Below are 269,362 nucleotides of genomic sequence, written 5' to 3'. Positions count from 1 at the left end.
CCTTGGACTTGCAGGTGGCACAAGAAAGAGCAGGCAGAGGAGAACGAGGTGACAGGAGAAGTCTGAGGAGGATTCCCCCTGCTCCCGGTGCCGATCTCTGCTGGGAGCCCTGGACAGTAAAAACCAGCCCAAGGACTTGCAGGTAGGAGCCAGCCTGTGCGTTTTGGGGAGGGAGGGTTGAACATGGATATAGGATGGGAAGGTCAGTTTTGGGTGTCCCTGCTCACGCAGTGAGCTGTGTGCTCTCACAGAGCAGCCCTGTGGCATCCCCGCTCCCCAGAGTGCCCCAGGATTGTGGCCAGCAGGTCCATCCTCCTGCCTGTAACTCCTGATGGCTTTGGCAGCCCTAGAGCCACATTTACGGAGGAGCTGCCGTTCCTTTCCTCCCGCTTCCCTGGCATGTGCCGAGCTGCAGTTTTGCACGGCCTGGGCAGGAGCCACGGCTGTGCCAGTGGGGCTTTGGGTCTGCCGTGGGGAAAGGGGCGTCGCTGGAGGCTCTGACGGGTTGAGGTCCCCCGTAAGGGATGGGTGGGTGCGTTTGGAGCCTTCTTGGATGTGCAGCCTGTGCCGCTGGAAAGCCCCAGCCATGCGGGGACAGCTCCGGCCCCTGAGCTGGTTCGGGGCTGCCCGTGCCAGCGTCAGGAAGAGCCGCAGCGCTGCGCCCCTGGCTGATGCCGGCTCTTGCCGTGCCTCCGTTTCCCTCGCGCAGGGCCGCTCCGAGCCGGCGGGGATGCTGAAGGCTGCCATGGGGCTGCTGGGGAGCCCCGCTGCGGTGTCGGCCAGCGAGGTGATGCTGGTGGCCGCCGTCTTCTGCCTGGTGTTCCTGCTGCTCCAGTGGCTGCAGCAGCAGCAGCAGCGGCCCGTGCCCGAGGGGCTGCGGAGGCCGCCGGGCCCGCGGGGCTATCCCATCCTGGGGAACGTGCTGGAGCTGCGCAAGGACACGCACCTGGCGCTGACGCGGCTGAGCCGGCGCTACGGGGACGTGATGGAGGTGCGCATCGGCACGAGGCCCGTGCTGGTGCTCGGCGGGCTCGACACCATCAGACAAGCCCTGGTCAAGCAAGGAGAGGACTTCATGGGGCGCCCCGACCTCTACAGCTTCCGCTTTGTCACGGACGGGCAGAGCCTGACGTTCAGCCCCGACTCCGGGGAGGTGTGGAAAGCGCGCAGGAAGCTGGCCCAGAGCGCCCTGAAGAGCTTCTCCATCGCCCCCAGCCCCACGTCGTCCTGCAGCTGCCTGCTGGAGGAGCACATCTCCAAGGAGGCCGAGTACCTGGTCAGCAAATTCCTGCAGCTGATGGAGGAGGAGAAGAGGTTTGAGCCCTACCGGTACCTGGTGGTGTCAGTGACCAACGTCATCTGTGCCATGTGCTTCGGCAAGCGCTACGAGCACGAGGACCAGGAGCTGCTCAGCCTGGTGAATTCTACCGAGAAGTTCACCAATGTGGCTGCTGCCGGCAACCCAGCCGACTTCATCCCCGTGCTCCGGTACCTCCCCAGCCGCAGCATGAAATTGTTTCTAGATTTCAACAGGTACTTACTCAGCTTTCTGCAGAAGAGGGTCAAGGAGCACTATGAGACCTACGATGAGGTAAGAGCTTACAGGACCCTCAGCTGCTCTCCTCCCCGCTCTATCAGCACGGTGTTTTTGTTCTGGCAGCCAAGCAGCAATGGCCATTGTCCCACCCCAGTCCTCCTTCTCACAGACTCCTAGAATCTCATGGAATCATGGAATATCCTGAGTTGGCTCTCGCATGGATCATCCAGTCCCGCTCCTGGCCCTGCACACACACCCCAGAGATCCCACCCTGTGCCTCAGAGCGTTGTCCAAACTGCTCTGGAGCTCTGGCAACTTTGGGGCTGTGCCTGTTCCCTGGGGAGCCTGGTCAGAGCCCCACCACCCTCTGAGGGAGGAACCTTTTCCTGATGTCCCACCTGCACCTGCCCTTCATGAGCCTCTCAGCATCTCCTCGATTCCCTGTGAGATGTGACCAGTCTGGTGGCTGAACATGTGCTCTGTGCCTGGGTTCCTGGGAGAGCCCTTTCCTTGTTTCCATCGGGACCACAGGAGCTGAGGGATGATGCTCCCCAGAGCTGGTGTGACCCCGGGCTCCCCCAGGAGCACCCAACCCTCTGCCAGCCCTGCTCCATGACCTTGTCTCCTCTTCCCCTCAGAACAACATCCGGGACATCACGGACTCCCTCATCGAGCAGTGCCTGGACAGAAAACTGGCAGCAAACACAGCCACGCAGGTCCCCAAGGAGAAGATTGTCAACCTTGTCAACGACCTCTTTGGAGCAGGTATCCTCTCCCACCTTCCCTCAGCTGTGGCAGACGCTCTCAGATTTTCTCCGGCTCCTACTGTCTCACCCTTGTCCAACACCAACTGGTTTGGGTCTAAGCATTCGCTCTCCTGCTCGCTGGACCTTTCAGGGATACCTCTAGAGACCAGTCTGGGATATCAGCTCTGGAAAAGTGAAGGGCAGGGGTTACAGCTCAGCAGAGCCTCACAAGCCGGGGTGGTTTTTCCTGGCTGTGGGAGATGTCCGTGGGCTGACTCGTCTTTCTGCAGAAATTCCCCCGATTCCCAAGAAGTTGTACAAACCTGACACAAGCCAGGAGCGGGACGGGTTGGGAAAGCAGGTTATTTTAGCAAAGTTTTTTTAAGGCAGAATAAAGCCCCAAGCCTCGCTGCGTGTCCAGGATGTCCCCTGCCTCCTCAGGCAGCCCAGAACGTGATGGTCAGCCAGCAGGCCAGGGTGGGTGTCATGGGGCTCACCCACACCCCATCCTCTCTGCCCAGGCTTCGACACCGTGACCACAGCCCTGTCCTGGAGCCTCATGTACCTTGTGACGTACCCCGACATCCAGAGGAAGATCCAGGAAGAGCTCGGTGAGTCCACAAACCACATTCCTCTGGGGCCAAACCTCTCTGCTCAGCCCTGACCCCCTTCTCGCTCTCCACCTCCCCCAGACCGGACCATTGGGCGGGAGAGGCGGCCGCGGCTGTCGGACCGGGGCACGCTGCCCTACACGGAAGCTTTTATCCTGGAGATGTTCAGGCATTCCTCCTTCGTGCCCTTCACCATCCCACACAGGTACGGGAGGGCTGGCAGAGCTGCTCTGGGGATGAGGTGGCCTTGAGGCACCATCTTATGGTTCGTGGAGGACACAGCTGCCCCCACAGAACCGACACAGCCTTCAGGAGCAGCCTGACAGTCCCCTGAGGATGCAGAAAAACCTTTGGGCTTCCCAACTTGGTCTTTTCTCTCCCCAGCACCACCAAGGACACGGTGTTGAACGGTTACTACATCCCAAAGGGTCGTTGCGTGTTCGTCAACCAGTGGCAAACGAACCATGATGAGTAAGTGTCTTGTGAGGCACAAACCCTCCTTTGGTGGCAGACAGGTCCCTTCCTGCAGTGCAAAACCATCAAGGATGTTCCTCCTGATAGTTCCCACCTTCCAATGTCCCACTGACACCCATGACCAGGAGAAACCATCTCAACGTCTCTGATGTTCTCCCTTCCAGGAAGCTTTGGAAGGACCCAGAAACCTTCAGGCCCGAGCGTTTCCTCAGTGCTGATGGAACCAAACTGAACAAAGAGGAGGCGGAGCAGGTGCTGGTGTTTGGCCTGGGGAAGAGGAGGTGCATTGGAGAGAACATTGCCAGGTGGCAGGTGTTCCTCTTCCTGGCCACGCTGCTCCAGCAGCTGGAGTTCAGCGTCTGCAAGGGCAGCAGGGTGGACATGACCCCTCTCTACGGACTGTCCCTGAAGCACAAGAGGTGTGAGCACTTCCAGGTCAGGCAGCGCTTCCCCGTGAAGGACAGGAGCTGAGCGGCGACATCTCCAGAGAGTCCTTGCAGCAGGGCTGGCTCTGGAGCAACTTTGTGGGGTGATGGGATAAACTGAAACCATTTGGACTCTTGTTTTATCTGCTTTGTTCTCTAGCAATCGTTGCCTGCTTTGTTTCCTGGTGTTTCTAGTGTTGGGTATTCCATTAAAAGTTGTCTATTCCACCACATCCAGTCTTGGGCTGTATCCTTTCGGAATCGCTCTCCGATAGATGCAGGACAGCCAAGCCAGGCCGTAACCCCACAGCCCCCATCATGATCTCCAAATTACAGAATTACAGAATTGTTTAGGTTGGAAAAGGCTTTAATATCACCAAGGCCACCACTAACCCCCATCCCATCACTAACTCCACCAATGACCACTTTTATGGTGAAGAAATTTCCCCATAATCCAAACTTCCCCTGGTGCAACTTGAGCCTTCATCCACCTCCTTCACCATGGTCCTGGTGGCCCTGAAGGACACAGGGAAGGATACAGGGAAGGACAAGAGGAAGGACACGAGGAAGGACACAGGGAAGGATACAGGGAAGGACAAGAGGAAGGAAACGAGGAAGGACACAGGGAAGGACACAGGGAAGGACACCTTCAGCCCTGGCTGCTGAGAAAGCCGAGCTGCTGCTGTTCTGGGCTGGAACAAAGGTGTTTTCACAGCAGGAAGAGAATGAGAAGCAGGAATTGCTCCAGCTCAAATCCAAGAGTTTACATTGGCTGCCAGTCAGCCCATGCCAGCAGAGCCAGATGCCTCCTTTTCCCCAGCTCGCACGCAAAGCCGCCCCAGCCAACGCCGCCGCCTGGTGATACGGGGACAAGCACAACCCCCGGTGAGGTACGCTCTGCTCCTGCACCCGTTCCCAGGGGAGAATTCTGCCCCCACAGCCCCAGACCCCGAGCAGTGGGGCTCCAGCCAGAGCTCCTGACATGTCCAAATGCCAATCACTCATCAGGCGTTGCAAAAAAGCTTCCCAGAAGAGGCACAGATGAAAGTGTGGTGGGGAAGAGAATGGGGAAGCCGATTGCCCAAGACTTCGAGGAGATCCTGGCTTGCCCAGACCCGCTGAACCCGCCTGGGGGAAAAGGAGTGACTCTGTGTGTCCAGGCTCAGTCGCCAGTTTGTGGTGGAGCACCGAGGTGACGCAGCCTCAGAGAGCCACCCGAATTCTTTGAGCCAGCACAAGCAGCTGTCGGTGTCACACCAGCTTTGTCCTTCCTGCCTAATGCCATAATCCAAATGTTGTAGGAGAAGCACTGGAAGGGAAGGTCCAGACCTGCTGCAGGCTACCAGAGGGAAAAAAGTGGAAGGATGCTTTAGGACAGCCCACGAGGTTCACCAGCCAAATAATAGCTCCATCAACTACGGCAAGGACCAGAGCACCAGAGACCCAAAGCCACGTCCCACAAGGGACATCCCAAAGCCAGCATTCCCCTGCTGCAGGGGAAGGTGGAACCATCCACTGGAGGTTCATCTCAGTGAACGTGGTGACTCACAAGAGCAGCGGGACTGCCCGGGACTCATCGGTGCCGCGCTGTCCCCGCGCTGGGGCAGACGTGGCCCCACAAGTGACGCCGTGGGTCCACAGGCCCCGTTTGCTGCAGCCATTGCGTGACTCCCGTGCCCCGAAGGCCGCCTGGATGTGCTGATAAGGCTGCAATAAGCAGGAGCAGATACAAAGGACAGCGGGAATGTTTTTCCCCTCTTTGCATGACGAGAGTTTTATTGCTCCGGGGCAGATACACAGCTGAATGTTGGTATCAGTGGTGTGGAACAGCCCCTGGCTGGTGGAAGGGCTCCCCAAGATCCATTCATGGACGGCTGAAGAAGTCACCCCTGTGTCAGGATGGAGCAGGGGAAGGGAAGAGGCTGGAGGGGAGAGGAATGAGCAGGCAAGTTATCCTTCCCTTCTCTTCATGGGGCTGGAGACAAAGCAGCCTCTGTACAACTCCCTACCTACACTGAGCACCTCTCCCTCTCTTGGTGCTGCAGGAACCATCCCCCAGAGCTGTGGAAGACCTTTCCAGGCATCCTGCAAAGGCAGGAAGGACCCCTGAGACCTTGGTCTGAAATCCCTGCGTGCTCGCCGCTCCTTGGGCATCCCGCCCAACAGCCCAGATGCCAGGTGAGGCCCCAGTTTTCCTGCTGGGGTCCATAAAATCATAGAATTGGATCTCCTGATCTGGTGCTGGGGTCAGAGATGCAAGATATCTGTGATGCCTCACTCTGACACCCAAGAAAGCACTGAATTTCACATAGCACCATGGAGACAACAGTTAGAGTTAAGTAGAGAAACTGAAAATATAAGTGTGTAAACTAGAGAGTTTTCTTGAGTCACTGGGTGAGAAAGTTAAAGTTTAAGGTTTAAACTGGTTTAAGAACAGAAGACATGATGGAGGATCCAGGGTGTTGTCTCTTGTCCTTCTTCATCATCTTCTCCTGTGGGTTTTTGGGTAGTAGTGGGTGATTGGGTAGAGAATGCCGCAGTGCAGCACACAGGTGTTGGGTCATTGGCTCACTAAGAAAAATAATTAACTTGGTATCTGTTAATTGGGTAAATAGACATATAAAGACCTTGAAGAAGTTCTTTATTAGCCATTTTTCACCTATCTTAGTGCACGTAGCTCCTTGTACCCTGTATCCATTAATGTAGATAAAAGGAGAATAAATAACCAAGTCTGAACAAGAGAAAACTGCCTCCCTCTCATCAATCTCAGTCCAAGGGGAGAAAGAACCAAACCACGAGTGTCCAATCAGGACAATCTGGAAGCCACCCCGAGGATCATCAGTGAGCTCCTGGTGCTGCAGAGACCCCCCCAGCAATCACACCCTGTGCCTCAGAGAGCATTGTCCAAACACCCCTGGAGCTGTGTGCCCACCCCTGAGCAGTGCCCCACCACCCTCTGGGTGAGGAGCCTTTTCCAGGTATCCAGCTGAACCTGCCCTGTCCATCGTCATCATCACTGCCACAAAAGCAGCTCACACTGGGTGAGAGGCTCCAGCTCCCCTATCTTTGCCTGCCCCTAATGACCTTCCTCAATTAAGTCCTGCAATTATTCCCCGGGCAGTGTGCGAGTGCCACGGTGTCAGTACTGGAATCGGGGCGGTGATAAGCCGGGGAAGCTTTGATCACTCTGTGGAAAATTGCTTTTATGGCTGGTTTTAAAATGAGTCATGAGTCCAGTGATGGCAGCCGGGCTCCAGCTCCCCTTCCAAATGCTCCCAGCACTCTCCTTGATGCAGGAAAAGCTCTGGGCAGAACTTCTCCCTCTGCCTGGGACACCTGCCCCATGCCAGCACTCGGGCTGGGGGCATCTCCTGGCTGGGAAACGCAGCCCCCAGCCCCAAAATGCACCAGAACAACCACTTGTGGCTCTCCTTGGGGGAAAAGAGGAGTTGCTCTAACACTGAATGACCCTCCTGATTAAAAGTGAACCTTGCACTTCCAGTTTCTGTTCTTCAGCTGGTTGGGATAAGTTACCAGGAGTCATCTCCCCATGGGGATTAATGATTCTGTGTCTCAGTTTTGTTAATATAGATTATGTATTATATATTATATATTAGATATTAGATATTAGATATTAGATATTAGATATTATACATTATATATTAGATATTAGATATTAGATATTAGATATTAGATATTATACATTAGATATTAGATATTATATATTAGATATTTATTAGATATTAGATATCAGATATTATAACTTATATATTATATCGTATCTCTGATATCTTATATCTTATATCTTATATATTATACATTATATATTATATATCTTATATCTTATATATTATACATTATACATTATATATTATATATCTTATATCTTATATCTTATATATTATATCCTATTGCTATATATATTATTATATATATATAATATATAGCATAATATATATAATAAATATTATAATACTATTAAATAATATATTATTATATAATTATAATATACTATATTATATATTATATACTATTATATAATATATAATTAAATATAATATAATTATATAATATACAATATTATAAAAATATAATCTGGAATATATATTGTGTATTTTTAGAAAATATTTTTCTATTTATATATTATATTTCTATAAAATATTTTTATGTTTTTATTAATATATTAATATTTTATATATAATAAATATTATTTCCCCAGCATTGGTGACAGAAGAAAGCCGCCCAACACCATCTTTCTCTTTGCATTTCCACAGGGACACATTTGGGCTCTGAACTCCACACCGGTTCCTGCCTTTTTTGGGGGGGGAAAAAAAAATCTCGTCTCAGCCTCGATGAGCATCTCGTGGGCTGTCAGTGCTGAGCCGGGTGATAGATTGACATCTAAGGAAAAAAGAGAAACACCCAAGCAATTTCAGGCTGTTGGAGGCTGGTGGGAGTTTTTTCTCCTGGCCAATAATTGGTCATTTTTGAGAACTGGCAGTAGTTTTGACCATTGAAAAGTGAGATCGAGCTGCGAACATCACCCTTTAAAACCTAAACCCGTGAATTTCTCTTTGGTTTCTGGCTTTTGAAGCGGTAACAGAGCTCCGCTTCAGCCTCCTCCTGCCCTGGGCTGCTGGAGCGGGTGGATGAGGTTCATGCTGGCTCTCCACTCCATCCAGGTGGAACCTGTGGGTGGATCAGAGCTGGATCCAAAGGAGCTGGGCACTTTAAACCTGCTACACGCGGTCCAGCGCTGCTCCCAAATCAGCGGGAACCCTTTTTCCTCCTCCCACCCTCCCCTCCCTCCTCCCGCTGGGGGTTCGGGCTGATGGATCACCCAGTGCGAGGTACCTGTGGGTCAGAGGGCAGGAAAGAGGGCAAGGATGGAGTTTGTCCCGAGGTTGATACACGGAGAGAGCTCCTCCCTGCTCAGGAGAAGCTCCAGGCTCCCAAGAATTCCCTCAAACCTGTGTCCTCCACCCTGGCAGGAATCCAGAAATGGAGAAACATTTCTTTCTTTGTCCTATTCTCCAAAAAGATATTAATCTTATCACTGACAGAAAGGCTTCCAAATATCCCTGAGTAAGCCAAGATTTATAAAAAAATCATGTTAAAAGTAGTATAATGTTTAGAACGTCACTGAAGTAAAAAATACAGATTTTAGAATGTTTAATACATAAAGATGGGGAAAAAAAGAGTGTAGTTCTTAACTCTGCTTCTTCCTCCTTCTCCATGATTCTGCAGTTTTTAAGGGCACAAAGAGTGATTCATTGAAAGTTAGTCAAAGTTTTAATTACGTAAGTGATATAGAAAACTTATTTGTTAATATACAAGAACAATACACGTGTTTATTGTTAATTAAATAAAAATAGGTATAAAGATGAAACAGCCGCGTGGCTTGGGGCCGTTTTGTGCCTTCAAGTGAGCCAGGTTATGGTGAGTTAAACTTGTGCAGAAAGTCTGGAAAGACCTGCCAAGTTTTTTGATAACATCCTAATAAACACAAGAAACAAAATCCTAACGAGCTTTAAAGTTTTCCTCCTGACCCGGAGATAAACGGAGCTCCCCGCGAAGGAGTATCCCGAAATTCTCGGCTCAGAAGAGATCGAGAAATCCGTTTCGAGAAGTGCAGCATCAAACAGCGAAAAAATTTCAGGTGGTGCCCAGTGTGAGGATGGTGGGCTCAGAGATGGGAGCACCGGTGGCCACCGGCTCCCGAGAGCACCGGCAGTGCGAGCCAAAAACCTCCGGGGATGCTCCTCAAACTCTGCCTTGGCTGCAGGATGTGGGCTGGAGAGCCGGGATGCGCTCAGGGCTGGCTGTCCCCTGGATGTCCCCAAGGCTGGCGCTGGTGGCAGCGCAGCAGCGAGAGGTGGGGTCACACAGAGGGACAGAGCTCTCTTGTCCCCCCATAACAAGAGGTCCCAGTTGTCTGCGCCACTGTCGCACCCCTAAAATCATCTCCCTGAGCCCCAGCGGGGTGGGTAGAGCAGGGCTGGTGCTGCCAGGGTGGGGGACACGGGCTCGGGGGTGAAAATCCACTGCTCCCCTTCAATTCAATTCAGCCCCTCATCCTGGGCTGCCCAGGAGAGCCCTGATATGAGGCTCTTCTCCACACCCGAGCGGGGTTTGGGGTTGGCTTGGGGGGAGAGGCTCCCCGAGGAGCAGAACCGGGATGGAGGGAGCGGGATCCTGACTCACCGAGGCTCTGCTGTCCCCTCCCGCTGGCCGTGAACGCCCTCCGGTGGCACCGGTGACACGGCTCCGCCGCAGCCCGTGGTCCCCAGGAGCTCCGGGTTTCACGTTTCTCGTGGGGAGGAACATTTGGGGAGGGGGACCTGTGGCAGACGGACCCCCCTGCAGAGCATCCCGCATCCCCCAGAGGCCCCGGGAGCCTCAGAGCCGGCCAAACCCGGCTCCCTTCGGGACTTTTCCAGCTGGAAGGTGAATTCTCCAGGCTGGGATGAGCTGGGAGAGCTGCCCCGCTGCCTTTCCTCTGCTGTTCCCAGCCACAATCCTTAGCTGTCCCGTACATGCCAGGCAGGAACGCTTCCCTTTCCCTGCCCACCTTTCTCAGGATCCCCTGAGGCTCCGAGCTCCACTGGCAATAACCCGGCCAACCAGCCCGGGCTGCAGAGAAGCGGCAGAGCGACAGGGCAGGAGATTTTCCATCCTTTACTCGGCCGCGATTTCACCCTCAGCTCCTCCTCCGCTGCATTTTTTTAAGTTTTTTTTTTCCCTGCCGATTCCAGCCGGCTGAAGGGCCCCCTCTCCTGGTGCAAGGCGGGGAGATGTCCATCCCTGCCTCGCTGGCCTCCAATCCATCCTTCCCTTCCAACCAGGGCATCATTCACCCTCAAACCAAGACCCTTCCAGGGAAAAATTCCAGCCGGGGCATTGCAGCAGCAGTGCCTGGAGGATCCCCCTCCGTGTGTCCCCTCCGCCAAATCCCCGCGTGGTCCTTCCAGCCACTCTGAGGATGCTGACGCTCTCGAGGCTTCAGGGGGAAGAAGAAACCCCCAGGGCAGAGCATTTCCCTGCTCCTGGGTCAGACGGACCGGGAACACCCGGCACTGGGCACCACTCCCCCCCAAAGCTGGGTTCCTGCCTGGCTTTTCCCTCGCCAGCCTCCTGTTGCTGCCCAGCCCCGGCGAGGGGAGCTCCCGGCTCCAGCGGCGCTGTGCTGAGGATATTTGTGGACATTTGTGGATATTTGTGGATATTTGTGGATATTTGTGGAATTCTGGTCACCCCAAAAATGCCGTGAGCGTGCGGGGCAGCTCGGGGTGCGCTCAGGGCTGGCTCCGTGCGAGGTTTGGTGACCTCGGGTGAGTTTTGGTGCATGAGCTGCTTTCAGTTCCTCGCAAAAAGGAGCCTGGGTGAGCTCCTTCCCCATCTCCCCGAGGCCAAAGGGACATTCCAAGCCTCACGCGGGGAACGCGAGGCTGCAAAAGGGGCGCCTGACCCCAGTAACGCGTCCCTGGATCTTTCCTGAGCGCTGTTGGAGCAAGGATGCGCTTCCCAAAAAATGAACTGGGCTTTGCATCCCACTCCCGTGGCTGCTGGGATCCCCCCGGTTCTGCACCCCGAGCTTCCCTGTCCCTGCCGTCCCTTTGTCCCCATGGAATCAGGGAACGGGTTAGGTTGGAAGGGACCTTAAAGATGATAATATTATATTATATTATATTATATTATATTATATTATATTATATTATATTATATTATATTATATTATATTATATTATATTATATTATATTATATTATATTATATTATATTATATTATATTATATTATATTATGTTATGTTATGTTATGTTATGTTATGTTATGTTATGTTATGTTATATTATTTTTCATTGCAATTTGGACATTTTATCGTTATTTACTCTCTGCTTTTTAACGATTTTTACTATTTTATTGGCATTTTAGCATCATTTCAGTACAACTTTGCACTCATGTGAGCACACATCGGGCAGGCCGGGGGTGGGTCTCGGTCCCCGTGCAGCTCCCGGTGCCGGTGGCGGTGCGGGTCCCGCTCCCGGTGCAGCTCCGCTCCCGGTGGCGGTGCGGGTCCGGCTCCCGCTGCCACTCCCGTTTCTGTTCCCGGCGCGGGTCCCTCTGCCATTCCCATTGCCGGTGCAGGTCCCGTTACCGGTCCCGGTGCCGGGCTCGGTGGTGTGAGGATGCCGTTTCCAGTGCGGGTCTCGTTCCCGGTGGGTGTCGCCTTTGCGGCTCCCGCTGTGCCCTCTGTCCCCGCCGTTCCCGGTGTCGGTCCTGCTATTGGTCCCGCTGTAGGTCCTGGTGTCGGTCCTGCTGTCCCCCCTGTCCCCTCTGTCCCCTCTGTCCCCGCTGTCCCCTCTGTCCGCTCTCTCCCCTCTGTCCGCTCTGTCCCCTCTGTCCCCTCTGTCCCCGCTGTCCGCTCTGTCCGCTCTGTCCCCGCTGTCCGCTCTGTCCCCTCTGTCCGCTCTGTCCCCGCTGTCCGCTCTGTCCGCTCTGTCCGTTCTGTCCCCTCTGTCCGCTCTGTCCCCGCTGTCCCCTCTGTCCCCGCTGTCCCCGCTCTCTCCCCTCTGTCCGTTCTGTCCCCGCTGTCCCCGCTGTCCCCGCTGTCCGCTCTGTCCCCGCTGTCCCCGCTGTCCCCTCTGTCCCCTCTGTCCCCGCTGTCCCCGCTGTCCCCTCTGCCCTCTGTCCCCTCTGTCCCCGCTGTCCCCCCTGTCCCCTCTGTCCCCTCTGTCCCCTCTGTCCGCTCTGTCCCCGCTGTCCCCGCTGTCCGCTCTGTCCCCGCTGTCCCCGCTGTCCCCTCTGTCCCCGCTGTCCGCTCTGTCCCCGCCGTCCCCTCTGTCCCCGCTGTCCCCGCTGTCCCCGCTGTCCCCTCTGTCCCCGCTGTCCCCGCTGTCCCCCCTGTCCCCTCTGTCCCCTCTGTCCCCTCTGTCCGCTCTGTCCCCTCTGTCCCCGCTGTCCCCTCTGTCCCCTCTGTCCGCTCTGTCCCCTCTGTCCCCTCTGTCCCCTCTGTCCCCGCTGTCCCCGCTGTCCCCGCTGCCGTTCCCGGTTTGTGGCACTGCCGGCGGTGACCGCCAGGTGGCGCCGCCGGTGCCCCCGCCCCGCTGCCGGCGCGGTGCTGGCGGCGCATGCGCGCTGCGCTCGGGGCGCTCCGGTTCCGGGCGCCGCTCCCTCGGTCCCTCCTTCCCTTCCCTCCCTCGGTCCGTCCCTCCGGCCCCGCCGCCCCGGGACCCCCGCGCCCCCCCGCGCTCCCCCGCGCCGCGCTGGGCCCCGCCGCGCTCCGGCGGCGGCGGCGGCTCCGGCTTCCCCCGCCCCTTCCGCCCCCCCGCGCCCCCCCGCCGGCCCAGGCGAGCCCGGAGGCCCCGGCGGCGCCGCAGGGAGCAGCCGGCGGCGGGCAGAGCCCCGGCCCGGAGGGAGGTGAGTGACGGCGGGACCGGCCGGGGCGGGCAGCGAGCGGGGCGCGGACAATGGGGCTGCGGAGGTGGAGGGGGGGATGGGGGGGGGGGTGTGAGGGGCTCCGGCCCCGCCTGACCCCCGCTGACCCCGGCACGGCCGCTCCCGCCCCGCCGCCGTCCCCGGGACCCCTCGGCCCGCTGCCCGTCCTGCCGGGAGGGACCCCCGCGGCATCCCTGCACCGTGCCGGGGGTCCCGCCGAGCCCCGGCCCCGCCGGGGGTTCCGCCTCCCCTGCCGCTGCATCCCCATCCCGTACAAAGGCCCGGGGGAGCGGGAGGGATCCGGGGAGACCCGGCTGTTCCGAGGGGTTGGCGGCGGCGCCTTGTTGGTTTGAATGTTTTAAAATTTGGGGCTTTTTTTTGGCTTTTTTTTTTTTTCTTCTTCTTCTTTCTTTTAATTTTTTTTTCTTTATTTTTTTTTTTTTTTGGGCAATAAGGCGGCGGCGGGTTATTTATAGCCGCGGCTGTTGCTCGTTGGTTTAGCGAGAGCGAAAGGGGCTGTGCCGTCGGGCGGAAAAAAAAAAAAAGAAGAAAAAAGAAAGAAAAAAAGTCCCCCCCCACCCCCGACAAAAATCAAAAACGCCGGGCAAAAAGTCCGGGGGGAAAAAAAAAGAAAAGCAAATCGGAGGTTTGAGGGCTGGGGAAGAGGAGGAGGAGGAGGAGGAGGAGGATGGCAGCCTTCCTCCCGGGATAGGGGTTTGTTCCCAGGGGAGGCACGCAGGAGCATCCCGGCAAGGCAGGGAGTGTCCGGAGAGCTCCCCGGAGGGGTGTGGGGGGTTTTGGGAGGGATGAAGCCATGGGATAACCCCAGGGAGTTTTGGGCTGCCTCTTTGCCCTTTGACCGCTGCCTCCCTCCAGATTTTCGGTCCTGTCCCCGTCCCCAGGTGACATTCCACCGGGGAGTTTTTTATAGGATAAAGGAGGACCAGGAAAACCTCTCTGCAATGTGGGGCTGGGAGCAGCTTCTCTCCAGGCCTGTCCCCCAGGTGCCTCCAGCTCTCTGACCAGCAACATCTTCTCTTTCTCTTCAAAAAGAATTTAAAAACCCCAGGAAAAGAAGCTGCCATCCTCCTTCTCCTCTTTTTTGGCAGCAGGGCACCCAGCGGGGGCTGGTTTGGGGGAGCAGCTCGGAAACGCTGCGAGCTGAGGTGAAGGAGGAGCGCTTTCCTTTCGATTAGAGTAATCGTAGGTGTTCGTTGTAATAACAGCAGATAAGATCTTTCAGAGGCAGGGAGGATGTTGTCTGGTTTGGGGTTGGTCTGGGTTTATTTTTTTGTTCGTTTTTTTTGAAGTTTGAAGGATTTCATCAGGAGATTGGGATGGGAACACACACCTGTTCCCCTTGGGAATGAGGCTTCTCTGCCATCAACGACCAAACTTGGTTTGAACAGAGTCATCCTGGTGCTGGGCAGGTGCTGCCCCCTCCCATGGTTGGGTTTGAAGGTGAAATGCATCATCTTTCACCCACCCCATCCCATGGTGATGGTGCTCCTCAGGTGGGACTCGCTCTGGGGGTCCCAAATTCCCCTCCCAACCTGCCTGTGGGTCTGGCACCACTTGATTTTTTTTTGATTGACGAGAGGAGCGCTGTCCCCAGCTCATTTCCCGATGCCCTTTGGATTATCAGAGGTGTTGGCTGTACCTGCCCTGCCCACCTGGGCTGCTGGGCCGGCCTTCCTGCAGGGAAATGCAGGAGCAAGGCTGTGGGGGAGGTGTGGGGATGGACCTGGGGGGCTGAGATCCCTCCCTGAGGGGCTGAGATCCATCCCTGGGTGGATCAGATCCATCCCTGGGGGGATCAGATCCATCCCTGGGGGGGGTGAGATCCGTCCCTGGGGGGCTGAGATCCATCCCTGGTGGGTGAGATCCCTCCCTGAGGGGCTGAGATCCATCCCTGGGTGGATCAGATCCATCCCTGTGGGGCTGAGATCCGTCCCTGGGGGGGTGAGATCCATCCCTGGGGGGGCTGAGATCCATCCCTGGGTGGATCAGATCCATCCCTGGGGGATGAGATCCATCCCTGGGGGGATGAGATCCATCCCTGGGGGGGTGAGATCAATCCTTGGGGGGTGAGATCCGTCCCTGGGGGGGTGAGATCAATCCTTGGGGGGTGAGATCCGTCCCTGGGGGGGTGAGATCCATCCCTGGGGGGATGAGATCCATCCCTGGGGGGATGAGATCCATCCCTGGGGGGATCAGATCCATCCCTGGGGGGGTGAGATCCATCCTTGGGGGGTGAGATCCCTCCCTGAGGGGCTGAGATCCCTCCCTGAGGGGCTGAGATCCATCCCTGGGTGGATCAGATCCATCCCTGGGGGGATCAGATCCATCCCTGGGGGGCTCAGATCCATCCCTGGGGGGGGTGAGATCCATCCCTGGGGGGCTGAGTTCCATCCCTAGGGGGGTGAGATCCGTCCCTGGGGGGATCAGATCCATCCCTGGGGGATCAGATCCATCCCTGGGGGGATGAGATCCATCCCTGGGGGGATCAGATCCATCCCTGGGGGGATGAGATCCGTCCCTGGGGGGGTGAGATCCATCCCTGGGGGGATCAGATCCATCCCTGGGGGGGTGAGATCCATCCCTGGGGGGGGTGAGATCCATCCCTGGGGGGCTGAGTTCCATCCCTAGGGGAGTGAGATCCGTCCCTGGGGGGATCAGATCCATCCCTGGGGGGCTCAGATCCATCCCTGGGGGGATCAGATCCATCCCTGGGGGGATCAGATCCATCCCTGGGGGGGTGAGATCCATCCTTGGGGGGTGAGATCCGTCCCTGGGGGGGTGAGATCCATCCCTGGGGGGATCAGATCCATCCCTGGGGGGGTGAGATCCATCCCTGGGGGGATCAGATCCATCCCTGGGGGGATCAGATCCATCCCTGGGGGATCAGATCCATCCCTGGGGGGATCAGATCCATCCCTGGGGGGGTGAGATCCATCCCTGGGGGATGAGATCCATCCCTGGGGGGGGTGAGATCCATCCCTGTGGGGATCAGATCCATCCCTGGGGGGGTGAGATCCATCCTTGGGGGGTGAGATCCATCCCTGGGGGATCAGATCCATCCCTGGGGGGGTGAGATCCGTCCCTGTGGGGATCAGATCCATCCCTGGGGGGGTGAGATCCATCCCTGGGGGGATCAGATCCATCCCTGGGGGGATGAGATCCATCCCTGGGGGGATCAGATCCATCCCTGGGGGGTGAGATTCATCCCTGGGGCTCCTGCACGGATAGATGCTCCACTGGGGAAAAGAGGCAGGAAGGTTTTGGCAGAGGCTGGGTTCACCTGAGCACATCCCAAGCCCCAATTCAGGCACGGGGAGCTCACACAAGGAACAAACCCTGGCCTGGCAAGGCTGGGAACAGCCAAACCCAGCACTCAGCTCTGCCCAATCGGCCAGGCTGCTCCCTGGCTAATTTTTTTTAATTATTATGAATTTCTTTCATGTGCTGCCACACATCCTCCTTGAGGAGAGAAGGGGTGATGCCCGTGTTTTCCCGGAAGGCACGAGATGCTGCTTTTAAGCTCTGGTTCCGCTCCTCCGGCATCTCCAGGTCCTTCTCCCAGCCCAGCATCCCAGGGGACGCGCGGGGCTGGCGGAAGCGGGGCCGGGGCTGGCCCGGGTGACGCGCAGCAGGAACTGCTGGCTGTCACATGAGGCCTTCGGGGGGCTGCTCGGCAGCTGCCCCGTGTGGTTTCCATCTCCTCCTCCTCCTCCTCAAGTCTCAGCTTCGAGGCAGAAATTAGGTAGCGATCCAAAGGAAAATGAGGCTCAGAGGAGGAGGGTCTGTGTCAGGCTGAGGGGCAGCCCCTGGTGCCGTAACCACCTCCCTCTTTAAAACTGAAAGGAAATTTATTGTGTGTAATTACAACAATGCCACAGCCCGGTGCCGTGGATATCCATGATCCAGGAAGATAAAGAAGCCTGGGCTGTATGAAGCGTGTTCTTGGTGGGGTTTGCTCAGGCAGTTTCCTCTTTAGCAAGGGAAAAAATTCTCTTTATGAAGGCAGGCTATGAATTTCGTATCCTCGCTGCATTTGTCAAATATAAATGCCGGTGACATCCGTGAGCTGAAAGCCCAAACAAACGGCCTTGGGGATTGGGAGGATTCAGCTCCTGCACGGGGTGGGAAATGTGGGATGAACCTTTGGGCATCCCTTGCACTGGCTCCAGGGTTTTCCCAGCCTCCATCCTGCTGATTTTGGGATATTCGGGAACAAGGCCCGGCCGGTGGGAAGCGCTGACTCAGGGCTTTGGGCTGAGCTCTCCTTGAGCAACACCCGGAACCAGGCTGAGCTCGGTGTCCCCAGGGGACGCTGGCCGGGGAGCAGGGCTGACAGCCCCAGCCATGGGAAACTCCCTCCTTAAACCTCCTTCCATGCTTCAGCTAAATCCCTCCTCGGCCTGAGAGAGCCGAGTTTATTCCCTGCTTTTCTGCTGCTGCGTTTCAGACTGGCGGGATCCAGACACCTCTGGCTGAAATTTTTTGTTCTGTGCCAGGTGTAAATCCAAAATTTAAGCAGAGATCAGCTTGGAAGGGCAGGCTGTTGGAGCTGGAAATGTTCTGGGGGGTTGCACTCCCAGCTAGAGCTGCCCAGCCCAGCATTGCTCTCCCCTGGATCCTGGCACTCCTGGCACTGTCCCATCAGGCTGGGTGCGGGTGCCATCTCCAGGGGCTTTTCCCAGCCTGGCTGGGAGAGAAACCGACCCACAGCTGTGGTGATGGAAACCCCTCTGGTCCCCAAACCTCGTCCTGGGGGCCAACACCGGAGCCTCGATGTCTCGGCTGCCGAGAGCAGAGCGCCGTGTGCCATGTCCCCACCCTGGGGAAGGTGAGGAAGGTGAGGAAGGTGAGGAAGGTGAGGAAAGTGGCAGCGTGACGACTTTTCCGGAACGCTGCAGGCACGTGGTGGAAACAGGGCCGTGTTCTCACCGCGCTCTTCCTCCCCACGGCTCTGCCCCTTATCTCCTTCCTCCTCCCGTCCTCGGCCTTGCCCCCGTTTCACTTCCTCCTTCCCAAAATACTCCCGGCTGCTGACAGCAGGGCTGGCGTTGGTGACCCCGGTGGATGTGCTCAATTCACAGATATTTGGGTGGCTTTTGGGGGTTGCTCTGCCTGTGTCCCGCTCTGTGCCCCCCAGCCCGGCACGACCCCGCTGCCCCAGCCCAAGAAAGCCTGGTTTGATTCCGGGGCCGGTGATTTCATCCCTTGCCGGGGGCAGCGGGAATAAAGGCGGGTTTGTTCCCCTCCCACACACCCATCCCAGAGCACAGCACCCCCGGGCACTGCATCCCCCTGGGCTTTGGGAGCTGCACATTCCGCAGTCCCAGCGGTTTTTAGCCAGCGGGGAGTAGTTTTGGTTTATTTCTTTTGGATCCCAGGCCTGGGAAGCTCTCTGGGCTGGATGTTTCCACATGTGGGTCACCAGGGAGAGCAGGGCTCTGGCTGTGTAGCCTGGGAGAGGAGTGGGATGGGCCTCCCAGAGGTCATCTCCGTTCCCTTCCCTTCTCTGGGCATCTCCACCCGTCCGCTCCACGCTGGATTTTTCCTTGGTGCAGATGCTGCGCTCAAAAACTCCGTTCTTAAGAAGCTGTGTCCGTGCAAATGCCTCCTAATCCGGGTGAGCGGCTCCGCGCCTGTCCCGCCCCTGGCTGAGGGGGCTGAGCGCGCCCAGGCTTCTCACTTCCACCTCAGTTTGGGGATATTTTGGATCAGCACCTGGGGCAGGAGCTGTTCCTGGCGGGAGAAGAGGTGCTCAGCTGGCCCCTGAGCATCCTGTGGGGATCCTCGCTGCCGGTTCCCTCCGTGCCCGCTCTCAGCCGCCCTGTCCCCCCGTGCAGGTCTCATGGTACCGAGTGACCCGTCCCCCCTGTGAGAGTCGCTCCCCAGCCTCCTGAGAAGATGTCAGGGATGCAGGTGAGGCTGAGGAGGGGCAGGGTGGAGCCCTCCAGAGGTTTAAATAGACCCCGTTTGGGTTCTCAGCTGCGTTGGGGGGTCCCTGAGGGTCAGGGGTGCCGGGGGTGGGTGACACACCCAGGCCAGGCTGTGATGGCACTCCCTGCTCCTGGCCAGGCCGTGTGGCCGTCCGGTACAGAATGTATCGCCAAGTACAACTTCCACGGTACCGCCGAGCAGGACCTGCCCTTCAGCAAAGGAGACGTCCTCACCATCGTCGCTGTCACCAAGGTAAAGCCTCCCCTTTCCCAGGGACACCGTCCTGCCACAGGCAGCCCCTGCTCCTGCCGGCCCCGCTGGGCGCAAATCGGGCCACGAGCTCCGTTAATTAAGCCACGGCCTCGTTAGTTAAGGTTTCTCCGAAATGCCGGCGCCTCCTGGGAGGGATGGGAGAGGCAGCGGTCCGGGCTCCACTCCGGGGAAGGAAAAGAGGGGCTGTGGGTTTGGGGGGGCTCTGGGAGGGGGCTTGGTTGGGTGGCCCCAGCAATGGGATGCCCTGCTCATCCCATCCTTCCTGCACGGGGGTAGCGGAGTGCTCGGGTGGGATGCAGCCATCCCCAGGGCTCGTGGTGACATCCTGCTGTCCCCACAGGATCCCAACTGGTACAAGGCGAAGAACAAGGTGGGCCGCGAGGGCATCATTCCCGCTAACTACGTCCAGAAGCGGGAAGGGGTCAAAGCTGGCATCAAGCTCAGCCTCATGCCGTGAGTATCCAGCCGAGCTGGATCCCGGGGGAGGCGGCTTGGGCTGGAGCATCCCTGTGGCCAGAGCCGTGTCCCAGCGGGATGGACATTCCTCCCAGCCAGATCGGGGTGGGGGCAGCAGCGTGGATTTGGGATTGGGATTTGCCGCTGGGGAGAGCTCTGAGTGTTGTGGGAGGTTTCGGGAGGTGACAGATGGTTGGGCTGCGTTTTAAGTTGGTTTTTTCCCCCGGGGCTGGGGTTGTAAAGGCTGCTGGGAGGAAGAGGGAAGGTTGGGATGGGATAAGTACACGAACGATGGGAGATGGAGAGGTTTGATGTTTCTGCCACATCCCAGAGCTGCCGGCGACTCCCAGTCTGGAGGAGGAAGCCGCTGGGAGCGCGCGGAGGGGCTGAATGCCAGCTCCAGGAGGGCAGCAGGATGCCATGGAAGGAGCTGTGTCACGGGGTGGGTGGGGACAGCGTGGAGGAGCACGGCCAGGCAGGCAGGGACAAAAGCTGCTCCACGTCCAAACACAGCCCAGGGGTGCAGCCAGCCCTCACCCCACGCTCCGTGTGCCCTGCAGGTGGTTCCACGGGAAGATCACACGGGAGCAGGCGGAGAGGCTGCTGTACCCCCCTGAGACGGGGCTGTTCCTGGTGCGGGAGAGCACCAACTACCCCGGGGACTACACACTGTGCGTCAGCTGTGAGGGCAAGGTGGAGCACTACCGCATCATCTACTCCTCCAGCAAGCTCAGCATCGACGAGGAGGTCTACTTCGAGAACCTCATGCAGCTGGTGGAGGTGAGGCCTCAGCTGGCATCTCCGTCCAGCCCCCGTGGGGGACACACGGGGACATCGGAGCTTGTGGGGCTCTGGAGCTTGGGAGGTGGCGCGTGCTCTTCCTTCTGTGCCGACGCCCTGGGCTGGGGATGCTGGGGACAGAGGGACCTTGGGCTGCCACCGAGCCCGTCCGTGGCCTGCTGCTGCCACCTGCTGGGACCTCAGAGCCCGGCACGGCCTGCGCGGGACCCGCAGCCCTGGCTGTCCCCCGCGCCCCCCGGGCTGTCCCCCACGCCGCGCCGTGTCCCCCCAGCACTACACCACGGACGCGGACGGGCTCTGCACCCGCCTCATCAAGCCCAAGCTGATGGAGGGCACGGTGGCAGCGCAGGACGAGTTCTCCCGCAGTGAGTGGCCGTGCCCCCCTCCCCGGCCCCTGGGGACCCCCCCAGCACCCCCTCACTCCCCCTTCTCCCCCCTTCAGGCGGCTGGGCCCTCAACATGAAGGACCTCAAGTTGCTACAGATCATTGGCAAAGGGGAATTCGGAGGTGAGCCCGCTGTCCCCAGCCCGTGGTGGCCCTGGATGTGGTGGGGGGCTCCTCTGTAGGAGGGTCCGGGGTGCTGGTGGGGCCCCAGGAGGCTGGGATGCTTCCCAGTGCCTCCTGTGCCCGTCTCTCCTGGCCCGCAGACGTGATGCTGGGGGATTACCGGGGGAACAAAGTCGCCGTGAAGTGCATTAAAAACGACGCCACAGCGCAGGCCTTCCTGGCAGAGGCGTCCGTCATGACGTGAGTGTCACCCTCAGCGGGGGGACAGCGGGAGGGAGGGGGCATCTTTGTCCCTGTGAGCAGGGGTGGGTGGTCCCTGATGCCCCCTGGGAGCCCCTTGTGTCCCCAAACCCTTGGCCCGAGCCCTCGTGTGCCGCGCAGGCAGCTCCGACACAGCAACCTGGTGCAGCTCCTGGGGGTGATTGTGGAGGAGAAGAGTGGTCTGTACATCGTCACCGAGTACATGGCCAAGGTGAGACCCCCACCCCGGCCACCCACCCCCTGCTCTGTCCCCTCGTGCCCCCCACGCTCCTGGGGCTTCACCCTGGTACGGCTGGGTCATCCTGGCTGGGGCTGCAGGGCTGCCTGGGGGTGTCCCATGTCCCATCCCTGGCTCCCAGGGGGGGTTGGCATCCCCAGCTCTGCCCCATCACCGCAGGGGGGACGTTATCCTCGTGTCCCCTCGTTCGAAGGGACATCTCCCCTGCTCCTGCCCCATCGTAAACGGGCATTGTCCCTGGATCCTGCCCCATAAGGTAGGGGACATCATCCGTGGGTCCTGCCCCAATTTACAGGGACATCGTCCACAGGTCCTGCCCCACAAGGGAAGGGACATCATCCATGGGTCCTGCCCCACAAGGGACATCATTCCCAGATCCTGCCCCATCTTAAAGGGACGTCATCCCCAGATCCTGCCCCTTTTTAAAGGGACATCATCCCCAGATCCTTCCCCACCAGGGAGGGCCATCATCCCCAGATCCTTCCCCACCAGGGAGGGCCATCATCCCCAAATCCTGCCCCACCAGGGAGGGCCATCATCCCCAAATCCTGCCCCACCAGGGAGGGCCATCATCCCCAAATCCTGCCCCACCAGGGAGGGACATCATCCCCAAATCCTGCCCCACCAGGGAGGGCCATCGTCCCCAAATCCTGCCCCACCAGGGAGGGCCATCATCCCCAAATCCTGCCCCACCAGGGAGGGCCATCATCCCCAGATCCTGTCCCATGAGGGAGGGACATCTCCCCTGGTTCTGCCCCATCTTAAAAGGACATCATCCCCAGATCCTGCCCCACCAGGGAGGGGGCAGCAGGTGGGCTGCAGCCCCTGCTGAGCCCACATCTCTCCATCCCTCGTGCAGGGCAGCCTAGTAGATTACCTGCGGTCACGCGGGCGGTCGGTGCTCGGGGCAGACTGTCTGCTCAAGTTCTCCCTGTAAGTACTGCGCCCCCCACCCTGACCTGCCCCACCCGCGCTCTGGGACCGCCCTGCCGACCCCCCTTGTGCTGTCCACCCCTCCCAGAGATGTCTGTGAAGCCATGGAGTACCTGGAAGCCAACAACTTCGTGCACCGGGACCTGGCAGCGAGGAACGTGCTGGTCTCGGAGGACAACATCGCCAAGGTCAGCGATTTCGGGCTCACCAAGGAAGCCTCTTCCACACAGGACACGGGCAAGCTGCCCGTCAAGTGGACAGCACCAGAAGCACTTAGAGAAAAGGTGGGTGAGCCCAGGGGGATACGGTGGAAGCTGCAGGAAGGGGGAACATCCCAGGCTGCTCTAAAGATGGTGCTTGAGTGCTGCGTCCCACCGTGGGAGCCCAAAACCAGCTGCCCTGAGGGTGGGGAATATCCCTTACCCCCCATCCCTGCTCACAGGGCTTCTCTCCCCTCCATTCCTCCCTGCAGAAATTCTCCACCAAGTCGGACGTGTGGAGCTTCGGGATCCTCCTCTGGGAAATCTACTCCTTCGGGCGAGTGCCTTATCCGAGAATTGTGAGTGATGAGCCCCCCCTCGGGGCTGGATTTCAGGGGTGGGGGGGAGCTGAGCTCTGCTTTGGGAAGAGCCCCTCCCTGACACCCCGGATTCCCCCCAGCCCCTGAAGGACGTGGTGCCCCGTGTGGAGAAGGGCTATAAGATGGATGCTCCAGACGGTTGTCCGGCCGTCGTCTACGAGGTGATGAAGAAGTGCTGGACCCTGGACCCCGGCCACCGGCCGTCCTTCCACCAGCTCCGCGAACAGCTAGTGCATATCAAAGAGAAGGAGCTCTACCTGTGAGGGGGGGGCTCTGCCACCCCACAGCCGCAGGGGACCCACGCTGGGGGGGACCAGGGTGTGGGCAGCCCCCCTGCCCCACCACGGCACCAGGAGGGAGCCCCGGGGGTCTGGGTGTCCCCCTCCCCTGCCCCAATTCCCCCGGTTGCTTCCAAACTTCCAAATCTGTCAGTTTTTATTTTTATTTTCTAGGTTTGGGTTTGTTATTTTTCGTTTTGGTGTCCCACGCTTTTTTTTTTTTTTATTATTATTATTTTTGTGGGTGGTTTTTTTTGTCGTTTTCTCAGTTTTGGGGGGCATTTATTGTTTTGGGTTGGTTTTTTGTTTTTGTTTTTTTTTTTTTGTCGTTGTTTTTTTATTATTTCAAGCAGGGCCCAGCTGAGCGCCGGGCATTTTACTAAAGTACGAATCTTATTTTTTAATGTAATTAAAAGAAGAAAAAAAAAAAAAAGAAGAAAAAAAAAAAAAAAAAGAAAGAGAAAAGAAGGTTGTTAAAAGGAGAATAATAATAAATAAACCAATGAAACGGACACATGAAAAGGAAACCCCCAGCGACAGAAGTGATGGTTGACGGGGAGACGCTGGACTCGCCGCCCGGTCGGGAGAGCGCGCCGCGTCCCCGCCAGACGCTTTTTATTTTTTGGGTTGTTTTGCTTTAAACTCGTTGCAATGTTTGCATGCTGTCTCCAGAGGCCTTTTTTTCCAGTCCTGTCCAGTGCTTTATTCTCATGTAATGCTACCGACTGTGAGATTAAAAACTGTAATAAAAGAAAACCATTCCATACGGACGCGGCACACCCTGCCTCTGCCCCCCTCTGTTGTCAGTGGGTCCGGGGGTCCCCCGGCAGGGAAAAAGGGAGGATGGACCCCCCATGTCCTCCCCAAACAGGTGGGGATGAGGCTCCATCCTGTGAGAACACGGCTGTGACAGAGGTGAAGCTGCCAAGGGGTGCCAAAGCTCCCCTTCAGTCCGGGCTTTGCTTTGCTCTGAGCGGGCAGGGGATACAGTTTGGGGTTGATTCCTGAACCTCACTGCCTTCCCTTCCGTGTCCCAGACCCCCTGAGTCCAAAGCTGTCCCCGTGGAATCCCTGGAGGGAGCAGGGTGGAGGTGGCGTCTGGCAGCTTTAGAATAGTTCCCCTCATCTGCAGGGAATTATTCAGCGTTAAACCACGCCGGCTCTGCTGGCTGCCTGCTTGGCAAACCTCGGGCCGGAGCTCTCTGCTGGCTTTGGACCGGGATTGGCACCGAGATTCCGCTTGGAGGAGCCGTTAAAGGGGAAAAAAGGAGCGGTGGGACACGGGCAGAGCTCAGGGATGTGTGGGATGGAGCCTGCAGAGGGGAGATGTGCTGCTGCCCCGTTCCTTGGGACCTCAGGGTGTCTGCAGGGCTGAGGATGGGGATGAGGATGAGGAGGAGGATGAGGATGAGGATGGGGATGAGGATGGGGATGAGAATGAGGATGAGGATGGGGATGAGGATGAGGATGAGGATGAGGATGGGGATGAGGATGGGGATGAGGATGGGGATGAGGATGAAGATGAGAATGAGGATGAGGATGGGGATGAGGATGAGGATGAGGATGGGGATGAGGATGAGGATGAGGATGAGGATGAGGATGGGGATGATGTGATGTAGCTCCATAGGGTTTCCTCTCCCCTGGACTGACCCCCCTCCTGTTGTCCACGTCCCCCCCCCCCGGTTCCTCCCAGCGCTCCAGCAGGGCCCAGCCAGATAAGCAGCTTTACTTTTTGGGGCTTATGAAGATTAAAGTCATTTACAGGCAAAGCCTGCAAGAAACGGCTTTGGGAATGGTGAGAAATGCCCAGAACCTTCACGTGATGGGAGACAGCAGGGAGAGGTCTGCTCCTGTCCCCCACTGTGTGCCCTGGGTTGCTGCTGGGGACAGACACCTGGCAGACATCAAAAGACGGGGGAAACTCACCTCAAAAATTATTTAGATCCTAGATTATTTCGATTTTTTTTTTATTTTCCTCCAAATGGCGCCACACTTCCCATTTTTAAGACTGTGCCTGGTCTCAGGGGTGCTGTTTGGTGCCTCAGCATCCTCCAGGATGTAGTTGAAGGATGCTGAGAGAACTGCTGGAAGAAATCACATTCTCCACTGCAAACCAGGGAATTTAACCCTGCCACCACCGTGCCTCAGTTTCCCCACACGGAGAGCGTTGCCCCTGCCTTGGGGCTCTCTCGCTCATCCTGGATCCCTCCAAGTGATTTGTCCCGAGGGATGTCGGGGCTGTCTCCATGGGCAGCAGCGTGGGCAGAGGGGACAAGGCTGAGTGACACCCCGGGGCTCCCAAGTGCTGGCTCGCATCATGTACCCTTCCTCCTCCTCCTCCTCCTCCTCCTCCTCCTCCCTCGGGCGATGAGATGGGCACTGGGCCCAGTTGTGTCAGCTCCCATCCTGCCTCAAATTCCCGGCGTGAATCATCCTCAGTGCAGGGCGTTATTGCCGTGGCACACCGGGACCTCTCCCCGGCGCTCCCGCAGGGAACAGGGACACGGAGTCTAAGAAAGCTCTGCAAAACCCAGCTTTTGGTTCCGGCCCGCTCAGCGGGATCCCAGCTGGATCAGGACAGGGCTGTGGAGAGCTGGGATTTGGTGTGTGGAACCTGCCGGGGGTGAAAGGACCATCTCCATCTCCATCTCCATCCTTTGCTTTTCCATCCCTGCACCTCACACTGAGCCAAATCATCCATTCCAGCCCCGGCCCTGGCTTCCCCCACTCCCCGCAGATCCTCTTTCCTCCCCAGCAGGGCTCCTTCCACAAGCTCTGGCTCTTCCCCGTGTCCCCACAGCCTGCCTGCCTTCTCCCCGTTACCCGCGGGGCTGCAGTGAGCCTTCCTCGCCCTAAACACCCCAAAATCCCCGTCTCCCTTCCAAGGACCCCAATTCCAGCTGCGGCAGCCACTCGCTTCTCATTTCCCGGCTTGAAGAAGCCTCCGTCCCGAGGGGAGAGGGTGCACTGAGCCCCCCACGGGCGGCTCAGTTCTCTCTGTGCTGCTTGCAGCTAATTACCAGCTCTAATTACGGCCCTTCTGCTCCATCCTCGGAGCAGAACCCCTGGCATCCCTCGCCGGCATCTGCGCGCTGCCGGCACCTCCTCCCCCCTCCACGATCGACTTTATCACAAGGACTATTTTTAGCGTGATGTACAAAGCCATTCCCATCACCGTTCCGTGGCGTTCACCTCTCTCTCTCTCTCCCCCTTTTTTTGTGCTTTTTTTGTAAATTTTTTTAAAATTTATTTTATGGGGTTTTGTTTGTTTGGTTTGTTTTGGGTTTTTTTGGTTTTTATGGGGGGGGGGGGTTAGGGTTCTTGGGGTTTTTTTTGGTTGGTTTTTTTCTTTTTTTTTTTTGGTTTTTGGGGTTTTTTGTTTGTTTTTGGTTTTTTGGGTTTTTTTTTCCTTCTGAGCACTCCAGGAAATGAAGACAGAGCTGGGAAGATCCCCCGTGGGAACGCTGCGTGTGTGTGGCCGTGTGTGTGTGTGTGTGTGTGTGTGTCGGGGCTGGCGTGTGCCTTTGCTCGGGGCTCGCTCTCCACCAGCGGCACGGAGCAGCACATGCTCTCCCCATGTGCCTGTTTACATGCTCTGTATGTCTGTCCCGCTGCATTTGTGTCACGGCTCGGCTGCAGACCGTGCGAGCCTCCCCCAGCACCTCCCTCCTCTTCCTCACCTCGCACAGCACCCCTCCTCCCAGCAGGAATTGCAGCCGCCTGCTTCTCTGCGGTGAGCTGCATCCCCTCCTCTTGTGCGGCACCCCAAAACCTCTCTGGTCTCTGGGATAGGGGCTGTGAGTCCCGTGTGACAGGAGCATTCCCAGCCCAAACCTCCATCCCTTGGGACAGGGGCTTTGTGTCCTGTGTGACCATTCCCACCCCAAATCCCCCCATCCCTTGGGATGGATGTTCTGCACCACAGGACCGTTCCCACCCCAAATCCTCCCATCCCTTGGGATGGATGTTCTGCACCACGGGACCGTTCCCACCCCAAATCCTCCCATCCCTTGGGATGGATGTTCTGCACCACGGGACCATTCCCAGCCCAAATCCTCCCACCCCTCAGGATAGATGTTCTGCACGGCAGGACCATTCCCACCCCAAACCTCCATTCCTTGGGACAGGGGCTTTGTGTCCTGTGTGACCATTCCCACCCCAAAGTCCCCACACCCCTTGGGATGGATGTTCTGCACCTCAGGCCCATTCCCACCCCAAACCTCCCAAATCCCAGCAGTGGTGAGTCTGGCCAGCCCCGTGCTCAGTGACACAAAGATGAGAGCAGGGAATTCCAAGCGAATTGAGGGGACACCCCAGCAGCATCCCCACTCCTGGCTTCCCATTCCCAGCACCACTCAGGGGCTCCCAGGGGCTCTGCCAGGACACCTCCAGATGAGGAGGGATGCACTGGAATTTTTTCATCCTGTGGAGATGGTGCCAGCTTTTGGGAACTCAAAGGTTTGGTTCTGTAGGATTGGGGAGGTTTTCCATGGGAATGCCTCCGTAAGTCAGGGAAAGGCATCTTTGGTTTCATTTCCATCACAAGCCGCGCTGCGGTCCGTCTTCCTCAGCTTTATGAAGTTCTGTTCGAATAAACGCCAGGAAGAATTTCATTTGGTGATTTATACTAAAGTTTCTTCATTTCTTCTGTTAGCTGTCCCTGTGAAGGATCTCCCAGTAGGGATCCCACTGAAGGGATGTTTTCCTCAAGACCTTCAGGACGTTTTCCCTCAGCCTCCCGGGAGCTGGGTGGTCCCTAACAGCAGCGAGACTCTCTGGATAGATGTTACCGTGCCTCATCCCCGCTCCCGAGGGGCGCAGCAGGGTATCCCTGTCCCCATCCCTCCGCAGCACCCCATGGGCCGGCGGGAGGAGGGAAGGTGACTCTGCCCGGGGTCAGAGCCCAGCGCGGAGGCTTCCGAGGTGGCGGTGCCTGTCCCCATCACCGCAAGTGACAATCAGCTGCCAAGTGCCGGAGTGACTTCCCCCGGCAGCTGCGGGGTTTGGAAACGCCCTCTCATTTCCCTCCCGTCGCGACTTTCCAGGATTCTCCCGAGGTCTTCAAAGGCTTAAACGTTCACGTTCCCTGGATTTCAGGCTGACAAGGATCTGATGGCCTTATCGGCATGGCCCTGCAGCTCGAGGTCACCGAGCCTCCCCCTCTCCTCTGCTCCAGGAACCGGCGGTTCCGGGGCCATTCGGGGATCTCGGGAGCATCCTCGGGTTGTGGTAACTGCCTTTGGAGGCAGTTACCTGGAAAGAGGAGCGGGAATGATCCCTCTCAGCATGGCAGAGGGAGCTGCTTGCTTCCAATTTAAATCAGGTGTCAGCGCTGAGAGAGGATCCTCTTAACTTCCACCGTCTTGTCTGAAGCTGCGACGGGGGGACGTCTCATCTCGCTGCTGTCTAATCCGTGGAGATGTGTGATATAGCATAAGCTAATATAATAGGTCATGCAAGGATTTACATCTCATTACGGCAGGTTAGAGTCCTGGCAGGAAGGATGACTCATCCTCACTTGAATGTATTTCAGGGATGAGGAGCGGTTCAGCTGCCCAAGGAAAAGCAAATGGGGAAATCAACCACCTCGAAGCTTCATTTCGCAGCTCGCTGCACCCTCTGATTGTCCCCCCAGCTCTGCCTCCAGGTGGGACACCTGCCCCTCCAGGAAGAGCCGAGGGGACGGGAGAGCAGCAAAACCTCTCTGGAGGTCCTTTCCTTTGCCTTTTACCCCATTCCCAAAAACTCCGGGCTGCAAGAGGCTGCAGAGCCCGAGCTGGTGAGCGAGCATCCCTGCCCGGGGGACGGGATCCGAGGCGCTGTTTGCACCTAGTTGTCTTGGCCGAGCGTTTCTGCTCGTCAGGAGCTGTTTGCTCTCAGTTCCTCAGACAGGGAGGCTCCGTGGGAGCTGACCCATCTAACCCAGCTGGAAAAAATCGGTCCTGACTTCCAGTCTCTTATTGTTAATGGATGCTCGCAGCGAAATCCGGAGTGAGCGAAGCTCCCAGGACCGGCCGCATCCGAAATCTGCTCTGATCCCACCCGAGGCTCGGGCCAGCGGCCAGGGGCACAACCAGAGGTGCTGGTTCTTCTCCCTGCACGTCTTTTCAGCCACTCTGACAGCCAGAACACTCCACCACGCTGTTGGCAGTGGGACATCTGCGGAGCGCCGAGGGCTCCCAGCCTATTTCTCAGCAGGCTGTGGCAGCTCATTGTGGGTTAGAATTAATTTTCCATGGGTTTTCCATGGGAATGAGCTTGGGGCGGGGGGCGGGGGGGGGGGGGCTGCAAATCGGTGTGAAAAGCAAAAAATCATCACTTCAAAAAGCTGTTGAGGCTCCTGAGCTGCCAGCTCGGGGTGAGCAGCAGGCACAGGGGCACCTGCGTGCTGGGGGATGCTGTGGGTGACGCTGGAGTTGTGCCAAACCGAGGAGCCTCCGAGGGACCTCCCCGGTCCCTTTTGCACGTTTGGATGGAATCGAGGGAAGTGCTGGCATTAATCAGGGGGTTCTGCTCTTCCAGGAGAGCCTTCACCGGGACCAATTCCCTGTCATCACCTCCAAGAGCCTGTTCCAATCCCGAAGAGCAGCCGTCACTGCCAAGCTGCTGACCAGATTATTATCCTAGAAAAACGCGTTGTTTTAAAATCTATTTTCCTCTTAAGACATCATTTTACCTTGGATGGGGGGGGGGGGATGGGAGGACATGGGCCGATTTCCCCCTCCCTCAGTCACTTTGTTCTGTCGCTTCACAGCTGTTCCATCATTTTAATCTGCAGAGATTGTCTTTATATTTCGGAAATGAAATGATTTCCCGCAAGCTGGGATTGGGGTTTGGATCCGCGCTCATTTTTCACGAGCAGAGAAGAAACAAGGGAGAAATGTCTGTTAAAGCCAGGCTGGCCATCTGGAAGGGAGGTGCGTTGCTGATGCCATTAATTGCTCACTCCCCAAGGCCTGGAATGAGGCTGCAGTCAAAGGGAAGAGCAGGAGTGGGAGTGGGGTTGGAGAGAGTGAGGGAATGATGCAACAAAATCAATGCCTGTTCCATCCTCCTGATTTAGGTGATCAATGAACGCTTTCGTGACTCTGTTCTGAGAGCAGCTTTGGTATTAATTAATATCATAAAATCACGGAATCACAGAATCCCAGAATGGCTGGAATCAGAAGGGACCTTAAAGCTCTTCCAAGCTCCATCCCCCTGCCATGGACGGGGACAGCTTCCGCCGTCCCAGGCTGCTCCAAGCCCTGTCCAGCCTGGCCTTGGACACTTCCAGAGATGGGAATACTTCCAGGGATATCATTATTAGGATAAGGGAGAGGGAACTTTTGGGCAGCAGCCCCTTGGATGGATGAGCAAACTACAGTTGTGATATTTGATAGGGCTTATTCCGAGCGTCAAGCCCGGCTTTTCCTCCTGCCAGAGCCCAAGGACGGGGAATAGAGTGGGAAAAGGGGCACTGAGGTGGGTTTGCTCCCCGGTGGGATGAAGCAGCCGGGAATAGGGGAGGGAAGGGTGTCCGGGGGGGCTCCCCGCAGCCCCCACCCCGGATCGATCCATCCCGGTGTCCCCGGGGAGCTCTGGGTGCTCCTTCTTCCTTCCTCGGAGGTGGCATCACTCGCCGTGCCCGGGGCGGGTCGGGACGGCGGCGGCTCCGCCTGGCGGCGGGGCCGGGGGGAGGCGGCGGGGCCGGGGGGGGGCGGGGGGGGCGGGGGGGGGCGGGGGGGCGAGGGGGGCGGCGGGGCCGGGGGGAGGCGGCGGGGCCGGGGGGAGGCGGCGGGGCCGGGGGAGGCGGTGCCGCCGCCGCCGTGCAGGGACACACACACCGGAGCTGTGCGAGCCCCGGTGCTGCAGCGCCCGCTCCGCTCCCGGGACCGCTCCGCCATGGGCGGCCGGGCTGAGCGGCCCCGCTGACCCCGCACGGCCCGGCAGCAGCTCCGGCATCCCTGCAGCTCCGGACTTCGCTGTCCCGGGAACTCCGCTTCGCTGAGCCGGGCTTCTCCATCTCTCAGTACTCCGGCATCCAGGGAACTCCGCACTCCACCGGCTCCGCTGCCCTTCACCGCTGGTCCCGGCACCTCGGGAATTCGGTACTCTGTCATCCCGGGCATTCATCTCCGCTGTCCCCATCTCCTCCATAACCCCGTGCCCCACCTCCCCGGAAAGCCATCTCCCCATCCCAGGCTCATCCTCGGGCACCCCGGGAACTCAACTCTCGGTCACCCCGGGAATTCATCCCCTCTCAGCCCCTCTCCCCCGTAACCCCTCGGCACAGCTCTCCGGGAAATCCAGCTCCGCTGATCCCGGCTCCTCAGGAATTCGCTGCTGTGTGAGCTCGGCTCTGCCGATCCCGCATCCACAGCCCCGTATCCCAGCTCCCCGCGAACTCCTCTCCGCTGACCGCGGCTCCTCCCAGGGAACTCATCCCCCTGTTCCCACCTCCTCCTGACCCAGTGCCGCCGCTCCCCGGGAGCCCAGCTCGGCTCTCCCCGGCTCTTCCAGCTCCCCGCTGCTCCGGCTGCCCGGGGCTCATCTCCTCTGACCCCAGCTGCTCCAGGAGCTCCCATCCGCCGCATCCCGGAGATTGCCTACTCCCAGCACCCCAGCACCGACCATTTCTCTGCTCCCTGGCACTCCAGCTCCCCCCCTTAGCTCCGTTCCTCCTCGGAGGCTGCTCGTACTCCCCATCCCCATCTTGCCGAGAGCCCGGCGGTGACCCGGGCTGTCCCAGCCGCAGATCCGCGCTGCCCCCCGGCCCCCCGGGCCCCCGAAGGCGCGGCCATGGCGTTCATGGTGAAGAGCATGGTGGGGGGGCAGCTGAAGAACCTCACGGGGGGCCTGGGCGGCGAGGAGAAGAGCGAGGGCGAGAAATCTCCGGCCGAGGCGCAGGGCATGACCCGCGAGGAGTATGAGGAATATCAGCGGCAGCTGGTGGAGGAGAAGTGAGTGCGAGCGGCACCGGCACGGGCTGGACCCCCGGAGCCCCAGGGGGAAGGGGCTGCTCCCGCTGCAATCCCGCATCCCGTGCGTGGGACGTGGGGGGAGCCAGCGCTGGGGACAGCAGGACCGTGAGGGGGTTTCATGAGCCCCCTAATCCCTTAATCCGCTTCCTCACCCGGGAGATGGAATTGTTTTCTCCTTCCAGGCTGCGCTGGGGGGGAGGAAACTGTGGGAAAACGGGACTTTTCAGAGAAAATGGGGGATGCTGAGGTTGGGGGCAAGCGCAAAGCCGGGGATGGAGGGCACGGGCTGTTGATAAGTGCCCCGTGTGCTCCGCAGGATGGAGAGAGACGCCCAGTTTGCCCAGCGCAAGGCGGAGAGAGCCACGGTCAGGTCCCACTTCCGAGACAAGTACAGGCTCCCCAAGGTATGGCTGAGCTGGGAACGGGGGGCACAAGGGGACCCAAGCTCCGGACGGAGCTCTGGAGGGAAAGGGACAAGGACCCCCTTGGCTGGCTGGGGTTTGAGCCTCAAAGCCCAAACGCAAATAAATTCCCCTCAAAAACCATCATTCTCCCCAAACTTTGTCCCCTTTCCTTCCCCCCGGGCACCACAGACCACCAGCCCGAGACAGTGGGACCCCCAGCCCCGCTTGATCCCCCTCTTCCTCGCTTTTGCCCCCCGAATCCAGCTGGGTGAGGGAAAAGCACCTTCACCCCAGACTCCCTGGAGCCGGCAGTGAGCCTCTCTGGCTGGACTAGCCAGCTCCTCTCCCCGGATTATTTGGCGAACCTCTCCCACCTAAACTCCAATTTTGGAATTTCCACACCACGAACGATTCGTTAAAAACAATTTAATCAAGAGATAATTCAGCCTTTCTTGGAATTGTCACAAACTCTTCTCCCTCCAAACCCACCCTTTATTCAGGAAGAGTCGCTCGGTGGTGAATACTCCAAATTGGAGCCGGGCTAATATTAGTTCCGAAGGGTCAGCTAAGCCAAGTGAGATTGCTCTGATTGTTCGGTGTTGTTCAGCCAGCCCCGGATTCACCCCCCTGCTTCCCACCCCCCTTTTAATAGCCAGGAAATAAACAGCTGGAGAATTTCTTTTACCCCCTGCCAAAAGCCAGAAAAGCCAGAGAAAGACGAGATGGAGATTTTTTTTATTCTCCGGGGAAAACTGGGATTTGTTTGGATCTGGCCCCACCATCCTTTCACTGCCTTCTCGTGCTTGAGATGTCCCTTCTCATCTTTTGACAAGTTTCTTCTGCTCATTCTTGATCCCGCTTGGCAGCCAGGCTGCCTCATCCCGAGTCTCCCCGTGGCTCCCGGCTCAGAGCTGATCCTCACCGCCGCTGGGAGCCGTCGTTAAGCATAAGCGCAACTTAATTAAGTGCCTGACCCCCCGTAACGCGAGCTGGAAACCAGTTTGTATTGGTGCTGAGCGTGGGTTTCCATCTCGGCTCTCGCTCAGCCTGGATCAACATCCTCCCTTCCCGCACGGCCCTTGGAGTGGGCAGACAGCCCAAAGCCCCTCCTGTGATGCTCGCAGAGGCTCCCTTCCCTCTGTGCCCCCTCCTGACTCTCTCCCGGCCCGTTCCAGAACGAAACGGATGACAACCAGATCCAGCTGGTGGGAGGCGACGTGGAGCTGCCCAAGGAGCTGGCCAAGATGATCGAGCAGGACAACGAGGAGGAGGAGGAGAAGAACTCGGTTATCGGCCAGCTCAGCAACATCCAGAACCTGGACCTTGATTCCTTGAAAGACAAAGCTTCGGCCACGCTAGAGGACCTGAAGCAATCGGCGGAGAAATGCTCCGTGATGTGATGGGGCTGAGCAGGGAGGGGACGCAGCGCAGGCTCTGCCGGGGGCTGCTGCCTGCAGCGGGGCCCCCAGCCACGTTGTCACCTTTGCCGTGTGTCACTCGGCTCCTCCTGAGCCCTGTGACCCCCTCGAGTCCCTGACCCAGCTGTCCCTGATGTGTGGTTTTCGTTTCGTTCTCCGGGCTGAGGTTAGAGCCGAGAGCCAGCATGTCCCCCCCGTACCCCAAAGCCTCCCCCGTGGCCGGGCAGGGGGTGTCCGCAGCCAGAGCCCAGGAGGCTGCAGGGAACGAGAGCGACCTTGGAGTGTTATTGACCTTGGAGCACGCTGTGGCTCTGCCTCCACCTTTCCACTCAGCCTCCTGGAAATGACCGGGAGGCTCCGATTCGTCTCGCAAGGACGAGGCAGGGTGTGGAACACCTCCCTCCCCGCTTCCCCAGCCCATCGCCCGAGAAACGACATCCCATCCCTGCAAGGAACACCCAGCCCCGTGCCCTTGAGGGCCCCTCCGGAGGAGCCAGCCCGGAAAGGACCTGCTACACGATCCCTGTGAGAAGGGAGGGTGCTGAAGCCTGAATTGACACCAGACAGGAGCAAAAGCCCTTCCCGGTGCTGAGCTGAGCCCGCAGCAGCCCTTCCCCGAGCAGTGCTGTCCCTCTCCTGGGATGGGATCCTGTCTTTGTTCCTTCCAGGAGAAGAACAAAGCCATGAGGGAATTTCTCCCCGTCCTCCCGCTCGTCGTGCTGTAGTCGTGCTGTGCTCGGTTGAGTGTCCCTCACCTCCTGTGCTGTCCCCGTGCCATGGCACTGTTATAACCGGTGGAATAAATACCAGGAGATGTCTATGCATTTCTTTTTCTCCCCGAGCTCTGTTTTCCCGGCTAAATTTTCCCGTTTTCCTGGTTTTGGGGCTCCCCTTCCCGAGGCAGGGACGGGAGCTCCAAGGAAAACTCCGTGGCAGCCGAATCCCGAAGAAAGCACCTCTCACGTTTGGAACCAAAGGGATGCTACGAGCAGCTCGTTGGCAGCAGTCGGGTTTAAAAGCAAACTAAACCCCCGTTTTTCCGCAGATTTTTTGGCTATTTCAATAGAAAACCTTCAGAACGCTCAGTCTCACGGGCACCGCGGGATGTCCAGTGCACTGCTCCAAGCAAGGACGCTCCCTGTGCTAGTGCAGGTGTGACTCCCAGCCCCGGCAGCATCCCGGCAGGCAGGGGCCTCCTGTAGTGAGGCTTCCTGGAAAAACTTGGCCCAGGCTGGGAATTTCTCACTCCAAGTCCCGTGGGAGCTGATTAACTGCAGTTTGGTTTTGCAGGGGAGGATGGGTCATCCAGGAAAACGCAGGAGAGGGTGCTGGGAAACTGATATTAATTATTATTATTATTATTATTATTATTATTATTATTATTATTATTATTATTATTATTATTATTTCTTCTGGATCAAGCCTTGGCTGGGGCTTGTGCCCCCCCAGCCCCCCGATAATCCTGTGCCAGGGCCAGGTGGTTCTGGGGAGCTCCTGAGAGGACAGACACACAGACAGAGGCAGCTCAGGTGTGGACACACATCTTCACAGCCCTCCAGCCCCTGGGACCGGGAGACTCCAGCAGCTCCAGGGACATCTGTTCCCGTCAGATCCCAAATCCAGCCGGGGAGAAGCGAGAGGGGAGATTGGCAGCGGCAGTTTTAGCTCTGGAAGGAGATCATACCTGATGAGGATCAGGCCGAGCTGATCTAATCCCCACCAGGAAAGGGATAGCAGGGAGCAGGCACGGCCCGAGCCCTTGGAATTTAAATCCCGAGCCCACGGCAAGGCACCATCAACCCACCCCACCGGAGAGCGGGATCCCAGCCGGAGCGGGAGCCACGGGGATGCAGCCCCGCCGTTCATCCCCCCCAAAAAGCAGCCAGGATCCTCTCCCGCACCTTTTCCTCGGCTTCCCCTTCCCCTGCCCCCCGTGCCCGACCCCCGGGCTGTGCTCCGCGCTCTCCCGGCCCACGTGCGGCCACGCAAAGGCCGCGTGAAGCTCGGCGGGTTTATTTTAGGAGGCACCGTGACCCCCGGGCATGTGAAAAGCCAGGCAGCCCCCGCTCCTCCCGCCCGGATCCCGCGATGTGTTAAGCCTCAGCAAAGCTTCCCCGGCAAAGCGAAGCAGAGGCAGCTCCGAGGATGCTCCTCCGAGGCTGCATCCCTGCTCCCAGCGCTGGGCGGCCGGCTGTGCGGGGAGAGGCTGGGATGGGGAGATGAGAGGCTGGGATGGAGGGAGGAGAGGCTGGGATGGGGGCAGGAGAGGCTGGGATGGGGGGATGAGAGGCTGGGATGGGGGAATGAGAGGCTGGGATGGGGGGATGAGGCTGGGATGAGGGGATGAGAGGCTGGGATGGAGGCAGGAGAGGCTGGGATGGAGGCAGGAGAGGCTGAGATGGGGGCAGGAGAGGGTGAGATGGGGGAATGAGAGGCTGAGATGGGGGGATGAGAGGCTGGGATGGGGGAATGAGGCTGGGACGGGGGCAGGAGAGGCTGGGATGGGAGGATGAGAGGCTGGGATGGGATGAGAGGCTGGGATGGGGGGATGAGGCTGAGATGGGATGAGAGGCTGGGATGGGGGGATGAGGCTGAGATGGGATGAGAGGCTGGGATGGAGGGATGAGAGGCTGGGATGGAGGCAGGAGAGGCTGGGATGAGGGGATGAAGGGCAGGCAGCCCCCTCCTGCCTTTTCCCTGCCCACCAAGGGATGCATCCCAGGTTCCAGCCATTCCTGCTGCCGTATCCCGGGCATCCCTGCAGCCTCCACACCATGCAACTGCTCTGGGCATCAACACACAGACTAAAAATCTTAAAGTGAAGAATAAGTGTGGATTAAAGCAGAAAATGTATTTTTTTTTCCTCTCTTTTACAGGCTTTACATAATTCCCTCACCTATGGGGCTGGGATTGGGATGGGTTTGTCCAAGTAAACCCTTGCTGGCTGCTGGAAGATGCTGGCAGTAAGGAATTTTGTCAATAAAGTAAAATAAACTTTGTTGATGAAATAACATAAATTTTATTGACAAAACTCCTGCCCTCCTGTACCATCTCCATTCCTCAGCCAGCTGCATGATCTTCCTTCCTCCCACTGATGAGTGTGGGATGAGTGAGAGGTTTCCCCAACGGATAAACATTAAATGAGCAATTGTTAAAGCACTTGAAACAAATGAGCTGCCATGGAAGGTTGGGGAATCTCCCTTCTTCTTTTTGCAGGCAATTAAACCTCCCTGCATGGAAAGGGATGGCCCATCCATCCATCCACCCACTGCTGGTCCAGCAATCAGGATTAATCCAGATTAACGAGCGCTGGGAAAGCCCGAGGTTGGCTCCACACACTGACCCAGCTCTCCCCAAACCACGCTTGACCTCACGTCAACCCACGAGGGTGACAGCCCAGCTGCTGCTCCCACCCCTCTCTGGGTGACAATCCGGCCCCGAGAGCCACCCCGTGAGGGTTGGAGGAGCCCTTTGGAGGGGCTGGGTGATGGCATGGATGGGAGTGGAGCGGAGCAGCTCCTCCCAGCGCTGCCGGGCTGGGCACCGCTCCCTTCGTGCCACCTTCCCTCGGTGACATTTGGGCAGCGCTGCGCCAAAAACCCCGGTGTGGGAAACACATCCACCCTGACACAAAGCTGGGCCTCTCTGGGCTCCATCACCACCGAGGGAGCATCCAGAGCCTCGTCCTGCTTCCGAGGGCTGGGGCTGGGCCGTGCTGGCGGCCGAGCGTGAAGGCAGATGCGATTATCCGCGCCGGCTGCCGCAGCCAGCCGCTGCAGCCGTCCCGGCAGCCCCGCACTCGCCACGGCCTGGGGGAGGACACGGGCTCGGAAAGCACTTTAAAGCCTCGGGATATAATCTCTGCTCTGAATAATAATGATAGTAAGAATAAAAAGATATAAAAGTGCCTTATCGCATCTGCCCGGGAAGCTCCGCCTCGGGTTGAGCACGGAGCAGCTGGCACCGGGGCAGGATCTGCCTTGGGAAGAGGTCATGGCTCACAATATCCACGGGACACCCCAAAAATCCCCCTTGTTGTTTGTTTCAGCCCTTCTGCCTTCCCTCATGGCCCAGTCCGGCCCTTCCTCACCCGCCACAAAAATCTGTTGGAGAAAACAGGATTTTACGTAATGGCTCGTGTTGTTCTGCTCCCTGTTTTACACACACACACAAAAAAATAAAAAGATGGTAAGTGAAAACAAGGTCAAACCTTGCTTTGGCTGCCTCGTGTCCCCGGGGAGCACAGGAAGGGAGAGCACTGCTAGAGCAGAGGAGGGGACACCGCAGCCCTGCTCCTGGGGGAACAGGGACAAGGGTCCCCCCCTCCCCGCTGGCTTCAGGACCCCAGGCTGGCTCTGGGTCCTCTTTTAGGCTTAAATCACAAACCCGAGTGCGGAGGAGGCAGAGAAATCAAAATTAAAGTTTATTAAAGACAATAAATTACATTCCCTTGAGATACAGTAGATTTTGAGACAAGTACCTTGTTTTGCAGGACAGGAAACCTCAGCACCTTGTACCAGTGACTCCTGGGAACACCACTGGGATGCTGGGGGTCCTGAGGAGTGGAGGGGGGCAGGCAGGATGCTGAGAGTGCCTCCCTGAAGGTGACTGATCGCTGCTCGTGCCCGACTCAGCAGGTCCCTGCTGAGCACTGCTCACCGTCGTGACACCGATGATGCAGCCAGAAGCTGTCACGCTCCAGGTTCAGGAAGGAAAAACCTCATTCCCAATGCTCCAGCAGTGAGAGGCAGGGAGCTCTGGCTGGGCTGGGACAGTGCAGTGGGTGCTGGACGAGCAGCAGTGGATGCAGAGGTAGATGCTGGGCGAGGAAGGCACAGCGGAGCATCCCTGTCCACCCTCAGAGCCCGGCCGGATTTGTGGACCTGGGCCGTGTGGGCTCCCCAGGAATTTGGGAGGCGGAAGAACCACCCAGCCAAAAAGGCAGGGGGGATGTCCTGCCAGAGCCCAGGGCCAGGATAAAAATACCCTTCCCACAGCAGCCAGTGGAGGGAATTAGAGTGGAATAACCCGGCCGCCGTGGCAGGGGAGGCTGCAGCAGCAGACGGGAGAGGCAGGGCTGGCAGGGAAAGGAGCCAGCGCCTGGGAGAGGGGCAGATGTCCCTGTGGAGCCCCCGGGGCTGGGAGCCCGAGGTGACCCTCCAGGTGTCACCCTGGTGGCGGGGACAGAAGCCTCGTCTTGGCGCCGGTGTGTCCTGGCAGGGCGGTGAGCAGCGGGCAGCTCCCGGGAGTCACTGCAAGGTACAGCCTGTGCCGGGACACACGGCGCTCAGAGGGCTGCCCACGCCAGGGGTGGGGGCAGGGGGTCCCGGGGGTGTGTGGGGTTGGGATCAGCCACAGGCAGGGATAGCTCCATGGCTGCGGCAGCTGGAGGAATATTTCCCAAGTCCCCTCGGAGAAGGGGGACTCACCGCTCCGGACGGACTCTGCCAGCGCCTCTTTGCCCATGGATTGTGCCTCCCGCATCTGCCAAGGGAGAGGGGGCTTTTCCAGCCTTTATCCTCCCCCAGCTCCCTCCAGAGCCCCCTCCCAGTCATCATACCTTGATCTGATCCTTCAGGTACTCGGCTCGGGCCATCAGGGTCTGGATCTGGTGGGGACAGAGAGAGGGTGCAGTCCTCCTGGAGCCAGGCCACGGGGGATGGCCGGCTGTCCCAAGGCTGGTACTCACCTCGGCATGCAGCAGCTCCCGCCGCCGCCCCGCCGGCTCCGCTGCAGGGAAAATGTGCCATGGGATGAGGGATGGGAGCACAGGACCCCTCCTTGCCCTAAAATCCCAGCCACAGTCCCAACTCACCGGCCAGGAGCAGCAGCAGCTCCCCCAAGCTCTGCTGGTACAGCTCCAGGGCGTCACTGTCATCCCTGCCTTCCTCCTCCTGCAACAGGCCCCGGGGGCTGGCTGTGGCTGGGGGGATCCAGCAGCCCCCTCCCCACCGGGTTTGCACCTTGCCCTTCCCTCGAGGGGTGAGGGGACCCCCAAGGCCACCCCTCACCTTGGCGATGGCAGCCGAAGCCACTTCCAGCGCCGCGCAGAGCCGAGGCTTGTCCTTGGCCATCTCTGCAAGGGGACATGGCTACGGGGATTGCCCAAAACCTTCACCCTTCAGCCCAAAACCCCACCACTGCTCCCTGCCAGCTCCAGCACTGGAGGATGCTCAAAAATCACTACCTTTAAGGAGCTCTCTGGTCGGGTTTCCTTTCTCCAGGAGGCTCTTGTTGCTGGAGGTGACCAACACCTTCAGCTCCTCTGCTCGGGAGATGTACTGCCTCACCTGTGCACATTTTGGGGGTGAGAAGACCCCCGATATGGGATGCAGAGGATGGGGGTGCTGCCCCCACCCCACCGGGGGTTTTAGCTCACCTTGGCCCGGATGGCTTCTTTGCGCCGAGCATCGCTTTCATCTGATGGAGAGAATGACCAAACACAGGGGTGGGTGGGCTGAAAACTGAACTCCCCCGGGGTGCTGCCCCCCAAAAATACACCCGGGCCCCGCATAACCCCCGGGGGGACTCACAGTGCAGCGCTGGCACGAAATACTCCAGGGCTTTGCGGTACAGGGAGAAGGCGGCACTGGCGTCTCCCTCCTGATCCTTCCTCACTGCCTCCACCACCAGATCGGTCTGGGGGACACAGGGAGGGGTCTCAGAGCTTGGAACTCCCCCCCGTTCCCCAGGAGCAGCCCCCAGCCCTCGCTCACCGCCTTGCCCAGGCTCTCGGGGCCGGGGATGTGCTCCATGTCCACGAAGGGGTGGGCAAAGAAGCACTCGAAGGAGATGCGCTTCTGAGGGTCCCTCTCCAGCAGCTGTCCGAGGAGATCCCGGCATTCCAGAGAGAGCTGGGGCCGGCTGGGAAGCTGGGCAGGGAAGGGGCTGAGCCCACTGACCGCTGTGAGAACCCCCCCAGCTCCATCCCACCCCACGTTACCTCCACGGCCCGGTCGCTGCGGATCTTCTCCTCCAGCTCGGCGAAGGAGCGGGAAGCGAAGGGCGGCTTTCCAAAAAGTGCTTCTGTGGGAGGAAAAGGAGCGGTGGGGGGAGATGGAGAGGGGGAAAGCAGCCCTGAGTAGAGCCCCCCGGGGCAGTAAAAGCCAAGCCCACCGTAAAGGATGACACCCACGGACCACAGGTCCGCGCGGGAGTCGTAGTGCTGCCGACACACCATCTCAGGGGCCATGTAGAGCGGGGAGCCACGCAGCACGTGCTTCTCATCCCACGGGGACATGTACTGAGCAAAGCCGAAATCTGCCGGACAGAGAGCTCGTGGGGGGCACAGGGAGAAGGGATTTGCCCCCTCCCAGCCCCTCCTGGGGAGCTGTCCTGACCTGCCAGCTTCAGCTGGGGGCTCTCCGGGGAGCTCAGGAGGATGTTCTGCGGCTTCAGGTCCAGGTGGGAGATGTTGCGGTCGTGGAGGAACTTCAGGGCGCAGGCTGGGAGGGCGGATGGGCACGTGATAGCACAGCCCTGCCCCCCAAAACCCTCGGGAAGGGTCCCTGGCAGAGCCAGGCAGGGTGTCCTCACCGAGCTGCTGCAGGAAGACGCGTGCCACCTTCTCGGGGAGCATCCGGCGCGTCCGGATGAAGCGGGAGAGATCCCCTCCAGCACAGAACTCCATGATCAGGTAGATGTGGTCACTGTCCCACTGCGCGGCAATAACACCCAGCCGTGCTACCCCAGCCAGTCCCACCCACACAGGTTCACCTGCACCGGTTTGCCCAGTTGCTGGCACCATGGATACACCCTTGGGAAGCGAGGATGGATCCATGCCAGAGGAGTTCTGCCCCAGAGCACCCCCCGCACCCCGGGAAGCCCCCAGCCCACCTGGAAATCCTTGAGCTCCACAATGTTGGGATGGCGGATGGTCTTGAGGATCTCGATCTCTGTCAGCAGGTTCTCCACCGACGCCCGGTTCAGGCTCCTCTTGTTGACGCATTTGATGGCCACCACCTCACGCGTGTCCCTCTGCCGAGGAGGGGGACAATGCTGGAGCCCCCCAGCCAAGCAGCCACCCTGGGCTGCTCCCCCAGCGCACAGAGTGGGGAGGGAAGGGAAGGAAGCCCTGCAAGGGGGCGGCCGGCGCCAGGTGGGGGCTACAGGGATGGTACCCCATGTGGAGGACGGGAGAACGGGGGTCCCACGGGAGTGGGGGGCAGACTGAGGAGCAAAAAGGCGAACCCCGCGGCGGGCTCGGCCCTACCTTCCTGTAGGCCTTGTAGACGGTGGCGTACGTGCCGGAGCCGAGGGGCTCGGTGAGGATGAACTCATCGAGGCGCGGCGGGGCCCAGCCGGTCCCGGCCATGGCCCCTCCGGACCCCCGGACCCGGCACTCGGGGCCCGGGAGCCGCTTCCGCCTTCCCGGCGCGCCACGGCGCAGGCCACGCCCACAACGCGAGAAACCACGCCCACAAACCGAGACCACGCCCACCCAATTCATCCGCGAGACAAGCCACGCCCCTGCCCCCACCCCTTCACTGTGGCCACGCCCACAGCCCCGCCCCAATGATGGCCACGCCCCCTCCGGCGGCACGGACACCGCATCTGGACCGCATGAACAATTTTTTATTAATCATTTTTTAAACATTAAAAGATCAGACGCGAGGAGGGGAAAAAAAAAAACCCCAATAATACAGGAGGAAAAGGGTGTAAAAATACCGATTTCTGTATCCCAGCGTCCCCCTGCTGCCCCTCACCAGCACAGGATGGGGGTGTAATACAACCCCCACCCCGGCAAAGGGGCACCACAAAGCCAAACCTGCGTGAAACCCCCTCCCCGACACCCAAAACACGGGGCTGAAAGAGGGGGAGGTGGGAATCTGCCCCCATCCACCCCAGCGCCTCCCCCACGTCCCAAGGGACATCCCATTTCGGGATGCAGTTGAACACACATCACAACAGCTCCTTCCCAGCTAAAAAAAAGATCAAACTGGTGAGGAGGAAGGCAGGGAGGAGCCTTCCCTGGAGAAAGACTCATTCAAGGTTAGTTGGAGAAGGGTGTCACAGGCACTGTGTGACCTGGCAACCTCAGCTGCCCCAACCTGGGGCTGGGAGCCAAACCAAAATCCCTTTTCCCATCCCTCTCCTGCTTTCAGGTCACTGAGAAGACTCAACCTCCACTGATCCCTTCTCCCCCTCTCCGTGCCCAGGGCTGGTGCCTGCGGGATCCTTGCAGAAGCGAGGGATGTGTCCTGGGGGGACCAGGGGAAATACAGCCCCCCACACACTCCCCCCTGCTCCCAGATTCTCCTTCGTGCCACCCTGTCCTGGCTCTCAAGAAGCCCAGCAGTTACGAGGTCAAAATACAGCATCGTGTGAGCGTAATAAACCAAAAGTACGGTTTCTGTTCTTAAAATCAACCACATCAACTACATGCATGTTACAAAACCCTCCCAAAACAGCAGATAATCAAATTCTTCGTAGCAAAGGCCGAGAGAAGAGAGAGAGTAAAATCAAAAACCTGTTTCCCCTCATTTTCCTGCTACAGACAGAGTGAGGGGAAGAAGAGACAAACACCCAGAAGGTCCTGGAGAGAGGAATATTTGCCTCAGAGAATGTCTTCCCCCGTCTCCCCATACCCTAAAACAAGACAGGGAAAACTAATCATCCAAACCGTAGCTCAGCGGAGAAGTTAGAAAAAAAACCTCTTCTCATCAGGAGTGTCGGCATCACAGAGCTCACGTGGTACCCCCAAAAAGTGCGTTTTTAGAGAAAAAAATAATAATAAATGAAGGTTGAGGAGACGAGGGCAGAGGAAGCGAGGGAGGCAGCCCAGGAAGGGCTGGTTTCCCTGGGAAGGGCTGGATTTCCTGGGAAGGGCTAGTTTCCCCGGAAAGCACTCTGTGCAGCTGAGGAGGCTGCCCCGGCCGCTGCGTTCTGGAAGCTCCTGTTGGTGAGGATGCCTTGGGAAAACTCCTCCTGGGCCCTTTGGAAGCTGGCTCCTGTGCGCCGATACAGGGAATGCACCTGGGAACAAGAGAGGAGGGAAAAGAGTGAATGAAACTGGGGTTGCTGCACACACCTCGCCTTGCCTTGGCTCCCCTGACAGCCGGAGAGGATGGGCTGCAGCCAGTGGCTCCATGGCTCCCAGCACGGGATGCTGTGGATTTCATTTGATGAAAAATGTGGAGTTCTCAGCAAAATAGCTGGTTTCAGACCCAAAACTCCCCACACTGTGACGGCTCAGACTTAACCCAGTATTTACTGGAGGGCAGGACCTGAAGGTGCCAACAGCATCAGGTATTTCCTTCAAGAGAAATGCAGGAGAAAAGAAGGAAGTACCAATAAAAGCAGGATCAGACCAGCCTGTCCTTGCCTTCCCCCAAGCTCCATTTCTGCTGTTCCTGCAGAAATCCAGCCCTGCTGTTGTCAGGCAGGAGAAAGGAGGAGGGTTGGGTTTAGGAACCGGTGGGAAGGCACTCGCTGGGATCGCAGCAGGCTCTGAGAAGCCCCACAATGCTGTGGGAGCAGTGACTGAAAACCCCTGGATGCTGAACAGAGCCACAACCAGCTCTGCTCTGCCAGTTCCAGGCAGGACAAGGGGCAATGGTTTTAAACTGCCAGAGAGCAGAGTTAGATGGGATATCAGGAGAAAAATCCTTCTCTGGGACAGTGGTGAAACCCTGGCACGGGTTACCCAGAGAACCTGGCACAGGTTTCCCAGTGGCTGCCCCTGGATCCCTGGAAATGTTCAGGGATGCCAGGTTGGATGGGGCTTGGAGCAACCTGTGATAGTGGAAAAGTGTGCCTGCCTTTGGCAGGGGGGTAAGATGAGCTCTAAGGTCCCTTCCCAAATCATTTCATGATTCTATGACTCCAAAGGGAGGCTACTTCCCGCTTCAAGAGTGTCCAAGAAATCTGACATCGATGCAGGAAGCACAAGCAAAAATACTTTTAATTAAAACCTCTTGACCCACCACTGTCCCGCTCCCATCATCATTCCCAGGCGGGAAAAGGGAGGAGTCAAACCCAGGACCCCTGGGAGCAGCCTGAGCTCTGCTGGCCCCCGAGCCACTCACCTGCTTGAGGAGGAAGAGGGAGAGGACAGCGCAGAGCGTGAAGAACGCTGCCACCACCATCATGATCACCACCACGGCAAGGTTCCCGTGCACCTCCGACAGCGCCGCAATCCAGCCGCTGCCAGGGAGAGGAGAGCAGGGTGAGCATGGACAGCATTCCAGCACAGCTGGAGCACCGAGGGACATGCTCTAGGGGAAGGTTACAGGGGAGTACAAAACCAAACCAGACCCTGGTTTTGGAGATAGAGTTTCCATTTGCATTTTTAGAGGAGGATTGTGCTCATCCCACCCACGTTCCAGCCCTGTGCCCTCCCCTCAGGCAGCACAATCAATACCCTTGGCGCCAACAGTGACTTCCCTGGGCACCTTCTCAAAATTCAGCCAAGTGGGGTAAAGATAGGCTGGAACAGTTAAATTGGAAGAGATCAGCTGGCAGGTCTGGAGGCTGGACCTGAGTGTCACCCTGACCGGGATGTAAGGGCCGGGAGTGGGAGGAAGAGGCAGGAAAGGATGGAGGTGGTGAAGCCCTGGCACAGTTTGCCCAAAGCAGCTGTGGCTGCTCCATCCCTGGAAATGACCCAGGCCAGGCTGGACAGGGCTTGGAACAACCTGAGATAGTGGAAGGTGTCTGTGCCCATGGATTAGGTGAGTTTTAGGGTCCCTTCCAACCCAAACCATTCTGTGATTCCACAATTCCATGTTACAGGCACTGGGAACTGCTGAAGGGAAGGGGCAGGGAGAACTCAAGGAGTTACCAGCACTTGGATGAAAATACCAAGACACCTCACTCAGAACACCTTCCTGGGTGCTGGAGAAAGGAACTTTTCCAACTGCTCAACCAAGCACGCTGTGTGCCAGCAGGAGAGAGGAAATGGGTCCCATTCGATGTGTGGCACTGCTCCTCACGGCACAGGGAAGCGGAAAGGCACACCACGCACTGCAGCCAAAAATATCCGCGCTGTCTGGCGGGAGGAAACGGAGCAGAAAGCTCCAGACAGCCTCTCCAAGCCAGACTGAACCCCCTCTCCATCCCCCGTGACTCAAGCACGGGGGGAAGGCCAGGGACAGCTCTGCCCATGAGCCCTTCTGCGGGCAAAGGGCAAAAACAGGCAGCAGCTCCCACCTGGAGGCTTCCCCTTGTGAGAAGCACCACGGGCTGCTAACCTTTCTCCTGCGCTCCGTAACTCCGGAACGGGAGCTGCAGCCAAGGCAGCAAGGCGAAAGGAAAGGCTGTGCTCTCCCTGCAGGGCACAGCTGCTGACATGAGGCTGCTGGACCCGCTCCAGAAGCCCAAGCTCACCCTTCTGGACAATGTCACCGAGAAAGGGTGAGGCTAAAAGCTCTCTCTGCTTATCTCAGCCCACCAAGCACAGGCTCCAGAGAAATTCGGGAAGAGTTTGGGGACAGAGTCAGGGTAGGAGCAGCAGTACCAGGCTGAGCAGTACCCAGATTTCAGGTCAGAGATCCCTCAGCCCCACACTGCTGTCAGGGAAGGCTCCAGTTTAAACAAGGCAGATCTGGTTCACACTAGAGGAGCAAATATGATCTGTACTGAGTGAGGGAGAGGGCAGCAGAAGAGGCACAGAAGAGTTCTCACAGAATGGTCTGGGTTGGCAGGGGCCTCAAAACCCATCACATTCCAGCCCCCTGCCATGGCAGGGACACCTTCCACTACCCCAGGGTGCTCCAAACCCCGTCCAGCCTGGCCTTGGGCACTGCCAGGGCTCCAGGGCAGCCACAGCTTCTCCGGGCAGCCTGTGCCAGGGCCTGCCCACCCTCACAGGGAAGGATTTCTGCCCAATATCTGGTAATTCACATACTCCCCTTCTCATACTCCTTCACATACCCGGAGTAGGATGGGAAGAGCAGGGGAGGGAGGCAGCCCAGCTGGGACCTGCCAAGGCTCTGCATGGGCTGAGAGAGGAAAACCACAGCAGGAAGAACAAGCAGCTGTCAGAACCAGGCCCCAAAGCTCCTGTCAGTCACAGCCCTGGTGAGAAAAGGGATCTGTGACACGGCAGGCAGCGAAGCCAAGATTACCTGTCTCCCCAGCCAGGAATTCCGACAGCCTGGATGATGTAGATTGCTATTTGGCAGAAGAAGATGAAAAAGAAGACGAAAAAGCTGAAGGAGCTGTCAGACCTGCGGGAGAGATGGCAACAGGAGTGAAACCCGTGATCCCTGCACTGAATCCATGCTCTGAGAGGAGAGGAACAGCTTCAGTGAACTCTCTTCTCCAGGGAAGAGCTGCTGAGGGGAGGTGATTTGGGGAGGAATTTGGGCACCCAAATGTGTCCACTGTAAATCCAGTGCTCTGCCCAGTGCAAGATGGGGCGAAGGCAGCTCCCTCAACAAACTCAGTATGCTCAACATCAGTGTATCAAAGAGTGTCACAGAAATCAATAAAGTGAATAAAAAAATGAATTAAAAGCACCCTATGTCTGCCTAGGCTTGGATTTCAGGATTAAAAAGGATCACCATAATTAAGTTCTATTAGACAGATCTAATATGTTTAGCAGCACAGTGGTTTGGGTTTATCTAATGATGCAAAGCACTGGAAAAATCCTGCAGGCAATATATGATGGGAACAGATAAACCCAAAGCTCCTCCCACTGAGAGATACAACCCTGTCACAGAAAAAAAAAAAACAGCACTTGCCTGAAAGCCTTGTAAATTGGTCGGTACCAACAGAGAAAGGCACAAGGGGTGAATAAAATTAACCACAGAATCGAGAGACCAAAGTCCACTCCTCTGTTTTGGTCGACTGTGAACCATGCCAGGCAAGCGAGCAGGTTTAGGAGCAGGGTGATGGAATGCACTGTTTGGCGTGGGAGAGAGAGAAAAACAACATCAGCAAGCTCTTGGAAACTCCAAAGCATCCCTAATGTCTCGCTGAACACATGGAGAGCTGCAGAAATGAAGGTGACTTCGGGCCATCTCGTTTCCCTGCCTCCCTTGGAAGGGAAACAGAGCTTGACTTAAGAAGCTCATCTGATCCTGCTGCTCACAGCCAAATCTTAAATAGTTGTTCAAGCCTCCATTAAACAATTAAACTTCTGTCACGAATGAGCTATTCCCAAAGCATAAACCTGGGGTTCTTCATATTTACCTTCATAAGAAAGGAGGGAAATGTGGTTTTAGCCTTGCTGACAACGCCAACAGCATTTATTGTGTGACAGAGCTCAGCTTTTCACACAGAACCTCCTCAAAAAGAATTCTGACTGCAGTTCAAGTCATTACTCACACATCCACAAGTAATACAGCATCTTGCATATCCGCTGGTAGTCAGCTGGGATGTCTGCAGAAAAATCCTGATAGAAGCACGGCTTGATGGGACACCTCTTGGGGAGAGGCGGCCAGTTGTTCTGCCTCGCTGTGGAAGAGAGGAAGGAGCAGCTCTTCACTTGCTCTTCTCTTGTTTCAAAGACTAATTCCCACCCCAGAATTTCCAAGCAGCTGTTCAGCTATTGTTTAATTCATGCATTAAAACCTTGGCAGAGCCCAGGGGTCGGGCAGCTCCTACATCTGAGCAGGCAGCACAGCAGGAACGGGATAAACTGCTGGCAGAGCAGCCGTGTGCAGGGGTTTTCCCTTGAGGAAGGCAGGATTCCCCTGCACTGGCCAAAGAGCCATCCCAGCCACCATCACTCAGCCCTGCAAGCCCAGATTCAGCCACTCCAAACTGAGATTAGGGGGAAAAATATTGGGTTTCTGTGGTTAAGAGAGCCTTGAGGCTGAGAAGAGGAGCTTTGCTGCTCTCAGTGAGAAGCCCCAGCGTGGCAGGGTCACTCACCAGCTGTGACACGGGTACAGATAGGTGCTTGAGAGCTTTTGGTGGTGAAATGCAGCTGCTTGAGGTCAGGGACCCACCAGAGCTGGCCTCCAGCATCCCACCTCTGAGCTGCCTTCCCATCTTCCCCAGCTGTGGGATGCCAGGCACTGTCCCAGAAGGGCTGCCACAGGGAGTTTTCCTGAAATCCTGGCAAACCAAGTGATCAGGCTGCCCTGGGCAGGAGTCAGTACTCACGGTCGATGCTGGCTGCATGGCTCTGCAGTTCCCTTTCCTTCTTCTCCAGCTCAGCTGCCTTCCTCTCTAGCTCTGCTTGCTGCTGGAGCAGCCCTGCCTGTGCTGCTGCAGCCACAGCCTGGGGAGGGGACAGAGATCAGAAAGGTCAGCCCTGCCCTGGGCTGTGATGGCACCACCCGCTGCTGGGCTGGGAAGGAAGCTGAGCACAGGGTGACACAAAAGCTCAGCCTCAGACATCTTGAGTCTGCCACTGGAGGACAAAACCAAGTTATCCTACAGGAAGATAGGGCTGGGAGGAGGAGCTTATCCACAGCTTCTTCTACCTCGCCGTTCACCTCACTGCTCTGAGCACCTCACAACAGAGTGGTGAGCAGGGTTCCTGGGCTTACCAGGACAATTCCCTCCCAGCTGCCTGCCACACCTCTTAAGGATCTCTTCTACCTGTTTCATATTCTGAGAAATTATTCTTTCTCCCAGCAACCTCAGTCCTTTGGATGAGGTGGTCCTGGCACTTATTCTTGCATTTATTCTCCTGGCACTGAGCATGTCTGGTCAGACACCAGAACTAAGCTAAAAGTATTAGCAGGACACATTCTGGGATTTCCAGAGGGAAGCCAGAGCCAACAGGACACAAGGCAAAGCAAGCTCTGCCACCAGAGGGACACGGAAAGAGATATAAGGACTGTACGTGCCTATTCCCTACAAAGCTCTGCCTTGGAAATGCAAGTTGATAAGATCACCTGCAGCTTCCCAGTCACCACCCCGAGGAATCCCGTGCTCCCAGAGGCCCTGGGAGCTCGAGGGGGCTGGCAGGGCAGCAGAGAGGGGCTGTACCTGTGGCGTGGGCTCCACGGATGTCTGCAGCACGGCCGGCTGCGAGTGGCCCGAGGGCTGCGCTGCCGGCGTCGTCCGCGCCGCATTCGTCTGCAAGAGACCACAGTCAACCAGGGGAAAACATGGCAGGAGAAACACAACAGGCTCTCGGTGAACTGTTTAAACCACAAGTCTCGGCTTCCTGCCCTCCTTCTTCCTCTCCTGGCTCACAGCAGCAGTCAGGGAATAAGGATGAGGCTCTCGCAGCCATCCCTCAACGGCAGCACCAGGGCGGCTCAGCTCGCAGCCCAGGGAGCAAATAAATCCTGCTGTGTCCTGCCACAAACCATCTTCCCCTTCACACTTCATGGGGCTTCCCTGGGAGTCAGCAGCCAGCTGGAGAGGAGCTGTTCCATGAGAGTGGAGAGCTCCAGCTGGGAGCTTATTACTGCTCCAGTGCAGGAGCAATTGCCCACTTCTGCATGGCATGAGCCACAGGCATGGGGAATTCAGCTGTGAATTCCTCGTTTTTTAAGCTGCACCTACTAAGGGACCTTCTACACCACTAAAACCACCACCAGATACACAGAGCACAAAGACATGTGGCACATACCAGCTGAGAGCTCTCAGAAAAGGGGTTGAATTCATCCAAGCCACTTTGGTTGGTATTTGTGAGCTGTGTCACTGAGGGGTCCTGGAGGGAGAGAGCACAAGGATAAATCAGCATTGGACAGCACTGACAGCACTGAATTGTTCAGTTTGGGAAAGGCCTTTAAGAACATCAGGTCCATCTTATCCATCCTGCCTGCTTTCCATCTGCTTGTCAGCTGAGAATTTGAGGGGGTGAAACACATCCCTGCCACAGGGAGATGGCCCTGGCTGGCATGAAATTTAAATATCCAAGGAGATGACTACCTGCAAGGCAAGACTTGTGAGCAGAAATAATCTCCTGTTCAGCCAAGAGGGATGTCTGAACAACCACAACATGCTTTTGGCACAGGAATGCTTTGTGCAGGTTACTTCTGCTCATCCACAGAGAGTTAATCCCAGTTTCCAGGGATTTGACATCCCATGGTCAGGATGTCGCTGGGCCTCACAAAGCAAGCAGGGGAGCCACACAAAATGAGGTTTTAGATCGAGCTGATCTTGGCTGAGAGATGCCAGCAAGCTAAAATGCCAATGATTGCTCTGGATAAGTGAAACACTCGGGAAAATTGAGCTGGAGGTGTGACACCAATTATTTTAGGAGGTTTTAATGCTGCTGGCATAACAGCTCTCACTTCTACTCACAGCACCTCCCACTCGTCTCCATCAAATCCTCTGATGTTTAAAAACAGGCTCTCTGCACCTCAGAACACCTCTCTCCCCTCACCTGCAATGTACACAGCTGGTTTTATCTCCTCTTTTCTACCTTCTCCTTTCCATGCAGAGATTCCTCTTGGGCAGCCAGATGTTGCCTTCTGGAGCACTCCTCTCCCCAGTTATTCCAGAAACAAGGCCCTTTTTGAACTGGGAAATCCTCCTGCCTGGCAACCCGAGAGCTGGGTGTGGGTCAGAAAATTAAAAAGTGGCTTCATCTCCCTCCCTCAGCACCTTGTGCACCCAGACCAGCCCTTCTAATTCGGTGCTTGGTTGGGGTGAGAATGAGCCGAGGCTGTGCCGGGGTGCGTGGGGCTGAGGGTGCCGGGGCATGGAGGAAAATCCCTCTGGAGCCATTCCCGGAGTTGTAGCGCAGCCTTCTGCTGAGCAGGATCCACACAGAGCAGCTAATGAGTAACTCCACAGCTCCTGCATGGCAGACACTCCCCACCAACAGGTCACACTCGTTTGTGAATCACCCCGGGCTGAGGCATCACGGATTCTCAGATGCTGCTTGGAGAAGTTCAACTCCCCAGAGAGGGAGGGCTGCAAAAAGTGGGAAGAAGCAGCAGGATTGCCACGCTGGAGATGAAACCTGCTTTTATTTCACTCCTGCCGCCTCTGGAAGCTTCAGCTGTGCAGAGATGTGGGCTGTCAGCACAAGCTTACACTTCCCCTCACATGGCAGTGCTACACATCAGCACAAACCCTTTAGTCCGGAGCACATGAGCCCCAGCTGGACTAAAATCCAGCAGAAAATAACTGCACAAGGAAAAGAAATTCCCTTTGAGGTGTGGAAAGTGAAAGCTGCATAACCCTCCAGAGAGCCTGGGTGGTCAGGCTGGGAGGAGAGCGCTCGGGAATTGGGAGAAATGCTACAGTACCACTGTAAAACACACATTTTACTTCCCTTGCCTGGTCTGCACCTAAAAGAAAGCTGGAGGCTCTCCAAGGGCAGGGAGAGCAGCACCACAGCTTCAGTTGCACCACAGTTTGATTCCCGAGGTAGACAAGCTCTCATCTGTCTGCATAGCTTTAAAAAAAAATAAAAATCACTTAATCAAGCTGTAAGGCCAAGGCCCAGCAGTTCAGCTTAACTTGCCTGCTGTCATGCAAGTGTGTCTAAAACAGGAACTCAAAGAGCAGGGAATTTGCAACAAAGCTGAAGTGTTTGGACACGTGCCTGGGTAGGGCAGGAAGGAAAGCAGAGGGTGATCAGGGGCAGCGGCTTCCTCGAGCCCAGAGCAGGCAGTGAGGGATGAGCGAGCACCAGGAATGCAGAGATCAGTGAGGAGCTGCCCACAAACTTCATGTTTTCACAGTTATCTTCTGCCAGCTACACAGCAAAAGGCAGCTGGCCCTCCTGAAACAAGCCTTGGAAAGGATCAGGACAGAGGCTGAATTCAGAACCGCTTGGAGCCACAATAAGTGTGTCCAGCCACAACGCTCGTGCTCACGAATCAATGATAGGCTGGAGCTGTGGGATGCCACGAGCAGATTCCATTGGTAACCATTCTAACCATCACCTCCTCGAGTGCCAGGGACGTGTGACATTGTTTTCCACGGCTTCAGAAGCCCCCAGCACAGAACAACTCCACATCTTGACCAAACTGCTCTGCCACAAATATTAAAATGATTTTCAAATGCAGCTCAGTGCAAATACAAAGTTGCTGTCGTCCTGCTGAAAGGTTTGGATACAACAAGTTTGTGCAAGAAATGCTATTTTTTCTTTCCTTTTTATTCCCACAGATGAAAGAAACAAAATGAGAGGCCTCTCTAGATGAGATCAAGGAGAATGAGCTCAACCTAGAATTACCTGGAGCTTAACACAGTTGTCAAAATATCACAGTATTACCCCAAATATAACCAGTCCTGCAGACTCAGAGTGCTGCCACTGCCTGGAAGATGCACCAAGAGAAATCTTTAGGATTATATTATTGATATCTCTGAAAAGGATGGAAGTTTCCAACTCTGTCAGAAGCTTGAATCAAAGTTTTGGAGGCAGCTGCCACTTCCAGCAGGTTACTAGATAAAGGAAGGAAGTTAATAATCTCTCATTAACTGGTTACAATAAGTAACAGAGCAGCCAGAGATATTTTTAACAGGACCAAAGCAGCTCATTTTACACAAAGCTTAACAAACATCATGAGCAAAGTCTCCTGAAAAGGCAGAAATCCTGGTCACGTCAGGATTTGAGGAGGGTGAAGCACTGAACTGGGAGCTCCAGCAAGGAGGGACAACCCTGGTGCTGTGGCAAGAGAGATCCACGGGCTGAGAGGGTGAGGAGGCTTTTGCTCCTTCCAGAGCATGTCAGTGGGACACTGTCACCCCAGCACAGAGCCAACACCTGGATCCAGCCCCTGGCAGGGAACAGGCTGTCCCACAGGCTGGGATTCCATTTCAAACCGGACCAACGAGGCTTTGAGGCTCCAGGAAGCAGCAGTCAAAAATTCCTCTCAACCAGCTGCTGGGGACTTGGGAATTTCTTTTGAAAAAAAGAAATAAGGTAAGACAAAAACTTGCAGCCCCAAGAGGAGGATTCAGAACCTCCCACAAGGACCGGATGAGCTGCAAAGAGCTGTCACAGGAGAATCCATGGTGGGACGTGTGTTAATCCTCGTTAAGAAGTGAGCCTGACATGGGAGTTACTGGCTGGAAATCACCTTCAACCTTTTTTTGTTTGAACAGTGAATACCGAGTAAGCACGGCCCTGTTTTGTCAGATACCAGGACAGCTTTAATGTGCACAGAGCAGCTGAAAGGAGACAACAAGAAAGATGGAGATGGATTTTTACAAGGGCCTGAAGCGACAAGAAAACAGAGAATGGTTTCAAACTGACAGAGATTAAATTGGATATTAGGAGGTTCTTCCCTGTGAGGGTGGGCAGGCCCTGGCACAGGGTGCCCAGAGAAGCTGTGGCTGCCCCTGGATCCCTGGAAGTGTCCCAGGTCAGGCTGGACAGGGCTTGGAGCAGCCTGGGATGGTGGAAGGTATCCCTGCCCATGGGTAACTGGATGAGCTTTCATTTCTCTTCCAACACAAACGGTTCTGTGATTCTAGGAATATTTACTTCCTCAGAGCCAAAGCAACAAATCCCATGTCCATGGAAAGGCAATATATTCCACCCCCTGGAACAAATATGAGAGGAACACGATCGTCCCAACTCTTCCCATTCCTCAGAGTCACAAGACCATATGACTACGAAGACCAAAATGAAAGTGAGAAAGAAAAGAAAGGATTTTTTCACTCTGATTCCTCAAAAGACCCAGGTTCATCAACAAACAATTTCTGTTTGGCTCAGCCCTGGAATCCAAGGTCAGGAAAACACTCCTTCCTGTGGATCACATCCCAGCCAAGCAGCGAAGCTGAGCCTGAGCTCACAGATGGGATCCAAAGGCCAGACACTGATTTTCACACCAGAGGCTGTTCCAGGCCAGCTCCCTGCATAAATGACCCCAATTTTCAGAGGTTAATCCCAGAGAGGAGAAACCCAGCGAACACAGACCAAGTCCTCAGTGACCTTAACAGGAATCCCCTGCTTTGAGCCACGAAGCTTTGCCTTAGGAACTCACTTTTAAGCGCCTTAAAAACAGACCCAGAGAGAGAGACCCAGCGGACAATCAGAGCACCACGCAGCACGGACAAGAGAGCTCCAGCGATGGATTATTTTTAATAAGACCTCAGAATAGGCATTCCCAGCTGTTGTGCATCGTGAGAGGCAGCAAACCCACTCCAAACGCCACTGCCTGGCGAGGTGAGGGAGGGGAGGCAGTGCCTGGCTGCGAGGGCCGTGGGAGAGCCCGCCCCGAGGTGAGGAGGCCCGGGGACAGAGCAGGAGGGCCCCTGAGGGGGGTCACAGAGCTCGGGGGTGGCCTGCGGGCAGGGCACGGGTCCCCCGCCCAGGGGGATACGGAGGAGGGCCCCGGAGCCCCGGCCAGACGGGGATGCGGGGCGGGGGAGCGGGAGCCCCGCTACGGGCGGACCTTCGGCCAGCGGGTCCCGGGCCGCCCTCAGGGCCGGGGGTCGCGGCCCCTCACGCCCCGCCGGTCCCGCCCCTCCCTCTCATTGGCCGAGACGCAGAGAAGCGGCTCCGCCATTGGCCGGCGGAGCTTCACTCAGTGCCACGTCCCGGCGTGCGGGGCACGGAGGGGCCCGGCCGAGCCGGGCCGCGCCAGCGGCGGGCGCCCGAGCCCCCCGCCCACCTGGAAAGGGTTGATGTCCACCGGGTCGGCGAACGGGTTGGTGTCGAAGCCCGACATGGGCGCGGTCCGCTCCTGCTCCGCCGCCGTCGCCGCCGCCGCTCCTGGCGCTTCCGGGGCACCCGCGTGACCGGGAGCCGCGTGACGTCACGGCGGCGCGTACGTCTCGCGCGGGGTTAACCCCATGGGCGTGGCCGCGTGACGTCACAGCGGCGCTTATAGCCGGCGGGGGGGAGGGGGGGAAAGGGAGGGGGTCAGGTCCTGCCCGGCCGAGCCATGGCGGAGATCCGGGGTGAGCGGGGCACGGGGCACCCACCGCCCGCCGTGGGGATGGGGGCTCTGGGCTGGGCCACGGCGATCCCTCCCCACGGGACCCCTCCAGGGCGCTGGGCGGAGCGCCCCCAGCCCGAGCGCCCCCCAGATCGCCGTGTGATGGTTGAAAATCGTCCCCTCAGACAGTCTCCTCTCCCATGCCCGTGGTCCTCTCCCTCCCTGACACCCTGTCAACCTGCCCCGGGGGATGTGTGGGTGTGCGGAAGGATTTGAGGGAGTTCTTTCTGTGCCCCGCTAACACTTGACTTCCCTCCCGCAGTGTTCCCCCTCTCCTGCGTGGTGCAGAACTATTCCTGGGGGAAGGTGGGCCTGGAGAGCGAGGTGGCCAAGCTGGTGGCCAGTGGTGACCCCCAGGTCCAGATCCAGCCTGACCAGCCCTACGCTGAGGTGAGTGTGTCTCTCTGTCCGTTCTGTCCGTGTCTCCGTCCCGTCTGTGTGTCCATCCATGTGTTCATCCCACACTGTGGCTCTGGCCATCCCCGCGTCCAGCCGGGACGTGATGCTGACCCCGAGCTGTCCCACGTCCCCTGGCCTGGAGGGAGGCTGGGCAATGACTCAGCCCCCGAGGGAGCTGCCAGGGATCACCTCTGGGGCCGGTCAGCCTCTGGAAAAGCCCGAGTCATCCGTGTTGGCTGCCCGGCTCAGGGTGCCCCCTGTCCGCCGGTGTCTCACAGCTGTGGATGGGCGCACACCCCCGGGGCGATGCCCTCATCCGGGATAACCGCATCCCACAAAAGACCCTGGGCCAGTGGATCGCCGACAACCCCGCCTGCCTGGGGGCCAAGGTGAAGGACGCCTTCCAGGGATGCCTGCCCTTCCTGTTCAAGGTGCTGTCGGTCAACACCGCCCTGTCTGTCCAGGCACACCCCAACAAGGTAGGGAGAGCCCCGGGTGGGCAGCCCAGCCGGACCCCGTGTCCCTGGGGAGGGCACCCAGCTCCCTCTCCCCTCTCTCCAGGAGCTGGCAGCGAAGCTCCACGCCCAGTTCCCTGAGCACTATCCCGATGCCAACCACAAGCCCGAAATGGCCATCGCCCTCACCCCCTTCGAGGGCATGTGTGGCTTCCGGCCTGTGGAGGAGATTGTCTCCTTTCTCCAGAGTAAGGATGGAGGGAGGGTGCATGGTCAGACTGGAGTGGGGATGGTGGCCACGCTCCTTTGGGGTGGGGATGGTGCTCTCTGGGGATGGCATTCAGGGTGGGGATGGTGGCCACGCTCCCCTGGGTTTAGGTTTGGAGTGTGGACGGAGGCTGTGGTCCCTTGGGATGGAGTTCAGGGTGAGGGCAGTGCTCCCCAGGGATGGGATTGGCTGTGGGGATGGCGAGTGTGCTCTCCTGGGTTGGGGGTGCTGGTTCTCCCCTGGGCTGGGGGACTGGCTCTGAGCGGGGCTGGCCCCACAGATGTCCCCGAGCTTCGGGCACTGATCGGGGAGGTGGCAGCGGAGCAGCTGGAGCGCAGTGGGAGCGACGACCCCCGTGGGGTCTCGGCCGCCCTCCGCGTGTGCTTCACCCGCCTCATGAAGAGCGAGAAGAAGTTCTTCGTGGACCAGCTGAACATGCTGGTGAAGAGGATCTCCCAGGAAGGTGGGCCCTGCCCTGGCTGTAACACCCCAAACCAGTTTGGGGGGCTGTGTTTTGGGGAGAGGCTGGGGCACCCCCAGCCCCCTCCCGACGCTGGGCCTGGTCCCTTCTTGTGCAGCAGCGGAAGGGAAGGACACATCGGGGAGCAGCGGGGACCTGCTGCTGCGGCTGCACTCCCAGTACCCAGGGGACATTGGCTGCTTCACCATTTATTTCCTGAACCTGGTGAGGCTGGAGCCGGGGGAGGCCATGTTCCTGGGAGCCAACGAGCCCCACGCCTACCTGCATGGAGGTGAGTGTCGGGGGGGGGCTCTCCTACCCCAGCACCAGCATCCTGCAAGGACTGGCCCTGGGGACAGGCAGAAGGGCTGGGGCGGGCTGACAGCGCTGTCTCGTCCCTGCAGACTGCGTAGAGATCATGGCGTGCTCAGATAACACCGTGCGCGCCGGGCTCACCCCCAAGTTCATCGATGTGCTCACCTTGTGTGAGATGCTCAACTACACACCAGCACCCAGCAGCTCCAAGATCTTCCCAGCGGCGCAGAGCCAGCTCGATCCCCATGTCTACCTCTATGACCCGCCCGTGCCAGACTTTAGCATCCTGAGGATAGAGGTGAGCGATGACAGACCCGTGCTGGGGACACCAGCTGGGCTCCAGGTGGGACAGCCCAACACTCACCTTTATAATCAGTGTCCTGGCAAGGAGGGAGGGATGCGTGGGCATAATGGGGTGCTGGTCTAAGTATCCTTCCCCTGTTCCCTCTGCCTGGGAACCTTCTCCAGCAGCTCTGGGCAGAGGGAGAACCGGGAAGAAGTCTTGGGTGGCCTCAGCCAAGCCGAGGTCCCTGGGCTTGGGCTGCTGCAGGCACGGCAAAGCGGTGGGAATGGGGACAAGCCCCTTCCAGCTCTCCAGAGAGGAGGAAAGCTGAGGGGGACTCCAGCCACAGTGACATTTCCCTTGGCAGATCCCTGCCTCCATCAAGCTGTACCTCGTCTCTGCCATGGACTCTGCCAGCATCTTGCTGGTGATCCAAGGGACGGCCGTGGGCACCTCCACAGCCGCAGCCTCCGAGATGTCCCTGCACCGCGGCTCCGTGCTCTTCATCTCGGCCAACGAGAGCATCTCCCTCCACCTCTCCTCGCCCGACGGGATGCTGCTCTTCCGAGCCTGCTGCCTCCTCTGAGCAGGACCTGGGACACTTCCTCCTCCACAGCACTCCATGTTTGAGTAGATAGAAACTGGTGTGGGCAAAGTCTTCTCGCTTGAAAGTTTTCCCTCCACCTATTAAATCCCAAAACTAACCCTGATGTATAGAAAGAGCAATTCCGTGGATCGACTCCTTGGATGTGGCACAGAGCAGAGCAGGCTCAGGCTTTCTGCTGCTTCTGGTGGGCTCTTCCTGATCCTGGCTGATGGCAGCCAGTGTCACCCTTCCCTGGCTGTAAAAGGGGGCTGCGTGGGGGGGGGTGATGGAGCGGGAGACCCTCCACTGCTGTGAATAAAGAGGTGACTTTGTCCCTTTGTCCCTGGCAAAGGGCAGTGTGGTGGAGGGAGCCAGAGAGGTTGGGAACAGCTCCAGCATCCCCCCAACACTGCCTGTGAATCCCCCCCTGTTGCTCCTCAGACACAGGAAAGGAGTAAAATGTGATGAGGCAAAACAGGAGCCCCACTCACAGCACCAGCACCCCTTCTGAGTAATGAGATCTGCTTTATTGAGTGCTCCCTTTTACAAGTAAAATACAAAAACAACCATGCCCCCCACCCAAATGGTTTAGGTCTCTTGACATGAAATACTTAAATAAGGTTTCTGTAAAAGAAGCTGATTGTCCTCTACGTCATAGAGCAGGACCATGGTTTAAGGCAGCATTTATGGTTTGCAGCAGGGAGGCTCTCCAGCCCCACAAATAGCCCCACAAGCCCTGTGTGGAGCTGGGACAGGGGGGCCTGGGCTGTGTCTCCCCTGTATCAAAGCAGCGTTGAGGAGAATGGGAATAAGCCATTAGCTCCAACCCTAGAAACTCCCAAATCCTTCCCTTTATATCCCTGTGGAGGTGCTGGGCTCTGCCTGACCTCCCTTCCCACCCCAGCCAAGTGCCAGGTCCCATCCAGGACACCGAAATGTCACTGTGCCACCTCCCCCTGCTATTGCTGAGTGTAAGGAGAAGTCTTTTGGGGTCAGTTGGTCTCTGCCACGAGCAGCATCGTTCAGTCCTTGTGTCACCGTCCTGGCGTGAGACCTGGACACCCACCACCCATCCCACGGGACAAAGAAAGTGCTGGATTTTGACCTGTTCTTGTGCAGCTACTGAATCGTGCAGGAGAGATTTTCTCCAAAACAACAGGGGCAAGAAGAGGAGGCAGTGGGTTTTGGGGGGATGAGATCCAGGTCTTCATCATCGGGGACCTCGTCGAGGTGGTACCCGTCCTGCAGCAGCTGCCGGCTCAGGTCCTGGGTCACCTGCTGCGGGGGACAAAGCGGGGCTCTGCAGGATGGACACACAGCCACGCTCTGTGGGGTGATGCTTCCAGCCCCTAGCCAGAGCCTCGAGGGGTCAGGGGAGCGAGGGAGCCCATGGGGACCCCACAGTGTCAGAGCCAGAGCCCCACACTTGCCTCAGCAGAGGAGTATCCTGAGGAACACCTGGATCCTGGCTCCCCGTCACTAAGGGGAAAGAGAATGGGGTCTTGAGGATGCAGATAAAGGGCATTTGGAGGGGGAAAGGAGCTGGAAGTGCAACCCCAAGGGATCTTGGGAATCTGGGACAACAGGAGCGTCTCACTGCTCTGAGGTGCCCAGTACCATCAGGGATATTCTACCAGTGACAAGGAAAATCAACCCCCCAAAAAAGCCATCTGGGGGCATTCCCAACCTCAAAATTGTGGGATATTTACCCCAAATCCTGGGATATTCACCTGTCTGAGTCAAAGGAGACCAGGTTTTCATCAGCTGTCTGGCTGAGCGCCGTGTAGCCCCTGTTGAACTTCACAGACCTGCCAGAAAACAGAGGAGTGAGACCAGCACAGAAACACATCCATGGAGCTGAGCCAGGGCTGGAATCCCACTCCTTCCACCCAGGATACCCAAATAAATCCATACCACCAAATCATCCCCCCAAAAAAGAAAAAAGCAGTATATTTTATTATTCTGGATGATCCCAGCCAAACAGAGCCAGCAGAATAAGGTCCAAACTCATATTTTTAATCCTCTGAGCTTCCCAGTCTCCCCGAGAAAAGTGAAAAATACATTTTGAAAAGAGGAAGAGGAGATCAGACCTTTTAGGAGTTGGTTTTGGGGCAGTGGGTGCCCCCAGCAGCCCCTGCCTTCGCAGTGCTGTCTTTGCCAGCTCCCGCTGCCTCTCTGAAAGCCAAGCACAGGGACAGAGAGAAGAATTCCCAAGTGCTCCCAAAGGGTTTGTTATTTTGGGGAATGGGTGAGGAGGGTGTTGCAGGTGAGCGTGGGTGGAGTGCAGTGCTTTCCAAAGGCATCCCTATGGGTTTTTAATGGGGTTTTATAAAGGTTTTATCCCACCAAAGGTAAAAAAGGGCTTTTGGTAACTCCAGCTGTGGGAGAGAGGTGGAAATGACACCCAAAGTGCCAGCAGAGACCACCAAGCATCACTTACTCAGCTTGGCCTGAATAGAGGGAGGTTTGCTCATGATGTATGGACCCCTTTTCTCCACCACATCTGTCCCTTTGTTCAGCCTCTTCTTTTCAGCCCAAATCAGCTAAAAAAAGAGTGGAAGAAGTATTTAGCATCTCTCCATGCTGATGGAGTAAGGCAGAGTCATCTCGGAGCATTGGATCATTCCTGGGAGCTCAAGGTCAGCAGGGAAATCTGTCCCCAGGTTGGCTGGGGAGGGACAGCTCCTCCTGCCCAGCCTGGGAGGAGGGAGAGAGGAAAAGGAATAAGTAGATCTGTTAGCAGATGAAAAGATTATTTGGGAATGGTGATGCTAATTAAAAACACAGGTAGTCACCACCGGTTCCTGTGCAAACCTGGCTGCAGCAATACTTGGGAAAAGGTGGTGGAGGAGATTTACTAAGAGGTAAATCAAACAGAAAGGGAAGGATTGTATATTTTAAATTTGGGGTTTGAGCCTTTCAAGTTTCTCCTTTTATCCAATTATTGTCACGGAGAACCAACACTCCCAAGAGCAAGGGGAAGGAAAAACCTCCACAAAGACAAGAAATAATGAAGAAAATAGAGGGAAAATCAGAGAGAGTTGGCACAGGAGGGACGTGGAGTTAAAGGAACAAGGCAGAGGACTTCGGATGGTGATTGGAGAGCACAGCCAGGATTAACCTCAGGGTCTTAAACAGGAATTACCAGGACAGAGTTTTACCGTGAGAACAACCAGGCAGGCAGTGGCCCCCTGGATCCCTCTGGATGTGCCATACCCTTTCCTAGCCAGCTGATGCTGTGCTGATACACCCCGGGGGTATGTGTACAAATATATATATATATACATTTATTTATTTGTATTTATATACTGCATACAGTATTGGGACATACTGCCCCACACACACCCCCCACACTGCCCCATGGATGTACCCCAGCCCCATAACCCCTGTGCACACACCCCACACTGCCCTACAGACACTCCCAGCCCCGTAACCCCTGTGCACACACCCCACACTGCCCTACAGACACTCCCAGCCCCGTAACCCCTGTGCACACACCCCACACTGCCCTACAGACACTCCCAGCCCCATAGCCCCTGTGCACACACCCCACACTGCCCTACAGACACTCCCAGCCCCGTAACCCCTGTGCACACACCCCACACTGCCCTACAGACACTCCCAGCCCCGTAACCCCTGTGCACACACCCCACACTGCCCTACAGATGCCCCATGCCCGTACCCCACAATGCCCATGCCGTACCTCAGCCCCACAGCCCCCATGCAGCGGTCCCATCCAGCCCCATACCCACGATGCACACACCCCACACGGCCTCACGCTCACCGCCCAGCCCCGCACCCCCATCCTTCCCGTACATCGCACGTACCCCCGGGCCCCGCCAGCCTCCGGCTCCGCTCGCGGTGGGACCGGGACCGGGACCGGGACCTGCCCCGGCTCCGCCGCTGCCCGTCGCCATGGCCGCCCCCGGCCCCGCCTATGGCCCGCCCGCCAATGGCAGCGCGGGGCGCGCGGGGCTCAGCCAATGGGAGGCGAGGAAAAGGCGCGTCCCCTTCCGCGCATGCGCAGCGGGGCCGGGCAGCGGGAGCGGGGCAGCGGGATCGGGCAGCGGGCAGCGGGATCGGGGCAGCGGGATCGGGGCAGCGGGATCGGGGCAGCGGGAGCGGGGCAGCGGGAGCGGGCAGCGGGATCGGGGCAGCGGGATCGGGCAGCGGGATCGGGCAGCGGGAGCGGGCAGCGGGAGCGGGCAGCGGGAGCGGGGCAGCGGGATCGGGGCAGCGGGATCGGGCAGCGGGAGCGGGGCAGCGGGCAGCGGGCAGCGGGAGCGGGGCAGCGGGAGCGGGATCGGGCAGCGGGAGCGGGCAGCGGGAGCGGGGCAGCGGGAGCGGGGCAGCGGGAGCGGGGCAGCGGGAGCGGGGCAGCGGAGCGGGGCAGCGGGGGGAGCGGGAGCGGGGGAGCGGGAGCGGGGCAGCGGGAGCGGGATCGGGCAGCGGGAGCGGGATCGGGCAGCGGGATCGGGCAGCGGGAGCGGGGCAGCGGGAGCGGGAGCGGGGCAGCGGGAGCGGGGCAGCGGGGGAGCGGGAGCGGGGCCGGGCAGCGACAGATCCTGCCTCGCACGGCTCTTGCCCTGAGTGCACTGTGCAGAAACAAATTCTTGTTTTCCCAGAAATTCCCCTCTTCTCGCAGTAAAATAACAACGGAATTAAGATATTTCCCTTCTCCTTCCCCCCACTTTTGTTGGTTTTTTTTCTTTCCCAAAGCCTTTCCTGGGCCAAAGCTGAATGGAAAACAGGGACAATGTCTATCCCAGAACACATTACTCCCTTCCCCGTGAGGACATGACCCTTGCAAACAATGGAGCCTCTGACCCATGTCTGAGGCTTTGAACATCATCCCAAGGAAATGCCTCCTCCTGGGCCTTGTTCTCCTCCCCAAAACTATGCACACAGGAGCCATGCTCTCCAAACACCTCCTTCTCCTCCCCTCCCAGAGCCAGGTGTTTGGGAAGGCTCTGGACACTGGCTTTGCAGACTAATTAACAATTTAGAAGCTCGTAAGAGCACATTGATGGTTTGCTCCTCCTTTTTCCCTACGAAAGCAACAGGAAATAACCACATGAGGTGCTGGTACGTCAGTCAAACCAGTTTTTCCTTTATTAGGCCGGACTCCACAGCACTTCCATTGTGACTCAATAAAGGAAGAAGTTATTTCAGGTAAGATTTGAACTTTGTCTTTCCAGGTGACCGTGTACAGTCAGGTAGCATCAGTAAAACACTTGACTAGTGCACCTGGAATAGAAAAGAACAAGGAAAAAAAAAAAAGCCATTAAAGAAGTAGCCTAGAATTTCCACAAAGTTTCCATGAGGTCCCAAATGAGTTATTTCCATCCCTTTTACCTTCAAAGCCTTGTTTAACCACCCTCAGCTCAAAAATGCAGGTACTGCATTCCCAGCACAGCTGATTCAGGACCCCTGGCACCAAGACATTGTATCCCAGGGCAAGGAGGAGGAAAAGGACTTAGAAGATGCAGAATCAAGCATTACTTGCAGCAGTATGACACACAGTATCTCTATTCTATATTTAATATTTAAAAAAAGAATATGACACTGGCCATCTCCTGAGGAAACTGAGTTAAGAGGCTTCACTTCCACAAGGATTTTTATTTAGGGCTTTATTTTAGACTGGGATTAGAGCACAATTGGGTCTTGCCTATGCTATCTTTGCCAAGGGTACAGGAGTCCCATGTCAAGAGTCTGGGAAGCAACATCAAACCTTACCAACAAGGTTTATGCTTTGTCCAGGCCCAGTTCCTCTGGAGTGGAGATTCCAAGTTCACTCAAAGTTGGTCTAAGCTCCTGGATAACGTAAGGATAGATTTCCTTGTGGGGTCCTGCCTTGTCCTGAAAAAAAACCCAAAAAAGAAAGAACAGAGTTACTTCAACACACACATCTCCAAAGCCTCCCACCTCAGCCCTTGCTTGTGGCAGAGCAGAGCTCCTGGCCTCTAGGGCTGAAGTAAAAGTCCTGGCTTCTCCTAACTCCCTGGCGAGGCTGGATTCAGGTTTCAGGTGTTTTCCAAGAGAGCTTTCTGAGTTACTTCTCTCAGTCCCTCAAGAAGCTTTGTGCTCATCATGGAGCCATGGATTCTGGCAGGAGGAAAAGTGAGGTTCCCCTCTGCAGCAGGAAAAAGCCAGGGAAAGCATCCCTGCTGCCAGGCTCCAGCAATGGCAAGAGAGCACTTCCACCCACCTTTACAACTTCTAGGATGCGGACAGCGCTGGCAAAGTCATTTAACCGTCTGCAGGCCCTCAGAGCCGCATCGATGATTTTGGGCTCCGGGACCAGGTCGTAACCCACCAGTGTGTTTATGCCTGTAGAGACAAGGAAACACCAAGGGGAACTTGGAACCAGCTTGTCACACTCTCCAAAGGAACCCCTTGCTCTCCCTTTCTCTCCGACAGAAAACCCCAGGTGCTGCTGCAATGATCCCTCTGGCTGTAATTATCTCCTTATGCAATCACATTTTTAAGGCCTAGCTAGGGAAGTTTAATAAAACTTGGCAAATCCACAGCAAACTGGAGATAGCCAGACAAAAAGTCTGTAGGGAGTTTATGGCCAAGCCATTAGCAAAAATCCAAAGAAAAATTAGCATATTAAGAGCTCAAACACACTTTCCTTGGAGCAAATGTTACTCTCCCTCCCATCCAGGTGTTGAGATCATGGAGTCACAGAATGATTTGGGTTGGAAGGGACCTCAAAGATCATCTAGTCCATCATTCTGTCATGGGCAGGGACACCTTCCACTAGACCAGGTTACTCCAAGCCCTGTCCAGCCTGGCCTTGGACATTTCTAGGGATGGAGTGGATGATGTGTGTGCATGAAACACCAACAAAAGTTATTTCTGGTCACAGAACTTCTATTTACTCCAGGTTATGCATCCCTGCTCTTCAACGTACCTTTCCTGAGCTCCCAGGCATTGATATCTGGCTTGTTGAAATATGTCACCCAGCGAGCATCAAATTCTTCATCTGACTCTTGTGACCCATGAGAGTAGCAGCGGGCAGGAAGCACAGCTGAATTAAGAAAAAAAGGAACAAACTAGGAGCAGAAGGAAGATAACACTACTTTAGTCCTGACCAAGAGACCAGAAGCTGTAAAATACAGATTTCCCCTGTTACAGTCACTCCGGATCAGTCCTGGATGAGCCTTGGGTAACTAATTAAATATCACGGTTTATGTTGTGGCAAAGTGTCTGCTTTGTTCCCTATCAGACTTCCAAAGTTCCCAGAGCATTGATCAGACACACAAAAACCACCTCTGGATACCAGTCCTTAAGAGGTTTTCTGGCATTTCTTTTTTTCTGTAAAATACAGGAATTCTCCCTCTTCCCACAGCCAAGTGAGAGAGAGAAGCTTTAACATCCACATCCTTCACCAACAAAATGCAATTCCTACAGAGGCTCTCAAAAGCAAAGGGATGAGATATTCCTTCCAGCAGAAGGGCTGGAGGAAGAAAAAAGAAAAGATCACTGTGTCTGTCCAAGAGAAAACTCCTGGATCTCAAGGTTGCAATTGCATTAATATTTGATAATTAATCACAAAAGCAGATTGTATGCTAATGCACAAAGTAGTCTGACATGTTCATCAATTCATTTCTTCACTTAGCACTATCACAAATTGCTGTTTTTTTGTATGAAGTTGTCTTTTTTACCCCACAAAGGCTGGAACCGTTTCCCAAGGGAACCAAACTAAAGGACCTGGTGCTTCCTTTCCCCACTGCTAATCTCACTCCACTAATATTTGCAGAGAGGTCACACACCAGATACGACCTTGGAGCTCAAAGCTCTGCTTCACAGAAGTCAAATTTAGCTCCTGACTTTTTCTTTCTTAACCCAGCATGAACCACTCACAGTGACCAACTTCAGGGTTTTATTTAAAACAAAAAACCAAACCAAACCAAAAAAAAAACCACAAAAAAAAACCTACACAGAACTGGGTTGTATTTTTGCTGATACACTTCTCTTTGCTTTCATTAATGACAGCCCAATTAGCAGGCAATTTGCTTTTTTAACAAAATTTAACCCGGTCCAACATTTCAGCTGCAGTACTGGTTTATGCAATGGAAACATGAAAATAGCTTTATTTATTTTAGCTATGGAAAAGCAAACAACAGGCCAAGACAGAATTAAAATGCTCTTTTGGCTTCTGTAGGGAAATTCCCCCTCCTTTCTCCACTTCCAAAGCAGACCTTTGACCCTGCTTTCTGCAACAAATCACCTGCACAGCTGAACTCAGAGCAAAAGCAGGGCTCTATAAATGCTCCTGCTCCTAGGACACTGCTGAAAACCCCTCAGGTTTCAGCTGGTTGAAGGAGAATCCTTATTTTTTCTAAGGAAAAAAACCCAATATCCTATGGAGAAACAGCAAATCTCAGCTGGAGTAAAGCCTAAATTGAAGAGTTCAAATGCCATATTTAAATCAAAATCTAAAGTTTTTCTTCAACAAAACCATTCCCTTGATCCAGGAGGCAAATACAGACCATAAGAATTAGGATTTCCAGGGTGTGTTTCTCAGTTGCTGCCGTGTTTTTCTCACACGAATGTTTGTATCTGGTTAATGGACTCCGAGCGTCCCTCTGCCCTGAGTTTCAGCGGGGTCCATCAAGGTCACTGTCACACACATGACGTGTGTGTGACAGCCAAGCCACGCCAACCTATCCAGGCAGAGATTCCCAACTCAAGGAAGAACCAAAGGGCAAGTACCTTTACTCTACAGTAAACTCAATAGGCATTAAGAAGCCTAAAATCACTTAATATGACACAAAAACATGTTAAAGCTTCTCGGTGAGGGCTGGAATTGGTCAGTTTTCTCTGGTAACAAGCACAGAAGGAAAACACACGTGAAGAAGATTAATTTACTGAAAATCTGAGAACAAGGAGCCCAGGAATTACACAGGGAAGGTTTTGCAGCAACAGAAGCCTCCCAGGAAGGGGTCACAGCAGTGTTAAGTGTGGAGTTTGTAATAGAAGACCATGGAAAAGAAGAACACAGAGCCTATTGGAAACAAGGCCCAGGAGCAGCTGGGTTCAGCAGCTCAAAGGAACAGCGAGCAAAGACTTTTGGAGGATTTAAAACAACAAAAGACCAAAGGTGATGAGCAGCATCTAAGTAATCCTATGCTTATTATTTAAAAAGACACAGCGACAGGCTCCCTAAGGCAGCTGTTTAACTCACACGTGCCGCAGCAGAGGCACACACAAGGCTCCCAGCATTATTAGTGTCTGTTAACTAGGTATTAATTGCGGTGCATAAGTTAATTAGGTATTAATTACGATGCACAGGCAGTGTATTTATTCTCTGCAGTCTCCGTCTTCCAGCCCTGCCACCGTGGCCATCATCACACCACGCTGCCTGGGGCTGCTCCTCCTCCTCTCCCTATTAACTGGGGCGTTAATAAAGCGTTAATATTATAAATAAAATTAATTTGGGTGTTAATTAGGAGGGTGAGGGCTGGCGCAGAGCTGGAGCGGAGCCGGGAGTAGCCGGCGCCCTGGTGCTGCGGAGGTGACCCCCAGCCTCCATCAATGTCACCTTGGCGGGGGGCGCAGGGAAAGCGCCGCCGCCCCCCGGAGGTGCCCGGTTTCCCCTGAGGCGGTGCCCGCGTGGGGTCCCGGGGGCGGCGGCCGGAGCGGCGGGGGCGGCCCGCGGTAGGCCGCGGGGTCACCGCAAGGACACGCCGGGCCCCGCCGCCTCACGCCCCGCCGGGCCGGGAGCTCGGCCGCGAACCGTGGCGGCATCGCGGCGGGAGGGACGGAAACGAGTGCGGCCGCTCACCTGCTGGGCCGGCGGGCCGGCGGACGGCAGCGCGGAGGCCGGAGACGGCGCAGCGGCGGAGGAGAGAGGCGCTGGCGGCCAGCATGGCGGCGGGCTGTGAAGGAGGGAGACAGCACCGGGCACCGGGGGCGCGCCGCTAGCTCCCACACCGCACCGAGAGGGAGGAAGGGACGGAGGTGAGGGCCGGGGGGGGCCGGCGGAGGCGGGGACGGCGGTGCGGCGGGGACGGACCGGGAGCGCGGCGGGGCGGGAGGCCGCGGGGACGGGCTGAGGGCGCGGCGGGGCGGGGCCGCCGCCATCTTGGGGCGGGGCCGGCCGCCATTTTGTGGGTGAGGGGACTGCCTGTGGGTGTTCCTCGCCTCACTGAGCAGCTACTCGGGAGTGTTTGGGTCGGCTTGGAGGGGGTCCGGCTAGGCTTGGAGGGGGTCGGGCTGCTGCCGCCCCCATTTAGTCGAGCCCGTGCAGCCTCCCTGTCTCTGTCAATGGACACTCGCCCCGCTCGGTCCGTGTGAGGGGAATGGGCTCAAACCGGCTCAGCTGCCGCGTCCACCGCTTCCCCAGTTCTCTGCAAGTGTCCCTGTCCCCACACCGTGAGCTGCTGCCCTCAGCCACCATCGCACCGACCCGGGCACGAAATCCCCCCAAAACTCGCCCCTAAGGCTGTGCCTCAGCAGTGTCGCACAAAAACATCGTGATTATTCCACTCGCCATGTCCCCTGGTATCATCATCCTGATTTATTATTTTCTCATGCAGGAAGCCTTCAGTCCACAGCCAGCAAAACAAGCACGGTGAAATCCCCAGTGCTGCCTCTGTGATTGGAAACTACCTGCCTATGAAATAAATTAAAAAGATCTTGCAAATTAACAAAATAAGGAGAAATAAGTGATTTTTATTCTTTTTTTTCCTTGCTCGGAGAAATGTGAGGTGGCAGCAATGGAGGTGAAGGGCTGTTAGTGTTCAACTGTGTGGCTCCCACAGTCCTCAGGCTCTGATCAGAGTGTTTATGGAGGGATTTATTAATTACAGGTTTATTAATTAATTTTTTTAGTGATTTTTAATGCATTTGGGGTAGGTGCCTGTACCCAGTGCTCCCATGTGGCATGGAGGGTTGATTCTGAATGGGGTCTGCACTGGAGAAAGAAACTGGGAAGAGCTGGATGGGACAGAGTCCAAACCTTTCCCAGCCCAAAACCCACAAAAAAAAAAAGATCATTAACATAAAAAGCCAGTTGGAAATTAATGTTCAAGTAAAGGGAATCAATCTGCAGCAGAGCAGATAAGCAGGAGGCTCTGGCCCGAGGAGCAGCTGCCTGCTGAGGGAGATAACAAGGTCACTGCCTCACAAAACAGACCCTGATTCTTCCTCCTCTTCTGCTTTCATTCCCGCTCCCAGCCAAGCAAGCCCTTGACAAAGAGGGAATGCTGAACGTCCCTGTAGAGCGGGAGTGAGGCAGGCAGATAAGGCAGCTGCAGCCAGAGAATCCCTCACATGTGGATTTTGGAAAGGGTTTGCTCCTTAATACTGATTAATTCATCCCGCAGTGCCCCTGGGTGCTGGGCAGAGGGAACCAGGTGGATCAGGGCTTAGCATCCCATAACCCATCCCCCAAATCTTCTGTCTCCGCTGGAACTGGGCTTTGCCAGGTGCTGCTGTGCTGGCACAGGAGACCCCAGTCCTGTTCTTCCAAGGGACAGAGTTTGGCTGGGATCCCCTTGTCCTGAGTTGGCAGCAGCATTCACTGCACTGATCCATAGCCAGCAGCCAAGATGACACCCCCATTTTCCCATAGACATATCTCAACTATTTCTAAAGAGCTTTCATTTTCCATTAATTTCTCTTTACCCCCTGGAAGCAGCAGGGATTTTGCTCTGAAGCACTCTGCAGCCAAGGCACGACTCCAAAACCTCCTTATCCTGTGCTGGGCACTGCATGCAGTCACGATAACCCCCTGCCCAACGCTTCCATTGCCCCCAGCTGCCCGCACCGTGGTTTCCCCTGACTCCTGACCAGAGTATCCAGTGTGGATTGTTTTATTTCCTTGTGCTGTCCCACAGGCAGGCAGCACAGTGCAGTGCTTGGCTCTGTGGGTGCAGGGAGGGAGCAACCCCCGTGCTTGTTTGGGTGGTTTTTTTCAGATGAATCACAGCCCCACAGGATGCTGAGCCCGGCATTAATAACTCTGACAGCTCCTCAGCAGCGGGTTTGATAATGAAGGTTTTATTCCAACAAGCTTGGGGCAAACCCATCTCTCCTGATGGATGAGGCGTTGCAGTGGGGAGTGATGGTGCTGGTCTGGGCACCCCTCGGCTGCTCTGGCTCCATGGGAGTCGCTGCAGGATGTGGCTGGTGGGCACGGTGTCCCTGCGTGGCTGAATTAGAGGTCACCAGCTCCCCCCCCACATCCTCACCTGCTTCAATCCATAACCAAGAGATGGTGGGTTTAAATGTTTAACCCTCACGCCAGATCTGGAGACCCCCATCCACAGGGGTCAAGGAGCAGCAAGTGGGGACAGGTCAGGGGGAGCCTGCAGCCCACCAGTGAGCCCGGAATGAGTGAATATTCCTGCCTCAATACCTGGCTGGTGGGGTGGGAGGCATTGGGATCAGTGGTCCAGCTGGCCAGTGGTGGTCCCCAAGCCCCTGGGGCTGTCAGACACCTGTACCTGCAGCTTCTTGGGCAGCAGCTCCTCGCAGGGAGGCGGCAGCGGCCGCTTCAGCCCCTTGGTGGAGGATCCCGATGTGTCTTCTCCCGCCTCATGCCGGGGTTCCGGGGGCTGGTATCCCGTCTGGTTGGGATCCAGGGGGTCCCGGGAGAGCAGGATGCAGATGGAGGGGACATTCTTGTGGACAGTCAGGTTTTGTGCGGGGCCGTTGGGCAGCAGGTCCTGGTTCTCCCAGACCTCCAGCACGGTTTTGTAGCGTACCTTGGTGACCTGGTGGAGCCCTCCCAGCTTGCGCTTCATGATCTCCACGCAGGTGATGGTCTTGGTGACCGCCCTGCCGCAGCCGCTGAACACGATCTGCCGCCTGCCCTTCAGCTCCATCTGGGCCATGGCAAAGTTCATCAGGTTCCTGATCTTGCTGCCCTCCTTCACTTTCATCTCCACCACGTCCGGGGGCAGGTCTGGGAAGGGCAATGGCATCTCCTCCTCCGAGGTCCTCACCTTTCGGAAGTTCTCCATTCTGGACTGGACAGCGGGCTTGGCTCTCCCTCCTTCGGCAGCCATCCTTCACCTCTTCCCGGTGGATCCACACAGGCTCCTAGTCCCCAGTGACCATAGGAGGGCTGACTTTGCTGCCCTCCAGCCCAGCCCTGTGTCCTGCAACCACCAGCCCCTTCCCCTTGGCTCTCCGGGGGCTGGCAGTGGGCTTGGTGGCAGTGCCAGAGGCTGTCTCCTGTGGGAGACAGGGCTGCAGGATCCCCTGGCTGCTCCCAGTTGCTCCCAGCAGGGATAACAGGCGGCTCCAGCTCTCGGTGATGCTCGGGCTCCTCCGCTCCCACTGCAGCACTCGCTTCTGCTGCTCTTTGCTTCATTCTGGACTTCAGCAGCCCCCAGAGCTGTTCTGTGTAATTAGCAGATCCTCCCCCTCTCCCTCCCCTTCCTCCCCTCCTCCTCCTCCTCCCCTGCTCAGCCGCCCATCCCAGCACCCAGCGCCTTCCTTCATCCCTGTCAGGCAAAGGGGAGGGCAGGGAACCCAGGTCTCTGTCCCGGAACAGAGAAGGGAAGGAGGGGAGGGTGGAAGGCAGAGAGAGAAGCTCACTCTTGCCTTCATAATGTTCCCAAAGTCCTGCCCCCTTAAAGAGAACCTGGTCCCTTCTCTCGGAGCTCGCTCCTCTCAAAGACACCCGCTGCTAACTGCAAATGTCACCCTGCCTGCCTGCCCTGCAGCATTCCCAGAGGGACGCAGAATCCCAGTCACGCTGTGTCCAAGGATGGCACAAAGATGCAGCAGGTACTTCGGGAAGTACTTTGGAGTCTGAGCTCGACCCTTATTAGCCATGAGAGAAGCCAGTGGAAGCCGCAGTCAGGAGAAAGCCTGGCAGATGGCATCGCAGGCGAGCATGCACTGAGTGTGCCAGGGCTCTGCTCCCCCCAGCACCCCGCATCCGCAGCCTCGGCTCTGCCGGCAGGAAAACCTCTCAATTCCCAAAGCTCCGAGGAGCAGATGCCGTGGCAGAGGTGGTTTTCACGGGCAATTTCTCTCTCTCTTCCCCGCTCCTCCTCCTTCCCTATGCCTCCCTCTCCCCGCTGCTCTTCCAGTCCCTGTCCCTCACTCATCTCCAGTTTCCCAACGTGGAGCTGCCTACTGTGGGCTCATCGTTACATGAACTGGCAACAAATCCCAGAAAATCCCTGTTGCAGGCCAGGAGATGTCCCCTTCCTGCCCCCAATCCCTTCCCGGAGCAGAGGCGACGTCCCTGCCCCAGGCTGGCCCTCTGCCCGCCCCTGTCACCTGCCTGTCCCCTCCCGCCCCGCTGGCCGGGAGATCATTGCACAGTGGAAAGACATGTGAGTATTGACTTGCACTCAAATCTTATTGGCCTCTGGAGGCCCCTGGATTGGTTTCACTCCGAGCAGGGCTTGAAAAAATAAACAAACAAACTAACAAACCGATCCCATGTCCGTGGTGGTGAAGGCAGGATGGGGCTGTCGTCTCCTATGCAGGGAGAATCCCACATCCCTGTGGTCCCCAAAGCAGCTTTCTGTGGGGACCACTGCCTAAATGGGAGTGGATATGGGACACCCCCTGATCCAATCACTGGGTTGGGGTCTGGGCGTGTCTGTGGGCAGTGGGATGGGATGGGATCCTCCATCCACAAGCACTGTGCTGGAAAGCCCCTGGAGATGCAGGACATTGTTTCCCAATCCATCTAACCCTCCCTGAGACTCCTTGGGCACAGAGAGGGAAACTGAGGCAGGGAAAGCAACACACCCAGGCTCATCCCCAGCACCAGATTCAGGCTTTCAGCATTCCCAAGTCCCTTCTGGTGCTTTGCAGTAGTGAGCAAACCTATTCCCTGTGCTCCCACCATGGATTCCTCACTGCTATGAGACAAAACAATGACATTTCTCCATCCTTCCATTTCACAGCACTTTGTGGAATCCTTGCAGAAGGCATTTGGCTCCTTCCTGGAGTAGGCAGGGATGGATTAAGCCCCTCAGAGAAATTCCTGCCTTCAAAATGCCCTAAACCCCTGGGGAAATAATCGGAAAGGATTTTAGTGACTGTGAAATCCCTCAAGGTCATTATCCAGGTAGCTTGTGAGAGTTACATGGACACAGAGGGCTGACAGCTCCAGGGCTCTGGGCAAGCCCTGGTGCTGGCTGAACCATCCAGCCCTTCTTTCCTGGCCCAGAACCAGCTCCTGCCTCCTGCAGCCCATTTTCCATGGCGTCCTGGCGCTTCTCCACCATCGGATGATGGAAGCAGCAGCAGCTTCTTCCCCCACCCCATCTCTCATTGCTACTTAATGAACTCTGCTTATCACAGCCTCTGAAATGGAGGCAGGAGAGGTGCAATCACAGAAAGGCTTCCAGAGGGTGCATTCGCCTCAAGGCCAAGGCTGTGCTGGGAGCAGGGGGGGCATTAATGACAGGGGCTTATTTTCCCTCTGCAGTGCTTAAAATGTAAATGAACTTCATTATTAGCAACTCCGTTGCTAATTACCATCTAAAGCTATTCATTAGCCTGTCAGCTTATTTGTTGGAGGACAACAGAGTGGATGGGTTACTCCAAGCCATGGAATAGCTGAAATGAGCTCAGCTGGGTGGAAGAGGAAAAGCAGGAATGGGGGGACAAAGGCACAGACAATTCCAGCCATGGGGGATCAGGGAAACAAAAGCTGGAAAAGAGGATGGGGACTCCTTCAAAATGGAGAAGCAAATGGGAAAGGCAGGAGTGATGAAAAAATAAAAGTAAAGGAATTACACACTGAGTATTGTCTGTCTGTCCTTCCTGAGCAGCCACTCTGGTTACCAAAGTGGGACCCAGGGAGTGGTTTCTTCTTCCCTTTTCCCATTACAGTTTCTCTCTGAGCATTCCACTGTCCCATGCCGGAGGAGTTCCAAATACTTGTGGGATCCTCTTGCCTGGTCCCAACCCCACAGGAGGTGTGAGCTTGTAAGAGCTATTTGGAAGAGCAGCCCAGAGGAGAGCTGGGGGTGGCAAGAATGGAGAGGGCTGCTGGACACAGCACGGAACGCAGCCAAACATGGAAAAGTGGGGAAAAACCCTGAGAAACATATTCTTAACAGAGATCAGGACAGCTGGAGAGGAGCAGTAACCCGAGCCCCTGTCCTCCACCTGCCCTCTCCATATTTTCTTTCATCCAAGGTGGCCCTGCTCAGGAACAGGATGGAAAGTGGGAGCATCCGATACAAGGAAGGTCTCGGTGCCATTGCCCATCTCTGCGTCACATCGGCCCGGCTCAGGTCTCAGCCTCTCATCACGTTGCACTCGGCAGCGGGCTGATGCCAGGGCTGATTGTAACCCTGGCAAAAGGGGTGCAGAGGGACCCCCAGGATGCCACAGCCACAGGGATCCCCTGCCCCCATCCCAACCAGGGTTCTGGAGCTGCTGCTTCCAAGGAGCAGCTCCCAGAGGATGTAGCCCAGGGTGCAGGGGCTGTGTCAAGATGCCAGAGGAGCCCTCAGAGCATCCTAGGGTTGCACCAGCTCTCTGCTGAGTTCTTATTCCTATCGTAAGCAGAAAATTACAGAGCTCAAGATAATCCTCATTTTGAATAGCCCGACAGTGAAAGAAAAGGGAAAAATCCCTTTCATAAGGCAAATCCCTTTGCAGAGCTTCAGCATGATAAGCAGAGGGATGTTTTAAGGACCTTGAGGGTATTAATAAATGGGAATGTTCCTCACCAACCCCACCTGGGACCCCAACCCACCCCCTGCATGTGTCCCAGGAACTCTTTTTAAGCTCAACCCAGGGGTCTCAGTCCTAGTCTCAGCTATGTCAGGACTGGTCTCTGGGTCAGCTGCAGCTGGTCTGGACTCCAGCCTACAGACTGATCCTAAACTGAACCTGTGGATTTATTTCCTTGTTTTTGAACCTGTTTGCCTGCTGGGAATTTGCTGGTTGATCCGGCCTTTTCTTTGGACCTGCCCATCCTCTCCAGCCTGCCCTGCTTAGGAAGTGTGGGATGGGCAGGGAGGCTCTTCCCCCTGTTATCCCTTGGCTCTGTAGGCATTCCCTGTGAAGGACGGGAGCACACATCCATCACATCCATTTGATTTCTGAATATCCCTGACTGTAAAACCTGCAGGCCAGACAGGAATGTGGTACTGCTGAAGGCAAGGATCAGCTCTGTAGGTGACCACTTCCAAAGCCTCAGTGGGATGGGAAGGTGCTGGGGCAGCAGAGATGCAGGTGGGGAGGAAATTTAGGTCAGAGAAAGCTGGAGAGATGAGAAATAAGGGACAAGAAATCAGCCCCAAATCTCCAGTGTGCTCAGTGCCCACAGGCAGAGCCAGAGCAGCTCTCCAAGGCGCTGAGCATCCCCAGTGCTTTCCAGGAGTGGGAATCCATGACCCCATCACCTCCTCCCTTTCCTTGCCTGCTGCTGGGCAGGGCATGGAGCTGGATGTGCAAGGCTCCCTGCTCTCTGTGGGGAATAGCTCAGAGTCCAAGACCCAGAAAGGGGTCAGAGTGGACAGGTGGGCCACCTGCCATGGGGTCATCTGTGGCACACTGGTTTTCCTGCTTCCCTCTATTTTACCATCTGTGAAGCAGGCATTTTCCCTGTTTCTGCCAGGGTTGCTTCCTTGCATCCCCACAGCAACGCTGTTCCCCTGCTGAAGGGGTTTGGCCACCTGGGCTCACTGGTGTAAAGAGATTTTGCTGCTTCCTTGCCCAGCTGTTCTCATCTTCCTGTGGTGGGATGTTGTTCTTGCTACCCCACCATGACCCTCAAGGCTGGACCCCGGGAAGGGAGGATGACTTAGCTGTCAAATAAAGCCATTTTCACAACACTTCACTGATATTCTCACAATCACCAAGGCAGGAGGTCCAAGTGGTGTGCACAGAACTCTGTGTGATGACACTGAGAACAAGGCACACAGCCTATGCAGATCTCAGGCTGATTTGGGATTTATATTCCTTTTAGGAGCTTTTGAACCCTGTCCCGTCTGTGAATCAGTCCAATCCCTTCTCCTGCCCTCTAAATCCCAACCTTGGCATTGATGGCAAAAGCAGTCGACATTTCCTCTGCCCTTCATGCAAGCCATTAATTAATCACTGCTTCCAGAATGAAACACATCAGGGCGTGGACATGGAGTACCCCAAACCTGGCCCTGCTTGTGTGACCTGCTGGTTTACCATTGCCTCCTGGATACAGGGAGCCTGTGTATCCTGCCAGGGGCTGTCCCCCAGAGCCCCTGCCCTACCAAAGGTGGTCTTCTACCCACATAGTACTTGCCATGACATGAGTAGGAGACAATTCACCCCTGCTCTACAGAACCCCCATCCCTATAAAGACCGCCAAGCTCCATAGAGCACTCCCAGCCCTGTAGAGCCCCTACTCCTGTAAAGCCCCCCAAGCCCCATGGAGCACTGCCAGCCCCATGGAGCCCCACAATCCCTACAGAGCACTCCCAGCCCTGTAGAGCCCCTACTCCTGTAAAGCCCCCCAAGCCCCATGGAGCACTGCCAGCCCCATGGAGCCCCACAATCCCTACAGAGCACTCCCAGCCCTACAGAGCCCCAAGTAAAGGCCCCGCCCCCTTCCCCTCGGCCCCGCCCCTCCATCTGGCGGCATCAGGACCCTGGACAGCGGCGAGCGCTCTCGCGAGATCCCGGCGCTGCCCCTGGCCCCGGCGGCGGCGGCGCCGCAGTCTCGCGAGAGCGCGGCCGCTGCGGCAGGAGCAGCACCGGGCGGGCGGGCGCCCGCCGCCACCCGCCGGGGACCGGAGGGGACGGGACGGATCACGCCACGTGGTGAGTCCCAGGAGTGCGGAGAGGGGAAACGCCTCGGGTTGAGGGCGCTGGATGCTCCCCCCAGGTGCCCTTTGCACCGACCTCCCGCTCTGCAGCCCGCTTGCGGGGGGGGGGTGGGATGCGCGGTATGGGGGCAGCCGCGGTGACCCTGCACACGCGTGGGTGCACCGGGGACCGAGCGGGGGTTGGGCCGCCCTTTTCTCCCATCCAGGCCGCTGCTGGGAGGCCTCTCCCGCTTTGAGCTGGGGATGCGTGGGGCACTCAGCCCTTCACGCGTGGAAACGCACGGGCAGCGATCCACGGCGAGAGCGAGCCCTGCCTGCCCTCCCAAAACCCACCCCACGCACCAGAGGGGTTTCTTCTCGGTGCCATCACCCGGGTGATCCCCCTCCTTTGCCCATCCACTCCACCATATTCCAACCCCTCCATCATATCCCTGAATTTGCAAAACAACCCCACCCGAATTGATCGATATGCCGGTGTTTTCGCCCCACCGTGGCGCAGGTGTGGGCTCGGGGGGCGCCTGGCCGTGGGTCCCCGCTCCCGACACACGTGGGTAGGGGCGGCCGGGCGGACGTCACCGAGCCCGAGGAGCTCGTATTTATAGCACGGGCGGGATGGAAGCATCCGGGGGCTGCCCGCGGATGTCGGGAGACGCCGAGCCCTGGGGGTTCGTTGTGTCTTTGGCGCTGGAGGGTGCGAGAAGACCCGCAGAGAGAACCCCCCAAATCCTGGGGGAGCTCCAGGCACCAACTGCCGGGACTCTGTGTCCTGGGAAATGTGTTGACTGCTGCCAGCTCTGTCTGGATAGCTGGGAAAGGGAAAAACCTGCAGGCAGGTGGGGATACGCCATCTTCACGCTTCTATTTAAAACCTGAGGTCTTAATTTTTTGTTTTAATTCACCATAGTTTTCACTTCTGGCAAAGAGCTGAGCATGGAATGGTCTGGGATGGTCCTGAGATGCCGAGCTCTCCCTTTCCCACCTGCATGCTCTGGAATGAGGTGCCAAATGACATGAGTAATTGTTAAGCCAGGCACTCAAGTGACTCATTAGTGACAATCGCCACTGATTTATTTTTTTTTCCCAGCTGATTTCTCTGCTCTGATTTCCCTACTCCCTTTTTGGCCTTGTTTTTGGCTTGGGCTTGCAGAGATGGCACCTACAAGGTAGCCAGGTAGTGCCTTGAGCTAGAATTCAGCAAAAATAACAATAATACATTTTTTAAAATACTTATTTTGGGGCCAGATCATGAACTTGATGGTTTCAAACAGCCCACAACCACCTCCTTTCCACTGCTGTCCTACCTGGCCCGCTCCTGGATGTAGGTCAGTTGGGAGTGGGAGGCCCTACATCACTGGATCCTCTCATAATCTTCTGCCTTAACTGGTACATAAGCCTGAGCCCGAGAAGCCAGGATTTATCACAGTGCCAGCCAGGTGCCAGTCAGGATGTGTGATAGTCCAGAGTGTCACACAAGTGAAGCAAACTGCTGTCCTTGAGTTGTTTGGGAGTGGGGGGAAGGTGAAGTTTTCTGCAGAGGTCCCTGACCACTTCAATCAACCTTTCCTCTTGTTATCCTCCAGCTTCGATAAAGCTCCCACATTTTTCCCAAGTATTTTTCCTGAGGAGCAGAGAGGCTGAGCCTGTGCCAGCATGGCAGGTATGGGGGGGGCTCTGGAGATCATCATGGGCTTTACTGGCCATAATGTCATCTCATTAGTCACCAGTGGGGTGGTGGATGTCCATGGCTGCAGGATTGGTGTAGCCAGTGAGGGCTGAATTTGATCCTTTTGGGTGGGCTGGTGACAGTTTCCATGGGAAATCCTTAACTTCTGTGTAAAACTTGTCAGTTCTTGGGGTTACTTAGGAAGCCTCTGGGTTTTTGTTCAGCTCTGGGCAGTGCCTGACACCAGTGAAACTCTTCCTTGCAGAAAAGGTGAACAACTTCCCTCCCCTGCCCAAATTCATCCCCCTGAAGCCATGTTTCTACCAGGACTTCGATGCGGAGATCCCGCCGCAGCACCGGACCATGGCCAAGCGGCTTTACTACCTCTGGATGTGTGAGTGGCTGTGGGGGAATGGCTACAGTGGGATTTGTTTGCCTCTCCAAAGGCTGCTCCTCTGGGAGCTGCCAGCTGAAAGGGCAGGGCAAGGTCAGGGGAAGCCCTTCTCCCCCTCCAAGCCTTGGTGTCTCCTGTTAAAACTCAGGAATGAGAGGTGGGCTGCAGCATCCCATGGATTCCAGCCCTTCCAACCTCCAGGATGGAGCTGTGGAGCTCAGTGTTCCAGGGTCATTGGTGGTTACACTGATGTCCTGCTGTAAGGAGGAGACGGCTCAGACTGGAGGGCTGGTGTGCCTGCTCTCCAAAACGTGGAGCTTGAGGCTTCCCAGAGCTTGCCTGTTCCTCTTGCATGTCTCTGTGTGCCGTGCTGTGCTAACAGAGCTGTCACCAGCTTCCAGCTCTTCCAACTATCCTGGATCTCTCTTCTTCACCAACCCTGGGCAGGGAACAGCCAGAGGGACAGGTCATACCCCAGCATAGGTGGAAACATGCACAGCTCAGGGCAAGCTGGCACCAGCATTTCATTTCTTTTTAGAAGAACTTAGTTCCCTTATCAGGCATTTCTGCTGAACTTTGGAAGGATCCGTGCCCAGGGAGTGACTTGTGCTTTAGGGGCAGGTTAGGAAGAGCTGAGCTAACACCACAGGGGTTGTGTGTTCCTGCTTTTGGCATGGCACCAGGCTGGCATCCCTGGGGCTGTGTCCTGTCGGGATGGTGACCCCGGAGTAGCTTCCTCATGTCACGAGGGTTTACTTGTTTCAGGCATGGGAGGAAAAAAGCTGTGCACCCCCAGGCAAGCTCTCTTGGGGGTGTTCAATTCCCTCCCAATCCCAACCAAGATGTTCTTCCTCTTAATGTAACAGAGCTTGGTTCTTGCTCCTCAGCACAAGCACGAGCTCTCAGAGCCAGCCACTGTCCCTTGGGTTTTGCATCTGGAGCTCTTCTCTGGGTCATTTTCTCCCCACCAGCCCCTCAGACACCCATCACAGAGTGACTGGAAGGTCCTTTCATGTCCTTTAGGGCAGCCCGGGCAGCTGAGCTCCTTCCCTTGCCAGCTGCGGCTCTCAGGCAGGCAGCGGTGGGAGGGCTTTCGTTCTCGTCGAAATAATGAATCATTCTCCCAACTCGGAGGCGTCAGAAGGCAGCTGAGCCTTCTCTGCTTTGTCCTGTGTCTGCTGAGCTGGGATTCATAGTCGGAGCCCTTGTGTGGCCTGATCCCAAGCAGGGGTGGGCGAGTGAAATGTATCACCCCCTGAACTGGCGAGGCGGGGTCAGGAGTTCAAGATTTTGGCTCTCAGTGGTGCTCAGGGAATTCCTACACAAGCTCCTTCAGCAAAGACGTATCTGGAGCAAGCAAAAAACTTCATCACAATTCCTCCCGTTTCCTTGTAAGTGGAAATGTGTGCTGGCTTGATTGGAGTGGGAGGATATGACTCCTGCCAATCTTCAGAGCCCTGGAGATGCTTAGGGAATTACAACTCTGAGAGATGATACATTGATTTTCCTCCTGTTACACTTAGCTAAGGCCTGACCCCATTTGGCCCAGCCAGCCTGGGAATGTGCTCCCAGCTTAATTTAAGGGAAGCCCAGCTAGGGCAGGACTCAGAAGCCGCATCCCTGGGGTTGGGGTGTCTCAGTGCCACCCTTGTGTCCGTGCTACTCTGCTCTGTGTGTGTGTGTTTGCAGTGAACAGCATCACCTTGGCGGTGAATCTCGTGGGCTGCCTCGCGTGGCTCATTGGAGGCGGCGGAGCTGTAAATTTTGGACTGGCAATTCTCTGGCTCATTCTCTTTACGCCCTGCTCCTATGTCTGCTGGTTTAGACCTATTTACAAAGCTTTCAAGTAAGTGGTTGCACCTGAGCCTGGCTTCTTTTTGCCTTGTTTTCCTTCGTAAATGGTCAGTGTTTAGCTTGGGGCATTGCCTGACTAATTGGGGGAATTCCTTTCTGTGCAGCCCTTTAGCTTTACTTTCTAACCTTCAAAACCAGAGTGTTTGGGATTTCCTGGGGGCCAAACCCCCCCATCAGGCGATGTAAGGGCACTTTCTGTGAGCCTCTGTGCAGCAGTGGGGGACAATGGTGAGGATGCAGCTGGGCTGCCACTTTCCCTCTTGTCCCTGAGGCATCTTTTATATTTTTCCACGAATCCTCGAGGTGTTTGTACAGATTACCCATGGTGCTGAGGTCAATCCCAAAATCAAGAGTATTTATTCCCCATGTGGGGTGGTGTAAGCCGAGAGCTGTGTCCCAACACAGATGGCCTCAAGCCCAGCTGACTGAGCCATAGGGAGGGTCTGGTGCCCCATGGCTTTCCCAGCTGTCCCTGGACCACCTCCAGCCTCTTGCAGTTTCTCCTTTGCCTTTAATTTTGCTTTTCATCACCCTCCTGCTAAACCACAGCCAGGTCTGAAACGTAGGAGCATCTCCCTTCCCTTGGAGTGCAGCAGGGAGGTGCAGGGGTGACTGAGCCTTCTCTTGCAGGACAGACAGTTCCTTCAGCTTCATGGCCTTCTTCTTCACCTTCATGGCCCAGCTGGTGATCAGCATTATCCAGGCAGTGGGGATCCCTGGATGGGGGGTCTGGTAAGGAAAGTGCTGCTGTGTTGGTCACTGTGGTATTTTAGTGTCCTAACCGGTTCTCTCCTTGGGGCAGATGGTTTGAGGAGCTGGGAGGGCTGCTGGCAGTTTGGGAGAGCTGGTGAATGAACCGGTTGTTTTCATCTCCTTGCAGTGGCTGGATTGCAGCAATTTCCTTCTTTGGGACCAACGTGGGCTCGGCTGTCGTGATGCTCATCCCCACCGTGCTCTTCACAGCTATGGCAGTCTTCTCCTTCATTGCTCTCACCATGGTATGGCAGGAAAAACAGGGCTTCCACGTTGCTTTGGGGGGCCCTCGCTGCCCCCCCGGGAGCTCCGCGCCAGCCACGGGCGCTCAGCCCCTCCGGATTTTCCCTGCAGGTGCACAAGTTTTACCGGGGCAGCGGCGGGAGCTTCAGCAAAGCGCAGGAGGAGTGGACCACGGGGGCCTGGAAGAACCCCCACGTGCAGCAGGCGGCCCAGAATGCGGCCATGGGGGCGGCGCAGGGTGCCATGATGCAGCACGAGACGCAGTACTCGGCCACCCCCAACTACACCTACTCCAACGAGATGTGAGCAGCAGCGGGACTGTCCTCGGGAGGAAGAGCTGGGGGGGAAAAAGGGAGGAGGAAGCCTGAGCCGAGTTTCTGCAGCTGTCTCAGAAAGTCAGAGTGTACCATAATGGTGGTTCTTTTCCCATCTTTGTAACGAGATCCTTTGGGATTTTTTCTTTCCTTTTTTTTTCTGTTTTTCTTGTCTTGAGCTCTTCTTTTCTCCTTTCTTTTTCATTCTGAAGAGGCCGTGAGTTGACCTGCAGGGCTGTTGTTGTGCGTGGTAGTCAGTGTCCATTCATGTGTCTTCTTTTTCCCTGTGGAATAGTGTACGGTGGTGGTTTTTTAATTACTGTGGTGATAGGTGTATGTTAGAACCTCATCAGCCAAAAGCCCCCCCAAGCTCCCAAAAAGGGAAAAAGAGCAACCAGCACCCATCTTCCCTCTTGGAATAAGCCCTGAACAGGTTTTTGATGTGTGTGAGTTTTCTCTTTCAGTTGGTAGTGTCCAGCCACTTGCCACTGTCTCAGCAAGGGCAAGCAATCTTGGGAATTCTTTTTTCTTTTGCTTTTTAACTAGCAGGTGGCTGGCTGATTTAGCATTAAAGAAAAAAAAAAAAAAAAAAAAAAAAGATAAGAAACCCTCAATCCTGCTGTTGATATGCTGGAAGCCAAGAGATTCCTAATCTACTCCCTGGCTCAGGATCTACAACTTCTCTCGGTGTGTGGTGTTTGTGAGTAGTTTACACTTTGACGTGGAGGACCAGTGTGTGTGCGTGAGCGTGTGTGCGCATTGGGGAGCAAGGACAGGTTTTCCCTGCGGGATACAACCATCCCATTCCAGATTCTGCATCCTGAGTCTGGTTTTTTTAAAGGCTTCTGTTTTGAAAAGCAGCTGTAATACCAACAAGAGTGTTCCTCAGAGGACCTAATGCTTGGGCAAGGCTGCGGGTCAAATCTTGCCACTCCGTATCCCAGCACATCCAAACAGTCTCGCTGCTCACGGAAACAGCCAGGCCAAGTTTTGTCCCCGTTAGCTTTGGAGGTTTGTGCTAATTTAAGTCCCTTAAGGAAACCTCCAGGCTGGAGGTAAGGACTGCTCACTTGCGCTCCTAAAAAGCGTGGCAAGATGCGGCCGTGTGTTTTCCTGGTGCAGAAATCCCTGTCAGGCCCAAATCCCTGCCCAGTTTGGGGATGCTGAACATTAAATAATGATCCTGCACTCTAGCAGGAGGCAGCTGAGCTCAAACCAATACTTCTTGGGGAAGGTGACTGGCACACTCTGGAAAAGATTATGAGTGGGAGCATAAATGGGATGGATGCTGCAGGGCAGGAGTAGGGAAAGCTACTTCTCTGAGATGCTTTTCAACTCTAAATGCACTTTAAATAAGCCAAATTTTTCTCCAAGTCCTCGAAAAGCAGCCCAAACAGAATCCAATCCAGCCCCTTGGCTCCAGTATCTCCTGCCTGGCACAGGGAAGGAGCTCAGAATCCCACCAGCCAGGACTGTGCGAGTCCCCAGCCCCTTATCTCACCCCTCCAGCCCTCCAGTGATGCTTGGATGTGACCCCTGCCCCTGAGAATCACCCCAAAAAGGATCTTCTCCAGCAAAGCACACCAAGACTAGTTTCCTTTTTAAGGGTATCACTTCAGTCATTCTGCAATAGGCAGTCGTCTCTTGACCAGACTAAAATGCAGCTACTGATAAAATGCCTGTCTGTGTGTGTGTGTGTATATATTTATGTATAAAATGTCAGGAGAAAAGTAATCCTTTGCTAAGCCTATTATGTACTTAATCAGGTTTAAATATTGTGCAATCCATTTCTAGCTCGCCTAAAACTTACTCTGCCAAACCACGTGCTCTGTCATCCGTGTCTGAGAAATGATGGATTAAGTGACTTCACCTCTTGCATTGACAATAAGATACATCAATAATAATAACTGTAATGAGCTGTAACTAACAGGCATTGCTTCAGCACCTAACCCTCCTCTCCAATGTGTCTCCTGAGTGTGTGAGCTCTGAAATGTTGCCCCATGGCTCCAGCCAGGTGGGAAACTCCACTCCTTGTTCTCACCTTGGTTATTTGTAAGCTGTCCCTGCTCCTGGTGGGGCTGATGTGTGATCAAAGCGTGGTGCTCCTGAAGCCCACGGGGTGGGAGAGGTGGGGTGCTGCTGCACAAGAGACTTCTCGGGATGGAACACCCCTGGGGTTCTCCTGAGGTCTCCCTGCTGCCTTCCATGTCCTGCAGCCAGCAAAGCAGAGCCCTGTGCCTCTTACTGTCCTTGCTGCTTGTTTGTAGCCAGTATCAGAGGGATGTCCAAATAACTGCTGCTTTTGAGCAGAATCTGCAAAGGGCTGGGCACCACGTGCTGCCCCAGATCTGCCATGCCCGCATAATGATGGAATGATCTGGGTGGGAAGGGACCTTACAGCTCATCCAGCAGGAACACCTTCCACTATCCCAGCGTGTTCCCAGCCCTGTCCAGCCTGGCCTTGGACACTTTCAGGGATGGGACACAGCTTCTCTGAGCACCCTGTGCCAAGGCACAATTCCTTCTCAATATCCCACCTAACCCTGCCCTCTGGCATGGGAAGCCATTCCCCCTCGTCCTGTCTGTGCCTCAGACAATGAATATTCTGTCCTTTAAGCCGCTTTTCCCTGCCAGCTCTGCGTGCCTGCCCTGAATCCTGTAGGAAAGGTTTCACTCCTGGTCTCTAACACTTTCCTAGGCTCAGATACCACCCCTGTCACTTGAGGGGCCCTCAGACCCTCTCTTCGACCCCATTTCCCACACGCCTTCTACACCGAGCTTTTCTGGCCTTTGTTACGTTCCAAAACCTTGTCACGAACCAGAATCCCCGTCAAGACTTCTTCCTGAGTAGCCTGAAGCCACCCGCTTGCCCTTAGCGAGATCCCTCTCGTGGGCACGACTGGGGCACAGAGGGGCACAAAGTCCTCCCGGCCGGCAGCACAGGACTGGGCCCTCAGGGGTCGCCATGACACCGCTTCCGCCGGGCGCGCGGGCGCGCGCGCTGCCCGCACCAATCAGCGCCGTGGGCGGGAGCAGCACGCACCAATCAGCGCCGTGGGCGGGAGCAGCACGCACCAATCAGCGCTGTCCGTGCACCAGTTCCCGGCACCCCCCGTGGCTGCCGGGCTGCGGCCCCGTTCCCGCCCGGAGCCCGCGGCCCTCAGGACCCTCACGCCCCTCACGACCCCCGGCCCTACCTCGAACGGTATCGGAGCGCTGTTTGGTGCCTTCTGAGAGCCCTCGGGGCTTCTCGGTGCTGCTGTGCTGCCTTCTGGGGCCGATTTCAGCATCGCTGCTCTATTAAAAGTCGATTTCATTAACCCTTAAGGGCCTGTAAATTGCTTGTTTTCTGGTGGCTGCTTCCCCACAGCTGTTTGGGTAAGAGGAAAGCGCAGCCCAGCACTTTTTTATGGTTATATTACGTATCTTATTATACATACCGCTTTTATTATAATCTTCTGGCATTATATTATAATTTTATTTGCCGCTTTTTTAAAATTTGTGCCATTTTAAAATTTTCACCTTTTTACCATTGTTTTACCATATTAATAGTTACTTTACTATTATAATAATTGTTTTATAATGTTATAATTTTTAACTCTTTTATCATTACTTAATAAAAATTTTGAAAGTTTCCTACTTAAAGATTTACATTTTAATACCCAGGCTTTAATTTGTGGGTCCTTCGGTGGAGTTAATTGTGGAAACATCCTAAGGATGCTTTAAGTATATAATAATTTTTATTATTAATAAATATATATTATTAATAAATATATTATGATTAATAATGATAATAATCTGATTTTAAGTAGATATAGGTAAATATGTGAAGCATGGTGTAGCATTAAAATCTCTCAGCCAATGTCTTGCTATATTTCCTCAGCTCTTAATTACCCTTGCTAATCAGCAAAGCTGAAATTGGGCTTTTAGTGGAAGGTGTCCCTGCCCATGGCAGGGGATGGGATTTGGTCACTTTAATTTCCCTTCCAACCCAAACCAGGCTGTGATCCTGTGAAATTCTTCTCTCCAACCTCTGAGTTGCTCCCAAAAATCAGAGCAGCCTGTGTCCATCTTCTTCTTTCCACCCAAAGTGATTTCAAGCAGCTTAGTTTGAACAAGGACATCACTAAAATGGAACAAACTTTACTGGGTGCAGTGATTTTTCAAGAACTGGATTTACTCTTTGCTACTTAATCATTAATTGATTATATGTGAGATACTTGTGTTGATTTCCCCACCAAAACATTAATTTCTGATTTTTATCAGCAGCATAGGGAAGTCAGGAAGAAGCAGCAGACCTGCATTAGAGCTGCTAGGGAATAATTTTTAGTGCTTATTTAGGAACACAGTAAGAAACAAGATGGTTGTGCATACAATGAGTCCCCACATTTTTAATTATTAAGACATCCCTGTGCATTTATTAATCACCAGAGAGTGCAAAGGGAAAGCAACACAGCAGGGGGTTGTTTGCCTTTACCGAACTTGGTGTAAAATATTATCCCAGATTGATTTATTTATATGTCTTAAATTCTTGGCTGTGCTCAACATGTGAGAGTCTTAATTTTGGGGGCATGAACTTTACGGGGTGCTTTTGTGGCCTCTCTGCTCAAGTTTTAGGAGTCTGTTTCCCAGTATGGGAGAGAAAAATGTAATTAAACATTGAGCTGCCCTTAAAGTTCTGCTGGTGCTTGAAATCCTTGTGGGATGACCCAGAGTCATCCCATCTTTCTGAATGACTCTCGGTCCTTCAGAGTCCAGGTCAGATCTCGGGAATGTGTTGGGATTGGAGCTGTGCTTGGAGGCTCTGTCAGTCCAGTGTCTTTGTTTTCCTGTGCTTGCCTTGCACAGTTGGATTGGAGCATGGAGCCCATCTCCCTGCCAGAACCAGGCATGTCTGCAGGAAACAGCTCATCTGTGGCACAGGAGAAATTCCATGTGCTGGTGGGAGTGACTGGAAGTGTGGCTGCCCTCAAGCTGCCCCTGCTCGTGTCAGAATTGCTGAAAATCCCTGGGGTGAGTGAAGCTGTTGGTGGAGCTTTGTAAAGTTGGAGTTACCCTGGTTTTGAGGAGAGATCACATGGCTTCTGCTGAAATGACAAGTTCCTCCTAGGGGGCCCTTTAGTTCAAAAATTTCTGTGAGGAGGATTCCACCTATTTTTAATTTTTTTTTTTCCCTTATCATTTCATACTTGAAAATATCTTTGCTTTGGGTGTTTCTTTGTTTTTTTTTCTGGAGTTTATCCTTGTCAGTCAAGTTATCAGATGTGGTTGCAGACAGAGGTGATGCTTCTGAAACTTGAAATCTCCAGGCTATTGCAGCTTTCCATGGGTGGGATGTGGCTTTTCCAAATGTGATCCAGAAAGGAAAAATAGACCTTGTAAAACCAGAAATGGAAAACACAAGCTACTATATGTGTTTGTGTAGTATTTTTTTACTCTTTGCTGTCTGGAGTAACAGAGATGCCCAGCAGAGGCCACTGGTGACTGATCAGGAATGGAAATGTGCTCTTTTCTGCTGTAGGATAAAGTTAAACATAGAAAACTTTAAGGTTTTTAGAAATGGAGGAAATATTTTGGAGCAGTGAAAGAAGAACGTGGCAGGGGCAAGGGGGTGCACTGAAATCTGCAGATTTATTGATTAGATTAGATAAATATCCTTTGGGATGACTTGGGAGGCTGTACCTTGTGGGTGCATTGAGTAGAAGCTTGATGTTGATATCCAAGCTGGAAAGGGTGCTGGAGGTGAGGCATGTGTGGCAAAGTGAGGCCTCAGTTAATTTATGACTTGACCTGATGTGATTATTGAGGTCAAAGGTCCCAGCCTGAAATAAGAGAGACAAAGAAAAATGACATCAAGGAATGGGGTGACCAGCTAGAGATAGAGATCTTCTAATCCTCTCCCTCTTGAATTACCGTGTTTCCTTTGTTCCTGGAGCTTGGGACATCCTTCTGTGCAGGTGACAGGCAGAATGCAAATGACCCATGGTAGGAATGTGGCTCAAACCCTTTACTTCTCTCTGAGTGTTGGTTTCATAATCAAAAGCTGCAGAGAGCTGGACTCAAACTCTCTGTGCAGCTGTAGAGGTCTGTGACATCCAGTGCAGACTTTGTGGCCACTGGTTTTAGGGCAGAAAAAGCAAAAGTGGGTCATCCAGGAGTTTATAAAAGCTCCTTAATCAAAGTTACTCATTTCTGCTGTGATTTCAAGGCCTGCTGAGTCGGTGTAACATGGAGTTTGTTGAGTCCTGCACCAGGGTGTTGCATCAATTTCTTTACTGCTGGAGCAGAACTTTACAAGCAGGCAGGGCAGGAGCAGAGGAAAGGCTTTGATACCAGAGGAGATGTGGTCACAGCCTTGCAACCAGAGTAGTTAGTTTAAATTGATGTTTTGCTTGAAATGGTCTGCGGTGAGCAACTTGGCAGAGTGATTTTGCTGCTCATTAAACTTTAACATCTTCTCCAGGGTGCCAGTGGATGTGACACTGCCTTTTGCTTGACTTGCCCTTGTCTTGTCCTGGAAGTGTCTGAGTCTGGGTTGGAAAGGGCTTGGAGCATCCTGGGATAGTGGAAGGTGTCCCTGCCCATGGCAGGGGGTGCTACTGGAACCTTTAATTTCCTTTCCAATCCAAACCAGACTGTGATCCTAGGATAAAGAAAGACAAGGACAGACTTTTCCATGAGCAAAATGTTTTGTTCTTGAAGTTCCAGGATGTCACCTGGACTTCAGGTTTAAATCACACCCTGCCACTTCATTGTGCACCTGCCAGGCAGCCTCAGCTTGTCAGTGCCATTTAACAGAGGAGCTGCTCATTCTCATGTGCTCAGGCTGTCTGGAAAGATTTTGCTGTCAGAACTGAGAAAGCCGTTAAAAAATAATCACATGCACTTCCTTACTCTGAGCAGAAAGGACTGTGCCAAGAGAATCCTCTATCAGAGACCAGCAGTGTTGCCTGAACGCAGGAGAGCAGTTTTGTGGTAAAATTTGTTTTGGAGATTTGGCTTAAGCCAAAGACCTCTAACTAATCTAAACTGTCTTCAGTGAGGGAGTTTGAGTATGGCCAGACTGCCTTTGCAGTTGAAGATATCCCCAGGCAAACAGAGGGTGTGCCAGGTAAATAGAAAGAATAAACTGCACAGGCTAAAGTGATCTTGAGAGCACTGACCTCTTCCCAGTGTAGCTGGAGAGACTTGAAGGAATTGCTGAAAACAAGGGAATCAGGAGCCCACCACAGCAGGAAACCTACATTAGGGAGAATATTTAACTCCCAGAACAACTTTCCTGGGGGGTGGTGGGATTTCAGCCACCAGCACTCAGACTCCTTGAATGGAATTCCTTCTGGAATGTTCTCGCCTGGAATGGTTGGATGCAGTGTTCACCAGCCAGAGCTCTTCCTTAGTCCTGGGCTTATGCTTGGAAAAAATAAATATTTTTTTTAATGGTACCACTTCAGAGAGCAGCTGTCCTCCTTCAAACTGCACAGTGGCCTTTAAACCCCCCCAAATAAATAAATTTTCCTGCAGACTGAGGTTAACACCTCGCCCGAGGCCCATGGTGCAGCAGAGTGGCGATAGCGCCTTTGTGGGTGTCACTGCTTGGCTCGAGCAGCTTCCTGTGGGGTGAGGTTAGCATGGAAATAATACAGTTAGCTAGTGCCTGTGAGTGTGATCTTCACACTCAAAAACACTACAGACACCTGTGATTTTCAGTCAGAGGTGCTTTGAGAAAAACAGACATTTAGAAGGGGCAAAAAAGCAAATGTACAGTACCAAAAATGTGTCGGGCAGCTGTATTGTCCTATCACTTTTCCTTCAAAAAACCGGGAAAATTACCAGTGGCCACAATTAGCCAAGGCTGGGATTTTCCACTGCTTCCAGCTGTTAATTCTAGTCTCATAGGATGCAAGGAGCCAGCACTGCTTCATTCCCAGTGAAATAAATGGTATTGGGAGCTGGATCCATGTGCTCTGTCACATCAGTGCTGCTGTTGCAGGGAGCTTGGAGCTTGGAGGTTTACAGCAGCTGATTGTAGGAAAGAGTACATACACTAAGTATCTAATCAGTTTTCTACCTCAAGGTACAGTTTTCCAGCAGGAAGGAGCTGCTGGTGGGGCTGATTTCTCCCCATCTCACTGTCAGATGAGCAGAACCATGCAGTGGGTTTTGGGAGCTGCTGGAAGAAGCAGGCAGTGGCAAATACCATGGAAAAAGGGTATTTTTCACTGTAATCAGCAGCCTTGAGGTTCGTCTTCCTCATCACCAATCTTCAGAGTGCCCCATCCATGTGCTGGCCTGCCTCTTGACCCAAGAAACATCCTTAGGAGGCATTTCAGCTGGAAATTCAGCTCCATGTCTTACATGGACAGTCAGCATGCAGAGCTGACACTGGCTGATCCTGGTATGTGGAGGACGCCTCTGGTTCACTGCCTGTGGCAGGAGCTGTTGGTAACACTTATCAGAGCTGCAGGACACATAGAAAACAGGGAAAAGCCCCCTTTTCCACTTGGGAAGATTTCTGAAAGTGGAAACCTTTTGTAAGTGTTTCAGATAAACATCTGAAGGATGGGATAGGCATTCCCCAGTAGACACCAATAAATGAAGGAAGGTTCCAGTGGCTTTGCAGGTTTATCTGAGGTTTCAGAGGGAACTCTCATGTGCTCACCCAGTCTCTCTTTGTGGAAGCCACTGGTGTGTTGCACAGAAACCCTGTGCTGTGGACACATCTGCACAGAGGTTTTCCTTTTTGCTTGGTAGGTGAGGACCTGTGTGTTTGAGGTAGACATGAAATGACTTTCTGGCTCCTGTGGATGCCTGTGGTGGCCTGGTCTTTCAGCTGTGAATAGGGGAGGCTCTCTGAGAAGCCACAAAACCTTCAAAATTGTCCTCAAGTCTAACCAGTGGTCTTTTTCTTTCTGCTTAGCTCGAGGTGAAGGTGGTCACTACTGAGAGAGCAAAACATTTCTACAATGCCCAGGAGATTCCTGTTACCCTCTATGGTGATGAAGAGGAGTGGCAGGTGAGCTGTTCTTGCAAACAGAACCATTCTTCTAAGTTTTCTTGCAAGAAACCACACTTAGTTATTTTTTAAACCTGGGCCAAGACTCACTCCTTGGTCTAGTAATATATCTTTGGAAAATGGCTTTTGAGGAACGTGCTGTAAATGAGGAGGAAAGAGAGAGGCTGCCCTGACACATCGCAGGATTTTGTCCTGCAGCAGGCAGGGAGGGTAACAGCAGTCTCTCTCCACCCTGCACCCAGCTGCTCTGAGAGGAGTGTCAGGAAATGTCAAGACAGCCACTGCAGAGCCATGGTGAGCATGTTTGGTGCTTGTCATGAGTCATACTTGTCACACAGGCAGCAGCTTCATTCTGCTTAGCTCAGCTGTCAGGGCTGTGAACATCTCTGCTCCCTGTGAAATGGCTTTTTCTCCTGACTGCAGTTTTAGTGACACACTTTGAGAGTCCTTGAGTAGGAAGAGGTTCATTGTACAAGCATCAAGATTTGTTTTTCCATACATTTTATCTGTGCTTTGCAGTGCTGATCTGAGCACAAGGTGCTCTCTCCTTACCCCTATTCCTGCTCACACATGAGCATCACTTTTAAGTGGACAGAAACATGCCAATGGCAAGGGCCAGGAAACCTTCTGGCTGGTCTCAGGGATTGGTGGATACCTACTGGATCCCAGGGTGCTACAGTCTCGGGCAGCTATTTCTGTGGAACCCTCAGTGGGGTGATAGAAGAGGTGCAGTTCAGGCTTTGAGGTCTGCTGGCACACTGGAGAGAAGGCACAGTGCCCTTGTGGTGAGAAATAATCACAGAATGGTTTGGGTTAGAAGGGACCTCAAAGATCATCCATTTCCACCCTCCTGCCATGGGTAGGGACACTTTCCACTACCCCTATTGGTTGCTCCAAGCCCCATCCAACCTGGCCTGGAGCATTTCCAGGGATGGGGCAGCCATGGTTTCCCTGGGTAACCTGTGCCAGGGCCTCACCACCCTCACAGGGAACAATTTCTTCCATTATCCCATCTAACCCTAGCCTCTGGCAGCTGGAAGCCATTTCCCCTTGTCCTGTTGCTCCAGGCCCTTGTAAATAGCCTCTCTCCATCTTGCTGGCTCCTTCAGGCACTGGAAGGGCACAATTAGGTCATCCCAAAACCTTCTCTTCTCCAGGCTGAACACTGCCAGTTCTCTCAGCCTTTCCTTGTGGGAGAGGTGCTCCATCCCTCTGATCAGCTTGACAGCCTCCTCTGGGCTCACTGTGACAGCCTGCTTAGCATCTCTTTGTGAGATACTTCACTCTGGTAATAAAATGACAAGAAAGAATAGAAGTGAGTGGAGGAGGTGGGAAAGGTGCTCAGGAAGCCCCAGCTTTTCGGATGCTGCCTTTTTGTTGTGGCTTCCCATGACTCAGAGAAGGAGCAGTTTGTGGCCCTGACGCAGCCCATGCTGGCCTGTGGTTGGATGTCCTCTGGGGAATAAGCACTTGATGCTGTTTGCTGCTTCTCAGGACTCTTTCCTGGTTAACTGAGCTCTTAAGACCAGGGTTCTCTTGGGTAATTCAGGGCTTTAGTGAAAACAGAAATATGCACTCAAGAGTGAGTGTGTCAAGGAGAAGCTGTGGGTGCCCCATCCCTGGAAGTGTTCAGGGGTTGGATGGGCCTTGGAGCAACTTGGTCAAGTGGAAGGTGTCCCTGCCCATGGGACAGGGTGAGCTTTAAGGTCCCTCCCAACCCAGACCATTCAGTGATTCAAAGAGCCAAGAGAGGAGGGCAGTGCCAAACTGGATAATCCTTATCCATCACAGAGAAAGCCAACAGGACACCGTTCCCTGCAGTACTTAGGAGGGTTACCTTTGCTGCTGTGAGAGTAAGTAGGGTTGTGCATCCTAATTAAAAGTGATTTTTTCAGTTAGGGGTCTGTACCTCATGAGAAGCCAGTGGGCAGCTTCACTTCAATGTGAAGCTTATAAATCACAAGGGCTCCCCAGGAAACGTACCCCTGGTTTGGGCCTGCCTGGCTCAGCTGGCTGAACCCTTAGGAATTCTTCCAAAGGGATGCCCTGAGTGGGGACAGCTCTTGGCTATGAATTGAAATCTGTGGTTATCAGATGTGTGAATTGTCTTGTGGGGAAAGGATGCTACCATCCCTTAAATTCCATAAGCATAATTCGACAGGAATTCCATAAGGAGTTGTGTTTCCTGAGGTAGGATTGATAAGGTGTGTGAAGATTTGGTGCTCTCCACCTGGTCTCCCCCACAGCTGTGGAAGGGCCGCTCAGACCCTGTCCTGCACATTGAGCTCCGGCGCTGGGCTGACCTCATGGTGGTGGCACCTCTGGACGCCAACACGCTGGCAAAGGTCGCCAATGGCATTTGTGACAACCTGCTGGTGAGTACCCAGGCTCTGCCTGCCACTGCTGCCACCCCTGAGGACTGCCTGGCCTTGCCCCCATGGAATCTTGGTGCTTCCGCAGCATCACCAACAGTGAGATTTGCACATTCTGTTCCCGCTTCATCTGCTTGTCTCTCTCTTCCCCAGCATGGTTCCCCTACTCCTTCTCTTTCCTTCCCTGACCTAATCCCTTCCCACTCCTCGGCTCTGTCAGTCTCTCATGTTATTTTCTGGTCCCTGTTTTGTGTCTTCCCTGCTTTTTCTGGAGGGTGGCATTTCCTTCTGCCTCCATCCTCTCTCTCTGTCACTTGTACACACAAACACATGCTCACTCACTTTTGAGTTCCTCTACGTTTTTTCCATGCAATCTGGAAAGACACCTGTGAGATCAGATAAAACTGTTTACTTCCTGCTGCTTCACCACCTCCCTCACCTAACATAGCACAGACTTTCAAACATGCTCATGCCCACTTACCTCCCTCTCTCAGCTACAGAGGCTTTTGCTTGTTCAGGCTTGTTTTTTAGTATTTAAAGTGCTCTTGAGGCTCTTCAGCCTAATCAGAAAGTGTATTTAAAGGGAGTGTGCTTCGTTGTTGGGTGCTGGGGACCTTCAGTGGGGCTGAATATTTTGTGGCCAGGCATTAACCACACAGAAGATCTCAGGAAGCTGCAGATCTGTGTGACCTACAGCCTTTTGGGTAAGAAATATATATATGTATCTGAACATACAAGCGAACAAAATCCACCCAGAGAAGGTCACTGGGGATCTGAGAGAAGCCAGAAAGAAGGGAAGGACAAGCAATGTCTTGTCCTTCTGGGTCCCTTGTGGATGGTGGTTTAGCAGAGGGAATAGCTCAGGAAGAATGTCAGGGGTGTGTGGCTTCACACTCTCCTGCCAGTCTTCGAGAGCCTTGTGAAGGGAAGAGGCAGCTCCAGGAAAGGAAAGTGAGTGCTGGAGGTGCTGGTTGGCAGTTGAGAACAGATTCCGTCAGATTTCCTTGTGCTGGGAGGGGTTCAAGTCACAGGGTATAAAAAATGATGGGCAGGGTTCCTGTAAGGACTCTGTGATCTGAGCTGCTCCCTTGGGAGCGCCTTTGTTTGAAATGCTGCAAGGCCTGGGGAATCTGATGGACATTGCACTGACAACCAGCATTTATCTTTCCAAGGGGATGAAGTGATCCTGTAAGTGCTGAGGAGTCAAACTTGATTGCCTGTAGCACACAGGAGCTGCCAGATGCTTTGTAACCTGCCAGCATCTCCTGCAGCAGCTCAGATGCACTCCTGTTCTCCTTTGTTGTATCCTGGAAGCAGCACTGCTTCCCTTGTGGGGAGTTATGGATCCAGCTGGCATATCATGTCAGAAAGACTCACTGCCAACTTTCAGTGTTCAGCTTTGCAACTGGCTTATCTGAAGTGTTGCCCTGGGGGTTTCTCTGGAGCTGATAAGATCTGTGGCCACCTCTCAGCTTCTCTATCTCTCACACAGTCTGTACACCTCCTGTTCCAGAGCTGCTGGCTGTAGCAGGGTAGGATTTATCCTCTGGGTAGCTTCCCTCTTCTTTCCTGCCTGTCAGAGATGAACTTGGCTGGAATGTGCTTCAAATTAGTCTCAGCCCATGGGTTAGTCCAGCTGCACTGAGAACAACAGCCAGGCTGGAAAGGTGCAGCAAAGGGATGGGAAGGAGTGAGGAAATCCAAGCCCTCTCTTGGCTTCTCCCACAGACTTGTGTCATCCGCGCGTGGGACCTGAGCAAACCCCTGCTCTTCTGCCCAGCCATGAATACGGCCATGTGGGAGCATCCCATCACAGCTCAGCAGGTGGAGCAGCTGAAGGGCTTTGGTTACACGGAGATCCCCTGTGTGGTGAAGAAACTTGTGTGTGGAGATGAAGGTCAGTCCTTTCCCATGGCTCCTTTCCCTCCCTCATCCTGGAGGGATGTGCTGCCTTTTGCTGTGTGGCCACAGAGATGTTGAACTGCCATGGCTTGTACAAACAGGTTGGAGCTTTGCCCTGTGTTATCCCTCATCATTAATTTTTAAGTAGCCTTAAGAGCATTCAGCTGAGCCTGATATTGAACAAGAAATGCTCATTTAGGAAGAGAGGAGATCAAAGAGAAGGAAGGTTCTTGTGGCGAGAGTTATCAGCCTGGGATTTGGGTGTCCTGACTTTGCCCTCTGCTTGGACTGAGGGCTGTATTCATTGTGCCTCAGTTCCTCAGCTCCATCATTGGGATTAAATCTCATCCCTGAGAGCAGACAGTGAGAAAACCCCTTTGCAGATGCGGCTGGGGATGTAGCTGGACACACATTTAACATTTGTTTTTGTTGTTGCCTGAGTTACTTTTTAGCTTCCCAAACAAGTTCTGGTGTAGGGTTTTGACACCGGAGTTCTGTGAAGTGAAAGAGGGGTGTGGAGGAAGTTCAGATTCAATAAATTTAGCTTGCAGTGCTAAGAAATAATGGTCTCATTTGAGTTTTAGTAGCTGCTTTAAATTGAGGTATTTTGACTTTTGGGAAGGTTTTGATACAAACCATTTGGATGAATGGGTTTGCTTTTTTTATTACCATTTTATTGGGCAAATCTCTGTAAAACATCCCCCAGTTCCAGCCACAGCAGCTATTACCTACAGAGTATTATGCACCTACTTCTGTGTAGCAGTCCCAGCTCCAGCAGGATTATAACCATCCTGTCAGTCCAATGAACAGTTTGTGACAGAGACAGGCTGTTAAAATGTCCCTTGTGGTTAAATTCTAGGCCTAGATTGATTTTGGAATCCTAGGTGCAATGCCTCTAGAGATTTGTGCTTTCAGAACTGAAAACCAAGAAATATTTACAATTAGGTTAGTGTAGTCAAGGAACTCAGACATCAGTTGAAATATCCTGGGTGATTAGCTTTCCACTGGGATTTTAGATATGATTGCATCAAATTTCTTCATATCCAGCTCAACTGTCTCAGCTGTGAGAGCAAATTCCTGAAGGAGCTTGGAGGAGAGGGGTGCAGGGATGGCAGGAGCAGCCACATTTGACTGGACTTCACTTGTGCTCATGAGTCAATTCCCAGCAAGATCTTCCTGATGGCAAACACCAGGACTTTTCATGGCAGCTTGTAGGGAGGTTATGGGAGGGCACTAATGGATTCCATCTCTCTGAAGACTCAAACTAGTCTCCACAACTGACTTTTTTTCACCCCTTCCCCTTTTCTCAGGCCTTTCACCCCACAGCCTCTTCCTCACTCATTTTGGTTTTGTGGCTTCCATCCACGCAGGGCTTTCCCTGGTTTCCACACAAGCAGCACGTAGCAAAGCTCACGTCTGATGCAGGAGAGATTCAGTTTGCACCAGTTTTGTCTGTTGACATTGTGGTTTGTTTTGCTCTAGGAGGTTTCTCTTCCTCACCCCATGTGGTTGGGTCTCACCTAAAATGCATCAGATCCTCACTGCCCCCAAGTTTTACCTGATGAATTCTTCTCCCTTAGCAAAGGGTGGGTTTAGACAGAAAGTCAGCTAAAAGAGTTAGAACACCAAAGTGAGCTTCTTGATTAGATAGTTTCCATTCCGCCATACCTAGTTTCCATACCTTCATCATCCTTGGCTGGATATCTGGAGCCTTGCACACTGGCAGATTTCCACCTGTAGGCATGAGCTGTTCTGTAAGAGTATGCTTTGCTGAACCTAAAACTCCAGCACTGAATTGCCAGAGGTGTTGGAGTAGTGGGTGCTGGAGGAAGAAGTCAGGCCTTGGAAGTGTTCTGGAAGGGTGTAGCTCTGCGAAACCATGCAGAGGGAGTGTCTCTTGTCAGGTACAGCTCTTCTCCCTGAGCTTAGGGGAGCAGAAGGGTCCAAATCTGCCTGTAGCTTTTCCACAGGATGCTCCAGACCTCCTGGGATTGACAGTTCTGAAAAAGAGGAAAGCGACACCTCCCAGAACTAACTTTTGCTGAGCAGTAAATTATGAGACCAATTAAGCAGCAGGACAAAATATCAAGAGAGACTCCTTTTCAGTCTTTCGAAAGAGACAAATACCCGTGGGAGAAGCATCTTTCCTCAGCTCCAGGCAAATTAGAAGAGTGAATGGCCTCAGTTCCCAGAGCTGAGTTCAGCACACAAGGTTAGACAAGGTGATTTAATCATCTCAGTCTTTAATATTCTGAGCCTGAGTTAAAAACTGTTTCAAAGGTGTTATAGATACATATTATATTATTGTCTTTTCACAAATATTAAAAAGAATGTTATATGTATAATGTTAGAAAACTTTGTTGTATTAATACAGTTCCTTCTATTTCTGTTATTGATGAAAATTAGAAATAGTTGTATAATACATATATATGTTGAGCTATGGCATAGTATTAAAACAAAAACTATTTTTGTTTGTATAACCCAAAGACTGAAAAAGATAGTTAGAGACTCCCCTGCATTCTTAGATTATCTTATCCAGATGAAGACAGCAGTGACCAGAGCTCTGGGGGAGGAATTTATTGCATTTCTGTTATCAGGGAATGTGAAACTTCTCAGTGGAGCCAAGAAGATTGATTTACTGGGGAGGGGGCGATTTAAAACTAAACAAAAGAACATCTAAAACTTAGGAGGAATGTTTGAATTATGTATGAAAATTTATGAATATGTATTAGGGTTCTGTTTTTAAGGGACAATCCTTTGTTAGTAAGGTGTGCCCTCGGCTGAATGCTGAGGCACACGGCCCTATTTGTATATTTTACTTTATTTCTATCTCCTAATTGTCTTTCTATTAAGCTTTTTAAATTTTATATGAAAAATACGTGAACCTCATTTTTCACAATAGAGCAGCACAGCATAGATTAGATGTTCATCTTGCAGATAACCAGGCCCAAAGGAAAAGCCTTTCCATTTTATTCTGTCCAACACTCAGCCTTCTCCAGGAGTTGCTCCCAAGATTCAGGCTGGTGGGAATCCACAACAGCTTTCTCTAATGGAGGTCTTTTCTCTCAGGCAGAGTCATGGGAATGGTATGGATTTGTCAAGCCTTTTGTATAGGCAGAGACCATTTCACAAATGTTGAATTCAGGTTGGTCAATCAATAAGGCAATTTATGAATTTGTTGATAAGGGACGAGCAAGCAGCGCTGGGGACGCTCCACCAACACATCCACCTTACCTGTGGTCCCTGCCTCTTTTATAGGCAGTTTCTTGTTGGGCTGTGCATTCTGTGCTGGGGTACAAGTCCAGGCAAGCCCAAACATGTTGGCTATCTCCCCAGGAGCAGTGGCTGCAAACCCCCACAGGGTCTGGACAAAGCTCCAACATGTGGCCAGGTTACACTCTTAGCAAGCAGGTAACAGCAGTAACAAGTTTTTACATGTTCACACAAGCCCGCTGTTTTCTTTATGCATAAAGAGTGGATACAATTCATAATTTTTTGTTAAGCAATTACATAGTGGCAAAAATACATAACAGCAAAAGCTAGCAATTCACAGCAAAGGGATTTAAACAAAAATAATGAAATCATTATATTTTCCTTTGTCTCTTGTCCATGCTTTACTTTAAGATCAATATTGTTTATACTGATTCCATGGTGTGTTTCCATAATGACACGAGTCACTGTGTAACATCTCACACAAAGATAGTGGAAAACACAATTTTAGATTTATATATACCCAGGAGAAAGGAGGTGAGATGGGGAATTTTGCTCCACACACCTTTTTTTAGGTTGCCCACACCCTGGATTTCACAATGTGGTTTTGCTCTTGCCCTGCAGGCCGAGGTGCCATGGCAGAAGTGTGGACCATCGTGGAAGGAGTTAAAAGGATTCTCGAAGAATGGGAGGTGCCAAGGCAGAGCTGATGTTTTGGCATGTAAATGGTGGTTTTGTGCCTTGTGATGGTTTGGAGATAAAGCCAGCAGGAAGCTGGGCTCAGCTGCCCTGGTACCCATCGCATGCATACCTTTAGCTGCTCTTCAACAGAAGGAGCCAACGGTTGTCTTCCAGCTGGTTCCAAACTGAAATGTGGTACCTCACCACAGACTTCCAAAAAACAGAGCCAAGAATGTGCTGCTTTAGTGTGGAAAACCCTGTGGTATCTTGGGCATAACGATCCCTTCCCAAGGCTGCTCAGCCCTCAGTGCTTTGCACCTGCTCTGTTCTGGGCAGGCTGCAGAAGCTGTTGGAGCTCCAGTGGTTCTAGAGAGGAAAAAGCCCTGCAAATTCTGGTGCAGGGTAATTCCAGCCCCTCTTAGCAAGTGTCTAGCAAGACCATTCCTGCTCTCCAAAGTCTGGTCCATAGCTGTGCTGGCTGCATGTTCCCAGCAGGAGTCACTATCTAAAAAGCATTTTCCCTCTGGGAACTTAATAAAAAAAGGAGGTTTTAATCCTGTCCCTGATGAGTTGCCTCTTGTAACTGCTTTGGGAGGGGTTCTGAGCCAATATCTTTTCTAAGTTGTTGTGTCTGCTTATGTTTTTTTTTAAATCAGATACGGAGGAAAAATGACTGAAAGGAGTCCTTTTGCCCTTTTGTAGCTGTTGTCTGGAGAGGGATTGCAGGTATCAGCCTCATTCCAAAGTGCTTCCTGCCCATGTGGGTGCCAGAGTCAGGAAACAAGCAGGCCAGGCCCTCATGGAAAGCCAAGGGTGGGTGTTTCCCATGGGAATGAAGTCAAACTTCATCTCTGATGACCTTTTCAGCTTGAAAGTTAATTGCCTGGCATGAATAAATTGGGAAATCCTGTGCCCTTGTGGGCCAGACCAGGCAGGGCTCCCCCAGTCCAGCCTTTCCTTGGGAACACGATCTTGCTCCTGGAGGGATTGGGAACTGTGGAACATGCTGCTCTAGCATGTTCATTTACCTATGGAGTTCATTTTTGACTAAACCCAAACAGATTTGAGGCCTTGGGTACAGCATGTGCACCCTGTCTGTGGGGGAAACCTCCAGCCTGCTGTGCACAAGGGAAGAGGTCACTAGGTTAGGTTTGCTTGACTTATCCATCCCACACAAATAAAACCTCTGAACTTTCCCTGTTTTGGCTCTTCCACTGATGGAGATCCAGGGAGTCACAATTTCTGAGAAGGATCCTGGTGTGAGCAGAGCTTGTGGCTCACACAGAGGCCTGTAGTGGTGTTGTGGCTGTGACTTCTGCATTTTGCCAGGATTTATGGAGTGACCTGCATCATTTGCTCGTGTTCTTAGCTCTCAGCCTCTCGGAGAACCTTTCCTTAAGCTCACTTACAGTAGCAGAGATGTTTCTGGCTTCCATGAGTTTTTATGGTGAATGGTGTCTCTGCTGCTCACAGGGAAATGTGTCTTTTGGCTGCTACAACTGCCACTTGTCCTTGGGGCTCTGTCGTGACTATCTCCTGTGCCTGGAGTTGTTTATCCTTCCTCCTGCTCCTTGACTTGGCAGCACAGAAAATCCAACAGAGATTCCTCTATTCCAGGACAAAACACCACGGCCCTGATAAGAGCCTTGCTCTCTCTCAAGCCTCCTTGAGCTGCTCCAGAAATGTTGACAAGTGATCCTCTGTGCACTGTGATATTTTCATTGGAAGCAGGTTGTGATAGCATTCCAGGCTGGGATAAACCCCTGCCCAAATCACTTTTCCTTCAGGGCAAAGAGAAGAAAAAGTTACTTTCTTCTGGGAAGCAGCTTCCAGCCTGGCACAGGGGAGGTGTGGCAGCCCACGGGCTTGAGCTGCTCCCTGCGGAAAAGGAGCAGGAATAGAACTGGGGGAAGCCCTGTGTGCTTGAGGAGGTGACTTTGGGACAGTGTTTTCCTAGGATGAGGCTTGAAGGTGATGATGGACCTGATACCAAACCAGGGCTCTGTGCTGGCTTGGGGAATAGACACTGCCAGGCTCTTCTTAGCCAGTGAGGTCAGCAAGAGGTGTTGAAGGATGGATCCCTCGGGGCATTCAGGCTTCCACCTCCATCCCTCACAGCTCTGTGTGCAACCCCGGTTCACAGGGCAGGCCTGAAACACTTCCCATGAGCTTTTTCTTTTCCTTCAGCTCTTCTTTTTGAGCCACATGCTGATTTTTTGTTTCACTTTCCCATTAAACTCCCAGATGACCGAGGCAGCACTCCCATGAATCCTGCTGCGTTGCAATTTCATTCATCCCACTTAAAACTGTTTCTTTCAGCATGGCTTGGGAGCGATAAAGCCGGGACAAAAGCTGAGTGAAGGCAGCAGCCCAGCTCCTTTCCTGGGCTTGGACATGCCTCTCAGCATCCCTGGCTGTGGCTGCTTCCCCCATCCCAATGGGATCCCTTTGCTGCTTGGGTTTGGGAAGCACTGGAGGATGGAGATTCCGTGGTGCTGTTTTGATCTGGCTTTGATCAGGAGTTAGCTCCCCAGCTCGACTTGGGATGGGAATTGCATCATCTCACATGCATCATCCCACTCCTCCATCTTGGGAGTCTGCAGCAGGAAAAAAAACATCTGAAAAAGGTGACAAAACCTCCCTATATTTAGGCTTTGAGCAGCGGTGCCTCCGTGCTGTGCCTGGTGCACCTGCTTTGCACCCCAGGGCTGCGGATTTGGCACCGGCCCCTCCCTGGGTGTGGGGGTGCTGCCCACTCCGGATCCCCAAAGCATGTGAGGTGGCAGGAAGTGGGCTTATCCCCGACCACAGCCCAGCCAGGCACTGAGGGAGGCCAGGGGTTGCCACAGGCTGACACAGGGGATGGTGGTAGGTTTTTTTCCTTTCCTTGCTCTGGCAGGTTTCAAAAGAACACCATGAGACATGAATCTTCGTCCTGTAAGATTGCAGTGACAGTGGAAAAGGGACATGATCCAAAGGGATAGTGGTGATTCCAACCTCTGCCCTCATGTTTTGCTTTCCATGTGCCTAATTTTTTTGTCTGGCCAGCCCTCCTGACCTGAGAGATGCTGGGAAGCAGCAGCAAGACCATGACTGGTGATAAGGCCCGTGCCAAAAGACGCAGCAGGGTTTGGCACAGACTCCTTGGCACCAGCAATGCTGATAGCTTGGCTTTGGTGGGGCAATCTCCCAATTAAAACTTGCAGCTGCAGGGTTCTTTCCCTGGCCATCTGCCTTGGTAGGTGCTTGAAAAATTGTTTCCAGGAATAATTGAGCATAATTAGAGCTTGAATTCCCTGGAGCGGGGATGCTCAGAGATGCACAGAGGACTGAAATAATCTGATTGGGCAGTTCCCTGCTAAGTTTCACCCTGTCTGGGGTTTTATTCATAGGACCTCATGTTGTCCTTTAGATGGAGATGGGGATTTTTCTCTGGGAATGCTGGCTTTGGTGTTGTACCTCACTTTTCTGACTTTCCAGGGAAAACGGGATAAAGGGGATGGAATGAGTAAAAAGCCTTTGTGCTGTCCAGAGAGATGAGGAATAAAGGTCACTTTAGTCATCACAGTAAAGATAAAATTAATATACTCTTGACCACAGGCTCCTGGGATCCTAAAGGGAAATTAGCTCTCCATAGAGACTCTTAAAATCAGGCTCCAGCAAGTGGGATCGCAAAGACCCCCTCAGTCTGAAATTGGGGAGTGCCTGGTGTACTTCCAATCCCCTGTTCCATGGCATTCAACCCCTGGCAAGTCATGGTTGGCTACTTCCAGCTGTGGGAGGAGAGGACCCCAGCGACCCTTGGTCCCTCTGGTCCCACAAATATCCAGGAAATCCCCCCACATCCTTCTTTCAGGGCTGGGCAAGCGTGCCAGGACAGGCAGTGCCAAAACAAGCTGGGGAAGGGCCAGCACAGCGATAAAAGCTTTATAAAAGAGATTTATTCCTCCATGGCTCCTTGGATGGCTGGAAGAGCTTTTCCCCAGGAGAGCAGTACCCCCAAAAGCAGCCTGAGCCCCGGCCTGGCTCTGCTGTCTTGCTTGATTTCCACAGGGTGCTTGGGTAGTTTATAGTTTTGGAGAAATATGATTCATGAACTCCAGTGTGATAACGATGAGGGAGGAAAGAAAAGCCACGTCAACCTGAAGGAATGTGGCTGGTAGGGAGCCCAGCCTGTGGCTGGCAAAAGCCCTGGGAGAGGGAATCAGGCGTAAAAAGGGACAACACGAGAACACGAGCCTGAAAAAATAGCTGAAAGCCTCCCACCCCTGCTTCAGGAGCTCTTGTCCCCCAAATACACTGCAGCTCTGAGGCCATGGGATGGCTCCAGATAAACTCCATGGACACGGGTCAGCCAAACTTCCTAACTGGGGATAGTTGATGCCCTGAGCTGTTGTGTTTGCACAGAGCTGACTGTGCTCCCTCCAGACCTCTGCTCTGCTTCCCCGAGGATCAGGAACCGGCGTGGGGTCTGGGAGCCATGCCAGAGCATGCCAAAGCAAGCTCCTGTGTGAGTGGCAGGTGAGGGAAGCATTGTCCCTTCATCCCCCTGCTCTGCTGGGCAGCACCTGCTGGGCACAAGGCTTGGGAAGCCAATCTTGTGCCGAGATTTCCTTCAGCAGTGGGAATGAGGGTGGCAGGGAAAGCCCTGACCCGGTTCCTGCTGCTCCCTGTGCAAACACATCATGTTTCGCCATCCCGGCAAACATAGCCCCTTTATAAAGGCAGCAGAATTTGGCTATGATGAGAGAACACGGCCATTATCAGAAAGAACTCCAGCTCTGGGACGTGCCAAGGCACAAGGCAGACCTCTGCCCCTTGTTTCCATCCAGAATATCCTTCCTGAGGGCGGGGAGCTCTTCTTCTTACGGCATCCCCAGGGAGTCTGCATCCTGCATACCCTCGGGGTGAGTCTGCTCTGAGATGCTCTGGGTGGATATTATTTACAGCAGCATTTTTCATCGATAGGAAATCGCTCTTGCTGCCGGGAAAACGCTGCTGAGGTGCTGGCAGGGTGCGGGCAGGGTGTAGCTGGAGCACCCAAATGCCTGCAGCCCGTGAACCCTGCCAGTTGCTTCAGCAGAGTGTCAATATTGACCCTCCGTCAGCGCTCGCACGCACCGGCACTCCCGCTGCCAAAGCAGAACAAAGCCCAGCGCGTCCCTCCAGCACCGCCTCTCTGTGCCGGCTCTTTAAAACAATCAGCATTCAATTGTTGGGTCTGCTGGGGCTTTGTTGGAAGTCAAATACCTGGGACAAGCCATGGAGAAAGAGAGCTCCAGCTGCTCTGCTTCTTACTCCTCACCTTTCTCTCCATCCCCTGACCCACCGTCCATTCTCTCCCGGGGCAGCCATCCAAGCTGGATCGCTGCAGGGAAGGGACATCACCTCACATCCCCGTCTCATCCCCAGCTCCTCGGAGGGCACTGTTGTGCCAGAGCTGGGACATGGGAACTGGCAGCACCCCAGGGAAATAAAAGCTGAAGTGCTTTGAAGGCTTGGCCTCTGAAGGGGGAAGGTGATGGGGGAGCGCAGAGGAACCAAAACCCAGTAGTGGAGGAACAGGCGGAGGGCAAAGGGGAAGTGAAAGCAGCTGTGATTACTGAAAGCTCAAATGTGAAAGAGTGGGAGCACTATCTGTGGGGCTCTCACTTCCCTGTCTGAGCAGGCTTTCATGGCTTTGGGCTATTTTTAACCCTGTTCCTGTCTTTGCTCGTAAATTCCACTCTGGGGTGGGTGGGGTTGGTGTCACGGGAGGTAGGTGCCACATGTGCCATCAGAGTTTGGACTTTGGGGACTGCTGAGCATCCCTGCATGGTGGGGTCTGGGGGGGGGTCACACAGCATTCCTGGTCTGCTGAGCAGGGAACTGTTCCCTGCCAGGGATACAGCTATATCCAAGCTGCATCATCCTTTTCCATCCCCTTTCCATCCCATGGCACATGGTCTGTATCTGCACATTTGGTCTCCAAATAAGGAGGTATTTCAGTCTTTTAAGCAGACTCACAAATATATGGTTCCTGTCCCCAAATATTTTCTGCAGGATTGGGCATCTGGTGGTGCCAGTAGGGTATTTGGGTACATCAAGCACCTCAGTAAAAGCCTTTTTAACATGAAACACCATCAACAAGGACTGAAAGAGCTCCTAGTCTGGTGTCAAGCAAAGCTTTTCTTTCTGCAAAAATAATTAGTGATGCCTCCTCTAAACGGTCCTTATCCCTGCAGCCTCCGCTTTTGGTTTTGAGTAACAAAATTCTGCACATGTGTGGATTTAAGCAATTTAACAGCACTAATTAAAACAGTGTCACATCCCTGGAAAGAGTCAGTGTAACTCGGCGGTGACCTCGGCTGGGCTGTGTGACTGCTGTCCTCTGTGGGACCCCAAACCTGGGCTTAAAGTTAAGCCTGGGATTAGAAGCTGTGCTGAAGCCAGCGGGGTGAGTCCCTCGCTGTCCTGAGTCAGCAGTGGCTGCACAGGGAAGCCCAGGAGCGGGCAGGGCGCCTGGCAGCTCTTGCGGTGTTGGATGCTCAAAGGAGGGAGCTGGCTGAGGATCCCCTGAGCTGTAAGGGACAGAAACCCCAGTAAAATTAACACCACTCTGTCGTTAAAGGACACAAAATGATTCACACAAACACCTTTCAGCGTTAGAACAGGAAGGAACCGACCTTTATTCTCTGACTCCAATATTTATAAATTCTCGACAATAACCAGGGGTTGGATAATTAAGTTACCACCTTCCCAAGCACACTGGTCATGCAAAACATCCATCAAAAGACATTTCTTAGAAGGAATGTGATAAACAACTTATATTTATAGAACTTTCATGGGAAAGTAACTAAAACTATGAAAACATTATCAGAAGGCTTTAGTTTTCAGGGCAACACCACTCTCACAAACACACTGGATTTAACCCACTTAAGCCTTTGCGCCTTGTCCTGCTGTGGAAGAAGCATCCTCACTCTCCCCCAGAATTCTCCCAGAGTTCTGCCTTCCTTTTAAAGCCTGTTTTTTTTCTCTTCCTTTAATGCTCCTTTAATGCTGCTGGGTCAATTTGCCCCTGTTTCCTCTATACAGGCCTTAAATTCCCTAATTAACAGGTCAATGCAGTCAGTCCTGTTCCAGGGATGGGCAGGGAGGCAGATCCACTTCTGTGCCAAGAAGGGGATGCAGAAGGAAACATCTGGGGACTTTCCCTCTGAATTAAACCAACACGAGAAAGAAAGGATAATATAATTAGGTAAGGGGAAAGGCAGAAGAAAAGTCACTCCCTGAAACCCAACTCCCCACGAGAATTCGGCAGGGAGATCACAGGCAAAGCTGGGTCAGATGCACTGGAACATTTCCAGGCCTAGAGCATTTAAATAGGAAGGTTGTGTACCTGGGAGATTTATTTCATCTCTTAATTGGTTGTTTGTTTACTTGACTCGGGAGCTCTTTCCTCGTGTTTGCTTTGCTGGCTCACTCAGCTGCTGAAAATCCCGGCAGGTCGCGTCCCGACCCGGCCAGTGCCGGGCATGGGGCTGTCCTTCGGCTCCGGCTCCTCCTCATGACCCCGTCCCATCCCTCCGGAGCCTGCGGCCCTCCCATGGCTCCCAGGTGTGCCGGTGGGATGCTCCAGCTGAGCTTCCACAGCGCCAGCATCTCCTCTTCCCTTGTGGAAACCAGGAGATGGTGGGGATGGACCCCTCTGGGCCAGGATTTGAGGCTCTCCCTCTCCCGAGCATCCTGCCAGGCCCAGCAGAGGATGAGATGCAAAACGCCACGGGTTTGGGCTTAGTTTCTCCCCTGGTCTTGGTTCTCTGCTAGTCTCAGCCTGCACAAAATTTTGGAGGAAAATCAGCTTTCTCCTACCATGGCTCTGGAGAGAAGTTTTAGAAACACCTGGAGAAGTGCAACAGCTTCTCTCTTAACCTCCTCTCTTGTTTGTATATGCATTTTATGCTAATTTTCTCTTGTTTTTTATCTCGGCTTATGTTAATTTCCCCTTTCCAGGCGTGCCCAGACAATGGGCGCGAGGTGCCCTGGGGCTCTTTGGCCCAGCGGGTGTTCCGATAGCAGACTGTCCCCTCCACCTCGTGCTTGGATGGAGGAACCTCTTTTCTCCCTCCCTGGAGCCAGTGGATCCTTATCTCAGCCTGGCATCCATCCCTGCAGGGGAGAGGGGAGGCTGTGCTCCTGGCTCTGTCGATAAGGAGCAGCCACCCAGATGGATCAGTGGGATGACCTTGGGAGGAGCAGCCTGGGGGCGATGGGGAAACCGAAGATAACGGTGGGGGGATCATGCCCAAGATGAGCTGGCAGCGCCCTTGAAATGAGGCAGGTGTTTCCAAAACAGGCGGGTTGGCCCCAAAATACCTCCCAGCTCCGGGGCTCTCCTGGAACTGATGTCAGCAGTGGCCACGTGTGTTTTGGAAGAGCTGATGGGCATCAGTGCAGGAATGTGAGGATTTGGGGCTTTTTTTTTCCCATGGGTTTTTGCAAATGTGTTAATGTCTGGGGGGCTTTTTTGTTTGTTTTTTTCAAAATCAATCCCTTTCTCAGTCTTTGCTGGATGCAGAGGAATACACATTGCTAAGAGATAAATCAGGGCCCCTGCTCCTCCTCCTCCTCCTCCTTACTCACCTCTTCTTCTTTCCTTCCTCCCTTTGAAGTCTGCATCAACACTGATAATTAAAACCATGTTTGGGAAAAGCTTATTGATTTATCCTCTGGAATTTCTTTTTCCTCCTGGACTTTTTAACTGCTGTCATGGAGAAGGACTTCCCCATGTGCTGCCCACATGTTTTTTGGGGATATGATGAGGATTTTGGGGAAGGCACCGACTTACAACTATCCCAGGCCATGATGGTGTCTCCAAGCTTTAAGGCTGTGAGAGCACCCTGTGCTGCCTCCCCAATCCTTCCCAAATCCCTTGGAGTCAAATCCAGCAGGACACAGCAACCCAGGCTATCCACTGAGCCCCACGAGATGTTTGGAGCAGCAAGGAGGTCAGGAAGCCAGGAAGCCTCCAAGCTGGTATTGGCATCTGAGAGACGGGGACATCCAAGTTGAGATCAGAAGCCAATTTTATTCAGTGTACAAGGTGTTTATATAGGGTTTTACTTGTATGGCACTTATATAAGGTTCTGATTTTGATAACAATTTCCCTTTGGTTACACATTCTCATGACATCAGTTACCTGGAAATCATTACAAGGTTTCACAACATACCTCTTGTTCACTTCTACCCCAGAGAGTAGGGAGTAGGAGTCTCTCCCATCTGTGTCTCTCCCATGGTTTCTGTTTGATTAGGCCTAAGATACTAGGCTCCTTTATCAGTTCTATTGTACTCTCTGTTTTATTCCCCATAAATTAGTGCTGACCTGAGCTGGTGGGATGGGAGGACCAAAGACTATGGGGAATTTTTCCCTCTTGCTGCAGGGTGTTGGGGAAAAAATGTGTCAGGATGTGATGATGAGCCACACTGGGTAAGCCTTCTCCAAAAATTCATCATTGCTTGGGGCTGAAAAGTCCTGCTGGGGCAAGAAGGCCCAAGCTGGAATTGTGAGCTGGGAATCACCTTCTGGAGAGCAGATAGGATCCTGCACTGAGCCTAGTTCTGTTGCTGCTGCTGAGCTTTGATAGGAAGGTGCTGGGTTTTGGGACTGTGGAGAACAGCGAAGGCTCACCCAGGATTTTCCTGGGCTGGGATTTATGTTTGCCACTGGTCAGCTGATGAAAAGTCTGGAAAACCCAGGACCTGCCATGTCTTGCAGAGCCAGTGGCTTGGCGTAGGCAAAGCCCAGGCCACTAATTACCTGCCTGAGGACAAAAAACTTGTGGATTTGTGTTTTCTTAGTGTCTGATCCAAGTAGGTCCCCATCCAAGTGGCACCAAGAGTGCCCCAGGGAGATCTGGCGTCCTTCTGGAGAACATGCAAAGCAGGAAAAGCTTTGAAAGCCAGGAGAAGGAGGAGATCCCTGGGTGTCACCGAGCATCTCCTCTGGGCCTGGCTGATGCAATGTGAGCCCTTCCAAAGGCTGGGGAGCCCTGGGAAGTCCCCAGGAACTTTGGTAGCATCAAGGCCAGCTGCCAACTGGGGCTGGGGAGTCCCCAGCCCAAGGGCAGATGCTGAACTGGGGCCAAGCTGTGATTCCCTGTGGGAAGGGCTGATCCAGCTGCTGTGGATCAGACAGCATCAGATATCCCTGAGGGAGGGTCAGCCAGGAGTAAACCTCCTTCTAACAGGTTTCCATGAGCTGCAAGATGATGAGGACATGGGGTTGGGATGGGGAAGAGCAAGGCAGGGAGTCATTTCAGCCCTAAGCCCTGAGGAACCATTCCTCCTCTCCTCTGCCTGGCGTGGTAAAGCCATCCCTGAAATGGCAGCGTGCTTTGTCCCAGCACCACCTCATGCTCAGCCCTCTTTCCTGAGGGTTTCCACAATAAAAGCACTACTGAGGGAACTGTGGTCAGCCCCAGTGTCGGTGTCCCAGTAACAGAGGCATGGAAAAGGACAGCTTGTACATCCAAGCTGTCAGCTGGGGGATGTCCTGTCCCACACCAGGCTGGAGAAGGTCCTGCAGCCCCATCCAGGGATGCTGCAGAAGGCACAGCCAAGACCCTCATAATTTATTATTTTCTTTTCCTTTCCAGGCACTGAAAATTGCTGCATGGGAAGAGACGTGTCTGAAGGTGATGAATGGCTTTGCTATGTCTGCCAAGCAGAAGTTTTTTTTTGATGGGCACCAAAACACCTGGGCTTGCCCTTTCTGGCTGGAAGAGTGAAATTCCCTAAAACAGCTCACAAATACAGGCCAAATCAGTAGTTTCAGGAGAAAAAGAGGAAGGCTGAAGGTGCCACTGCAGAGGAGGGGAGAGGCCAGGCTCAGCAGTCTGAGGTATGTGATGTCCATGTGCTGCTTCTGTCCCAGCCAAGGGGATTTTCCAATGCCCTGGATGTGAGCAGGGCACGCTCCATCCCTCCCACCAGTCCTGGCTCAAAGGAACTGGGTTAGATGAGCATCCCTCAGCCTGGAGGTGGGGATGGAGGCTCCCAGGTCCCAGGGGTGCAGCACCCCAACCTCAGCTCCTTGGTTTACATGTTGTAATTGGGGTTTTCCCATAACAGGAAGATTGTGGTGTTCCCTCTGCTTCCTTGGAGGAGCAGCATGTGGGCTGTGAATCATGCCTTGGGGAGCAGAAAGGAGATCTTCAGGGCTTGCTCCCTGCTCCTCTAAACATCCATCCATCCATCATCCATCCATCCATCCATCATCCATCCATCATCCATCCATCATCCATCCATCATCCATCATCCATCCATCCATCATCCATCCATCCATCATCCATCATCCATCCATCATCCATCATCCATCCATCATCCATCCATCCATCATCCATCCATCATCCATCCATCATCCATCCATCATCCATCCATCATCCATCCATCCATCCATCCATCATCCATCCATCATCCATCCATCATCCATCCATCCATCATCCATCCATCATCCATCCATCATCCATCCATCATCCATCCATCCATCATCCATCCATCATCCATCCATCCATCCATCATCCATCCATCCATCCATCATCCATCCATCATCCATCCATCCATCATCCATCCATCATCCATCCATCCATCCATCCATCATCCATCCATCATCCATCCATCCATCATCCATCCATCATCCATCCATCATCCATCCATCATCCATCCATCCATCATCCATCCATCCATCATCCATCCATCCATCCATCATCCATCCATCCATCCATCATCCATCCATCATCCATCCATCCATCATCCATCCATCCATCCATCCATCCATCCATCCATCATCCATCCATCCATCATCCATCCATCATCCATCCATCCATCATCCATCCATCCATCCATCATCCATCCATCATCCATCCATCCATCCATCCATCATCCATCCATCCATCCATCCATCCATCCATCCATCCATCCATCATCCATCCATCCATCCATCCATCATCCATCCATCCATCCATCCATCCATCCATCATCCATCCATCCATCATCCATCCATCATCCATCCATCATCCATCCATCATCCATCCATCCATCCATCCATCCATCATCCATCCATCCATCCATCCATCATCCATCCATCCATCCATCATCCATCCATCCATCCATCCATCCATCCATCATCCATCCATCCATCCATCATCCATCCATCATCCATCCATCATCCATCCATCATCCATCCATCCATCCATCATCCATCCATCATCCATCCATCCATCCATCATCCATCCATCCATCATCCATCCATCATCCATCCATCCATCCATCCATCCATCCATCCATCCATCCATCCATCCATCCATCCATCATCCATCCATCCATCATCCATCCATCCATCATCCATCATCCATCCATCATCCATCCATCCATCCATCCATCCATCCATCCATCCATCCATCCATCCATCCATCATCCATCCATCCATCCATCCATCATCCATCCATCCATCCATCATCCATCCATCATCCATCCATCATCCATCCATCATCCATCCATCCATCCATCATCCATCCATCATCCATCCATCATCCATCCATCATCCATCCATCATCCATCATCCATCCATCATCCATCCATCATCCATCCATCATCCATCCATCCGTCCATCATCCATCCATCATCCATCCATCATCCATCCATCATCCATCATCCATCCATCTCTTAAAAACGAGATTCACTTAATAAATTATAAAAAGAATTTAATATAAATAAAAGACAATTAGGAGACATAAGAAGTAAAGCAAAGGGTTAAAACGGCCGGGTGCCTTGGCGCGCTGCCAAGAGCACACCTGGTATCCCAGGGATCTCCTTTTTATCCCCTCCTTGCTGTGAGGGGTTAATGCATATTCAAGCATGTCCCCTCCCTGGTTCCGCCTTCTTGGATCATGCTCTTCACAGTTTTATTTTCTGCTGGTCAGCATATATTTTTTGCTGGTCATCATTATTCTTGCTGGTCAGCATTTTTCTGGAGTTTGGTTTCCTTTCTTTTTGCAAATATTCAGGGCAGATAACAGTCTGGGGCCATCATCCTTCCCCTGAGGACAGATGGGTTTCATATCTTCCGCTGATAACAGTTTGGCCTCTATTGTTCTCTTGATAAGAGTTTGGGCCCCACTGTCCTTGCCCTCTGGGGTTTCCTTGCCTTGTACCTAGGAAATTCTTTTAAGCTTAAGACTTGTTAGCAAGAAAAAAGTACATACATAGCTAAAAAGTATTTAACATATAATATTCATCTGCGAAAGCCAATATCACAATACAAATTTATAACACATCCATCATCCATCCATCCATCATCCATCCATCCATCCATCATCCATCCATCATCCATCCATCATCCATCATCCATCCATCATCCATCATCCATCCATCCATCATCCATCCATCATCCATCCATCATCCATCATCCATCCATCATCCATCATCCATCCATCCATCATCCATCCATCATCCATCATCCATCCGTCCATCCATCCGTCCATCATCCATCCATCATCCATCCATCATCCATCCATCCATCCATCATCCATCCATCATCCATCCATCATCCATCCATCCATCATCCATCATCCATCCATCATCCATCATCCATCCATCCATCATCCATCCGTCCATCCATCCATCTGTCCATCCATCCGTCCATCATCCATCCATCATCCATCATCCCTCCCTCCCTCCCTCCCTCTATCCAATCTTGAGCCATTGCACCAAGCCCAGGTGCTCCCTGTCATCCCAAGCTCTCTGCCACTGCTGTTTTCCTCCCTGAGGGTGGAATCACAGGGATTGGGGGCTGTGTATGTTGGTGCAGATCATTTATCCTGGTTTATCTGCTCTGTTTGGGATGTATTTGTACTTTCTCATGGTAATTCTGAGAAGCAGAACCCAGGCTGCAAAAACTTCAGTGGGCTGGCACGGATGAATCTTTTCAGAGTAACATTTTTAAGCTAAAAAAAAAAAAGAGAGACTTATTTATTTTTAATAGCTTTCTTCTTGGTTTTTTAAACTACTTAGCTGGTTCTTCAAGGCATTCCAGCCCCAGCAGCATCCCATGGTGAGAAGTTCCCTGGATGAATGTGCAGCCTTAACTCACCTCTGCCAGGGCAGGGACCTGGCAGTGGAGCATCACCAGTAATTTTCCACCCATCTGCACGCTGTAGAAATACACCCAGGCATGGAAAAAGCCTAGAAGGGAATAAAGAAGACACTTGGCCAGTAGAGCTTGGCTGGCTCCCAGCTCAAGGAAAAGCTTCAGGTTCATCCCCAGCTCTCCAGTGCTTGGCAGGCTCGGCTGCCTCAGCTTCTGCAAACGGGACAGGCCAGCAGCATCCCTGCCAAAACCCCGGGTGCTCCCACTTCAACGGCTCCCTGCACCCACGGGTTTGCTGCAAGACAGAAAGGGGGGAAAGTGGCCTTTTTGTGGGGTTTGGTTGGGATTTTTTCCTTCTTCTCCCCGCGGAGAAAAGGAGAAGGAAATACTTGGCATGGAGGGCGGAGCGAGGGGGAGGTTGGGGACACTGGGGATGTGGTGTTGGGAGATGAGCGGTCCCTTTATGAGGCTCTAATTACTCCAGCCAAAACCCACATTATCCCGATGAGGTTTTTACGAGGGCAGTAAGATGTCCCAGCCTGCCGGAGCGGTGATTGCAAGCCCGTGGCCTCAGGCTCTCCGAGGAGCCTCTGGTGCTCCCGCTGCAATTCGATTCCAGCTCGGCAAGAGCGTCCGGCCCGTTTCCCAACCTCGCGGTACTAATCCCTTGTACCTCAGTGGTGCAGCAATAACCTCCGGAGCCACCACCGCCTCTCACTGCCGGCGGCTGCAGAGCACAAGATGTTCCTATACAAGGCTCCTCACACCCTGTGCAGCCCGGCAAACAAGGGCGGCTTCCCAAATCCCACCAGCATCCTGCCCCCAGCAGCTTTCCATGGAAAACACCCTCACAGAGTCGCTGTCCCCAGCTCACTTCCTTGAAAACTCAGGTTGCTGTGAAAACAGTGGTGAAACAGGCTGGGAAGAGGGCATCAAGGGCAGACGTGACCAAGGTCTGTGATATCCTGATGAGTCCAGAGAAGATAAGTGATGAGAGGGTGATGACTCGCTGCCTCTTGTGCAAAACCCAGGACCAGCATGTCCAAAGGATTTTTCTCCGTAGGACTTCTCCTGACACAGGAGGATGAAGGCAGATTCTAAAAGCAATTCCTGGAAGAGGAAGCCCCCCAGGACACCAAGACCATCGCCAGCTCACTCTGCTGAGTGTAGAAGCTCACTGAGGTCTGATGTTTTCCTGGGATCCTCTGCTTCAGCCGATGGTTGCAGAGGAAGAAAACCCGAGGTGTTGCTCCCACATCCAAGGCACAGGGTAGCAGTCAGTTCCTGGGGACAGACTGGCAAGAGTTGGCCAAGCTCCAGGGTCAGGACTGGCAGGCAGGGGCAGGAGCAGGAGCAGGAGCAGGAGCAGGAGCAGGAGCAGGAGCAGGAGCAGGAGCAGGAGGGGGTTATGTGGTGGAGGTGGACGTGAAGAAAACAAGATATCGCCATTCCCAAGGCTGCTGAAGGAAGCTGGAGACACCAGGATTTAACCCCATGGGAAGAATGAGTCAGTCACAGGGGTGACCACAAGGATCTGTTATCACAAGGATCTGTTATTGGTGGAAAATCTATCTCATGAGGGCATCAAAGGTAGATCCTTGTGCGCCAAAAGGAGGGCAGAAGTGGAGAAAAAGAGGACAAAGATCCTCTGTGTCAGACAAGGAGAGTTCTGTGGCCCCCAGCCCCTCTGGGACGGTGCAGGAGGAGGTTCAAAGCCCCAGGTCCTTCCATTTGAGAGCTTCTTCAGCCCATCCTGGCAGCCCAAGGGCTGGGGGAGCAGGGAGGGGAAGGTCTCACTCTCTGACAGCACCACGGAGCCCCAAGCTGGGCCCAGCGCGTGTTACTCACCTTGAAACTATGTGAGTAAACAGAGAAGGCTCCTCTTCCCGGTCCCACCTCAGCAATTAGGCTGCAGACCAAATCCACCCCAGCAGATCACAGATCACGGGGATGCTCTGCTCTCTCCTCTGGTGAGTCCTCAGGCCAAGCTACCCAGGAGAGGACGATGGTGAAGCTCTAGCTGGCCTCCAGGCCCATCCCCTCCTATACGGAGCTTCTTGGAGGTGTCCCACCAGGAGGAAAGCAGCCCTTTCCTGTCACTTATGGTCTTTTTATAGTGTATCACCATTTTTTGTGGCTGAGCAGCAGCAACACTCATGGCTTACTCTGACATGGGGGAAGTGGAGCCAGCTGGGAAGAGCCCAGCTGTCTCTCTGTTGAGAGACTTGACACCAGCTAGGAGGAAGAAGAGATGATCCCACAGGAAAGGGACCTCCCTGCTAGCACAGCAAAAGCCTCTGAGCTCCAGGGATTTTGTGGGCACCACTGCAGCCATGAGTCCCATTGGATCCTGATGCCATCCACCTTGGTCCTTGGGCCACAGAGGCTTGGCTCTTCTCTGTGGAAAACCTTCATCCATCTTGGTATCCTCTTCCCCACCAGTGCCTAGAGGAAGAGGAGAGACCACCCTGGTCCACCCTATAGGAAAGAGAGCAGCCTCCAGAGCAGGACTGGAGCCAGCCCAGAGCCAGGGAGCCTTGCAGAGGGCTGAAGCCTTTCCAGGACTGACAGTGGTTTCTGCAGGCAGGAGAGGGAATAAAATGGTCAAATTCCTCACAATTCCATGCCTGTCCTCCCACACAGAGTGGAGGAATGTGGGAGATACCGCAGCAATGCCATGCAAATACCCTGGAGAGGTGAACCTACTCCTGACCCCAGCTAGGGAGAGAACAAAAACTGTTTTAAAGACTTTTAGAGCATCTTGATGCATCCGTGGCAGGCTCGTAGGCACTGGATAGCTGGGAGGCAGCTGATGGGTCAGTAGCCTGAAGGAGCACTGAACACAGAGACATCAGAGCAAACTGGTGGAGACAGAGCCCTGTAGCCATTCCCACACTGGAAATCATGTAGAAATAAATTAATTAACCATTCCAGAGCTTTAGGTACAGGCAGCAGCATCTGTGCTGGCACAGATGCAGGGATTCTCTTTGGGAGTGAGGCCACAGATGGGAGGAGAAGGGGAAGAAGGTCCATGTGTTGCTGAGGTTCAAACCAGGTGACCTCAAGCAGAGCAGAAAAAGGAGGAGGGAAATAAAGAGGTAATAAATGGCAGCTTCCTCAGGTTGATCCCTTGTAAGGCTTACTCAGAGTTACATCATGGTGCTTATTAGGATGCAGATCCCTGAGAGCCACAGCTCCAGAGCCTCTGGAAGGATCCCTGGGGATGTGAGGCCCCCTGGCCAGCAGCCAGGGCATTAGGGATGGCACCCCAGTCCCAGCTATGCCACAAAGGGACTTGGCTTCCTTTCGGAGCCCAGAGAAGTGAGGGGTGCTGGGGCACGGGGCTGGCTCCTGTCTGTGCTCATCCTGGTGTTCCTGTGGCTGGGACCGCACAGCTGCTGCTGGCCGGAGCAGAGGGCAGCTCGCCAGCTTCCCTGGCTCGGCTGTCAGCACACCCAAGGCTCTGCCAAGACCACAGCTCTATTCCTCACCACTCAGCACTGAGCAAGGTGCTTTCCCTGCCCTGGCTGCTTTCTTCTCTGAACCGGGAATGCTGGGGTGTATCTGGAGGTGCCCAAGGAACAAACCTGGCTAGGGGGCTGCTTCCCAGTGGAAGGGCAGGATGCGGAGGTGGGTCTGACAGGGGAATCCCAGCCCAGGAATCTCTGCTCCTGGGTGTGAGATTCCTGCTAAAGGCCTTCTCTCATGCCCCAGGATGCTCCTGATGCTGGTGAGAAACTGTGCTGTGAGACTGGCCTGGATGTTCCATGGGTATCCATCCTTGGCTTTGGGGGAGTTTCCTTTCTGCAGACGGGGAGCAGATGAGCCACTCCAGTGCCTGCATCCGGCAGATAATCCTGCTGAGAGTGGGGAGCGTGTCAGGAGCATCCCCAGCACTGCCACTGTCCCAGGACTTCCCACAGAGGGAGCATCCAAATGTGCCAAGCTTAGCAAGTCCAGCCGTGGAATTCAGCGCTGGAGCCATGGACTCCAGGCCCACATCCTGATGCACAAGGGGCTTTCCTCAGCTTTGGGTGGGTTCCAGCAGCCTGCAGGCTGTTCCAAGGAGTTTCTCCCTCCCTGCATCCTCCACCAGGGCTTCTCAGGATTTCACCTCCCATACTGGGAAACAAAAGCAAAAAGAAACACTACGGCTTTTTTATTATGAAGTGCAGGAACGGCGTGTGAATGCTCAGGCAGTAATTCAAGTGGGAACATGGAGCTGGAAAACTTTCAGCTCCCAAACTTGACCCAAGCCTCAGCACTTGGCTTTGTGCTGCTCATTCATCCACAGAGTTATTTTTGGATTCCTCCTCCTGGGAGAACAGGATTAGGGTTTTTTGTCAGTGTTTCTTGGAGAGCAGCTTGCTGAAGGAGTGACTTAGCAGAGAAAAACCCTCTTAGCTGGTGGGGCCACTCGATTCCATGATTCTGGGTGGGAAGGTGATGATGTTTCATGTCCCTTGGGGATTTATTCCCACTCTGCTCTTGCTGGGGCTTGGATATCTCATTACCTACGGATAATTATCTAGAGATAATGAGGTACCTGCATCTCTGGGTTGCTGGGCCTTGTCTTTATTGCTTTCCTGGGGCAGCAAGCAGGGTAGGCTGGGATCTTTATTCACCAATAACTGTAGGCCCTTCTAGCAATGGGGAGCAAAGCGACACGGAGCCCTGATGCCTCCGAAGGCGATCCCTTAATCCAGAAATCGGCCCCTTTTATACCTTTAATCTCCGAAACCCCAAGCGGAGCCTAACAGAACTCAACAGAAGAAGGGTTCCCATTGGCTGGCTCAGCTGCAATGCGGCTGGCCCCGCGTCCTAGCAGCCAATCAGCTTCCCGCTCACATGTTGTCCACGCGTTCTTCGGCCAATCACAATGTCGCTCTCAACTGACTTCCCCCCCCCCCCCCCCCCCCACTCCCGCCGGCCCCTCAGCCCTCAGGCCCCTTCTGGTGAGAGTAAGTTTAACCGCTTTAATAATTATTTATTACCCCGTATCCCACAGGCCCTGGCAGGATCCAAATCAAAGTTTTGAGGGAGATAAAGCTGGAAGAATGTTGGATGAGCAACCAGACTTGTCCATGCCATATTTTGTTAGAATCATAGGATGGTTTGGGTTGTAACGGACTTCAAAAATTGTCCAGTTGCGAACCTCATTTTCTCCTGGTTCAGTCTAAAGGGGGATCCTACCCTGGATAGAAGGAGATCCAGAGCAAAGAGGGGTGGAAGAAGCTGTAAAGACCCACCCCAAAAAACTCTCAGAGCATGGGATGTGACTTCCAGGACAGGGAGGGATGTGGGACTGGGTATTTCAGAGGATTTTTGGGTCTTCTTTCACTGCCAGCACTCACTTAAAGTCTTGGAAGGAGCTGGCAGCTTCCAAGGCTTCAACTCCTTGGCTCCATAAGAAATGAGTGGGATGAGGAGTCCCTCTCTTCACGATAAGTGTACTTTAAATTTAACCACAATAGCAGCTGTTGGGAGCCCTCCCTAGAGCCCTCCCTAATCCTTCCCCCCCACCACTCCATCCCTTCATCCCTGTTTTCCTCTGCCCCCCTCCTCCAGCCAGACTGTGTGTGGGAAATTGGGACTGTCTGTACAGCTCTCTTATTCCAATTAGCTCGCTAATTAGAGCCTCATCAGGGGAGCTTGCTGCCGCCGAGGATATCTCTCCAAGGTGTCACTGCTAAGGAGGGAGTCCTTGGCTGGAGCCCTGGGGATGGTGGGGTGGGATAAAGTACCCTCTTGTCCTCTTGGACACAGCAACAGGTGCCAATGTCACAAATTCCTTGTAGAGGGATGGAATTTGGGGATTGTGAAAAACGAGGTTCACATATTTTTCATATGAAATTTAAGAAGTTTAATAGAAAGACAATTAGAAGATAGAAATAAAGTAAAATGTACAAATATAGCCGGGTGCCTCAGCATTCAGCCAAGAGAGCACACTTTACTAACAAAGGATTGTCCCTTAAAAACAGAACCCTATTACATATTCATAAATTCTCATACATGATTCAAACATTCCTCTTAAGTTTTAGATGTTCTTTTGTTTAGTTTTAAATCACCCCTTCCCCAATAGATCAATCTTCTCGACTCCACTGAGTCTTACAGTCCCTGATAACAGAGGTTCCATAAATTCCTACTTTGGAGTACTGGTCACCACTTTCTTCATCTGAATAAGATAATTGAAGAATGCAGGGGGGGTTCTGGCTGTCTTTTTCAGTCTCTGGGTTATATAAACAAAAGTAGTTTTTGCTTTAATACCATGCTAACTGCCTAACATATATATATATATATTATACCACTATTTCTAATTTTCATCAATAACAGAACTAGAAGGAGCTATATTAATACAACAAAGTTTTCTAACCTTATATGCATAACATTAATTTTAATATTTGTGAAAAGAATATCATATCATATCATATCATATCCACATATAACAGGGATTTTTTTGGGGACCAAGAGGATTTGCCTTCATTCCATGTGTGGACATGTTTCAGCTGTAGAGGAGGACCCCATCCATCTCCCACTCCCCTCCAAGTGGCTCCTGAGCCAAAGAAACCATCTCTGGTTTGGTTCTGTTGGATAATTTGGAGGCTTGTCAAATGATTTGAGGCATGGAGAGGGGTTGTCTACTCCTTAGAGGCAAACCCAAGGTCTTTTTGGAGGGAAGCTGTAGGGTTTGTTGCTGCAGGTGACCTTTACATCCCACTTCTCCCTGTCAGCAGGGGATCAGTTGAGTAGCTGATCTCTTCTGAACCTAAAGCACAACTTTATGGGGAAGCAAATCAAAGAGAAGAGGGGAAAAAAAGAGGGAAAAGGAATGAAGGTAGATGTTCCTGAACAGATCTGCCACAGGAAGAGGTGATGGACAGGCCTGTGAGCTGCGAACCACCCACCTTTCTCCATCACTCGAACCCCTGTCCAGCGTCACTCTGGATTCTGCCCTCCTAGAGGGGGTTAAATCCTTCTGAGTGGCTTAATTAGCACCGGAACAAGTTGGGGAGCAAAAGCTGGGACAAGAACTGACCCTTTCTGGGGCATGGGAGAAGTGGTGTGGCTGGGGAGCAGCAATGAACTCTGAATGCTACCTGGAGGAACATACTCCCATCTGGAGCCCCCACATCCCTGTGTCTGCCAGAGTGAGGTGTCCCACCTCAGACATGGAATGTGGGGACCCTGCAGGCAGTGGCAATGTGAAGCCAGCAGGTTTCCTGAGCATTTAGAGGGAGCCAAAGCCCAGGAAACAACAGATTGAATGGAGATGCTGAGGCTCAAAAAGAAAATTGAAAACCACGTGGCCCAAATTTGATGAAATTCTCACCTCCCTGGGCTCATAGCAACCCTGTGGGGATTCTGGGGCTGCTCTCATCACTAGGTACCAAACAGAGGATGCTGATGGATGGAGGGGCAAACAGTGGGAATGGCCATGCCCTGAGTGGGAATCACCACCCACCTTTCCCCAAAAAACACACTCTCAAGTCTTTAAAAATTAATACAAAAATGAAAACAATAAAAATAAATAATGGGGATGTTTTTAAGATGGTGTCTTCTGTGCCAGCAGGTTTGATGCCTCAGCAAGGACCTGTTCAGACCATCTGAATCACTAAGGCAGAGTTGAGCCACATGGGAAGTTGAGAGAGAAGGAAAAAGAACGAAACCTCAGGTATTTGTTGAGACAACAGGTAGAAACTCCCCTCTGCGCCAGAGAAATGTAAGAGTGAGAAAATGTTGTTGAAATTTAGCTTTCAGAGTCCAGCTGGATGCCTGGCAGCAGGGATATGGCCAAACCAGGATGAGGAAAGGTGTTTCTCAATTGATATAAATGTATGAGCCAACTCAAGCTGAAAGGGATTGTCTGCCATTTCAAGGGAATTCTCATTCTGTTCAGTGAGGTAAAAATGAACACTGGTAGTTTTAATGCCCGTAACTCCAAATAATAAGCTGTATTATCCACCCATTTGCTTGTTTTAATACATAATAACTATTTTATGTTGCACACTAATATATGTGTATATCATAATATATAGATATATATCTCATAATAGAATGTAATAACTATTCTCTAATTACATTACCATTTGACCAATGAGAATATTAATGGCAACACCTGATCGATGAGCTCCAGACAAAGCAGTGGTGTGTAAACTTTGGAGCCAAGAGACTGGGAATTCAGTGGCAGCTCCTCCCAGTTCCTTGTTTTCTTTGCTGCTGCCACAAAACTTCTGTAAATTAAAGCTGTAAGTAGAAAATAATGCTTGTGAGGCCAAAGAGAGGAGAATTCAAACCCTGCTTTCTCAGTCTTAGTTCAATGAAGTAATAAAAAAGTGGAATTATTTCTTTTTCACTTAGAAATCTTTATTTCTCAGTGCCTGAGGGAGCTGAGCCTCTGCCACTGCTTCAGTCCACGGCCTTGGGCAACGCACTTAATCTCCCAGGATCTGTGTCACTGGGTTAATCATATTTACGTGCCTTTTATGATGGTTAATGATTCGTCCGGGAATGTTTGCATGAATGTTTCCAGACCGACTCCTTAGCTAAATGCTCTGTGTTAATGCTTGGGGCTGGCGGGGGTTAAATCCAGGAGGAAGGGCTGTGCTTTGGGGTGGGGACTGACTCCGAAGGGCTCAGAAACCATCCCTAGTCCACCCCAGGCTGCCAGCGGATGCCTGGCTCTGCAGGCGAGATGGAAAAGCGATTTTTTGTGGACACAGGGATTTGTGTCCGCCCAGAGCCCGACCTCCGGCCACATGCCGATGGGCTCAGCCTGGGGAAGGCTTCTCTGTGCTCTTTAAGGGGGGAGCTCCTGTTTCACAGGGAATCCCCATGGGCTGCAATGGGGGATCCTCTACATGGGGACTGCCTGTGCCACCGAAATTAGGAAATAAAACTCCTTAACACCGCCGTAGTTCCAAGAAGCAGACGTTGTTATCCGCCCGGATACAGGGCGGGGGACTCCGCCTAAGGTGCACTCGTGGCTCAAGATGATACACGCCTTTATTAACCGCCGCATTGCTCATCAGAAAATGTTACATATGAGGGTCTTCGTTGTCGGGGTGAGCCGTGTCCGTGTTTTTGAGCAATTTGTTACTCAGGCGGCCGTGGGGGACCCCTAAACTGGATTGGGCTGCCCGTAGCTGTTACCGAGCTCTCGGCGTTCCTCAGCCACATCCCGTTCCGTGAGCTGTGACTTCGCCGTCAACACCTGCCCCGGGGGTCATCATGAGGTCCCTCCCTAATGGGATCTGCTTGTAAGGAGAGTCACCCTAATGTCGCTTCTTCCTAAGGTAGTTGCTAATGGGGACTGCCTGAAATGGTGGCCCGTTCACTGGGGGCTCCATACAATGGGGGTCCTCTTAATGAGGCACAGTACAATGAGGGCTGCCCTTAATAACGCCCTCCCCCACCCCACCCCGGGCTCCCCATGTGGCCCCTCCTCTATAACGGGGGGCTCGCTGCAACAGGGACCCCTCGTACAGCGGCTCCTCGGCTGCGGGTGTCCCCCGTCAGGCGGGGGATGTCCCCGTCCCGAGAGTCCCCGTTCCGAGCGCAGGGGCAGAGCCCCGACCAGCTCAGCGCACGTGTGGCTGGGCTGTCCTCTCCTGTCCTGTCCCGTCCCCTCCCCTCCTCCGGCCGGCCCCCACACACACCCAGCCCTCCTCCTCCTTCTCCACCTCCTGCTCCTTCTCCTCCCACTTCCTCCGCACATCGCGGGCTGCCGGCCGAGGAGGGCCACCGGGCCCCAGTTCCCCCCGTCGGCGCCGAGCCCCGCAGCCGAGCCCGTAGCGATGCGCCGGGGGAGGCACCGCGCCGCAGCCGCAGGTGAGTGCGGGGCCGGAAGGATGCGCGTCCCGCGGGAGCCGCGGTGGAGCGGAGGGATGAGGCGGGGGGACCCCCAGCCAGCCGTGGGGCTCCCTCGGCGGGTGAAACCCTCGAGCAGGGGGAGATCCCTGCACGCCTTCCTCGGGATCGGCTGCTTCTCCTTGGGCCGTGCAAGGAAAAACGGGTTGCAGGCTCCAGATCCCGGGATTTTACCCATTTATGGACACTTTGGATCATGCGGCTGATCCGCAGCGTGAGCTCAAGCTCCTGCGAGAGGTTTATTTTGGGGGTCGCCGGAGTGTTGCCCACACGAAAGCGGTGGCCGTGGGTGTGCGGAGGGGACGGAAGGACGGCCACCCACCCCTGCCACATCCATACTTCGTGTCCTGGCAAGGGCCTGCGAGCACCGAGGGGGTCTGAGCCGTGCCCATGGCCAACCTTGGATGCGAGTGACATCGGTGGGTCGGAATGGGATCGATGCGTTTTGGAGGGGTTTTAATCCCCCAAGTGGAAGGGGACGCAGTCACTGAGCTCTTCTGGGGACTGCTTAATGCTCCGTGAAGTTTTTGGGTTTTTTAAATAAAAGTGAATATTCCTGGGGGGTTCAGTTTTAATCTCAGACAAGCCATGGCTTGGTGCATGCATTATTTGGGGATACTGGCTTAAAAAGCAGCTGGCTTGGTCCACGGGAAGGCTCCTCCTGGGAGAAACTCGGGAGCTGCAAACTTTGTGAAAAAGGGACAAGATGTGGAATAAAGGAGCTGGGACCGCTGAGGCCTCTTGTTTGTTCCCCCAAATGACCGAAGTTTGGGGGAGCGATGCCGGTGAGCTCATCCGAAGCCGCCGGACATGGGAATGGTGATCTCCTCGGCAGGATCCCAAAGTCCCCGGGATTGTGAAACCAGGATTGCAGCCGGCCGGGAATCCGCCTCCTTACCTGGTGGAGTCCTTTGGTTTCGGGGAGACCTCCGGAACCCCTCCCGTGCCGCAGCACTTCGGCAGGGCTGGGGTTGCTGGTTGACAGCGGGTTTAGGAGATTTTATTTCTCGATTCCTGCGGGTTGGCCGGGAGTTGGCGGCTGTTTTTGGCATCACGTGGCGATGGAGGAGGCGGGAGACTGCGGTGAGAGACTCCCGCTCCGGGCATCGCATCCCGGGGAGGAAATTCGGGGGAGCTTGCGTGCCCCGCTGGTAACCCACACGGGCGCATTGTTCGGAGCCAAAAGAGATGTCTGAGGTGTTCCCAGCGGCCTTGGCCGGCCGAGGAGGAGCGGGAGCTCTCCCGTGTCTTTTGGACACCCAAAACGCGAAAGTCTTCCCCGGGAGCTTATCAGGCAGGTTTCGCTGGTGGTGGCACGTGTTCCCTCTGCGCTTGGTTTTACTTTTACTCCCTCCCGGCCAAACGGCCCCTTGTGGGAAAAAAACCCTGAGAAGGAAGGAGGGGGTGGGGTGGGGGGGGTGGGGGGGGCGATGAAGAGAATATTTAAAAAGTAGGAATAACGGGTTGTGTTTATTCCACCCGCTGCTTTACCCAGCTGTAGGGTTTCGGAGTTACTGGCTGCATGTGTTGGGGTTCTTCCAAGCATCCCCCCCCACCCGCGCTCATTCCCACGTGTCCCTCTCCTCCCCCGCTGGCTGCAAGAGGGATAGTTCCAGAGGGAAAAAGGTGATGGTGACAGCAGAAGCAGAGCAGTTTTCCTGGCGTGGCACAGGTTTGGGAATGGCACCGGTTGGGCAAAGTCCCTGTGGATTTCATGGAGAGCGGGAGCCCCTCTCCCTCATCTGGTTAATGAGCTCAACCCTGTCAGACGATCCCTGTGCCTGGCTCCGGCCGCTGCAGTGGGATCACTCGTCCTGCTCTGCAACCCTCCAGCCAGAATTGAACTCGGAGCTAGGTGAAACAGGGCGATTGCATCGTGCTCGGTGGTGTCACCCGATCCCGTGGTAATAGCAGTGCCAGTGTCACAATATCCCCACGGTGGGGAGTTGCAGATCCCCGAGGCTTTGGGGAAAGGGAAAGAAGCAATGAGGAAACGTCAGGACTCACAGGATCCTGGATTTCTGGCCTAGCTTGTCCACCCATAACACTGTCACAGCTGGGAAGGGATCCCATGCCTGCATCACCCTCCCACACAGCATCTCCCAGGGAGATGGATTCAAACACCACCCTCCCAAGAGATCCCTTTTGGATGGAAAATAACCCAGTCTGGGGTTTTCTTCAAGCTTTCTTCAACTCGAAGGAAGCTGTTTTGCCTGGATCTAAGTGCTGGCAAATGTAATTTGTACTGCATGTCTTGGAAATGACCCCAAGGTCTTATCCTGGGGATGGAAATTATGTGGGGGAGCTGCTTCCAAGGGTGCAAGCAGGGAGGGAAGCACCGAGGCTCCCGTGGGAGTTTTCAGAGGAATCCAGGGAAGCAGTATCCTTCTTGGGAAGCGATGAATTGCTGAAGCTCGCAGAAGAAAGTCACCAGGAAGGCTCAGTGAGGGGTGCAGCCTCAGTTGTGTTTTGGGCTGAGCTGGGGAGCTCTGGTCCCCTCCCATCAAAGCTGCAGCACCACCACTGGCTCGCTCCCTTATCTCCCCCACAAGTCTCCCCCCATATCTGCTCTCTTTCCCCTGCTGTTGATGTGGCTTTTTTCTTATCTCCGCGTGCTCTTCCTCCATTTCCTCCTTGGCTTCTCTGCTAACGCTGCCACAAAAGGAAAAAAAAAAAACCCAAAAATGGCAGAGATCATACTGTAGGGAGTCCATCCCAGGGCTTGGGGTTGCTGGACTGTGCTGGGTGACAGGGTGTGATGTTTGGCCATGCTGGGAGGATGCTGAGTGATGCTCAGGTTTGTCCTGAGGCTGCTTGGGTGACGTACAGGATGCTCAGGTGATGCTGGGGGATCCTGGTTGATGGTCCAGTGGTGCTCTTGGGGCTCAGGGGATGGTCAGGTATCTCAGTGGGATGCTCAGAAGATGCTGGGTGATGCCAGGCAGTGCTCGGAGAACATTTGGGGTTCTCAGGGATGCAGGGCAGTGCTGGGACAGCCTGGGACAGGCTGCCAGCTCCACCTGCTGGCACTCGCCACCTGTCACTGCGGGCCAGCGCCCACCCCACAGCAGCCCCAAATCTCCTAAGGGAGAGGCTGAGCTGCTGCCTTGGGGTAAAAACCTCACCTTACTTTACCAGGTGAAGCCGGGGATGGGAATTTTGGGCAATCTGTGTCTATGTCTGGTAGCTCCTCACCTGAGCTGACTCAGCTTTGCTCCCTGCTGCCTGCAACAGACACTGTTTGAGCTTAGGAACAAAGGCAGCCAGAGCTTTCCAGGGCTTTTCCAAGGGGACAGATGGAGAAATGCACCACCAGGACTCCCCCCACTGGCAGGGAGGGATCGGATCCTGTGGAAAGGGGAGGTCCCTGCACAATTCCGGCCCTCACGACTGGCTGTAGAAAGTGTACAAAAGACTGTGTGTCTCTGATTAATGCACACACAGTTATTGGATCTGCAGTGACATTCCCCTGTGGAAATGGACTCAGATGTGCAGAGATTCCCCATCTTGATCCGAGGCCTGCCTGATACACTAAAAATTTGTGCTAAGATTATCAGCTATTTATACTTATTTGTGTTTTCATCAAAAGTAACTCATTTGGAGACCAACTATTAGTCAAACAACTTTTATACATTGTTAATTTAATTTTTGTTATATTTATTTTGTCTTTTTACTTGGGGAAAAAAAAAAAGTGGGAAAACCTTTTTATCTTATGGAAGTGTAACTATGTCTCAACCAAACTTAGCCTGGGAGTTAGTGCAAGGATTTATGCATATTTGGAACAAAAAAGATAGGTACTAACCTTCCACGCACTGCCTCAGGAGGCTTGAAATTTATGATGATAAAGCTACATTTTTCAGAGATATTAACAGCAAAACTAATAGAATAACTAATAAAAAAAGAAAAGTCACATGACCTTCTGTCCCATTATATTGAAAATCACCACCATGGGAGAAGATTTGGAGTGAGCAGCAGCAGAAGAGAACTGGCAGAATGTTTGAGTGGTGTAAAAGGCTGGAATGTTAATGGTTAATGCCACAAACAATGGAGCATGTGCTGGAACTGCCCAGGTGCGGATGGGTGCACACCCATCAGAGCCTGCAGTTGCCTGTTGGACAAGATAAGGGAAGAGGCTGATAAGAGATAAATCCTGCCAAGTGGGATGGTGCTTTTTGGTCCTGACAATGTCCCTACACAGAGTGGCTCAGCTGTGAAAACTCCCCTTACTGGGACTTATCTCTAACTTTTATCGAAGTTATTCATCCCCTCGGATGGGCCATAATTGAGTCATGCACCAGCTGTACCCAGGTCTTAAAAGGTGTCACAGGAAAACAAAAACTCTGAGGTGTATCCACGACATGACATCACCCAGGGTAAAACTCCCTGCCCCAGGGCAGGTACCTGGGCTTTCCCACCGAGCCTGAGCATTATATTAACCCATGGAACTTGGTGTTTCCTGCGCTTCCCTCACCCCAGATAGATCATGGCAGTAGAATTGTAACCTCCCGGTGTTGTTGGAAGGGTGGTGGGATCTTTCTACTCTTACCCTTCCCTTTCTTTTCCTTAGGCATTTCTTGAAGTGTTATTTTTATGCTTTTGTGTTGTTCTATTACAGCAGGTAATAACAAAAACGACTCCACTGCAACCAAATTGTTCTAAAATAAACCCCATGTTTTTATATATATTCATAAACACCAGTCATTCAGCATTGTTCCATTCTAATCAGCCCCAGGGGATCAATTAAAAAGAACCTGAGTACCCTGTCTTGGGTTGCAATGCAAGATGTAACCAGAAGTGTCTATTCTATTACCAGCTGTTAAAACCAGGTGGGGCAGTGTTCTTTATCTATTCTAAGACCCATCCTCCCTCTGGGGGAAAATCTTCTGTTAATGGGCCATTGAGTCTCACTGCATGACTGATAAAATTCCATCATCCCACTGGGAGATGCTCCACTGGGGGGAGGAGCCAAACATTTCTCCCTGGATATAATCGGAGACTCCGCACACCGCAGGCAGCCTTTCTCCACTGGATTCCCAGAGACTGGAGCCATGTACCCCACCACTGGACCTTCAGAGGCAAACTACACCCTTCTACAGGATCGTTTCTTCAACAGAACCATCTGTCACTCCAGGAGGACTGCAGCCAACATTTAATGGGTCTGCACCTAGCATCCTGACCGACAGAGTGTCAGGTTGTATTCTGACTCTGTCAGCGAGTTGTTTTTTTTTTTTTTTGTACTACTGCGTTTTAATTTTAATTTCCTTAATAAAGAACTGGTATTCCTATTCCCATATCTTTGTCTGAGAGAACCTTGATTTTGAGATTATAATAATTCGGAGGAGGCAGTGGTTTACATTTTATGTTTTCTTTTTCAAGGGAGGTTTCTGCCTTCCTTAGCAGACATATGTCTTTTCAAACCAAGACAACCCTCACCTTGTGGGGTGGGTTGTAACCTTCTATCATCTTGTGCCACCACAGGCTGCTGGCTGTGGGGACTTCACTTTGCTCATGGCTTATTATCTCTCTTATCCAGGAAGGCCAGCGCACCTCTCGCGTGGGGACACCGGCACCATCATATAAATGGCCTCAAAACGGTTCTCGCAGTCTGCAGAGCCCGTGGTTTTGAACAAGCTACCTCGTCTGGAGCCCACCGCCAGCTTCCTGCCCAGCAAAATCCCAGGCACATCCAGCCCCGTGCCCCACTCTGGCTCTGAAAACCATTTCAGCTACAAGGGCTCCTACTTTGCCTGCCCGCTGCAGAGCCCTGAGGGTCCCGAGCAGCCCCCGGCTGGCTGGAGCCCCGCGCCCGCCTACCTGCACTACGGCTCCGGTGCCCTGAGCCAGCCCGTGCCGGCCGAGGGGCCACCACTGGGCTTCCTGCTGTACCCAGCAGACAGCCCGGGCACCAGGCTGCAATCCCCGGACGCCCAGAAGAGCAAAGACAGCCTGAGCCAGGAGCAGCTGATGGCCAGGAAGAAGCTGGACAGCCCTAGGTGCCCCTTGCCGGTGAAGAAGCTGGTGGCGGTGAAGAAGGCAGCCCCTCTAGCAGTCCCCAAGCCGGTGTACAGAACCCCTGCCTCCTTCCTAGCTCCCAGGATGGCTCTGCTGCTGGGAACACAAGCAGAGAGTCTGCAGCAGCGACCAGGGGAGGCAAAGTGGACCCTGCCCCCCACCACCCACCCTCTACACCCCAGCGAGCCCCACAGGAGGGGTCCCTGCTCTGAGCACAGCCTCCCGCCGCTGCCCTCCAGCCTGGCCCTGCCTTCCAAGGAGCAGCTGGGCTCCCCCGTTGCCTTACCCCACTACTGTGTCACCTTTGATAAATACAGGCCACCCCCCAGCACCCCGTTCCTGGAAGCAAGTTGTTCCTCTGCCCAGAGCCAGATGAAGGTGCTGGAGGTCCCCAGCCTCAGTCTGGACCCCTGGCCCAAGCTCCAGCCACCTGATGCCAGCCCAGTGACCTGGGAGCGGTCAGCAATGTGCTACCCACCCCCCCCCTACCCACTGTCACCCCACAGAGCTGGTCCCCTCTACCACTCTCCAGCTCCCACAGTGGGGGAGCCCAGTGCCCTGCCTGGCTTTGGCTATGTGGGAAGCAGGGAGCCCTTTCCTGGCACCTACCTCAAGACCCAAGCCCCCAGGAGTTACTTTCCCAGCCCCCTGGAGCCCTACGTGCCAAGGACAGTGGGTGCCAGGCTGGGGGCAGTGCTGAGGGATGCCGAGCTGCCCAGGGATGCCGAGCTGCCCAGGGATGCCGAGCTGCCCAGGGATGCTGAGCTGCCCAGGAATACCAGGTACCCAGGGTTTGCCATCAGCCCGGGAGATACATCCGTGTTCCACGCCTCCTTTCCCAGCAGGGAGCCGGGGTGTGAGCAGCATGGGGCAGACAGTCTGCAGTGGCCAGCAGCACCGAGGCACAGCAATGCTTTCCAGCCTGTCTGCGCCTCAGAGACACTTTCTGGGGGCTCTGGTGGGCTCCCTGAGACTTCTCCCAAGAGAGGAGGGAGCTGGGAAAAACCCAGGCAAGAGGAGGAGGAGCCCCTGTACCCATGGAGGAGGAACAGCAGCCCAGCCCCTCAGGACACCTCCCGTGGGGGACCAGGGGAAGGAAATGCCTACAAGGTCAAGGATCCAGCCGAGGAGCTCATCCGCCCTTCTCCGTCTGTGACCCCCACCAAGGGGCTGGAAGACCTGAGGGACACCAAGGCGTTGTCATCCTCCCCACCTATGCCTGTGATCCACAACGTCTTCAGCCTGGCACCTTTCCAGGAGTACCTGGAGATGGCCAAGGGCTCAGACCCCATCCTGTTCTGCAGGAAGCATCTGTGGGAGGACTCTTCACCCCAAAACACGGGTGGCAGCCAGGAGCCTGTTGCCCTCAGAGACGTCTCGGTGGTGTCCAGCCTGAGGTCGGGCAATGGTGCAGTGCAGAGCCAAGGGGACAGCTGTTACAGGAGCATCCCTAAAAAGCCAAAGCCTGTGCCCCAAGAGCTGGAGTCTCAGGAGGGCAGCCCTGACGGGGTGGGCACTGAGGAGCCGCCACCTGAGGACATGGTGCTGGACCTTAGCTTCAAGAAGAGACTGGCAGAAACTGGGGACACCCAGAGACCCACAGGGTGTGAGGAGGGGACACTGGACCGAGAGGATAAGGAGGAGAAAGAGGCTGCAGGGGGCAAGGTGGAGTTGGGAGAGGGTGCACAGTCCCGGCTGCCTGAGGCGGACTCCGGGGACAGGAGCAGCTTCCAGAGCTCAGCCACCTTCATGTTCCAAAAATACAAGCTCCTGGCCTCCCTCCCGCCCAGCACTGAGCCCCCCCGGCAGGATAGCAGCCCCCACGCCCCCCAGCCCAGCCCCCCCAGCAGCACCCCCACACCGGCTCACCCAGCCTCCTCTCCATCCAGCATCGCTCCGTTGTCACTGCCTGGCCCCCAGCTCAGCATCATCCTTGGCCCAAACCTTCCCCAGGGCCTGCTTCCCAAAGCCCCTGCTGCCCCGGGGGAGGAGAAGGTCTCGGTGGCCAGGCAGGTTGGTGGTGTCCCCGCACAGACCCCCTCAGGACAGTACTTCACCACCCTGCACACCTCACTCTGTGACACGATTTCGGGCTCGGTGTCCCGCTCCTCCCCAGAGCTGCTGCGGCAGTGGCTGGAGATGGCTGAGCCGGCAGAAGAGCTGGGAGAGATGCCCGAATCCCTGCCCAAAAATGGCTCCAAGACTCCCAATCCTCAGAAGCCCAGCAATGGCAAGGAGATCTGGCTGGCTTTCCAGGACGTGGCCGTGCTCCTCACCAACCTGCTGTCCCAGCTGAAGACCTTTATGTTCGCTTGCCCTTTCCCCCACGTTGTCCGGGCGGGAGCCATCTTCATCCCCATCCACGTGGTGAAGGAGAAGCTCTTCCCAAAGCTGCCTGGGAACTTTGTGGACCAAGTGCTGCAGAAGCACAAGGTGGAGCTGCGTCCCACCACCCTCTCAGAGGAGAAGCACCTGAGGGACCTGGAGCTGAAGAGCTGCACCTCCCGCATGCTGAAGCTCCTGGCGCTCAAGCAGCTTCCCGAAATCTACCCTGACCTGCTCAACCTCCACTGGTACAACTCCATCCAGCAGCAGCTCGGTAGGTAGCCCGGCATCGCCTGGGGATGGGTCTCTGGGGCTCTCCCAGGGATGTTCCAGCCACATTGGAGCCCTCCAGGTGCTGCTGTTCTTGGGGAGCATCCAAAGGTTCCTCAGCATCCCTGTCCTGCTGATGGTTCTGCCCAGCTTTTCCTCTGTGGGTTGTGGAGGGGGAAAGTTTGAGCTGGAAGGGAGAAAACTCATCCTGGGGGTATCAAGGAGGTTTCAGTCAGTTCCAGGCCACCTCTGCCCATCCAAGGGTGCAGTGTCAGACCTGCCACCCATGGCTGTCCCATCCAGCTGGTGACTTCACTGCTGTGTCCAGATAACCTTTTGTTGTTGCTCAAGGCCATTACCAACAACTTTATTTCTTCCAGGTTCAAGCTCAGAGACTGGCCAGCAGCCTTCCAAGTAGGTAGCCCTTTTCCACGTGGGTTTATAGGAATTTATGGGATTTGTTTTGTCATTTTGTGGAGGTGTATGTGTGTGGATTTCATGTGATGATGAGCAGCTTCAGCTCCCTGGGGAGGCTCCACTCCCTGGGCCGGGCTGGAGCGGGGAATATTGGGGATGTGGAGGTGTGCCTCCCCTAACCACTCCTTCCTCTCCCAGGTAGCCCTGGCGTGGGGGCACTGAAAGCTGATCGCAAAGCCACAGCCACGGACAGATCAAGGAAAAGGAGACACTGAGGAATGTGTCCAGGGCAACAGCCAAATGATGATGGGAATGGGAAGCTCCCGAGTCCCCAGAGCTGTGGATGCTGAGACCACCAGCAGCCCTGCAGACAGGTGCTCAGCTCCCACCAGCATCAGGATCCTCCAGGATTTTGATACTTTGCCAGGGACCCTCTGGGGATGCTGCTCAGGGTGGAGAACAGCTCAGTGGTGCTCCAGGGACACACACAGGGACGCTGGTGGGTTATCCAGGCCCATGGACATGGGCTTGAGCCCCTCACAGCAGCTGGAGCTGCTTTTCTTTGAATGGATCATCTTTTAGTGCATCTCCTGCCTCCATCCACGATTGCCCTGGTGATCTGGGAGGGAATGGCTGGAGTTCCAGTGCAGCTGGAGCAAGAGGAGCACGGAAATGGCCACAACACCATCCCCAGCCTTGGAAAAAGGGACTGCAGTGATGACATCCCACCACTCTCCTCTGAATCCCCCCTCCTGCTTTACATCCCAATTTGTTTAGGGTATTATCCCAAATATTTATCCCAATAAACCCAAAATAATCCCAAGTTATTATCCCAATAAACATCCCCTTCCTCTGGAATTTTCACTTTAAGTGCCACAAAGACCTGGCACCAACAGCAAGGGCAAGGGAATCGTGACTTCCATAGTCCCAGGACTTAGATTTTTTTTGTTAAAAATGAAGACATTTTACAAATGTTCTGGATTTACCTTTATAAGGAACTGCTGCCTTCAGGTCATGTGTTTTGGGTTGTTTCTTCTTTAAATACAGTAATTTATACGTGTCTTTTTATTTAAACTAAAAGGCTGCAAGAAAGATTTAAAGACTCTTAAAGAAAAGAAAACCTCACTTTAAAAAAAATCACTTTATATCCCAGATCCTGTCCCAAAGGAGAATGTGGGAGATGCACGTTCAGGGACCTCCTTGGTGGAGATTAAAGGTGCAGAGAAGGGAGTGATGCTGCCAGACCTTGGAAGGAGGGATCTTTTCAGCCCAAAGGGATCCCAGGAGGGATGTGGGCATCCCAGGACTCCCCTCACCCTGGGGGGCTGCAGCAGCGTACACAGCAGAGGCCTTGAAAACTCATCACTCAGGTGTTCTCCAAGCTGCTGCAGGGCATGGAGGAACAAAATAAGGCTTGTTCAAATTTTGTATTTCACTACAGGGAATATTTATTTTAAACTAAGAAAACAGAGGAGGGGGGGAAAGACTCTACCCAAACTGTACTTAGTGTAGCCAAAAGGTGTGTTTGCTACTGGGGGATTTCTGTGGGTGCCTTCCTGGTTTTCTGTGGGGATGGGGTGGTTGTGGATGGGATGGGTAAGGGGGATGTTGCTGTTCTCACTCCCCCTTGCCACTCACTGTGCACAGGGATTTGGGAAGCGATGTTTGTTAATAATGTTGTTTTTATAACATATATAAGGTTCTGGGGAAGAAAGTTCCTTCCCTTTATTTAATTTTTTTGTAAGAATATGAAGAGTTGCCTCACCTGGTTTAAAAGAGTTTGGCTTGTTTCCAGACATGCCCTGCTTCTCTCTCTGCTTCCCAGTGTGGGCACAGCAGGACCTTCCTTGGGCTGGAGGCTCCCCAGATCCCACACCCGTGCACTTGCCCACTCCTCCCTGCAACAAGCCACAAGTGCTGTGTGCAGCCCCTCTGTGCCAGCACTGGAGGCTGGATCCAGTGTCCCAGATGCCATCACAGGAGCACATCCCAGCCTCCACAAAGCCCCTGCGTGACAGCCTGGGAAGAGGCTGCTGGTGGATGTCTGAGCATCAGAAACTGGGCAGGAGAGTGTGGGGTGCTCAGGGGTGCAGCCTGGGCTGACCCAGTGGGGGTCCCTCTGCCTTGGGAGCCTCTGTCAGGCACAGAATCTGCCTGATCCCAAAGGCCAAGTGCTGCAATCCACACTTTTCAGCCCCAAATAGTGGAGCCCAGCAAGTGAACACTTCCACAACCTCACAAACAGGGTGTTTTGGGGAGCATCAGCAGGTTTGGGGATCATCCTGCCTGGAGGGGCAGGCCCACCCCCACCTTCAGCTGCCAAGGGCTCAGTGAGGAGCAGAGGGAAGCTGAGCCCCCTTCAGCTGCACCTGGGGGAGTGCAGATGAGTTTGTGTTAATTGGGAGCAGCTGGAATGGAGCCACATCCACCCCACCTGAAAAACCAGATAAAAGCCAGGGCTTGGCTAGCCTTTGGTGTTCTCCAGGGGTGCTGCTAGGTGAGGGGTACTGCTGGGCCTGGCCCTCCCTGGGGAGGTTTCTGGGGACAGGGTGGGTGTTTGGGGCAGGGACTTGAGGTAATGTCTGAGCCTGGGGCTGTTTACAACTGTGTACTGCACTGGGAGCTTCCCAGGAGGTGCTGAGGCTTGGCACAGGCTTTCCTGGGCTATGAGACTGCTGAGAAAGAAGATGTTTTAATAAGGCATTCTGGGGGTGGGAAGCTTGGGAATGGGGCAGGCACTGGGATGTGGGAGCTGCAGAGACCCACCCTGAATCTCCTGCTGTCCCTCTCCACAGCTGGGCTCTCACCGTGGCCTCTCCCAAGATGAGCCGAGGGGTTGGACCACCAAGCCCCCCGGAGGCTGCTGCCCTGCAGCCAGGAGCGCTGCTCCGTGCCCAGAGAGAAGGGGCTGTGGGCACAGCGCTGTGTCCCACTGCCTGTGGGGCTGTCCCTGCCCACAGGCTGTGGTGTGGGGCCTTCCTGCTGCTGGCCGTGTGTGTGTGTGCTGCTGCTGTCCCCTCCGGCCTGGGCGCTCTGGCTGCTGTCACCTGGGCTCCCCTGGGCCCGTCAGCCTCCCAGCCAGGGCTGGGCGATGGTCTGGTGACAGCACGTGGGGACCTCCTCACCTCGGGCTGCTCCCCAGGGCTCCGAGGAGCTGTGACCCCTGGGACAGGTGCTGGGGGACGGAGCCTGGGGACACAGACTGCGGCCACACGGATGTCTCAGACCCGCCAGCAGTGGCAGCCTGGATCTGGGGACGGGGAAGAGCTCAGGCTGGGCACGGTGCCACTCCGTGGGGCAGCTGCAGGGTCTCAGGCTCCCCCTGAAGTCCCCACGTGGACCCCTATGGATGCTCGCTCCTGGAGCCCCAGCACGGCAGAGCAGGCAGCGGCCTCTGCTCTGCCAGCACAAGGGACACCCAGCTCGGCTGAGCTGCACCCTGAGGGGCTCTGGGGCACTGCTGGCACTGCCCTGCCTGGGAAAGCTGCTCCCTTGGTGGATGCTGCGTTGGCCCAGGTCCCAGGAAATGGGTCTGGGCTCCTGGTTGCAGTCCTGGCATCACTTCCTACCACTGCAGCAGCTCCTGGTGCCCACAGTCAGGACATGCTGGCTTCCTCCCTTCCCACAGCAGCATCTGGGGCTCCTGCTGTCACCTTGGGGACACAGAGTGAGTGGCCTTCTCCCCCTGCACTGTCCACTGCAGCCTCCCCAGTTCAGACCAGGGCTCCCAGCCCTGCAGGTCCCACCGTGACAGGGATGAGCTCCACAGCCACTGGTGCCATCCCAGAGCTTGGACAGACGTTTGTGATGGAAGCATTCAGGCACAGCAAGCCCAGAACAGCATCAGTGGCACCTGTTCCCACTCCAGCAGGAGCTCTGGGGCCCACCCCTGCCAGCCCAGGCTCTGTCCCCTGCTCCACAAACCCAGCTCTGGAGCGTGGCTCTGAGCCTGGGCACCATGCTGTCACTGCCAGCAGTGTGACATCTCCATCCTGCCTGCTGACTTCTGGAGCTGGGCATGCAGCCTGCTCCCTGCTCAGCTCCCAGACCCTGCCTGTGCCTACAGAAGTGACCCTCAATGCCCACGTCATGTCCAGTGGCTTCAGCGCTTCCCAGCACTCCTCCACAGCCATGGAACATCTCCCTGCAGCCACCAGAGAGGCCTTCAGCCCAGCTGAGCTGATGACAAAGGGTGTACCTGGCTCCACAGGGACAAAGCCCCCTGCATCCCACCCCTCCAGCCTCCCCTTTCCCACACAGCCTGTGCACGTGCTGCCCTTGCAATTCCGACTGCTGGGAATCACTTACACCCTGGCTCTGGGCAGCAGGAACTCGGAGAGCTACCGGCAGCTGGAGGGAGATGTGAGACTAATGGTGGGTGCTGGAGGTGGTTGGGACAGATTTGGCACTTTGGGGTGGTGCCAGGCCCTGCTGGGGTGAGAAGCCTGTGTGCTGCACTGGCCCTTGGATGGTTGATTGCCCACCTGAGCGTGGTGGAGGTGGGTAAACCCCTGGCACTGCTCCACTGGAGCTTGGTTTGATGTGGGACTGGGCTCCCCTCACCTCTGGCAGCCAGCAGGGCCATGGCACACGGTGTTATTCTCTCCCAGGAATGCCGGTGGCTGCTCTGGGTATCCCAGCTCATTCCCAGGCATCCCTAGAGGGCTGGCACTCCCTGGGGGCCAGCGTGCCCTCCCCTGGGCAGGCTGAGCTGACTTCCCTCTATTGCCCACCTGCTCACCTGTGTATCCCCTTCACGTGGGGGAGCTTGGGAAGCCTTCTCAATTAATTACCAGCTGCTTCTTCCTTCCAGCTAAGCCAGATGCTGTCCAGCTATGAGAGCTTCCTGCAGGCAAATGTCCTTGAGTTCATGTGAGTGTGCAGCTGATGTGGATGGGTGGGTTTTGTAGAAGCTGCAGCCTGTGGTAGCCACCCTGGCCTTAGGGAGAGTAGAAGAGCTACTTTTTACACTTAACTTTGAAGACTCTGTTCTCTTGGGAAAAGTGCATTCCAGAGGAATTACCACAGCCATAAACACCTCGAGTGAAAGTTTTTCCTTTGCCTCCCACAACGTTGGGAGGTTGATGTTTGAGTAGGTGGCTGATAAGGGCAGAAATTCTGCTCTAATTAATGTTTGGTGGTGTGGCTGTTTTGTCTTTCCCCTTATGCATTCCCAAGACTTTCTTTAACCTTTCCCATCGTTAGAAACATATCAATACTGGAGTGTATGTAATAGAGATGGATTCTGCTGGAAGAAGCAGTGGTCTCTGTTGGGTTTTTTTTCCCAAGCTGCTGCAGGTTTGGCTTGGAGGGAAGGGTTTCCCCAGGAAAATGCTCCAGACAGGTCAATGTGAGAGGCTATGCTCCCCTCTGGTGTCATCATCCCAAAGGGATCCCTGTCTGAATTTCTGGATAAATGTACCTGGGGAAAAAAATAAAAAGCAGCAGGTTGTTCTTCCCACTGTCTCCTCTCTCTCCCACCCAGGAATGGCTCTGTGGTGGTGCGAGGGGAGGTTTTGTTCCGGGGGGATGTTCCTGCTCCCACCAGCTCCCACCTCATCCGGACAGTAGTCACAGAGGCAAGCAAGGGAAGGAGCATCTTCAGCTGGCAGCTGGAGCCCCAGTCTGTCCAGTCTGGTGGTAAGTCCTGAAGATCTTCCCACAGTAGGGCTGCTGCTGCCACCAAGTGCCCTCCTTGTGCCTCTCTCAAAGCCCAAACCAGTGCAGTTTGGATTCCAGGCTTTTCCTTCACTTAACATCGCTTCTCCTGGCCTGTGGAAAACCACTGTAAGGATGTTAAGGGTGGTGGAGGGCACATCTGCAGCAGCTGGACCTGTGTGGGCCAGTGCTTCTGCTCGACTCCCTGGGAAATGGTACATCCTGACCCCTTCCCACATTCAAAGGAATTCCTCCTCACTCAGCTGCCCTGCTGCTCTCTGCTTTTGGTGTGTGGCTATGGATGAGCTCAAGGCTGAACAAGATCTCCCAAGGAAGATGGAAGAGCCAGTATGAGCATAACTCTTCCAAACTCCTCCCTTAGGCTTCAGCCTGGAGAACCTGGACCCGGAGAAGCTGTCCATCTCCCTCACTGGCTCCCAGCTGGGGATGAGCAGGATGGGTCCTCTGGAGAGGCTGGTCAGTGAGGTATGCCAAGCCTTGGGGGCCCTTCCAAAGGGTGATGCTGGGAGAATGGGCACAGGCTGCCTGGGTGGTGGAATAACCTGAGCTAAACAGGGGAAGGTGTGACCTGTTGTCTTTTCCCTGCCCAGATAATTTCATCTGTCAGTGCCCTCTACCATGTGAGGAACTTCACCATCTCCCAGCTCAGGTATGGGATGCAGCTGCTCCTCTGCCAACATCATTTCCCTACCTTCACTGTCTCCTGTGCCCTCTGCAGCTGTTTAGCTGTGCTGCAAGGCTGAAAAGGATGGGAAAAGCTAGGAGCAAAGTGTAATTGAGCACCTTCTGTGGCCTCTCAGGAGAAAACCACCAGTAAAGGTGCTGGAGCTGGGTCCCAACCCTCCTGCCTTGCTCAGGGCTCTTCTCTCCCCTCAGAAACCTCAGTGGGAACACGGAGATCACTGGAGACCTCTACCTAGACACAGTTGTCCATGCTGACACTACAGAGGTTCTGGAAGCCCTGACTGCACTCTCAGGCCTCTCCATGGACCTGACCTCCCTCTCGGTGGAGGGTAAGGATGGAGCCTGTGAGTGGTGTGGGCAGGGTTGCTGCCAGATCTGCACACCCAGCTCTTGTTTCTTGTTCCTTCAGGGTCCAAGCTTGGTCTGAATGTGTACCCTCTCTCCTTACTCGTCACCAACAGACAATTCAGCCAGAAGCTTCAGGATCCACTCTCTGAAGAGCACCACAACCTCTCCAGGGACCTTGGTGATGCGGTAGGAATGGGGCTGGTGGGAAGAGGGGGTGAGAAGAGCCATGAGAGGAAGAAGGGCTGCTTTGGGGTGTCCAAACACCCCCAAAAGCTGGCGGGGAGCTGAGCACAACCTTTCTTCCAGGTGATGAGAGCCCTGAAGGATTACCCAACCCTCCTGAAAGTGATCATAAAAGAATTCCTGTGAGTGGGAGCAGGGGTTCTGCTGGGGCAGGGAGGTCTCCCTTCAGACATCAGCCAACAGGCCATGGCTGACAGGTGCATGTTTTTGGCTACTCAAGGATTTGCAGAGGAAGCTGAGGTCAAGCATTAACCCATTGTATCAGTGGTGACTTGCTGGACCTCCCTCCCATGGCTCCCTGAGTGCAGAGAGCTCTTCCTGATGATCAAAACCCTCTGGGAGGAGGCTGGGTGTGCCCACCGTGTCCTGCTGTGGGGTCATGATGGGACTGGCAGCTGCTGGAGCTCTTCCCAACCCTGTCTGCAGGCCTGGCTCCTTGATCTGCCACGGGAACATGATATTCCAACACCCTGCTCCAAGCAGCATGGAAGTTTTGGCAACACTTGTGCTCTCAGTTGGGCCAAACCAGGCTTTGGCTGACTCAGACATCCATGTGGATCCATTCTCCCTCTCTGTGGGAGGTAAGCTCCCCTCTGGGATGTGGGTATGTGAGCTCCACAAGCCCCATGTCTCCACTGTGAGCAGAGGAGATCCATGGCTGACCAGATCCTGATCCCTTGTGTGAAGACAGGCTCACATGTCTTGGCTGCTGAGGTGACCAGGAAGAAAAACTTCAGTAACAGTTGTGCCCTTTCCCTTTGCATAGCCTGGGGGATTGGGGTTGGAGATCTGCTGAAGTAGGATGGGAGGAAAAGGCATGAAGGGTGTGGAACAGGTGTTTTTGTATCTCGTATCTTTGTACTGGAGCAGAGTGGGTGGCTGGCACCCTGTGGGGCAAAGCTGGCTGCTCCAGGCTCTAAATGCTGTGCTTTGCTCCAGATGACACCTTGGAACGTCCCTCGCCTGAGCCGGGCTTCCCAGCCTATGGAGTGGCCCTCATGGTCATAGGTGGCCTCTGCATCATCATTGCACCCGTCGTGCTCGTGGTAAGGGCCACTTCTGTCTGCTGAGCTGGATGAGCAGCCCTGGGCCCTTGTGTGGGCTGGGCTGAGGGGGACTCTGGGGGGCCAGCTGGGGCTGCAGTCCCTGTGCTCTCCTCCCTAGTGCCTGGGAACCAAGAGGCTGGGCTGGCAGGATGGAAGAGCCCTTTGGGACAGAAGAGACCCTGAAGTGGGGATCCAGACGTTAGAAATGGATAACCAGGGGTTCTGGACAGAGGTGAGTGGCCTTTGCTGCCCTTGGATTATTTTCTGTGCCTGGGAGCTGGTGTTTCTGCAGGTCCCATGTTCTTCTGTTAGCTGGTGATCATCTCTGGGCTTGGAGAAACCTGTGCAGAGCTGGAGGGAAGGGACCCTCACAACTGCCTTCACTGGAGGTGTCTAGAGTGACTTCTTCCCTCTTCCCTGCAGGACCCTGAGGATGGTCACATGGAGTGGCAAAGCACCTCTGCCTGAGGATAGAAGAAGCAGCTGTTGGGGGGAGCTTGGAGAGGGGCTGTAGGTGGGAAGGAGATGCTGAGAAGCTCTCCCTGATCACCTGGCAGCAGCTGCCAGGTGCTCCCTGAGCAGAATGCACACCTAGGTGTGTAAAGGAATAATTTTGTATCTGAAATAAACATTTGTAGACCGTGAAACCCAGTTGTGAAGGATGTGTGTCTTCTGTGGAGGTGCTGTTGAACCCTCTTCCCTTTGTGGGCAACCAGCCTTCCTCCCTGGGCTCCCAGTACCCCCACAGCCAGGTGCTTCTGCTCTAACTGGTGCCAGCATGCTGGGCTTGGTCCTCTCTAGCTCTGGGCTAACAACCCCACTGTTGGTGAGTTATAAAAGCAAGAATCTGCATGCCAGCCCCACAGTCACTTTTCCAGCTCCACTTCTCCTGGAGAAGGTGCTTCTCCTTCCAGCACACTGGATTTTATTTCAGGTCCTGGCGTGTTTGTTCCAGCCCCGAGCCTGCTTCCCCCAGGCTTTACCCGAGCCCCAGCCCTGCCAGCAGCTCCTGCTGTGCACTCTGAGCGCCCCAGGGTGTTTATTTCAGATTAAGCTGGGTGCTGTTTCCCTCTGGCTCTGCAGGCCCTATCCCAGCCTCAGTGCCACCATCGGTATTTTGCCTCTCCCTGACCACAAGTTTTATTTCACCTTCAGCACCGCTGTCTCTATTTCAGGTAAGCCTGAAATAATAAGTTTTATTTCAGCTCCACAATCAGAATTTTACCCCACATCAGTGTCGTTTCCCCACAGTCTTTATAAACCCTTCAATGGGATCCCAGCTCTACTCACCTCACCTCCGCTCTCACAGAACTTTATTTCCCTGCCCGCTGTGCCCCTTCCCCCTGCGGCCAGGTGCAGCTGCTTATGCAGCAGAACAGGATCTCTAGTTCGGGCTGAGGTCTGTTAAGCTTCAGCCGCAGCTCTGAGCTCCACATTCCCGCTCCGGCCCTGTGGCCGCGGGGCTGGGAGAGCGAGTGCGGGGCTGAGGCGGCGCCTCCACCGCCCCTTGCCGGGCTGAGGGGCCGGGCCGCGCCCGGATTGAAAGGGCGGCTGTGATTGGCCAGGGAGGAGAAAGGCGGGCCGGGATTGGCGGAAGCCGTGAGGGCTCAGTCGGGCGGAGCCAGGGGCGCTGGAAGGGCCCGCGGTCGCCCTGGTCCCGCTCCCGAGACCCCCGTCCCTTCTCCGGGCCCCGCTCCCGGCTAAAGCGCCGCCGCAGAGCCCTTACCGGAGCTCCCCGGCGGCACCCGGGGCAGGGGAGTAGCCGGCAGCCCGCCCAGGAGTGGTTCCGGGTCGCAAAGGCGGACTCTGCGATAGCAGCACGGAGCAGGGAGCGGCGGCGACATGGTGGGGATGGGGGCTGGCGGCGGGGAGCGGGTGCGGAGCCCGCTGCGGGCTCTGACTGCCTTTTCCCCCGCAGCGCTTCCGCTTCTGCGGGGACTTGGACTGCCCCGACTGGGTGCTGGCCGAGATCAGCACCCTGGCCAAAATAGTTAAGTGCCCGAGCTCCCCGCGTCCCCCTGCCCGCCCCCGCGGGCCCCCTGCTCACCCTCCTTCTCCTCCACAGTCCTCGGTGAAGCTGAAGCTGATCTGCGCCCAAGTGCTGCGGGACCTGCTGGGGGAGGCCATCGAGGTAAGTGTGGGGGTAGTGCAGTGGAGGCCAAGTGTTTCAGCAATACAATGTTAATTAATCTCGTGTTCTTCATGGAAGCCTCAGCGTTAAGAACGGTACCGGCCTCTACTAGTAGTAATAATATGTATAATAAGCGTTATTAGTACTAATATTTATGTGGGAATTGTTAGTGTTGGCACTGGTAGTGCGTGTGTTAGCTGCTTACTGTGACGCTCTACTCTCCCACAGTATGACAAGATCCTGAAGCTGACCTCGGATGCAAAGTTAGGTGAGTGCTGCTGTCCTTGCCAGGATGCCCCGATGGAGCCATGCTCCAGGGATGGGCAGCAATGCATCTGCGGATGCCTTCCCAAGGTGACAGAGCTCACCCTCCCTCCCATCTGCAGAGTCGGGGGATGTGAAGGCGACCATCGCTGTCCTCGGCTTCATCCTCTCCAGTGCAGCCAAGCACAATGTAGACAGTGAGTCTCTGTCAAGTGAGCTGCAGCAGCTGGGACTGCCCAAAGGTAGGGGAAAGTCTCGGGCTGGCACCATGAGCCAGACGTGGTGGGATGTTGCTGATAGTTCTCACCCAGATGAAGGCAGGCTGGCTGCTGTGCTGTCCTCCATCACCTCCCTTCTGAGCCTTCGGTCCCTGGGGGCTCCTCAGGTGCTTTGGTGGGGTTTGGCAGCTGCAGGTCTGCTGTGAGCAGAAGGGTTCTTCTCTTGTGTCCCCTGACGAGCAGAACACGCCAGCGGCTTGTGCCGTTCCTACGAGGAGAAGCAGAGCCCCCTCCAGGACAGGCTCAGGGCGTGCAGCCTGCGATGTGAGTGCGGTGTCGGGTCCCAGTAGGGCTGTGGGGGTCGGTGTGCTGCAGTGAGCCGGGGTACCGACACCATCCCACTGCCCGCCCTAGTGAGCCAGCTGGGCTCAGTGCGCTGGCGGGTGGATTACACCCTCAGCTCCAGCGAGCTGCAGGAGGTCAATGAGCCCGTGGTGCACCTGACCTTCAACGTGCGGGACACGGAGTGCGACAAGACCACGGCTGTCCCTGTGACGCTTTCGGCCAACAAATTCTGGGTGCTGCTGGCAGGTGAGGCGCCAGGAGGGGTGGCAGTGGGGGGATTCTGCAGAGGGAGAGAGGCTGCACTACCGGCAGCTCCTCCATATCTCCGTCCTCTCTCTGCAGAGCTGAAGCAGGCGCAGACCCTGATGAACACCCTTTTCTGAGGAGCCAGGAAAGTGCCGCGGCGGGAGGCTGCGACACTGAGCTGGGGATCCAGATTGGTGCTCCTGGCTGGGGTGGAGGACGTTTCCCTTTCCTCCGGGTTTCCGGAGGTCCTCGGGGCAGCTCCAATAAAGTCCCGGTGACAAAGCTGAGCCGTGTCCCCGCGTTGTGCAACACGTCCCCGCGGCGGGACCGCCCCGGCCGGCCCCCAACCTCCGCTATCAGCTAGCGGCCAATGGGGGCGCGCGCCGCCCGCCGCGCGGCCAATGGGGGCGCGCGCCGCCCGCCGCGCGGCCAATGGGGGCGGGCCGCGGCTGCCGGCGGTGGCGGCAGGTGCGGGCTGCGCTGTGAGGGCGCGACCATGCCCGAGTGCCCGGAGCTGCACCTGGCCGGGCGCTTCATCAACGGGGCGTGCGGAGCGCTGGTGTTCGCGGGCGGCGTGGAGCGCTCGGCGGTGGGCCGCGGCCCGGAGGTGCCTTTCCGCAGCGAGGCCTACAGCATCTCGGCCATCGCCCGGGGCAAGGAGCTGCGGCTGACGCTGAGCGCGCTGGAGCCCGCCGCCGGCCCCCCAGCGCAGGACCTGGTGTTCCGCTTCGGCATGTCGGGGTCGTTCCGGCTGTGCCCCGCCGCCGAGCTGCCGCGCCATGCCCACCTGCGCTTCCTCACCCGGGAGAGCCCCCCCCGCGCCCTCTGCTTCGTCGACCCCCGGCGCTTCGGGTCGTGGCGCCTGGGGGACGCCTGGCAGCCGGAACGCGGGCCCTGCGTGGTCTCCGAGTACCAGGCTTTCAGGTGAGCCCTCTGTTGGCTTTGGCTGCTTTTCCTGCGCAGACATGTCCGGGTGACTCTTCTCGATGGCCTCTCTTGCAGGGAGAATGTGCTGAAGAACCTGGATGATAGGGCTTTTGACAAGCCCATCTGTGAGGTCCTCTTGAACCAGAAGTATTTCAATGGAATTGGGAATTACCTTCGAGCTGAGATCCTGTACAGGTAAAAGTGTGCTGGGCCCCCGCTGACCTGCCACAGAGGTTTAGTTTCTAAGAGTTTGCTGGAGCTTGACAGCTCCTTGGCTAAGCCGGCTGCGCCTCCTCACTTGGAAGTGCCAGAAGTGAGGCCTCAAGCTTGTGTGTAACTCTCTCAGGTTGAAGATCCCTCCCTTTGAAAAAGCTCGGACTGTGCTGGAGGCCCTGAAGGAGCAGAAGCAGGAGAGGAGGAAGAAGGTGGGGAAGGAATATCAGGTGCTTTCACAAGCTCAGGAAGCAGCAGGTTTCCACGCTGGAAGCAGGGGTCTGGTTGCCTGTGGCCCTTCAGAATGAGCTCTGCCAGTCTTCTGCCCTAAGGAAGTCTACAAGTGTTTTTGGGGTGGGTGGGGAGGAAGAGGTGATGGAAACACCTCACAAGCTTAAAGTCTCCAAGGGGAAGGCTGCAGTAAAGCCCAAGGATGATCTCGTGGCCTCAGGGGAGAGGAAATGGCTACTTTAAGCCTGAAGACAAACTACACGACCTGCTGCTGGTGTTTTTGTGTGTTAGCCCTCTTTTGTGTCTCTGTAGCTAAGCTGGAAGCCTAGTGTGTGGTGAGCTCAGGGCTATCGTGTGTGGCAGCTCATCCTCTGGAGGGCAAGAGACGGGGAAGAAGATGGGAGGAGAGAAGGTGAGGAAACAGAGGCAGGTGACTTCTCTGTCCTTCTCCATGCCTGCAGGATCCTTCCCTGACACTGAGCAAGAAGGTGAAGCTGAGGCAAGAGAACCCAGATCTCCTGGAGCTGTGCCACACCGTGCCCCTGGAGGTCATCATGGCAGGTGAGGGGACAGGACAGGCAGCTGGGGATGGGGCTGGCAGGGAGGCTGGGGCTTTGAGTTCTCAGCATCAGGAGGTTTGGGGGGCCACCCGGACACGGTGGTCATGGCTTCTGGCCTGATTCTGTCCTTCCCTTGTCTCCCTTCCCAGAGAAGCAGCTCCTTGACCCCGAGCACTCGGATAATTATGCTGCCTTCAAGAACTGGCTGCAGTGTTACTTGGTGCCTGGCATGAGCTCCCTGCGTGACCGCAATGGCAGGACCATATGGTTCCAGGTAGGAGCCTGGGGCTGCTGCCTAGAGCTGGGGAGCCCCCAAACCACTCCTCCAAGAGGACACTGGTCTGTTTTCTGCTTGCTGAGACTCCCATTACACTGTGTGGCTGAGGGTCTCCTTCTCCATCCACATGCTGGGCATGGAGGTGACAAGGACCTCCTGTGTGGTGAGCAGCCAGCTGTGAGCAATATGGAGCAGATGGAGGGAATGGGAGGGTTTGGGTGGTCTGACAGCCCTGTTCTTCCCTCCTGGACCCTGTGTTTGGGGCCTTGCAGGTACAGGGATTGATGGCAAGAGTCCCCAAGGGACAGGGCAGGCAGAGCAAGCCCAACTCCCCTGCTTTCCCAGGGAAATGTGGCTGTTTCCCTGTCACTGCAATGGCTGCAGGATGGAGAAGGGGCAGGGATTCTGCTGCTGCTGCCTGCAGAGTGACTGTACCCCAGTCAATTCTCTGTCCCTTCATTACAGGGAGAGCCTGGCCCCATGGCTCCCAAAGGTGAGTTTCCTCTCCCCTTCCTGTGGGACCCACTCTTGCTCCGGGAGGGTTGGAACACAAGGGCGCAGGCAGGAGCAAAGCCATTCTCTCTGGGGTGCAGACAGGCCTGTGACACTTGTTGGCACCAAGGGACAGAAGCCATTTGTCCCCAAGGCTTCCTACCAGCATCCAAACCTGTCTGGGTGCAGCTGTTGGATGGTTTTTCATCTTGTAGCTCCTCACTCTGAACAGCATTCCTGTAAGGTCACTGTGCTGTGGGCTGTCCCTTGGGGTGCAGGTTCTGCCTCATCCTCTCCTCACCCCACCTCACTTGGGCACTTCCTCTCATGCAGGGCAGAGACCCCGCAAGACGCCCTGTGAGAAGAGCCTTCAGCTGAAGGCAGACCCTGAGGCACCAAGCCCCAAGGTGAGCAGCTTTGTGGCTGTGTCTGGCTGTCCTTGTGCCCGTGCCTTGCTCGGGCTGCTCATGACTTCATGCTGATGATCCTACATGGAGTTCCTCATCTTGGTAAGCTCCGGCTCTGACGCCCACCCAGGTCACCCCACGTGCCTCGAAACAGCGCCGCAGGGCTGCAGTGAACCCCCCAAAGTCGGAGGAGAAGGAAGAGAAGGCTGCTGGGCCAAGGAAGGGATGTGCTCGCAGGAGGAGGAAAGTGACTGCTGCTCCAGCCTTGCCTGAGGTGCCTCTGTGTGTCAGAAGAAGCTGCAGGATATCCGCTCGCAGGGGCAAAGGTGACACTGCCTGTGCTGCAGCTCCCACGTTGGGGCTGTGGGAGAGCTGCCTTGTGGCAAGGGGACTGAGGGGTGCCAAAAGGCAAGAGGGGAGCCCATGGGGCAGAACCAGATCCTCCCTTGCCCTCTGACTCCTCATTTCCCTCTTCCTTCTCCAGGTACAGCCCCTGCTGTGTGAGTGTCACCTGCTGCCACCTCCTGAGGGGCATTTAAGGGGCCAAGTGGAGCTCAGGCAGGGCCTGGCCACAGAGCAGGGTTAGTGCTAGTGAAAATGGAGCTACTCTGTACCTGTGCTCACACTTACTTGCTGCTGGTGCATCCTGCCAGTTTGGCAGGGAGAAGCTGAGTGTGGTGATGGGGCTTTTTCCTGCTGTCCACAGGCATTTGAAGAGAAAAAGGGCCAGGACCATGTGTTGTGCTGGACTCTGACTTTTCTCTCTCCCTCTTCCCTTTCTGGCTGCTGATCTCATCACTGTTTTTAGCTGACTAATAAAGTATTTTGTGTAGAAATCAGTGTGCATGCCTTTTCATGCAGAGGATAAATCCCTCTGTGCCCAGCGGCTTCTTCACAGGGGCTGGAGCAGACTTCCCCTCCACCTCATCCCCCCAAAATAAAGGTAAGTTCAGCCTCCCCAGTGCCAGGAGCGAGACCCTGCTCAGGTGGACACTAAAGGAGCAACTCCACCAAAGCCTCTGGGCAGAGGCAGGTCAGTGCAGTTACCTGGAAACAAGTTAAGAAAACAGGCTGGAGCTTGTTTTTATCTAATTCTCTTGATTTATTTTTTTTTTTGTGTGTTTCCTCTTCTTCAAGGGCAGTGCAAGGGGCAGGCAGGGGGAGAAGGGAGGAGTGGAGTGTGTTTTTCCACTCACTGATAGACAAGATGAAGGTTGAGACATAGGTGTCGCTGTGGAAGCTGCTGCCCCCCAAACCTCTACAGCTGGAGCAGAGCCCCTGCAGGGCCACCAGTGAGCTCAGAACTCACTCCAGACCACCTGCCCTGGCTGGGCTGTGGGCAGCTGTCCTTCCCTGAGGAGCGAGGTTGCTCAAGCGCTGCACGTGGGTGCAGACAGGGGCACCCTGCCGTTCCCTGGAAGCGCTGCCTTGCCCAGCTCTTGGGATGGGGAACAGCTCAGACTGTGATTTGAGCTCACGCTGCTGCTCCGGGTGCTGCAGCATCAGCAAGGGCCGATGTTTGGTGTCAGCGGCTCCAGAGCAGGAGCACGGAGAGCACGAGGAAGGGCGTGAAGGAAAGCCTCAGGCCCCGCTGCTCCAGCGGCACGTGGCCCTGCGCAAGCGGACGCTCCAGGAGGTCACAGCTGGGAGGCAAAGCACAAGGCTGAAGGGACTGATCTCCATCCCCATGCACCCCCAGCCCTTCCGCATGCACTCACAGCATCGCCTCCTTAACGGGGAGGGAGGTTTGGAGCCAGGCGGTGACTGTGCTGCCATGGGCCTCGTAGAGCCGAACCACCAGAGCCTCAGGTCTGTCCTCGGCCTTTGGGGCAGTTCAGACAGATGAGACAGGCACAGCCTCTTCAACACCAGTTGCTGTGCTCAGATAACGTGACCGCCACGGGGTGTGGGTGAAAGAGCAAGCCCTGCTCAACAACAGCACCTCAGCCCCTCTGCCCTCCCCTCCTCTACCCCAGCACCTGCCTGCTTGACAGTCTCCAGCACGACAGCAGGTGAGCTGACAGAAAAGGCACTCCAGGGTGAGCACTGGGCACAGCTGGCCGGGACCATGTGCAGGGGGAAATTCAAGTTGTAGGCTTGCTGAATCACACCGGCCTCCTGGAAGGAACCTGCAGCACAAGAACCTCTCTCTGGTCAGCCTCTGTATGTGCACACTCACCCCAAGGCTCACTGGAGCAGCTCCCACCCAGCTCTGCCTGTCACTCACCCTGGTGAGGCATCACAGCGTAGGTGAACTGGTGGTGCCCAATGTCTGCCGTGGAATCGGGGGACTTGGGTGCTCTCAGCCTAAGGCAACGTGAGGTTAGTGAGAGCGGTGCCTTGGCAGCACCCACTGTCACCCAGAGCAGAGCCAGGGCACTGTGACAAGACACCTGCTTCCCTTGCTACCTCAAGGCTGGCCCCTGAAGTGGAAGCAGACACCCAACAGCAAACAGACCCTGGACAGTTCCAGAAGCTAAAAAACTGGGGTGTCATCCTGTGAAAATTGTGGCTGATGGTGTCAAACTGAAACACACAGCTTCTTTTAGCTTTTTATGCATCTGTAACATTAACACTCCTGTTCCTTCCCTCTCCTTAAGCCTCCCTTCCTGGGGTATGTTTTAGTTAGCAACAGGAAAGCTACCTGCTACAAACATGAAGCCGATCTCTCCTGAATTATCTTTGAGCACAGTTCACAGGAATTAGTTCTAACTGACTAAGATAATGTAATGCAACCAAACTCTCAGAAAACAGCCACCCACCGGACTATTTCCTTGTTATAACTTAGGTCATTAAGGAGCAGGTGTTGCCTTTACTTCCAAGAGATGCCTCAGAAGGCAGAGTACCCGCAGCAGCTCCCCCTCACCCATGCCTAACTCACAGGGAGAGGCTGAGGACGTTCCTGTGGGCTGATGCTCCGTATTTGCAGTCGTTCAGCAGAGCTACCCCGAAGCCATGCTCAGAGAGATCCAGCCACTTGTGAGCCCACACCTGCAGCAGGTACCAAGGGATGTGCTCAGCTCACGGAACAGGAGCAGCTCAGCCCTGGGACCAGAGCAGCTCCCTCCTCACCTCGAACCGAGCCCAGTCCCAGGACGTGTTCCAGTGCGTTGGGCGCTGCAGGTGTCCGAACTGGATCTCGTAGGTAGCATTTGTGCTCCGGACCTGCACAGGGAACTCCACCTTCAGGAACTTGTGAGCCTCCTTCCACTCAACCTAAATGTGGCAGCAGAAGGATATCACCATGGGGGACTGACAGGCAGAGACTGCACTTCTCATGTCCCGGTGTGCAGCAGCCAGTCCACGCCAGCTACAACAAAAACACACCAGAGTCTCAACACAGCTGAACTGGTGTGTCCCTCTTCCACCCCTGTCCCTCAGGACCCCCACCTCGGGCTGCTTTCTGCAGAGGAAGAAGGCAGCAGGGGACTCCAGGGAAGGAAACGGGGAAGGGGGGATGTACTTGAGGCACAAGGTTCATCTCCCCAGCTCGCAGCTGTGTAGGATGTTAGCAGCACACAGCAGCCAGGGGCCAAACCTGGGTCAGGAAGCGGAGGTACGGGCACGCGGCATCCAGGATGATCTCCTGGCTTAAGGTGCTGCTTTTCCCGACCTGCAGGGAGAACCTCACGCTTCCCCGCAGGCCCCCAGCCAGAGTGATTTCCAGAGGCTTCAGCAGCGTTGTCACTGGCTTCCTAGAGAATGGAATGAAGGCAGAGATAGTCTCAGCCTGGTAGATCCAGGTTCCCAAATCCCAGTGCAGCCACCCACACACCAGGCATTCACTTCTCCAGAGTGAATGCTCTCTTACAGCCAGGACTGACAGGGAGGCAAGAATCCAAAGCACTGCTCCTCTACCTGGTTTCCAAGTGATAATCCATCACATCCCAGGCATCCCAGTAGAGGGGAACATCATCAAAGAGTGCAAACTGGTTGGCATAGCAGCCATCTGGGACTGACTCTCTGAAAGAAAGTGGAACAGGGGCACAGCAGCATCAGAAGGACTGGCAGTGGAGAAAGGTGCACAGTGAGAAGTCCTGGGTGAGGTTTGAGGAGCTCAGGGCCAGGAGCTGGGTGACACAAACCTCCCGGAGTCCAGCAGCTGAAGCGAGGTCAGGTGCCCCATTGTGTCCAGGCAGACAGCAATCACCCCATTCTCCATGGTGATGGAGCCATCCTCCTTGGGAACAGGCCAGAAACAGGTGTCACAGACCCACACCTGCGGGAGCTGACTGCCTCCATTGCAAATTTAATTTAATGTGGATTCCTTAGATTCCTCCTCAAATGACCTCTGATGCCAGGAACACAGACCTGAGGGAATCTGCCTTGTGCTTACCTGTTTCCTCACTGCCACAGGCTGAGGAGGCACAAATGGCTCCTGCACTAGAGCATAGCCCATGCTGGGGACTGTCACCAGAGCTGGAAAGCAAAGAGGTTCTGCTCCAACACTCGCCCCAGACTGAATCCTAAGTCACACAACTGCTGCCCTGCTGCTCTCATGTCAGATCTACCGCCTCCTCCCATACCCTCCTCGTCCTCATGCGTGCTTCAGGGGACTTTATCCCCTCCCAAGTTATCCAAAGAACAAACTGAACAGTCCATAAAACCCTCCCCAGGACAGGGGGAGGCAGAGTATTTCCCTGTTAGCTATCTCTGCCCCTGTAAGGAACTCTGATAGAAGAACTACTCCCAGGTCAAGCATACCCAAAGTCTCTGTTCCATCTGGCCCAGGCCTGGAGATCACCTCGGTGCGTTCCCAGGACAACGTATTCAACACCAGGGTGCTCGGGGTGCTCCTCACCTCGGGCTGCAGCAGATCCCTGCACAGGGACTGCACAGCTTCCTCCTGCAGCTGAGCACCAGCCCTGCGGATCTCTGGGCAACAAAAGGGCCTGAGTTGGAGCTGAGAGAGCTTCTGGCACTCCCTGTGCAATGTACACACACTTTATCTCCTTCCAAGCTACAATTGCTAATTATCATTAATTATTATTATCTATTAGTAAGTAATTCAAGTGTATAATTATTATGAACTTTGTTTTTACAAGATTACAATGAGCTGTGCCAGCTCAGCTGGAAAATTCTGGTTAACGAAGCTCCTGCAAGCACCCCTGGGCAGGCAGAAACAAACCTTGGTGAGAATCTATGACATGCCAGGCAGCAAGCAGAAAAGTCAATAAATGGGGATGGTTCTCAATCCCTTGGCTCCCCTGCTAATCTTACGCTGTTTCAGACCTGCCTGCCGAGGCTGTCCAGGGTTGGAACCTCCGCAGCCCCACCAGGCAGGACCTGCTCCCACAGGTGAGTGCCCTCCTAGCCAAACTCCCTGCTCACCTGTGTAGTATTGCAGGGCATCCTCAACCACCAGCTGGATACAGCTGCCTGGCAGGACATCATGGAACTGGTTGAGCAGCAATAACCTAAAACAGAGAGCAGAAACCAGGGAAGAAAGTGGCGGAGAGCACCAGATTTGCGCTGGCTTAGAACAAGCTCTTGTCTCAAACAAAAGCCCTGTTTGCAAGAGAGACAAACTTCATAACTGTTCTTATTCCCCCATCACCCAGCACTCGAGAGAACAGGATTTTTTCCACAGCATCCTTTAAACCCCTTCATGTCCGGGCTTGCCAGCTGTCATCTCAGTAAACCACAACCACGGGCAGTAAGAGCTATTTGTTTGTACCCCTCAGGGCTACGAGATACGTTCTTGCACAAGCTCAAACAAGCCAAAAACTGGGCAGGAATAAGCTTTGGTAGGAAATGGAGCTTCCAGACAGCAGAGCAGAGAGGGTTTGGAGTTATCTTTCAGCAGGAGAATCAAGCAAAGCAGCAAATTCTTTGCAGGTAGATTCCTGCTCAGTTTATGGCAGGGGCTGTGTACACACGGTGCTGCAGCACTGAACTCTCCCCCAGTACCACCAGTGCCCTCCCTCACCTCCAGAGCTGCTGGAGCTGGCTGGCAGGGTACTGGAATGCTCTATCCTGAGCCACAGCCAGGCTGCTGAGCACTTCCACGTCATGGAGAATCCGCTCACATTCCCGATTCCCCTTCTTTATCTGGTGCCAATTAAGGACAGAAGGAAGATGCTCAGGAAATGGATAGCTGGGAGTGGATCTCTCACACCAGAATCCCAGCTCCAGTGCAGGAGGGTTGGGTGCTTGCAGATGTCAGGGCTTGGCATGGCCCCCTTGCCTGAGAGTGGGATCCTCACCTGGGCCTGGGTGGTGTAGGTGCCATTGTGCAGCTCGAGGAAGAGCTCTCCCACCCAGGTGCACAGCTGGGATGACTCCTTCTCCAAGACAGAAAAGAGCTGGTCGGGAGTAGAGATCTGCACTCTGTGGGACAGACACACAGGCAGTGTGAAAGGGAGAAGCCTGTGACATGGCTAATGGTGCACCCAGCTGGAAAGGTGACAGGCCTCAGAAAACCGCAACACAACCATGCAGAGTAATCCCCTCACCCTTCTCCCACCCCTCTCCTGCTCCTCTGTGACCCCATCCCTCTCCTGTGGACAGTCCCCAGGCAGGTGGTGGCTGCCAGGCACAGCTGCTGTGCTGCCCATTCTCCCCACGGCTCTCCTGAGGGGTCACAAGCAGTCCACGGCTGCCCTGTGGACCTGTTCTTACAGCTCTTGGTGATGGAGAGATTCCATCCCCATGAAATCCATCCCTGGTACCTGCCCATCTCCCTGACCTTCTCCCTTTCTTTTGGCACTGCCAAAGGCTGGGCCTGGCTCAAAGCAAATGCCCCTGCCAGGAGAGAGGATGGGAGCTCTCCTCTCACCTGGGCAGCCCATCTGTGTCACTCATTCTTTTCATCCTATCCAGCATCTTCTGCGTGGGTCCCCCTCCTCCATCCCCAAAGCCGAAGAGGAATGCGCTGTGGTTCACACGGCCTTTGTCCTTGTTGTTCTTCACTGTTTTCAGCATCTGAAGGGATTTTTGGGCAGCTGCAATCCCCTGGCACCTAGCCCCAGCTCCATACAAGAAAGCCAGGTCAGTCTTTAGAGTGCAAAGCCCAGTCTTGCTCCTCTTCCCCGGCCCAAAGTGCCCAAATCAGGCACAGGAACATCTTGGAGTCAGGCGCCCCAAGATCCTTTGTCCAAGACATCCCACTCCCTGCCCAGGCAGTGCCCTCTCCCAGGAGCCTCACATCTGGCCTCAAGGGGCTGGCACTGTCCTTCCCATGCAGGCTGGGCAACCTCACTCACCTCTTCCACTCGCCCATGCATCCCATAGGAATCACCAGGGGGGAAATGGGTCAGGACTTGGGAACCGTCAATGCCTTCCCAGAAAAAGGTGTGATGCTGGAGGGGAGAGAAAGGAAAATGTGGTGCACAAGGACATTTCAGAGCCTCTTCAGGATTCAAAAGGGACCTTCACTTTCTCTCCAGGGAGGTGCAGGATGCCCTGCTGGATCAGTTCGAAGAGGGGACAAGAACAGGGAATGCCACGAGGACAGGGGCTGGATTTGCTATCTGTTGGACCTGCATACAAGTCACAGCTTCCCATCTGGAAGCAGAAGGAATATCTAGGCCAGGGGCCTGGCTGGGATCTCTAATCATGTTCTTCCTCTCTCCTGAAGCCTGACAGGACAGCACTACCACCAAAATCTAGTGGCTTCTGGAAGCAGAGCCTGTCTTAGCTGAAGACCTGTGGAACCAACAGGTCCACCCCTGCAGAAGACTAGCACCCACCCATCCATCCCCTGGGGAGAAGGCAAGCGTAGCTCACCGGGAAGGAGTTCACCAGGTTCCAGCTGAGCTTCTGTGTGAGGAAGCGCTGGATCCCACAGCCACGCATCAGCTGGGGCAGCTGGGCCGAGTACCCAAACGTGTCCGGCAGCCAGAACTGGGAGCACAGATGACAGGAGCAGAGGGACACACACAAGTCAGCCCAGCCTCACAAAGAGCAATGGGCAGAAGGAGATGGAGGGGGAGATGGAAAAGAACAAGCACCTCCGAGCAGATCCGACCAAACTGCTCCTGGAAGAACCTCTGTCCCTGGAGAAACTGCCGCACCATGGACTCCCCGCTGGGCAGGTTCCCATCCTGGGGGGAAGCACGGGGATCCATGAGGAAAGCCAGGCACCAGGGAAGGAGAGATCTTGTAAGACCCCCCCTGACCTGGCAGATCGTGGGGAGAACCTCAACAGGGTTCAGCAGAGGGAAAAAGGAGGAACACACGAGGGAGTCCAAAGCTCCGTTCTCAGGGAATGATCTGGGAGCATTGTATTTTTGTTAGGCTGGACACTTCAGACAGCTGCTGTTCCTAAGCCTGGAGACCATGGCCAACCAGACAGGCTCAGCAAAGGCTCTGCTCTCCCCTGCAGTGTCAGGCCTGGTCCCAGAGGAATGCACAAGGAGGATGTGGCAAGCCAGGCTCATGCTACTCACCATTTCCACCCAAGTGCCTCCAACAGGAACGAACTGTCCCTTGGCCACAAAGTCCTGAATGCGTGCATAGAGCCCAGGGTAGCGGCTCCTCACCCACTCAAACTGCTGCGCCTGCCAGAGCACACGGATCAGCCCCAGCTCGCCCCACACCCCCTCCCTTCCTTCTGCAACACTTCTGGTTGGTTACATCCCCCCATCTCCTTCTGCTGGAGAAGCAACACACCACGAGCAGAGGTGTCCAGAGGGAGGTCACTCACCTGGGAGCAGGCGAAGGTGAGCTCTGGGTTGTGCTCCATCAGATGGACCACGGTGACCCAGCTCCGGGCACACTTACGGACGGTCTCCTCGTACGGCCACAGCCAGGCTGCAGGGACAGGCACAGCCCCACCACAGTTACTACCTAACACAAAGCTCCTCATGGAGCTGGAACCTCTCTGAAACCCCTCCCGAGATGGAAAATCAAGGGCTGAAGCCCAACAGGACAGAAGACTGTAATTCATCCCTCGTCCCCAGTCCTATCAGTGTTCCAAAGGGCCAGACCCACATTCCCCACATTGCCCCAGTGACAAACCAGTTATGTGGCATCACAGAGGCCCAGCACACCCTGGCCTCCAAGTGAGAGGAGAGGGAGAGCTGTGCTGCTCTCACCAGAGTCGATGTGGCAGTGTCCCACGGCATGGATGGTGTGCTGGCTCTCGCCGTTCCTCTGGCTGAAGATGGCTGCAGCCAGGTCACGTGCAGCAGGAAGGGTGGAGAGGTCCGTAACATCACACACGTTGACCATCTGGTTGGCAGTGTACAGTGCCTGGAAACTCCTCTGGTTTTCCTCCCCGAGGAGCTGGGGTTGAGAGGGATAAAAGTATGTCTCTGGCCACTGTATCAGCTCAGATGTCACCTGCCTCCAGGAGAACTTGCTACCTCCTTTCAACAGCTATCTCAGGCACTCATAACAGGTAAACAGCGTGTCTCTGCTTCACAAGCACAGCCTTATGCTTTTTCTTACATGCCTTCCAAATCCAGGTTCCACATATGCCCATTCCAGGGGACCATGGTTAACACATCCTGCTTTGGAGCAGAAAGTGGAAGAAAAAACACCTGTGGCTTCACTCAGTTCAGTTTTCTCCTGCTCTAGAATATTCTGAGTTGGAAGGGACCCACAAAGGTCATCAAGCCCAGACAACTGTGATAAAGCAGAAGCAACAAACATTTTCTCCTCCAAGGTGTCAGGTGATTGAACAGCAGGAGGAGGAGGAGATTCAGTTGAGGAAAAGGTGAAGGAAGGGAAGAGGAGCTCCCAGACCTGAGCCATGTCCAGCAGTATTTCCAGATCCACCAGCAGTTCATAGACATCTCTGTTGAAGACAACCAGCTCAGCTTTGCTCAGGGTAACCCTCCTGTCTGGGTCCGGAGGGGCGATCATGCTGCCTTTGCCAGCTCCAAAAAGCCCATTGCAGGCCAGCTCCACGTACAGAGTCAGGCTGTGGGGACAAGAGGGAACCATCAGGGAGCAGGTCACAAGCACCAGGACACAGACAAGGATGTGCTGTCCTCGGCCTCTTGGCTTCCAACAACACCAAGCTGCCCCAGCAGAGGGGGGCTCTGGCTCAGCTGACCACCCACCTGTGGGGCTCTGACTCTTTCAGGCTTCTTGTCAGGATGTAGCTGGTCTTCTCACCTTCCTTAGTCAATCCCTGCACAGGAAGATGGCACATTCAGCACGTGTCAGCAGAGGTTGGATGGGCACGATGAGATGCCCCAAAGTCCAGCTGGACAGAGAGGCTGGTCCCACGTGCTGTGGGATAATTGTTGGCACAAGAGCAGGAACAGAAGCTGTTGCTGCCTCAGCAGCACTGTGAGCCGTGCACAGAACACGGCAGGAGTGCCAAAGGTCACCACTCTGCACACAGCAGGGCACCTGGCACACCCCTGATCTGTGTCTCCATACCTGCACAGGCTGGGCATCTCTCCACACCATGCCCTCCCCATCGCTCTCCCAGACAAAGTGCACTTCCTGCCCTGCCCATGCCAGGGGGATGCTCAGCTCCACCTTAAACCAGCACGTCTCCCATCTGGAAGAGAGCAAGCAGCAGCCACAGTCCGTGTGTGACCTTCTCCTGAGGGAAAGCACGCTTCCTCAGAGCCCTCTGTGGAAAAACATCACCCCCAAACCGTGGGGACAGCCCATGAATTTGATGGGATTCACACACAAGGATGCTGCCTGTCCACAGACACACCTGATTTAACCTGTGCCCTTCTGGAACCCCAGAGAAACTGTCAGTGGCATCTTGTCTGACCACTGCTGGGAAAAGAATCTTCTCCCAAACTTGATAAGCAAACACATCCTCCCCAGAAGCATCAGAGACACAACCACGGTCACAAGGAGCTCACAGCAAGAAACTTGTCAGTTCCCTCATGAAATCTCTCTTAGAGTTCCTGGGCAGGCACCTCCAAGCACCCATCACGGAACAAGATCATCATCTCACGTCTTCACCAGGGAGAACTTGTGAGGACTCACCCACACAAATAACTCTGAGACGCGAGCTCCAACCCTACCAGGGACGCAGCACCGCCGAAACCTGCTACTCACGTGGGCCCAAAAGAGTCTCCCACTTGAGTTGGCCTGAATTCCTGCACAACAGCCTCCTCGTACGAGATGCGCCGCGGAGTCTGGAAGTACGAGAGCGATGCGGGTGGACAGCGATCCCCAAAAAGCCTGTGCTTGGAGATGGAGTAAGATCAGTCCCTCGTGGATCAGCCCAGGGGTGGTACAGAGAGCTTTCACAGCATGGCTGAATCGCCCTACCACCACCCAACACCCTCGATAATATGAACACATCACTGAGTAATAAAGCGGCCCGTTGGCCCCTAGAGGCCAGGGGAGGGCTGGGGGGGCTGAGGGGCTGTGTCGTGGAGCCCCGAGGCAGCGCTCCATGCCCACTAAGGAGAGCGTGTGTTTATGTGTGTGTGTTTATGTGTGTGTTTATGTGTGTGTTTATGTGTGTGTGTGTGAGATTGTTCCCCTCCGCCTGAGTCCCCCGAGCTCTCCGAGCCCCCGCACACACGGGGCAGCGTCCCGGGGCAGCATCCCCACCCTGAGGGGAGACACCGCAGCTTGTCCCGGCCGCCAGCACCGCGGGGGTGTCCCGGAGAGTGCCCCGGCCCGGAGCCCACCTGCCCCGCAGGTTGCAGTCGGTGAAGTAGGTGTCGGAGAGGAACTTCTCCACTCGCTCCAGGGCCGTCCGCCGGTGCTTGATCGCGGCCATGGCGGCGGCAGAGCCCCGCCCCGCCCCGCCCCGCGCAGGCGCAGCCCGGAGGAGCCCGCCCGGAGGAGCCCGCCCGGAGGAGCCCGCCCGGAGGAGCCCGCCCGGAGGAGCCCGCCCGGAGGAGCCCGCCCGGAGGAGCCCGCCCGGAGGAGCCCGCCCGGAGGAGCCCGCCCGGAGGAGCCCGCCCGGAGGAGCCCGCCCGGAGGAGCCCGCCCGGAGGAGCCCGCCCGGAGGAGCCCGCCCGGAGGAGCCCGCCCGGAGGAGCCCGCCCGTCCCTCTGCCGATCGGGGCGGTCCCGGGGATCTCCCTCCTCCCTCCCAGCTCTCGTACTTGCAGACTCCGCGGCGCATCCCGTACGAGGGGCTGCTGTGCAGGAATTCGGGCCGGCTCCAGTGGGAGAGTCTTTCGGGCCTCCGTGAGTAGCAGGTTTCGGCGGTGCTGTGCCCCTGGAAGGGTTTGAGCTCGCGTCTCAGAGTTATTTGTGTGGATGTTCAAGCTCTCCCTGGTGAAGACGTGAGATGATGATCTTGTTCCGTGATGGGTGCTTGGAGGTGCCTGCACAGAAACCCTAAGGGAGTTCATGAGGGAACAAAGTTTCTTTCTCGTTTCTGCTGAGAGCTATTTGTGACCACAGTCGCGTCTCTGATGCTTCTGGGGAGGGTGCGTTTGCTCGTCAAGTTTGGGAGAAGATTCTTACCCACCCTGAGCGCTCCCTGGGTGAGGAGAAGGCAGAAGCCCCTTCATCGCTATCCCTCAGCCTAAGCAATCCTGCACCCTCCTCTCCATGTCCTGATTTGCCTCCAAATCGCCCCAAAATATCATTATCATCAGGAGGGAAGGAAGAATCTGTACACGATGCTCAGCCCTGATGTTTTAATGGAAATGCTGCGCTACAGTCAGGTTTACAACATCGGTATAGAAATCACATGGGTTGTGGGCCGAGGATCACGGTACAGAATACAAAAAGCAAGATCAAATAAAAAGAAAATTAGAGAAAAAGCAAATCTCTGCCGTTGTACGGGCTGGGAGCAGAGCTGGGATGTCAGCTGGAGCACCAGAGGTCTCCCCACGGTGTGTCCCAGGGACCTGCACCAGCCTCCCTTGGCTCAATGACATGCAGGCACAGGCTCCTGGGATAGGAACCCCACCAAGCAGCAGCAGCTGGTACTTCCAAGCTGGCCAGAAGTCTAATTAAATCACCGAAGATTTTCCCTTCCACATCACCAGAATAAAAAAAGGGGGGGGAAATAATAGGGGAATGTGCACGACACCTTTGGAATGGAAGAGGACAAATGAGAGCCCCTTCTTGCCTGGCTACAGCAAAGGAGAAACAGATGAGTGATTTATTGCTAGCAAAGTGTGAAAATCCCCTGCTGGGCTCTTCCATCTCTCCCTCTCTCCATAGGAGGCTCCGTTCCAGACTCGTGGCCCCTCGGGGCTGACTTCCAGCCCTGCTCCCCGGCCTCTCTCCACAGAAGCGAAGGAGCTGTGGTGGCAGGAGAGAACCTGGGACTAGATGATATTTAAGGTCCCTTCCAACCCAGGCCGTTCTATGATTCTGTGAACCTGCTGTCTCAAAATACAGTAAGTCCCTGGGAGAGGCTGAAGCCGTGGCAAAGCCCTGCCTGTGGCTCCCCATCCAGGAACGATGGAAGCCAGTCCAGGTGTGTAGGACTGGCAGCATGGAGTTTTGCAAGGAAAGCCACCTCCTTTTGAGAAGACACAGTGGCTGGTGTGGTTACAGAGTCTGTGCTGACTTCTTTACTTTTAAAATCAAAATCTTTCCCTGTGTTTTAAATATCTGCCAGTGTTACATTTCTCTACTTAAAAAAATATATATCCCATATGTGGATTTCTGGAGAGAAACGCACTGAGACCCTCCCCCAGTCCCTCCTCCTTCTCTTGCACACACACACACACACACACAGACGCAGAACAGCTCTTGTCAAATTCTGGCTTGGTATTTCCCACGATGTTTTCTCCAACAAAGAAAGGGAAAATACATCAGCACAATCAGCCCCAGCTAAGTTGCTCAGCAACACTTCTGAAAAGCGAAGATCCTTGGAGCTGGAAGACAAGGTGGATAAAAATTACCCACCAGGAAAAAAAGCCAAAAATTTAAAAAAATTAAAATTATATACTCTGTATTTATATCTCTTTCAGGCTACTTACACCTCAGTTGTTAAACCCCCAAATGCACACGCTGCCTCTGCTGTTTCCTCGTGCCAGCCTTAGAAAAGGGGTTGGATTTCACCTCCCTTTTCCCTCCCCTTTCCCACTCCAAAACCTGCATGCTGCAACAGCGCCTTTCAGACCAGGAACACGGCTGTGGGTGAGCGAGCGTCTTCCTCCAGGTTAAGAACAAAGACATTATTTTTTTTATTTACAAAAAAAGGAGAAAAAAGTTTCCACACAAAAGCACTACAATGATAACTCCCTTTGGTAAAAAGTGTAATAAATGTCTCCATCGGTCTGTCTGTCGGTACTAATTCTCAAGCCACCTGGTACTATGGTACACAAGAAGCTAGTACAGTTATGCTAGCACATCAAGCATAATTCCTTTAATTAAAAAAAAAAAAACAAAACAAAAAGAAAAAAAAAAGAAAAAAATGGACAATTTGTACATTTATTTACAAAAAAGGAGGGGAACATGTTAAAATCGTGTTGTTCTCTGCTGTGTGTGAACGTACATGTGTGTGAAAAGCTGGTGCATGGCACTAGGAGAGACTAGTAAACAAGCAGGTACAAAAAAACAAAAACAAAAACCCAAAATAAAAATAAAACAGTTCCACTGGCACTAGAAAGGACAGACCGATCTGCACAGGGTGAGTCCAGCCTGGGAGGGAGGGGAGGGAGCGAGAGGAAGCCGGGGTCTGCTGCCCCACGGCCCCGCACCGGAGCCCGCAAGGAGAGGAGAATCCAGTGGTGACAGGCACCTGGGGATTTTGGGGACACATCCAAGCGGTCCGGTGGTGGAGAGCATCCTGTTCCCCTCCCTCGCCGCTCAGGGCCTCTGGGGAGTCAAAGCCTCAACGCTGCTGGTGTGTACGAGCTCGTGGTGTTTCTCTGGGATGGCTCAGTTCAGAGAAGGGTCCTTCCTGCCCAAAAAGGGCCGGCAGCCCACGGCCCCGGGCGGAGATCCGCGTCCCCGCAGGGAATCCCGCCGGGACACGTTGTACCAGCCACGCTCTAGTCAAGTGGCCACGTTACGGAGATACACAGTGAGGGGAGAAAGGCATCTCCCTCCTTCCCTGGATGCACGCACACACACACATCTCCCGGGCTCTTCCCTCGCCCCGGGGGACTCCTAGGGTGTCTTGAATATCGTGCCGTATTTGACGCGGTACTTGTTGATGCTGACAAAGTGCAGGGTCTCTGTGTCACAGGTGGTGGTGCAGGGCACCAAGCCCTCCAGCCCTTCACCCATCAGCCACTTGTTTGTCTCGGCTGCCATTTCACGGGGCACGTGCTCCTTGGTCCATTTGTCCACCCAGGCCTGGAACCGCTGGTGCAGCCGCTTGCTCACCCTTTCATGGGACTGCAGAAACAGGGAGAGGTGTCAGGAAAAGGCAGCTCTGGCCCCCAAACTGCAGCACAACACAAAGCTTGGCTACTCGTTGACACAGGCAAGGGGATCAAACACAGAGGGAATTCGTAACGCGGACACTGGACTAATGACAGAGGGAAAAGCTCTGATGGAGGTCCCCCAGGTCTGCTCTCCAAGGAAATTTGTGGCAATATGAGCTCAGAAATACAAAAAAGTTGATGCTCTTTGTTTAATACAGCAGTTCACGGGCTGGGGACACAGAACATATCCAGAGGGAGCCTTAAAGTTGCATGCCCAGCTCAGAGCGAGTCCTTTCTACATTGCCCAAAAGATGCTGCTGCCTCCTCTGCTAGCACCCAGAACCAGGCAAGTCCTGCCCTTCCCAGCCCTCAGGGTCTGTCTCCAGCCCCCAGAGAGGAGCACAGTCCCAGGAAAGAGCAAGTTCAACACGTGCCACACATAGTGGGGACACAATTGCTACAGAAAATTAAGACCCAAGCAAGGCCAGGTCTAACGGGCTCAGGAAGCTCTGATTTAACAGAAACATCAGGAGAGGAAGAACTGTGCACTTTTTTGAATAAGAGCATCTGCCTAAGGAATGTAAAATCCAGGACAGATGGTATAAAGCCATGGCTACAGTCATAATTGAAAACAGCCAATATAATTAAATCTCCAGATTAAAACTTACAGATTTTATTATTTGTTTGTTCTTCTCCCAGAGAAGAGACTGACTGCTTTGGGGTGTTAACTGCTAAATCCAATAGATTAGTTTCCAAAATCCAATGTAGCTTCTACAGCTCCCTCAGTGTATTCCAGTAACCAAGGGCTAAGCTGCACGCTACATATTTAACACTTGAAGAATTTATGTTCAGATTCTCTGTGAAGAGCACTGGCACACAGTATCCTGCTTATAAGCTTATATTTCCTTGAGGTTTGTGCCAGTTGAGTGAGATAGACGGAATTCAATCAAAATCCCCAGTATCAGCATTTCAGAGAGTCACTAGGCTGCAATAAAATACTTTTAAAATACTTTTCATCTGATGTGGATGCAAAGTTTAAGAGAATTACTTTACAACAAATGAAGTAAAGCCACTAGCTGTCAGCAAGAAACATGATAAGTAGTTGTCTTATAAATCTAAATACATGGTAAAACCCATAAGGTGAGAAAAGGAGCATGTCAAAGCATCCAGATGAACAAATCAGTTTCATCCTAAATTTCACACATCTGGAGTCACAAGCTCTTTTCATCTTGGATATACCCAAACCTTTACAGCTTCCCAAACAGCTGGAGAAGCAAAGCCTCCTTCCTTCCCGTGGGTCCCAGGAAACACCAGCAGCCCATCCTGTTCTCTGGCTGGCTCCTACCTGCTGAGCTCGCAGCAGCGCGGTCCTCCTGTACATGTAATCCTCCGACTTGATCACGTACACCATCTTATACGAGTTCAGCTTGAATTTACACTCCAGCTTGTCCAGGCTCTCCACGTTCTCCATGGACTTCTTACTGTTTCCCTCCTTCCCTTCCTTCTCCTGCTGCTCCCGACCACGCTGACACTTGCGGATCCGCCTCAGGTTCCTGCAAGCCAGAGAACCGCTCTTGGGATTAGCGCCCGCCCCCTGGCACTGCAAACCTGGCTGGGGCTGGTGGAGCCCAAGGCCAGGCTGGACAGGGCTTGGAACAACCTGGTCTAGTGGGAAAGTGGCACATGGCAGGGGGTGGAATGAGATGAGCTCTAAGGGCCTTTCCCAGCACAGCCTGGCCGCTCACCTGGGCAGGAAGACGGGTTTCTGGGCCAGGTGCTCCCGGAGCTCGGGGGAGGTAGAATCAGAGTTGACGTACCGCTCCACGTAGTCGGACCAGCGCTGGAAGCAAGCACAGAGCACGCGTCAGCTACCGCCCTCCCACCAAACAACGTGCCAGGGCTGAGGAGGCTAAGCTGGAAGTCACACAGAAGAGCACAACATCCCTTCTGAAGGCTCTGTGCATCTTATGCCCAAAAAGGCAGATACAGTGTTTCTTTATGTGGTTTTGAGTATTTTCTAATACAAAACAAACCAACAAGGATTTGTCTGCTCACATCACTGGAAGCTTTATGGAATGTCCTTGATGTTCCTTTGTCTTGTGCTAACAGACCACACCATCAGTCAGCCAGGCACTCTGATCCAGAGCAACCTTGACCATCACAGTCAGCTTTCTGGAGAAGCTGCCCCTACCTCTGCTTCCACAGGGTCATCTGAGTTTTCCTCTTCTGTGTCCAGCAGCTCAATGGTTAACTGAACTTGACCTCTGCTCTGAATGAACATCAGCTATAAAGAAAAAGCAGAAGGAACTTCAGTAACAGGAGGTTTGAAACAGAAACAAACACCTTCACTTCTCAGTGGGGCAGTTTTAAAAGAAATCTTCTCGAGCCCCCAGAGTAAGTGTGAAGGCACAGGAAAAGATACTATACACTCAGGCTTTTATCCAAAGTACTTCTCTGGCTCAGAAAGGGCCTGACCACTTCCTGCCTCTTCAGCAAAGTATGGATTTGATTAGCAAAGGTTTATTAGCAATGTATGCAGGCAGCAGTGATTTAATGCCCAGTCAGTAGTGGCAGATCTCCCAACAGTCAACAAAACTGAGACACCAAAGAAACAGAAGAGTTTGAGCTATCAAATTAAAAGCAGCGGCAGCCAAGCAGTCAGTATGATACAGCCCAAAGCTGCTGTAAAGCACAGGGGGTATTCACTGCTGTTCCAGGAAATATATTCTACCTCAAAACTTCATTTCCGAGGGGCCCTTACAGAAGTTTTAACCTGTGTTCCAAAAGCTGGCAGCACGTGTGCTGGTTTTGGCTGGAATGGAGTTAATTTTCTTCATTTTTGGGTGCCTGATCAAGGCTCTTTTTTAAAGGACTGGTGCCTGTCCTTCTGAAAAGGCACCCCCAGAGCTGGTTCTGCGCTGTGGTTCAGAGCTTTACCTTGAAGCAGTTCTCCTCAGACATGAGCTGCTCGGCTTTGCGCTGGTACGTGGCCTCCAGGAGCGTGCGGGAAGACTGGGATGCCAGGAGACCTCCGGTGGCTCCGTTGCTGTTCTCTGACAGGTACAGGTCTGTCACCTGCACACAGATCTCATCGCTCACGATGTGCTGCAGCTGCAAACAGGAGCAATGGGGGGAAGGGGTTTGTCAGGGAGGCTGCTACACCCCCATCAAAACAGAACAAAATAGCAATGGGGTTGGGCTCAAGCAAAAAAACCCCTTAGTTTCCTCCACTTGCAGATGGTCTCTGCTACTACGTGAAAAACCCACAGTATCTTTAGAAAAATTAGCAGGTGGCAAAGCACAGCTACTCAGAGAAAAACTACACACAGAGAACATTCTGATCAGCAGCAGGGGAGGAAGGGCCAGAGCTCCATGACACAGTGTGTCCTCTCCTCACCAAGGGGCTGCTGCTGTGTCTGAGCAGAGGGGTGGGAGGTTTAAGATCAAATCTGCATTTTGCGTAAGTTTAAAAATCAAAAGTCTCCCAACTGTCTTCTGAATTCAGTTAATCTCTGGACTGAAGGGCTTCTGAAGAGCAGCTTTACCCTTCCTCTACCCTTCTGAAAGAAAACCCTTTGAAGCTATTCCACTTCCAGCCCCTTGTGTCTGTTTTTTGCTCTTTATGCTACAAAAAGGCACAAGAAATTTTCCTTTGCTCACACATTCTTCCTACCAACCCAATGAAAGGACTGGAGTTTAACAGCCAAAATGAGCTACTCCAGCAGCCAGATAAAAGAGACAAAAGGCTTTTAGAAAAAGTGTGCACTCCTACAGCACTGAGAGAAAGGAAAGGAACTATTTAGATATCATTTCATTTTTTTTTTTTTCCAAAGCTAAAGCAAGATTAGCTCTGGACATGCTTTGAATACTTATGTCCTACAACATCTGGAAAACAAGGAAAACTCTGTAGAGGATATTCTCAATAATTCAAACAGATCAGAAATCACCTTCTATCATTTCTCCGCTGGCTAGAGAGCTGGGTGAGGAAACACCCTGAATTTACCTGCTTACCCCTGCAATTCCCCACGCAGGCAATACAACCTGGCCTCCAGTGGCAGCCTGGGCTCTCACTGCAGCAAACATCCTGTGTGCTTGCTCTGCCCCCTGCCCCACCCGCTGCCCAGGCCTCACTGGCAGCACCTGTCGGACGATGCTCTGGATCAGCTTGTCCATGGTGAAGGCGATGTAGGCGTGGATGGTGAACATCTCGCGCAGGGAATCCTCGTACTGCGACGAGTCCATGTTCCCGTCCAGGAGGTTGCGCACCATGTCCAGGAAGGCCGGGTAATAATCCTCAACATCGATGTCCACTGCAACCAGAGACAAGGGGAGACATGGGCACACCACCCCTCAGAAGGGCTGCTGGGAGCTCTGGCCCACTTAAGCTGAAGAGTTATTTATGTCCATAAAAGATAAGTTTAAGTAAGTCCTTCTAAGGCCACGGGTATTTTCATAATCTCTTGCTTTCTAGCTCTGGCCTCCACCATGAGCTTTTTATTTCTGAAAGCTTTTACTTAAGGATATTTAAGTATAAAATGAAAGCTCTTATGAAGTAACTGCTGCGTATCCTTCTGCTATTCCAAGTCCCACGTTCTCCACATCTTCCCATCTCCCCAGGGACCCCATCTTAACAGGTCACTGCTGTCACGTGCCTGAAGACACCAAACAACCTGCCACCACACTACAAACAGAAGCACCTCTTCCCCTCCAGCCTCCCACCACAAGTCACTCACTGGGCTCCTTCAGTCGCAGCTGGATGGCAGGACTGTCACTCTTGTCTCGCTTTATGCCCAGCACTTCCCTCTCCCACTCCCGCTCCCGCGTCTCCTCCTCGATCTGCCGCTCGGCCTGGGTGCAGATCCGCAGCAGCCTCAAGCACAGGATCTGGTGCAGCCTCATGAAGATGTACCAGTTGCTGTTCACATAGAAGAGGTTGTAGACCTCATCCATGCCCCGCAGCTTCTGGGCTGTGGTGTTGTTGAACATCAGCTTGGTTTTGGGAGGACTACCCCCAACACCGTTGTGCTTTTTTGCAGCCCCAGTAGTTTCATCCACATCCATTTCCTCTTCTTCTTCCTCTTCCACGTCCGAGAGTTCACCTCGCTGAGCAAACAGCAGGTCTGGAATGAAGTGATACATGATCTGCTTGATTTTGTACTTGTCCTCTTTCTGGATTCCCGTCTGCCGCTTCACGTGGTGGATGATGAGAGAGGCAGCATCTTCCAGGATCTGTTTGTCTTCATAGGCTAGAGAGAGGTGTGGGCCTGTGGGGACTCCAGCATTGTCTTCTGAAGCCTGTTCTTGCCTCTACAAAGGAGAAACAGCAAAAAAATCAGCCTAAACAATCCCAACTCCACCACCCAAGAGCCTGCTTGAAAGCTCTGCCAGTGGAACCGATTTCCTCCCTCATCAAGCTGTGAGGAACAGGAACTGAAACTGCACTAGCAAAGTACATAAGCTTGAGGGAAGGAAACTGTTGGTGACCATCTCACCTCATCATAGATGCTTTCAATCTCATTGAGGAGACTCTTTGACCTTAGGACCTTGGTATCATTCTGCTTGAAGTTGATGCCCTGGTGGTCCAAGGATTTCAGGTAATACTTCTCATTCTGCTCTCGCCAGACTTTATTAAATCCTCTCTGGGCTTCTCGCCACTCTTCCTCTTTCATCTTTAACCTTGGATCAAGAAAACAAAGGTGAGCATACAAAAAAACCTCGGCCCATGGCTCTTGGTGAGTGCTGACAAGAGCTGAACTCCCAATTAAAGGGGCATGGATTAAAGACAAGCCACAGAAAGGAGCTTTCCAGGAGGTGCCCCCTGGACACACTCTTCTGGAGAAACCACGCTGGGTTTCTTTCACATTCAGGTAAAGCCACACAGGAACAAAGCAGCCCCAGGAGAGGGAATAAAGGGATAGGGAAAGCAAAAAAGCTGGCCCTGGTTTCTCAAAAATCCCCAGAAAGCTCCACCTGTGGAACAGGAACAGCTCAGTTTGGACAATGAACAAAGCATGGACACCTGAGTATCCTGGGAACACACTTCTGAGCCTTGACTCAGCATCCCAAGCAGAGCACCCCTGATTCAGTCTAAGGGCAGGGACACTGGGACCTTGTGGGTATCCTGGGAAGGCTGCTACGCCCAGCTCCAGAACTCCAAAACACAGGACCAAGAGTCCCACAGGGATAAAACAGCATGTACTGCTTACACATCTCCTCAACCTCCCCCAGGGAGATGCAGCATCCACTCGTTTTCAGCTGAGGAAGGGGAGGCTGACAACAAAAACAGGAGTGGGAATCAGGATAGCAGAGACACCACGATCTGGGCACATACGCCCATAGGATTTGAAAAGCCTGGGACAGCAGTTCCCTTATCTTACACACAGTGCTGAAGGAAAAAGTTTAAGAGGCCACAACAAAAGCTCTAAATCCTCCTAGCTGAGCTGTAAGGATTTTGTTTCAGGAGGGCAATTCCCTCTAGGTGATCATTACACCAACTGTCCAGAATATAAATGAACTTCTTAGTTTCACAGAATAATGGAAACATGGAATGGTTTGGTTTGGAAGGGACCTTACAGATCATCTTGTTCCACCCCCTGCCATGGGCAGGGACACTTTCCACTGGACCATGTTGCTCCAGGCCTTGCCAACCTGGCCTTGAACACTTCCAGAGGCAGGGCAGCCACAACCTTCTGGGGCAAATTTATAGCTTTGTGGAGGGCGCACTCCTTAGGGGCAGAAATTAGCCACTTTTCCATAGATTTGGATGGCACACGGTGCATTACCCTTTGGATGGGAGCCTGGGGCAATCAGTACCTTTTGAGCACAATGGGAACAGCCACAGACGGGTTCTTGCGAAGCCCATCGATGATGTCAGCTGCCTTGTCAGCATATATCCTCTGGAGAGCCTTGCGGTGGATCACCTCCGAGGTGCCCCCCAGGGTGTTGTCCAGCCGGAATTTGGCCTGCTCCTCCGCAGACAAGCGTGACAGCTTCTTCTGGATTGCCTCGAGAACGCGGATCGTTGCCAGGTTGGTCTCCAAGACAACATCCAGCTGGAGAGAACAGTGCATTAGCTGGAGCATTTGAATAGACAAAACATGATACTTCACAGAGGCGAACGTTCAAGCGACACGAAACAAGGAGCTGCGCCTGTTTAACAAGGTGTACTCAAGCACTTTGGTGTTCAGCTGCTCTAAAATAATCCAATTATATTTCATCTGCTACCTAAATAATACTGTGGAAGAATTTAAAGGCTACCAGAACGATACTGTTCGGAAATTACATCTTCCAGCTGGGAACAGAACACAATTGACAGTTACTCTACAAAAGGACATGCCAAATCTGTGCAGATTCAGGTAATTGCCCAGCTAACTTCCATTTCCAGTCAAAATGTCAGTCATTTAAAATCCTGCACATATTGCTTTGCAGATGATTACAGGGGAATGCATGTTCTCATGCACTACGTGGGCAGGAAGAACAGAAAAGATGCAACAATTCCACGCTGGCTATTCAACAATTCCATGTGGAGCAGGGTGAACGAAGAGCTCCACATAAAAGGTGAGGGGCAGGGGTGGCCACTTAGTGGTTATGCAGCCACTGCTTCTTGCATAAAGAGAAAGCAAGCTTTTATGCCAAAAACCAGGTGGCAGACACAATAAAAGATGCAAAATTAAAGGTATTATTAACATCAGGCTCATTAACTGTTCACAGAACAGAGCTTTCTGAGACATGAACCAAGGAAAAGCAATTTACCTCAAAACGCTCGTCCTCACACCTGTAGATGTGCTCTTCGTATTGTGTCTTCTTGGAGCTCACAAATGTGGAATCTTCAGACCAGGATGGGAAGGAGACCCAGGTGTCATTCAAAACCTTTGAGGGAGGCAGAGGGAGAACAAAAGTTGTGGTCAGTGTTCAAGGAGATCACACCTGGCCAGCTTCAAGACCAGTCTTCTGATGGCACAATCTAATTCCCAGTTAGAAAAGCCCCTTCCAAAGCCCAGCATTGACAGGGCAACCCCAAAGAGTCAGAACCCAAACAGCCAGGCAGCTGAAAAACTCATGGGATGGAGCTATGAGGAAAAAACTTGCAAGAGAAGAGGAAAATAAAGATGAAAGGAGCTTTTCTGCTACTGACAACCAGCTGGTTCCCCATGTGTGATTCACCATCAGCACTGTGTGGTCACCACAGCAGACCTAACTGTTAGACAGGACACAGCTGCTGCCTCCAAATAAGGCTAATTGGAAGTATAAAACCATACCCCAACATCCCCTTTCCTGACAAATCAGCTCGGCACCTGCAGCTTTCAATACAGGAGCAGAACATTAAAAAGCAAACAAACAAACCAACAACCTCAAAGAGGCTGAAGGCAAAGAAACAATGATTTTGGCAGGCAGTCTTGAAAGCCAGGTCCAGCTCTCATAAGCCCCAAAGCCTGAACAACAGAGTCATTAGATTCTCACAGAGGGAAAAGTTTGTAACTACATCACACAAGAAGCTTTTGAGAGACGTGTCAAGACATGGATTAAAAATTCAGCATTTCATGGAGAAAGATGAATCTGAGGGAATACGTGGGAGAATCTGTCTACAGATTCATGATTTGCTTTTAAAGCTGGCCTCGAAACAACTCTGAAAGCAGGTTAAGTGGGAATTTGGGTAAAAAGGTAGCAATAACCCTGAATTACATACTACCTTGTAAAGGACCTCTGAGATCACATTAAGACTACACAGAAAGCCAGGTCTGTCATCTCTTACTTAAGTTTGCAATCTTAATGTTCCTTTCACAGGTTGTACTACGTGACACATCATAAATAAAATGTAGGAGCGTTAGGTATGTCAGTAATTAACCATCATAACTATTTAGCAGGCTTTTCTCCAGCTGCCCCCCCCACGCTCCCTGCAAACCTTTCACAAACGCTGCTGGAGAAGAGCTGATGCCAACCATCAAAGCCACGTGGGTACCACAACTCCCAGCCAGCTTCCAGCATAACCCAGTTCCTAGACTGACGCCTCACCCTGTGCAACAGCTCCTGGATATGATCCAGATGTTTAGGGGAGTGCCACCAGGAATTCCTTAGGTGTGCTCCCCTCGGGCTGCCACACGCACTGCAGCCATCCTGAGCCAGGAGGGAGTGCCCACACACGCCTGGGTGCAGGAGCAGCACAGATCAGCGTGGATCAGTGCTGAGCTGGCAGCTGCCCGTGCTCACCATCACCAGACGTGCCCCGACATCCCCAGGAACCTTTCCAACACAGTGACACCAACTAAATTCTCCATCTTGCTCCGTTTTGCTTGCTTTTGTTCCGACACTTTAAGAAGGCTGGGAAGAGCCTTCCTCTGTGGCACAGCTCCTGTCTTACCTCTTTACACAGCGGAGTCCGCCCTGTGCACTTGGGTTGCTGGTAGCTCTTGGGCAAGGCTCGGTAGCTGGAGCCCAGCCTCTTGCAGGAGGCATAGTCAATCTCCATGGCAATCCCCTCAGTAGCCCGTTCCTTCGGATACGTCTCCATGTGAACAGACTCCTTATATCCCAGAAAGTTTTTAAACCAAGTGAACAGTTCTGGGAATTTCCTAAAATAAAAGGAACAAAGTGAAAAACGAGCTAAGCAGAACGCAAACAGCGCTGAGCTGCGATGCTGAGGCTAGAACTCATCCTTACAGACAACCCTCTAAATTATCTGTCTGGTGAGAAGACCCTCTCTGCTCAACCCCACTTCCACAGAACCTGACCAAACGGGAAGCAAGCACCTGCTGTTGATCAGGTGGGGAATTGCTCTCTCGGTGCAACTGAGGTGCTTTAGGATTAGTAATGAGCAGCTGTCAAAGCTTTCGCTACAGGAACAGCATTCATGGCACAGTCACACCTGTCTCCCCAAACTACCCTGGTAGTAAACTCAGGCCAGATTCCTTGTTGTTTGCCAATGGATTGAACCTTAAAGCAGACCTTTCCTTTCCAGAGGCAGCAAGTAGAAACCAAAATGCAATTCTGTAACTACACAGCAAAAGGCTTCAGTGCCAAGCAATTGCTTCAACCAGACTTCACAGAGAAGTCTAAAACACGGAGAAGCCTTTGCCTGTGAGGCCCAAGTTTGCCTGTTTGCAAAGTTTCTTGGAAAATTTATTCATCTAAAATACAGTATTTGTTCGAGACCTCTTATCTCATGCAAAGCACTAACAATAGGATAAACTGAACCTGTTACTAATTGAATCACTAGTTATTCACTGCTTGTTCATTATATGGCAAAAAGTAATGTCCAACTCCAGGATAAAAAAGACCTGTATTATATCTTTCCCTATAGTTAGAAGCACAGACAGTAGATGGGAAAAGTGCAGAATTTTCTTGTCAAATATTGCACCTTTTCTACATAAAGTCAGGCATCCTGCTGATGCCTGACTAATTCTAGTGAACCTCCAGAGCGAGTGGAATCTCCTGAGGGCAGTTTCTCTGCACAGTAGCTACTGCAATGGGGTCCTGAACCCAATTTATGTTGCTACTGCCTTCTCCCTTAGAACCAGCAATTCAGTGCCCAGGCAAAACCAATCCTGCTGCCCCAAGTTGATGAGACGATATCTGTCAGTTTTAACCAATTAATGGAGCTGTTCTGTACACTACTGACAATCATGGAAGTCGTAAATTCCTACTGGAAGTACTGAGCTCCTTAACATTTTGGGCTTTGTGACAGAATTCAGATGCTTTTTGGAAACTTTAGTTAGTTAATATCAGCACTCTGCTTTTTGGGGGGGACATTTCCTATGTAGTTAGACAGTCAGTCTTTTCTCAAATGACATAACCTATGATTCCAGAGAAAGAAACTGCAGTAACAGGCTACCAATAATTTTGTTTGCCCTACTGGAAAAGGAATAGACATAGCAAGCAACACCTGTATCGCTCCTGCATGCTGCCTGTCAAAACACAGCTGGGAATCTCTCTGGGATAAGGAACAGGAAAGGGCAGTGCAGAGGACCATGAAGGTGCTTCTTTCCCAGCTCCACAACAGAAACAGACCAGGAAAGGGGCTGCACTTACCCCAGGAATGGAGACACCAGCTGCACGAGCTCAGCCCGGGAGATCACCTCCTGGTTGAAAATAACCAGGCAGCGCAGGAAGTTCTCGTACGCTTCTGTGCTACGCAGAGCTTTGCGGACCTGAGGGAGGGGACAAGAGGAAAAGAGGAGCTGTCAAGGTGAGACTAAGCAGGGGGAGGTCCAGGAGACCTGGATTTGATGCTGTTTCCCACCGAGGCACACGAATATTTAAGTGAGTTGAACAGAGAGAACGTGCCCTGTACACAGGGTCAGACAACGGGGACTGACAGGAGCCATCCCCACGCTGGGATCCCCTGCAATGTCAGCACTGGGGCATTACTCTAAGAAAGGAGCTGCAAGTGATGAACCAAATCCTTCAAAGAACTCTGTAACAGCTGGATTACAAAACACTGGAACCATGGACAACACCAGTTGTAACTACAGCACCACAAACGCAGCCAGGCTGCTTTTAAACTTCAGAGAGTATTTCAAGCAGGGAGTGGGGGGTATGAGACCCATGCCCTGGGTAACACCTCTCCAGCCTCTGCCTGCTTCCGGCTTGGATAATCATAGACAATCCTCCTTCTGTAACCCAAATCTTCACAGAACGAGGAAGCCAAACTATTCATCCCACCACCACTCCCTTTCCCACAAGAACAGCTGGATCTACACATCAGACTGAGATCTAGCATTGTGAAGTTATTCATCATTATGGTTATAATTCCACAGCAGGGATTTGAAGGTTTACTTGTGTTAACACCTACACATCCTCCAAGCAATAAACTGGTTCCCCGTTACCATTAGCTGGTTCCTATCACGCTGCAGAATTCACCAGATCAGCAGGGAGCAACCAAGACTGTCATCAGTGCATGAATATTGCTTAAAAGGATGGTTTTAAGTTCGTTCCATACTCCCCTCTGAGCTATAAGGCAATGTATGGACATCTCAGAGAAGACACCGAAGTACCACTTGGAAACATCCCATATCTCCTTCACTTGATCTGTGTGCTAAACCAGCAACAGGTAACAACTGTGCAATTAATTAGATTAATCTCTGAGGGGAAATTAAAACAAAACCAACCCAATGCAAATATGAATCAGGTGCTTTGTAAACTGAGCTCCCTCCCTGCAGCCAGCTGGCTGTAGATGGGTACAAGCTGTGCCGACACAGCAAGACACGCCACGCACATCATCAGCTGTACCGGGATCTTATAAAGGGGAAAACAATTTGGAGTGTGGGTTACAGGAAAAAATTCCCTTTCCCTCAAATCAAATGCAGCAGCAGCAGGTGGAAAGCTGGAGAAGGAGCTTTGGGGAAAAGACACACGTAAAAAAATATCACCAATTTCTAAAAAATTCAATGGATCCAACTTAGAGGTCGTAGGGTATATCCGAGGTCAAAATCTGAGAAATGTTATCAGGGTGGTGTAAATCTCACACACTTCACTGTGACAGAAATCCAGATGTGTATACAGGAAGAACATACATCAAGGACGTGCAACATCTGCATCCTGCCTCTCACCTTCTCAAAGAAGAGAGATTCTGTCCCCACACCGTGTTTGCTGGCTTCTGCCAAAGACTGGTCTTTCAAACCAAGCAGCTTTGGTTTCTTCTGTTATCAAAAAAAGAAAGGCAATTGAAAATAAAAGGGGAGTTCAGCAAGTTGAGATAATTAGATTATCTATCACACACCAGCGCCAGCTCCCTGACCCCACCCTGAGCTCGCCATTAAGGGAAAGGGGGCTTTTTTGGAAGGAAAAGTCTTATTAAAACGTGCTACAAGTTAATTTACTGAATGTTAATAAGTAGCATGCCACTCCAAATATTTGTAATACATTGTTGCACCCTTTCCTGTAACTAGCTGATTCTTTCAGTCACACTACAGCCTATCTTACTCGGATAACCAGTTTGGAAAGCTGCCAGAATAAATGATTTTCCTATCACTCATCCAGTTCTGCAAGTCTTACACCCCCCCACAATGACAATTTTTTTCTCTCTTACATTCTACCGTAAGATGTTTTATTTTCCCCATCCTCAGAAAGGCTGAAAGTTGCCTCCAAAACGTGCTTTATTTTGGCGACCTCAATTTGAAGAGGAGAAAGGGCAGAAGGGGACTTGAATGGCACAATTATGCCTGCTAATGCTTTTCATGACAAAGGAAGATATACTGGCTTCAAAAAAAAAAGCAGGCAAATTTATCCTTCATGCACAAACACGAAGCCACCTGGCCACAGGACAATTTCTGTTGCACTACAAAGCCTCGCTGCTCTCACAAATCGTGCGTCATTTGAAAAGGGCAAACTCTGCTGAGAGAATAATCATTCATCATTGTATTAAAAGCTTTATCACAGGAAAGATGAGCAAACATGATCCTACTGCATCTGCTCCAAGTTCTGCTACAACAAAGCTTTCAGGCACACCTTTTCAGCTCATCTTTTCCTACGTGCCTTAGGAACATTTGCTACAAATATTGGACAAATTTATTCTGTGGCATTACTGAGACTTTTGTCCCCATACTCCACAACTCCCCTTCATTAAACACTGCTAATAATACTACATCTTTCTAATGAGGTGATGAAAACTCTGTTTCCCCAAGCCATTAAAGTAACTACGTCCCACCCTCAGGAACAGATACCACCACTGGTTCAAAGAGTGCCAAAGAGACAAAGACCTGTGCTTGGAAACAAGGACTTCTGAAAGGTTTAAAGACAAACATTATTTTCCATGTTCTCAAACTGCAGCCTGTGCCACAAAAATCACAAGGACTTGGAAGACTCATCCTGCTCTGCCCCATTCTCCTGGAACAGGGCACTCTCTGAAGGAGCAGCACGGGCTCTTACCTTCACCGGAGGGGTTGCTCCAGGGCCCGAGTGCCGTCGGATCTGACAGCCATTCTGGTTGGGTCTCTGCTGCTTGTTGTTGAGCTGTGGCTTCTTCACTGTGCCCCCGTGGTCATTCCTGACCGATTCCACTTTCTCTGCAGTGGTCTTACTCAACAGCTTGTTCAGAGACAAACCATTTAAGACCATTAGGGCCACGTTCCACACAAAATGTCACAGAATGGTTTGGGTTGGAAGGGACCTTTAAGATCACTCAGCTCCAACGCCACGCCATGGTAAGGGACACCTCTCACTATTCCAAGTTGCTCTGAGTTCCATTTGACCTGCCCTTGAATGCCTCCAGGGATGGGGCAGCCACAGCTTCTCAGGGTAGCCCGTGGCTGCATCTCGCCACCCTCACAGGGAAGAATTTTTTTCTAGTATCTAATCTAAACCTACTCTCCTTCAGTTTGAAGCCATTCCCCCTTGTCCTGTCACTCCATGCCCTTGTAAAGTCTCTCTCCATCTTTGAGGCTCCCTTCAGGTACTGGAAGGCCACAATCAGGAGACCCTGAGCCTTCTCTTCTCCAGGCAGAACAATCCTAATTCTCTCAAGCCTTTCCTCACAGGAGACGTGCTTCATCCCTCTGATCATCTTGGTGATCTCGTCTGGACTTGGTCTGACAGATCAATGCTGTTCCTGTGCTGGGGACCCCAAAGCTGGATGCAGCAGTCCAGGGGAGTCTGCTGCCTCTCCTAGCTCCAAATGATCAATGGGTTTTACTGCAGTTACAGCACTAACTTAGAACAACCCTTTTAGGCAAAGGAACTGCATTTAAAATAAAAGCTATTTAAGAGACAAGTTGTAGCCAGAAAACAAAGTCTACCCCCTGATCTCCTTCCTACACCCCAAGAAAGTAACAGCAAAAGCACATTTTTCTGAACACCGGCTTCATACAGAACAGTTTGCACTAGGTATTTCACCCTCTCTCCAAGGGTACTCACCACAGAGCTGTTGGCATCAGGCAGGAATTGCCCAAATTCCGAGAGCAGATCCTCCTGGTTCTTGAAGAGTCGAGCCACCTGGGCATAGACCTCCTGCTCTGTCAGAGCTGGTGTGTAGTTCCCTCCCGCCTCCTTGGCATTACGCTGCTCTTTCTGCCAGAGGAAAGAAGAGAAGTGTCAGAAAAAAGGATGCACCAACTATTCAAGGAAAAAATAAACCAACTTTCAGTGACAGAAATAATGAAACAGCAAAGGTCTCAGCTTCTTGTGTAAAGCATCATACTATATTAATAGTATGACTCTCATATGTTCAAAATATCTATACTTACATAAACTATAAATACATCCTAAATGCCCAAGGGGCCCTGGAACAGTAAGACACTGACCAAGGAAATGATTTCTTTGCATTTAACATAGAGCTACAGCCACATTGCCTCATCCTGACACACTCTCATAGAAAAACACCAAATCAAATTTTTAAACAAGCATTTCAGACACTTTCCAAGCAAAGATGGTGGATTGAAATCTATTACTTCATACTGCTATGTAATCTTTTTAACTTGCCAGACTTCTGCTCAGCTCAAGCAGAATTTAAGATCAGCCTGGACAGGGCTTGGAGCAACCTGACCTAGTGGAAGGTGCCCCTGTCCACGGCAAAGGGTTCAACTACATGACCTTTAAGGCCTTTCCAATCCAAACCAGCCTATGATTATCTGCTAGCCACTGCTAGCACAGCACAAGACCCAAATACAAGCTTTGGGCACCCTCCCCAAATCAAAGCAAGAGAAATAACCACGTATAGACACCAATTCACATTTCTAACACTCGCCTGATAGGTATGGAGGATCTCCAGGAAGGCTTTGTAGATGTCTGGCTGTCCCTGGAACCGATTCTTGATCTTGTTGACATAATTGATGGCATGATTAAACTCCACGGGCTGATTGTTCTGCAGGGATGGTGTGGTGCCCAGAGAGATTGTCACCGGTGTGTGAGGCTGGACGGGCGGCGAGCGTGGCGACGCGTACGGCGGAATCGGAGGGGTTTGCTGGCTGGCAGGAGTATGTGCCTGCAACTGCGATGGCTGAGGAGAACACAGGCTGTGTTAGGAAGCAGCAGATCCCCTCATGGTTGGGATAAAGGCAGTTTTAATCCACTTAGGGATAGATAAATATTTAGTGGGCCAGCAGAGACTAAATGGCATCAGGGAGACAAAATGCCTGGACCATTCAAGAGGTTGTCATTAAGATGATTTTCCTTGCTAACTGCTTTGGACTGAAACCTCACAAGAGACATAAACTACCTCAAAACCTGAACAGAGCCAAAATGCATAGGTATGGCTGGCTCCAACACTGCAAGTTACTTTGGCACTAGTGAAGAATTGTGGGATGTATTAAGGCAATGGCAAGGGAAAAATGGAATTTCTTGAGGCAAAAAGCAGGCAGTGAGTAATTATTTTGAATACGCTCGATGGACATCGAACAGTGAAAATTTAGGTTTGATGTGGCAGTTTTAAATGGAAATGGAAGTACTTATTCCCCCCACGTTTTACATTTCAAAACTTGTATCACACAGAGTTTTCAGGACTGAGAATGTGAATAACTTGTCATAGGATGGCCATAAATACCCTGTTACAAGGTCCTGCCTTGCTCAGGTACAGCTTTACCTGCCTGGCAGGGACATCCTACCTTATTGTCTAGCCTATCCCTCAGCTTCATTTTACAGTTTCAGCAAAAGTACTTCAACATTTTGCAGGTTGATATGGAGAAAACCACTTATCCCATGGTGTTAAGGAGACTGCTGCATCTTTACTGAAAGCATGTACTTCTTCAGAAAAAAAAATCCTTGAAATCTGACACAGGCAAGTTCATTCTGGAATGATCTGCAGTGTCCAGTTTGGCAAATCTTTTAGCAAATCTTTCAGCGTGTTTTTGTTTGCCATTTCTGAGCAGGAAGTTGCATGTCCCAATGTTGGACAATGCATGTCCTAATGTTTGTCCAGAGATCAGCTAACCACCATATTTTAAATCCTGCTGCTTTTAAACTGTGTATTACCTTTTCCTTTACCTTTTCCAGGCAATTGTCATATAACAGTTTAGGGATTAACCCTTGAAATTTTGGAGCTCCCCTCCCTAAGGCTCTGAAATATTTTTGCATTCTGAGGCTAAAATACACTGTATTTTGTCTGGAGTAATCTCCTTGAACAACTATTAGCCTGTTCTGTTTCACATAAAAAACATCTTTTGGACAGTAGCATCTGGATTATACCTAAACCAAAGTCAAATTTCCTTTGTTACTGAAAGGGCTCTGTTTTGGGCACACACACCAATACCTGCAGGCAACAGCACGGTCATCTTGCTAAACTCTTGCACTTTAGATGTTGCCAGTAACTCCCAAACCCTTCCAGCTGACAGCTGAACCAGACCTCTCTACAAAAACCATTCAGTCTGTGAACGAGATTTCAAACAATGCAGAATCCACCAAATAACAAATGAAGGTCTCCTAAAGGCTTAATTGCCTCAAGCATTTCAGACTACACACACACTTTCACACCAAAGACAACATCTTTATCACAACCTCTGTTTTATGGGCAATTTCTTGGGACCTTAGGTCTAAGACAATATACACAAAAGCAGGCAGAGAATGTGTGCCCAGTGCTTTAACTAGGAACCTTTTCCCTAGGGCTGCTGGATCACTTCTTGAATAATGTGTGTGCCATTTACCAGATGCTCTGACTGTCTTTCAGTTCCCTACTGCCAGCAACGAGGCTTTTCCAAACCCTTAATGTTTTGGAAAGCTTGTTTGAATTGCTGTCAAATTAACTATGACTGCATCTTCAAGTTTGGAAACGAGAAACTAACCCAGCAGCAGAAAGGGAACACATGAAGGTTCACAAATACTGTGGAAAAGCAGTGTGGAAGTTAATTTTTCACTCTCTAGCTCCACACCAGCTTCAGCTGGAAGCAGCAGGATCCCCATGCTCTTAGTGCAGGTCACCCAAAGCCTCTCACCTTGCTGATTTTGGCAGGTGTGGGCTGTGGCGCCGGCTGTGCTGGTGTCGGGGTCGACTGCGCCGAAGGCTGCGACGGATGCGGTGGCTGTGGCTGTGGCTGGGGCTGCAGCCCGTGGGTGGGGATCTGGTGAACCTGCCCCGGGGTGGTCACGTTCACCATGTCATTGGTCTGCACTTCAATCTTGTAGCCAGGTGGCAGGAAGGTGTTGAAACCCATGATCAAGTCTGGGTGGCCCTTGAAGAGCTGCGACACACGGCTGATCACCCCTGGAGTGTCGATGCTGAGGAAGGAATAAGATCACAATGTCACCATCCTCTGGGACCTTTCAGTGGGGACAAGGTTCTCCACACAGCAATCTTCCATTCAATTTTTTTTTTTTCCCCTTATTACCTCTAACCTATGAAAAAACTGAGTCCTATAAACACACTGCTGAACTCCAGAGTGACATTAGCATTATTTTATTAGCCCAGACAGAGTTTTATATCCACAAGATCCAGTCCCAAGTCTGACCATTATTAATGGACAGACAACCAGACAGCCAGATGAATCAGCTGTCAAGGCTGAACTTGTGAACTCCCACTCTAAGCAGAGATCTAGTAAAAATGAAGGGATGCATTTCATTCTCAGAAAACAGCGCACACAAATGCTTTTACATCGTTGTCCAGGTGTGCTATTGTGTATACCAAGGACAGAATTCAGCTCCTGCCCTGTGCTCCTGTGTCCACACACACTCTTTCTAACCTGGAAGGAAGAAGCAAAATGGAGCTTGTTACCTTTGAGATTTAAATTCCTTCATAATATCCAAGAAGTCATTGTAGACCTGTGGCTGACTACCAAACTGTAGCTTCACCTGGTCAAGGTAAGACAATGCATCCTCCACCTGGAGACAGGCCAGACAGGTTATATTAGCAGAGAAGATTTGATTTCACCTCCCATTGTTCTGTAAAACACTAATTATTTGAAAACACAGCTGTTAGCCCTGAGCCTGGGCAGAGAATTAAGGAGCAAAAAGCTCATGAACCTGGTTAGTGTACTACCAGCACTGTTTGAATAAGAGGTACTCACTCCCCACTCCTGGCCCACAAGACAAAACTACCAAAAAGAGAAAAAAAAGGAAAAAAAAAGCAACACAGATAAGCAGAATTACTCAGAATAAAATAAAATAATAAAAAAACCCAAAAATCCAACACACTCCAAATTTACCATCACTGAAGTGACTGCTAGGATAAACAGAACTAGACTGAGTATTTTTCCTGCATTCATATGTGGAAATTATTATGGAAGTCTAAGAATAAGCAGAAAGTGGAAATGACATATTCAGTGTAGTAGATGTCTGCCAGGTACACGCTTGCACTTCTCTCAAAAAGCCAGACATTTCAGTTCAACATAGAAGGGCTTTGAAAATGGCAACTGTGGGCGGCAAATTGTTTTACACCTCAAACAGCAAGAGGTTCATGATTCATGTACCAACAGCCAATTTTCAGAGGTGCTGGAAGAACAGCCATGGCCTAAAGAGAGGGCTCTAGAGGTCCCTGTGCCTCCAGCAGCCCAGCCACGCGCTCAGCAGCTGCAAGAGCTACACGTGGGACCTCTCTTCTGTCTGAAATTAAACGACAGCAACGGAAGAAAGACTCATGTATAGCCCCAACCTTGCACCAGCACAGGATTTTCCGTGGATTTCACTGTGAGGAAGAAATACTCTTTTTGAAACCAGTTTTCAGAGGTTTGTAGAAATGAAGTTTCCCACATTCAGCAAAAGGAATGAGCAGTGGTTTCCACCAAAACTGGAAAAGACTCACACCGTATTTGGAAGAAGCTGAAACAGGCATCAATTTGTATGTATGTGCCTTCTCCAAATGTAGCAACTTAAAGGGGTTATTTTTGGTGGACTTTTCTCTTTGTTTAAGGATTTTACATCACATAATCTGAGAATAGAGCCTTCCTTACTCCCAAATTACTCCCACACAACCACCCACATATACCATGTGTTCAGAAAAGCACCAAATGTTTTGGTAATTTAACCCGTTCATCCAAACACTCTAAGCAATACATTTTTCCTTCTCCCTCCCCGCCACAAATCTTCTGGCGAGTCCAATTTCTTTTTATTATGGTATGTGAAACAACAGGGCTTCAGCAGAAAGAGAAGTCCATTTCTGCATTCAGCTGACTCCCAAACACGAGAAGCCTCAAATCCTGGGAAGGGGGGGAAGGTAGGGAAGGATAGAAAAAGGGACCTGGTCGCAGAAAGAATTTTGGGAGAGGATGGCTGACATCAGGCAGCTGCTGACATTACCTTGAGCCTCTGGAACTGCTGCTGGCCCTGCACAGGCACGGCTGGGGGCGTGGGGTGTGTGTGGCTCTGCACCACCTGGCTGCCGTGGGGCTGCACGGGCGCGGGGTGGTGGTGGCCGCCGTGCACGGCGGCGATGGCCGGCCCGTGGCTGCCCGAGCTCTGCGGCACGGCCGACACCTGCCAAGGCAAACAGCACGTCAGGCATGGCCCGGTGGCTCGGAGCACAGAGCCTCCCAGGCTTCCAGACACATCAGGGAAGCAGAACGCAGTTGGTTTGTGCTTTAACCACAACTGCTAACAACTTTACTCAACAAACTCCAGACAACTCTCCATCCTATCCTCCAAATACAGGAAAGTCCTCCCTGCAAACACATTCCAAACACCGGCTGTCTCCACGCTCACTGGCTGTCCAGTACGCCCCCTGACATAAAGAACTGAAAAAGGAGGCTAAAATGGAATTTTTCATCTGGCTAGAGTCAAGGTTCTCTCCTTTCCCTACACATCACAAGTAATATTCTGAGTGAATGAATCTTTATGGGCTGCTACATTCTTGATAATTCAGTTTGGGTACTGGGAGTCCAATTGTGGCTCTCTGGCATCAGCAGGCTCAGGGGAAAACCCAGCTTGGTATTTCCCCTAGAAAACCAGGGAAAGAACAGAAAGCATCACTTTTGGGACTCCTTCATACCGTAAACCAGGAAAGTTTTGATTTGGAAAATCATTTTCACAAGTCCAGTTTTCCATTCAAGCCTCTTTTAGATGGGACATACTTAATTTAATCCTCATGAAAAAAATAAGGTTTGCCTGCTGGTCCATCTAAGTTCTTTTTAAGAAGGACTGCCAATATCAACACACCCTCTTCCAGCCCCTGCAAGGGTCTGCCTGCAGCTCCTCAGCTCTGTGGCTGCCACTATCACTGTGAATACCTTTCTGCAGAAGCAAGGATGAAGCTGTGTGTAAAATCAGGCACTAGACAGGGAAAGCAGCTCATCAGCAGCACAAGTGTGAAAGATTAAACACGCCAGAAATGTGGCAAAGACAAATATCCCACAAATAGCCTTTCCCTGCTCAGTTACTGACAGCTATCTCCAGTGTACTCTTAAAAAGATTTTTTTTTCTTCCCCTGTTCCCAGCTGCCAAGCTCCTTGTAAAGGAGGCAAGAGAGGGAAGAGTGCCACCTAATGACTCTGGGGTAATGTTTTCCAAAACACTTCAATTTTCCTGAAAGTCTTCAATCTAAATGCTGATCTAGTCTGTTAAACTTAAGATCACCCAAGATACCATATGTCTTTCACAATAGCAAACCCTTCCCTGCTGAAGAACAGAAAAATGGAGGAAAAATCCTCCACAAACCTGACTCTGTGATTCAGAGACCATGGTCCGAGAGAATCATGTTCAAGAAAGCCAAGTCACACCATGTTGGTTCACGAATGAAGCCAATAAAGCAAGCACCGACAATGAGCTACACATTGTCCGTTTTTTAAAGGAAACCCTGGTTACCAAAACAAAACCTCGTGTCAAATACAGACACAACACGGTGCTGGGCTGGCCACGGAGCTAAAGGCTGAGCACACACACCTGGTAGCTGGGAGTTACGGAGTACTGGATGCCTGTGGCCGACTGCATGGTCTCGGAAACCGCCTCATAGACCGGCGGGGCCGGGGCGAGCACGCGGTGCTGGTGCGGGAAAGCCTCGGTGCTGCTGGTGATACGTCTCTGCTGCGACGCGTACACGGGTGACTCCTGCTCATCCAATCGCCGCTTCATGCTGAACTCATGCTCGGGAAGCACTACAAAACCTGGGGGAAATAAAGACTGCTTTGCACAGGGAATCGATTCGGCGCTCCTGTCCCGCACCACGCGTGGTGCCGAGATCGCCGCGAGTTTCTGTCTGTTTGGGTGCTGATATCTCAAGATGGGAAAGTGGAATTAAAGACTTAGCTTTCAGCATAAAACATGCAACAGGATCTCACCACAAAAAGTACAGCCTTATTGTTGTACTAACACAGAAGTTAATGATTTCTTCAGTCTCACCTAAAGGATGTGGCTAACTGAAGCATCTGAAGCACACACAGACCCTGAGCAATGCAAAGCTCGTGAACGCAGTGTCTGAACACCAAAGATCGAGGAAGGATGTGTTACCTACACACCATTTATACTGACAACAGGAAAAAACCCTCTTGGACAGTCCAGGTAGGAGGACAGCTGTGAGAGATGCTTTAAAACATGGTCAAAAGTAGGATGCAGAATTAGAGTTTGAAGTCACTTATAAAGCCCCGAAGCGTTCTGCATTTAATCCATGTGTATCAAACACATCTCATGTGTAACTTTGGAGAAAGACATAGGTCTGTACAGGAGTATTTTGGATACCACAAACCCCACCTGTGGTCCTGCCAGCACCCTGGCCCCACTCAGAAGTTGGATTCCTACCTGCCTGCCAGGGAGCACAGATCAGCAGCTCCCTCACTTACTCCTCCATACTTTTCTTTGTGTTCCTGCACAACCTCAAGTTGCTTTACTGCAACTTGATTTCACTTCAAATCTGACAGGTCATTCTGCCACTGTCCCATTCCTAAAGGAGCCACAAATTCCTGCCTCTGTTGGACTGAACGAGTCACCTCAGTGCTCTTTACTGCAAGCAAATTCCCAGTGCTGTTTTCTGTCCACTGACAGTTATTGCCATCCTTGAGATGATATCTGCTGTTTATCAAAATCACAGGCAGCCTGTTAAGAGGCTTGAAGGACAGAAAACAGTGAAACCACCCTCTTCTGCTTCAGGATCTCTCCAAAACAAGGCCTTTTCAGTTCAGTGCAATTAAGACACACTCATTGCTAAGGCAAGCACATGGATAAATGAGAGGGAACAACGTTCCCCCAGAATAATGGTACAACAGCCAACTGAGCCACTCCCCATCTACCAAGTCAGGGCAGCTCTTCACAGTGTAAATCTAATTAATCAAATAACCCAAAGATCATTAACTAATATCTCATGTCAAATATGGAAACGGGAATCAGCAGGACAGAGGTGCAGATTTTCCCCTCCGTGACATAAAGCATAGAAAAGATTTGGAAAGATTTGTGTTGGAAGAGACCTTAAAGATCATCCAGTTCTACCCCCTGCCACAGGCAGGGACACCTTCCACTGTCCCAGATTGCTCCAAGCCCTGTCCAACCTGGCCTTGGACACTTCCATGGATCACAGCTGCTCTGGGCAACCTGTGCAAGGGCCACCCTCAACAGGAAAAAACTGCTTTCCAGTATCCAATATAAACTCTCTCTATTATCTTTCACTTGCAGAGGATAGGACAATCAAGGAAAATTATTTCATTTATTTTTGAAGTTACTCTTAAAGAGGTCCCCAAATCACAGGGCAGGCCACAGACAGGAAGCAGAGGAGGACTCCTTGCTCCAAGTAAAGGGGAAAGCTCATCAACTGGATCTTAATTGCAAGTTACAAATCCTAAGTAAGCCTGACCCCCAGCAAGCAGAGGAACACACTCGAGGAGCACACTTTCCTAATGGTGCCTGCACTGGTTGTCTTTTCAACTGGTCTCTACTGCCAAATGAAGAGTCAGGAAGGTTAACATGGAGCTACTCCCCTTGTGGAGATGTTTCTCTCAGGCACAGACCACATTTCGCTTTGCAAAAACATAGCTTTATGCTAATAAGGCTGGGACTAAACTGAGTAAATCTGGCCTCACACCATCCACCCAGAACAGAGCTGGCCAGGATTTTGCATGACAATGGCTGAGTGCATGAGTAAAGTCTGGGCAAAGCTTTGGTGGCAGCTATTTACAGCCTCCTCACCAACTTGGATACCCTTCTGCTCCAAACACTGGTCCCTCAGCCATTCCTGTCACTCGCTCTTGCCCTCCCAGGCTGGCTCTCCTCTCACCTTTCTAAGTGGTGTGGGGGCTGTTCAGGGTCCCACCCTTGGGTCTCATTTCCCAAAGCAACACTCCACACTCACCAGCTCCTAAAGCAGAGGCTGTTTGAGGGCAGAAGGTGGCTGGAAGACTCACGTGCCCTTATGAGGATTAAAATGCCAACTTAGGCTGTCTGAAAAGACTTTTCTCCACGAAGCTACCGCAATTCTTGGCCTGTTAGGCCACGTGAATCATGACAGCACCAAGGATCCATCACCACACACACAGCAGCAGCATGAACATCAGTTTCTGAAGCTCCCAATTCTTGCAGCCCAAGTGTACAATCTTCCAAAAATTTGGTTTGCTCATGGTTGATATTAAAACTTCTGTAAAGTAAAAATTAATGCTCACGTACGTTCACCTTCCCTCTGAACTCCCTTCACTTTTACCAACTGAGCTTGGACTCTGCTTTTATCCAAGCACTCAACTTGCCTCAACTGTGAAATTCTGTATTATATATGGGGGTGTATATATATATATATATATATATATATATATTTATATAGTCAATATATAAGTAACAGTCAATAGCACTGGTCAGTCTTCCCAGATAACACCACACTAACTAACTCCTACCAAGGGTCTGCAATCCACTGAGTAAGTGTCTCACAGCAAACCAGCCCTTAATGAAGATTGCTAATTGACAGGCTTTATTAATGCTAGCAGAGAGACAATCTCAAAGCTCTGCTGTACCTAGACAGAGACGAGTGACGGTAACTCTGCATCCACCACCACCCAAATTCTACAGAGAGGGGAAAGCAAACCAGCACCAGAACAGTGACATTTTCTCACTGAAGTCCTGCTAACCTGGCATCTCCCACCAATCTCCTCTGTTCAAAAACTGGAGAGATCTGTCCATCTGATCCTCCTACAGCCTACCAAAAAGCTGAGGAAGGAACAATGAGATGAAACCCAAGACCAGACATGTCATTTTGAACTGATTTAGCCAAAGCCTGCAGCTCAAAGGGGCAATTCCACTCACTTCCACCCCCAGTAACAACTGATTTTTCCTTAATGATGGCAAAGCCCAGCTAAGGGAAAGGTATTTTGAGAATAAGCATGCAACATCAAAGATTTGTATGAAGCATTTTCCCTCCACATTACAAACAATACTACGCTTATGTCGTCATCTCAGAAATGCAGCACCCCTCCTGGACTTTGAAGTGTAGATTTAGAAAGCCCCAATTCAAACTGCAGCATCTGAAACCTTAATTTGAGGGTTGAAAAGCCCTCAAAATATAGCAGGGACTGAAGATAAGTCACAAAACTCAGGTAGTTTCCTCTGTTAAAATCATAGATGGGATGCATGTAGGAGATCTTAGCTCCACCTGAGCAGACCAAGTCAGGAATTGAATTCTCTTTCCCCAGCAACATTTCTACCCAAACTCCCTTTTAACTCCTTAAAAGGAGCACATATCATTCCATCTAGGGGAGGATGAAAACTATCGGAGTTCTTCTTTCCTGGGGTTTTTAGTGTTCTCCTTTGTAGGAAAATGATGCTGCATGGGAACACATCTCTGGATGCTCCCACCTGTGCCACAGGTAGGATGCATCAGGCAGACACAAACAGGATCCTCAGCTGGTAGAGCAAAGGAAAAATTAAGAAAAGCTATGTTGCATCTCAGTAACAACTCTAGAATTATGCAATTCTACCTCACTGACTTCATCAGAGGCTTTCCCCATCCGTCTCCCTCACACAAGCCGGTGGGACAGATAAAGGCAAGTGGAGCACATCCCTTTCCCTGTGGTACTGAGGAAAGCAGAGAAGTGGGGACAAGGCTGGATTCAACTGGTGGAGCATTGCAGGACTCTCTTCCTGCCTAATCACTGCTCCATGGGAGCAACCGAGGCACAAGAACCCAGGTGTTCTCCTCTTCCATCGCAAAACTGCCTCTCTGGTGGCAGCTCTGCTCCCCAGCATTTTACCACATAATATCCCCAAAATCTCCATTATTTCTATTGTAGGTTTTCCCTCCAGATAAGCAGGGTCTTCTGGCGTTAGAGATCAGCTAGTAAAGTAAAAAGAAAAAGCCAAATAGAGACTAGGAAGAAAGCAAATTGGGAAGGTGCTTCAATGCCTGTTGGAAACTCAACACACCTATGGATAAACACCACCTTCACCAAGAAGCTGTAAAAGATCCACTAGACAGGATTTTGGTCCCTCTGAAAAACTGCAGAGAAATTGCAGAGCTGCAGAAGATTTGTTTAATACAAGTGAGGACTTTTGAAAAGGTTTTTGTTCGAGGAAGAGAGGACTCAAAAGTTGGGAGCAGCAAGTGTAAGTCTCAACTCTGCTCCTGGGAACAGCCACAGATGTCCTGCAGGACACATCCCACATAGGATTAGAGGAGAATACGGCAGTGCCTGCTGGAAAGGAGCCGGCTCAGGTTCTGGCAGCGCTGCTAACAGCCACACGACTTCCAGAACATGACCCAGCTTGTTCAGCAGTCACTGCTGCGCTTTGCTTTTACGGTGCCACGCAGCCCGGAGCCCCCACCTGTAGCACGGGGATAGCCCCTTGGCCACGCTACAGAAAGGCACATCCAGGACCAGGGCATCATTCCAAAATGAAATGAGAAGCATCCTTAGAAAAAGGTGCTGGAAAAGCACGACCTGAAGCTTTGGGAGCAGTTGGGAGAGTTTTCTGCACCGTGCCAGCTGTGCCAGCGCTCACCAAGAGACAGACGGGACACAGAAAAACCCCACTCCTCTAGATGGGTAAAAAGTTGGTGAGGCACTGATCCCTGCTTTGCCAAAAAGTGGCCTGGGTGCCAAACCCCACCACACAGACACAATCCAAAACACGCTCTACAGAGCTTAGAGCGTTGTTTTGCCCAGTTCCCTGACTGCACCTACTCCATGCACAGAGAGGATGATCAGAAACCTTTTATTCAAACAAATGAAAAAAGAAAAGACTCCAGTGGGGTTGGAAAAAAGTAGCATGGTCCTAAAAGCACACCCCAGGCTGAAGTGACAGTTATTATGGGGCTCTTTTCTGCTCCAGCTCCAACAGCCATAAAAGCTTTCCAACGCTGGAGAAGTCCAGAACAGCAATCTGGACAGAAAACGATTCATAAATCCTGGAAACGTAAATGATCCGCCTGCCAATTCCAACACGATGCTCCCAGTCCCAAGACCCACACGTGCCAGGAGCCTGTGCAGAGCATCCCCCTTCCCCACACTGCTCACAAAACCAGCCTGAATCAGCCACAGTTTCTCCAAACTTGAGCAAATTAATGCTAGTTTCTGGATGAATGAATACGTTGCAGCATCTCAGACAAATTCATGCCGAGACCATGTGTCTGCACAAGAAGCACAAGGTGGGAAGGATGAGGATAAGATTATTTTCGGGGGAGAAAGCAAGATTTCCTTTTGCAAAGAGCACACCCGTGTGAAAACCTGCAAACTTCACTTCAGCAGGCGAAAAAAAATAAAACCCCAAAAAGTGCTTTTGTGTCCTTGGAGATCCAGCACAGGCTGACACCAGGCACCCAAGGCACTTTATGTGATGAAGTTTTACAGATGCTTTAAAATTAGTATATTAAAATAAAATGCAATTTAATTTAAAATACTGTATGATATAGTTAATCCTATATAGTAACGTTTACTTTTCTGAAACTGCATTTTTAAAAATAATTACAAGTTAGGAGTGGAAAATGGCCAGCACAGATACAGCTGTACTGAATTAAGTTGGGCTTTTCCCACTTGTTTACTGACCCTACACCTTTTAGCCCAACTAAAAGCGGCAAGTTTAAAGAGAAACATGAGGTGTTATGTCAGCCGTAAGCTACACTTTAACACACAGACCAGGTTTAGATTCCTCTGGACAGCATGGGAGACTGAAAATCCATGCACAGCTGGAGATGCCTTTGATAATTAAGTTTAAAATAGAGCTGACACAACATATTTTGTCCCATTTCAGTGGTCCAAATAAACGGATTTCTTCAGGGATGTAACTTCTACCTGAACACACGTGCTATTCACACAAAAAACGACTGTTAAAATTCATTCTGAACCCAGGCCAGGAAAAGGCAGAAAAAACGTGATTTAGTTAAGCAGACACAAAGCACGGTCATACTTTTAAAGCTACCTGAACTCCACCAGCCTCCTGCTATCAAAAGAAAAAAAAAACAAACCCTAGTTTCTAGGGATGTATAACAGCCTGAAGAATTAAAAAAAGGGGATGGAATACCAATGCAAGTGTCTGCCAAGTTCTCAGCACGGGAGGACGAGCAGAGGGATCCGGCTCGCTATTGAAATCGCTGGAAAATTAATGGGTGCACGAGGAGCTCTCGGGTTTCCATGTATCTACGCGTCGCTCCAACAGGTCCTTTTGCAGAGCTGCGCTATGGAGCTGGAAAACTGCGAGAAGCGAAGGGGGGAACACTCGGCCATCCCGGAGCCGCCGCGGAGCGCCCGTGGCGCGGCACAACGGGACGCCGGCGGGGGGAGACGGCCCGGCAGAGCGCTTTCATGGCAACTCCGCCGGGAAGTTGGGGGCACACCGGGACCGGGAGAGCACCGCGACGCCCCGCCAGGCTCTCGGAACGCCCCCCCTGGGCGGGCGGGAGCCCCGGCGGCGGCTCCGGCGCGCGGTGCGGCCGGTACCGAGGCCGTGCAATGCGGGCGAGCGCTGCCGGGGGCGGTCCCGCCGCAGCCCGGGAGCGGCACCGGGCGGAGGGCGGGCGGAGGGGCGGGGGGAAGGAGGCGGCGCCCGGCTCGCAGCGCGCCCAGCGGCCGCCGCACGCTCCGCCCGCCGCCCCCCCCCTGCCGGGGCCGGGACACCCCGGCGGGGCGGGGCGGGGCGGGAGGACGCGCGGCCGTCCGCGCGGGCCGGGGCTCCCCGGGGAGCCGCGCCGCGGGCACCGACCGGCCCCCCCCCGCCCCCAACCCCGCGCCGCCGCCGCCGCCGCACCGGCGCTGGGCCCCGCCCCCTACGGATCGCCGGTGGGGGTCGTCCCCTGGCCCGGCGGCCTCCCGTCCCCGCCGCCCCGCTCTTCCTTACCTCGAAGCGGGCCCTGGCAGCGGCCGGGTCTCCCTCAGGGTCCGGGGGTGGCGGGCACCTCCCGGGGGGGTGGCGGGGGCGGCCGGCCCCCGGCGCAGTGGGAGGGGGGGGGGGCCCCCGCGCCCCTCCTCCCGGAGGGGGGGGCGGGCGGGGGCGGTGCCGATGCCCCGGCGGGGGCGGGGGGCTCGGCGGGGGAGGTAAGATGGAGTAACCGTCTGTCGGCCGCCGCGGCGGGGCGCTGCCCGCTTCTCTGTTCCCCGGGAAATCCCGCCCCTCCTCGCGCGGGGGGGGAGCCCCGAGCGCCCGTTGGGCGAGACGCGCGCCCGTCACCCTTTCGGCCAATGGCAGCGCTGGCCCCGCCCACCAGGCCCTCCCCTATTGGCCGCGGCCCCCAGGAAGGGGATGTGGAGAGGAAGGGAGGGAGGGGAGGAGGGGGGGAGCGACCGCCGAAGAAAAATGTCCGTATAAGCAGCGCGCCCCGCCCCCGTCCCACCTCCCCCGCCGCCCTATTGGCTGAGAGACCAAAGCGCCGGCCAATTGGCGAGCGGGGCCGCGCCGCCGTCACTGCGAGAAGCCCACCCACGCGGCGAATTGGCCCCGCCCGCCACCGGCGAGGCCACGCCCCCCTCTCTGGGGAGCCCTTTTGTGGAATGTTTACATCGCGGCTGCGGCCCGTGCGAGGGGCTGCCCCCGTCGCCCCACCTCGGCCACGGGCCCCGGTGCCAACCAGTTCGGCGGCGGGAGTGGGGGGGACTTGGCGGCGGGGCCCGGGCCCGGGGGCGGCGCGGCGCTGCCTTTTGTCCCCGACCCCTTCACTTCCGGGATGGCGGCGCCCCACGTGGGGCGGGTCGGTTACACGTGCGGGTGGGGGGCACACGGCACACGCACACACTCGCTCACGCACACGCCCCGCACACACTCACACTCACGCCCGCACGCACCGAGGAGGGGGGGTCGTGGGCGGTGCGCGCCGCGGGGGGGCGTTGCCCTCAGCCGCTGCGGCCAATGGGGTGTCAGGCAGGGGGCGTGGCCACCGCGGCAATGCCCCCCCCCCCTTCCCCCCCCCCCCCCCCCCCCACGCACACACACACTCAGTCACTCGCCTCCTCCCTCCGCCCGCGCCCGCCGCCCGTCGCGCGCTTCCCGCCGGCGGGATCCGGAGCGCGCGCGCGCTTCTGTCCCCTCCTTCCCCCCCCCCCTTCCTTTCCCCTCAGGTTCCCGCCCGCCCGCCCCCTTGGGAAGCGATTCCCGTGAAGGGGGGCAAAACTGGGAAAGTGTGTGTGTGGGAAGCAGCTGTTACATACCCTCAACGCGCAGGCGAGCAGCCCTGAATGGAGGGGGAACTCCCCCCGGGGCGGATTGGCCCCGCGGTGCTGATCGTCACGGCCGCACCGCCCACGGCGGGAGGGGGGCGCGGGGAAGCGGGGTGTGAGGGAAAGGCCTCTCGGCGCAGGGCGGGAGGGAGCCGGTTCCCCCGCGGAGGTAGCCAGCGTTCCCCTCCCTTAAACACGAGATGGGGGTGGGGGTTAATGCCTACGATCATCGTGTTTCTCTCCGTTTGGAAAGTTGTGGAGTGTGTTGCTGGGTTCCCCAGACGGAGGCTGGAGGAGCCAGGCCTGGCCGCCTGTTAGTGCTCATCTGGGCATCTAAAGTGTGCTCGGGAAAGGCTGAAATACAAACACACATTCCACACTCCTATTAAAACGTGTATTTCAAGCACCCTCACTCAAACAAGGTCTAAATCTCGTAGGTTTTTTTTTTTTTTCCTTTCCAGCTGTTCATCTCGTTCTCAGACTGGGAGAGCGCTGCAGGAACAGGCAGTGAGGTGGTGCCGGGACAAGCAGGCACAGCCGAGGAGGGAGCCGGGAGCTGCAGCTCGGTGTAACCCCTGGAAGGGCTCTCGACAGAGGGGTTTGAGTTTGCACGGGCTGCAGTGCCACTGGAGATCGAGCCTGAGCCTTGGAAACCGGAGGTGAGGAAGCAGAAGGGCTGGGAAATGAAGCGCTCTGGAGCTAGGCTCTTTCCAAACTCCCAGGGAGCAAAATTACAAGCACTAAAGTAATCGTCATTAGCAAGGCAGCGTGCACGCAGCCAAGACAGCCAGATGAGACAGGTGGGCACAGCGATGGCAGCGCCGCTTTACAATTGCTCTGCAATGCCTTTAAATCCCCGTTTCCAAACTCCAGCGGAACTTTGGATTTTGTTCTTGGAATTGCCTGTGCTGTTACTCTTGCCCGTGGTGGCTGATCCCCATCTCTGGGCCACTCCAGGGAAGGGGAGATCCTGCAGGCATCAGGCTGCTTGCACTCAACATCCCATTTTTCCCACCGCTTTCCAAACAATACAGTTTTTCTTTCCAGTAACTTTTGGCTGGCTGCGTGAAGTGACCATTTCCAGAGAAATCCTTATTTCTGCTGCTGAGCAGGACTTGCTGGCACAGAAGGAATGGATGGGAGAAAACATTGTGTTGTGCAAGAGGACTGAAAACGCTGGCTTTGAGAAGAAACACAGCCCTGGAAATAGTAAGGGAGAGTGTTTGGGTTGTTTTTCCATGGAAAAGGTTTACAACCTTTTCCTCTGCCTCCAGCACAGATGGGATCTTCATCCCTCCTCAAAGGGTGTAGCATATCTGAGCTGTTCCCATTCAAAGCCAGAGTTGGTGATCTCCATCCCTCTCCTCTGGTTATTCCTACCAGACACCCAGGCCACGAGTCTTGGAAAAGTTTTGGTTCTCTGTGTCCACACCATGTGGAACTGAGCTAGAAGGCACAACCACCTTTACCATGTGCACAGAGTGGGCTTGGTTGGGATTTCACAGCCTGTGGGAGAGAGACATGGGCTGGGCACATTTGTGGGGCCACGTGGGACACTTGGCATCACCTGCAGCTTTCGGATCTGGACCCAACACTTTGCCAAAAGCCCCGCTGAGCCACAGAGAGCTGCTGCTGACAGCACAGGATTAACAATAAACTGCAAACACTGCCTTCCTGCACGTGTGTTGAGAAGAAAGCCCAGCTGGGTGAAAAAGTTTGGCAGTGAGGAGGGAGGGCCCCAAGAACCTTTCTTCAGAGGATGAGAGGTCTCTCAGAGAAGCCACTCTGCAATGGGTGCCTGGAGGGAGACTCTGGGGCAGCCTGAGCCAGAGGAACAGATCACACTGCCTGGGCTGATGCTGCTCCAGGAGACAGCTGGGTGGAAAAAGTCCCTGGAAGGATGGGACACCACAGCTGAAGCAGAACCACTCTGCAAGCAGGAAGCGCACAGCTCCAGGGATGCTCCCAGCACTCACCTCTCATGCACTCCTATGCACTGGGACATGCAGCCCTTCCAGACGGATTCCCTGCTGCCTCTGGTTCTGTTCCAGCCTTCCAGTGCTTGTGTCTGACCTGGGTTTGGCACAGCCAAGCCAGTCCATGCCCAGAGCACAGGAGAAAGCTTCTCCTTGTGCTAGTCCTAGAAAGACACTGGCATCCTTTACTTTTTTAGGCTCCAGCTGAGCAAACACAGGTGCTGCTCTTCACACCCGCCAGCTGCCCTGCTCTGGGGCACAAGCTCTCACTGGCTCTAGGGCTTCATTTTCACAAGCTGCCTTTTTTCTTCCCTCATCCCTAAGCCTCAGGCTGCGGCTGCTGCTCTGGGACTGGCACCACTTGCACCTGAACGCACTGGGGCTGCCTGACAGCCCAGGAGTTCTCCCTAATTTCTGTGCCCTACATGCCTGCTCAGAGGGGATCCAGAAGCACAGAGGTGATGCCTGCACCCCCAAATCCTGCAGCAAAAGGCAGCAGCAGGCAGATACCATGGCCAGACAGGAAACTTGTCAAGGCCCTGGGAAAAGAGGCAGGAGCTTGGAGCAGGGTGGCTTGTGTCCCCCCTGGCTACACCAGCCCATTGTGCTGCCTTCCCTCCTGACACTACCCTGCCTGCCCAGGAAAGCTTCATGCAGCCTGGTTATCCCTGTCTCAGCCTCACCCAGGCCAGGAGAAGCCCTAAACACAGCCCTGTGCTCCTCAAAGTCCCTGTGTAGCCAGGGATGGGGTCAGCTAGTTTTTAGAGATCACAGCCCGTGCAAAGCCCTGAATTCCCTCCTTCTCTCCTGCCCAATGCCCCCACGACAGCAAAGAGGACTGGTCACTGGTGGTATATTTATATATCAATACAAATAAAAACAAAACAACTCCCAAAAAAGTAACGACAACAAAAAGGTTTCTCTGAGAGCAAAATAGGAACATTTACAAATACTTCTGGCTCTGGCTTGAATCAAGTTAATGTTAAATACAAAAAAATAAACAAACACAAAAAAATACCCCAAAAGAAAACAAAACCTCCCAAACCCTGTGCCTCCCACCCCCAAGATTATAAAAAAATAAGAATATACACATTCAAAGAGCTTATTACAGTATAAAGCTGGGGAGGCCCAGGCAGTGGTGGGGGCTGGGGCCGGGGCAGAGGCTCGTTGTCTCTCCAGGTTTGGGGTTTATTCTTGCTCAGCGCTTTCCCAGCCTATGACTCAATGCAGGGCTGGGCCTGCGGGTTCCCAGTGGCAGCTTGGGAAAGCCAGACAACCTGGAGAGCCGGTCGGTCCCCATGGCCCCGTCACCTCGTACCTAGTGACTCCCACAGCGGTGCCCAAGGGCCAGGGGATGCCTGCAAGCTCAGCACCCTCCAGACAACCCAATCCTCCAGATCCTCCTAGGAGCACAGCTGCTATCTCTCTCCATGGGGAAGATGAGACAAAGGAACAGGGGGGACACCATCAAGTATCCTTGTGCTTCCAGTGGGATCAGCACAGGAGTGGGTACCGGGTCCCAACGCTGCCCATGAGGGGAAATAAGGGGAAGGGGGAAGACAAGACAGAGCCAGGACCAAACTCACCGCTCCAGAGATCACAGCAGTGAGGTGGCAGGACAGCGGGAACCCTCGGGAGCTGCTAAAGGGGAAGTTGTATATATGTATCTATATAATAGCCGGGGGGTCACAGCGGGGGTATATTATATACACACATACATACAGACACACAGATGGAGCGTCAGGTGAGACCGAAGCATGTGCCTCTTCCTCAGCTGCACTACTGGGAATACATTTCCTAGGACTTTGCAAAGCCCCTCTCTAGGTACATCTCAGGTGGTCCCAACAACAACAAAAAAACCCCCAAAAACCAAAAAAAAAACCAAAAAACAAACCACCTCCCCAGCCAACCAAACCCAACCGAAACACGACGGGGAGCAGTGAAAGCCCCTTCCCATGCCAGCCACCGTTTGGGTTGAATAAGGCACAGTTCCATAGCAGTGCTGACAGCTGAGGTGCTCCGGCACCGCCGCCCCCACGGCTCTGCTGAGTCCCGGCGGGCACCGAGGCGGCTCAGGCAGCCCTTGAGGATGGGCAGCAGCGTCTGCAGGGAGGTGGAGGGTCTCAGTACCCTGGCGAGCTCATCTCCTGGGCGGCCCGGCTGTGGTTGGTGAGCAGCAGGCCCTCGCGCTGGGCGTGCTCGAGGATGGCGGTGTAGCAGAAGTAGTACTGCTCCGGGGTCTGGATGCTGAAGGCGCGCTGGCTCCGCATGCGCAGCACCGTCTGGTAGATGTTCAGAGTGCCCACATCCTGCAGCTGTGACAGGCAGATGTCCAGCGCGCAGAAGGTACCTAGGGACGGCGATGGGGATGGCATTAGACAATAAATGGCACCATTGCTGCCGCTTGTGAGAACTGGAGTGGTGGTGCTCACCCCCCACCGATGTCCTATGGGCATTTGGGGACTTCTTCCAGGTCTGACAGTTGTGGGAAGTCCTGAGGACGTGTCTCAGGTCAAGCAGCTTTTAAACACACCGTGGGTCCCCGGGAATGGAAATGCCCAAGAGGAGCTGACTTCTCACCCCACCATCCCCAACACCCATTACCTGTCCTGCCAATGCCAGCGCTGCAGTGCACCACGACCGGGGGTCCTCCGGGGTGACCCTTGAAGCGAGGTCCCAGGGCGCTGACAGCCACTCTCTGCTGCTGCTTCACGGCCCCCAAAAAGTCAATCAGAGTGGCAGCGGAAGAGGGGACTCCATAATCTGGCCAGCTCAGGTACTGGAAGTGGGACACCAGCCGCCGCTCCCTGGTCTGGGGGAAGCAGGGCGTTTAGACCCTCTTTCCTCCTCTAACCCCTGGTGCCCCCATGCCATTCCCCCAGCAGGCAGCTGTGGCCACGCACCTCTGAGCTGTGGATCTCCAGGATGGTTTTCTTGTAATGGTTGAGGTTCTCTACACCCAGGTTGGTGATGGTCAGGGCCCCAAAGCACACCTGGAAATCCTTTTCCAGGGGCCAGTACTGGCCACACTTCCTCCTGCCTCCTTCCTCCAGCCTGGAAGCAGGACAATGACAAGATGGCAATCTCATCCTTGCCCTGTCTGAGACATCACCCATGCCACGCAGCCTTGGTCTTTTGGGGATCCCACAGGGACCAAACAGTCTGTCCTTGACCCAATGTCCCCCATCTATGGGGCTCTGGCTGGCACCACCGCTACAGAATCACGGCACTGGGCCCAGCACTGCTCATCCCACACCAAAAATGCTCATTTTGCACAGAAAAAGAGGGCTACGTCCCTCCATGAGCGCTCACCGGGTCGTCATCACAATCACCAGGACGTTCTGCTCCCACACCATGCGCCAGAAGTCACCATAAGTGTTTTCCAGAGGCCCTGCAGGGACAATCCACACATCAGCCCAAAACCTCATGGTTTTGGGCAACCCCTTGTCCAGCTGCATCTACCAGCACCCCATCACCCCCTCAGGGAACCACAGCCCCTTCCTGCCAGGGCTGCCCCAGGTGTGGATCCACGAACACAGCCTGGAGCTGTCACTGACTGCCACCCCCAGCACCGAGTCCCTGTGCCTCAGCACTGACTCCACCTCTCTGCTCATCCTTGGGCAGATGGGGCAAATCCAGAGCTGGGATCGAGGCAGGGAAAGGGAGAGGGCTGCTATCATGGATGAAGATTGATCCCCTTGTTCTCTCCCAGGAAGAACTTCAGTCCACTGAAGTTCTCAACTTCTCAGCTGGAAACTGAGACGGGAATAAATACACCCAGGGAGGAGTAAATACACCCTGAGAGAAGAGCAGGGGGACCTGCTCCTGGGATGTCCCTCATGGCCAGTGGCTGACAGAGGGCAGAGAGGTGAAACCCACGGGTGCATCAGGAGCAAGACAATCCCTTGTTGGCTCAGCCATACCCTGAGTCCCAATGTAAGCATTCCTCTGCTTGTAGCCATCCATGAAGCTCGCGTTGATGTAGTCAGTCAGCTGCAGGGAGAAAAGCATGGATGAGATAAAGCCTCCAGAATCCTAAGACAGCTGTGCCAGCTTCCCACAGGACTGTGAGTTTCCCCCCTGGGCCAGCTCACCTCCGGGCGGCTGTAAGGCTTTGCCAGCTTGACCCGGGTTTGGTCCAGACAGGGCACGTCCCCGTACCGGTTCTTGTCCTGGTTGTAGGGTGCCCTGGAAGGCGGAGGAGAGGGAAGCAAGGATGTATTCCAGGCAAGGCAAAGGCAGCATCCCTCCCTCTGTGCAAGCCTCTGGGGCCTGTAGCCTGGGCTCTGCTGCCATCACCTGGCCAAAGCCTCGGGAAGCAGAGTCTCAGGCAGGTCCTGGTCCCTGCTGTCCTCTGCAGCTCCCCGCTATTCCCAGAGGCTGCAGGACCCACAGAGGGGGCTCACACCATCCCCGGGCCGGGGTTCTCTGTTGCTAACCCAAAGCACCACACCATAAAGAGGCAGATGGACACCCACCCAGCAGCAGAAGCGTGGGGTGGGGGGACACCCAGCTTTTTGGGGTGAGAGGGGCAGCTGGCTCCCTCGTACGGACTCACAAAGAGCAGACGAAGGTGCCGGCCGGGCTCCTGCGCCGAATGTCTTCGTACTCCTCGTAGATGCCGCGTTTCTGCTTGTGGCTAACGTGATCCAGCAGCTCTTGAAGGGTGATGGACTTGGGCCCGGGGACGTGGACAGAGCCGTTATCTTTGGGGGCTGCCAGCGGCACCAGGATGAGCTCATCCAGGGGATCAGGGTGCCCGTTCTGCTGGGGCAGGAACCGGCAATTCCAGCTCAGAGGGTCCAGCTTGAGGGACCCTCCGAGGTACTCAGGGAGGCATTCCCGGGGCAGGTGTTCTTTCAGCTCTGACATCTTCACCATCTGCACCTGTGAGAGGAAGAGGAAAGGCAGACGTGACTCCAAGAAGGTTGGAGAAGATTCACTGGGGATAGCGACAGGGATGCCAAAGGTCTGGGGCTCAGCAGCTTCCAGCAGATGAGACTGAATGGCACAAGCTGCTTCCACCACCCTGTCACAAAGGGAAAGCAGCCACAGCCCTGCCCACTGAGGGTTCTGTGCCAGGAAAGTCCCATGCCAGGAGGGTCCCCACTCACCCGCTCCCGCAGCTTCTCCTTCAGCAGCAGGCTGATGATGGAGTAGGGCACGCGGAACCACATGGGTGCTCCCACGATGAAAACCTTCTTGAGCCGAGCTGGGAAGGCACCCTGTGGGTGTGAGATGGGGGTTAGATCCACTCTGCTGTGGCAGGGGACATACCCCAGCAGAGGTGACAACCAGCAAAGGGACCATACAATGGCAGTTCCACATCTGAAGTGTGCCTCACACACTCAGAGCCATGCTTGTTTTTATGAGTCGATAAGGAAACAAATTACCTCCTTGGAACTGGGTAGGCAGAAGGTTTGGCTCGGCGGGGGAGAGGTGAAGTCTGGGAAGCGGGATTATGCAAAGAATACACCCCGGCCAGTATTTACTCTTATTGCTTTTTTTTCCGGAGAAGGGAGGAGGCACCAAATGCCAGCACGATTAAAAAATAATTTGCATCTGTTTTCCCAAAAGTGCTGCCAGCAGCTGTGAGAGGAATCCAGCCCAGGGACAGCTGATCCCTCCCACCCGCATGACACCGCAGCCACAGCCGGGTCCAGCCTGGCAACCTCCCAGTGCCTTCCCGAGCTCCTGCAGGGCTGGAGCCCGTGCTCCTCGGCTGAGACGTGCTTAGCGTGGCCTGGGGTGCAAATTGATGCCAAAACCACAGGACTTTGGGCTCTTGGTGAGCGAGTGGCCCATGCACTGTCCCCAGACACCAGTTAACCCCCAGGCACCACCTTGAGGAGATTGAGGATCTTCTTGCTGAGGTCCAGCTCGAAGTTGGTGTACTGTGACCCTGCCATGTCGTAGATGAACACCAGCCCATTCCTTTGTGTCTCAAAGCTGAGAGGGGGAAATGAACAATGTCAACCTGACATCACGCAACCACCGGGCTCCTGCATCACCAGCTCTGCCCCACACTGACACACAAAATTCCCTTCCCATGCTTCCAGGACTCACCAACCCAAACCTTGCTTCCGCACTTCCCAGCTGCTCCACCACCTCTTCCTACAGCCCTGATTTAAGCCTGCCTCGTGCCTTAAGCCTGCCTCAGCAGCATCACCCGTGATGGATAAGATCAAAAACAGAAAGAGTCCAGCAGGATAAACGGCGGGGGAATGTCCTGGGTTTATATTTTTGGCAGGGCTCATGTTACGTCTGGCTGATGGTGGGGCTGCCTCCTCCCCAGCCAGAGCCTGCAGGAATCTGGGACTTTGCTAAACTGAACCCAGGGCGTGGACAGGGCAAGGCTGCAAAGAGCCTGGTTCAGGGCTTGGGGAATTTTGTTCCCCTGCTGAACAACTCCATAAGGAGGACTGTCTGGAGCTCAAACCAGGGAATTTCAAGCCACAGGGAGCAGCGATCTCCCTGGGGCGGGGAATGTGCTCCCCAGGACCTTCCAGTGTGACACAGAGCACCCCTGGAGAGGCAGGCTCACCTCTCCACAGCTCGGTCCAGCAGGTAGAAGAGTGCCTGGAGCACCACGTGCTGCACACTCTTGCTGGGGTGGTGCAGCTTGGCTGTGAACAGGGCGATGGAGGCTCCTGAGGGGTCCCGCACGCTCTGCCGAGGAAACTGGGTCAGGCTCCCGCAGCACCCATGTGGAGCAGAGCTGGGACAAGCCACCCAGCTGGGATAGCTCCGTGGGGGACACCCCACCTACCAGAATGGTGAACTTCCCGCTGAGCAGCTCTGAGCGCAGCGGCTCCTCGTGCGGCTTCAGCTTCACAATTCCCTCCTTCAGCCGTGTCTCCTGCGGGCAGAGAGAGGAGTGACAGGGGGCACAGGCACCTCTGCCCCACGGGACACCCAGCCATCCAAGGGAATCTCTGCTCCTTGGGATCATTTTCCAGCACACCTCACAGTAACAGAAGGAGCAGCTTTGCAGCACCAGGTTGGAAAAGGCATGTGTGGATCTATACCCTTAATATATAGGGAAATGCTCTGTGGGCAGCACACACCAGCCAGGAAAGTACCCCATGAGCTGCTCCCAGAGGAGGGGTAGGGATTGGGACTGGCGAGATGTCCATGGCAACCCACCTTGGTTGAAAAAGGATTTCCCAGCTGGATAAAACTTGTAAGAGAGAGAGAGAAAAAGAAAAAGGAGCAGGGGGACGGTGGTCCTAGGGAGCAGGAATTTCCTGCAGAGCAGGGAGCTCTCAGATGGGGAGGCTCCAGCCCCTCTCACTTACCCGGTAGGAGTGGAAGAGCTCGATGGCCCGCAGGACGTCGAACTTGCGGGCCATGAGGAACTTGACAGCCACATTCCAGGAGAGCGGGGACACATTGTACTGGCCTGTCCACTTGTTGATCTCCTCCAGGAACTGCTTGGTTGCCTGTGCAAGAGATCAGGGGCGTGCGGTGAGACAAGGTGAGAGAAAGAGAAAGAGGAGAAGGAGGAGAAGGAGGAGAAGGAGGAGAAGGAGGAGAAGGAGGAGAAGGAGGAGAAGGAGGAGAAGGAGGAGAAGGAGGAGAAGGAGGAGAAGGAGGAGAAGGAGGAGAAGGAGGAGAAGGAGGAGAAGGAGGAGAAGGAGGAGAAGGAGGAGAAGGAGGAGGGGTGCCCAAGGAGCATCACTGATCATTGGTGGAGCTCCAACCCTCAAGAGACCCAGCAGCTTCTCGGGGTGAAGCAGGGAGCTCCACAACCAAAGGGCAGTGGTGATGGAGACGGCAGAAATGCCACATGGGAGAGGGAGCAAGGGATGGGAAAAATGGCTTGGAGGCTGGGGGACACTTACAGAAAGGAGAGTGGGAGCAAAAGGAGGGCTTTACAGGCAACAATCTCCCATTCAGACACAGCACCCCCAGCACAGCCCCATCAACTGGCAGTGGCCTCCTGTGGCTGCAGCTCCACCACAGAGGAGAGAACTTGACTGTGGGAACACAGGTAATGAACATGGAGGGCTGACACTTCAACCTGCTACAGGACATGGACCAGCTCGCCCAGTAGCACCAGTTTCACACACATGGAACACCAGGAGGGTCCCAGGACGCAGCTTTGCCTTCCGCTGCGGATCCCCTGTCCCACACGGGAGCCCAAAGGGAGATGGGGCAGGCCAGTCTTCCACCACATCCTGCTCAAAGGATGCAGGCAGGATGGAGGGAGACACCAAAATGCCTTGCTCTCACCCAGGCATACACCAAAATGAAACAGCTTCCGTGCTCCTTAGAGCAGAGGGTGGCAATGCTGCCCAAGGAGGTGGAGGAGGGACAGGGAATGATGAAGGCTGGCTCCAGGAGCAGGGAGCACAGGCAGGCGGCGGTGTAGGATGTCAGGCAGCAGCACGAAGTTACTGGGAACTATTCAGAGTTACTGGGAGCTATTGAGCCAGAAAAGCTTGTCGGTGTTAATGACTTCCGACAGGAGGAAGCGAAGGTTTATTGGCAGCGCGAGGCTCGGCAGGGACAGCGAGCCCCTCTCACGGGATGAGCCAAAGGAGCCTGGCTCATCCCAGGGGTCTGTCTCCCAGCACACTGCAACCAGGAACTCCCTAACTTGGTCCCAGAGTCGCACCAAGCAACCAGGCAAGCACCACAGGAAAATAAATGGGGCAATACAGGAACCACCTTCAGCCTTAACACAGCACACATCCACACGTATAGGAATATATCCTATCCGTAAACATATCCTATCCAATATATCCTGGGCACACCTCCACTGCACCCAGCTGCCCAAAATCCAGGGCTGCAGACACAAATCCAAAATAATAGTGAAGATGATCCTTCCCCAGCACATTGAGGACGGTCAAGGTATGGGAGTGAGCGCCAGGCACAACTCCCACTTCCCTCGGACAAAGAGCAGAGCTGACACCACAGCCTGAGATGGCAATGATTCCCAAACATGATGGCAAGGGTGTGCCCAGATGATGGGAAGAGGGGCCCAAAGGGCATGATGGCGATGAGGAGAGAGGATGCAACCTGTAGTTCAGGTGTGCTTCCTCAACATCTAACCCATCACACTTCACATTTCCAGCAGCCATCACAAGGGATGACGGGATTTTTGCAAGGAGAATATGCACCAGAACAAGCACTGGTTTTGCAGGGCAGTCCAGCCACGAATTCCAGCTTTCCCTGGGAACAAAACCAAATTCCAGACTTACCAGCACTGCCATTCAACAGCAGGGAGCCAGGCGTTACAGAGCTGAGCATCAATGCCAGCCACAGCTCTGCCCCCTTCATGTGCTCCACTGGGTCTCATCATCATTCCTAGCCCCAATCCCAAATGGATTCATACACGTCAATCCCAAAGGAGCAGGGATTGCTCCCTGTGCCAAAAACAAAGCCTATGACCCAGAGCTGCATCAAGAAGTCCTGTTTTGGCAGCACTGGGAGTGAAATTGTCCGTGGCCGGGTGTTTGGAACAATGCTGGTCTTTGGAGTGCTGGCGTCATCCACGTTCCCGCTCCGCTGGGGCAGGGTGGTGACAAAGCCACTGCTGCTGGAATCCAGGGGTTCTTCCAGCCCTCCTGCCCCAGGCAGCAAACATACCCTTCCTCTTCAGAGTAAAGAAGTGGGGGATAAATCTGTGAAAATTGCAGCTAGGCTGAAAACCTTCAAGGAAAATTGGTTTGGCTCCTTGGGGATAGGCTAGAGAAGGAACTGCAGAGGGCCAGCAGAAGAGATGTCCCAAGGCTGGACTAAGAGGAGAAGGGAGAATTTCCCCCTGGCTTGCTGTTGGTAACAGGAAATCTTGATGGTCCTGAGAAGGATGAAGGGATGGCAGGAAGGGCATGTTCCAGCCCAAACCACCACTTACCCATTAAAAGAAGAAAAATTCCATAATTTTAGCATCCAAGCAACCAAGGGCAGCGTGAAAGGCAGCCTTCCCCACACCAAACTGATGACCCAAACCTGGAGCCATTATTGCAAACATCTCCACCTTCTCCATCAGTATTCCCAAACAAACCAATCATCTCACATCCCTTTCCTAGGACGCTGCTCCCGCTGCAAACCAGCCTTCCCTGCCACTGCAGGATCTCCAAAAACCCTACTTCTGGAAGTTTTGCCTCCTCCATGACACGGGAGAAATGCAACCTGTGTGGACAGAGGGTAAGGACACTCCCCATTCCTTGGGATTTTATCACCCTGGAGAGAGCAGTGCTGCTCCCAGGAGGAAAAAGCCTGGTAGTTCTGCATTTGCTGAGCAGCAGCATAGGCTGCAGGAGGGGCTCTTCCACGGAGGTTTTGAGAACCCGGCATCTCCATTCCCGACTCTCCTAAACCTGCCTGTAGAAACGAAGAATTTTTCAAGGCGAAAACCGACCATTTTGGAAGGAAAACGGGACCTTTTTGCTTTCGCTCTGCGGTCCCCAGCGCCACCAACGTGGCCAATGTGACAGCCCGAGGGGGCAGAGCTCACCCAGTCCCGCTCCCAGCCTCCACATCCCCATCCAGAGGGAAGCCCAGCGGCCGCGGGTGGGCAAGCCTGGGGAAAAGGACAAAGGAGGGGACACAGGCAGGGACTGCTCCGGCCAGCCGAGGCGCCCCGGCCGGCTCCAGGGCCCCGTTCCCCGAGCCCGGCAACATCCTCCCGCGGTGACGCAAGGCCGGCGGAGGAAGCCGGGACGTCACGGGAGGCCTGGGGCGTGGGAAGCGCGTGCACACGCATCCATCCCCACGCATCCATCCCCACGCATCCATCCCCACGCATCCATCCCCACGCATCCATCCCCACGCATCCATCCCCACGCATCCATCCCCGCGCCACTGCCCACGGCAGGGAGGCCTGCCAGCTGCTCCGCGGACGTGGGACCCACGCCCCAGCACCCACGGCACGGGCCTTGCGAGGGCTCCTGGGGAACGGGAAGGATGGGGGGGGTTGCGTGGATGGGGTTGTAGGGTGGGTGCTACGTGGGTTTGGCCGCTGCAAGGATGGGGGGCTGCGTGGGGGTGGGCGGGCTTCCCATCGGGAGAATCGTCTCGCTGGGAAAAAAAGCAGCCTTGCAAGCCGGGCTAGCGAAATAACGATGGGAAAGGAGCGGTGGGTGGGGGGAAGGAACCCCCGGCGTCCTGCCCAGCCCGACCCGGGGAAGAGGAGCCCGGCGGGACCTACCTGCTCCTCCTCGGCGCTGAGCTCCGCGGCCATGCTGCGCGCCGGGCCGGGCCGAGCCGGACCGAGCCGAGCCGGGCTGGTCTAGGCGGAGGGCGCCCCGGCGGAGCCCATCCCCGGCGCTGCGGGCACCGGCCCCTCCCGGCGGCGAGGGCGGCTCCGCCCCGGGGGCCCCGCCGAAAGTGCCGAGAAAATTAAAATAAAATGGAAAAAAAAAAAAAAAAATTAAATCTCTCTATATATATGTGTGTGCGTGTATGTGTGAGCCCCCCCGGGAAGTTTGGCTCGGCCCGGGAGCGCCGCTCCGCTGGGCCGGGCCGAGCCGAGCTCCCGCCCCCCTCCGCTCTGCCCCGGCGGGGGCGGCGGCAGGAAGCGCCCGCAGCCCCCCGTCCCCCCTCCCCGTCCCCTCCCCGCGCTCTGCCGACCCCGCAGGGCGGGCGGGGGACAGGAAGCCCTCCCCGGCGGGGGTGGGGGGCGAGCGGGGAGCAGCAGCCGGGATGGGGCCGGAGGGGCCCGGTCCTCCCCCCGCTCCGCGCCGGTTCCCCCAGCCCCGGTTCCGGCTGCGGCAGGCGGGAGCACCGCCGCTAAAATGGTGGCAGCATCCTCCTCCTCCCTTCGCTGGTGCTGGGTAAGATTCCCGGCAGCCGCATCCTCCCTTGCTCTTACTGGGTAAAATTCCCGGCACAGCATTCTCCCTTGCCGGGATTCCAGCCTCGCAGCCTTCCCCCCACGAGCCGGAGTCCGGGGTTTCCAGGCGTCTCTTTCCACTCCCTCCTCTACGATCCCTAAATTGCATTTCCCAGCTGAGCGCAGGTGTCAGCGCCTGGATGGAGAGTCCCGAAGCTCCTCCGGGAAGGAGCGGGGATCCCGGGAAGCACAGCAGCGGTCGCTCCATAAAGCCAGGCCCTGGGACAAGGGGACATTTTGTTCAGCCGAGGAGCACTGTGCTGGCAGCGTGCCTGCAGCCGGAGCCTGTGCACCTAACCGGGAGAAAATGGAAGTAGGACAGAGGGAAGGGACTGAGCCCCGGCTGGATGAGGGCTCCCGGCTGGCTCCGACCCCCAGCGCCCCAGGCCACGTCTCCAGGTCCAGCTGCCTGCTCAGCTCTCCTGCCCCAGGCCAAATTTCAGCCCCCGCTGGGGTGACCCCTCCAGTGGAGCTGCTGCCTGTTCCAGCTGGGAGTGGGATCACACCCAGCAAACAGAACAGTCACGGCACCGAACTGCGTTGGCCCCTGCGACTTCCGTTTAACACCCTCCCTCCAAAAACAGCCTTTCGTTCCCAACAGGAATTGTAACGCAAATATTTATTTCTCCAGCTCAGCTCATGCTTTTAAAAGGGAAACTATGAGGCATCATCTGGAGCCGGCGGGAAGCTGCAGCCGCTTCCCTGTTGCTCTCCATCAGCGCACACAGCCCCTCTCCGGCAGTACTACCTCTCCTTCCCTCGCTGGAGGACCTTGGAAGACTGCTGGAGGGCAGTAACCTGAGCTGCAGCTTTCTCTGCCCTAAGGGATGCACAAATCTTCCATCCAGATGCCCACCTCCGTGTTTAATTGCCCGACGGAAGGAAAGGCGTGCTGACAGGAGGCTGAATGCGGTCTCCCGCTCAGTGCTCTCCCTGCAGATATCTGCCAGCCAGGGAGCCTGAAGGTGGGAACCTTTGAGGGATGGGGAGGTTAAGGCAGCCCAGGTGCTCATCCTCTTTCCCTGGGCCAGCTGCTTCATATGCTATAAAAATAACACTGAAAACAATAAATTTATTGAAAGAGACAGCTCCGAACGCTGTGGGGCCAGGGTTCCCCTTTCCCTGCTGGGGAAGGGGAGCAGAGGGCAGCCCCCTCCCACAGCCAGGCCAGTTCCTGCTGCCCACTGGTATCATCAATAGCGGCTGCACAGCCAGATGGTCACACACAGTCTGCACAGAAACCCGGCTTTTCTGGGAAAAACACAGGGTGCAAGGGCAGGATACAAGTACACCCCTATCTGCAGGTGGCCATCCCCACTCTCACTATCTCCTTTGGGGCATTTCCATAGAGAGCTGGGAGAAGGGTCTCAAACACTGCCTTGAGCTTGATGTTTCATCTCTCTCCTTTTCATCCCCCTCTGGAAACCAACCTGGGGACAGTGAGAACAATCATTTCATCCCCCTAAAACCAGGCAGGGGGAGCAGCCGGTGCTTAAAAAGTGGGATTGGGCTGGGATGAGAAAGACAGGACAAAAAACTGAAGTACCTCGATGTGCAGAGAATTAAACCCACGCAAGCGTTTCCTCTGCTCCAGTCAGCACTGGAACCAATTTTTCAATCCCTATTTGGGAGGCACAGCACGCATCCACCCTTAGGTAGCAGGAAGACGCTCAAGAATTTGTCTTTCTGAGAAACCTTTTATTTGGCACGATCAATGGTAGCGTTTTTCAGAGCGAACCCATTCCTTCCTCCCCCCACTGAGAAAAGCCTCGAGGAGAAAGAGGCTTCTGCTGTGCGTGCACCGCACAAAGCCCTGTTCCGAGGCAGGTCCTGCTGCAACGCAAGGAAATTTAGATTTTCCCAAGAAGGTGTGGCTGTGGAAAGTCCAGCCTTTGGATTTACAGCAGCTCACTGCAAACTTGTTGTTAGTAACAACTTCCATTGAAAAGGCCTCAGAAGACAGCTGGATCAAAGGCTGACAAGCCCCGATTTCCAGGGCTGGGAAGGTGGGGCTGCTGCAAGGGTCACAAGCACCAGCTGCACCTCAGAGGTCCAAGCACTGTTCCTATGCTGGAGTTTTGCCAAGATTCTAACAGAAGCAGGGTCAGGAGCTGAACTGTATCCTTGTGCTATGGGGACAGATCATTTCCCAACTGCTTTAGCGAAGAACCAGACAATCCTGTTAAGGCCTCACAGAAGTCCTGGCAAAAAGTATGTAATAACAACAAATAAAAAGAATCCAGCAACACCTGAGGCAAGATATTCCACTGTCATCCCCTTTAACAAAGCCATCCTATCATCATTACTCTGCCCCCTCTCAGTAACACGAGGCACAGTGAGAAGCAGGGAGCCTTTTCCCTGCTCCCTGCCCAACTGGCCTGTCCCAGCAGTTTAACTCTCCATCTGGCTCACTGCTCCATCCCGGCCCTCTGGACACGTTTCTGGCTGAGGGGTGGACAAGTGTTCCAGCTCGTAGTGTCCGTTCCTCGCAGCCACCTCGCAAGGGTGGCCCTTTTCCTCCGCCAGCTTTTTACTCCTCTTGCTCTCGATGATCTGCTGGAGCTGCCGCCCGGCATAGTCCGGCTTGGCCGTGAGCACGGTGGCGGGCACGGTGAGCCCCAGGATCTCAGGGACCATGTAGGGCCGGAGCCAGCCCACCAGCGGGGTGCTGCCAGGGGTGTAGTGGGTTTGTTTGTGGTAGAAAAGCAGCCCGTCGACCTGTGGGCAGGACAGAGAATGAATGAAAGGGCAGAGCTGAGGCTCCTGCAGGTGAATGACCAGGCACCAGACAATGGCTCTGCTCTCTGTTTGCTGGCCAAAACCACCAGCTGGATCATTTTTCCTCAAGCAGTGCAATAAATAGCGGAAGGGAAAGAAGAAACCTGCAGAGCTCCTGCCCTGAAAGATCAGCGGCTCCCGGATGGCTTTAAATTGTTAAAGGCAAATGAGTCCAGTGTGGTGTCAGCACAGAGCAATGTCCTCTGGATGTTTTCATCCCATTCTGCAGAAAAGCCAGAGAGTTTCTGAATAAGGCAGCCCACTTTACTGATTAGGGTTATTTTAAATAATACATTTGGAAGGTAATTAGCCCGAGTGTGTGACGCCAAGGAGCCCCGATTCCTAACAGCTCTTTCAACTGGCTTATGCCAAAAAATTTCTTAATGTTTCCCAGGAGAGAGCTTCTCTTAGCAATCAGTGACAGTTAAGGGTACTCAGGACTTTAAAGGTTTAGGTCCTAACTCTTGTGCTACTATTTCCACACTCTGCAGTGCTGCAGCTGGCTGACGTTTTCCCCACTTCCCCACTGTGCTCAGGGATTCTCATCCCCCCTCTTCCCACACTTCCCAGGGGTGTGCTCTGTGAGGCTGGATCCTGCTGTCAGGCTGACTAATGCTGGAGGTGGTGCTCCTCTTAGCTCAGCTTCACAAGCTCTTAAAAGGCCATTTGGCTATGAGGAAAAGTGGCTGAGTGGGCAGAAGAGGGGAGAACAAGAGCCCACTTCAGGAGGAACTGCTCTCAGGCCCCTCCCTGATCCTACAGCCCCCAGAATAGAAACACTGGCTGAGCACCAAGCAGCATATATCCACTTCTACTACACAGATGCTAACCTCTGGCAGAGAGGGTAAAACTTCTGGCAATATTCTGTCCAAAATTTTCAGTCACTGTTAACATCTTGCAAAATAATCACAGAAAAAGGGGGATTTCTGTGCTAGGAAAATGTAAAACCAGAACAGTAAACATCATGATGAGCTTGTGCAACCCCTCTGGATATACAAAGTGAAAAGCTTTTCCCCCACCCTGCCTCCCAGGAAGAATCAGATTCTGCAGCACTCCAGCATATCCAGCCCATTCCTGCGGGTGCATGGCACTTGGTGAGCAATGGGGATTCTCCGGCACCCACAGGAATGTTTTGGTAAAGATCAGAGCCTGGAAAGGCCTTCCGGATCACTCCAAATACCTTCCCCAAGCTAGAGAATTCAAAGGAGTTCAGCCTGGTGGAGTTAGGTCATGTTCTCCATTGCCTGATTTAAGTGACTCCTGTATTCTTTCTCGTTTATTTAATTTGTTGGCTGGGTCCCTACCCTGAGTCACCACAGTGACAGTGGCCACATGAGAACAAGGACTGACGCTGTCCCTAAATGACCGAACCTGAGGAGAGACTGGCCTGGCAGGAGTTAACATTCCACAGCCATGTTTTCCAGATTTTAGGTGCTTAACAGTCCTCCCATTCCTAAACATCAGGGTTTCTCAGAGGCTTTGGCTCCCCTGCCTCTGTGGAAAGCATGGTTTTACTCAGATCTGTGAGAAAGACAGTAGCTCTTAAGATCCACTCCAAAAACCACTTGAGATTCAGAGCCAGTCAACTGATCCAAAGTCTACTGAATTCTGGGGAATAAGAGTCCACTGGATAGAGTGGATCAGGCATTAGCTCCGAGGTTACAGATTAACCCTGAAGACCTGGATCTAAAAGCACTGACCTCCTCTGTGGCCACCACACACACAGGATCCCTGTCAGGCTCAACAGATGCTGGGTCCAGACCTAAGACCACCTCTGTTACCTTTCATCCATAGTCAGGATGTATTTTGCCTCCTGTAAAGTTTATTCTGCTCTACGCCCATGGTAGAAGGTTTTTAGGGATTTTTGGGCTCCCTCTTGTGGCACACCGCAGAGACCCACAGCTCCCTTCTTCCTGGAAGAAGCACCAAGGTTCCTGTGCTGTTGGGGCTGCTTTGGGCCAACCTACACCATGCTTTGCTTCTTGGGGTCACATCCTGATACAGCAGAGGGCCTGGAGGGGGAAAATCACCGCTGGATGACACAGCTGGAGTCTGTTCAGCTCCATCTCCTGCTCCACAGTTTCACAACAGCCTCTTCTGTAGCATACAAGTTTGCTGCTCTGACTGCAGCGGGCAAATGCTCCTCAGCTTTACCTCATGGGAGCAGATGCCTCAGGAAGGAATGAAGACTTTACGTGGGAAAACCAGGAATGACTGTTTTTACAGAGGCACTCGGAGCATTTATTATTGAGCAAGCCAGCTGTAAGAAAGCTGGGAAGCCCCTTCAATCCATGTTCAGAGCAGGGTCTGGCAAAACCAGCGAGGGGCTGGGACTTTCCAACTTGTTCTGATGACTGTCTTGGCTTTCACAAGCAGAAAGCAAAGCCAGCCCTCACAGCCAAGTTAGTGGTCTTAACTTAAACCTACACTATTTTAATGGCTAACTCAGGACTGGAGAGCATGAGAGACACTGTCACATCAATGTGGCTTTTGGCTTCTTGTGGGACAAGAAATCTCTGTGGAAGTTGTTCCTGACATCAGGCTGAGACTGGGCATTCCCAGAAACAGCCTGCAGCCACTGGAGGAGCTTCTGGCTCACAGATGTTGTCACTGTCACTGGGTTGGAATGCCACTGCCTCCCCTATTCCCTTCCCTTGCAGTGACAAGTCAGCCAGGGCAGGCAAAAGCAGCCAGAGCTGATTCCACAAGGGTCTGCAACTCACTGCTCACAACCACATGGAACAGAGCTGGATGGCACATGGATTTTCCTGTTCTGACCTTCCCCAAAGGGCAGAACAGCACAGCAGCTGTGTCAGGGGAAGTTTAGAGTGGATATTAGGAAAAGGTTCTTCCCCCAGAGGGTGGTCAGGCACTGGAATAGGCTCCCCAAAGCAGTCATCAGCCCCAAGGCTGCCAGATCTCAGGCAGCCTTTGGACAACACTCTCAGGCCAATCTCAACAATCTCAGGTGGGATTCTTGATGCAGGGCCAGAGCTGGACTTTGATGCTACTAGCAGGTCCCTTTCCACTTAATCTTGTATGATTCTACTTTTAAAGCTGATGAAGCAAACACAGGTGTCCTGCTCAGTCATTTCTGTCACAGCCAACTGTCCCCAGCTCCAGTACACCTCAGGCACCCATCGTGAACCCCCCAGAAACCATTGGGAACTTACCACCACCCTTCTTCTTCCTCCCCAAAAAACAGCCAGGTGCCTTGTTGGGAGAACCAACGCCATGCAGGGCAGTGGTCAGTACCAGTTTTGGCCCTAAAAATGTCAGCTGTCCATCACACTGCTATGTGAACCTGAGTTGTGCTGCTTCTGGAAGCAGCCTGAGTGTCCTCTCATCCCAAAAGGCTCTTTCAGGCACAGCCAACTGCAGCAAGGGCAGCGCAAACTCAGGGAGTGCCATGGTTTAACTCTTGCCCATTTGTGTGGTTGAATGAGGTTGGTGAAAAGGCAACAGATCAAACACAGGCATAAAGGCATCCATCCCACATACAGGAAACAGCAACTTGGCAAACTTTCTGCAGCCTCAGGAGAGCAAATTCCCAAAGAGAGGAGATACACCTCTCTCCCAGAGAGAGCTGGCAGAGCTGTTGCTAAGGCTGGGGTCCAGGCTCCCACCTGTGTGTTCTCACCTCGAAGGGAAAGTCTGTAGCCAGCAGCTCACACAGGCTGTCCGAGGAGCAGGGGAAGTTCTGCAGGCCCACAAATTTGTACTGAAAGAGAAAGAGAGGGTTAGAAGAGGCAACTTTCTGGTCTACAGGAGAACAAGCTGCTGAATCCAGCGCTGGTGTGCAGGCAGCTAAGAAGGAAGGATTCCTCTGGTGCAGGATCTGGCATAAGAGGGAAAGGGTGAGGAGCAGCTCCCACGTACTCCTGATACCTTTTTTCCCAAGCACCTAAGACTGCATGAAGGACTTTTCAGGATACCTGACCCAGAATTGCTCTTCTAACCAAAATAGAAAATGATGACCTCTGGGCAGGATGCAAAGCAGACAGATGTCTGCTCCAGGCTGCTGGCTCAGCCAAGCAAATCTTTCCACCCAGGAAATGAAAGCTGAAACGAACCCCCCCTTCATTAGGTAGTTATCTTCTGGATATTCCTGTTGGGAGTCAGGACAGGATGTTCTCTGAACACAGACACCCTCACTGCAGTCAGCTCAATTTATCACTGAGATGCTCAGCTCACAGGAGCTGCTCTGCTTGGCTGTGTCTGAGCAGACAAATCTCTCGTGTCTGTGCCCAAAAATCACGTTCCCTGCTGCAGTGGGCTCTAGGTCTGACCCCCATCTGTAAGTCTTCAAAGACAACTTTTTATTCTGGCTCAGCAAGGACTCTGGGTGGCAAGCCAGCATTCATCCTGACAACTTCAATGATCAGTTTAAACAGAGGGAAGGCTTAAAGCTTTACAAACCCACAAGACTGCAAGAATAAACCCCATTGTAGTCAGGCTGCCAACCAATGCTGCTCCTGAAGAAACCACACTGTTTTCCATTCCATTACAAGGGGAAGCTAAAAACAGCATGGAAGTTAGCTGATACCCTGCAGGGTGATCTCCCTCAGCACTTTGGATAGGGGGATAAAACCCCACTGAACTCATTTACAATATGCAGTGGTTCTATTTACATCCTGACCATGGTATCCCATTTCATAAGAGCTACACTTTGAAGCCTGATCTGTGAGGGGAAAGGAAGAAAAGGAAAAAAAGCTTCCACTTGTGAAAGAAACTGCTGAAGCCTGCTGAACAGGAGAGCTTCCCCCCCCAGCCTTCTTCTGAGTACAAAAGGACTTACTGGATTAATCCTGCTTTTCTCTCCCAGCCCTTCCTCCTCTTGGATTTTTGAGGAGAGCCAGAAGAATCTGAAGTCAGTCTGTGAAAGGAGCCAGAGTTAGTGACCATTCACCACTCATCACCTGACAGTATCTGCAGAGTGTCTCTGTTCTTCTGCACTCAACTGGGAGATTTACAAACTTAACTTCATTTGCAGAGACCCCAAACCCTGCTGCTCCCCCCAGAACATGTACACAGTTATCCAGCAGCCCTAAAGCTGTAAAGATGCTGGTGCTTAGGAGAAATACCCACCTTTTGCAGAGTGAGCTACATGCAGTGCTGGAGCAAAGCAGCTCAGGAAACACCAGGGAGGGCAGGGACTCAGTACCTGGCAGTCATAAACAGGGTGTCCTCTCCAGCACATCACATCCAGGATATAGTAGGTCTGCTTGGCCTCATTGTAGATGCAGTCCAGGATGCTGTACACTGCACACACAAACACAGGGAGGTCCAGACCTGCTCCAAACACTGTCCAACCCAGCTGGCAAATACCAGGTCCCAGCTCTCCAACATTAATCCTGCCCTGATGCGAGACTGCAGTGTGCAGAGGGATCCCCTTCTGCTAACAGAAACTGCAACCACAGAAGGCCTTGAGCTTGAGGAGTCCCACAAGGCTGCAAAGAGTCCAGCCAGAGGCACAACAAGTAAGGGCATGTTTCAGAAAATGGTATTTGCTGGACAATAAGCCTCTCTTTATGGGGCAAAAAAAATGAGTTCCAAGAGGTATTAAGGAAGATGACACCATACAAAGGTTAGAGGACAGAGGTTGTCGGGGTTTAAGAGTGTCAGTCAAACAGGAAGCTTATTAAAAGATGTGGCAGGACATGGGACAATGGTTTTATCTGGAAAAGGGCAATTTTAGATCAGATGTTAGGAAGAAATTCTTTCCTGTGAAGGTGCTGAGTCCCTGGCGCAAGTTGCCCCGAGCAGCTGTGGCTGCCCCATCCCTGGAAGTGTCTAAAGCTTGGAGCAACCTGGTTTAGAGGGAGGTTCCCTGTCCTTGGCAGAACAGTGGAACAAGATGAGCTTTAAGGTCTCTTCCAACCCAAACCATTGGGGGATTCTATGTGCTTATCTAGCATAAAGGCATCTGATATTGTTCCCATCTAGTTATCTCCAGAGATACAGAAACAGGCCTGAAGCTGACCACCCCCAGCACAAAAAAGGGGCACAGCTGTGGGACTTGGGGGAACTGCAGGAACAACATTGTGCCTGTCAACACACACAAACTCCCAGGCACTTCCTATCTCTCTATCCCAAATGCCTCCTCACACCTGTACCTTTGTCACTGGTTGAGTTGTGCCGGTTTCCCCCTGGCAGCAGGGATGGGAACCTGTTGACACAGAAGCCACTCTTGGTGTAAGCTGCTGTTGTGCCCTGTGAGGAAAAAAAGAGAAAAAACCCAGTCAAGCCAGTTTTATGTTGGCTGTGAATGGGTACAGGTCCTTTAGCAGCTGGTGGAAGCCCACTTACCCTGGAGGCCACAACAAGAGCCCTTTTCCCGACGGGACACACCACCACAACCCACTCCTGCTCCAGATCTGAGGGGACATCTACCAGCCACTCTGACAGCATCAGCTATGGAGAGTCCAGGGGGAAGAACCAGTCAGTAACAAATCTCTTGAAGTTATGGACAACAGCTCAAGGGTAAAGCAGGGAGGTTTTGACTTTGCTTTGATGGCTACACTGGGTACGTTAGAGGCAGTTGGCACTGCCTGTCACCCACCAAAGGGCTTCTTCCTCCCCTCTAATGAAGTCCAACCTGCCTAACACATTCTTCCCCAAGTCCTTCTCTTGCTTCCCAGCTGCTGACTGAGCTTCAGACTACAGCACAGGGCTCACAGCCCTTGTTTGGGCAGCCCACACCTTGGTCCCCACTCCAACACTTTATTTTTAAAAACATAGCAGGGATTAGAGATTTCAAAATGTTAGGAGTAAAGAGCCTGGACAAGTTGACCTCTTCAGAGTGCCTAAGTGGCTGTGTGTTATCTAGGACCAATACAGCACCCAGGCTGATGAAACCCAGCTGAGTTTGCCTTTCTTTCCTTTCCAAACACAGGGAAAAACAGAAATCTTTAGCTGAATACTGCCTAACGGGTTACTCATGCTTCTGGCTGAGCTGAAATCTCCTAAAGTGGAGAACACGGTGATGCTGAGGCTGGAATCAGTGACCTTTGAGGTCTTTTCCAGCCTAAGTGATTCTAAAGCACATGCCATATCCATGTGTTCTCCATTTGAACTTAGAGTGTTCTGGAGGTGAACTAAGCACAGTTTCTCTGCGAGCACCAAGCCAGGCCAGACACACTCCTCTCAGTCTCCAAATGGCCACCACCGGGGCCTCAAACCACCGTACACCCCTGCCCCATGAGGATGGCTCCTCACCTGATTGGCGTAGCGCTTGGGCAGCTTTTTGCCAGCATCCACGTCCATCGCCTCTTCCTCCGCATCTTCCCCTTCTCTGTCCTCGTCCTCGCTCTCCACCCCTGCCCAGTCGTCCTCCGCCAGCCTTCTGGCATGGTTCACGTAGTCCAGCCGCCTCCTGGGGTCGAGGAAACAACCGGGCGGGCAGGCAGGTCACCCACGGCACGCACAGCCCGGCCCGCTCCCCACAGGCAGATCACCCCGGCCCTCTGCCCACAGGCAGATCACCCCGGCCCTCTGCCCACAGGCAGATCACCCCGGCCCGCTCCCCACAGGCAGCCCCGGGCCGCTCCCCACAGGCAGATCACCCCGGCCCTCTGCCCACAGGCAGATCCCCCCGGCCCGCTCCCCACAGGCAGGTCACCCCGGCCCTCTGCCCACAGGCAGCCCAGCCCGGCCCGCTCCCCACAGGCAGCCCCGGGCCGGCGTAACGCGTCCCGCGCTCCCGTCCGCCCGCTGCGGCGCTCACTCTCTCTGGATGCGGAGCAGGCGCTGCCGGCGCTCGGCCTGTCCGGGGCCGCCGCGGGGTTTGTAGGCGGCCAGCCGGGGGTGCGGCGCGGCCGGGCTGCAGGGCCCCGCCAGCCCCACGCCCGCCGCCAGCGCCGCGCTCAGCTCCTCCATGGCAACCCCGCGGCCCCCGCGCTTCCCCCCGCGCCGCTCCCCCGGCCGCAGCGCCACTGCGCGGCGCGGAGGCCCCGCGCCCCCACAGCCCGCTCGGCCCGTGCCTCAGTTTCCCTCGGGCACCGGGACGGGGCGCTGCGGGCCGGGACCGGGCACGGGCGAGGGGGACACCCCGGCAGGGACGCGGGAGCGGCCGCAGCCCCCGCGGGCGAGGATTCGTGCCCCCGGGGCCGGCTGCCTGCAGAGGGCAGCGTGCGCCGGGCCGGGCCGGGCCGGGCCGGGCCGCTCCCCGCCGCGGACCGGGCGGCGGAGCGGGGAGCGCGGCGCTGCCCTGCGTCACGGGAGGCTGGCGGCCGGCTCCGCCACCCCTTCGGCAACGGGAGCAGCCCCGGCAGCGGCAGCGGAGCAGCCCTGGCACTACCCCGCCATAGCCAGTGGCAACGGGACCGGCCCCGACACCGACACGGGCACCACCGCCTCCGTCCTGCGTGAGATTTACGGATTTCGGGGAAAAACCAAACGCCACCAACCATCAGGAAAGTCGGCCCGGGAAGGAATTGCAAAATCCCGGGATCACCGGGAGGTTTGGCAGGGTTTGGGGTCGTTCCCGGCGCTCTCTCAGCCCCCACCGACGGGAAATTTAGGGTGTTTTATCCACAGGAGCCCCGAGAAAAATCGCTGTGGATTTATTTCCTCGTTGGCAGCCAGGGGTTTTCCTCCCGGAGAGTGAAACCTCGGGATCAGCCTCCCAGAGAGATAAACCCTGCGTGGACATGGCAGAGCCCGGCTTTTGGGCCGGCCGGGACTCACATCCCGGAGGAGCCAGGGGAACGCCGCTCGCTTGACTGCCAATCTTGTTTTTATCCAGGGAATGTCGTTTTTAAACGGGGAATGTTTTTTTTAACCGGGGCGCCGGGATCGGAGGGGTTGCTTGGACATTGGGACATTGGCGTCGCCTCGTAAGGGATTTCTTCTCCTTTTTTTTTTTTTTTTTTTTTTTTTTGTTATTTTCCTGGGAAAGCGGCCAAGCCATTTCCCACAGCGCGTGGTGGTGATCCCGGAGCCGCGCGAGCCCGCGGTATTGCCGGGGGTGGGGGGGCTGTTTTGGCCGGGGGGGATTGCGTTCCGCTGGCTCCCCCCCTGTTCCCGACCCGGGACCGGCCATGGCGTTGAAAGCCAGAGCGCTTTACAACTTCCAGAGCGAAAACAAAGAGGAAATCAGCATCCAGGAGAACGAGGAGCTCGTCATCTTCAGCGAGAACTCCCTGGACGGGTGGTTACAGGGCCAAAACAGCCGTGGGGAGACCGGCCTCTTCCCTGCTTCCTACGTCGAGATCCTCCGCTCCCGCTCGGGCTCCAACTACACGGACTATTCCAGCAGCCCTGTCGGTTCCCCGGGGCACGATTCCTCCTTGTACTCGGCATCCCCCAACCCTGGCATCTCCTACCAGGGCAGTTTTGAGGACGATGATGATGATGATTGGGATGACTGGGACGATGCGTGCACGGTGGTGGAGGAGCCCCGGAGCGCGCCGGGCACCAACGGGCACCCCTCGCCCAGCCTTCAGTACCCAGCGGCCTATGGCCACCACCAGCACGCCGGGTACCGGCCCAAGCCGGTGCTGGAGAGGCAGGACAGCATGAGCTCCTCCAAGAGGGGCAGTGTGGTGGGGAGAAACCTCAACCGCTTCTCCTGCTTCGTCCGCTCTGGGGTGGAAGCCTTCATCCTGGGCGACGTGCCCCTGATGTCCAAGATCGCCGAGACCTACTGCATCGAGATGGGCTCCAGAGGCCCCCAATGGAGGGCCAACCCCCACCCGTTCATCTGCTCTGTGGAGGACCCCACCAAGCAAACCAAGTTCAAGGGCATCAAGAGCTACATCTCCTACAAGCTGACCCCCAGCAACATCAACTCGCCCGTGTACCGGCGGTACAAGCACTTTGACTGGCTCTACAACCGCCTGCTGCACAAGTTCACGGTGATCTCGGTGCCCCACCTGCCCGAGAAGCAGGCCACCGGCCGCTTCGAGGAGGACTTCATTGAGAAGCGCAAGCGGCGGCTGATCCTCTGGATGGAGCACATGACCAGCCACCCTGTCCTCTCCCAGTACGAGGGCTTCCAGCACTTCCTCTGCTGCCGCGACGAGAAGCAGTGGAAGCTGGGCAAACGCCGGGCAGAGAAGGATGAGATGGTTGGCGCCAGCTTCCTCCTCACCATCCAGATTCCCACAGAGCACCAGGACCTGCAGGATGTGGAAGACCGCGTGGATGCCTTCAAGGCCTTCAGTAAGAAGATGGATGACAGCGTCATGCAGCTGACCAACGTGGCGTCAGAGCTGGTGCGCAAGCACGTCGGGGGCTTCCGGAAGGAGTTCCAGAAGCTGGGCAATGCCTTCCAAGCCATCAGCCACTCGTTCCACATGGACCCTCCCTACAGCTTGGATGCCCTCAACAACGCCATCTCCCACACGGGCAAGACGTACGAGACTGTGGGGGAGATGTTCGCTGAGCAGCCCAAGAACGACCTGTTCCTCATGCTGGACACTCTCTCCTTGTATCAAGGGCTTCTCTCCAACTTCCCAGACATCATCCACCTGCAGAAAGGTAAGGTGGCATTCTCCCCAGGAATGGCCCCATGTGAGTGGGAATGGTGTGGCAAGTGGGATGAGGAAATCCTCTGTTGGGTCATGAAGGGAATGGGGAATGAGGATGGGAGTGGGAACCACTGCCTGTGCCTCTCAGGGAGGCAGTGTGGTCCCTGCTAGCACAGCACTCCAGTCACCCCAGCCTGGGAGAGTCTGCTAGGGCTGTGGGCTCCGGAGTCTGCCCCAGTGATGCTGTGGACTCCATAACTGCTGCTGGTGCTACCCAAAGCACTGGCTGGGAGGGTCAGCATGGATGTCACTTCCCCCCAGACCATGCACAGGAGCCAGCACTGCTGCTGTTGGCTCTGGGGTGACCTGCCTGGCACCTCTTGTACGTCCCCACCCACTGCCACTTGTCCCTCCTCATCCTCCCTTTCTGCCAAGGCAGTGGATGGGTGGCCAGCAGGGATACCAGAGCTTGCTCCCCCAGGGCTGGGACATGGCCAGATATGGCCTTGGCTTGGCCAGAGGGGTCAAGGGGGCTGTGCAGGGCAGTGGGATAGAGGACACACAGCCTCTGGGGGCAGCCAGGGTCGCACTTTTCAGGAGCATGTCCCTGCACCTCCAAGCCTAGCAGGAAGAGGTTAGCACTCCCAGGGCATCAGAGATCCCCCTGTCCCATTCCTCCCGGTTCCCTGGATTTGGTGGGATCAGAGGTGGGGAGAAGGGTCTGCTGTTCTCTCCCTGGGGCAGGCAGCAGGCAGGGAGGGCTTGGTGTCCCTTTGCACCCAGGCAGCCACCAGTGTGGGGCCAAAGTCCATACACTCCTCCCCGCCCAGCTCCCCGCAGCAGGGAGGGGACACCCACACCAGTGTCCCCAGAGTCTGGAGGAGAGGTTTCCCGCAGAAAAGGAGGTTTCCCAGGTTTTCCAGAGGTTTTCCCAGGTTTTCTTCCAGCCAGGGCTCTCTGTGTCCAAGAATGCAGGGATGTCTGTGCATCACTCCACATCCCTGGGGGAGGCTGGGAAGGTAAAGGGGGCCCGTGAGGATTCAATCGTGCCCGGGCAGCTTCCTTGCCTTTCTGCTGAGTGTTGTTTACCCATGGAGAGGGGCTGGATCCCGTCCGGAAGCGAGGCCACGTGGGCAGAGCGGAAGGCAGGATTTGGCCTCCAAACTTTGCTTCTTCCTTCTCCTCCTCCTCTCCTCTGGGAGCAGGGCTGGCGCAGTGGGAGCACTGTAACCCCGGGTCTGGTGCTCCTGGCAAGGGGCAGTGAGAAGGGAAAAAAGCCCAGCGCGGGCCAGATCCTGTTTTTAGTTTTTTAGCCTCTGTGCTAATGAGGGGGAGGAATGCAGGGCTGGATCCAGGCAGGATTCTTTCGAAACCGAGCTGTAAAAAAACATGGAAGGAGAGAGAAAAACTGGTGTCAGAGCATCAGCTGCTTCTGAGAGTGAGAGATGCTTTCCCAGCCGAGCTCCAGACACCACATGCCCTTGTGACATCCTGGTTCACTGCTTCCTGGGGCTGGGGTCTCCCAGGGCTGCTCCTGACCCCCATTCATGGAATGGCATGGAATATTTGGAGGACAGGCTTGGCTGGGATGCTTGACTGTGCTAGCACTGCCCCACGTCAGCTTGGCGCCCCAAGCCTCGAGTCACAGCACTCCAGGAGCCCAGACCCCCAGCTATACATGAGGCTGACTGCCCAGGGATGGGATGGAAAAAGAGCTGGAGATGCCAGAGTCCAGAGGGAAAATGCTCCCGGTCTTTGCCTGCCTGGAGGAGAGGGATGGATTTGACAGGCAAGGGGAGATGCAGGCAGATCCCTCCCTTCCATGGGGCAGGTCTGTGCCTCTGCTTTGGGGCCAGGCCAGCGTCCCGGCACGGGGGAGGCGATGGGATCAAGCGGGGCTGCCCAGGGAAGGGGGCCCGAGGGTCGCACGGATCCCCTGACGCTGCTCCCTGCCTCGCCAGGCGCCTTCGCTAAGGTGAAGGAGAGCCAGCGGATGAGCGACGAGGGCAGGATGGACCAGGAGGAGGCGGACGGGATCCGCAAGCGCTGCCGCGTGGTGGGCTTCGCCCTGCAGGCCGAGATGAACCACTTCCACGAGCGGCGCGTGGCCGACTTCAAGAGGATGATGCAGTCCTACCTGAGGCAGCAGATCATCTTCTACCAGCGCGTCAGCCAGCAGCTGGAGAAGACGCTGCGCATGTACGACAACCTCTAACGCCTCCTCCCGCTCTGCCCGCAGCCCCTCGGGCCTCCTGTGTCCAGGACAGGCTGAGAATGGACGGGAACTCAACACGCTAGTGACCAAATGACTCGGGGCTTTCTTCCCCCTTCCCAGGCTGGCAGGAAAGGGCTCACCCGCGGACTGGCCGTGCCACCTCTCTCTTTCCCTGGGGACCTCCCACCCTGCCACGGGTCTGGCAGGAGCAAGGGGGGGTCACAAGAGGGACAGATGTGGAGGTAATGGTGCTGGGGTCTCTGCCCAGGGATTTTTAGCTTTCTGAAAACCCACTCTCCTGAAGCAGGGGTGGGTGAATCCCAGCCCACTGGGAGAAGAAATCCAAGCGGTCAACATTTTGCACACTAAAAGCTTTTATGATGGAAAAAAAAAAAGAGAAGAAAAGAGATCTTTATTTGGATGAGATTTTTTTGTTTGTTTGTCATGAGATATTTTCAATATTTTCCATTTTTCTGCAGTGTTTTTACAGATCAGTTTTTAACTAGATGCACAGAAGCAAAGAGAAACCTCTTTCTCAAGTATGGCTGCTGACTGGGAAAAGGGAGAAAAAAGGAAAAAAAGGGAAAAAAAAATAGCCCCACAGCTTTTTCAATAAAATCATTGGTAGAAAAAACACCCACCTCCTTCCCAGAGATGTCTGTGGAAAACAGAGCTGCTCCAGGATCCTGGGGAAGGCTCTTCCTGAGCATCCCCTGGCTTCCTGCCAGCTTTGAACATCCCTGTGCTGTGGGGGGAATGACCCCAGGAGGGGTTCCCACAGCAACCCCCCTCCTGCTCTCTGAACATTTGCCCACCAAGGGGCGAATCCTGCCCCGGCCAGGACACTGTGCCGCTGCCTGGGAGACTGCAGGGCTGGCACGGGGGCCTTGTTTTTGAAGGGAAATGGCTGGGATAAATCACAGCGAGGAAAGTTAGGGCTGTCTTGGCCTGGCTCCAGGGATAAAATTAGCCCCGGCATGCAGGCCAGCGGGGTATTGTTAAACTAACAGCGACGCTGGGAATGCTGTGGGCTGCGCTCCATCCTCCCGGAGCCCTCCCCAGCCCCAGGCTGCAGGGATGAGCACTCTGAGGTACAGCCTGGCAGGGAGCCTCCATCCAGGCAGGACATGCCTCTTCCTGCATCCCACAGCCAGGGCAGGCCCCTTCACCATGGCCCCGTCCCAGGTCCCGGCCTGGGTCCATCCCACACCAGTCCCGCCCTTGCTGCGTCATGCCGTGGCTCCGTCCCACTCCATTCCCAGCATGCTCTGGCACCATCCCACCCCAATCCCATCCCATTCCCATCCCACCCCAATCCCATCCCATCCCACCCCAATCCCATCCCATCCCACCCCAATCCCATCCCATCCAATCCCACCCCAATCCCATCCCATCCCACCCCAATCCCATCCCATTCCCATCCCATCCCATCCCACCCCAATCCCATCCCACCCCAATCCCATCCCATCCCACCCCAATCCCGTCCCATCCCAATCCCATCCCACCCCAATCCCATCCCATCCCACCCCAATCCCATCCCATCCCACCCCAATCCCATCCCATCCCACCCCAATCCCATCCCATTCCCATCCCATCCCACCCCAATCCCATCCCATCCCATCCCACTCCAATCCCATCCCACCCCAATCCCATCCCATCCCAACCCATCGCATCCCACCCCAATCCCATCCCATCCCTTCCCACCCCAATCCCATCCCACCCCAATCCCATCCCATCCCAACCCATCCCATCGCATCCCACCCCAATCCCATCCCATCCCATCCCACCCCAATCCCATCCCACCCCAATCCCATCCCATCCCTTCCCACCCCAATCCCATCCCATCCCATCCCATCCCATCCCATCCCATCCCATCCCATCCCATCCCAACCCCATTCCACCACAGCTCCATTCTGGCCTGGTCACATCCTAGCCTGGCCCTGTTCCACTCTAGTCCCATCCTACCCAGGCCACATCCTTACATGGCACCATCCCACTCCATTCTCATTCCAGTCCTATCCCACTCTGATACCATCCTATCCCAACCCCATCCTACTGCATTTCCATCTTACCCTGGCCGTGTTCTGCCTTGGCACTGTCTCGCCCTGGTCCCATCCTGCCCCAGCCCCATCCCATCCCGTCCTCATCCTAACCTGACCACATCCTTCCTCGGCACTGTCTCACCCCATTCCCTCCTCTTCCCAGCCCCATCCCAGCTCAGCTGCCGTGGGAACGGTGTCTAACCTTGTGCGAATCCTGCAGGAGTGCCGGGTCTCCAGCCCCGCTGGCCGTGCTCTGGGTAATCCTGGTGGCCTTGGCCCCATGTTGAGGCCAGAACATGTCCCTTCCCCCAGCCCTGCTCCCTCAGGAGCACAATGGGCACTGGGATTGAGCCTGCCACCGCCGTCCCCGGGCAGGCAGCCAGCCTCTGGCACTGCAAGCAGCCTCCAGGGCTGAGCCAACATCCCAGCTCCCCTGGACCTGGCTGGCAAGGGGATCCCCTGCCTGGGGTGTCCTGTGGCAGCTCAGTCCCTGGGATATCCTGAAGATGGGGTGTGCAGCTGGAGCAAGGAGATGTCCCAGCGCCCCAGGAGTTCATCCTCCATGTCCTGGAATGGGGGACAGGGATGGGCTAAGGTCCCTGTGGGCTGTGTGCCCCCCTTCGGAAGGCTGTGCCTCAGATTCCCCAAAGGTGGGCCTGTGCTCTCTGTGGTCCTTCAGCATCCACAAAGGCTTCCGTGCACCACCATCCATCCCCTCTGTACCCTCATGTCTGGACCACACTCCCAGAACACAGCAAATCCATTGGTTAGAACCTGTATTCCATGATCATTCCTGCCTTTTCCCTCTGCCACTTGGCAGCAGGCAGCTGGGCCTTCACTGCCCATGGCTGGGCATTTCAGAGCCTGCCTTGGCCAGATGGGGGGGGCTGAGCATCCTGCCACTGCCCCCCACACCTCTGATAGCATCCTGCAAATGTGCCAAGGGTTGGAGGGTAGAACCAGCTCCGAGCATTTTGGTGGCTGTCCCGGGGTGCAGGATGATGGTGGGGAGGACTCTGGGGCTGTCCACAGTGCTTCAGGTGCCCCAGCAGTGTCTGTCACTGCCTTTGTTATCTGTGACACAGGCTGTTCCCTGCTCCCACAAGAGAAAAAAATCAGGGCATTGAGAGGAAGCGCCGGGAACATGGAGCAGATCCATTTCCTCCTCCCACTTCCCAAGGCTGCTCCTGCGTGGGAAAGCCAAGGCTGAGGTAGGCCCTGTGTGAGTCCTGCCACTGTTGACAGCAGGGTTGGGAGGTGGCAGCAGTGGTGGTGGCTGAAGGATCCTCCCTGGAGATCTCTGCAGCCAGCATCAGAGAGCCTCTGTTCCTGCTTGTGGCTTCCTGGAGCTCTTGTCTTGCACCTTCTTCTCTTTGGGCCTCCCTCCACCATGGCAAGAAAACCTGGTATCCTTGTTCTGAGCTCTGGGTTTGTGTGTCGGCCAGACTATCATGCTGTAGGGACAACCTGTGCGTGTATCCTGAGCCCAGCAAGATGCTCCAGGGTGGGCAGAATCAGCTGGGGGCCCGCAGGGACCAGCCAAACAGCTGGAGGGTGAAGGATGGGAATGCTGGGACAAGCAGAGCAGCCGATCAGAGCCTTGCCAGCCGCATGGATACACCCACCAGTGCTCAGTAATTCGGGATCAGGCACCAAAGGAGCGCAGTGACCCAACCCAGCTCCTCCCATGCAAGGGGGAGCACAGGGTGCAGCAGCTGGCGTGGCGGCCAGGCAGGATGAGGCTTGCTATGCACGCCACACTGCCGGCACACGCTGGCAAGGGGGGTGGAGAGGCACAGCTGCTAACAGGGAGCAGGGAGCACCCTGGGGGAGCGGGGACGAGTCTTGCCTGCCCATTAGGGTCAGCAGCAACTCGGGGGATGGAGCCAAGTGGAGTTTTGGAGTTTCACTGCCACCCCCAGCATGTCAGGAGATGGATGAGCGTGTGGCCGTGTAGAGGAGTGATTCTGGGCGGATGCACGTGGGAGGACACAGGCATGGATCAGGGCAGAGGGAGACAGCTCAGCCTGCCAGCTCCAATCTTTTAATTGCTGTGCTTCTCAAATATTTCCGAAGCATGACCCTGAGTTGGCTCCTCCAGGCAAGGATACGAGCACCAGCTGGTTCCCTTGGCTGTGGCTATAAATGCTCCCTCCTGCTCCCAGCCCAGGGAAATTATGGGGGATCAGCAGTGTCTGTTTCAGGGAATAAGATGGGAATCAGCTTTAATGGGGGTGTGTCAGCCTTCCAGGTTCCCCCTCCTAGGCACAGTCGGTGTGATGCTCAGGTCAGACCCTGTGCCAGCCTGGATTCGCTCTCTCCAGTCCCTGGGAAGGTGCTGAGCACGGGGAGGTAGGTCCTGCACTGCCAGGGAGCTGTGTCTCTGGGTGTGTTGTTTGTGCAGGAGGGGTGGGGAGCCCAGGCTCTGGGATGTGGTTATCCCTCCGTCATTGTCTGTCTGCCTTGGAGTTGCTGGGTGTGGAAACGGAGGTCAGGCTCGATTTGTTGGAAATTTAAATCGCAGCTGGGCTGGGGAGCGATGGCAGGCATGGGGGATGCTTTCTGGTGTCCGGGTCCTCACCACTCCACGCTTTCCCTAGGAGCTGGGAAACACCTTTGGCCCTGCAGCATAAATCCGTGTGCTTTATCTCACGTGGGCAGGTTCCTGGGGCCAGCACTGTCCCTGTGTGGGTTTGTTTGAGGTGCTCCCAGGGTGATGTTCCAGCTCTTCCCCCGGGCTCCATCCCATCCTGCCGGGCGTGCTGCCAGCTGAGCCTGTTCTGCAGGCTGTGGGCATGACTGGCCCAAATCAGACAGGCACGTAGCAGGGAGGGAGGGCTCCTGGCATCCCGGGGCACTGGGCTTGGCTTGGAGCCAAGTGGAGGTGCTGAGCCTCGTCACACTATGCAGCTGTAGTCAGCCTCGGGGTCTGGCTCTGAGCTTTCCACATAGGACAGCTCCTAGGAGGACCTGACCCCCTCTTCACCTGCCTTGGTGTCCTCCTGCCTTCCCAGGAGACTGCTCCTCATCACCTGCCATCAGGCAGCATGACCTGTACACCCCGAGGGGACCCGGGGATGCTGCTCCTGACTCCCAGTGAAGTCCAGAGCATCTCCTGGGTCTGGTGAGAGCTGCCAGGGAGGTTTTGGGATTAGGACAGAGAGGCCAGAGCCATGGGACCAAGTCTTCCCGTAACAGAGTGGGGTTGCCTGCTTAAGCACAGGAGGTTCCTGTGCTCACTCCCAGGAGAAATGTGGACAATGCTGTTCCAAGGTCCTGCAGCTGTTTTGGTCCAGAGCAGGGGGGGATTTTGGAGGTATGTGATGCTTACATGGACCCCAGACTCCTGTGCTCGCCTGAAGCCAGGCTGGGAATAAAGCCCCACATTTGTTGAAGCCCTACATTTGCATGGCTAAAGCTTCCTGGAGGAGAGGGCGAGGGCGGGTTTCAAAACCCAAGGATCCAACCTGCCCTGGGTGGATTCTTTGTTTGCATTTGAATAGCTGCCTGGAAACTGGTTCATGTCACTGGAGCTGTGACAGTCTCCCCTCCTGTTCCATGTCCATCCCCACCTGGGAGCCCCAGTGCCTCCAGCTCCTGCTGAAACCTGACCTGGGCCCACGCTGCTGTTGTTACCCAGGAGAGGTGCTGGATCCAGCCTGGCACAGGTGGGATGGCCGTGGGGTTATGGTCCCCTTCCTTCTTCCTGAGATCCTCTCCAAGGACTCTGGGGACAGGCTGGGAGAACTGAGGGTGTTCACCTGGAAAGGAAAAGGCTCCAGGGAGATCTTAGAGCCCTTTCAAAGGCCAAAATGGGGCCCAAGAGACGTGGAGAGGGACTTTGGACAAGGGCCTGGAGTAACAGGACAGGGAGCGAATGGCTTCTCACTGGCAGAGGGCAGGGATAGATGGAATATTGGGAAGAAATTGTTCCCTGTGAGGGTCATGAGGCCCTGGCACAGGATGCCCAGAGAAGCTGTGGCTGCTCCATCCCTGGAAGTGTTCAAGCCAGGTTGAATGAGGCTTGGAGCAACCTGGGATAGTGGAAGATGTCCCTGCCCATGGCAGGGGGGTGGAACAAGATGACCTTTAAGACCCCTTCCAACCCAAATTCCATGATCTTCCCTGAACCTCTGCTAGCTTTGTATCCAGCTTGGCAGGGAAGGGTGCCAGGGAAGGGCCTGGCCAGGAAGCTTCTGAGATTGTTTGGGCTGTGGTTTGTGTTTCATGTCCAGGCAGGAGCCCACCTGGGCCCTCAGCCCTTCCTCAGGTGGGTGAGTGGCAGTGGCAGCTCTCTGATCCTGCAAACCCAGAATAACCCAATCCTTCAGTTTTGAGGATTTAAACCCTGCCAGCAGAGCTTGGCCCTGGAGAGCCGCTGTCCTCACTGCCATTTTCCAGGTTACTGCCTGTCCTCCCCTGACCTCAGGAAGGGGTTGTTTCCCAGCAGCAGGGATACAACCACAAGCCTTAAAAATAACCTGGTTTGCTTTCAGTGTTCCCTACAAAATAGGCCACTTTCCTTCTATTTAATCCCTGGGCACAAGGCGAGAATCACGGGGAAGGAAAACACAACGATGCTTCCAGGGCAGCCCTTGGTGGATGGAGGTGGATGCAGCCCCTGTCCCTCACTGGGGATATGTAAATAATGAAGATAATAAAAATACCAGTGAGACAGGGAGGTGCAGAGCTGTGATCTGGAGTCAATGGCAGAAGTTGTCCCAGCCTTTGGGGAGCAGTACAGCCCTGGCAATCTCCCAGCTATGGCGTGGGCAGTGCGGTCACCCTGACCCCATTTCGCAGAGGGGAGAGGGTGTAATTTGCCTCTGAGCAAAAGGAAACCTCATTTTTCCCACTAGATGAGGCAGGAGGAAGGTTTTGGAGGTGAGGAGCAGACATCCATCAGCCTCCCCCTTGGACCAAACAGGCTCAGAGATGCCAAGTTTCCACCGTGCCCTGTCCTGTGGGATGTGGGGACATGAGGTGCCTGCCTGTACCCCGATGGCTTTGGGTGCCCATGAGATGTGCCAGCACCAGCTGAAGCAGGGCAGGTGTGATTTGCTATTCAGAAAAGGTAAACCCATAAACACAGCCAGGAAAGCTGCTGGCATGATCCAGGCAAACATCCCATCTCTGCCACAGCCTTGGAGTGGGACCACACAGAGTCATTGCTTGGGAAGGGATCATGTGGTGGATTTTATCTTGGGTGAGAGGGGTGCAAGTGGTCCCCTGTGGTCCCTGGGGGCTCATGTCAGCTTCCCATCAGACATGTGTGAGCAGGATGTGCCCTGTGATGAGATTCCCAGCTGGAGCAGTGCAGGGTATTATTGTTGGGTCCCATCCTGAGCTCAGCGCTCAGTTTTTCCTCTGCCCTCCCTCAGACAGTTTCTATTTAAGTTTTTAGGACTCCAGGCTGGGGAAAATTTGAGCAAGAGCCCAGAATATGGTCTATTACCTTCAAATGTCGCCCAGCAGCTTAAAACAGGGCTGGCAAAGGAGACAGCTTAGGAAAACAGTGATGCACCTCGGAAAAGGCACTTTATTCTGTTTACTTCTGCCATACTGGAGTTATACAGTGGAAAACCGTGCTGGCTCTGTTTCTCTGTTCTCTTCTTTGGTTTCACACTGCCCAGGTGAGCTCCAGCCATCCCTCCCTGCCAAGGACATTCTACCTGTTGTGCAACCCCCCCGGGCTCTGTGCAATTGGTTTCATGCAGCACACGGCAAGTAGAGAAAGAGCGAGGCGGGTATTTTTCCAAGTGGGTGGGGACTCCTAAATTCCCCTGGCGTTGGCCACAGAATATTTTCCGAGCCTCTGCTCCAGTGTCTAAGCCCTCCTAGCCCTGGGGAATTTGGGCAGCTTCATCCCCAGCCTGACTCAGCACAAGCTGCTCCTCATCCCCCCTCACCAAGAGCTGTGAAAAGCTCCCCTGTGGTGACCATGGCTTCAGAGGAGCCCCCACTAGACCAGCCTGGGTGACTCTGTGGGGGCCAGTGTCATCAGGTGCCCCCCATCACTGTGGCCTCCATCAGGTGGCCCAAATGAGCACCCAAAGTCGGCGATTCCCAGTGATGCTCAGGAATTTTGCCTGTCCCCAATTGCTTATGCAGTGTCCCCCTGCCCTGCCCAAAGGAGATGCGGGGCTACAAGGTGGGCTGGAGCAGCAGCCCCTGTGTCTCCAGGGCCCTCCTGCATCTGTGGGATACCAGCTCCCAGGGAGGAGGAGGAGAGCCGGGAGGAGGTGGCTGGTGGTGCTGCAGGAGGGGCTGGACGCCCAGGTGGCCTCGTGCCACCGCACCTGAGCCCTTCACACCCAGTACTGGTTGTTTTTCAGGGGGGGGTTGGAAGTCCGGCAGTACTGGAGGAGCTCGGGGTCTGGAGGTGCCCCTGAGGGCGGGGAAGCCGTGCCCTTGCCCTCCAGGGTGGTGACAGTCGTTAGGGGGATGTTTTGGCTGGGGTCTGTCCTCCGGAAGGTCTCATGGTCTGGCACGGCCCCGTTCTTGGCCTTGGAGGCGGGAGTGCCCTGGACGTGGTGCTTCCCCGTCTTGTTGCGCTTGTGCAGGTAGAAGAGCAGGGGCAAGATGAGGGCCAGCAGGAGGAAGATGAGGCAAATGGGGATGATGATGCTGAACATATTGGCCTCGATAAAGCTGAGGAAGGTTCCCCCCGCCCCAGGGCTGGGGCTCGTGGTGGCACTGGGGGCCAACCAGGGAGTGGGGGGCATGCCCAGCTCGCTGGCATTGGGGCTGCTCCACACCGTGCCATGGGGCACTCGGGGTGAGGGTGCCAGCGGGACCGTGAGCAGGGTGACACCATAGGATTTTGAGGCATTGTAGGGCTCGATGCTGTACTCCAGGGATGCCAGCCCTGGTGGCACACCGGCAGCCACCAGCTCAAAGACAAAGCTGTCCCTCTGCAGGGGTTGGTGAGCGTCCCCAGCATCCAGCACCTCCAGCCCCACCAGCCCTTGCTCCAGCTCGCTCTGGCTGAAGGTTTCGATCGGGGAGGTGGGCTGTCCTGGATCCCTGGATACCCTCACAAGACGGCTGGCACGGGGCGCCCTGTGGACCTTGAAGACTGGGATGCTCTTGGTGTGGTTGGCCAGCTCACTGGCATCGAGGACACTGGTGTCTAGGAGGGCTGTGGTGCCTCGGGGCCACAGACTGCCCACTCGGCTCTTCACTGCAGCACGGACAGTCACGTTCACCACCCCGGTCCTGTTTCCTGCCCGCGAAATGGCAACGAACTGGAAGTCGTCCTCAGGTGACCTGAGGTCACTGAAGGTGAATGTCACCTCCCTGCGATCCAGCTGCTTCTGTGAGAAGCCCCGTGATGGCTTTTGGTTGACTTGCACCTGTCCAAACCTGGGGTCCCTGGTGATCCTGTACAGGACATTGCCTGCCCCCTGTGGGGCGGCACCCAGCAGGTGATGGTGGGACACGAGGGCCCTGTTCAGGTCTTGGGGCACCTCCAGCAGTGCCGGGCTGGCAGTGGTGCTCAGACCAGGCAGCACCTCAATCTCCAGTGAAGTCTGGATAGGTGGGTGGGGGCCACTGGAGAGGCTCAGGACTAAGGAGCCTGGAGCACGGCTCCCAGTAGCAACAAAGACCACGTGGCCGGCATTGACATCCGCTTGGGTGAAGTGGCTGATGGGCTCCCGTGGGTTGTGTGCGCTGGCCACGTGGCCAGTGAGGGGTCTCTGGAGGACACTGTACACCATCTCCTGTGGGGACACCACTGGGTCTGCCACATCCAGGTACTCCTGTGACAAGGTGACCACGGAGCCTGATGGGACCTGCAGCACTTCTTGCTGCTTCACCACCCGCGGTGACTTGGTGCTGCTGGTCACTGTTATGTTGAATGCTTCAGAGATGACCACCCCATCCTGTGGAGGACGGACAGATTGCTGTTCCCGGGGCTGGAGCCAAGCCTTGAAACTGAAATGGTCTTTGGAGATGCTGTCCCCACCATGGGCGTACACCAAACGCCTCACTGCCAGGTCTGACTGCAGGAAAAAGGGCCGTGACTGCTCCAGAGGCACGCCGGCCACCAAGAGCTGTCCATGAGCTGGTGGCTCCGTCACCAGGAAGACAACATCATATCCAGCCCTCTCAGGGACCAGGATTTGGCTCAGGAGGTTGGAGGCATCCAACATCGAGGTGTCAATCTCAGCCTGCTGAGCCCTTGTGAGCTGCAGACCTGGAGAGAAAAGGCATAAGAATCAACTTCTGAAAGTTGGTGAGAGTTTGATGCAACGATGGAAGGAATTGGATGCAGTTTTAGATGTCTGATGTAATGTATCAGCCATGGAAAACAACAAAGTGGTGTCTTCTTCAGAGAAACAAGCCCTTCTGAAGAGCTGGTTTGTCCCATGCTTCTCCATCCTACCCTTACCTGCGTTTTTCCAAAGCTGAGTCAAGCGCTGGGGACAATTTTCCTCGAAGGAGATCAGGACAAGGAGGATGAAAGAATCTGAGATGGTCGTGGGAGTGACCACACGGAAGCGGATGGCATCTTGGGCCAGCCAGAAGGGTTTGCCTGGCATCTTGTGCTGGTAGAAAATCAGCTTGCTGTCCACCTGAAAATTAAAAAAAAATCCTTGATCAGCTCCTATCTTGACTCTAAGATGGAGCAACCAAGCTCTAATTAGGTAAGAAATGGGGATTTTTCACTAAGCGTGGCATGGTAGTGACCATGGAGAGCTCATGGTGTTTCTTTACCAGGATATGAAAAACCTGGTATAGTAGAAGGTGTCCCTGTCTGTGGTGGGGGAACAAGGTGATCTCTCTTCCAACCCAAACTATTCTGTCACTCTATGTTTCTCCCTGCAGTTAGAGACACTAGTTAGAGGCTCAGAGGAAGGGTTGAGCTTGTTCAGCATCCTCCAAGGGTAAGCATAGCACAGAGGAGCTTCCAGGGAGGATAAACTTATGTGTCTCTCAGTGATGGAATAAAATAAGACCCTTGCTGGGCCCCGCAAAATTTGTCCCCATGGGAGCCAAATTTTTTCAGAGCAGGAGTGAAAAAACCATGCTTGGCTCTTCCCTTCAGCAGCAGCCAGGCTGGCTGTCTCTGCAGCAGGGAGATGGCCTAGGAAAAGGGATTATAGCTCCCTCAGCCTCCCCCAGTGCTAAATCCACGGCTGGGGCAGCAGCTCTTAATCCCTCTTAACAGCTGTTGGCAGAGCTGAGAAAGTCACAGCAGGGCTGGAGCCTTGTGTTGCCTCCTGCCTGGGATCAGATGCCTGTGGTGGCAGTGGGCTCAGACTGGGACCCCCATGCTGTGGTGAGGGGTGATGAAGGGCTGTGTTTGGGGTTCTGAGGGGCGGGAGGAATTGAAGTCTCACCTGGGCTTGGGTGAAGTTCCTGATTTCCTCCCCCTGTGAGGTGGTCAGCCTGCCCAGGCGTGGGGCTTGCTCAATGCTGTAGTACAGAGTGGTGGAGCTGGTGGGGCTGTTGCTCACTGCCTGCAAGTTGTGGCTGGTGATGGGCTGCAGGGCACCTGGAAAACACATCCAGTATGGATTTCAACCAGTCACCTTGCCACCCACCTGCAGCCTCCGCCAGGGGCATCTCAGCAGTGCTTGGGCAAGGGTAGGAGGTCCAAGGGGGCCCCATTTGAGCTGGGAGAATGGGGAACGTGCTGGTACCCACCTGGGCAGACAGTGAGGCTCTGCTTCCTGGCCAGGCTGATGATGGGCTCTCTCTGGGCCCTGATGAGGAAGAAGTGCCCAGGAGATAGGTTCTCGCCATCCCACAGATCGAAGGCGAAGCCGCCATCCAGGGGTCCTGTGGAAAGCACAGACCTGGGCATTTTCTGGGGCCAGAGGAGATGCAGCTCCCCATTAACCTGTCAGAGTGTTGGACCAGGGATGGGGTTGGCATTCCCTGTGGTGGCACAGTGTCCCCATCACCCTGGGGTGGTGCAGGGGGCCTGAGGCACCTCAGTCCTGCCCTACCTTGGTGCACGAAGAGGATGAGGCCGTTGTCTATCTGGGCCTGAGTGAACCTCTGGACTTCAGCACCGGGCGCTGACCTCAGCACAACCTTCCCGTTGGCTGGGGGCTGGATGGAATAGGTCACCTCGTCCGCTGCGGAGTCCTCATCCTCGGCACTCAGGATGTGGGGGCTGAGAACAGCCGTGGCTCCTTCCCGCAGCTGGGGGACAGGGAGAGGCTGTAACCCCCCTGTGATACCCCTGGCACCTCTCTTCTTTTTCCCATCCCAGCTCAGCCCACTCTGCTGGGTGCCAGAGCACATCCCAGCCCAACAAGGGCGCCTTGTCTGTGTCCCGGGTGATGCCTCCATCATCTGGCCTCTTCCCAGCCCCGCGTCACCGCTGCCGTGTTTGCCAGCACGTGCCACACAGCTGGGTCTGTGCCTCTGCACGCTGTGTGCTGGAGGGCAAGGGTGCCTCAGTTTCCCCGGTTCCTGCAGCAGGGGCTGTGCCTTTGAGACCTTGCTTTGCAGGGAAGGGGTTTTAGTGGGGTGCACAAGCTGCTTCTGGGTACACGTGACCACAAGCAGCCCTGTCTCTCCCTGGCTGGGTGTTTCTCCTCGCTCCTGCTCCCATCCCGGTCCCACCACCCCCTCACAAGGCTGCAGCAAGGTCCCCTGTCCCAGAAAACCCTCCAGGAATGACAAATATGTAGCTGATTTCAGAGCCACCGACGAACTTCCCAGGACCACTTCCTCCCATCCAGTGGTGCTGACCCTCCTGTGGGATCACTGCCACCCCAAAGCCCTGGTGTGTCCCATCTGCAGCTGGAGGCAATAATTTTCCCTGCTCGTGACCCTGTGCCACATCTCCATCTTGGCAGACCACAGGGATGAACCTTGTGCTGCCAAACAGGTTCTGCCCAAACAGCCCAGAGCTGCCCTTTGCCCTTAGGATGCCTGGAAATTGTGGGGTGCGTGGATGGAGCCGTGCCATGGCTCACGTGGGATGTGCAGCATCCCACAGAATCATGAGGTTGGGATCTTGGGAATCTGCAAGACAACACCCAGGCAGGCGCTGGAGGAGGTGCTCTGCTGGCTGAGCTCTTTTCTGCTGTTTTCAGCTGGCCTAACCCAAAACATTGCTTGAGTGGGTGTGGGTGCCGAAAGAGAAACGAAATCCCTCAGCAGTCCCCACGGGATGGCAGAGGCAGGCTGGAAAACACAGCTTTGGAGAGGCAGGGTGGGGGAAGTGCTGCTGGACACAGCCAGGACAGGAGCTTCACTGTTCATGCCCTGAGTTTTTAGGGCTACTTTGTCTTCCCAGCACCCACAGCAGTTGGAATTGCAATCACAATGGGGGGCTTGGAGCCAAAGAAAATTCCCTGTGGGCAAAGCAGGGGGGGACTGGCAGCCCCAGGGCATCGCTGTCCACTGGGAAGGGACAATCAGAGTGGCTGGAGTAGCTTTGCTCCCCGCCCAGAGCCCGCGCCACGGGAGCTGACCCATTTCTCCACGCTCCTCATCCTCCCTGAATTATTAAAGCCTTCCGCCTGGCTCCTGCGCTCGCTTGCTGGGCTTATTGTGTTTGCTCAGCCTCCGTGTCGCCTCTGCTCGCGGGGAGAGCATGCAGGGAGGCGGCGGAGCAGGGCCGGGAGCGTGGCCGTGTGCTCTAGGGCGGCGGTGGAAGCGTCTCTACTGGTGGCATCCAGCCATCCCTCCTTCAGATCCAGCCCAAAACCTGCTGCTCCTTCCCAAGGGGCTCCACTTTGGTGGCTAGACCCAGCCTGTTGTCTCCCAGCCCTGCGAGGACTCGGCATCCCTGGAAACCTTTGTGCAATCCCTCTCCCGGGCCTGGCCTGACCTTTAAACACTGAAGTCATCCCCCAGCAGAGCACAAACACAGCAGGGCCAGGCCTCTCCTATCATTCCCGTTGGGGGAAGGAAGCCTTTCCCAGCTCCAGAGCTCCTCTGGGCAGCTGTGGTTACTCTTCCCAGGGTGCAAAGGGATTCCCATGGAAAGGCAGACAAGCTGCTGCCTCAGAGTTTATTTTTAGGAGGTTTTTCTGTCTTTTCACCCTTATTCTTAGCATGATGGCTGGGAGGGAGGGAAGGCCATGCTTACACTGGATGTTTGGAGTGGGGAAAAGGGGCTGGCCCGAGCCCAGCAGCCGAGGGGTCAACTTCTCCCTGAATTTTGGCCCAGGTGAGGCAGCTCTACAAAAGGGATTTGGTGGGAAACTTCCTGGGCTGGAGGGGAAAAACTGGGGCAGGCACAGAGCTGGGGCTGGGGGTACCTCCCAAACTTTGCTGGTATCCTTCAAAATGGCTGTCTCTGGGGCTAGGCAGGGCAGCCCCCTCCCCTTGGGCATCTTCTCCACAGTCCAGGCTCCCAGAACCCTTCCCAAGGCAACTGTGTGATGATCCCGATGGATAGACAGCTTTCCAGCTGCCAGCTGCAGAGATCCCGGGATAGTGACAGTAGGTGCAGGGGCGGTGGGGGGTATGGTTGTGGTTCCGTGTTTTCCACTAAATTCTTTGCTGGAATTTTGCATTAGAGACCCCGAATGGGACAGGGAGGTGTTGGAAGCAGAAGGTGGGAGTTCAGCAGCAGGTGAGACCTCTTCCCTACTGCCCTTTTCTGGGATGGACGTAAAGAGAGGTGTGAAAGCTGCCCAGATGATTGAGTAATTCCAGCCTGCGTTGGCGAAACGTGGACAAGCTACTCCCGGAGCTGCCGGGGATTATCCCTCAGCAGGGGCTGCGGAGGCGCCGCTGCCGCCGTGGCAGCGCTGGGCCCGCGGGGCGATGCTCCCACCTCGCGGCCGATCCCCGCATCAGCGGCGGGGCGGGCCGGGCACAGCTTGCTCCCCGCCTCCTCCAGAGCCTCGCCCCGTCGGGAAAACGCTCCACCTTTCCCCATTCGCCGTGGCCCGCCTCTGGGAGGCAGCCCGGCCCTGCAGAGCCCCAGCTCCCCGGAGCGAGTTAGCACGAGTGTACGGGGGTCTCCACGCTGGGCTGGCAGCCCGTCCCCGTGGTGTCCCACCCTTACCTGCAAACCGGCGTTGACCTTCAGCCGCGGCCCCTTGGTGCTGCGGGGCAGGATGGTGATGAAGAGAGTCCGGGGATGGCTCTGTCGGGATACCTCGGAGGCGTTGGCCAGGATGGTGAAACTGTCAGTCAGGGATCGGGGACCATCCTGCCTGTACTGGATCTGCTGGTTCTCCACCTGCGGGGCAAGGGCCGGGTGATTCTCCATGGAGGACACAGGCCACCGGCCCCTCTGGGGAGGGGATCGTGAACCATCCTGGGAGGAGGATGGCAACCCACCACTGGCTCAGGAGCAACCCTGCGGGGTGGATCCACAGGACAGGAGAGGGGTCTCTTTGGGAAGCAGACCTGGAGCCCAGCACGGGTGCTCTGCCTGCATCTCCACCCTGTATCCCCAGGGGCTGCAGAGCAAACCCATCACGCCCAAACGCCTCCATCCCTTCTGATGGGGAGAAGACTCCTGCAGCCTCCCCAACCTCCCAGTGTGGCTGGGGGGGTGAAGCCTGCCCCGAGCTCTCCCCAAACTCTGGGGAAAGCAGCCTGCTGGGCAGGTGGGTGCCCGTGGGTGCTATACCTCACTCCAGGTGAAGCTGTGCAGCCCGCCTTGCTCCGGCTGCTGGCTGCTCCAGAGGGTGCCAAACCGAGGGGGCTCGAGCACGCTGAACTGCATGCCGAGAGCTGGGTAGTAGGCGTTGGGAATGTGGAGGATGCTCGAGGAGATGGTGGCAGAGCCACCTCCTGGCACCGTGATGTTATGGACATCCAAGGGGACGGTGATGGGGAGCACAATCAGGCTGACCACCACTCCCTCCAGAGGGTCTGCACTGCGGGCTGTGATGTCCAGGACAAACCGGTCACGCTCCTCCTTGGGCTTGGAGTGGAGGTAAAGGACTCTGCCACTGTTGATGTCCTCCTGGGTGAAGGACTGGATGGGGTCCAGGCTGGGCTGCTCGTTCACATCCTGGCTGTGCTGAAGCATTGCCAGGAAGCCGGAGGCTGGGGGGCTGCTCACCAGGTAGACTATGTCTCGGGAAGCTATCTCTTCGTGGGTCACCTGGGAGTGTGGAGGAGACAAGGCATGAGTGGGAGGGCCAGTAACTGAAGCTGGGCTGCGCCACAGCTCACCTGCTGTGCAATCAATCCCTCAAAGCTTTGCTGTGGGATGAACTGCAAGAACCACCTTACTGAGGCCATGCCTGCAGCCCTCTTTGCCCCTGGGCAAAGCCTAACAAGAACACAAGGTCTTGGCTCTGAGCAGATGGCAGTAAAATGGAGTCCCATGGGTGGCCATCAAACCAGGGAAATCATGCAGGCATGGGGAATGATTAGAGAAGGGGATACTCACCAGTAAGTCCTCCTCCTTGATCCCAGCCGCTTCCCCCTGGAAAACATAGATCTCCTTATGGTTGACTATGCTCAGGGGGCTGGGATGGGTATCCAAGAACACGCTGATGGCCAGTGTGTCCTCCACTGCCACCTCATTTGCTTCTACAGTGAACTGGAGCTCATCCTGGGTGTTCCTGCTCCCATTGTGGTGGTAGGAGATCTCTCCTGCCAGCAGGTCCCTCTGTGAGAAGGCCATGACCGGCTGCTCCCCTCTCAGCACAGTCCCCCACCTTGGGGGGGTGGTTATCAGGAACCGTATCTCTTCATCTGACCTGATGTCCATGTTGGTCTCCAGGCTGAGGACAGAGGAGTCAATGCCCCCTTGGGTGCCCTGGTGGATGACCAGTCCAGTGTTGTTGACCACTTTGATGTAGGGGTCTGATGCCTGCACTTCCAGGAGGGCTGTGGTTTGGTGGAGGCCATCCGAGACCTGTAGCTGGATCCAGCCCCGGTCAGCCCCAGAATGGACAAAGAGGATCTTCTTCTTCCTCAAATCATCCTGTGTGAATCGATAGACCTGCTGGCTTCTGTCATCGACAGACACAATGCTGCCAAATAAGATATCCTTCCTGGTCAGCACCAGCTGCGCATCGGAGAAGCCGGAGTCCTTGTCAGTGAAGGCAATGTCGTCAGTGGTCAGCAGGTGCTGCCCGTTGCGCACCACGTTGAAGACTCTATTCACTGCCCGGACAGGGCTGTGGTCATTGACGGGTTGGATGGAGACCCTGAAAACGCCCCTCACCTCCTCAGCCTCGGACTCAGCGCTGCCCTCACCCTGCTTGATGGCTACAAAGGGGATATCATCCTCCAGTGTCTCGGAGTCATCGTGCTGGTACAGCAACCGCCGCTGGAGGATGTCGTCATTGGTGAACTCCGTGATCTCCTCTCTGGAGGCCCAACCATGGGACGCAGCCCAGGCCAGCCTCCCATGTGCTGGCCCCTCAATCACCTCGTAGACATAGTCCATGCTGTTCATGCTCTGCACAAACAAGTGATCCTTGGAGATGACGGCCTGTCCACCTTCTGGCACCGTCAGGAGCACGTTGGTCAAATTTGGTGCATCAGGGTCCCCACCGATGCTAATTCTGTAGGTATAGATGGGCGAGTGCTGCTCACCGGCGTGGACACGGAACTGGAAGAAGTCCTCGGCTTGCTGGGAGTTCCTGATGGTCACGCTGTAGCTCAGGTGGTTTCCCTGCAGGTCCTCTTCAGTAAATCCAAAGCCTTCAGTCAGCCTGTTGCCAAGCAGCTCCAGGTTTCCCTTTTTGGGAGCGTGGATGATCATGTAGTGGAAGGGAACTGGGGCAGAGTTTGGATCTTCCAACATTGCCTCCAGCTCCTTGTTGGTGATATTTCTGTGCCGCTTATTCTTCATCTGGAGGGGAGCCATGGTCCTCATCTTAATGGTGGCTCTTTTAATCCTTATGAGGAAGGTGTTGTTTGGCAAGAGCTTCTGCCCCACCTGGACTTTGAATCTCACCTTCTCCACGCTGTCTTCGAGACGATGCTCTGGGTCTGTGCTAAAATACTGGATGCGCCCTTGCTCCAGGTCTTGTTGGTAGAAGGACTCAACTTTTTTCCATTCCGCTCCCATGCTCCCTTGTTTCTGGACCTCACCGTACTTCAGAGGCTCCGTGAGGACGTACAGGATGGAGACCTGTTGTTCCACAGCGTTCGTCTCCACTGACAGGTTGGCCGTGGTGATGAGTGCGGCCCCTCCTTGGGAGAGGGAAAGGCCGGTGTTATTGAGCAGGTGGATGTCAGGATCAATGGCGAGGATCCTCAGGGTGGCAGTGGGGCTCGGGACTGTGCCATCACTCACCTGCAAGGTGAGCTGTAAGTTTGTCCCACCCTGGTGCACATAGACTACATTGCCAGCTTCCAGGTCCCTGCAGGAGAACTCTTCAATGGGCACTCCAGGGTGGAAGTCTAACTCCACGTAACCCTCCTCCATCTGCTGTCCATGCAGCTGGAATTCGAGGTCATCGCAGGATGAATCGTCATCCAGGACCTGCAGGATGTCGGTGGTCAGGTGTTTCCGTGTGTGCTTCAGGATTGTCATCTGGTTCCCACGGGGAAAGATCACCTGTGGGGCATCGTTGACAGGGTTGATCATGATGGGCAGGAGGTACACCTGCCCCTGCCGCAGGCACTCTGGGACCCCTTGCTGGGTGGTCACTGTCACCTCCAGCATCAGCTGGTCCATGGGCCCCTCGGAGCCATCGTGGATATACCTGACTTTCCTATTCACAATGTCTAACAAGGTGAACTTCCTTCTGCTCCTGGACCCAGGAATGTCCAGCTCCAGCTGGCCATGCCGGGGGTCACTGGTGATGCTGAAGAGGATTTGGGACTGACGGATGTTGGCCAGGCTCAAGTCTACCGTTGGCTGGGCGTGTTTCCACTCCAGGTAGGCCACGCCCCCTTCAGAGACGATGAGGGGGCTGACGTGCAGCAGCCTGCTGATGTTGGCAAAGGTGGGTGGGAAGCTGCTGTCGGGCCGGCATGGTTCCACCACCAGACCTGGTGCTCCCGAAAAGCCATTTGGAGGTGGGGAGGTGGATGCCTCATCCTGCTCATACACCTCCTCATAGTCCCAGTAGTGGTCCTGCTTCCCACAGCCTGCTGTGATGTCCTTTGTGATCACGGCATCCTGCAGGCTCCTCCTCTGCAGGTTTATCCGGAGGTCCTCCAGGCAGCCAACAAATGAGTGGTTGGTCATGGTCCACAATGAGATGAAAGAAAGATGGTGCTCCCTCAGCCTTTGCAAAGCTTTTTCATCCATACCTCCAATGAAGAGGTTTCCCTGAAGGTCCAGGTAGTTGTTGATGCCCCGGTTGGATGTGGATGAAGCATAGTAATCTATCAGTATCTCAAACTTGTGGATGTCTGTGTGGACTTTGACGTAGTGCTGCTGCTCGTCGCTGATGAAGACGTTGTTGTGCAGGACGATGACGCCGTTCCCCTTCTCCACAAACCCTCGTAGGCGCCCATTGGAGATCTCCAGGTAGAAGAAGTCATTCTCCAGCCCTGCGTGGTAGATGAGGGGTGCCTGAGTGATGCTCGTCGTTATCACAAACTCGATCGTTGCTTCCTGCCTTGCGTCCCAAGTGGGAAAAGCAATGTAGGAGTGTGGCCCTGGGAACCCAAAGGGGTCCTCGGGCTCTGCAGAGAACTGTGTGCTGCACCCTTCCTGGATATGGTAGAAGGTCTTGGAGCTGCCGTCAGGAGACAGATGAGAGAGGACATCCAGGCCGTTGAATGTCACCAAGTGAAGACAACCCCTGAAGGGAGGGCTGGCCTCGGCAAGGTACGGCAGGTCCAGGCTGCCTGTCCCGCCGGCAAAGAGGCCATACTGGATGTCCAGCTCCCTCGCTGGCCCTGCAACGTCTGTGGAGCTGTTGAAGAGGCCATCGACGGTCAGCATCATCCTGCCATCTTCTACCAGCAGTTCCACATTGTGCACTGCCAGGTTATTGAGCTGCAGCCCTGCCGGGGACTGCAAGGTCGCCTCCTCTGAGCCCAACTGCAGCCTGGCCTGCAGGGAAAGACACAAAATCCTCAGCTCAAGTGAGACCTCTCCACCTTCCAGTAACACCTGCTGAAGCATGGACCCACACCCAGGTCCCTCGGTTCACTCCTCCACCTCTGGATGTGCTCCTCCTTCATCCTCCCCCCCATGGGCCTGCCCTCTTTGTCCTGCTCTCTGAATTTCTCTCCTTTTTCATTCTCAGCAAACCCCAGTCTCAGGGCTAGGGTCCTCCATCTCTCAGTCCCACAACTGGGCTTTTCCTCTCCCCTCACAGAGCAGCCCTGCCAGATGCTGTCTTCTCCTCCCCTGCTCTATCTTGTTCACTACCCTCCGACCTTGCAACCTGGGCTGCTTCCAGCCCTTTCCTGGGAACTGGCAGGGGAAATAGCAGGCTTTGCTCCTCGTGGGCAGCAGCCTGGAGCCTGCCTAAGTAGAGGGTTAGCTGAGACACATGTTGGAGACTCATGGCCTGCATTAGGGACACCTCTGGCTCTTCGGCTTTGGTTTAATGTGGTTGGTAGCCCAGCCCAGGCTGCAGGAGAGGCAGGATGTGTGCCTCTGATGTTCCCTGCTCTTCTCCTTCGTGGTGGATGCCAACACCATAACCACAACAGGGAATTTTATTGCTCTGTCTTGATTGCTTCCCATGTTCCAGTTGGGAACTTCTTTCCCTGGATCCTGTTGTCTCACCTCCTCACACCTGAGGGTGCTGTGCACTGTGTCTGACCATGCAATGCACATGGGGTGCCAGTGTCACGGTGCCCCCATGACCACCCCCAGCATCACCCAGACAGTGGGTGAGTTGCTTCCCCAGATGGAGCCTGTTTCTCTGTATTTAACCAAATCTTCCAAGACTGTGTCTGCTTTCCTCTGGTACTACTGGCATTCCCTGTCAGGGGTCCTGCCAGCTGGGCTGCCCCGTCATCCTCTCACTGGATGAAAACCATGACACAGAGACCCCAGCCTGGGGAGAGGACTGGGGTGCGTACCTGCAGGCGGCCGGCTTGCAGCTGGAGCAGGAGGTGGTCGGGCTGGCCAGCAGCCAGGAAGAGCAGCCCATTCCCCTGGCTGGTGAACAGCTGCAGGTGCAGCCGCACTGTGCGCGAGGCATCTGCCAGAGGCATCTCCACGAAGCTGTCCCCAAAGAAAGAGGCTGGGGAGAGAAGAGAGAAAGGTCAGGCAGGGAAGGACACTTCCTGCAAGCCCCATCCGGGTGGGTGCTGTGATTATGGAGACTCCCAAGCTCATCCATCAGCCCTTCCCTTGTTTGCCATCTGACAGGTTGCTGGAGTCCAGCAGCCTAAAAATACCCTTAGGGCAGTCTGTTTTTCTGATTTTCCTAAAGAAATCCTCGAAGGGTTTGGGTTGGAAGGAAACTTAAAGTTCATCTAGTCCAAATCCTCTGCTATGGTCAGGGACATTTTCCACTATCCCAGGTTGCTCCAAGCCCTGTCCAACTCGGCCTTGGACACTTCCAGGGATGGGGCAGCCAGAGCTTCTCTGGGCAACTTGTGCCAGGGCCTCAGCACCTTCTGATTAAAGAAATTGTGTTTCTTCTCAGTGCTGGAGGAATAAACATGAGTGCCAGTGATCCATATGTGGATGTGAGAGTGTACGGAAACCTTGGCTCAAAGTGGGCGCCTGGAGATGTATCTGGAACGTGTTCAACACTCAATATACATCAGCCCTGGAGGACTCAGCTCAATGGCATGTGGTCATGAAATGACAGACTGTGTCACAGGGCAGAGGCAGGAGAGTGCAGGATTAAGAGTACAGGGAGTGGCGAGGCTTAATTTTAGAGCACTTTTAGTTTTTGGCTGACTCAATGCATGCATGTGCATCTCACACACGTTAAATGTGTGTGGCTGGGGTGTGCAGCCACCCATCCTGCTTGGCTCCAGCTCAGCCTGTGGCAAAACTCTGTGCTTAAGCGTAAACACTCCAGCCCTGCAAACTGGAAATGTTTGGGGAGGATAGGTCAGGGATGGGGGGCAAATGCACATTTTCAGTCCATATGTAGTCAAGACTCTGCTGGAGTTTATATGTGAAGTTTTCCTGCTGTGCTTTACTAGAGCACTTATCAGATCCACCCACTTTCCAACCTACCCTTACATTTGGAGTCCCAGATCTGTCTTGCTGAGATGTCATGGGCAAACAATAATAGGAATTTGGCTTTCAGAGTCCCAGCCCCTGATCTCTTTTGGAGGACGCAGGGGTGGACGTTGGATGCTGGCGTGAAACCAATCTTCTGCACAGTGAGGTCTGGGTATAAACACCCACATCTGCTCTTACAACTGCTTCCTTGGTTGCATTTTCCTCTTGCCCAAATTTCTGTGGGATGACCAGGGTGGGAATGGGGAATGCAGGCTTTGCTCACAGGGTGGTGCAGCAAGTGGAAAGACAACCCTGCAGGACAGCCACAGTCACTGAGGCATTTGGAAGGGGACCATCTGTAGAGGTGATGGCAAAAGTTGGTGTGGCAGGGACAGAGTTGGAGCGCTCTGTTTTAGCTTTTCACATTTTCTTCAGAGCTGAGCCCTGCAGTGCCCTGCATGGGGGAAGCTCTTCTGAGCCCTTTGGGAATGGGGAGACATCCTCATCCAGGACACCACAAAAAATAATTTTCTGCCACTGGCAGCAGAAAAAAGCGCCTCAATTTTCCCCTGTGGTCTGGGAGGATGACGTGGGTGTTGCAAGGACCATCACCCCACCCGTTCTGGACAGGGAGGAAATGGCACCATGGAAATATCTGGCCTTTGCTGTAACACTGAGCCCTTTGCCCAGCCCAGGACAAGGCTGTCAGGGTTCCTGCTCATTCCCTGGCCTTCATGCCTGCTGCTGGCATGGGGCACTTTGGCTTCCTTGTCCTCTTTAGCCCAGCCAGTGACTCAGAGGAGCTGTGCTGTTCTCTGTCCTTCCCTGACCTCCTTCCTTCCCATGGTCCCAGCAAAAGCAGCCTTGCCCACTGGCCAAGGGTGGTGGGTGCTGAGGCTCTCAGCACCGCCTTGTCCTGGGGCTTGGTGAGCAGGAGCGACGTGGCGCAGTGGAAAAGGGAATTTTGCTGTCCCTCCTTGCACAGCCACAAGCACACGTGTGTGCACATGTGGTCCCCAGTGACATCCATGTACGTTATGTGCTGGCTCCCGTCGAGGTTCCCTGTGCATGCTCCGTGCTCCAGCTCCCACCGGGATTTTACTACATTTTAGTGGCTTCCCCTAACTAAAAAAACGTTTTTCAGTTGGGTACTGAGCGGCTGCTCTCACGGGGAGGGAAAACTTGGCTGGGCTGGACCCACCAGCAGCTCCCATGCCCACCCAAGGGCTGGGCAGTGTCTTGCTGTGGGTGCTGGGGATGAGGGTTTGGGGCTGCTCCAGCAAGACCAGCTTGTTTCCAGTGTGCCAGGGGGCACTAGCTCCTGCAGCCAGCACATTCTGTCCTGCCTGCACTCTCCCAAAGCTGCCAGAAGTGTTTTTCTTCTTCTCTCATAAAATACTAATAATAAAAAGCTCCCAGAGGTGCGGATGCCTAAGGGAGTGGTGCTGTGTGTTGGGGAGGAGGAAGGACCCTTGCCCGGATCCAGGAGGTGCTGGAATTTTTCTCCAGCAGCAGATCCATGTGAGTTACTGCTGTTTGTGTTCCCAAATTCCTGCTTGATTTCAGGGCCACTCTCCTCCTCCCTCATCAGCCCAGCCAGGATGTGAATCCACTTGGCCTGTGACAATTCACTTTCACAAGGGACCTTCAGCTTCTCACCTCCATCTCCCCTCTTCCTTGCCCTCCACTTTGGAAAAGACGCAGAAAATGTGGATTTGTTTTGTTTTTTGTCAAATGCATTTTGCTCTGGAGGAGCCTCCACAGAACAGGATGCCCCATCCTGGTTCATCCCCTGGGGCAAGCAGGGACTTCCATGCACCCATCCCCATCTGTGGGCAGGCTCAGGGGAGCTCCTGGGATCATCCCATGAGGATGAGTTCCCATGCCTCTGAAGCACCTATCTCAAGTGATCTAAGGATGCCATGACCATACCAAAGGAGTGTTGTACCCCTCATCCCTGGATGCAGATGGCCAAGGTGGACCCTCCTCTCCTGTCACAGGGAGCAACAGATCCCCGCGTCCTGGCCATGGGTTGGACACCCCGGATGTCCCACTCACCCCAGATAAAAACAATTGACATTCCCAGCTTGCTTCGTCCCACAGGAAATCACCATCCTGCCTTGCCAAGCCGATTGAAAGTCGTTGACGAGGCGAGAGGAGCCTCCGTCACAGTTTCCGAGCAGCCAGCCAGCAGCCAGCAGATTATAGACTGCAGTGTCACTTGGGTTTGGGGTTTTTTTCTTTTGCATTGACAAAAACAAGGAGATGAGCCAAAAGCTCTAAGGAGGGGTGTGGGAGTGAGGCCCCGGGTGCGCTGGGCTGCTCGTGGGGCCGGCGAACAAGCGAGGGCTGTGTGTGAGCCCCGGCCGCCGGACACGCGCCGCTCCAGGACGCTTTGGCCCTCTTCCCCTGCTCCTCCAGCTCAAAACACGGCTGCTTTGGCCTCTCCAGTTGCTGGGTTTTTTTTTTTTTGTGTGTGTTCTGGGAATTTTCTGGCTGGGGGAGCAGAGCCTGGGGGGATCCCCATCCGCTCAAGGGGCTTTGGGCCGGGGGCTCTCCGAGCGCTTGAGGCTCAGCAAGGCTCCTTTGGGCTCTCCTTTGTGTTTTAACAGAGAGCTCAGAACAAAAACTTCTCCCACCTCCTTCCCAGCACGTAGGAGGTTGAAGGAGCCAACTCCAGGCCCAGGCAAAGGGGAAGTACTCGGAAAGCTCAGCTCATAGAGAACCAGCACTGGACACGAAGGGTTTTTGGAGCAGGGAGATGTCTCCTGGGTGTGTGGGAGGACATGTGGGTGGGAGATGCTTTGAAGGCTCCTACCCCAGCGTGGGGCATCCCCAGCGCCAGCACAGGCCAGCCAGCCGCATTCTGGGTGTGCAGGAGGAGATGCACGGCATGTCTGGGGTACAAGCGAGCCCCTGAGGGGCTGCAGGGGCTCCCATTGCTCTGGCCCAGGAGGACGCTGAGGCTGAGGGGGAAGGAGCGGAGCAAACCCTGCCCGGGGATAGGGGTGTGGAGCCGGGGAGGGGCTGGATGCTCAACAAGGCTCCATTCAGGCTGCGGTGGGGCAGGTGGGGGCCAGGGCCGGTGGCCGGCTGTGTTTGCAGGGAGGGACCTGGAATTCATTAAAACAGCTCTTTAATGACCGCAGCGGGTGCCAGGAGAGCCCCGTGCAGACACACGCGCCCCCCTGAAAGACTCCCTGTGTTCGCAGCCGCTTCCCACCCCGGCCACACCGCTTTTCCGACGGTGGAAAAACAGCCGGGGAGTGAATGCTCCTTGTTGCCCGAACAGCCCCGGGCTTGTGCGGCCGCTGGTGCAGCCCAGGCCGCCGGCTGCCTCCTTCCTTTCCTGCCCACCTGTGCCAACAAGCGGCCCCCGTGCCGGTGCTGTGCCTGCTGCTGCTGGGGTGCTGCTGGGCCGCCCCAAGGACAGCCAGCTGCATTCCTTCTCTTCTCGGGAGCTGCTTTTGAGGCCCTCTGAGTTGTTTGGGGTTGTTTTTGTTTTTGTTTTTAATTTAAGGTAGTGAAGTGACCCGTTGCCAGCCCCATTGTGCGGAACCCCCACCCGCTGTGTGAACACTGGAGGGGTTGGGGGATGTGAACACTGGAGAGTCGGGGGGATGTGAACATGGGAAGGGTTCAGGGGATGAAAATACTGGAGGGGTTCAGAGGGATGCCAACAGCAGAGAGGCTGGGTGATGTGAACGTCAGAGGGGTTCAGGGAGATGCAAACACTGGAGAGGTTCGGGAGTGGCTGCCCAGCCCTGGGGATGCTGCTCAGCAGCTTGATCCCCTCCTGTTCCCCCCAAAGTGTGTGCATGAGGCTCCCGTCCCACTCCCAGCACAGGCAGGGTGGGCAGGACCAGCACACTGGGTGGTCCTGGGGGTTCAGGCTCCTTTGGCCCCAGCCTGGCTCTCTGATGCCCAGTGGGACCTGTAGCCCCCCGGAGCTGGGGCTGCCCCTGTCCCCACACAGGGTGGAGGAGCCACGGGAGGAAGGGATCCAAGGGGCTTTTGGAGAAAGGCTTCATTATGTTCCACATTCCCTTCGTTTTACGGTGTGGTTTTATTTATGGCCAGGGAAGGAAATGAGCAGCTTGCAAGCAGGTTTAAGGCAAACACAGTAGCCCTTGGCTTTGGCTGGGGCTTTGCTGGGGAGGGGAGGGTGTGCCGGGGGGACAAATGGGGGGCTGCTGCCATCAGATATGCCCCGAGACCAGAGCTGAGCACCCATCTGGGTCTCCACAGCAAAAGAATCCCAGTGCAATGAGGATGAGCTGGGTTTAGTCTGCAGCAAGAGCGTTCAAACCCAGTGGGGACCTTGGGATCACACCACAGTCCCCTCGTGCCTGCCCCAGGAAAGCTTGGGGCTCTGTCTCAAGAGTTATGGGATGGGCATGGTCATGGGCACAGATCCATCCCTGCTGTGATAGCTCCTGGCATGCAGGAGGACTTTTTCTTTTATCCCCAGTCCCAGTGATTCCAGTGACTGCTGCTCCCACATCCTGAGCAAGGGCTGTGTGTGCTTTTCCAACCCCAGCAATGGGAATGAGTGCTCTGGTTCTCACCTCCCACCCTCCATCTGGCCCTCCCTCACTGCGGGGCTCCCAGGGGCCGGCACTTTCCAGGAGTGCTGGCCAGCAGAGATTGCTGGAAAGCAGCACCCACAAAACCACCAGAAAAGCCGTGGCTGGTCACCTTCCCAGGTGTGCCGACCACCACAAGTGCCATCATCCTTGTTTTGGGCATGGGAGGAGAGTCCTGGCCAGGGGTGCTTTGCTTCTCCCCCATCCCACCCCGGTGGCCTCTGGCTGCACCACATCTCTTTGAACCCCTCCCCCTGTGTTTATTCATCCAGTTCCTCTCCCCCGTTCCCTGGCCAGATGCTCTCCGCTCGCCTTCCCCAGCCTCCTGCCTGACAGCTTTGGGGAAAAACAGCCTTTTTACAGCCCACGGACTCTGGGGTCAGGGGAAGACAGGAAAACATGCCCCCTGCTAATTCTGTGCTGTCTGGGAGGGGGCTGGTTGTACCCTCCCATGTCCTGCCAGTCCCCAACCCCCTGGCCAGCACCTGTGCCTGCTGCTGCCCACCTCCCCAGCCCTTATGGAGCAGCATTAGGAGCTGAGGTAGCTGGAGGCCATAAAGCAGGGTCCAGGAAGCTTGGCTAGAGCTCCAGAGCTCCATCGCTTATCCGGCATGGTTTTACGATGATTCAAGCACAGCCCTAAAGCTGATGGTATTTCCTGAGCTCTCCTGCTCGGCCAGATGCAGAGCCATGGAGGGGAGGGCAAGGAGCTGGGAGCCAGTCTGAAGCCCCCCACAAGGGTCCCAGTGCTTTTGGGAAGAGCTGGGGGGATGCGGCCCCAGAGCAAGCGGCCCCAAAGTCTGGCATGAGCAGGAGCAGGGATGAGGAGCTTTTAATGATGTGTGGCTCAATGGCTCCGGAGGGACTTCAGGAATAAGCCCAAGCTGGAAGCAGTGTTTGGAGTGTTTGCCCTGGGAAGTGAAGCGGGGGGAGAAAGTGGGAGGATTTGGGGAAGCGGGAGGCTCAATGGGGCTTTTGTGCCGTCCCCTGCAGCGTGACTCAGGCTCACTCAGGCTCGCTCAGGCTCCTGCTGCCAGGAGAAGTTGGCCTGGAAATATTGTATCAGCCCCAGAGGACGTGGTTTCCAAACCATTTGAAGACGGGTTTTGTTCTATTTTTTTCTTTCTGTTTCTCTCTCTCCCAAGCCCTCTTCCCCTGTCTCGCAGGCTGGCAGGTTTTCCAGCTCCACCCTGCACATCCTGGCACCCGCTGCCACTGCGTTCCCTGCCCCAGCTGCTTCCCAGCCAGTGAAGGAAAAGCTTGCAGAGCTGCAGAAGGGCATATGGTGGCACACGAGGGGACAATCCCAGCCAGCCCCGTGCTGGGGGATCTTGGAATGGGGCACTTGGGTGCACATCCCACCTGCGGATCCCCGAATCCCATCCCTGCCTGTCCAACAGAGCCAGGGCCTGTTCCCAAGCTCATGCCCAGAGCCGGTGAGGGGAAGGAGCTGTCGGGGGGGATTGGAGGAGCCAGGCCAGAGGATGCTCACAGACATGCCTGGAACGGCTCGGTGTTACCGGAGAGATCCTCGCCTGGTGTCAACAAACAGCTGCCGGAGAGGGGCCCGGCTCCAGCCGCCGGGCTCTGATGTTTCCCAGCCTCACTGGTGTCAAGTGGCTCCTGACGTGCCAGGATAGGGGGAGTTATCAGCCAAAACCGTGGGGGAAGAATGAACACGAGCGGGAGGGTTGAAAACTTGCCAGAAGATACCTGCTTGCCTTCATTGCAGCACCCAGTGCTCAGGGATGGGGAAATGTTTCAACAGAGGTGGTAAAACGTGCAAATGCTGTGTAAAACGTGTACATTGGGGTGATTCAGCTTTAGTTGTGCTGGTAAGACAGCGCCCACAGCACCCTGCACTTCACAGGGCACCATGAGGTGTTTTGACCTGAGGGCCAGGATGGCCTTTTGATGATGCTGGGTGCTGCGAGGGGCAGAGAAAAGTGTCTCCACGGACAGAGATGGGGGTTTGCAGTGTGGGTGGGGGAAAGAGAGGATATTTTTTGCTCCTCTGGGGTTGACATGCTAAACTGTCTGCAAAGAAAATTAGCATTTTCTTTTTTTCCCCCTCTTTCTAGAGCTGAAAGCTCCTCTCCTCTCCTCTCCTCTCCTCTCCTCTCCTCTCCTCTCCTCTCCTCTCCTCTCCTCTCCTCTCCTCTCCTCTCCTCTCCTCTCCTCTCCTCTCCTCTCCTCTCCTCTCCTCTCCTCTCCTCTCCTCTCCTCTCCTCTCCTCTCCTCTCCTCTCCTCTCCTCTCCTCTCCTCTCCTCTCCTCTCCTCTCCTCTCCTCTCCTCTCCTCTCCTCCTCCCCCTCCCCACTCCTGCTATCCCCTGACTTTTCCATCCATGAGAAACATCCTCTGGGGTGATGTTTATCGAGAAAATAAATGCCTGCTCTATTTGTAGCTGGGGGTGGAGGCACGGCTGGCGGGGGGAGGCTGTGGGGGTGTGGAAGCGGGTGCTCACATCCCCTCCCAGGGCTTTCTCAGCCACATCTACCTCGGGCCGAGACTTCCCTCTCTTCTCCCAAGCTCCCAGAGGAAATGACCCTGGTGGGCTCAGAAATTTCTGTGGGATGGGATGCTGAAAACCTTGAAGCCCTTCTGAAGCCCAGCCAGAGGCTGGGAAAGGGAAATTCCTACTGCTGCCCCTCTTTCTGCCAGTGTTGCAGCAAGCCAGGGGTATGAGGTGGTTGAGGATGGGGAGCACCCATCAACACAGCTGGGGATGGCACCACAAGCAGCTGATGACTCCAAACCCTCCCTCCCTCGCCTGCCTGCGGCAAAGAGGAGAAACAACTTCCAGAAAGCCAAGTCTTGGTCAAAAGTAGCAGCAGGGATTCACAGGGCCATCCCAAGCTGACTCACAGCTCACGGCAGCTCCTTCCCCAGCCAGTGAGTCACGGCCATGGATGAATTTGCTTCTCCATCTCCTTGTCTGGGGGGCACATGACGGGCCCGGCCACCTCCAAACCGTGCTGTTTGCCCCATGACTTTCTCCACTCCCAGCAATTTTTGGCAGTGCCCGTCCTGCTCCGGGCTGCTTTCTGTCTGAGCGGCTGTCAGGCAGCCAAGCGCAGCCCTTGGGCACAGGGCAGCTCCCAGAGGTGCTGCCCGGAGCCACTCGCAACGGGCGACACACCCCAGGGAAAAAGGATGGAAAATTGGAATTTATCACCCTCTGGGATCCACAACTCAGGGCATAAACATCTCCCACCCCACCCTGATGACAGTTGAGAGGCCCTGTTTGGTCTGGCCTGAGGATAAACCACTGGTAATGTGTGACAAATCGGGCAGCAAACCTGCATTGTCCCCATCCTGGCGTTGGGAAGAGCTACAGCGGTCCTGCTCCTAAGGATTTGAGCCTGGCTTTGCAGAGTCCAGTGCTGCCCTGACTCTCAGCTCTGCTTGGAGAAGCAAAGGCTTGGTGAAAGGTTCTCTGACTTCATAGAATGTGTTTGGAATATTCTTTATAGAATGTTTATATGATGTATATATTCTTTATATACATATATGTATATATTCTTTATAGAATGTATCTATGATATTCTATCAATACAACAGACTAATAATTATCCTCATATAAAAATATCTATCAATATTCTGCTATATTGGTCAATACAACATTAAAACTCGACCTCCCTTTTTCTGATCTATTTATCTGGTCTGAGGGGTGTCAGATCCCTGTGCAGCATGGCACTGTCCAACCCAACACAGGGCACGATGGGGACAACTCAGGGAAGGGCTGGTTTCGGGATGGGGGAGCTCTGATGGACACCTTCATCTCTCTGTGTCTCCAGGGGATTTGGGGCTGGTGGCAAACGAGGCTTGGGAAGCCCAGGTGAGAGCTGGGAAGGGCACAGGAGTTTCTAGGAACCTCACCTGGGGGTGATGCTCACAGTCGAGGGAAGCTGGCTTCCCAGAAAGGAGCCAAACCGAGCCCAGCACCTGGAAAGGGCCTCGGGAGCAGCCCCGGGGAGCCGAGGCTGGGCTGAGCCAACGCCTGTTGCGAACAGTCTGTGCTTTGAGCTTTATTTAGGCACGCAGATTCCCTCCCGCCTCCCAGGCCCTGCTCCTGTCCAGCCTTCAACCTGACGTGAGCTCCTCGGGGGGAGCTTAACCCTGTCCTGCAATCCTGCAGGAATGCGCTTATTATATATTTGCCCACAGCCCTCTGTTGCTAAATATGAGTGAGACAGGAATATTCCTCCCCGATTCCCACGATACCAGTTTGCATTCTCCCCCTTTTCAGCATTTTTCCTGTTCTTTCCCATCAGCTGGAAACTTTTCCAGCTGCTTTGAGCTATGACCTTAAAACATGTGGCGCGATCATAAAAAAGAAAGTTTGAATAAATCGGTCAGATTTCCAAAAGTGGAGGAAAGGAAGAGCTGAGGTGGCTCAGTGGAGCTGAGGAGCCTGGAGAAAGCAGAAGGGGTCCTGGATGGATACCCCAGGGCAGACACTGTTCCCAATCCATGGCCAGGTATCCTGGACAAGCCACTATCCCACTTGCCTCCCCAGGACCCCATCGCTGCTTCTGGGGTCCCCCAACTTCCAAAGTCCCTAAACTTTGGAGGGTGTCACATTTTTGTCACCCACTTGCTGAAATCTTGGGGTGAATGGTGCTCACGGGGAGTCTACACATCCAATTCTCTCTTCCCCCCTCATTCCAAACCTCCAGTAACAGGGATTTTGGGAAGGGGGAGCCCAGCCTGTGGGTGACCTCTCTGGGAACCGTAGGGGAGCCAGGCTGTCGAAAAACAGTTTACTAAAGCTTCACACTCTGATGTCAAGAGGACAAGTTTTATGAGTGTATTTTCTTTTTGTTATAATCCTGTATTTGATGAAGTGCATGATGACTTTTCCCATGCTGGGCTTGGCAAGAAGCCCTGGGTTCCTGAACCTGAGCTTGGAGGGAACACAAAACACCCCCAAAGCCCTCAGCCCCATGCTCAGCATACTGCTCGTGGCTCTCCCTGATGGAGACACGGGGATGTCCCACAGTGGGCAGCCCATGGGAGTGCTGCTGGTCTCAGCAGGGATGTTCTCAACTTCAGGGAGCCTGTGGGAAGCTGCTACCCAGACCCAGGTTCACAGCTGTCACCTCTGTTTCAGCCCAGTGCAGAAACAGTCCCCAGTATTGAAAAACGGGTGTAAACCCCCTTTTCTTGCCCAGCCCCACGTGTTGATGCCAGGGAGATGCCCATGGATCCCCAGAGCCGTGTTACAGCCATGGGGGGAGGCTGGGGTTGTTGGTAGATGTCAGTGAAAGCCATGGGGGTTTCAGGGATTTTTTGGGGGTTTCTCCAGCCCATTCACCATGAAAGAGTTTGGCACTGCCAGGGCAGCCCTCAGACCCACGTGGGGAAATCCCATCCCAGGATGGAAAGGCCAGGGCTGGGAGGAAGGAGACCACTCTGTTCATTAACAAAAGGGATTTTTTTCCACTCAGCTTGCCAGGCACCCTCCTCTTTTGGCACATGACAAAAAATAGTAATAACGAGTCCTAAGGTAATGAAGGAGCGTGTCCCAGAGGCCACCTGCTCTCTGGGAGGGAACAGGGACAACAAGAGACCAACAGCAGCCCTGCAGGTGCTGAGGGCCACAAGGCTGGGCTCTGGGATCATCCTTCTCCCTGCACTGACACAGGCTGGGATGCAGAAGATGGCTGGGAAGCAAAAGATTGGAGGTTTTCAGTAATTCCCTTAGGAATTGCTGGGAGCAAGCTCCTGCCTCACTGCTGGTCAGAGTCCTGGTCTCTGGGGGGAAGTTTGGGGAAGAGAAACTGCTCAGTGAAATGATATATTATTTTTTGGGTGAGTTAGGAACATAAAAGTGCTTTTTAATTTCCCTTAATTTCAAAGCTGCAGATGCTGCAGATGCAGTGCAGTGCCCAGTCAGATCCCAGGCACAGCCGGGAGGGTCAGACCTGTCCCAGTGGAACGAGACCTCTGTCCAGACCCACAGAGCCTGCTGAGGATCAGAGCACGGCAGCTCTGAGCATCACGGAGCAGGGGAGGGAGCAGGGCTGTGGGACGGCTGTCAGGATGCTGAGGCTGGACACACATCTGTGTCAAGAGCTGGGTGGGCAAACCCTCCTGCTTCATGGGGAAAACCGGGTATAAATCTCCACTTGTGTCTCACTGGAACTGCTGAGCCCTGTGGCACCACGGGGGGACCCTCAGCCCCAGCCGGTCCCCGGTGCTCTGTCACCCCAGGGGTGTCCCGAGCCCTTCTGGGGCTGTGCTGGTGGGAGAGGGGAGCCGCTGACCCCTCGCCGCAGGCACCCAGCGCTCAGGGCAGCCGGGCGGGGTAACTCACACCCGGCAGCCGCCCCAGCCCCGGCCGTCCTGCCGAGGATGAAGAGGGGCTGCCCTCGCAGGCGGTTCCCGTGGCAAGGCCAAACATGGGCAGGGAGGGCTGGCGAGCTCCCTGCGCACGGCGCCGGGCTCGGCGGGACAGAGACCGTGCCTTTCCCCCGCCGGCTGCCCCTGGAGCCGGGGAGCTGCTCCGAGCCTCGCCCCACAGAGCAGCACATTGCGGGAAAGCACGCAGCGAGGTACCCAGCACCCTGCGAGCCTCGCTGGGGGAGCCGCTCCCCTCCCACCCTCGGCTTCCCCCGAACGCCCTGCCCCAAAACGCAGCGCTCCTGCCGGCTTGGCCACAGCAGCCCGCGGCCCGGGGAGGGACAGCTCGCACCCGCGGGTCACCCACGTCCACACCGCTCCCCGGTGGTTCCCCGGCTCTCCCAGGAGGATTGTCCAGCTGGATTTCCCCCCCTTCACTCTCGGTGGGCAGGACTCACCTCCGGCCGGGGGTCCGGCGCTGAGGAGCTGGGGGTGCCCGGCCAGCAGCAGCAGCAGCAGCGGGGCGATGCCAGCTCGGGTACCCATCGTGTCCCCGGGGCTGGAGCAGCGAGGAGAGCTCCGGGACCTCGGCCGGCTCCTGCTTCCAGGGCTCCTGCTACTACTATATTTAATAAAGCGGAGCGAGGGAGGGATCTGTAACTTCTCCCGCCTGTCAGAAAGGAGAAATTCGCTCAGATTACAAACCAAATTTTCTCTCTTAAAGGGCTAGAGGCTCTCGCCACCCACAGCCGCTCCTGAAAGCAGCCTTGTCCCCGCCGGGCGAGGAGAGGGAGGAGCGGGGAAAGAGCCCGACGTGGGGTGCGAGGGGCGGCTCCGGAGGCACCGCCTGCTCCTGCCTAAGCAGGATGCCACAGAATCCCAAAATATTCTGGGTTGGAAGCGACCCGCGAGGATCATGGAATCCAACTGTTAAGTGAATGGCCCGTGCAGGGACCAAAGCTTGGTGTTATTAGCACGATGCTCTAACCAACTGGGCTAATCTCTGGAGGTCCCTTGGGCACTTGTGGGGGAGCAAAGCCAGTTCCTGGTGTCCACACAGACCTAAATCGGTGACTCGGTCCCAAAGCTGCCGTTACCCACCCCTGGCCGTATTCCTGAAGTGACCCTGCAAACCTCACACCCCTCTCAGCTGGCCATCAGGATGACCTTTGGCCCTCAGGGCTCACAGCACTCCAACAACACTGGGAAAAAGAGCTTTCCATTTCTTCTGGTGCAAAGCTGATCCGGGACAAGCCGTGAGCCAGCATCCCACCCAACCTGCTCCTTGCTCATGTCCCATCTTTCCAACCCTTTCCAATGGTGCTCCCATCCTCCTCCTTGGCTCTTGTGCAGCACACCCCTCCTTCCTCACAGATGTCTGGATTTCAGGCCCTTTTCCCCCCGTGCCATGTTTGGCTGATGGATTACATGTGGCTTGTTTCCTGCTAGGTTAATTCTAACCCCTCTAGGGCCCTCGGTGTGACTTTGCTGTCTTTGGCAGCATTTGCAACACCTTCCAGCATACAGTCATCTGCAAACATAATTAATTTGTTGTTTACTTTTGCTTTCAGATCATTAATAAAGACATTAAATAAACCTGAGATGTGCTGTTTTTTCAGTAACTTTTTCTGAGTAATTGCCAGGGGCTCAGTAAGTTCATTAGTTAATTCTGTTTAGTCTGGGGGTTTCATATTAGCCAGGCTGGCTGATTTGTACAGATTCAATTTTGCAAAGTATTCCCTTTCCTGCTCTTTATCTTGGGGTCCACCAAGGACTCTGGGAGGCTTTTCTCTCTGTCTGTCCCCAGCAGACCCTCTCCTTGCCCATTTTAGGGACTGATGAGGGAAGAGGGAGTGCAGGGCTTTAGCCTTCAGGGTGGAGCTCCATCTCTACTGTTCCCATCATGTCATGGGCAACAGGTGGACTGAACACATCCATTCCTCTCCCACCTGCCAGGACCATCTCCAACCCACCAGAACCACCTCCAACTCACCAGGACAATCCCCAAATCACCACGATTACCTCCAACCCACCAACAGGCATCCCTGGCTTTACTTCAGGTTCTCTGTCCTCAGGTTTGCTTTGCTCACGGGGCCACTGGGAATGAACCACCCTTTGCCAGGGCAACATCAGGCTTGGATGAGGGCAGCAAGTACAGTCTGAGCAAGGAAATGGTTCCAAGCAACCTGAGTATCCTCCCCCTCAAGGATGCTCAGGGTCCACTCCACAGGCAGGGGGCTGGTGGGAAAATATCCGAGACAAACCTGTCCACAGCAAGGACAGAGGAAAACTTCCACTGCTTTTTAAATTATTATTAAATTTCCCCCCCTCCAACAAGGAAATCACAACCTCTGCTTGAAACTTCCTGTGTTATCCAGAGGAACATCCCCAAGTCCTGCCGCAGGCAGCTTCGGCCGCCCCCCTCCCCGAGCCCTGTGCCCCACATCTGGCCAGCACATTTCCCATCCCTCAGCCAGGCCCCGGCGGCAGCGGGGGATTTGTTTTTCCCTTTCCCAGCCAACATCTGGCTGAGCAGCAGAGGGGCAGGGCGGTGTGGAGCGGTGTCTTTGCCCTCTGGGCAGGGCTGGTTCTGCACAAGGGACCCTTGTCCTTGCCCCCGCATGGCAGCTTCAGCCCCAGGGAGCCAATGCCAACGCCAGCTCCACTTCCAGGCAGTGGGGGCTGCCCCTGCCCTTTGGTGAGTGCCCTTTGGTGAGGCTTGCGGGGACTTTGAGGAGGGAAAAAGAAGAAGAAAAATGAAATTCTTTCCTTCCCCTGCTGTCCTGGGGCCAGTGTTTGAGGCAGCCACAGTTCCCATCCCTTCTGGCTGCTCCTCTCCTCCTCTCGGTGCTGGCTGACCCGCCGGCCTCCGGACACATTTATTTATCTGATCCCAGCTTTATTTAGGATATGTTTCCAGGGCAGCCGGTACAGAGGGAGGTGTGGAGGGCTGCTGAGGGGGTCTGCAGCTGCAGCCCTCCACCCAGAGCCCTGCGGGGCAGCCTGCAGCGTGCGCACCTCTCGGTCACCCCATCTGCACAGCAACCCCACCTCATCCGCTGCACCTAAGCCCTGTGTGAGCTGCCCAAGCTGGGAGCCCTTCCCATGGGAGAGCCCTTTCCTTGGACAGCTGTGGGGCTGTTTTCTTGGCATGAGCAAAGCCATCCCTGGCAACTGTTATTCCCTGGAATGCCAACATTCACCTGCAGGGAAGAGGCTCCCTGTGCACACTTCAATAAAGCAGAGCTCAGCTCCTCTACTTTGCCTTTTCCCCCCAGAACTGCTGCACCCCGGCTGGGCTTTGTGCCAGACTCAGGCTCCCCTCTGCCATCCCACCACCAGCAAAGTGAGGATGGGGGTCCTGATGGCTGTGAGGGGCTGCAGCTGGGGAAGCAACTCTATCCGAGGGAAGCGTGCTTGGAGCGCACCGCGAGCGCCTGGAAGGAATATCCCATCCGGCACTGGCAGGAGAGAGCACATTCATGAATGCTGCTGGGATTTAGCTTCTCAGCATCTGCCTTCTCATGTGCTGGAGGGATTATAAAAGGAAAAGAAACAAAGCCCTTGGATCTGACCTGGCTGAAGCAGTGCCCTGGCCGGAGGTACCGGGTGGATCTGGCCCAAGGTCTGCAGCCTTGGCCATGCACCCATTTCCCCAGGAGCAAGGTGGGTTCCCTCTGTGTGCTCCGGGCAAAAGCCAACGTGAACCTTGTGTCTGTGGTTTGAAACAGCTGGCCAGATGTGCTGGGCTCACCCAGGGGAGTACAGGGGGATGTCACAGGGTTTGTTTGGCGTTTCTGCCTGCTTGCCCTGTCTCAGGACGAACTCAAGGAGGAAGAGGATGCTGCAGGGCATCAGGGGTGCTGTAGGCAGCCAGGGATGCTGCAGGGAAGTTGGGAAGGCTGCCTGCCTCTGTTTTAGATGGGAGAAGCACAATCAGAAGCCTTTTTCATCTCTGTAACCACCAACAAACCAGGCTTTGTGTTTGTGGTGCTGTTAATTTAAGGAGACAAACAGTTGGGCTGGAGGTGCTAATTGTCCTGACAAGCTGCACTGGGCTCTCACCACACCCCCCACGCTGCCTTAAATTCAGGTGCCTTCAGCTTTTGCTCCTTGCTACAGCTGTGCTGTGGTGCTGAGCAGATGCTAGGCCTGGGCAGAGGGTCTTACCCAGTTTGGGGGAGTCCCTTGCCCTCAGGGGATTGGGATGAGGATGTGTCCCCAGCAAGAATGAATAAACCTCTCCTCTCTGTTCGCTTGGTGCTGCTTTGCAGTGTTGCCACCTGGGTACCTCACAGGCAGCTTCTGTACAGGGATGGGGTTTTAGATCCCTGAAAAGTCACGTGCTGGGGCTTTGGAGCTGTGCTGGACAATGGGACAACCCCTCTGGACCAGCCCCACAGCACTGCTGCTGCTCCCCCAGACCCTGCAAGCGGTTTGGTGTGAGATGGGCTTTATTTACACCTGTAGGGGTTTGGAGGGCTGTGACTGTACTTCCCTGTGACTGATGCCTTGTGCTCTTCCTTGAGCACAGAACACATCACTCCCCAGCATTAGTTTTAAAAGGGAAATCAATACAGCCCATTTATTTTCAGCCTGGATTTAGGATGCTTTGGAAGAGGAACTGAGCTGTGATTTGGAGGCAGCAGACTCACCATCTTCTCCAGAGCTTGTCAGACAGAGGATCCAGCTTTTAGCACCAGGTAGATATTGACTGATGTGTTCTCAAGGAACAAATGCCTCCCTGTGTGAGTGGGGAATTCTCTGAGGGCATGGGAAGGGCTTGGAGCACGTGGGAGAGCAGTGGTGAGCTGTGCTGGCTGCTTGGGCTGATGTTGTGTATCCAGTGAGGTCTCGGGATCTCACTGGACTGGGGCAGGCCTGGGCTTGGGGACCTCGTGATAGAATTGTAGAGGGTTTTGGGTTGGGAGGGACTTTGAAGGTCACCCAGTTCCTGCCATGGGCAGGGACACCTTCCACTATGCCAGGCTGCTCCAAGCCTTACTCAGCCTGATTTTGAACTATTTGTGAGGCAGCCACAGCTTCTCTGGACAGCCTGTGCCAGGGTCTCACCACCCTCGCAGGGAGGAATTGCTCCCTCTGATTCCAATCTAACCCTGTCCCGTCAGTTTGAAGTGGATCCCCCTTGTCCTGTCACTCCATGAGACAGTGTCAGCTTGAAGAAACGCTGTTCCTCACCGAGCCAGAGCTACAGCCCATGAAAACCAGCCTGAGGCCACAGCAGGCTCTGGGCAGAGCACTGGGGGGGCTGGGAGCAGGGTGGGAGGTGAGGAAGATGAGGAAGATGTGCTGCTGCTGCTGCTGCAGGATGAAGTGTGGGGCTGCCCTGCTCGGCTGGGTGCGACACGGAGCGTGTGTTGAGGATGCCTCGGTGTCCCGGGAATGTCACTGTGGGGACCCTCCTGCAGCGGGCAGAGCTCGGGAGCCCAGGAGATGGCACCAGCGCTCCGCGCTCGGCCGGCCGGGAACGGGAGCGATGGATGGAGGGATGGATGGAGGGAGGGATGGATGATGCCGGAGGGGAGGGTAGCGATGTTCCGGCGGGGCTGGGACGGGCAGGGGCCATGCAGACCCCACTGCCAGCTCGGGCCGTTGTCTCTCCCAGGTCTGGGTGGGGACACGCTGGGGACTGATCCCCCTGCTCCTGGTTTGTCACTCGTGCTAATTTGGGAGGGTCTTACCTTGCTGCTATTTGGCCCCTTGTTGTCCATCTCTGGTGTCACTAATCCAGACTGGGAAGGTGTGCAGCAGCTGCTGCCTTCCCAAACACACATTTGCAGGTGGATCAGAAGCACCAGAAGAGCAGCAACTCGAAGCCCTGATCCTGGAAAGCCCTGGCTGCTGCTTCACCTGTTTCTCTTTACCTGGGAAGGTGGTGGTTGCTCCAGGTGCACTGACCTGGTCAGGAAAGATGCTTGTACTCCCTCTCTCCATCCCCAGCAAAGCTCACGGTGCCTGAAGCCCCCCAGCCTTTTATTCATTCCCATCTAATGTGTGGATAAATAAGCAGAGAAAGATGTGATGACACCACCCCCCCCTTTCACATTGCTCCAGCTTCCAGTGCTGTGGTTTCCCTCCCAGTCAGGTTTAACCGTGGGATTTCTCTCCTGGCAGAGGAACCCATCTGTCTTGGAGCGGATTAGAAAGATGTCACTTCGCCGGCACAGCCATTTATCACGGCGGCTGGGGAAATTAGCAGGGCCCGAGCAGGGAGGAGGGAAACTGGGCTTGTCCTGGAGCTCTAAGTACAGGCTGTGGGGAATTCTAGCTGGACTATTTCTAGCTTGGCATTAGTTTGTCCTGAGAAGAAAACCAGAGCCTTGGATTTCCCCTTCAGGTCCTGATGTGGCAGAGAGCAATAAATTCTATCAAAATTTACAGGGCAGAATAACTGGGCTCTCTCAAGCATTGGGGTTTTATCCAAAAGCTAATATCCTCCTTCCAGTTGTTAATTCCAGGAGCCAGGGTATAAATGAAGCCATAATAACAACAAGGGTGGGACAAACCACATCACCCTGTTGTGGTTTGCAGGGTTACCTGCACCTCTCTCTGGGAGCAGCCCGGGGGACAGCAGTGGACAAGGGCCCTCAGTCACTGTTTGCCAGATGAAAACATGGCAAAACTCAGGACAGGAAATATTTTTTTTAAAAAAAATGAGGTTTTGCAGCCACAGTGCTGCAAACAAACGAAGAGTAAAATGCAGATTAGAACAGATAAAAATTCCTTGGCAGTGTCCCCTTTAAGCGTCATATATTTTTATCTTGCTCTGGTTTTATTTGCTGGAAAGAGAAACATAAAGAGAGAAACATTCAATTAAACCTGCTTTTCAGCTGGAGCCCCCAGGCTGTGTCACTGGGGGCTGCAAGATGGGGCTCTGCCAGGAATCTCCTCTGCACTGTCCCCATCGGGGAGGGCTCGGGGTGGTGGGACCATGTCTGTCTGTCTCCTCCCAGCGCTGTCACACCCAGCTGGTGGCATGGGGCTGTGTTTGCAAGGCAGCACTGATCACCATAGTAACAAGGGACTTATTTCTGGCAGGATTTGTCCCCCTGGCTGCGTGGCAAAGTGGGGCCGTGTCCTCAAGGACACACCGGTGTTACGACCTCCTCCTCTTTGTGACAGCAGCCTCACCCCACCCATCACCTGCTGCCTTCTTTCCTGGCTCCTCTCCGTGCCCTTTCCTTCTGACCCCTGCACTGCCCTGGACTGGTGCTAGAAGGACCCAAGTCCTGCAGTGAGGAGGCTCCATAAATCCAGGGGTCAAAGCTGGGACTTTTGGGGCAGAAACTGCCTCTTTGGCTGCCTGTGGGGACTCTCTGGTGTCCACACTCCACCAACACAAGAGGAAGATGCTTACAGGATGGTTTCTGCTTGGGTCATCGACTTTTCCTTCTGGAGGGTGAAATGTTGGAGTTTCCATGAGCTGTTTCAATCCACAAAGACAAGCAGCAGTTTCCAGATGGCAGGTATGAGGATGGGGGCCAGCTGTGAATCCCAGCATGTGACATTTTCCTGTCAGTGCAGTAGCTGTGGAAAGAGTCAGAGAGAAGGTCCTGGGGATAAGCTTCTCCCCAGACCAGTCAGGGTTTCTGTGAACGTTCCCTGCCTGAGCAGGCAGAGCTGATTCCCAATAAAAACTGGCAATGTGAAGGATCCAGGTCATGTGCTGGTGGGAAGGAACAAGCCAGTGAAGGTACAAGGCAGTGGAGAAGATGCTTCCAGAAATAATCCCCTTGTGGGTACTTGGATTTGTTTTGGTGGCATGGGAATCTTCTGGTCTGGGTAGAAGGTGCTGGTTAGCAGTGGTGTGGCAGGAGCAGCTGCAATATAGACATCTGTCTCCTCATAACTAGAGTGAGACCAATGCCTTATTCCCTTGCATGAATTCATCAGCTGGCAATGACTTTCTGTCTCTATTGACCCTGGGCTGGAGCTGAGCCAGGGACATGGAGGGAAAAGGGTCTATTTACCTATGAAAAATACTCCTGAGGTATCTTAAACCTCTTTGAGCTCCAAAACCTGGTGGGACCTGGATGTGCTGTGCATGGGGAGTTGCTGGTAGGGCTGGAGCACTCAGTAAGGGTGCAGGGAGCCTCACTGAAACCTCAGGTGATGCCCAGTGGGAGAGCTGCTCTCCAGGCATACCAAAAATGTCAGGGAGAGTGGCATCTCAGCTCAGCTCATCTCCTGCCAGGACCTTGCAGCCCAGTAGCAGCTTCACAGAGCCCCTGAAAGCTGTCATCCACTGACATGGCACAAATAGAGCTGTTTCACTGGGAAAAAAATCAGAAAAAACATCCTCTGTGTTGTTTCCACCTGATGTGCTCTCGGTGAACCCCCGGCTCTGTGCACTGGGGTGTGCCTGGGTCACGCTGCAGATGAAGAGACAGAAGTAGAAATGACAGAAATGGGACAAGAGCCACCAAAGACACACTAGGTCAAGAAGGAAATGGGGTGAAAATGTTTAAGGTGAGAGAAGAGCCCCCACCCCTGGGGCATGGGTTTGCTTCAGCCCTTCCATCACCTCCTCAGCCTTCTCCAGCCAATGTCCCTCTTCTCACCCTACTGCTCCATCCCCTGCATCTCTCCAGCTGACCCCATCCTCATTCCCACCCTCTCCCATGCCCATCAGAAGCCCCAGTTAAGGAGCTGTACCTGCTTCCACAAAATCATGCATCCCTCTCTTAATCCTGTCTCCTTAAATAGATGGAAATTCCCAGTTGTTACTGACTTTGCTCATTCCACAGACTCTGAGAGGCACATCAAATTTAACTCCTGTACAGGTCATCATTTTTTTTATTTTCTAGCTTGTTAGAAGGGCCAGGTACACCCCAGAAGACTTTCCTGTGAAAGCCAAGGCTGCCAGGATATGTGTGCAGAAAGGATCAAGAAATCTTCATCGGGATGCAGACGGTGCCCTGACAACCCAGACCCACAGGAGGAAGAACTCAAGTTGGAGGAGGAAGACTCAGGCAGGAGGAGGAAAGGATGTAAAGGAAGAGAGAGCATGGAGACTGAGGATGGGTTTTTGGAGTAGCTTTGGGGTTTATTTGTTGGAAACTGGTCCTTTGTCAAACAAAGAGTGTGTGGGGAAGGTCAGGCTCGATAAATCTCCCCAGTTTGAAAGCAGGAATCCAGAAACACCCTGGAATGTCCATTCCTGTGATTTGTAAGCATCCAAAACAGTGAAGAGTTGGTTCAAAAGACGTTTTGCCTAGGAAATGTGAATTTGCAGTGCAACTTCTGAAGACAAAAACATGAAGCAAACCCTGATGACTGAATCCAGTCAGGATTTCTGGTGGGGTGGGTTTGGCTCCTGTTCTTTCCTTGCAGTTCTTCCTGGCCACCTCTGTCTTTGCAGGGAGGACAACAGTCCTTTTTGTGTGAACAAAGCTCTTTCCTATCATTTCTAGCAAGAAAGTGTCTGAAATGCAGAACCCTGAGAAGGGGATTCAGGAAACCGGAAATTCAATCCTATTGAAAACTCAATCTTGCCCAAATTCTGGTTTTGGGAGTGCTGTCACTGACCCCCAACCCTGATTTTCCAGCATGGCTCCAGCCCTGGGATGTAGGGAACATCCTCAGCCTGATATTGACACGAGGTAAGGCACTGAATTTGGACAGTCTTTAAATATTCTGCGCTGGAGTGACTTGTGAATGTTGTGTGGTTAATGGGAATTAATGGAAATGAAATGAGAATGGTCGAGAAGCCTGAGAGGACTAAACTGCCCTGGGAATAGGCTGGAAGGGAGAAGTGTTACCTGGGAAGTGCCTGGGGAGGTGGCTGCTGGCAGGGGATGGAGTTGGGGATGGATGGTGAGGGGAGCTGGGGGATGATGTGAGAGAGGACATCACACTGCAAAAGCTCAGGGCAGATGTAGGAGCAGAGCTGCCTGCAGCCCCACAGCCCCCAGTGCCTGTCTTCCCACAGGGGCTCGGCTCACCTCCAAGTCTGGCTTGTGGGGTTTTGTGTTTATGCTTTTTTTCATCTGGAAAACTCTCATGGGGGCAGCTGTTGAGAGGCAAAGAAGCTGAATTGGATTTTTGTGCCTGCACGAAGTAGGCTCTGGTTACATAGTCCGAGAGAATAGGATCCTAAATTGGATTTTGCTGCTCACTTGGAATGGGCTCCAGTCGTGTGGGATTATTGGGGATTTAAAGCTAACATATAGGAAATGATAATGAAACCATCACCCAGCCAAGAAGCTGGGGAGCTGCTACATTCACAAATGAGGACTCTCCCAATTAACACCTGAGCCATGAACAGAGCATTGCTTGGGGTGCTGGAGAGTAAATCAAAATTTACAGGATCACAGGTGGTTATTATCTCCTCTTCTAACGTGAGACAAAGGCACATGCACCAGCATGGCCAGCTCCATCCCACTCATTTCCTTTCCATGCCTTTTCCATCCAGGCAGGCCCTCATGGGGGGCTTGAGGATTTTTGAGGTCCTGCCTGCACGTGTCCATGGATTTGCAAAATCCCTGTGTTCTCCAGTAAAATCAATAATAGATTTTTTTTTTTTAAGAGTGAAATTTAGGGTGCTTTGCTGGCTTTGCCCAGTGCTGAGATTTAATGTTTGATTTGTTTCCACCTTGCCTCAGCTTTGTTTTGGCCCCAGAAATGTGAAGGCTAGCTGGCAGTGTCATTTCTCCTCTTGTTTTAACACCACCCACCGGAGCACTGGGACATCAGGTGGAATGTAGCAGAATCAGCTGGTGCTAGTGTGGGCAGCCCCTGCTCCAGGGGCTGGGGACAGTTCAGTTTGGGGAGTGCTCCCATGAGATGCTCAGCTAGAGATTGTGGCTGAGAGCTGGGGCCTTGATCTGACCCAAGAGCTGTTTTTATGGAGAGATAATCCAAGTGGAGCTGCAGGAGCGCGTTTGGCCCAAGGGGGGTTTGGTCAGCAGGTGGGATTTGGGGGTGCAGCGGCTTGTGGGGCTCCCTGGATCCCTGCAGAGCCATCCTGGTCCAGGGAAGCGGGACCTGAGTGGTGCTGGGGGCTCCTGGCAGGTGGGGAGCGGGGCTGGGTGCATCACAGACTGTGCCACTCAGCCTCCTGCTCTGGGAGGCTGCTCCCAAAGGGCTTCCCTGGCTTCTCTGAGCTGGGGCTGGCTGCTCCCCAGCCCTGCCCTCCATCCCCCTCACTGCCTGCACATCCCCCCGTGCCCCACATCTCCGGCTGCTCTCCTGCCTCTGCTTGGCTCTCCTGCCATGCTGGGGGTGAGGAATGAGTCCAGAGGCCCCTCCTGCCACAGGGGGCTGCCCAGAGACCCCAGCCCCAGGTTTTGGGGCTCGGGTTGGAAAAGGGGAGCATCGAGGGGAGGAGGGCTGGAGCAGAATTGTGCAGAGGCGGTTTGTTCTGTGTCCCTTGGGTGGTAGGCTCTCACCTCTGCCTCAAATTACAAGTCATGTCACATCTTGGGAGGCTTGAAATTGTGTTTCTCAGCAATGTTCCCAAAGAGATTAGAAGCACTGAGATGGCTGAAATACCCTCTGAGCCCGGAGCAGAACAAGCCACTGAACAAGGAGTGGGACAGGGAAAGAGCTGCAGCATCCTCACCAGGGTGAGGGGAGGACTGGGGGTGGCTCAGCCCTGGTCCCACCCCAAATCCCTCCTCTCAGGGCATTGTTTTTTCAGTGCTGCTATCAGTTTTTTCATCCTGGTGCTCATGGGGGGTATGGGGAGAGCTGGGGTAGCCACCTCCCCTGTGGCATGGGATGGAGGGGCCCAACCACCATTCCAAACAGTTCGTGGTGTCTTTTAACCCATGAAGCACAAGGGCTGCTCCCCAGATTTACAGTGGAAAGTGAGGAGCTGTGATTTATGGGACTGAGGAAGGGCCAAGCAGCCAGGCAGCAGCTGACCCTGAGTGTGGGACTGGTGTCCAGGGCTGAGAGAGAAGGCAGAGATCCAGAGCTTCCTGATACGAGGCAGGAGCTGCCTGTCTTTCTGGAGCTTGGCTGCTTATTCCTACAGCTGCCCAGCTCTAACACTTGACATCTTTTTTTTTGCTGCTGGAGCCCCTGCACAGCAGAGAGCTGTGTTGGCTGTGGGTCTGCATCCTGGTCCCCACTGTCCCCCTCCCCTCCATCCTTATCCCCATTCCTGGGACTCTGCGGAGCTGTCTGAGATGTCACCGAAGCGAATTGGTCCCAAGGTGCTGCTTTGAGGGCCTGGCTGACAGAGTGATTTGTGATCAGCTGGCTGAACCGACACAGCACACAGCAATTAGAGACCTCCTGGAGCAGGAGAGATCCAGCCAGGCAGGGATGGAGCCCGGTACAAATATTGGAGGAGCTGTTAAAGATGCAAACTTATTATCTCCCAGGCAATCCAGAGCCCGTCACAAGGATATCAGTGCCAGAGCAGCACACAGGGATGATGGATGCATCCATAGGAGTGGGTCTTGTGTTGTGGAGAGATGGGAGGACGAGCTGGATGACAGACACATCTGCAAACGTGGCCACCATCCCAATTCCGGCCTGGGGAGAGCTGCAGGGTGTGAGAAATGGGAATGGATGGAAGGGGTGTCAACACAGCGGGACCAACTAGGGTTTGCTGCATGGAGAGACCTCAGGTGTTGAAAAACCAGAGAATCAATGAAGGAGCAGCTGGGATTGAAGGAGGAGCTCCACTGAAGGTTGGTGAAGGTCTGCCTCCCACTGGGATTTGCTGATTCAGGCTTCACTGGCTAATTATGCTGCCCTGTTCCTAGTGGCCTGTGAGACTCAGCTAAAGCCTTGCCTCTGAGGTCAGCAAAGCTAATTGTACTGAATGTCCAGAGAGAGCACTTACATGGCTCTTCTCAGAGTGGCCTTTTTCCACACCTCTGGAAAAACACAAGCTGAAAGGAATTACCCTCTCCTCTGAGCCTGGTGAGACCTGCTGTTCCAGTCCTGCCTGAGCCGTGTCTGGGGGAAGATGTTCCTTCAGTGGAGGGAGAGCTGCTGGGATCCTAAAATTTTCCTGCCCTGGTGAGAGACCCCCAAACCTATTTTTATCTGGTTGTACAGCTTTGTCTCCACATTATCAGTGTGCTCAGTGTGCAGAGTGAAATTAATACAGAAGCCACATTTACCTTAGGAATATTTGAGCAAGATTTTAATGAATATTCATTGGAATTTTCATGCCCTTACGTCTTGCTTGGCCCATCATGGCTGTAACTGGGCAGCTGGGTCAGCGCTTTCTGGGCATCTCTTGCCATGTCAGAAATGCTGGAAATGTCCCAAAAGATGGCATCCACCTCTGATTTTCTCTGCAGCCTTTGAAGTTGTGGCTATGATGCAAAGCCTGATGTTGGCAGCTGTACTGTGAGAAAAGAGGAGCTGTGCCTGGGGTGCAGCTCCTGTCTCCCATCCCAGCGGTGCTGCTTGGCTGGAGGAGAGGGGGGTTTGTAGCCATGAGAAGGGAGGGTGTCCAACATCCAGGGGCCAGCTCAGAGCTGCTTGGACTCTGCAATTGTAATAAAAGTATGTGAGCTGACCTGTGGCCAGCTCCATAGAGAGCTCTCAGTGCTGCAGCTAAATGAGCTGGTGGCAGATTTGGGCAAAACTAAAATTAAACCAGGTCAGGTACAGGCAGTATCCAGGAGCCAGAGTTTCAAAGCACGCTCGTTCTGAGAGAGGGAGAGCAGGAAAAAAACCTTCCTGCGTATGCAGAGGACATTTCCAGAGCTCTAATCCTTTGATTATAACAGATCTTAGGAGAAACTGTGCTACTCCTTGAAGATGGGAAGGGAAAAAAACCCATAACTATTCAGGACTGATGGAAGTGGAGCTGCTAATCAGAGGAGAATAATGATCTATTTATTGGATGTGAGACATTTAATAATGAAATACCAACTGTCTCCCCTAATTCCTGTGACTAATGGAGAAGGACATGGTAAAAAGTGCTGGAAGACAGACTGAGGTGGGGCAGCGGATGTTTAGCGGATGTTTAGACAAGGACAAAAAGAAAACATGAACCGAGGGCTGCTAGCAGCTTCAGGAGGGAATGGAGGTTTCCAGGCTGGATTTCAGGAGAGGGGAATAAAAATACACCCATGGATACAGCTATGAACCAGCCAGGGGTGCTGGGGCTGCTGGAGAGGAGCCTCTGCTCGTGCAGAGGCTGCAGCAGTTCAGGGTGCTGCTGGAGTGATCCCATTTTGGATCTGGGTGGGGAGTATGGCATTTG

General features: G+C 54.4%; 21 protein-coding genes and 1 long non-coding RNA gene across 43 annotated transcripts in view; 12 read left to right on the top strand and 10 right to left on the bottom strand.

Moving 5' to 3' along the window:
• LOC102111146 (cytochrome P450 1A5-like) overlaps positions 1–4,017 on the top strand; it is a 4,461-nt gene extending 444 nt beyond the window's left edge. Inside the window, exons 1-7 of the mRNA XM_005521374.3 lie at positions 1–142; positions 710–1,591; positions 2,176–2,302; positions 2,805–2,894; positions 2,976–3,099; positions 3,279–3,365; positions 3,533–4,017. The exon at positions 1–142 is cut by the window's left edge and continues 444 nt beyond it. Of these exons, the coding sequence (XP_005521431.1) occupies positions 731–1,591; positions 2,176–2,302; positions 2,805–2,894; positions 2,976–3,099; positions 3,279–3,365; positions 3,533–3,839 (1,596 nt within the window). The 5' untranslated portion in view covers positions 1–142; positions 710–730 and the 3' untranslated portion in view covers positions 3,840–4,017. The remainder of the gene's footprint in view (positions 143–709; positions 1,592–2,175; positions 2,303–2,804; positions 2,895–2,975; positions 3,100–3,278; positions 3,366–3,532) is intronic.
• Positions 4,018–13,107: 9,090 nt separating this feature from the next.
• On the top strand, positions 13,108–24,285 carry CSK (C-terminal Src kinase). 2 transcript variants are annotated; one of them, XM_005521375.3, is made up of 13 exons: positions 13,108–13,210; positions 19,087–19,162; positions 19,319–19,432; positions 19,794–19,906; positions 20,470–20,689; positions 20,982–21,075; positions 21,153–21,218; positions 21,359–21,458; positions 21,600–21,690; positions 22,577–22,650; positions 22,739–22,934; positions 23,123–23,209; positions 23,311–24,285. In XM_005521375.3, exons 2-13 carry the CDS (start codon positions 19,148–19,150, stop codon positions 23,491–23,493), a joined length of 1,353 nt encoding a protein of 450 aa, XP_005521432.1. In that variant the 5' UTR covers positions 13,108–13,210; positions 19,087–19,147; the 3' UTR covers positions 23,494–24,285. The 2 variants fall into 2 exon arrangements, with proteins under 2 accessions (XP_005521432.1, XP_087919440.1); XM_088063314.1 differs by lacking the exon at positions 13,108–13,210 and adding an exon at positions 18,603–18,866.
• Positions 24,286–31,313: 7,028 nt separating this feature from the next.
• On the top strand, positions 31,314–35,117 carry CPLX3 (complexin 3). Of its 3 annotated transcripts, none has more exons than XM_088063176.1 (4): positions 31,314–31,598; positions 32,240–32,450; positions 32,788–32,875; positions 34,051–35,117. In XM_088063176.1, exons 2-4 carry the CDS (start codon positions 32,290–32,292, stop codon positions 34,273–34,275), a joined length of 474 nt encoding a protein of 157 aa, XP_087919302.1. In that variant the 5' UTR covers positions 31,314–31,598; positions 32,240–32,289; the 3' UTR covers positions 34,276–35,117. The 3 variants fall into 3 exon arrangements, with proteins under 3 accessions (XP_087919302.1, XP_087919301.1, XP_005521433.1); XM_088063175.1 differs by having other exon boundaries at positions 31,963–32,450; XM_005521376.2 differs by having other exon boundaries at positions 31,314–32,450.
• A 3,583-nt stretch (positions 35,118–38,700) lies between these two features.
• On the bottom strand, positions 38,701–42,681 carry ULK3 (unc-51 like kinase 3). Of its 2 annotated transcripts, XM_014251053.2 has the most exons (16): positions 42,506–42,681; positions 42,130–42,270; positions 41,830–41,950; positions 41,634–41,738; positions 41,410–41,553; positions 41,237–41,319; positions 41,010–41,165; positions 40,827–40,932; positions 40,673–40,713; positions 40,481–40,583; positions 40,305–40,369; positions 40,109–40,187; positions 39,983–40,023; positions 39,854–39,901; positions 39,723–39,777; positions 38,701–39,559 (listed from the first exon to the last, which is right to left on the bottom strand). In XM_014251053.2, exons 1-16 carry the CDS (start codon positions 42,605–42,607, stop codon positions 39,543–39,545), a joined length of 1,407 nt encoding a protein of 468 aa, XP_014106528.2. In that variant the 5' UTR covers positions 42,608–42,681; the 3' UTR covers positions 38,701–39,542. The 2 variants fall into 2 exon arrangements, with proteins under 2 accessions (XP_014106528.2, XP_087919270.1); XM_088063144.1 differs by having other exon boundaries at positions 39,854–40,023.
• Positions 42,682–42,847: 166 nt separating this feature from the next.
• SCAMP2 (secretory carrier membrane protein 2) lies at positions 42,848–55,849 on the bottom strand. The gene is made up of 9 exons (XM_005521378.3): positions 55,722–55,849; positions 50,774–50,854; positions 50,182–50,271; positions 49,348–49,465; positions 48,565–48,693; positions 47,979–48,138; positions 47,361–47,462; positions 45,321–45,438; positions 42,848–44,268 (listed from the first exon to the last, which is right to left on the bottom strand). Exons 1-9 carry the CDS (start codon positions 55,776–55,778, stop codon positions 44,122–44,124), a joined length of 1,002 nt encoding a protein of 333 aa, XP_005521435.1. The 5' UTR covers positions 55,779–55,849; the 3' UTR covers positions 42,848–44,121.
• On the top strand, positions 55,120–58,948 carry MPI (mannose phosphate isomerase). Of its 4 annotated transcripts, none has more exons than XM_088063008.1 (8): positions 55,120–55,273; positions 56,311–56,438; positions 56,726–56,926; positions 57,009–57,150; positions 57,451–57,633; positions 57,749–57,922; positions 58,035–58,243; positions 58,596–58,948. In XM_088063008.1, exons 3-8 carry the CDS (start codon positions 56,732–56,734, stop codon positions 58,812–58,814), a joined length of 1,122 nt encoding a protein of 373 aa, XP_087919134.1. In that variant the 5' UTR covers positions 55,120–55,273; positions 56,311–56,438; positions 56,726–56,731; the 3' UTR covers positions 58,815–58,948. The 4 variants fall into 4 exon arrangements, with proteins under 4 accessions (XP_087919134.1, XP_087919133.1, XP_087919135.1 ...); XM_088063007.1 differs by having other exon boundaries at positions 55,215–55,329; XM_088063009.1 differs by lacking the exon at positions 55,120–55,273 and adding an exon at positions 55,778–55,877.
• Positions 58,949–59,319: 371 nt separating this feature from the next.
• FAM219B (family with sequence similarity 219 member B) lies at positions 59,320–62,744 on the bottom strand. Of its 2 annotated transcripts, none has more exons than XM_088063011.1 (6): positions 62,642–62,744; positions 61,255–61,357; positions 60,905–60,989; positions 60,545–60,622; positions 60,245–60,293; positions 59,320–60,114 (listed from the first exon to the last, which is right to left on the bottom strand). In XM_088063011.1, the coding sequence occupies exons 1-6, from the start codon at positions 62,729–62,731 to the stop codon at positions 60,025–60,027; spliced, it is 495 nt and encodes a 164-aa protein (XP_087919137.1). In that variant the 5' UTR covers positions 62,732–62,744; the 3' UTR covers positions 59,320–60,024. The 2 variants fall into 2 exon arrangements, with proteins under 2 accessions (XP_087919137.1, XP_005521787.1); XM_005521730.3 differs by having other exon boundaries at positions 59,320–60,092.
• Positions 62,745–63,904: 1,160 nt separating this feature from the next.
• Positions 63,905–68,865, bottom strand: COX5A (cytochrome c oxidase subunit 5A). The gene is made up of 5 exons (XM_005521380.3): positions 68,608–68,865; positions 65,731–65,847; positions 65,023–65,144; positions 64,551–64,673; positions 63,905–64,061 (listed from the first exon to the last, which is right to left on the bottom strand). The coding sequence occupies exons 1-4, from the start codon at positions 68,690–68,692 to the stop codon at positions 64,560–64,562; spliced, it is 438 nt and encodes a 145-aa protein (XP_005521437.1). The 5' UTR covers positions 68,693–68,865; the 3' UTR covers positions 63,905–64,061; positions 64,551–64,559.
• Positions 68,866–70,975: 2,110 nt separating this feature from the next.
• Positions 70,976–72,118, bottom strand: RPP25 (ribonuclease P/MRP subunit p25). The gene has a single exon (XM_014251232.2). The coding sequence runs from the start codon at positions 71,834–71,836 to the stop codon at positions 71,213–71,215; it is 624 nt and encodes a 207-aa protein (XP_014106707.1). The 5' UTR covers positions 71,837–72,118; the 3' UTR covers positions 70,976–71,212.
• A 5,331-nt stretch (positions 72,119–77,449) lies between these two features.
• SCAMP5 (secretory carrier membrane protein 5) lies at positions 77,450–84,733 on the top strand. Its single transcript, XM_005521381.3, has 7 exons — positions 77,450–77,558; positions 79,144–79,220; positions 79,492–79,620; positions 81,310–81,466; positions 82,105–82,206; positions 82,355–82,472; positions 82,582–84,733. The coding sequence occupies exons 2-7, from the start codon at positions 79,214–79,216 to the stop codon at positions 82,774–82,776; spliced, it is 708 nt and encodes a 235-aa protein (XP_005521438.1). The 5' UTR covers positions 77,450–77,558; positions 79,144–79,213; the 3' UTR covers positions 82,777–84,733.
• A 1,170-nt stretch (positions 84,734–85,903) lies between these two features.
• PPCDC (phosphopantothenoylcysteine decarboxylase) lies at positions 85,904–114,390 on the top strand. 7 transcript variants are annotated; one of them, XR_001331375.2, is made up of 7 exons: positions 85,904–86,162; positions 87,633–87,797; positions 91,702–91,797; positions 94,044–94,172; positions 95,898–96,066; positions 110,597–110,841; positions 114,012–114,390. XR_001331375.2 is itself a non-coding variant. In XM_088063156.1 (7 exons), the coding sequence occupies exons 2-7, from the start codon at positions 87,645–87,647 to the stop codon at positions 99,949–99,951; spliced, it is 669 nt and encodes a 222-aa protein (XP_087919282.1). In that variant the 5' UTR covers positions 85,904–86,162; positions 87,633–87,644; the 3' UTR covers positions 99,952–101,158. The 7 variants fall into 7 exon arrangements, 6 of the variants coding, with proteins under 6 accessions (XP_087919282.1, XP_087919284.1, XP_005521439.1 ...); XM_088063156.1 differs by lacking the exons at positions 110,597–110,841; positions 114,012–114,390 and adding exons at positions 99,141–99,216; positions 99,906–101,158; XM_088063158.1 differs by lacking the exons at positions 110,597–110,841; positions 114,012–114,390 and adding exons at positions 98,178–98,283; positions 99,906–101,158.
• Positions 114,391–123,774: 9,384 nt separating this feature from the next.
• On the top strand, positions 123,775–133,988 carry PRMT2IP (PRMT2 interacting protein). Of its 2 annotated transcripts, XM_088063189.1 has the most exons (4): positions 123,775–123,915; positions 129,488–132,565; positions 132,942–132,979; positions 133,181–133,988. In XM_088063189.1, the coding sequence occupies exons 2-3, from the start codon at positions 129,535–129,537 to the stop codon at positions 132,977–132,979; spliced, it is 3,069 nt and encodes a 1,022-aa protein (XP_087919315.1). In that variant the 5' UTR covers positions 123,775–123,915; positions 129,488–129,534; the 3' UTR covers positions 133,181–133,988. The 2 variants fall into 2 exon arrangements, with proteins under 2 accessions (XP_087919315.1, XP_014106456.2); XM_014250981.2 differs by lacking the exon at positions 132,942–132,979 and having other exon boundaries at positions 133,177–133,988.
• Positions 133,989–135,544: 1,556 nt separating this feature from the next.
• On the top strand, positions 135,545–141,625 carry LOC102110257 (uncharacterized). Of its 2 annotated transcripts, none has more exons than XM_088063191.1 (12): positions 135,545–137,352; positions 137,792–137,850; positions 138,464–138,584; positions 139,027–139,122; positions 139,248–139,306; positions 139,534–139,670; positions 139,751–139,875; positions 139,996–140,054; positions 140,359–140,513; positions 140,872–140,978; positions 141,097–141,210; positions 141,402–141,625. In XM_088063191.1, exons 1-12 carry the CDS (start codon positions 135,802–135,804, stop codon positions 141,444–141,446), a joined length of 2,628 nt encoding a protein of 875 aa, XP_087919317.1. In that variant the 5' UTR covers positions 135,545–135,801; the 3' UTR covers positions 141,447–141,625. The 2 variants fall into 2 exon arrangements, with proteins under 2 accessions (XP_087919317.1, XP_087919316.1); XM_088063190.1 differs by having other exon boundaries at positions 135,555–137,352; positions 138,464–138,618; positions 139,019–139,122.
• A 962-nt stretch (positions 141,626–142,587) lies between these two features.
• COMMD4 (COMM domain containing 4) lies at positions 142,588–144,469 on the top strand. Its single transcript, XM_014251077.2, has 8 exons — positions 142,588–142,823; positions 142,897–142,968; positions 143,044–143,109; positions 143,338–143,377; positions 143,496–143,615; positions 143,835–143,915; positions 144,006–144,182; positions 144,279–144,469. The coding sequence occupies exons 1-8, from the start codon at positions 142,821–142,823 to the stop codon at positions 144,317–144,319; spliced, it is 600 nt and encodes a 199-aa protein (XP_014106552.1). The 5' UTR covers positions 142,588–142,820; the 3' UTR covers positions 144,320–144,469.
• An 83-nt stretch (positions 144,470–144,552) lies between these two features.
• Positions 144,553–148,075, top strand: NEIL1 (nei like DNA glycosylase 1). 2 transcript variants are annotated; one of them, XM_005521733.3, is made up of 9 exons: positions 144,553–145,106; positions 145,185–145,304; positions 145,456–145,534; positions 146,015–146,114; positions 146,263–146,387; positions 146,856–146,883; positions 147,216–147,289; positions 147,420–147,615; positions 147,774–148,075. In XM_005521733.3, the coding sequence occupies exons 1-9, from the start codon at positions 144,553–144,555 to the stop codon at positions 147,791–147,793; spliced, it is 1,296 nt and encodes a 431-aa protein (XP_005521790.2). In that variant the 3' UTR covers positions 147,794–148,075. The 2 variants fall into 2 exon arrangements, with proteins under 2 accessions (XP_005521790.2, XP_087919318.1); XM_088063192.1 differs by having other exon boundaries at positions 144,646–145,106; positions 145,456–145,552.
• Positions 148,076–148,411: 336 nt separating this feature from the next.
• Positions 148,412–158,955, bottom strand: MAN2C1 (mannosidase alpha class 2C member 1). Its single transcript, XM_005521734.3, has 26 exons — positions 158,851–158,955; positions 158,267–158,392; positions 157,625–157,748; positions 157,300–157,370; positions 156,980–157,157; positions 156,328–156,517; positions 155,937–156,043; positions 155,680–155,790; positions 155,242–155,334; positions 155,018–155,134; positions 154,495–154,590; positions 154,068–154,213; positions 153,496–153,619; positions 153,219–153,340; positions 152,621–152,706; positions 151,994–152,164; positions 151,626–151,708; positions 151,375–151,469; positions 151,148–151,252; positions 150,828–150,984; positions 150,362–150,505; positions 150,171–150,280; positions 149,517–149,596; positions 149,273–149,418; positions 149,008–149,111; positions 148,412–148,932 (listed from the first exon to the last, which is right to left on the bottom strand). The coding sequence occupies exons 1-26, from the start codon at positions 158,940–158,942 to the stop codon at positions 148,815–148,817; spliced, it is 3,096 nt and encodes a 1,031-aa protein (XP_005521791.2). The 5' UTR covers positions 158,943–158,955; the 3' UTR covers positions 148,412–148,814.
• A 2,342-nt stretch (positions 158,956–161,297) lies between these two features.
• On the bottom strand, positions 161,298–192,907 carry SIN3A (SIN3 transcription regulator family member A). Of its 3 annotated transcripts, XM_088063162.1 has the most exons (22): positions 191,592–191,673; positions 190,779–190,948; positions 184,239–184,459; positions 182,661–182,837; positions 181,141–181,247; positions 180,365–180,647; positions 178,186–178,437; positions 177,357–177,509; positions 176,373–176,531; positions 175,055–175,144; positions 173,535–173,653; positions 171,868–172,078; positions 170,262–170,378; positions 169,323–169,561; positions 168,002–168,185; positions 167,243–167,816; positions 166,650–166,819; positions 165,447–165,620; positions 164,701–164,793; positions 164,255–164,349; positions 163,855–164,062; positions 161,298–162,480 (listed from the first exon to the last, which is right to left on the bottom strand). In XM_088063162.1, exons 3-22 carry the CDS (start codon positions 184,425–184,427, stop codon positions 162,250–162,252), a joined length of 3,825 nt encoding a protein of 1,274 aa, XP_087919288.1. In that variant the 5' UTR covers positions 184,428–184,459; positions 190,779–190,948; positions 191,592–191,673; the 3' UTR covers positions 161,298–162,249. The 3 variants fall into 3 exon arrangements, with proteins under 3 accessions (XP_087919288.1, XP_005521440.1, XP_087919289.1); XM_005521383.3 differs by lacking the exons at positions 190,779–190,948; positions 191,592–191,673 and adding an exon at positions 192,896–192,907; XM_088063163.1 differs by lacking the exon at positions 190,779–190,948 and having other exon boundaries at positions 191,592–191,712.
• A 2,809-nt stretch (positions 192,908–195,716) lies between these two features.
• On the bottom strand, positions 195,717–206,289 carry PTPN9 (protein tyrosine phosphatase non-receptor type 9). Its single transcript, XM_005521735.3, has 13 exons — positions 206,039–206,289; positions 202,179–202,322; positions 201,650–201,739; positions 201,425–201,549; positions 200,724–200,829; positions 199,995–200,105; positions 199,439–199,767; positions 198,975–199,068; positions 198,804–198,873; positions 198,193–198,271; positions 197,784–197,934; positions 197,485–197,692; positions 195,717–197,230 (listed from the first exon to the last, which is right to left on the bottom strand). Exons 1-13 carry the CDS (start codon positions 206,069–206,071, stop codon positions 197,004–197,006), a joined length of 1,767 nt encoding a protein of 588 aa, XP_005521792.1. The 5' UTR covers positions 206,072–206,289; the 3' UTR covers positions 195,717–197,003.
• Positions 206,290–208,399: 2,110 nt separating this feature from the next.
• Positions 208,400–217,393, bottom strand: SNUPN (snurportin 1). Its single transcript, XM_005521384.3, has 8 exons — positions 217,227–217,393; positions 216,719–216,875; positions 215,810–215,914; positions 215,617–215,713; positions 214,665–214,762; positions 214,299–214,376; positions 213,141–213,221; positions 208,400–209,440 (listed from the first exon to the last, which is right to left on the bottom strand). The coding sequence occupies exons 1-8, from the start codon at positions 217,376–217,378 to the stop codon at positions 209,114–209,116; spliced, it is 1,095 nt and encodes a 364-aa protein (XP_005521441.1). The 5' UTR covers positions 217,379–217,393; the 3' UTR covers positions 208,400–209,113.
• A 307-nt stretch (positions 217,394–217,700) lies between these two features.
• On the top strand, positions 217,701–222,596 carry SNX33 (sorting nexin 33). The gene is made up of 2 exons (XM_005521385.3): positions 217,701–219,982; positions 221,934–222,596. Exons 1-2 carry the CDS (start codon positions 218,542–218,544, stop codon positions 222,185–222,187), a joined length of 1,695 nt encoding a protein of 564 aa, XP_005521442.1. The 5' UTR covers positions 217,701–218,541; the 3' UTR covers positions 222,188–222,596.
• A 7,137-nt stretch (positions 222,597–229,733) lies between these two features.
• On the bottom strand, positions 229,734–255,840 carry CSPG4 (chondroitin sulfate proteoglycan 4). The gene is made up of 10 exons (XM_014251217.2): positions 255,621–255,840; positions 243,124–243,287; positions 238,562–242,140; positions 237,791–238,270; positions 237,218–237,394; positions 234,189–234,387; positions 233,884–234,018; positions 233,577–233,731; positions 232,625–232,808; positions 229,734–232,429 (listed from the first exon to the last, which is right to left on the bottom strand). The coding sequence occupies exons 1-10, from the start codon at positions 255,706–255,708 to the stop codon at positions 230,538–230,540; spliced, it is 7,053 nt and encodes a 2,350-aa protein (XP_014106692.2). The 5' UTR covers positions 255,709–255,840; the 3' UTR covers positions 229,734–230,537.
• Positions 255,841–259,297: 3,457 nt separating this feature from the next.
• Positions 259,298–264,929, top strand: LOC148183035 (uncharacterized). Of its 3 annotated transcripts, XR_015773950.1 has the most exons (4): positions 259,298–259,865; positions 260,964–261,084; positions 262,222–263,652; positions 263,991–264,929. It is a non-coding gene; the product is annotated as an uncharacterized LOC148183035 (long non-coding RNA). The 3 variants fall into 3 exon arrangements; XR_015773949.1 differs by lacking the exon at positions 260,964–261,084; XR_015773948.1 differs by having other exon boundaries at positions 260,964–263,652.
• The last annotated feature ends 4,433 nt before the right edge of the window (positions 264,930–269,362 follow it).

This window comes from Pseudopodoces humilis, chromosome 16 (assembly GCF_049639895.1).
Source record: "Pseudopodoces humilis isolate 2021_Gansu_Grassland_sample_001 chromosome 16, ASM4963989v1, whole genome shotgun sequence".
NCBI lineage: Eukaryota > Metazoa > Chordata > Aves > Passeriformes > Paridae > Pseudopodoces > Pseudopodoces humilis.
Note: the sequence above shows the minus strand (reverse complement) of the source record. Positions and strands in the feature narration are given on the sequence as shown.

Bases quoted from the DNA above. Each gene is read 5' to 3' on its own strand.
- CSK (XM_005521375.3), top strand. The intron at 21,076-21,152 runs GTGAGTGGCCGT...TCCCCCCTTCAG, and splicing joins GCAGGACGAGTTCTCCCGCA to GCGGCTGGGCCCTCAACATG. The intron at 21,691-22,576 runs GTGAGACCCCCA...TCCCTCGTGCAG, and splicing joins TCACCGAGTACATGGCCAAG to GGCAGCCTAGTAGATTACCT.
- CPLX3 (XM_088063176.1), top strand. From the start codon at position 32,290: ATGGCGTTCATGGTGAAGAGCATGGTGGGGGGGCAGCTGAAGAACCTC. The intron at 32,451-32,787 runs GTGAGTGCGAGC...TGTGCTCCGCAG, and splicing joins CGGCAGCTGGTGGAGGAGAA to GATGGAGAGAGACGCCCAGT. The intron at 32,876-34,050 runs GTATGGCTGAGC...GGCCCGTTCCAG, and splicing joins ACAAGTACAGGCTCCCCAAG to AACGAAACGGATGACAACCA.
- ULK3 (XM_088063144.1), bottom strand. From the start codon at position 42,607: ATGGCCGGGACCGGCTGGGCCCCGCCGCGCCTCGATGAGTTCATCCTC. The intron at 41,554-41,633 runs GTCAGGACAGCT...TCTGTCCGGCAG, and splicing joins CCCCCAGCTGAAGCTGGCAG to ATTTCGGCTTTGCTCAGTAC. The intron at 39,778-39,853 runs GTATGATGACTG...CTCCCTTGGCAG, and splicing joins ACCTGAAGGATCAGATCAAG to ATGCGGGAGGCACAATCCAT.
- SCAMP2 (XM_005521378.3), bottom strand. From the start codon at position 55,778: ATGTCGGGCTTCGACACCAACCCGTTCGCCGACCCGGTGGACATCAAC. The intron at 50,855-55,721 runs GTGGGCGGGGGG...CTCTCCCTCCAG, and splicing joins TGGACATCAACCCTTTCCAG to GACCCCTCAGTGACACAGCT. The intron at 44,269-45,320 runs GTGAGTGGCTCG...TCTTGTTCCCAG, and splicing joins CCCTCTTCCTCCTCAAGCAG to GTGCATTCCCTGTATCGGCG.
- MPI (XM_005521377.3), top strand. The intron at 56,927-57,008 runs GTAGGGAGAGCC...CCCTCTCTCCAG, and splicing joins TCCAGGCACACCCCAACAAG to GAGCTGGCAGCGAAGCTCCA. The intron at 57,151-57,450 runs GTAAGGATGGAG...CTGGCCCCACAG, and splicing joins GATTGTCTCCTTTCTCCAGA to ATGTCCCCGAGCTTCGGGCA.
- FAM219B (XM_005521730.3), bottom strand. From the start codon at position 62,731: ATGGCGACGGGCAGCGGCGGAGCCGGGGCAGGTCCCGGTCCCGGTCCC. The intron at 61,358-62,641 runs GTACGTGCGATG...CTCTTTTTTTAG, and splicing joins GAGGCTGGCGGGGCCCGGGG to CTGATTTGGGCTGAAAAGAA. The intron at 60,990-61,254 runs GTAAGTGATGCT...CTTGGCTTTCAG, and splicing joins CTCTATTCAGGCCAAGCTGA to AGAGGCAGCGGGAGCTGGCA.
- COX5A (XM_005521380.3), bottom strand. From the start codon at position 68,692: ATGCTGGCCGCCAGCGCCTCTCTCCTCCGCCGCTGCGCCGTCTCCGGC. The intron at 65,848-68,607 runs GTGAGCGGCCGC...TTCTTAATTCAG, and splicing joins CCGGCCCGCCGGCCCAGCAG to CTGTGCTTCCTGCCCGCTGC. The intron at 65,145-65,730 runs GTACGTTGAAGA...TTGTCTCTACAG, and splicing joins TGCCTGGGAGCTCAGGAAAG to GCATAAACACACTGGTGGGT.
- RPP25 (XM_014251232.2), bottom strand. From the start codon at position 71,836: ATGGCTGCCGAAGGAGGGAGAGCCAAGCCCGCTGTCCAGTCCAGAATG.
- SCAMP5 (XM_005521381.3), top strand. The intron at 79,621-81,309 runs GTGAGTGGCTGT...GTGTGTTTGCAG, and splicing joins GCTTTACTACCTCTGGATGT to TGAACAGCATCACCTTGGCG. The intron at 81,467-82,104 runs GTAAGTGGTTGC...CTTCTCTTGCAG, and splicing joins CCTATTTACAAAGCTTTCAA to GACAGACAGTTCCTTCAGCT.
- PPCDC (XM_088063156.1), top strand. From the start codon at position 87,645: ATGGAGCCCATCTCCCTGCCAGAACCAGGCATGTCTGCAGGAAACAGC. The intron at 87,798-91,701 runs GTGAGTGAAGCT...CTTTCTGCTTAG, and splicing joins AATTGCTGAAAATCCCTGGG to CTCGAGGTGAAGGTGGTCAC. The intron at 91,798-94,043 runs GTGAGCTGTTCT...TCTCCCCCACAG, and splicing joins GTGATGAAGAGGAGTGGCAG to CTGTGGAAGGGCCGCTCAGA.
- PRMT2IP (XM_014250981.2), top strand. From the start codon at position 129,535: ATGGCCTCAAAACGGTTCTCGCAGTCTGCAGAGCCCGTGGTTTTGAAC. The intron at 132,566-133,176 runs GTAGGTAGCCCG...TTCCTCTCCCAG, and splicing joins CTCCATCCAGCAGCAGCTCG to GTAGCCCTGGCGTGGGGGCA.
- LOC102110257 (XM_088063190.1), top strand. From the start codon at position 135,802: ATGAGCCGAGGGGTTGGACCACCAAGCCCCCCGGAGGCTGCTGCCCTG. The intron at 139,307-139,533 runs GTATGGGATGCA...CTCTCCCCTCAG, and splicing joins TTCACCATCTCCCAGCTCAG to AAACCTCAGTGGGAACACGG. The intron at 140,979-141,096 runs GTAAGGGCCACT...TCTCCTCCCTAG, and splicing joins TTGCACCCGTCGTGCTCGTG to TGCCTGGGAACCAAGAGGCT.
- COMMD4 (XM_014251077.2), top strand. The intron at 142,969-143,043 runs GTTAAGTGCCCG...TCTCCTCCACAG, and splicing joins TCAGCACCCTGGCCAAAATA to TCCTCGGTGAAGCTGAAGCT. The intron at 143,916-144,005 runs GTGAGTGCGGTG...TGCCCGCCCTAG, and splicing joins CAGGGCGTGCAGCCTGCGAT to TGAGCCAGCTGGGCTCAGTG.
- NEIL1 (XM_005521733.3), top strand. From the start codon at position 144,553: ATGGGGGCGCGCGCCGCCCGCCGCGCGGCCAATGGGGGCGCGCGCCGC. The intron at 147,290-147,419 runs GTGAGCAGCTTT...ACGCCCACCCAG, and splicing joins CTGAGGCACCAAGCCCCAAG to GTCACCCCACGTGCCTCGAA. The intron at 147,616-147,773 runs GTGACACTGCCT...TTCCTTCTCCAG, and splicing joins ATCCGCTCGCAGGGGCAAAG to GTACAGCCCCTGCTGTGTGA.
- MAN2C1 (XM_005521734.3), bottom strand. From the start codon at position 158,942: ATGGCCGCGATCAAGCACCGGCGGACGGCCCTGGAGCGAGTGGAGAAG. The intron at 151,470-151,625 runs GTAAGCACAAGG...CCTGTTCCCAAG, and splicing joins CTGTGGCAGTGAGGAAACAG to GAGGATGGCTCCATCACCAT. The intron at 150,281-150,361 runs GTGAGGAGGGAG...TACCTGCTGCAG, and splicing joins GGGACTGGGCTCGGTTCGAG to GTGTGGGCTCACAAGTGGCT.
- SIN3A (XM_005521383.3), bottom strand. From the start codon at position 184,427: ATGAAGCGGCGATTGGATGAGCAGGAGTCACCCGTGTACGCGTCGCAG. The intron at 181,248-182,660 runs GTAATGTCAGCA...GCCTGTCTCCAG, and splicing joins AGCAGTTCCAGAGGCTCAAG to GTGGAGGATGCATTGTCTTA. The intron at 173,654-175,054 runs GTGAGAGGCAGG...CCCCTCCCTCAG, and splicing joins AATCTCTCTTCTTTGAGAAG to GTCCGCAAAGCTCTGCGTAG.
- PTPN9 (XM_005521735.3), bottom strand. From the start codon at position 206,071: ATGGCCGCGGAGCTCAGCGCCGAGGAGGAGCAG. The intron at 201,550-201,649 runs GTAGGTGGGGTG...TTTCCTCGGCAG, and splicing joins GCGGGAAGTTCACCATTCTG to AGCGTGCGGGACCCCTCAGG. The intron at 198,272-198,803 runs GTATGGCTGAGC...TTGTCCCTGCAG, and splicing joins TGCTTACATTGGGACTCAGG to GGCCTCTGGAAAACACTTAT.
- SNUPN (XM_005521384.3), bottom strand. From the start codon at position 217,378: ATGGAGGAGCTGAGCGCGGCGCTGGCGGCGGGCGTGGGGCTGGCGGGG. The intron at 215,714-215,809 runs GTAAGTGGGCTT...TTTTCCTCACAG, and splicing joins CTCTTGTTGTGGCCTCCAGG to GGCACAACAGCAGCTTACAC. The intron at 214,763-215,616 runs GTACAGGTGTGA...TTGTGTGTGCAG, and splicing joins CAACTCAACCAGTGACAAAG to TGTACAGCATCCTGGACTGC.
- SNX33 (XM_005521385.3), top strand. From the start codon at position 218,542: ATGGCGTTGAAAGCCAGAGCGCTTTACAACTTCCAGAGCGAAAACAAA. The intron at 219,983-221,933 runs GTAAGGTGGCAT...CTGCCTCGCCAG, and splicing joins CATCATCCACCTGCAGAAAG to GCGCCTTCGCTAAGGTGAAG.
- CSPG4 (XM_014251217.2), bottom strand. From the start codon at position 255,708: ATGGGTACCCGAGCTGGCATCGCCCCGCTGCTGCTGCTGCTGCTGGCC. The intron at 237,395-237,790 runs GTATAGCACCCA...CTTGCCCCGCAG, and splicing joins ACAGCTTCACCTGGAGTGAG to GTGGAGAACCAGCAGATCCA. The intron at 232,809-233,576 runs GTGAGACTTCAA...TTTAATTTTCAG, and splicing joins GGAACTTCACCCAAGCCCAG to GTGGACAGCAAGCTGATTTT.